The 249,347-nt window shown below is 39.6% G+C and overlaps 5 protein-coding genes across 7 annotated transcripts; 1 reads left to right on the top strand and 4 right to left on the bottom strand.

Moving 5' to 3' along the window:
• Nucleotides 1-36,546: 36,546 nt before the first annotated feature.
• Nucleotides 36,547-129,594, top strand: mcama (melanoma cell adhesion molecule a). 3 transcript variants are annotated; one of them, XM_012866619.3, is made up of 16 exons: nt 36,549-36,683; nt 101,751-101,884; nt 104,640-104,868; nt 104,987-105,057; nt 105,198-105,285; nt 107,414-107,593; nt 110,279-110,406; nt 112,756-112,900; nt 113,405-113,520; nt 114,067-114,208; nt 115,314-115,444; nt 116,151-116,292; nt 118,735-118,770; nt 121,638-121,767; nt 123,383-123,512; nt 127,617-129,594. In XM_012866619.3, the coding sequence occupies exons 1-16, from the start codon at nt 36,623-36,625 to the stop codon at nt 127,617-127,619; spliced, it is 1,866 nt and encodes a 621-aa protein (XP_012722073.2). In that variant the 5' UTR covers nt 36,549-36,622; the 3' UTR covers nt 127,620-129,594. The 3 variants fall into 3 exon arrangements, with proteins under 3 accessions (XP_035998637.1, XP_012722073.2, XP_012722075.2); XM_012866621.3 differs by having other exon boundaries at nt 36,550-36,683; nt 123,383-123,500; XM_036142744.1 differs by lacking the exon at nt 118,735-118,770 and having other exon boundaries at nt 36,547-36,683.
• Nucleotides 129,595-137,231: 7,637 nt separating this feature from the next.
• Nucleotides 137,232-172,190, bottom strand: LOC105929026 (E3 ubiquitin-protein ligase CBL). The gene is made up of 15 exons (XM_036142743.1): nt 171,533-172,190; nt 165,228-165,475; nt 162,403-162,549; nt 160,456-160,612; nt 160,142-160,263; nt 159,089-159,226; nt 155,919-156,006; nt 155,637-155,768; nt 150,854-151,063; nt 150,667-150,783; nt 148,290-148,564; nt 146,094-146,261; nt 141,685-141,788; nt 139,835-140,020; nt 137,232-138,003 (listed from the first exon to the last, which is right to left on the bottom strand). The coding sequence occupies exons 1-15, from the start codon at nt 171,674-171,676 to the stop codon at nt 137,651-137,653; spliced, it is 2,589 nt and encodes an 862-aa protein (XP_035998636.1). The 5' UTR covers nt 171,677-172,190; the 3' UTR covers nt 137,232-137,650.
• Nucleotides 172,191-175,481: 3,291 nt separating this feature from the next.
• Nucleotides 175,482-179,020, bottom strand: alkbh4 (alkB homolog 4, lysine demthylase). Its single transcript, XM_012866631.3, has 3 exons — nt 178,844-179,020; nt 176,363-176,551; nt 175,482-176,279 (listed from the first exon to the last, which is right to left on the bottom strand). Exons 1-3 carry the CDS (start codon nt 178,949-178,951, stop codon nt 175,758-175,760), a joined length of 819 nt encoding a protein of 272 aa, XP_012722085.2. The 5' UTR covers nt 178,952-179,020; the 3' UTR covers nt 175,482-175,757.
• A 4,451-nt stretch (nt 179,021-183,471) lies between these two features.
• bckdk (branched chain ketoacid dehydrogenase kinase) lies at nt 183,472-202,849 on the bottom strand. The gene is made up of 11 exons (XM_012866630.3): nt 202,429-202,849; nt 197,287-197,355; nt 197,088-197,198; nt 194,067-194,114; nt 192,050-192,169; nt 191,847-191,945; nt 190,264-190,337; nt 188,458-188,586; nt 186,380-186,469; nt 184,042-184,197; nt 183,472-183,967 (listed from the first exon to the last, which is right to left on the bottom strand). Exons 1-11 carry the CDS (start codon nt 202,675-202,677, stop codon nt 183,823-183,825), a joined length of 1,290 nt encoding a protein of 429 aa, XP_012722084.1. The 5' UTR covers nt 202,678-202,849; the 3' UTR covers nt 183,472-183,822.
• A 3,482-nt stretch (nt 202,850-206,331) lies between these two features.
• On the bottom strand, nt 206,332-241,018 carry lrwd1 (leucine-rich repeats and WD repeat domain containing 1). The gene is made up of 16 exons (XM_036142742.1): nt 240,881-241,018; nt 239,160-239,278; nt 237,109-237,343; nt 235,813-235,932; nt 219,846-219,992; nt 219,677-219,769; nt 219,256-219,576; nt 216,108-216,222; nt 215,917-216,014; nt 214,699-214,909; nt 213,868-213,940; nt 211,647-211,790; nt 211,447-211,550; nt 210,476-210,637; nt 208,529-208,638; nt 206,332-207,042 (listed from the first exon to the last, which is right to left on the bottom strand). The coding sequence occupies exons 2-16, from the start codon at nt 239,237-239,239 to the stop codon at nt 206,890-206,892; spliced, it is 2,166 nt and encodes a 721-aa protein (XP_035998635.1). The 5' UTR covers nt 239,240-239,278; nt 240,881-241,018; the 3' UTR covers nt 206,332-206,889.
• Nucleotides 241,019-249,347: the final 8,329 nt, after the last annotated feature.

Genomic DNA, 249,347 nt, shown 5'->3' with positions numbered 1-249,347 from the left:
CTTATTTACAACCAGCTTTTTTATATCGGGAGCAGAAGTGGACCTCTATAATTGGAGGATTACAGCTGTGACCACGCCCACCTGCACCACAGCTTGATACGTCAGGTATCACTGTCTGATCCCCCAACAATCAACGTCTCTCCCTGGAGTTGAAGTGCTATTTTCTAGATCGCTTGTGTAAAGGTTCCTTCATCATTCCCAGCATCCATTATTGGTAAGTAGTATTACTGTATTTGTTTGGACCATAAACCAAAGTATAAGGCGCATTAAATATTCTTCCCAAGTGAAAGATTTTTGCACTTAAAATAAGAACAATTCATCTCCATTACCTTATTTCAAGTGCAGGGTGTCTAATTATCTTATGTGAGGGGTAAAAATAATCATTCTATTGGAAAATAGTCTCATTTAGCTGCTCAAATCAAACTATAATCATTTCAAGAAATTTCTACTTACTTTTAGTTCCCTTTTTGCAGTGCGCCCCTCCACGTCCACAGCTCTCTATCCGTCTCTGTGGGGAGGACAGAGTAGCTGGACTACACTGCCCTGTTTATAACAAAATAAACGTAACTTTTATATTGATTTAACTTACTAGGTTTATTGTTGCTAGCGCGTACTCCAGGCTGCCTGACATGAATACACTTCTAGTTTAGACATTACAGTCAGGCAGTCTGCTAGACAGCTCAGGGGTCCTATCAGGTAGTGACACAGTGTACCGTAATGCTCCTAATATTCATTAAGTGGAGCGGCTTCGTTGCTAACCAAAGCCGTACTTACACATTTTAACAGATTTTTGAGCGCATTGTACCACATAAAATCAGTCAGTAAGGACAACGGTGATCATAGATAAGGCGCACCATCAATATCTAAGAAGATTTAAGGATTTTAAGTGCGCCTTATAGTTCGAACAATATGGTAGAATGGGAGGCAGAGCCTTTAACTATCAGGCTCCTCTCCTGTGGAACCAACTCCCAGTTTTGGTCCGTGAGGCAGACACCCCGTCTACTTTTAAGACTAATCTTAAAACTTTCCTTTTTGACAAAGCTTCTAGTCAGAGTGGCTCATGTTACCCTGAGCTACCTTTGTAGTTATGCTGCTATAGGCTTAGGCTGCTGGAGGACATCCTGACCACTTGGGTTAGGGTTAAACTGTTTGTTTTTAACCCTAAAAACAAACAGTTATACATACAACATTTTTGTATGTGTTAACTGCAAAATCAAATGTTAACAAAGAGGACAACTCGCCTAGTTCACTTTTCTGAGTGTGTATTTCTCTGCAGCTCCTCATGTGCAGAAAATGAGGAACCTCTGTCTACTTAAATAATCTCTTGGATGCTGCACGCTCAGTACGTTGGGAGGAATTGGGTCAACGGTCTGATATTAAGCAAATGATCCTTCACTCCTTGAAAATGTGCACGCTTCAATTTTGTGCCTGTCATAAATCCGTGTTTTAAAGGTGTTGTTTTGTTGGACTTGAAGCTCGCTGTACCTTTTCTTTTAAGCTGAGAAAAGTTAAACCCCTAAGCTTTGTAGAAGGAGAAAGCTTTGGTGCAAAAAAAGAAGAAAATTAAAAAAAAAAGATCTTTGAGGAAAAAAGTGGCAAAGCTCAGCTGTAACCACAGATCAGCGAGACCCAATTCTGTGGACACAAAGGTTATAAAACATGCACTGGTAGATATTTCTATATTATTCATCTTATCATGAGCATTTTAAAACTTTGACTCCTCTCTCTTTCTCCCAGTCAATTAACTCTCCATCTACATCATTTAAAGTTGTAAAATAAGAAAACATCAATATTTCTCTGCATAAATCTCAGCTCCATGTTTGCACACAATGAAAGAGAAATATCCAAGCGAGGGATCGTCCTGATCCCCGCAGGAGTCAAGACGCTCAACCACTTACACAGAACAGGTTTTTATTGGTCAGAAATCTCACAAATAGCATTAGGGTCTGCCTGAGACTCTGAAGATCACAGTTATGATAAAAAAGGACCCTGATATTCAGTATGTATATTTGTGGTTAATTTCCATATTGTTCATGGATATTAAATTGTGCATTCCTTCTGTGCGTCTGATGCTGCAGCACAGGTAACGTCATCTCCAGCTCAGGTAGGATTTTCTTTGGACATCTTAAAATGCTGTGGATACACACGTTGCAACATCGCTATGTTTACTACACATTGGCAACACTGCCACGTATTTAATGAATGTGCTTTCATGCTGGCCGTGGAACAGGGGACTATATCTTCACCTTTGTGTGCTTCCTGACTGGGTCATTGGAGTTTGGTTGTCCAGTCCACAATATGCTAGAAAATGGAAAAATGCAAAAATTTACTTTTCTTTCGCTTATGGAACCAAAGTGTACATTCTTTGTAATAAAAAGTTGCGTTTTTTTCCCAATGTAGGTTGGACGCCGCCAGGTCTGGGCGTTACCAACATGCCACAGCAAAAATTAACTTAGTTTGTGCTTAATGGATGACCAGATGCGACTTGAAGACAGAAGAGTTGATGTCTCACAAAATCTGCTTCATTTCTTCTGCACTTTTAGACATTAAAACACATTAAAACACACACATATATATATATGTGTATATATTCAGGAAGTACACATGACATCATCTGCCTACTCCAATTTCTTTTGTATTTTTATTCTTATTTCTTTTTCATTTTCTTTTTGATCCACTGTATATAGGAAGATCCACTGTATATAACTGATGCACCTTTTCCTACTCCTGACTATTGACTGACTATTGAGCCGACGTGACAAGTGAATTTCTCCAATGTGAGATCAATAAAGACTATATTATCTTAAGGGCGAAACAGCAGCTTATAGCGTTGACTGCTCACAATTTCCCCACAGAGTCCCACTTCTATGTGATGTAAACTTTTACTGGGCACCTGCCAGTCCACACCTTCTCACACCATCACGCACAACAGCCTCCCATGAAGGCCTTGACCCACATGGAGAAAATATTTGGCCCTGCGGGGCCACAGAATGAACAATGAACTGGGTCAAAAGGTTTGCTCCCACACACACCGAGGCTTCTTTGGAAGCCAGATGGCCAATTTGGTTTGAACCAAAGTAAAATTATTCACCACACATCTTGTCCTATAAACGCCGCCTGCAGTGCAGCCAGCTAGTCAGGTGCAGCATGTTCTCTAAACAATTACACACCCAGCAGTCGACTGCGACCCACAGGAGGATTTCCTTTCATAGTTTACGGAGGATTATCTGCAACATTTTGTCCACAAACTGGTTCTAAACAAACTAAGTGACACAAAGCAGGAATTTATACCTTGTGACTGAATTTGTTGAAGCAACGCTGAGACCAAACACCTACGGCTGATTTCTGAATAATTAATGAAGTTATGAAACACTTTTTGCATCTGAATGACTTATGCAAGAACACAAGTTTTTCTGGTTAAAAACAACTCCTTTAATTATATGAAGACATTGTTGCGATCCAAAGGTTCTGTTTTGTCATTTTGGATTTATTTTCCTTTCTGGTTGATTTCTGCTGTTTCCATTGTCTCTGATTTCCAGCCTTTCTGCCCCCAGCTGCAGCTGATACAGATAATTAGACTCACTGGTTCACTGGCCCTCTAACCACCAGTATATTCCAGTAAAGACTGCATCTCTTTCTTTCATTCACTCACTGCCAGATTCTCCATGCTTTCCCATGTCTGCTAAAGTACATTTATGTAACGTTATTTTTATTAAATCTTCTCATCCTTTATGATTCTGCCTGACTCTTTCTTGTTCTTGGGTTCTCCACCAGACACAGATCAGGTACCCTAACCCTCGTTTTGTTCGGCTGTGCGTTCACACGATCCAGCGTTTTGGGAGACCCAAATGATGATTTTTTTAAGAGCGGGTCCCAGAGTGGTTACATTTCAAAACTCTGGTTTCGTGTTTCTTGTGAGCTGTATCTTCTGTGCCTCACTCCCACAAATAACAAAGATGGCGCTGTCCAGTGTTGCCTTTATGCTAAGGCAAATGTTGGCTTCGCCATGGCTGTTAGTACCGTCCTCTGACTCTCTCTATTCAACAAACCCGTTCTGTACATCACGTCCCCCGCCAACCAACATAAAGATCACATTGAACATGAATAATTGGTGCTGTGTTCACTTCACAAGTTGTCTGCACCATGCATGGTGTTCTTTTCGTGTCACAGCTCCACCTATGGGCCTGGCGTACCCACTACAGCGTTTTCAGTGATGCTGCATGTGGGCGTGCATTTTTTCCTCAATCGTTTATGAACATTTATCTTGTTTGTCTTCGTGTAGACAGGGCCTTATGTAGGTGTCCTGCAACTTTTACACATGTCTCTGCTTTCAACGCACTTGAATTAAATATTTAAGTCTTTAGCAGGACTCTGCAGAACTTGTTTACAGCTGAGGAGGCAATTTAACCATTTATTTCAGGTGTGTCGAGCCAAGAACAACAGCACTGGAGGACAGGAGTTGGAAAGCTCAGATCTAGAACTCCTTGCACTTAAAGCTATAGTTGGTAATCCTGTTTAGAAACACTTTTTGCTATACTGGGTAAAACGGTCCTTGCAGCCTGACAGTAGTCAATGCATTATGTATTCACAATAAGGAAGTTAAAAAACGATCTCTGTTTGGTCCGAAGGCAGAGATTGGTCAGACTTTTGGTCCTGCCCACATTCCCTTCAGTTCCTCGAGTTCCAGGGAAATCACCTTATCTTGTGTTGGTTGTCCCACATGCTAATCATTTTGCTGGGTTCTTGTTAGTTTCTTGCTGGCTGCGCACTTCTACCACATGTTTCAGATCATAAGGCGCACTGTGAATTAACATGTCTATGTGTGTCTTTGTCTACACATAAGGCGCATCGGATTGTAAGGTGCATTGAATATTCTTCCTAGGTGTGTAATATTCATACCTGTATGTGCGGAGTCCATGCAGAGTCCGCATTGAGTACACCTCAAGTACGAGCGGACCTCCGCGGAGTGAAGTACGCCCCAGTATGTGGGGGGCCTTTACATGAATACACTTCTAGTTTACACCTAACAGTCAGGCAGTCTGGTAGACAGCTCTGGAGTCCTATCAGGTAATGACACAGTGTGCCGTAATGCTCCTAATATCCATTGAGCGAAGCGGCTTCATTGCTTGCCAAAGTCGTACTTACAAATTTTAACAGATTTTTGAGCGCATTGTACCACATAAAATCGGCCAGTAAGTACAACTGTGATCATATATAAGGCCCACCATAAATCTTTGAGAAAAATTTACGATTTTAAGTGGGCCTTATAGTCCAGAAAATACGGTATTGTTTACGTATCCGATTAGCTTAGCGGTTAGCTTAGCGGTTAGCTTCAGTGTTAGCCATTCATTGTTGCTCTGCTGCTCTCACCGTAGACTTTAAACATGGCTGAAAGTCACAAGAAGCAAACCGTGTTCATATTTATGAGAAGAAGAGGAAGGCCTCAGTAGAAAGAAATAAGACCAGAGTGGATTTGGGAGATTTTTTTCACGCGATCCTCCTGAAGAGTGGAAGAGCAGGTAAGACGGTCTTGCGCAAGCGCAGTTATTCAAAAAGTGACTTGGGGAAACTTCTGATCTTAGTCCTGCAAAACAATATTTAGGCACAGGTGAAAATGTGTATGTGAGCAAGGAGGCCTGAAACCCTGACCCAGTTATGCTGGTTCTGACTGGAGGAATGGGACCAAATTCCAGCAAACTATAGTGAGAAGCCTGTGAAGGGAAACCTTAAATGTTTGACTGGAGCTATTCAGTTTGAAGGTAATGCTGCAGAAATGTAAGTAAACCTTTGAATTTGAAGACAGTAGAAAAAGGGAAAAATATTTCCTTATCGTTCTTGTATTTAACAAATAGAAATATAGTTTTTTTTAAATCCTAACTGACCTAACTGTAAATGTTTATTTTTACATGGTGTACGTTAATATATGTCATCTGAACTGTCATTGTTAAGATTTTATTTGTGTAAAGGCCACGCCCCTGGAGATGGCCTCGATCTTCTCTCTGCCTGCAGTGTAACTGTGGTGGGGACTTCATTAAAATCTAATTAAAGTTAATAGTTTTGCCTAAAGACTGTGAAATTTGGAGACTCTAACTCACTATCAGCACATTCCTTTTGTGTAATGTAATGCTGTCCTGAGGTCATTAAACCCATTTTCCCACAGATAACAGAGAAGACTCCTCTCTTCAGGGTTTTAGTGAGGATGGAGGCTGTCACACACCTAAAATCTCCAAAATTGATGGATCCTATGCTTTTCAGTGGACTGAAGCAGAAGATATCCCCTCACAGGTCCTGCAGCTATAACTCAGAGCAGATAACGATGGGTGCACAGCTTCAGGGCGTAGCAGAGGCCAGAGGGCTGAAATGCTCACATTGTTTATGTGACAGGGCTGAAATATCCCGCAGATTCCTCCGTTTCTCCGTTAAAAAGGTTTCTTTCCACCGTCGGCCGCGCCGCCTTTGTTTCTGTCTGCATCCTCCAGCTGCTCTCATTGTTAGTTTTTACTGCTGCCATTGTTGATGCCCGCTGGTCGCTGCTATTTCCAGTTTCCCCTGGTTACCATTTCACTTTAAAATCGCGGTGCGCGCCCACGCTGCGCCGAGGTGTAAACAAGCAAATAAAACAACGCTGCTGTGAGAGTCCAGCCAAACAACGAAGGCTTTAAATAGACATAAAATGGGGCTTCATTGTGTGACCGGAGGCCATACCTGTGTTCTCCGTGCAGATGGTGCGCTCCTCCTGTGGAACATGGCTGAAACAGCTCAACAAGAGAATGCCTGGAGATTAGTAACAGTATTTTACCCCTTATAGATTTCTTATGATTCAGCTTTTTTTTTTTTTTTTGTCATACTTAAATATTTTCTGATCCTCAAACTAATTTATTAAAGCAAGAAGGCAATCGGCTCCCAAACCTTGTAAAAGGTGGTGCAACAAGCTCAAGTGTCCGCCGACGCTGAGTCTTTTACTGAGCTCTGGAGGAATTTTAGCCTACTTTTCTTTATAGAATTGCTTTTTTAAGCCACATTGAAATACAAGCTTGGTGGACTGTCTGAGGTCAGACCACAGCATTTCAATCAGATTTAAATCTAGGCTTTGACTAGGCCATTCAGTTCAGATTTAAGCTGTGGACTGGTGTACTTGGGATCATTGTCCTGCTCCATAACCCACGTGTGCTTCTGGCTATACATACATACATTTTATTATATATATATATATATATATATATATATATATATATATATATATATATATATATATATATATATATATATACATAGAGAGAGAGAGAGAGAGCGAGAGAGAGAGAGATAAGGCCAGGCTGGTTCTGAGAGTTGTTATTCCCCGGAATAGCAGGTCTATCTTTTAAATAAGAACTTGTCTCAATGTATAAACAAAGGCTTATTAATAACAATAACAATAATATTAAATGACATCATCATTGTGTTTATTTGTTTTTTTCTTTAATATTAGTATTTGTTTGACATGAAACATAACATGCAACAAAACGGCAAAAGCAGAAAGAATCTGAATGGACTGAACACTTTTTGTTCAGTTCTGTATTCTGTTAATTTAACACAAATTCCACAAACCAAGAGGAAATCAGTTTTCTAAAATCCTGGTCCAGCTTCCATTTGACAAATATGTAGAATTTAACAGAAATGAGCCAATATAATCTCCAAAATCTAGCTGATTTAACTGGAACATTTCAGGATGTAATCAATCATAATTTGGCCTTAGAATAATACTGGTTAACCTCCTTGAAATGCTCCCCGCCCTGTTTAAATATCTGCGAGTCTCTTTCCCTGAGGGCAGGTCAGGAGAGTTCGCCAGAACCACAGTTTGTTGGTTGGAGAAATGTGATTATTACAGCAAATTCTATTGGCTCCAAAGTCAATATTTGCTCAGTTTTCCTCCTCAGGGCGGACACAGCTACTGGACAGAAAGAATAGCTCATTGTTTCTCAAATTCAAGGACATCAGAGTCATGATTTAGATTTTTGTATGTTTGTTTGTGGACTTTCTGGACTGACTTCATGCTCCAGTCCACCTTAATTAGCTCCACCTGCTGCCACTAATTACCCTCTAAGTCCTTCCACCTGTTCCTCCGCCTACATATTCCTGCCTCGTCCGACCACTCCCCGCTAGAACGTCTTAGACAATTTAGACTTAGACAAACTTTATTGTCATTTTGTATTCACAAAGTGTATGCAAAAACGAAATTTCGATGCAGCTTACGACAGTGTAATGAGATTGCAGGTCGAATAAGATAACATTACAATATAAAGTGCAGTAATGATAAGAATGTAACAATGCAGGAGAAAAACAGTTAAAAAAAAAAGTGTGCAGAAGAATGTTCTAAAAAGAACGTCTTGTCTTACCGCCTCTATGTGTCGGCCCCCAGCGTCTTCTCGTCGCTCCATTGATCCTGTTCTCGCTCTGCCCTCAATAGTTGGAGTTCTAGTCCTGATAAAAGTTGTTCCTGGGATTCTCCGTGTCTCTCTCTGCTTCACTGGGGACTGATCAGGAACTTCTGCTCAAGTCAACGGTTGTTTGCCCGACTCATCTGCCACCTTCACAAACTTTTTTTTTTTTTTACAATAAACTCTTATTATTAGACGCTACACTGTGTCTGGCTAAATTGTCAAGTTCACTGCGTACACAAAGCGTTACACATCAGCGTTGAATAAATCTTTGTGGGTCTGGCAGAGCATTGATAAGGAAGGAGAAACATTGTGGTTAAACCAAAAAGTCAGTTCAGGAATCCAAAACTATTACAGCTGGGGAAGAAATGCATCAGTCAGGGAAAAGTTCAGCCTTAATTTCAGGCCTAGTTTCCACTTTGGTACATAAAGGGGTCTGATCTCCTTATTTGGCACTCGACGTAAAGGTTGGTTTCCTAAAATAAGCACTTAAGTCCACAATTTCCTCTCACTGCTGATGCCAAGCTGGCTAAACAGCTACTGCTGCTAAACTGTGCTAAAGAAATACAGCTTGCTACTGAAGCATTACTCACTCTGCAAAACAGAAACAGTGAGAAAACAGTAAACAGCTGGCAGCTGCAGGACACTCCATAAAAACCAGTCTGGACGATGAAAACCACAATGGCCGCCGCTGTCACAGCTGTCTGTGGTGAACAGGGAGGATTAGGAGCAACACGTCACAGTAATTAACCGTCATAAACAGCCGGGGGTACCTGCATACGGCTGAATGACACAGTAACTTACATAAACAGTAACTTTACAGCAGCAAAGGACATAACTAAACAGAAACGTTAATAAAAAACACATTTATACAACAATAAAGGCACAACATAAACCTACAACTCCTAATCTATCATTTTTTTATATAAATATTTCTGAGACCTCTACCTAAGTCAGCATTTCTATGAACATACTAAGGAACGTTATCTCATAATTACGTGTATCAGGCTGTAAAGGCATGACAAAATTCCTAATTGCTCAGGTGTTTGCAATACCAAAAATTACACACAAACAGTTTAAATTATTAAACCAACCTAATATTATGAGCTCTTTGTCCAAATTTAACTCACTCCTGCAGTCTCACGACCGCTCAACCACAAATTTCTGCATAAAAGCACATATTTGTGATTCAGGTGTTGTTTCAGGAACACCAAACCAGAACAAGTTCAGGGAAGAGATTTGTGCCTTGCTCATGGAGCAGGTAAAAGGAGGTGAAAAGGTAGCAAACCCAAAAATGTCCCAGGAGATACATAATTCATTTAAAAGACCAATTAATAATAATGAAATTAAAACCGGAGCAACGCATGCACAATGCCTTTGACTGAAACCCGCTGTTTAGTCAACGGTCCAGTTGCTTTGAATTTTTACTTCCACAGGACAAATCTATGATGTTATATTCTGTTCTACTTCTGGTTCGCTTCTCTTACTGTTTTCCATATCTGCAGGCTGCTGCAAATGCTGCGCTCTGTTTTGGGAACCATGGGATCTCTCATACGATTGGTTCAAGAAGCAGGAAGTAAACACAGGCTACACCGAAGTAGTTTTGGACCGTACCTCTAGGTTTGAAAGAGGAAAAACGTGACTAAGACATTGTTGATGGAGAAGACCGAAAAGTTGCATCCATCCCAGGTGAGAAATGAGAATAATTCAGGTTGATTTTACAGTAAATATCTTCCTTACTGCTCCTTTGAACTTAAAGGAACAGTGACAGTGCCACCTAGTGGCATAAAAGGGAAGCCGGCACCTTATTTCCGAGGAAGCACCCTCGATTAAATAGTCGAGGGTTTAAGTCTAAAACACACAAAAAAATAAATAAATTAAAAAATTAAAAAATAAAACTCCACTGCTAACTCAAACAGTTGCCTCCAGTAACACGCTCATATTAAAGGTCCATTTAGGGAGACCAATTAACAATTAACAGTCAGGTTTTAGGACTGTAGAAGGAACTTGGAGAGAACCCACACATGCAGTTGGAGGAGATGCAAACTCCACGCAGAAAGACCCCAGGCCAGGATTCAAACCCAGGACCTTCTTGCTGCAAGGCAGCAATGGTAACATCCAGTAAATAAGGTCCAGTATTCCATTAAAAAAAAAGATGTCTTCCTCCTGCACACCTAATCCTTTATGCCAATAAAGCTTCCTCCAACAATTAAAGTTTGAACAGAATCTGTATTTAATATCAACAGTAACTAACAGGAGGGTAAGACTTACAAGACCTGAACTGAAATTAACCTCAATCTACATTTAAAACACTGCGCTGGTGATTGGCTGTGAAAAGCGGCTCCCTTTGGGAACGCTGCACACTTGACATTTTAATGTGATCACTTAATTTATTGGTTTGGGGTTAATGGTGTTAGCGACAGCACTTGGAGCTGTCAGTCAGCTCACAGGGGGCCGGTTTGGTGGGAGATCAATCTAGGAGCTTGTAGCGCAGCTTTTAGAGCAAAGAGAAGAAACTGGATCGCGGCATGTATGTGAGCTGTTAAAAGGTCTGTCATCTGCTCTGCTGGAGGGGATTGTTTAGATATCATGAATCTGGATTCTGCAGCTTTTTAGAAGATGGTGAAAAAGGCCAGAAAAGAACAAAGCTGCTTTCACGTTTCTCCTCATTGACCTACTCTTTTTATTACTGGATTAAATTGGGTAGGGATTGATGTTCAACATGAATGACTTTCATAATCAAAACTCTTTTTTGATTATGAACGTAAAAAAATATTCAAATCAGCATAGCTTTATTTAAAAAAAAAATCCCCTTGTTAAAGCTATAGATGGTAATCTGGTTCAGACACACTTTTTGTTATACTGGGTAAAATCATCCTTCCATCCTGACCATAGTCAATGCATTATTCATAAAAAAGAGGTTAAAAATTTGGATCTCTGTTAGAGCTGCAGGCCTGTAAAAGCTATAACCAATCCCTGCTGTTCGGTCTGAATGGCAGGGATTGATGAGAGTTTTGGTCCTGCTCTCACCCCCTTCTGTCCCTTAAGTTCTGAGAGTATCACCTTATCCATCGGTTGTCCCACATACCATCATTCTGACGCACTCACATAACACCAATGTGCTCGTTCCTTATTAGTTTCTGCTTGCTGGCTGTCCATGCGCACATCCAGTGTTTATGTATCTGCTAAGCTTAGCACCTAGCTTAGTGGTTAGCTTAGCGGTTAGTTTAGTCACAGACATGTATACGTAGATACCCCGTCGTCGGGTGAGAGGCGTGCCGACAGAGCGGCCATTTTAGGTCAGACCAAGCTGCAGTCAGACAGAATACACATCAATTCAGGAAAACATACTTTATGTTTTCAGACACTCTGAATCCGGTGAATTCTCACCCGATTTCCAGATAAATCAACTGACTGAAAACGTCACCCCTTTAAGGGCTACATGAGATTAACTGATTGAATTAAATCATTGTCTAACTTAACACAAAATTTTGATTTTGTATTGCCAGCAAACTTCCAGAGCTCCGTCCGAGGATGCACGATTTTTGCTCCGCTTATGGGTGAGCAAATAAAAGGACACTACAAACCAGATCCTGGGGAATTACCTTCCATAAGTAAGATTTTATGATAGATAATCCTCATGCTTTACAGTTACAGTTCTTCCCGGCATAAACACAATATATGCTAATGGGTAGCAGGGATGGAAGCAGAGAGAAGTACATTAAATACCCTGATTTCTGAGAGATGTGACTAAGGAGATATATATATATATATATATATATATATATATATATATATATATATATATATATATATATATATATATATATATATATATATATATATATAGAGAGAGAGAGAGAGAGAGAGAGAGAGAGAGAGAGAGAGAGAGAGAGAGATGTGTGTATAATTTATATGTGTTTATTATATTAATATATAACTTTCCGGTTCTGCTGCACTTGCTGCTATTGCACTTCTTGTTAGACCTAAACTGCATTTCGTTGCCTTGTACCTGTACCTGTGTAATGACAATAAAGTTGAATCTAATCTAATCTAAACTGCAAAATATATAACTGTGAGTATATGTATATCATCCAGTTTGACTTCAGTTTAAATTGCTTTGGTTCTGAATAAATATGTGTAATCTGACTGAATGGTCACGATCACTGTGAACATATGATTAAAAGTAATCTGTGAAAACTAAGCTTAAATCCATAAATACACACACACATACGACTAATATATATATATATATATATATATATATATATATATATATATATATATATATATATATATATATAAATAAAACTATCGATTCTAAATAAAACAGGTAAACCTTCCATGATTCTTCTAGGTTGTACAAATATAGATATTTCTTGTTAAACCATCAGACTGACAGCAACAGAAGCAATGGCACTGATGTTAATAAAGAAATGTTGAAATTTGGGGAATTTGCATATTGCTATTGTGGTTTTTAGAGGGGTTGGGAAGTGAATTGTGATTTGTAGTTGCAATCTCAAAAACTGAGAGTATTGTTGGGGGTTGCTACCACATTTCCCAATATTAGTTCCATGAGAGCATCCAAATCTGTGATTAAATGTATGTTTGTGCTATTTAGCAATAAAACCAGACTTCTGGTGTCTGAAGTAGCCCATTTCTTTATGGGTTTTTTAAGACCTGTCTTTGTATCCTTCAGGCTTTGGCTACAGTCAACTCTTTATACTGCTATACATCTATTGCCGGACGACTAAGGACTTGCCAGACTTTTTAACTTTCCAGCTTATAATAATTAAATTTCATGATACAACCGTGAGTCCATCACTGCATCAAATAACATGAATGAACAAAAGGGTTTTTGCAATTCCAGATTTCAAAACCGAGATTTCGAAACATTGTTTTGCCAGGCAAGGCAAAGGCAAATTTATTTATATAGCACAATTCAGTACAAAGACAATGCAAAGTGCTTTACATGATTAAAATATAGCAAAATAAAACAGAATAAGAGCAAGTAGGAATAAAATATAGATAGAAAATAGAACAAAAAAGTGGTGATTCAGTTAACTAGGACAGTTGAAGGCAATTTGAAACAAATGTGTTTTTAATCTTGATTTAAAAGAACTCAGGCTTTCCGCACTTTTACAGTTTTCTGGAAGTTTGTTCCAGATAATTGGAGCATAGGAACTAAATGCTGCTTCTCCATGTCTGGTTCTGGTTCTGGTTCTAGGTATGCAGAGTAGGCTGGAGCCAGAAGACCTTAATGGTCTGGATGGTTTATACGCTGATAACAAGTCTGTGATGTATTTAGGAGCTAAGCCATTTAAGGATTTATAGACTAACAGAAGTATTTTAAAGTCTATTCTCTGAGATACAGGGAGCCAGTGTAAGGACTTTAGAACTGGGGTTATGTGCTCTACTTTCTTAGTCTTAGTGAGGACGCGGGCAGCAGCGTTCTGGATCAGCTGCAGCGTTCTGATCCACTTTTTAGGCAGACCTGTGAAAACACCGTTGCAGTAATCAATTCGACTAAAAATAAACGCATGGATTAGTTTTTCTAGATCCTGCTGAGTCATTAGTCCTTTAATCCTAGAAATGTTCTTCAGGTGATAGAAAGCCGACCTTGTAACTGTCTTTAGATGCTTTTGGAGGTTCAGGTCTGAGTCCATCACTACTCCCAGATTTCGGGCCTGATTAGTGGTTTTTAGCTGAAGCGACTGAAGCTGTGTGCTAACTTTTGATCTTTCCTCTATTGGTCCAAATATTATTACTTCAGTTTTGTTTTTATTCAATTGGAGAAAATTTTGGCACATCCACGTATTGATTTCTTCTAGGCATTTACTCAGTGCCTGAACTGGTCCATAGTCACCTGGTGACATGGTGATGTAGAGCTGTGTGTCGTCTGCATAGTTATGGTAGCTGATGTTGTTATTTTTTATTATCTGGGCTAGAGGGAGCATGTAGATATTGAAGAGGAGGGGACCCAGAATGGACCCTTGGGGAACCCCACATGTGATTTTTGTCATCTCTGATGTAAAGTTACCTACTGATACAAAAAAGTCCCTGTCCTTTAAGTAGGATTTAAACCAGTTGAGAGCTGTAGCAGAGAGGCCGACCCAGTTCTCCAGGCGTTCTAACAGAATGGAGTGATCGACAGTATCAAATGCTGCACTAAGGTCCAATAGTACCAGCACGGTGGTTCTTCCACAGTCTGTATTTATATGGATGTCATTAAACACCTTGATAAGGGCGGTCTCTGTACTGTGGTGAGGAAACCTGACTGGAAAACGTCAAAGCGGCTGGTCGTTGTTAAGAAGGTGTTTAATTGTTGAAATACAGCTTTTTCAATAATCTTACTGATAAAGGGGAGGTTTGAGATGGGCCTGTAGTTCTGGAGTAGAAGTTTGTCTAAATTATTCTTTTTCAGCAGTGGTTTGATAATTGCTGTTTTTAGGGACTGGGGGAAAACACCTGACATGAGGGACGTGTTTATTATCTGAGTCAAATCAGACATTATGACAGGTAAAACTTTTTTAAAGAAAGCTGTGGGGAGAACATCAAGACAGCATGAAGAGGAACTTAGCTGCTGAATGATCTGCTCTAAGCTTTTGTAGTTTATTTGGCTGAATTGGGACATTTTGTCAGGATAAGTTCCAGCTGAGTACGGCTTTGGTTCTGGAGCTGGTGTGGAAGTACAAACTGATCCTCTAATTTTTAGGATTTTCTCAGTAAAGAAGTTAGCAAATTCATTGCAGGCCCTGGTGGAGTGGAGTTCTGAAGCCACGGACACAGGAGGATTTGTTAACCTGTCGACTGTGGCAAATAAGACACGAGCGTTATTCATGTTTTTCTTAATGATCTCAGAGAAGAAAGATTCTCTTGCATTTTTCAGTTGTAAGTTATATCTGTAAAGTCTCTCTTTATAGATGTCATAGTGAACCTGGAGTCTATTTTTTCTCCACCTGCGTTCAGCTTTGCGACATTCCCTTTTTTCACTTCTAACTGATGGAGCATTTCTCCAAGGAGATTTTTTCTTCCCGTAAAAAACCTTCACTTTAACTGGAGCAATGCAGTCAATGATGTCTGAGACTTTAGACTGAAAGTTATCTACTAGCTCATTTACTGAGTTGCAGCCCAAGGTTGAAGTAGCAATGTAAGCTTGAATAAAATTTTCTGTGGCATTGTCCTTAAAGGTGCGTTTTCTTACGATGTCCCTTTGGCTAAATGAGTCACTGGTAATGATGCATTCAAAGGTAACGGAGAAGTGATCGGATAAGGCAACATCAGTTACATTGACCTGTGAAATGGCAGTTCAGGCAGTTCTTTGCAGCTTCCGTAAATACAGTCGCATTTATGGAACTCCAAAAGCAATTGTAAGTTGGCTAGCATTCATGTGTTATCAGTTGCATCTGTGTACATTATACACAAAGAAAAGTGGTTAACAAAAAAAAAAAATCCTGTTCATCTTAGCTTTTACAAAAGAGTTTATGTCTTGACACAGAGATTAGTTTGATTTATTAAGTTAGTTGAAACATTATAAGATTTACATATACATATATATATATATATATATATATACATATGTGTGTGTGTGTGTGTGTGTGTGCATTTACGGATTATATGCAATGTAATGGTTCATAATACATACTTGAAGTTGCGTTCTATAGCTTTAACCTTGCTGGTTTTGGTTTTCCTATATGCTGTTTGAATCCAACAACATTGTGGTTTAGCAGTCATTCATTAACCTAGTAAACTGTGCGCACCCACCAACCACTCTTAGGTTCACCTGTTATGTTGCTTATTAACACAAACAGCCACTCAGCCACTCTCATGACAGCAGCCCAGTGAATTCAGGCATCTAGATGTGTTGAAGGCGACTTGCTGAAGTTCAAACTGAGCATCAGAAGGAAGAAGAAAGGGGATTTAATACGGTTGTCAGTACCAGACGGGCTTGTCTGAGTATTTCTAAAACTGCTGATTTATTGGGATTTTAACTCACACCACGAGAAGCTATCCAGTGAGCAGCTCATGATTGGACAACAATTTTACTCAAGCAGGATTTTGCTTGCGTATATTTTTGGCACCTATCTCCAGCGGTCATGGGGGATGGTCAACCTTGGACACGTCACCAGTCCATCTCAGGACAACACAGAGACACACAGGACAAAGAACCATGCATGCCCACACTAGCGAGTGATACAGATCATGTCAACCGCTTTGCTCAGCAGAGTCCACACAGGACATAAATAAGGCATTTGTTTACAGGAAATAGCTTCTCTCTTCACGCCGGAAGTCTGTCACCCACAGTTTCACTATGACAGACAGGGGGTTAAAAACTGCAAACCTGTGATCTCTCAATGACCCAAGATCAGTTCCTCAGAGACAATGTACTCATAACAGAAGTCATCTATTTTTGCCAGTACAAAGGTTACGAATTCTTCTGGATTTACAACAGAAATGGGGTAAAACTATCTGGAGAGAACCCATGCATGCACAGGGAGAACATGCAAAACCCATGCAGAAAGAGTACAGGCTGGGACTGGAACCCAGGACGGCGCTCCTGAAGACCTTTATTGACTCTGTGGTGGCATAAGCCATCTTCTACGGTCTGGAGCAGCAGCTGATCTGAAGCTGAGAGGAAGCGGCTGGATAAGCTCATTACGAGGGCCAGATCTGTCTTGGGGTGTCCCCTGCATCTAGTGCAGGTGGTGGGGGACAGAAAGACTCACTGATGGACAACGTCTCCCACCTTCTTGCATGAAGCTGCTGCTGAGCTGCAGAGCTCTTTCAAGGTCAGACTGCTGCATCCTAGGTGCACTATGGAGCGTTATCGCAGATCCTTCCTCCCAGAAGCTGCTAGATTCTAGAACCGTCACTGCTCTGAACAAACTCAACAAGTTGTTTACATCCCTGCTTTTATTTGCAGTTTTTCCCATTTGAATTCAATTCAGTTTTATTTATATGGCCCCAATTCACAACACATGTCATCTCAACACTGAAACATTCATGCTTGTGGGTCCTGTGGATCAGGTTTGACCAACAGGCCTGAATCCAAAGACAACTTCCAACTATATTGTGAAAACAGCCACGATATGAAGTAGCCTTCAATTATCTGAAAGAAAAAAAACTATAAAAAATAAAGCATTCACCTCCTTTTAGGGTTGTTTTGTGCCAAGCTGGAAGCTCACTGGATCTTCCCAACCCTGAATACTGACCAGATTATGGTCAGAGCACAGTGTGCTTATGAGGTGTGAGCACATTTGTGGTTCTTTCTGTAAACCAGAGGATCCAACTGGGTTAGCGGACCCCTGGATGTGTTTTTGACATAGTGTCAGCGGAGGGGTGCTGGGGGGATAACCACGTCTCCTGCTGTTGATCAGATCCTGTGACGAGGCCTGCCCTGGAGGAAGCCGCCATGTTCCCGGTGACCCTTATGAAAAACTGTTGCCATGGCCACAAGACGCCTTAATGAACTAATGAATCACTGCGGCACACCTCAGCTCCGACACAGTGTCTGGGTTAAGGATGCAGAGGGAGGCGGGAGGGGGATGGGTGAAAGTGTGGGGCTCGGTTAAACAGTCCCGAGGACCCAGGTGGCAGATTGCTCCCAAATGCAGTAAATCAAAATTTGGTGTGAGCAGCTCCTAATCATCCGCCAGCCGCACACATCTCAGTCATCCTTCTCTGATTAAGTTAATAACGCATCTAGGACTGTTTCAGCTAAAAAGCAGAGATGAGAAGCCTTCTGTGTTTGTGAAACATTTTGTTTTAGTGCTCCAGACCAGCTCTGATATCTCACAGTAAACACAGAGGGTTCAGTCATCAACAAGCTGGTGAGACTGTATGTTGGAGCTTATCAGACTGGACTGTCAGCTCATTATGCTCCATTTCCATCATCATCACTTCTACTCCAACCAATTACCACAAAAGAAGAAATTCAGTTTTTAATAACCAATCACTCCTTACTCATATTTCATGAAGTTCCCCACTTTTGAGTTCACCAGCTTCCAGTCAAAGGGGTAAATAAATACATGTCTGGCAACCCAGGTGGGGTTAGCTTAGCTTAGCTTACGAATTGAGTTTTCAGCAACTACTTATTAGCATGTACAAAAGGAGGAGCACAGCTGGGGCGCCTCCCTTTTTCCTTATTTTTGTCATTTTGTGCTGCCTTGGCTTTATACTAATTTAATGAGAATAAGACTAAGTTTAGTTTGAAAACGGTTGCTGGGATGCTGTGTGTATAAACGTTAACATATTTCATTGCAACAGGCTGCATGACATCAGCGTTTGTCTTCTCATGTCCTCCAGCTGAAAATAGTCCAATGCAGCGCAAAGTTTTCTGTTGTACTTTAGAGCTAGGGTCGGCGATTTTTCTGGAAGTTTCCCAAAGTCCCGTTTTGAATAACTGAGCAAGACCAGCTTACCTGCTCTTCGGCTCCTCAGGGGGATCGTGTGAACAAAAGCTCCCAAATCCGCTCTTTTCTTATTTCTCTCCACTGAAGCCTTCCTCTTCTTCTCATAAACATGAAGGCGATTCGCTTCTTGCCACTCTCAGCCATGTTCAAAGTCTACGGTGAGAGCAGCAGCGCTACAATGAACGGCTAAAACCGAAGCTAACTGGTAAGCTAACCGCTAGGCTAACTGGATACATAAACACTAGAAGTGCGCAGCCAGCAAGCAGAAACTAGCAAGGAAAGAGCACAGTGGTGTTACATGAGCGTAATCAGAATGATTGACATGTGGGAGAACCAATAGATAAGGTGATAACCAGAACCTGAGGGACAAAGGGCGGTGAGTATATAACATCTATGGTGAGAGCAGGTACAAAACTTTGACAAATCCATGCTTTAACTTTTTACGGTGAATGAGAGAGATGCAACACTGCAGCGAATTAAAAAGGTTTTTCAGATCCATTTGAACTTTTCATCCCCCCCATAACAGTTTATGTTTAGTTTCAGATTTTTGGGAGTGAAAAGATTTTCGTGGACGAGATAATGGGGAAGAAAAATAAACATTTGCTCCCCCACCTCAAAAAACGGGGAGGATTTGCTCTAATTGCTCCAACATTCAGGAGCATAAGACCTTGTGTGGCTCCTCTTATTTAAACCTTTACAGTTCAACAGACAGACAAGCTGATAAAATCAGAGGAGTTGGCTGACTGTTTTTAACTAACCTTTAATTTGCTTGAGACAACAGAAAAGACCACCATCATAGCTACACCTTCTGCTGCATTTCATCTGCTCCAAGGTTCCTGACGACGATTCATGCCTTAAATGCAATGAACTGCTGCCATGAAACCGTCTGTTTCACTGTTCGAACAAGTCATTGGATATATTTTGGATATTTTACTGTATAAATAAATAACTCTACCATATAAATAAATTACTAAGCTACTAGGTTATTTTCTCTTTGCTCTTTTGCAATGATTTGGTCAAAACTCTTACGTAAGACTAACGAATGTCCCTCTTTAAGCTTTTGATTGTGACTGGTGTTCTTTTTCTCCTTGTGCTGCATACATTATTAGGAATAATCTCTTTATCTTTTATTAAAAAGGGGGAGGATGTTCTAAAAAGCCTCTCGGTTTCCGTTCTTATCCAGATTTTGTGAATGGCCTCTCCCTCCCACCCCTTCCTCTGTCAGAGTCTGTCCAAATCACCCGTCCCTGACTTTGTCTGGCACTCCTGCGGTGAAACACTCTGCCCCCCAATCTGTGTGAGCAGAGCAGCCAGCGTGTGTGCTCACCTCAGGCTACGGACACATGATGATGATAAACTACCATGTCCTGCTTCAGTTTTCTTTCTCTTTTGTACCAGTGCTTGATTTGATTCGCTGCCCCAGTCTTTACCTTTGCTGTTTGAACAGGTTAAAGCCTCTTAAGTTTAACACTGATATCGTAGCCTAAAGACTGAAAAAAGACACAACATTGGTGACACATTAGATGTATTAAATGTCACATGGATGTACCTTTAGGACGGTAAAATTGTCCTTGCAGATCATTTAGGATCTTCTCGGCACCCTTTTAGATCATCAGCCACAGCCCTCTTCTGTCCCACCTCACTAAATATCTCGGCTATAGTCTGTCCTGGTTTAAATCCTAACTCTCTAGGAACAAATGTTCATTGATATCAACAGCTTCACTTCCTCCCTGGGACTTCTGTTCTATTAGGGGTTCCTCAAAGGTCTGGGCTTGGTCCACTTTAATCCTCCATGCACGTGCATTATTAATTTTTTATAATGATTATTCTAAAGGTGGGTAGTAACTAGTTACATTTATTCAGTAAGATTTACTTGAGTAAGTTTTTGAACAAAATGTACTTTTAGGAGTAGTTTTACTGCACTTTACTTTTACTTGAGTATTGCTACTCTAACTTGAGTAAAGTTTCTTCTTATTTGTACACAAGCTTTGTTATTTTAAGTTATTTTCTATTTTCTGAGCTCATTGACCCATTTGGAGGTCAGGTTCAGTAAACAGTAGATATTGTAATTGGAAGAACTTTGCACTGTTCTAACAATCTGTATATACATTGAGTATTGCTTTTAAGTTTAATGTTGAAAAAAAGTTTCTTTTGTTTTTAAAATACCAGAATTTACATGTGACCTTATATTTTTCTCTGCCCTATAACATACATTTTGAATATTAAAACATTAGATGTTATGATTAGTTACTCAGGACTTGCACAACCTTCTTACTGAATCCCTTTTATACTCTTGAGTAATTTCTTGACTGACAACATTTCACTTTTATTTGTTATTATTATTATTTATTTGAGTACAAATATGTTGAAGTAGTGCTACTCTTAATTGAATACAATTTTTGGCCACCTCTGATTATTCCCCACAGCTAGTGAAAACCTTAAAATGGTGATTAAAATCAGGTTTTGGTGCTTTGGGCATCATTGGCCTCAAAGATTCCAGTTACAATCTGATGGTTTTCTTTGACAACTTTCTGGTTGCTATTTCATGTGTTTCTTGTCTTCTAACTAAATTTAATCAGACACTACTTAAGTTAATTGGACTTTAAATTTGAAGGTCTTTGTGTTTGTGGTCCCTAATCTTTGTGTTTCTTCTTGTTGCTCTGTCCCTGCCGAGGAAATGCATCCCCACCACCATGTTTCACAGTAAGAGTTATTTCTTATTTCTGTCCTATTACATAATTTTTGAATATTAAACCATCATATGTTATGATTAGTTACTCAGTACTTGCATCACTTTCTTACTGAATACTTTTTTTTTACTCTTAGTTGAATAATTTGAGTAAAAGTTATTTCTTATTATTTTTCAACACTGTATTTCTTCTTGATTTGTTCCATAAAGCCCAGATTCTTCAACACAACTAATAGATTTTCTGTCAACAGATTTTTCCACCTGATGTATTTGAAACTCGAGGTGTCATTATTACTAATTGCTCCTTTCATTGTTCACTAAATGAGTGTGAAAACTTGTTTCTGCATGTGGGTCTAAAGAACTAACATCAAACATGACAACAGGTGCATTTCAGTGAGTTTCTTTGAATTCCCTCTCTTGGTGTGAATGAGAAATTATTCCCTTTTTGTTTTGTTCAGAGTCGTCTCAACCCCTTAAATTCTTTTGCAAGTTTTTAAAGTAATAAAGGTATAATTCAGTGCCTCTATGGCATGCATCCCTCTGGGCCGATGAAAAGGAATCAAGTGTTTGATTTGCCTCCGTCTATCTGCCTCTTCTTCCTGCGTAATATTGGACGGGATGAAGAGGCATCGAAGTAAGGTAGCTAGCGCCATAAAGACATCCCATAAATTAAGATGTACATTTTTTTGTTGTTAGAGTGGTATATGCAAAGATCCTACACAGCAGCCGAATGGACAAGTATGCAGAAAACGCTGCAATCCCATGTAGAGGCCTAGTTTAAAGACCATGAGGAGAAGAACCAAGGATGCAAAATAAAATAAAAAAGTTTAAATGACCTAACTTTACAGGGTATTTCTGTGTTTATACAGGCAGCCTAAAACGTTACAAAAAACACACAAAATGATGAAAGCAAAGACTCTTTTCTCAGCTGTTTCCCCACAGCAGAGCCACATGAACTTTCTGTGGTCAGGTTCTCGTTGCAGCCCTTAAACCAGCTTTCCATGATCTCATGATGTTTCACTGTCAGGAAAAGAAATAAGAGAAACATAAAGGTTGTAATTTTGTTGAGTTTATAGCCTTAAAACATGCAGCTCAGACTGTTTCACATTTAAAAAGTCACAAAGTAAGTCAATGTAAGCATGGGCTGGCATTGCTGTTGTTAAATCTTGGTCTTAAAGGTACAGTGGATGTTTTTTTCTGGAAATGTAGGTAACAAACGGCCAAGTCCCTTTTATTCAACGATGATAGGGATTGCGTGAAATAATCTTCTTGCGACTCTCAGCCATTTTCAAAGTATATGGTGAGAGCAGCAACGTAGCTACAATGAACAGAAGCTAGCTGGATAGATAAATACTAGAAGTTTGAATGCACAGAGGAAACTAGCTAGGAACAATTACACACAATGGCTTTACGTAAGCGTGTGACAATGATTAGCATGTGGGACAACCAATAGATGAGGTGGTCCCCCCGGACCTGAAAGCCAAAAGCAGATTGTTCACTGTACCTTTAATTACGCTACAATGAATTTTTGCAAAACGGATATTTTTCACTTCTTTTTTTTTTTTTTTATAAATTGTGCATCCAGTCAAAACCCCTTCAATGCCTTTGCTGCACCACCAGGTGGTGATAAGTTCAACATTAACCACATAAACGTTAAAAGACCATGTGCTCATAGCTACAGCGCTGCTAGGATGTGTAGCACATGGGCTACGTTCACGCTGCAGGGAAATGCGACCCAAAGCCGATCCTTTTGCCTGTATGCGACCCATATCCGTCTTTTTCACCCCCCAAAAAATCCCATTTGTGGCACTTCCATATGTGGTACTAATTTGGATACGTATCAGATATTTTTTAAAAGATCCGGAGTGTGAATGGTCATGTAGCATTTTATCCGTCTTTTACGTCACTCTCATTGCACATCCACACACAGCAGCAGCTAACGCTCCATAAAAGGCCGTTGCTAATAGCTGCGCTGCTTTCTTCTCACATTACTTTGTCTCGCTATGATGTGATCTTAATATTGTCGGCTCCCATTGCTCAGCAGCTTCATAATGATAACAAGGAGAGACGTCGGCTGGTAATTTTATTTTTTCCAGTTTTGTTTTCTTAACAAAACTTTATTGAATACTTCTAGAAACAATTACATTCACCATTACTTTCGTAACCTTAAACCGTTAAGACAGTAGAAGTATAACGGTCGCATTTAATGACTCTTCGAGTTTACTGAAACATCATTAGTTTAAGTTTGTAGTCCAACTGTTTTATAAAATCACTAATATTTGCTTTTAGTTTACATTTTCCCATTTTATTTTATTTTTTTTACATTTTATTACAACTATCTTTTATTCTGTTTTTATTTTCCTATGTTTAAATCATGTAAATCACTTTGCGTTGTCCTTGTACTGAAATGTGCTATACAAATAAATTTGCCTTGCCTTTGCCTAGTAGTAGTATGAACGGCAACCTCAAAAAAATCTGATTTCAGCAAACAAATCGGATTTGAGCATCAGAGACCAAAAGCTACACAGCTGCCGCTTGTGTTTAGCGTTTCCTCTCAGTCATCATTAACTCCTCTCAGCTCACATTTGAGCTTTAATGGAAACAGTTGAGAATAAGCAAGACAAACGATGACATTTGTTTTCTTTTTTAGCTTGTGCAAACCTTGCCTCTATCCAGTTGTTAAGTCTGACGTCACGGGTCACATTTTCTCGTTTATGCTTACCGTTAATTCTTAAACTTGTTTCTATGCTTTACAATGTCAAACGTTAACATTGTATGAACTGTAGTTAGCATATGCGACAGGTTAGTTTAATGCTAACACGACGAGGCAGCAAAATCGCACCATTTTAACAATCTCCTGGAGAATAACTTATCTTATCAACTGCAGCCGTCTCCTCTTCTCCTTCTCATCGCACAGGAAAAGATAAAATGACACCTGGAGTTTTTTTGTTTTTTGTTTTTTTGTCTCCGATCTATTAAGACAGCATCGAACACAGAACAGCGGCATATTGAATAAACGACGGATTGGACCCAGAAGCAGTGGTAAATACGTCACGAATTAACAGCCCCATGTCCTCGTCTTTCAAACTGACCGGATATCCATCCCAGCTTTAATTTAGATTTACAATAAGAAAAAAAAAGAAGAAAAAAAAAGGAAAAAAAGGGAAAAAAAGAAAAAAAAAAGGAGGAGCACCACCAGGCTCCTGTCCTCTCATTGATTGGCACCTCAGTTTCTCTCCTTTAATCGTTGTTCAGCAAAAGTACTCAACGTGGAACTGATGGATGACTTATTAAAAACATTTAAACAGTTTGTCTTCCTTTTTCCTGTTGTCGAGTTCTTGTGCCACCCCCAAGGTCATGTCGCCCTAGATGGAGAGCCGTTTGTGCCTCTGGACATGTAATATTAGCTTTGACTCTTTAAAAATTTAGTTCACAGCTGATTTTCTTTGGATTAAAATATTCAAAGTAACTGTTTAGCAAGTAAAAGGTCAGGTCTGAACAACATTTTAATAATTACCATTGTCCTGTTAGCTCTTATCACACCCATAAGTGCTTCAGCATACTAACAGGAATTAAATATTGCCTCAAAACAGATTTATTTGTGTTGAACCAATCTTTAAATCTTCCCTTTCGCTCCCTTACAAGTGATATTCGACACATGATGTCTCCCTCTGACTGCTTCTTTGCCTTTCTGCTCTCCGTCTGATTGAAATGAAAAAAAAAAAAGGTGAGGGCAAAGAATATAACAAAGAGGCATAGTTGATTTAAAGTGGAGCAGGAGAGTGGTTTGGGAGTGGGGAATTGTCATTTTTTTCCCTGCCTCCTTCCAAAGCTCTCCTACTGAGGGAAGACAGGAATTTCAGATGAGGTTTGGGATTTCTGCCCACTTCAAAGACGTTTTCACACAAGTCCTCGGCTTTCTTTTCACTCTTATATGAAACAGATTTCACTTCCAAGGGCCAGAGTAATTTGTGCCACCCTCCCTTCGAGTCTGTGAACTGTGGATTAAAAAGGAAAATATGGAGTTTTACTGCAATATCACAGCACCCTCACGCACTTTAAAGCTCTATTTTGTTTCTGACTTGAAAGCTGCACCCAGCATTTACAGCCGAGGTCAGACGTTTCCATTCAGTCATTGGGCATGAAGGTGACATACATTATTGGGTTTTAAACTATTTATTTGAAGTATTTTTTATTGCATTTTCAGACACTTGGTCAAAGGATGGTGAAATGGCTGGTTGGATATAAACTATTTAACTGAAATAGAAGCTATTTGATGATGTGGTGGACATTTATGACTATAGACACGATGAGAAAAGAAAACTAAAGGTGTGTGTCGATCACCAAATTCTAATATGGAGATATTTACTGACATTGGAGGTAACTGAGAGTAGCATTAACACGTTAATGTTTCCGCTGGAAACAGTGATTTCATCCAATCTGTGCCGTTTGAGTTTATTTCCACTGATATTTAAACCAATGAAAATAACATCACAGAGTGCAGCTGTTGTCGATAACATTTGCATCAGCGTAGTGGATGAAAGATTGGTGAGCAGGATCTTAAAAACAGATGTTAGTGACCATTTATCTGTGGCACGAAGGAAATTAGAACAGAGAAAAAAATTAATAGAGATAGATCAAAAGAAGGTGAATCTGACATGACACTTTTTTATACGATTACTTATGTCAAGCATAAAAACTCGACTGAATGTTTATAAACGATAAATGAATGTTGAAAAAAATGAACTATAAGATAATTAATTATTTCCCCGCTTTCACACACTAAATTTAAGGAAATTTAGTGTGAGAGAGACATAAATTAGTGGAAATGGACTGAATTTATGGCGCTTTTCTAATCATACTGACCACTCAAAGCGCTTTCAGATTGCAAGATATCTACTTTCACCACTGAGCAACAATCGCCTGCAAACACAAACTGGAAAAAAAACATCAGTAATTAAGAGGTAAATATATAAACGATAACATTACCAAGTGAAAGACTTATTGAACGATGAAGCTTTGTTCACATTATATAATTCACTGATTCTACCTTATTTCATTTGAAATAAGGTTTGGGAAAATGCTTGTAAAGCGTATATAAGGAGCTGTAATAATCAGAAGCAGAGAACGGTACAGAGATCCAATGAATGCTCTGTTTCTGAATTTAAATTAATCAAATTTTATATCTTGGCAGATGGTCATATCTTGCATTGTGTTTGAAATGCATCCCAGGTAACATGTTATCAGTAAATTTGCATAAACACATCTTGAATTATCATTTGAGAGGATCAAATATAAAAAGTAGAGACTAGATGTATGGAGCAGGATTGTTATTGACGAAATGAAATGTCGGATGAAACGGACCTGTACGTGTTTGCAAACTCTTTTCTGGCTGAGAACGGTCAGAGTTGAGTTACGGGAGCACATGGTTTGTTGTGGCGCCGGCTCAGAGGGGGGGGGGAGAACCTTCGGTTTGTTACGCTCTCCTGGTGGAGTTGTTCTTGCGCGGCAGGTGAGGAGCAGTAGCCGACTCCCGCCATCTGTTGCGTGGCTGTCCGCACCATTCCCAGGGAAACGGGCCTGAAACAACGCTGACTGTGATTCAGAGGGCACCAAAGCAAAGACGGAAGTGCACTGGTTGAGTGATGGTCCGGATAATCTGCTGTCACGAGACCTTCTGCTCGCGTTGATGGATTTAAAATGTTCATATAAAGGATATTCTGTGTGCCGCTACGACATGTGTGGAGACTGATCTCTGCCGAAGGCGATAAAAGGGCCCGCCGTTAACAGGTGATTGCTTCGCACTTCCTGTTTCTGGCCAGATGTTCCCTCTGTGGGCTCCGTCTGGTTTGTACGTTTGTTTGACTGCAGGCCTTATGAGGGGCCAATGGTTTCTCTCTCCTCCTGTGGCCAGGTGATCATCCGGTAAGGCACCTGATAACTGGCTACTGTACTGGATATGCATGCTTGGTATGAGGGATTGCTGCAAATGCAACACATTTCAAGCAGCTGTCCACTGTGGCTGTGCGCTCTTTCAGGAGGAGTGAATGCTGGAAGTCAACGTCTCCATGCAGTCTGCTGGGGTTCCTTAGATAGAAAAGTTTTGCACACCAATCTGCCTGGACGGCTTGATTGAAGTGACTCAGTGCCTTGAGATGACGTGTGTTGTGAACTGCCGCCATGTTCTTGGCATCATGAAGACCAAGGAACCCAGCAGACGGGTCAGGGAGGAGGTTCTGGTCCAGTTTACAGCAGGATCTGATTCTACAGCAACATCCCAGAGCTCTGATGCATCCATCATCTGGACCTGGAGAGAGGATGGACCTCCTGCAGACCTACCAGGACATGGACGTCCACCTGGACTGACAGGCTGGACCAGGAGAGCATTGATCAGAGAAGCAGGAGCACCATGGTGGCTCTGGAGGAGCTGCAGAGACCCACAGCTCAGGAGGAAGAACCTGTTGACAGAACAACTATCAGGGGGGCTGGGTGCAAATGTTTAAAGGAGTTCTGGTTCCCCCGGCGTCTGCCTCAGTGAACTCTTTGGCTCCTCACAACCACTATTGAGCATTTGTCTTATGGATAAACCTCACAGATACAAGCACACTCTCACAAACACCTACAGGTGCTTACAGATTCACTTCTATACAGATAAACCCTATAATTTAGCTGTCACTAAATACATCTTGTATTAAACAATGCTGCGTATTTTCAGTGACGTTATCACACTCCACATTTTCACATTTTTGCCTGTAAATCATTTCAAAAGCATGAATCATTTTCCTTCCATTTTGCAATTATGCAGAACTTGGTGCTTGTCTCTTCATTACTTTCGCAATAATGAACCGTGTCGTAGTTTCTGTTTTTAGCGTCTCAAAGTGAGTTTCTGGGTTTTGTTTTTTTTGCACATTACTGCAGAACCTCGGAAAAAAGGAAATATTCCTTCTTAAAGCTAAACAAAATCACAATTAATTTATTTTTCTGCATATTAAATTTTGCATTTTGGCAGAGAATTACATATGCCAGGATTATTATTTTTTTTATTTCAATAACAGCATTGTGAGTTGAGAGGAGGTAAGCTTCAGTAACGTGGCTAACTAGGGCAGGGTTTATGCTGAAGGGAATAGAGCTGCTGCAGAGAGAGCTTGTGGTTTTTTAAGAAAAAGGAGAAAATGTGTGGGCAGAGGGGTTGAAAAAGCTCCTTTAAAAAACCATCTCATGAGTAAGAGGTAGATAGGGGTGCAGGAAGGTTTCCTGCAGAGACGCTGGCTTATTTCCAAACCAAATATTCCCTCATACGAAGTGCTAGATACACTTTTGCACATGTGCAGCTGCTGCCGTCATCTTCTAGGGGCCCCCAGGCTTTCTTTGGGATTATTTTGAATTTGACAAAGCTGATTGATTCATATATGTGTTGCCCTCATGTATGCATCAAAAGATGGGGGCTGGTCTGTGTGTTGAGTTACGATCATCAATCTTGCCAGACCTGAAGGGTTTTGGGTCAATGAAAGGGATCATACAACTAAAATATTCTGCTTTACAACAGAATAAATAAAATAAACAGTGATTCTACATCTTAATTTTTAAACCAGTACAGATTAAAAACATTTTCACTTTGTCAAGTCTCAAGGTACTAAATTGTGATGAAAGAGCATTATGGACAGGTCATTAATGATATACTGCAAAAAAGGGAACTAAAAGTAAGTAAAATCTTCTTGAACTGAATGTATTTGTCTTTGATTTGAGCAGCTAAATTAGATTATCTGCCAGTGGAATGAGTATTTTTACCCCTAAAATAAAATAATTAGATATATTGCTCTTGAAATATGATAATGCAGACGAGATGTTCCTATTTTAAGTGCAGAATTCTCATGATTTTGGCAGATCACCTTATTTACCTGCTCAAATTAAGGGTGAATGCATTCAATTCAAGAAGATTTTACTTACTTTTGGTTCCTTTTTTGCAGTGTAAGAGGCATGTTTGCAGTACAATCTGAGATCTTTTTAGTTTAATAAATGCATTTTGCCGTCTACAGTTATTGACACTGCTTGTCACTTTCTTTTTTAATGGCTTCATCCAACATGGCGGAACATCTTCTGTAAACCCATATCCAGCTGTTATTGCTCCCCAACCAAAGGATTCCCATCTGCATATTTAATCTAGTGTCCACATGGGATAAAGACGGGCCAGCGGGGCGACCAACTCCAGCGAGCAGCTGTTGTCCAAGGTGACCCTACTAAAACACCAGAAACCTGCTCATGTTACATCTTCACTGGTTCCATTGTTTCAGTCCTCTGTCTCGACACCATATTTATTGTGCCAAAGAGGCCATCTAATCTCCATTTTGCTCTATATTAAAAGTTTTGAAATTGATCCTATTTATTCTGTTTCAGATGAGGAAACCATCTGTTAGATGTATGTTTATTGGGGAAAGAAACGTGCAGACGAGCTGGAAGTGTGTGGAAAAAGGATATTTAGCTGGTTCCAATGGCTCACTCGGTTATCAGAAGAGCTAAGTTGGCTAATTTATGGCGGTAAGTTTCAGAAATATGTGGTAACATGAAGAAACATTTTCCTGTAACAAATGTGTCCAGCTTGAGTGACGCAATTTAGTAGATAGAGTTAAAGAAGAGCCAAGTAACCTTCTCAAAATCAGGATAACGAAGCACTTCTGGGAAATGGTCCAAGACTTAAAATATACTCACAAAAAAAAATAAACATTTGTTAAATACACAGAGTGGCTTTGGAAAAGACTGAAGAGGCAGCGTATTTCTAGAGAACTTAATTGGATTCAGAGAAATAGCTTTTTGATACAAATCTACTAATCTTTGCATTTAGTCATCTAGAAGTGACGAAGACGACTTGGTAAAAAGTGAAAAGAAGGCGATGTGGCCTGGTTGTTGGTGCCAGGCGGTCTGGTCTATAAAGCCCTTAATAATGAAGCTCTAACATATATCAGAGGTCTGATTACCTCGTATGTTCCTAACAGAGCACTTCGCTCTCAGACTGCAGGTCTGCTGGTGGTTCCTAGAGTCTCTAAAAGTAGAATGGGAGGCAGATCCTTTAGCTATCAGGCTCCTCTCCTGTGGAACCAACTCCCAGTTTTGGTCCGTGAGGCAGACACCCCGTCTACTTTTAAGACTAAGCTTAAAACTTTCCTTTTTGACAAAGCTTATAACTAGTGGCTCATGTTACTCTGAGCTACCTCTATAGTTATGCTGCTATAGGCTTAGGCTGCTGGAGGACATCAGGGTCTATTTATCTCACTCTGCTGAGTTCTCCTACTGCTCTCCAATCTGCATTGTTTGTTGTTATTTCAGCTTTTAACTTTTTGTTCTCTGTCATTTTTCTCTTCATAGAAGGTACACCTGGTCTGGTGTTCTGTTAGCTGTGACATCATCAGGGGAGGCAGATCATCCTCTATTACCATCTAACATAGAAAGTACTCCTGGGTCAATGTGAGCTTCTGTGCTTTCTGTGTCTCTGCTCTGTCTTCTCTAAGCCCCAGTGGGTGGAGGCAGATGAGCGTTCACACTGAGCCTGGTTCTGGTTCTGCTGGAGGTTCTCCTCCCTGTTAAAGGGGAGTTTTCCTCTCCACTGTCGCTTCATGCATGCTCAGTATGAGGGATTGCTGCAAAGCCATCAACAATGCAGACGACTGTCCACTGTGGCTCTACGCTCTTTCAGGAGGAGTGAATGCTGCTTGGAGAGACTTGATGCAACCTGCTGGGTTTCCTTAGAGAGGAAACTTTCTCACCAACCTGGGGGATCTGATGGAGTCTGACTTTGGAAAGAACCTTAAGATGATGTGTGTCATGAATTGGGACTATATAAATAAAATTGAATTTAATTTAATTTAATTGGTCTGAGTGTTTCAGAACCTGCTGATCCACTGCGATTTTCATACAAACAACCATCTCTCAGGTTTATATAGGTGGCTTCCAAAAAGAAAAAATAGCAAGCGATTCAAAGCAGTCGGTGATAAAAATCGTCCTTTACGCCACAACTATAAATACGTCCACTGTTGCTTGCTTGCTGCTTGTTTGACCAATCTTACCTCCAGCAAAATTCTCAATAAGTAAAAATTTTTTCTCACCATCAACATTCTTTATTGTCTTCTCGCTGTTGTCTGACTCTTCAGTTTGCATTCACATGCAGGCTGTCAGTTTCCAGCCAAACCCAACGTGAGACCTACACATTAAAAAAAAACCAGCCAAATATCTACCTCTCTTGAACTCCCATTAAAGGGGTAGAACTATTGAAACCCATAACAAAGATTAGATTATACTTTATGCCCCCCATAGGGGAAAAAAACAACAAAATCAAAATAAATTAAAAACTGCTATCATAAAATACAATAAATAAACATCAAACACACATATTACACATTACATCACAGGAAGTGCAGAAACATAAAGATGTACTGCACAGAAAAACATAATAAAATACACCAGACTGCATATATACCAGCCTTCATACATCCACAAACTGTATGCCGATATTGTTTATTAACCTGATGGAGATAGGAGATAGGGATGAATATATATATATATATATATATATATATATATATATATATATATATATATATATATATATATATATATATATATATATATATATATATTACCATCCTCTCTGGTTGGGCCTGAGAACAGACTTCTCGTAAATCAACTGCTATGACTCTGATTTCCGTCTTGACCAGATTATTAAATTTAGACTTAACCCTAACCATGTTGACATTGCGTATCTCATAATACTTTCCAAAACAGGCTGATAAAATAAAAACATAATCCTCTGGTCAACCCCAAAGACCCTGAGTCTGCTTAAGAAATACACTCTATGTTGTAATCGGGAACACAGCTTGCTAACATGAACGTCCCGTCTAAACTGGTTACCAAAGAACACGCTATTAGCACACAAAGGGACTAATGCAAAGAAAAAGAAGTTGCACATACAGGCTGCTTATAAAATATGCAATCAGGCAACCAAATAAGTAAGTAAAATTTTATGTCTATAGCACCTTTAACAGACGTTGATACCACAAAGTGCCTCAGAGGTGCAAAACAAGTAAAAAAAACACAAAACATGCTTAATCAAATGCCTGTCTAAATAAAAATGTCTTATGATGGATTCTGTGCAGCGAAGTTACAGCAGGAGAGCATTCCAAAGTCTCGGAGCCACTACCTAAAAATCACGACTGCTGAAATTTTTAAAACAGTTCCAAGGAACCACCAACAACATTTTGACCTTAAGGTCTTAGGTGGAGAAAGAGGTTTTCAAAAGATCCTGAATATATTTAGGAGCCTGACAGTGTAGTGCTCTGAAAGTTAAATCTAGAATTTTAAAATGTATTCAAATGTGCACAGGTAACCAGTGCAGTGAAGTCAGAACAGGAGTAACATCTGCCCTTCCATTTGTTTTAGTCAGCAGCCTTGCTGCAGCATTTTGACCAGGCTGAAGACGGACCAAGGAGGATTTATTTAAACAGCTAAAAAGACTATTGTAATTGGTCTAAACAGGAAGAAGCAAAAGCATGAACAATCATCTGTAGTTCAGTCTATAACACTAATGCTCTTAAATTTGAAATATTCCTTAAACGATAAAAGCAGTTACGAACTAGTGTTTTACACTGATTGTCAAAAGATAAGGAAGTGTCAAAAAGGACAATGCAGATTATGGTGAGTAACTTTCACAGTTGGACTTAAAGAAGCGAGATGCTGCCTGATTATAGGAATTTTATCATCAGGGGAGATAATACGGGTTTCAGGTTTGTTTTTTCAATTCAATTCAATTCAGTTCAATTTTATTTATATAGCGCCAATTCATGAAACATGTCATCTCGAGGCACTTTACAAAGTCAAATCAATCATATTATACAGATTGGTCAAAAATATCCTATATAAGGGAACCAGTTGATTGCTTCAAAGTCCCGACAAGCAGCATTCACTCCTGAATGTTTGAGCTGCTGAATGAATTCTCTTTGTTGTTGTACACCCACATATCGAACACATACTGGGTTCAGACAGCTCAGATGGTCAATACAGCTGGATATCATCAGCATATAGATGGTAAGAAACATTTTTAAGGCTTTTTTTAGGATGTTCCCCAAAGGATACAACTACAACAAAAACAGGATCGGACCCAACACTGAACCCTGAGGTACTCCACAAGACAGTGGTGCGCTGTTTATGTACGCCTGGGTCATACAAACACAAAAGATCACTTTCCCAATCATGTTGTCAAGGCAACATCAAAAATGGCAAATCAAGGTTTTTTTTCATTAATTAGTTGACATCTGAACGGACTAGACTATTCAGGGATGCCCCGTTAAGAGGAGCTAAATACGAATGTGTCCCCTGCAGTTGTGCAGTTAATAGTGTAATGCCTTGCAGCTGGTTGGTCCTGGGTTCAAATCCCATTCTGCAAGGAGTTTGCATGCTCTCCCTGTGTAAGGTTGTTTGTCCTGCGTGTCTCTCTACTCATGACCCAGCACGGATGGATGGATGAATAAATAGAAATGTAAATTTTTCAGGGTTTTTATCTGCAAAAAATGAAGAAAAGCAAGTTTCATGTTCCTTCCCCTTTATAACTATGTCGCTCGATCCCAATAAAATCTCAATAAAACAGATAAAGTTTGTCTTATATGACATGACAAAATGCTGAAGGAGTGTGAAAAGTTTTGAATGAGGTGTGAAAATGAAGTATTGAACATTTGAACATAAGTTGGAGGAACAGGAGTGGTTGGAGAAGCAGCAAAGAACAGGTTTGGTTGAAACCTTAGGAGGTTTTCTTAATGTGCTGCGCAACAAACAGCACAGGCTCATTATATTTTAGATGAAGTCAAATCTGCATTCCCTTGTTTTGCCTTAGTAGTTGTTGCATCAGTTCCTCCAAGCACCACGCAGTAAAGGCTTCTTTAATCAGCTGAAGTCCAAGCTGAGAGTCTCAGACAAACAACAAACTAGGTCATAATCTCTACAATCACAATAAGCTGTGAGTTTTACTGTTGTGAAAACAACAAGAGGGTGGTATGTCACAGCTTGTCATCGGCTTTTCTTCACAGTCCATGATGGATGAACCTCGGTACTTACGCTGACTTTAGATGTCACGGCCCTGTGCACCCTGGGAGTGGTCACTTCCACAAGCAGATCATGGCTGAGTCTTAAAAATGAAAGACGCTTAAGCTCCTGAATGAATTCTCAAAGTCTCAAAACTACAACTGAAGAAAGCCAATGCAGTCACTTCTGAGCTCTGAAACTACACATGGTTTTAGTTCATTTCTTATTTTCGGAACAGAGAAGGTAGATGGACTATCTGTGCTATCATTATTGTCTAAATTGTTAGTTTAAAAACAAGCCAGCCTAGAAGAAACATTGCTGCACAATACCTAAACAATAAAGCCATTGGACAGGATTAAGCAACTGTTTTGATTCTAGAAACGGGTTAAACTGTACAGAAACCATTGTTTTATCATTTAAAAACTGGTGAACTTTAGAGATGACAACAGCTTTCTGGTTGTTATGGGTAAAACATATGGAGTCACTATATATTAGGGCTGGACAATATAGAAAAAGAGCATATCGATAAAATAGAAATCACATTGATCGATATCGATAATTATCAAAACAAAAAAAATCTAAATATATATTTAAAGTTCAGCCCTTGCCATTGCGTGATGTTGCTCCATGACCTATTTTTTGATAAACACACTGAATTAAACCCTACCCATTTTTACCAAAACTACAAGTTCTTAAAAAAGTACACATGCTCTTTGAGCTTTTTGAAAGGGGAGGAGCTTGGTGACAAAGCGTCTGCTTTTGTGATTGGTTGGAAGGATGTAATGACTGCAGTATTAACCTACATGATAGAGTTCAAAACATATATTTTAAGTGCAGCCCTGGCCATTTTATGCTGCTGCTTACGACCTATTTTTAGATACAGGACAAACACTGAATTCAAACTCAACCCATCCAACCAACTTTTTACCAAAACTGCAAGTTTTTAAAAAAGAAAAAAAAAATCATGCGTGCTCTCTGAACTCTTTGAAGGGCGGAGTTAGTTCCTGGGTCTGCGTTGTGATTGGTTGGAAGGATGTAATGACTGTAATATTAACCTACATGGTTAGAATGCATGAGGAAGGAAAACTGTTATTCCATTGAACTTTTTATTGACCCTTTTTTTTCTATCATCAATATACGTCTTTTGATTGATATATATTGTTATTGAATTATCGTCCAGCCCTAATATGTAAGTATATATATATAAATATGTATGTATTATGGGTGTCCCGAAATATTTTTTTTCCATATCGAGTACAGATACTTTAGTTTAGATACTTGCTAATTCCAAGTACCAATACTGAATACTTAGTAAATTGGTACTTATAGATCACAACTGACTTAACAATATAATTGACCACTGAAAACGACTGACTGATCACAAAGGGCGATGAATTCAGATATGTTCTCTCCTTCTTTTTCTTTTGGAGGGTCAGCAAACAGCCTCTTGGTGTATATCACCACTACCTGGGACAGAGCGGTATCTAGCCTTTGAGTTGCAGGTATATATATATATATATATATATATATATATATATATATATATATATATATATATATATATATATATATATATATATATATATATATATATATATATATATATATATATATATATATATATGATTTGACCCAGTCTAAATGAACTTGCCCCCTCCAACCCAAATGGGACGTAGTAAGTTCTGTGAGAGGAGCTGAAAGCAGCGAGCAGGACCTCTGAGGTGTGGCGTGGTAAGGCAGCCATGTTTAATCACAACCTGAGGACTTTAGTCCAAGAAGAAATGTCCGCAGTGTGAATTTGGAGCAAAAAAAACAAAAAAAACACAGATAAGCTTCTTTTTGCTGCCCAAATAGGAGGAGGACTAATTGGGTCTCCTCCCCTTTTCCTGCCCGCCTCCTCCCGTCTCCTCCTGTCTCCTCCTGTCTCCTCCGGGCTGCGGGAGAACTTCTCGGCTCTCTGCCTGCGCTGGTGTTCAGTTGGCGGCGGACTGGTTTGGAGAGAGACGCGAAGAGAAAAGAAGAGAAGTAAAGAGAAGAGAGACATGGCTTTCCTGCGAGGAGCGGTTCTGGCGCTGGTTCTTCTCATCTGCCTGAACCGGAGCGGTGAGTTAAACCTCAGTGGAATTACTCTTTTTATTAGTTTCTGGTTTTTGTTTTGTTTGTTTGTTTTAAAAAAAACTTTTAGCCATTTAAACAGAAGTAGAGTTTTCATGAAAATGTGGCTTTTTTCTTTGGATGCTCGGACATGTATTATGAAGTGTTTTTTTTTTTTTTCTTTACACGCCTTCGCTAAATGAATTCTTGCACTTTAACAACTATAATTACCTACAGATAAGCAGGTATATGTGGCTGCTCCAGTTTGCTCTGGTTTAACTTTCAGTTTGAGGGTATTTTTTTTTAGGTGAAAAGGTGTAATTAATTACTGCGTAATTGGGTCGAGGCGATGAAAGCGAGTCTAAACGCTCTCTGGCATGTGATGGCTGTCTGTAGGCTTGTGACCTTCTGAGTCTGGAGAAGTTATTAGAGCCTTAATGCGCCTGCTTTGGACATTAAAGGACCTCTGTTCATGGTGTAGACCGTGGGGCAGTCCGGCTCTCACAATGAACCGAGGAATCATCCATTGTCTTTTAATTAACATCAGTGTTTTACACTCAGTACTGATGATGTGTTTCTCTGCATGCCTGTTCCACTTTGCTGTGTGGTGGGAACCAGTCAGATTGGGTCTCTTCCACAAAAAGCATTTTTCTTTTGCAACTGAAGCATTTCTTACTGGACCGGTCAGGTGTGCAGTCCTGACCCATAACAATTTAGGTACAGACACACATCTTTGCAGGCAGCTCCGCACAGTCTCAGTGTCCTGCAAGCAGTTGCGTTGCTTTGTCTGTGCTAAAACCAAGACATGTTGGCATCAGTGTTTTCGGCTGTTTGCAGGCCGTTAAGAATGGATGAACTGCGGTGAAAATCTAAGCAGCACCTGCTGACAAAAGTCAGATTTGTTGAAGCTTGTGGACCTTTGTCACAACAGGAAGTACAGCGGCGATCCAACTAAGGAACGACAGTGAGAACGAGCGCTGGTGACAACATTTTACGATTTTTCCAGTTACCTCTGAAGTCAAAACTGTGATCTGGGAATGAAGTCAGATCCAATTAATTGCGTTGCGTTCCAGTTCCAAGTTCAATAGGGTGGGGTTTCTTGGTGACCAGGCTACTGGGAACCTTTTCTTTCTAGCCAGAACTTAGATCGTCTGAGGCCCAAGATGGATCAGAACAACACAGACTGGTCAGAATACCAGCTAAAAAAGTCAGGGTTTTCCAAACAGAGCCTAATTCAGTATCAAACATGGCTGCCGTCCATGTGAAACATGGTGAAAGCTGTTCGTTAGCACTGCTGACGACTTGTTTCTGAATTAAACCAGTGGCACATTAGCTACGTTTACATGGACAAGGGTAATCAGAATAAACGACCTAATCGGAATAAAAATCTGTCATGTAAACAAGCCAGTCGGAATATTGTGATCGGGTTAAACTCAATCAGAATGAAATTGTATTCCTAACGAGAGGGATGGTTTAAACTGATTGATAATCTGATCGACGTGCATGCTAACGCTCGTTAGGATAGAATTATTCAAACTGACCCGAGTGCGCATGTGCGGCCAACGTATTTCCGTGTTGTTGAGTGGCGGAAATGCGTCAGGAAGCAAAACTGTCGGGGTTCCTTATACAACCTTTCTATTCGAAACATTAAAAATTATTATTTATTCAGAACCTGGTGGGAGTCCAGTCTGGGCGCTCGGAAGGCAAACAAACTCATATAATACTGCTTTATTTAACCATAAGATCTTCTTCTGTTTGTTTGTTTTTTAGGGAAATTTGATAACTGGGCAAGTCAGAGTGGTTGTATTCTGAATACATATAAATGCACATTATGACCAGATATAATTGATTGTGTTACAATATAAATGGTACAATCCGATTATATACTGTTTTTTTTATCTTAACACATTTCAATCCTATTGTGTAATTTTGTGCATGTAAACATGGCCGCTGATAAGGTGCTCTTGAAATACCTGGAAGGTGGTACGTTTTTAGAGCTCCTAGTTGGAAATACAGGAAGAATTTTCCCTAAAATTGTAATTCCAGCTGAGACACCAAACATCCCTGAGTTCAGTTCCAATATGGCTGCCGTGGATGTGAGACATGGAGAATAATTGTTGTTTATTAGCACCTCTGACCATCATTAAACCCGGGACACACACAGAGCCGAACAATATTCATGTTCCTTTTGTGTTCAGAGAACCACAACGTTATCGCCTGTATTGCTACTTATAATTTGCTCTGAAACGTGCAAAAAGAATATGATGATTCAAATAAAAACGTGATGCCATATTCTGACCCGATGGTTCGAAGACAATTTTAACTAAACAGTAGTACTGGCCAGTGTCTAGTGAATATGTTCCTTTTGTGTTTTAATTGAGAAAAATGGCTCCAAGTCAGCCCATTTACGTTCTTTTTTCCTCCACGAAAAGCCTTGTGAAAGTAATAATCTGTAAATAATGACCGAATATTCTTTGCTGCGCCGTCCTCTCCTGTCCTTTGCTTAAGGTCTGACTCCTCTGTTTGCATTATGCCTGAGGAGCATCAACGCCTGCGTGTCTTGAGCTGCCAGGTTGACAGGTTTCCTGAATTAATATGATTGGATAATAAGCGCTGATTAGCCACGAGCGCAGAGAGCTGCACCCCGAGGAGCATCTTTAAATAACCAATTAGAAACCAGCATGAAGTCACATGGAAGCCAATGGTGACACGGACAAACACACGCCTCTGAAACATTAAAATTAGGAGGTCTACACAAAACAATAACCCCATATAAATATTACTTTATCAGATAAAATCGCAAATTTATTACTCTTGGAATATATTAGCCAAGCATTATTGCACTCCAAACTGGCCTTAGCAAAATTAATCTGGCACACTCTGATATTGCGATGACGATACATTCATAATATATTGTTCAGCCTTCCTGTGGTTGAGAGATAATCATGAATTGTGGAGATAAATCTTGATAAAAATGCTCAAATCTGACATGTGACTGTAGCATATTATCTATTGTGTATTATTATCTTTATATTACGCTCTGTCTCTTTATATTGAGCTCCGGCAGATAATGAGACCCTGATAAAACCACAGTAACTGTAGGTGACCTTCTGCTGGTGTGTATGAGGCGAGGCAGTCATGTACCACGTCTTCTGCGTACGGTAAACTTTGACTAAAATACGGAACATATTCTTAAACTGTCTGTAGGTATGAAACTTCTTCCTGGTGGGTGTGAATAGAGCCGTTGTCTATTATTACTATGAGTCCAGATGAAAGTCCAGAAAGTTGGTTAAAAACTACAAAGGAAAGGATGGCCTGCATTGCTAATAGTATTACAGAAATTTGAATTTAATTCCATTTTATTTATATAGCACCAATTCACAACACATATTTCTCTGGATTTTGTGTTGAAAAACTGCAGGAGGGAAAGAAAACTAGAGACGACAGTCCAGTGTTTCCCATTTAGCATCTTTGTTGCTATATTTAGTGACTTTTCAGACGCCTCTAGTGACTGTCTTTTAAAAAGCGACTAGCAACAAGCGACTTTTAGTGACTTTTTTTGTCTTAATGGCGACTTTACAGAAAGCACCAGTCGGTCTGGAGTCACTGTATTGAGGCAGCAGTGAGAGCTGCTATGAGGGTTCCTGTTTCCCTCAGCGCTGTCTCACAGGCACACCACAGCTGCTACTGCCTCGTTCACGTACATCTAGTTTTTAAAATAGTCTTTTTTTATCTCTGAAACTGTTGATCAAAAATAATTCCCTGAATTTGATTCACACACAGCTTCAATCACCTATTCACCTCGTTCACTTTGTGTGCCTCTGATATCTGCCCCTTTTGCTACACTTTGTTTTATGTAGTGTGAATTCAGGCAAAATCTATAAATTATTTTATAAATGTCATTTTTAGTTCCAAACACATTTAATCACTATTCTTAATAACGTTTTTGTCTTGGGAAAAACCCTCCTACAGCCTGGGTCACACATGTATAAACAAATATGCAAATGAGACGATGACATCACCCCCCCCACACACACACACACAAAGGTAAAAAAATAAAAAGTTTTAAATATACTATTTTTTGTCTAAAACATATCTGACATTTTTCGATGTTAACTGACAAAGACGGAAGTTACTATCAAAACATGTCAGGTATGTTTTAGACAAAAAAAAAAGATGTTTTATAACAAAAGAAGCAAAATAGTACCTGACCTCACAGAAATATTTTCCACTTTGTTTGTTTTGACAACAAAAAAACAAGAAACTGGCTAAAAAAGTCTGGTTCTACCGGTGTTTAAAACTGGTGGGTCTGTTTTAAGTCGGTTCTTTTAAACAAAAGTTGGAGAACCAGTGATGGGAACAGGAAGGAGTCCAGAGTTAGTCTGAAAATAAGGCTGAATGGTCGGTTTTTGGGTTCTAGCTGGTAAAGAACCATCGGTTTGACGGGAAAGCCCAGTTTACAGTCGATACAGTGAAACCTGTCCGTGCTCGCATTCCTCCCCGCTCTGGGGAACCGGTCAGAGTTTATCTTTTTTGTAAATTATCGCCTCATTTCCTCTTGCTGTTCAGGTTGAGTATTTTCCTTAGTTAAGGCTGCAGCTCACAGTTTCTGTATCAGATAATTAAAATACTTTGAACAGAGATGTCTAATCTGCCCAGCTCCACGCAGCTCAAGGTCGCGCCTGCAGACCTGTTGTTTTGTCTGCGATACACTTGAGGTATGCAAGGTATTCAGCTGGTGACTTCAAACAGAGAAGACATTCGTCCAAAAGGGTTTTATAAGCGGTTGTTGTCAAGTCACAGAATAACGGGTTAGTAAATGATGTACAGCTGAACTGTACCACTGATTAGAGCTAAAACCGCCTCTTAGGGTTGGATTATTAGACTGTTTGTTTCTACGTCCCGTTTTAAAGTAGCCTGATCAAAAATGTTGAAAGTCAGGCTGGTTGATCCAGGACTCCCTGTAGGGATTATTTCTCCTAGCTGGCCGGGGAATGTCTGGGAATCTCACAAACGGAGTTGGATAAGCAAACCTGGAACCAGGGATTTTATTTAGACATGATGGTAGAAGCTGTGATTATAAGGAGACACAGAACTCTGTCTCATTGAAGGAGTCGTGTAAAGTTGGGATCCGCTGCAGGTGATGCTGTGCTTCAGTCAGCAGGATTCATTATCAGAATTAGTTATATTTGGTCCAGTTTGAGTCAAACTAATCCAAACTGATGGCTAAATTTGTTAATGGAAATGTTTCCTGAGGAGAGGCGAATCCATGACGACTATTTTCTGAACTCACTTATATAGTTTATTAGTTTATTAGTTTCAAACATGATTGAAAAAAAAAAACTCTAAAACCAATCAGCCTCTAAAAGTAACTTATACAAAACATTTAGCCGATATTTTATGGCAGGGTTTACGTGTTTTTTATAGTTTAGATGTTAATAAATCAATTCTTTCAACTAATCAATGTCTAAGAGAACTGTTATGGAGGCTTTTGCAAATTTGAATTCAACCCATTTACTTTCAAAATAAAGGGCCCAGTCCACCTCTTGTTCTTTGGACACCAAATCTTTATATCTTCTTCACACTTTCCTTACACAGAATGTTATCTCATATTTCTGCTGATTGACAAATCCTCTCCTGTAGAATCATCGCTTTCAATCTATATCTTTTATATTGTTATATATGTTTAAATTGTCATCGGAATTTAGTTTAGGTTTTTCTTGTGCTGATCAGTTTCAGACATACTGAAATGCACATGCGCTTCTTTTGCTATATATATATATATATATATATATATATATATATATATATATATATATATATATATATATATATATATATATATATATATATATATATATACAGAGAAATGTAAACCCTGTCCTGTAGACAACATGTAGACAAATTCCAATTCAGTTACTAACGTTCTGAAACGTTTTCCATATATAGACCCAATCTCTCTCCTTATCAAACATTTGCAGAAAGTAAACTGCTGATTGCATTGAGTGTTGCTAAAATCTCTCCTCCTAAGCAAGCAGGAGATGACAGCACAACTAAAAAAAAACTCTCATTTCAAAACAAAAAGTGATTTATCTTGTTTTTTTTATGACATGAGTGGCTTTATAGGCATTAATCATACAGGGAATGTTTGGAGAGGGAAGGAGTGAAGAGGCGTAGCAATCTTCCCAAGGTCGGGAATTGAACTCCAGCATCGAGGAGTGGTTATCTCTGTAAATGAAACTATGTTGCACTGATATCGGACATCTCCGTTAACTGACTTTTAAAAGCACTTCCCAGGGCGGCACAATTAATCACCTCCTGCAACGGCATCTTATTTGTGCTCCGCCGATAGAATGCAAAGTAAGAGGAAATAAAATGATACCCATTAACCTTTTAATGCAAGAAAAAATATTTAAAAAAGTATTAAACCTCCTATATAACCCCTTGCCAACCAAGTGGAAACCCTCCTCTGTCTTTGTGGCGTCTCACAACAGGACAACACTCTCTCAGTCCCGACCTGATCCCTCTTTTGCTCCTAAACCCCTGTTTTTACCCCATCGGCCTTGTCTTAATTGGGTTACCTCTATTAAATCCTCATCTACCCTATACCTCCTCTGGAGACGGAGTAAGCTGTCTGTTTCTGGATTAGGTCGGGGGGGGGGGGGGGTACTCACACAGACCCCGGTCCTCCAAATAACTTTTAAATCAGGCACCGTCTGAGCTGACCTACTACCTAATGAACCCTGAAGGGCACTTAGTCAAACACAATTTGAGGCTAAAAGCGTTTCTCCTGTATGGAAATGAGCTGCGTGTGAGGAGAAACCCAAACATTTAAACTCGGAGGATGCAATTGTGCACGCACTAACTCCTATTGATCCCAGAGTCCAGTGTTCATCAGCATGATGGTCATGTCCTGCTGTAATAATGCCGTCGTGCAGTAAATCTCTGCCATGGCAAAGCTTTTATGTTGACATAAACAGACACACAAGCAGGATAGGCTTTTTAATCTGTGCCTTAATGAAATATTATTTTAGCAAAACAAGGCTTCGTCCTTTACTGCCTTTAAAGGCAGGAGGGGATCGATAAAGTTGCTTTCTTCGTGTGTAAAGTAGCTTTTTGCAGTCAGGACACTGACAGGCAGTTTTTTATGCTGTAAATGCAAAGCCCACTTACAGTAACAACAAATCAGACAATAAACTGCATTCCAACATCTAAAAAAAAAGAGAAAAAACGTTGTACGCTGCTGGTTATTTCAGCCGTTCAGCATTTTGTGCTTTTGTAGTTTTGTTTTTCATGTAGCTGGCTTTTTCAGAGAGGCAGAAGAACCGTTTACCACTAGATGTTTCGTAGCAACCCCTCTTCTCAAACTTATAAATGGCTTGATCAGTTGTCACAATCTCTGATATTTCATAAAATCAGAGATTTAGCTGCCCCAAACCTCAGTCGATGGGAACAGGATCTAATATAGAGGATTTAGATACATCTAAATTCAGATTTGCCCACTTTTACTGTTATCTAGATTGTTACATTATTGTACCAAATAAACATGCAGTGTTTAGTGGTGAAATTAATTGTTTTTACAGATAATGAAATGGAAGAAGGAAGTCGTGGAATGGTTACAGTTAGGCACAAACTGTGGATATGACACAGCATAAATTAGTTTTAGGACAGAAGTCCACAGGGATAAAAAAAATTTCACTAGCGTTTTAAGTGTTTTGTTACGAATTCGTCTCTATTTTATTTTAAGACTGGACCTGTGAAAGAAAAACACAGATCAACTATTAACTGAAGTATTTTAATGTACAGTTTTATCAGTCAGTTCTGTCATGGAGATTCATTATTGCATGGTGAGCGTAGTGAAGGTTTTAATAGAAACAACAGAAAATTTACTACAGTTGAAGAGAAGATCTGGACACAGAGCACAGACAGGGTTTTATTTTTAATTCAACCTTCAATTAACCAGGTAAGTTATTAAGAACAAATTCTTTTTTACTTTAACAACCTAGAAGAAGCAGGGAACCTAACGGACAGAGAGGTAGAGGAACGAACAGCCTAGTGAAATCCTCTAGCAAAGAACAATGACAACCAGTACGCTTAAATACTGAGGGAGGAGTGGAGAATGACATTAAATTCAGACACAGAAACCACTTAATGAGGAAAGAATACTAATATTAATCAGTATACAGGGACAATACAAGGCATACCTGAGAAACTAATGCCAAACGAATAAATTAATATGGCACGACCTTATAGAACATACTGAACACAAAAAAATAACCTGTATGGCAAGACCCATCTAACATAAATAAACAAGAAAATGATGAAAATAAAAACCCAAAAAACCCAAATACCAGTGGAATATGAAATTGTGTGACCTTGATTGGGTTGATTTCTTTATGTTAGGAGACATAGAGCATTGGGAATGTCTGGTCTTTCTTAGAAATCCACTGAGAAACCCTTTGCACACATGTTATGTCAATATATTATTGTTGATATATTTGTCTATATAATAGTAACAAATTGGTAAAATCCTGTATTGCGTCGACTTAGTTTTAAGGAAAAGTCTGAATTTGCTGAAATCAGGAAAACTGGAGTTCTCTGCATACTTGTTCTTGCTGGTATTTCTTGTCTAAGTGCAAAGCTTTTATCCTGTCCTCTCCAGTTAGAGCTGATTAGGGAGAATTGTGACGTTCATCCAATTTTTCAGTTGACAGAGAGCTCAGTTTTTCTCCCGGGGTTTCTGGAAACTCTGTTGTGGAATTTCTTGGAGCGCTTTCATTCGCTCTGATAGCCAATCAGAGCGTGGGATGATAGTGGGACGGCGGCCATTCTTTAACTGAGTCAAGCTGCAACACCACTTTGATTGGGCAGTACTTGCTTTTTTTTTGTCTGTATCTCTGGCATCATTGCTGTAGACGGTCTCTATGAAATATCTTTGGTTTGATTTGCTCCACTCTGAAAACTCTTAACAAAACTGCCTTTTTTTTGTGTGAAAAATTTACTTGAGACGCCACAGATGCACGGCTGCTCCATCAATTAGAGAAAATCAGTTGTTGTTATGGAGAGTTGACCTCTGGATCTGAATCAGCTTGAGTCTGTGGATGACTTTCTGTTCTAGGATTATTTTTCTTTTCTTCCTTATCAGACTTAGAATAAACAGAGGTTAAGTACCATATTCTTTGGACTATAAGGTGCACTTAAAATCCTCAAAGTTTCTTACAAATTGATGGTGTGCCTTATAGTCCGGTCACTTTATATATATGTAAAATTTTCCTTAATTTGAGCAGCTAAATAAGATTATTTGCCAATGGAATGAGTATTTTTTTTTTTACCCCTAAAATAAGATAATTAGATATCCTGCACTTAAAATAAGATGATGGAGATGAATTGTTCTTATTTTAAGTGCAAAAATCTTTTTCTCTTGGAAAGAATATTTAATATGCCTTATAATCCGGTGCGCCTTATGATCTGAAAAATAGGGTAATGCCCGGGGAAAATCCAAAGGTAGATCTTACGTTTTTATTTTTGGTATTTCCTGAGATCAAAACAATAGGCTCTGTGATAGATTAACAGCTTTCTGATTGTGACTCTGCGATGAAACCAAACCTCAGATCTGCAGGCAGAGGGGTGCATCTAGCTCACTGGAGATTTATTGCTAGTTATAGAAAATGTAAAGGAATACATTTTTTTTCTTTTTCATAACATTTTGGTTATTGGCGTCTTGGATTTTTGAAAATAGCTAAAGAGTTATTGGTTGTATAAAGTAATTTCTTATTAGTTATTTGTTTCATAGGCATGTTTTGGTCTCTGGGATAAAGGCAAGGTAACTAGACCCCTCCCCCACCTGTTGCCAGGTACTGCCGATCAGCTGGCTGCAAAGAGAGCTATGATGTTTTTGCACTTCTCACAAGAAAGACAAACTCTGCTGTTAGGAAATATTTTAGGTCAGACATAAAAGCATAAACAGTCATGGCGTTAACCATGTTAGTCAACCTTATTAAGGTTACGCTGTTTTAAATCTACAGGTAAGAAGTTACACACTGTGTCCTCCAGGGCCTGCTGTAGGTGTGTCCACAGATTTTCTGCTACATTTAGTTCTGGTATCTGGCTCGATCATTTCAAAACAGAAATTTCCTCCATTTGAGGTAATTCATCTGTTGTTTTGGATGTAAGGACAGCGTTATTATCATCCTGCGAAAATAAATCCTTCTTCATCTTTGGTTTTTAAGAAGAAACCAGATGGACGTGGGTCTAAAATGACCGTAATGTGGGACTGTAATTTCATCAATTCAATTCAGTTTTATTTATATAGCGCCAGTTAATGAAACATCATCTCAAGACACTTTCCAAAAGTCAAATTTAATCAGATTATGCAACCTTGACAAAACCTCCAATTCTATTAGATGTAGAGTAAACCCAAATCCTGATGTTGCCACCACTGTGTTTCCTGTGGACCATGGTGGGTGTTTTATTCTATTTTATTTTATTTTATTTATAAGTATACGAGTCAAGAATACCTTTTAGAGTTGTGGGATAAAAGTACCAGTCTGGTTTCATCAGATTAAAGCTCATTATCCCACATAGGTTTTGGTACATTTTTTGGTGTATGATGAAGGGACGAATGAATGAAGGGACAAAGGAGTGAAGGGATGAAGGGGTGAATGGACAAAGGGATGAAAGGTTGAATGGATGAAGGGATGAAGGGGTGAAGGGATGAATGGATGAAAGGGTGAAGGGATGAAGGGACAAAGGAGTGAAGGGTTGAATGGATGAAGGGGTGAAGGAATGAAGGAATGAAGGGACAAAGGAGTGAAGGGATGAAGGGGTGAATGGATGAAGGGATGAAGGAATGAAGGGACAAAGGAGTGAAGGGACGAAGGAATGAAGGGTTGAATGGATGAAGGGGTGAAGGAATGAAGGGACAAAGGAGTGAAGGGATGAAGGGGTGAATGCACAAAGGGATGAAGGGGTGAAGGAATGAAGGGACAAAGGAGTGAAGGGACGAAGGGGTGAAGGAGTGAAGGGATGAAGGGGTGAATGGACGAAGGGGTGAAGGAATGAAGGGGTGAATGGACAAAGGGATGAAGGGGTGAAGGAATGAAGGGACAAAGGAGTGAAGGGACGAAGGGTTGAAGGAGTGAAGGGATGAAGGGGTGAATGGACGAAGGGGTGAATGGATGAAGGGATGGATGATCTTGCTGGTCATCTGGGCGAATGCTAGAGGGCTTTGGAGATGAAGACTCTCGTCCCTCCAGACGTAACCTGAAGCTAAAAAGAAGTAAAACTTGGTTATGGGATGGAGGGAATGAAGAGGGGGATGAAAATGATGGGGTGAATGGAAGGAAAGAGTGAGGGAGGGTGGGGTTGAAGATGGGTGAACAGGTTATAAATAGGCTGCTAGGTAATTGGAGGTGTGGTTAAAATATTAACTTCATTTAGTGAAGCAGCTTTGTTTCATAAATGTGTGATTTGTAACATTTCCCCCCATTTAAAAAGATAATCCAGAAAAACTCTTTTGTCTCGTCTCCTTGCTTTTTGTCAGAATAAATGACTCTTGCATGACGACACTAGTTATTTTGTCGATAAGAATATCAAGTTTAGGGAACTTTGAGGTGGTTGTGAAGCAGAAAGGAGCGATAAGACACCCTGGGAGCGCCTATCGGTTTAAGTAAATAGAGGCTGGCCTTCCTTCATCCACGCCTGTGGCTGGAAGCCTGGGAATGCTCCACGCTCCACCGAGGGGCTCGTCTGCATGCAGGAGGAAGCGTGCAGCTGTTGGCTCCAGTTGTCCATGTGGGATTAGTGCGTTTGCCTGAGTGATAGCCAGCCATGACAGCCATGTAACCCTAATGTATTGGCTCATTGTTTTCATTAAAGAGAGTGTGCTTTTTGATCCCGGTAGAGTTATAACGCTGCCGCCGTGCCTTGTTTGGGCATATGTCAGCTAATTCAGCCGCCGCGCAGGTCAGTGCGGTGGGCAATCAAATCCCACCTTACAAACGTTTCATCTGATTGCTTTAACTGAGCTTTTGTCTACATTCGGCTGTGTCTGTTGTGGGCACAGAGAAAAATTAAGATGCAGCCAAACATTAATGACCCATGTCTTATCCATTTGTTCAGGTTTTAGTGGTAAATGTGCCGAGGCTTTGTGGTTTTTGTTTAGTTTTTCAGTTTAAATATCACATTTTAGCGTATTTTTCAGACCATAAGGCGCATTAAATATATTTCCCAAGTGTGTAATATCACTCCGCACTGCAAAAAAGGAACCAAAAGTAAGTAAAATTGTCTTGAAATTAGGGTCTTTTTCCTTGATTTGAGCAGTTAAATAAGACTATTTGCCAATGGAATAAGAGTTTTGCACCTAAAATTAAAACAATTCATGTTTTTGAACTATGGGAGGAAGTCAGAGTACCCAGAGAAACCCATGCATGCACACGAAGAACCTGCATAAAGATCCGACGCACTGTTGCTGCAAGGCAGCAGTACATCACCTTTAACTCAAACTACTCAAACTACAAGTTTAAAAAAAAGAAGAAAAAAGAACACGTGCTGTCTGAATTCTGTGAAGGGGGCGGAGCTTCCTGGATCTGATTGTGATTGGTTGGAAGGATGTAATGACTGTAATATTAACCTAAATGGCTAGAATGCAAAAGGAAGGAAAACTGTTATTCTACTGCACTTTTTATTTGCCCTTTTTTTCTATCAAGGGTATACGTCTATCGATCGATATATATTGTTATGGAATTATCGTCCAGCCCTATCATCTATGCTGAAACTATAAAACTTAATTAAACTATATTCTCATATGGTGGGTGTAATAATTCAAGTATTTATGGGCCCTGAGCGATGGGTTGGTTTGGCGCTGAGGGGGAACAAAAACGACAAGGTGTGGGTACGAAAATGTTGGTACAAATTGGCTCAGAGGCAAATCGACCATGAGAGGAACCCAGAACAAACAAGACACATCATTTTAACATGCTGCAGCGTTTGTTCTGTGCTGTGTGCTTTAAGGCCGGCGGATAATCAGATGTTCCGAAGCACGTTTTAGGAAAATCAAAGAAAGAGTTTTTAGCTGGCAGGAGCAGAACTGACAAGCGGCCTTATGCCTGAGTTGAAGGGCTTTCAGGCGCCTTGTCTTGCATGTGTAGTGGAGGTTTGATGTCTGACTGGGATTTTATACCCAGCAGCTGCTTCTGGAGTTTGATCCCAAGCCTTCAGGGAGGGAATTTCTTCTCTATCGACTACCTCTCTGGTGCTGAGGAGCTGCCCAAGACATCCTTGACTTGTGTTACTCTCACACCGCATCTTCAGACTTTAAGAAATTAGAGACTCGATCAACCACAAAGAGCCCAGAAATGTGCACAACGTCTCCTGCAACACAGAAGTATTTTTTTTTTTTTTATCTGTTTTGCTGAGAAGTGCTTAGAAGTTTGTGCGTCTGAATCACAGATATTGAATTTGGCTGCCCTGCATCCACAGGATTGATTATTTCTTGGCTCTCAGTTTGAAAGGGATTTGAAGCACGGAGAGACGAGTTGTTACCAGGTTTGATTCTTTGCTGCTTTATATCTAAAATAACTATTTACAGCCGCTAATAGGAGCTGCACAATTTCAGGAAAACATGCATTGATATTGGGGATAATTGCAACGATAATAACAGCTGGCATTTTTTTATTACTCTTAATTTTTTATTCTCTGTCTATCATCAGGATGTTTTCAAAATGCTGTGAGATCTTTAGTCAGATGGGGTTAATTTCTCCATCAAACAGGTCTTCCGTTGTTTGGAAAGTTCATTAGCTGTAAACCAGAATCATCAAAACTATGAAATAAACTGTTCAACTAAAATAACTATATATTTTAAGGGGTTTGAAATCTTGAAATGAGTTACGAGATGTAAGAGGAAGCGGGTAGAATTTTGTAAATATCTGACATGAAGTAAAACAGCTTAAATATTCAAAATAAAAAAAGGTTGATTAAATCAGGGGTGTGTCCATGTTAATGAAAGAATGCAGCCTCTTTCTTTGTTTTAAAACAAGACGTTCATTAGCCGTGGTTCCGTCCTCAGTAGATTTGGCAGTCCGTCTCTGAACTATGCCCAGGCAAAATTGGCCATCTGTACATGATGTCCCTTCATATTTAGAAGGCCCATCTGTAAGGACACATGGCACTCTCCTGGGCCCCGGTCCAAGTCTCGGCAGCAGCCCCGCTGGTGCCAAAGGGACGGGGAAGGAAACCCTTCCAGTGAGAACCTGCTCCTTCCTCTTTTTCCCCACTTTTCTTTGGTCTGCAGAGCTTAAACGGCAGCTGCTCACACCTGACGCCCAAGACCTCGGATAGACCACATTCTGCGGGGAGGGGGGGGCAAGCATGGGCTCACATTACAAAGAAATTACACACCACAAAGGGCCTTTTCCTGCTTCCCGCCTTTTCTGAGTCTTAGTCTACCCCCCCCCCCCCCCCCCACACACACACATGGTGTCTCCTGAGGCACCTCTCTCATGCCCTGCGCCTTTGTTGTGTTTTTGTCTTCAGGAGTGCCGTGGACAGAGCCTTGGGTTATTTACTTATTCAACAGGAGCGCCCATGTAACTGCAGCACGCGTTGTTGCACTGAAGCGTCTGTCCTCAGCATTCTTTTAGATTTTCTCAGCAAACTAGACATTATGAGCTTTAAAGAACAGTTAGAGTTATACTTAAGTACATCAGTTGGATGTTGCCGCAGAAAGCTTGTAATAACATACCACCCACATGGGAAGCCTAACCGGGGTTAGGTGTCTTGGAGACGGAATAAAGTTTCTCTTTCTGAAGCAAAATTATTATTTTTTTTTTAGACCATTTCTGGCTTTATTTTATGCTTGGCATTGGAGAATTTGATGGTATCTGTATTATTGCAGTGCAGCAAATGGGAACCACCTTCGGTGGTGGATGCAAATACTGTTGACCTTCTAATGCATAGTGACTTTTTCTTTTACATATATTATTTTTCCTTTTCTTTTTAAACATGTACGTGGTTCTTTTATATAAACACAATTATGTATCTTGGCTTTGTTTTTACTGAAGACATGTGTCTTCAGGTACATAATGATCTAGCGTCATCTGTTCCTGAAGCATAAGAAAAAGGTCACAACAAAGACCCAACATTACCGTTGTTTAAGCTTGTGATACACTATGCAGACACTCTGTCTGCACTGATGAAGATTCAGCATGCTCGATATAGCTGACATAGGAGGACAGCCTTGTTTACTAAATATTTCAGTTAAACTCAGTTAATATTGATCTAAACCTTTGGGTGTGTAGAGCATTAAAAGTTCAGCCCAAGATGGTCAGTATCGAGGTGGGGGGGGGGGGTGCTTAATAACAGTAAGCATAATAGAAGCAATTATATAAAAATTGTGAAGAAGCGGCAACATACATAACAAATAGTGTTGAGAATATTCACAACTGCTTCTGACTAAGAAACACTTTTCTTGTCTTTTAGTTATTGTTGCATCTTTTCTGTAAGTGAGCCAAAACATTTTAACTATAAAAAAGATATAATAACGCAGAGATCGACCGATATACAGATACCGATTATTTTGGCATGAGTCTAACCGATACCCGATATGGGCCGCCGATTTTTTTGGAGCCGATTCTGGAGGCCGATGTTTTTTTCTTCCTCCATTTAAATGATAAAAATGACATAATAAATGTTACGCAAGTCTCAAAACTTGAAAGTTACAAAGAAAAAACATGCGTCACGCGTTTTGTTTTGTCGCAGCGAGAAAAGAGCTTCTTTAGTTCTTTAGGAGAGAAGGAGAAGAAAAAACACCGACCACCGCTGCAGTGTTTGGACATTATTTTATGTAAATGTACATGCTGTACGCGTAGTGATTGGTATTTACTTTTATGTGGATACATAATTCTCCATGGGAACAAACACACGTACAGCAGTAGCAGCTCGCCAGCCAGTGATCAGATGTGGGTTTTTAGAGGCAGAGACAGACACACAGCACTGTTTCCTCCCGCTCACAGTGAGAAAGAGACAGACTTTCAAAGACCAGATCAGCTAAACTAGACGGTTAAAACTACATCAAAAGTTGAAAAAGTATATCTGCCAGGATGGAGTGGCAATATATGCGCTTCATGTGAGCTCAAGGCATGGCTGCTGAATATGGCAATAAATCGGTTTTCGGCCGATATCGATACAGGAAAAACACGCAAATATCGGTCAAAAATATCCGCCAGCCAATATATCGGTCTATCTCTACTATAACGTGTGTTACGGGCATTGTAAATCTCTCTAGGATTAGCGATAGGTTCTCAAAGTGGCATAGAGCTACAGCTTACAGCCGTTTATCCCAGTGGAAACATCTAATCTGAGGAGAAGCAGCTAAACATCTGCTTCCAGTATCGGATCAAACTGTGTTCATTCTTAACATTATATTTCATGTCTAGTAAAGGCATACAGGGTTCAAACAACACCGACATGGTTGAAAATTTCACCTTGTGTTAAATTATCAGGCCAAAGTTACCAATTAATCAGTAAAGCTGCGAAAAATGCCTCTCATTGAACTCCTTTAGCTGCTGAGTGAAAACCTCAGAGACCACTTTACTTCCTTCAGGCATGCTTGAAATGTGACCACAGGACTGATGTCACTGGTTGGAGCTTATGCTTGTAACTTCAAGCATGTTCTCTTGTAATGTATGTAAGATAAATTTCCTCTGTGAACAATGCACATGCCAGAGACCTTCTCCAGTAATTGGATGAGGCCTCCCCTCAGGCCCTGTCATTGTTATAGAGGAATGCCGCGTTCTCTGATTACTTTTCTTGTCGGCGGCTTTGTGTCAAACTGCCAAACCGTGCAGCATGTCAGTGTCTCACTTTCAAAAATGCCTGGAGAGCCTGCAAAAAATAGCATTTTTTTTTTCCTTTACTGCATATAGTCCATCACCGGGGTTAGGTTGGAAAGTGATACCATGAACACACACGATGAATTCATGAAAACAGCAAACATGGCAGGTGTTTTCCTGATATTCATAGGTATTTTATAAAATACTCAGATTACAGGTAGCCTAAACTATTTAATTCATTGTTTGGCAAGTTTGGCAAATGAGTTTAAAGAGATGCTTTCCTTTAGACCGGTGGTGCCCAAACTTTCTACCACACGTCAAAATCTGCAAAAACGTAAAAAAACAAATCTAGTTTGTTGCTAAAAGATAAACTAAACAGTCATTTTCTAAATGCTACTTTTTGCAAAGACTGAAGCATCACATTTTTGCCTGATTATAAGAAAGTCGTGCAATTTCCAATTATTTTTGATGGATTGTTTTGTCTTTTCTTGGCGTAGAAGTATTGTTTAGTTCAGGAACTCTGTCTTCCACTGCTGTATTTATCCAGCTTAATGAATGGGTGCAGCTAAGTCTGCTAAGTTCCTGGATGTTTGTTCTTCTCTTTCCTCTGAAGGCGACGTGGTTAATAAAAAACAACTGTTTTGTGTTACGCTTAACATTTTCAAAGATTTTTCTGTAACAATTTTGCCTTTAATAATTATCAAAATAATTAAAATTGGAACGATACCACTGCTTCAGTGACCTCCAAACTTAGACTGAGCAAATTTTATGCTGTTGAGGGAGGGAAACCCTACAAAAAACCCCACAAACATATATACTTTGCTTTAATTTCTAGTTATTAGTGATCATTCAGTTTGTCTTTACTTCCCTCGAGACGAAAGGCTGCCGCTCCTCGGGTCTGGCGTCGCTCCAGCTGCCTGAAACGTAGACTCGAAGCCACATCTGCTAAATTGAAATGAAACGTGTTTGAATCCAGGCTGACTTTGATGGTGAAGAGACATCTCTGTGTTCAGCGTGTGCATGTGCACATGAATATTCATGATGACCCCGGGGCTCACCAGACCCTCAGTCGTGGTGTTTGTCTCCTGCTAATGGGCTGTGCCATGCTCTGAACATGGCGTGCATCTGGCACTTTCTAAATCATGCCATGCAAAAATTAGCTGCTCCCAATCAACCAGCTAATTTTAGCCTTTCATGGAGTTTTTTTTTTGTTAATTTAAAGCATGAAATTTGTACATTAGTCTCTAGTTCAACATCATGTACTCTGGGAAACAAAGTTTGTATTTCTGGTTAGATGCCTAACGTTATGCGTATTGAGGGAACATCCTTGCTGAGTCTTTTTCTGTCATCCCAACCCTTAAAGCTCAAAAATAATTGGTAGCAGGCCAGACTTTTACTCACATTTCACGGTTTAAGCAGGGCTCTGCCCTTTAGCTAGTTCAATTAATTGTTTTTGCCTTTTCTGTTGTTCAGTTAGTGGTTGCAAGGCATTTGTTTGGCCAGGTCCCCAGAGGGACCATCTCCTGGTTGAAGTGTCTCTGAGGAGCAACGAGAGAGGCAGAAAATGAGCCCCGCTGCAGGAAACCAGCAGCAACTGTTGATCAGACTCTGGAATTTGCCTGAAATGTTTTCACTCGGTTTGCATCTTGGCATGAGGTGGACAGACAACACCTCAACGTTTATTTACCAAGGGCCAAAAGTAAAATATTTAAAAATTGGATTTTTTAAATACCATTGGAAATAAAATTAGAAGTACGTGTTATATTAATCTTTCAATAACATAATAATGAAATTATAAAAGGTAAAAACCATGTATTAAAGTTGTATTTATTGTGTTTTAATCATATAAAACAGTTAATTTAATTTTTCTGTGTGTTGGCCATTATAAAATAATTTTAACTATCACTGTGGCATTGGAAATGGATGGTAACATCTGATTGGTTAATGATAGCTACACATTTAGATGGATTACTTTAAAACGTTTTAATATTAAATCCCTATATAGTTTAACTATTTACAGATGAAATGTGTTGATCTAATGTTTTATTGAAATGCTAACACAAATTAAATATTTATTCATTGACCTGAGGTAAATTTGGCCCTGAATTTTCGCACCTGCTAAATAAATGTCAAAAGCCTTAAAATAACTGAAACTCTTGTATAATCTGACCCTGAAATTTTATTTAGAAGAATACAGATTTTAGTATTTTACAGTATATTTGGGGTAAAAAATACGGTTTCAATTTATTTATCATTAACAAACTTATTGATTACACAGTTATTGAACCCTTAACAATTTATACTTTAGTTTTAATTAGTACTTTTTTGTCATATGGGGGATAGGTGTTACATGACCTCTTAGCCACTCTTCAAAATGGGAAAGAAGAGAGAACATGGCAGGATCCAAAAGGGGAGAAGAAAATCTCTGAAAGTCTCCAGTCTTTATGGACGGCTATCTTGGCGTCACTAAGCCTTCATTTCTGTTTATTTTCAGGTTTTTGTTCACATTTTCATCAGGGATGCCATTTTCAGGGGTGGGCTGCTGAATATGAACTTAACAAGAAACCACCGGCCTTGTTGCACTTTGGCTTTTAAAACTAGTGCTGCCTACATCGTTAAGAAGAATATGACCTTTTACACCCAGTTAATACCTCTGAGCTGCTGTGTAAACACCTGATGCAATAACAAATAAACACTCGGCTAACGCTTGTCTAAGCAATCAGTCGCCGTCAGTCGACGTGAGCCTGTGAGCTTTATGCTCCAAACACAGATGTCAGTCACTTCTAACTCAACTACAACCGTTAAGGACAACGAGGGCAACAGAAGAAAGAAAGAAGATGTCTGCGATCAAAACAAGAGGCACAAAAAAAGGAGAACTTTAAGGAGGTTTAATCCAGTGAATGTTTCGGGTTGTTTCTATTCTCTGGGTCTGGGATGAAAGCTGGCCGTGCAAACCGAATCATTCCTTCAGAAACTCAACATTTGGCTGAATAAGGAGGAGATTCTGCGTTTTGTCGCTCTCTGCTGCACTGTGAGGAGTCACCAGGCGGACGAGTGGGAGGACGGCCAGACCGCTCGCAGCATTAAGTTAGTGGAGCTGAATTTAAATGATGGAGATCAAACCGGTGCGTCTTATTCCAAGCCAATACAAAGACGTCGGCGGTATGCAAAACGAATAACAGCACTGCAAAAACGGAACTAAAAATAAGTTAATTTCTCTTGAAATTAGTGTATTTGTACTTTATTTTAGCAGGTAAATAAGATAATCTGCCAATGGAATAAGATTTTTGCACTTAAAATAGGAGGAACTGGTCTCCATCAACTTTTTTTAAGTGCATTATATCTAATTATGTTATTTTAGGGGTAAAAATACTCTTTCCATTGGCAGATCATCTTATTTACGTGCTCAAATCAAGGACAAATACACTAACTTCGAGAAAATGTTACTTATTTTTAGTCCTGTTTTTGCAGTGAGGAGCTTTCTGCCGCGGGAGGAGATGTTTAGTTAAAGCGGCGTCTTAACGGCGAGGCCTCGTTATGTGATGTCACAAGTCCTGACACGGGCGGCGATGATAACAGGCTTTGTTGGCAGATAAGAATCAGACCCTGGATGGCGATGTCAGAGTCGAGCGAAGGATTTATTAGGGAGCTGTGGTGAAGAGTTGACTTTTGGGGCCACTTAGGTGGTTGCCAGAGACAGCCAGCGTCTTTTGAAGACGTTCCTGATGAAAGCTGTAACGTGATCCGCCTCCTCCGCTCGGGTTTAGGGTTCTGAATCCGCCCCCGGGGGGGGGGGGGCTTCTTCAGCTGACGTTCAAGAATAAAGCCACGTCAATCCTCTAAACAAACATAATCTCAATGCAGAGAAAAAAATAAACGTCTGAATTATTAATCTCGATTTATTTAGCATAGTACAAATAAAGCCTGTGGCTAATTTCTGGGCAAACATTGTGTTGATACAAATGGCCTGGTTGTGTTTATCTTTCACTGTGAGTCATATAATTAGATTAATGCCGTGAAACAGGATTTAGCTGCTTTGCCTGTTCTGTCTTCTTTGTGACATGAGCCATTTGGTGAGTTTTACATACATTTAGTCATATTTAATAAATCAGAATGTGTGTTCTATGTGTTGAAAACAATCTTTAAGCAGGTAATAAACAAAGTTTTCATTAAGAACACATCTTAAATGTTGCGTTTTTCATTAGCTGTTAGCATAAAATCATCATAACTAACAGAAATAATAGCTTGAAAATATCAGCATCTGTTAAAATAATCGTTAATATGTGTTTGACTTAAAATAAAATAAATCTTCAACAATAGTCAAATGTAGTGAATGTGGCTGTATATCATTGTATGTGTGTTGGGGGAGAGGACATACTTAAATGTTTCAGATCACTAAAACAAATCTTAATAAATTGTTAAAATTAATAATCAAATTAATCAAATGTAGGCAGATTAAATATTAAAAATACAGCTTTCGATTGTTGATTTCATGTATTAAGGGAAATAGGCTACCACTGATCGCCTCTTTTATTTGAGGATAAAACATCTTCAAATGAATAAAATAGAACCCGTCTGACAACACGAAGCAGGCCAAAATATCTCTAAAAGCAGCTCATCAAGCTCTGATCTTTGGAAATTTAAGAACAAATGAGAAACAAATTGGCTGTTATTGAAGCCATTTCTAAGGTTATCTTCATCTTGCTGTTAATACTGGTAAACACTCCAATTCTGCAAAGAAGTGACGTAAAAGACTCTCTACCGGTTGTCACCAACGCTTGTTACTGCCAAGGGTGGACTGATGGTTTAGGGGGAAATTACTTTTTACACAGAGTCGGGTTGGTTTGGAAAGCTTTTTCCACCCATAAATTGCATTTTATATTTATTCAGGTTGTCTTTCTCTGATAGAACCTGACCTTTTAGGGGGTAAATACTTTTCACAGTGCCTCACTCGATAAACTGTCATAAATATTCAGTAAACAATGGGTAACAAACTGACTTTCTTTTTACAGAAAACAATGTGATCAAGCTGGAACAAAAAAGAAAACGGCATCAGTCGAGATTAATGCCGTAGCTGGAAAATGCTCAAGTTAATAAAGAACTTGAATGAAACCCAAATGAACACATCATGCATCCTACTGTGGAAGCCAGATTAACAAACACATTTAAATTAATTTGTGTTATCAGAGGCAAACTGTTCTTGCTATGAAAAATATTCACTTAGCATTTGTTTTGTGAGGGGAATCTAATAATCATTTCCTCACCGGACTTCATAAGAATCAGTGGAAAGACTGTTCTAGAAATCAAAGCTCTGGTTTCTGTTTCTACCGTGGCCAAGCCTATAAAAAAGTTAAAGAAGTACAGATCATTTTATTAATTTATTTGCATTTGTTTTCCAATTTATATTGGAACAAGTAATCCTCAATGTGGTTTTGGTTGCATGGCGATAAATCAATGCAAACCAGAGACACATCAGTCAGTTCTTAACATTTTCCATTTCTCTTTAATAAGTATAATTAACAACAATCTGGATATTATTTGTAGCCCCGCCTTCATAATTTCCTATTAGAAGCAAAGATGAATAGAGAAGCCGACTGATGTCAGGAATCGGATGATTTTCTGAACCTGAAAACTCTAAATTCTGATCTTTTCCAAACATCGAATGCACCAAATCTACACGACAAAAACAAACGGATCTTTGAGGTGGGGACTGCTGCTGAAGGAATATTTCTGTATTTTTTGGACCATAAGGCGCACTGGATTATAAGGCGCATTAAGTATTCTTCCCAAGTGAATAAGATTTTCACACTTAAAATAAGAACAACTCATCTTCATAATCTTATTTCAAGTGCAGGGTGTCTAATTATCTTATTTTAGGGGTAAAAATACTCAATCCATTGGCACATGGTCTTATTTACCTGCTCAAATCAAGGTAAATATACTAATTTCAAGAACATTTTACTTACTTTTAGTTCCTTTTTGCAGTGCGCCTCTCTTCTGAGAGGGAGAGCTACCCATCTCTGTGGGGAGGACAGAGTAGCTGGACTACACTGCCCTGTTTCTAACATAAAGCCAAAATAAAGTTTTTTATTGAATTAACATACTAGGTTTATTGTTGCTAGTGCGTACTCCAGGCTGCCTTACATGAATGCAGTTCTAGTTTAGACATTACAGTCAGGCAGTCTGGTAGACAGCTCAGGGGTCCTATCAGGTAGTGACACAGTGTACCGTAATGCTCCTAATATCCAGTGAGCTGAGCGGCTTCATTGCTAACCAAAGTCATTCTTACACATTTTAACAGATTTTTGAGAACATTGTACCACATAAAATCAGTCAGTAAGCACAACGGTGATCAGATATAAGGCGCTCCATCAATTTTTGAGAAGATTTTAGGATTTTAAGTGCGCCTTATAGTCCGAAAAACACGGTAGCAGTTTTCAATCACTAAGAGGGCAAGACTTTACTGTGAGAACAGGGAGGCTGAATGGAGTAAAGCAATGTTCCACCTTTTGAGTTTTCTCTGCCTGTTATTGGTTATGAAACATGTTGGATTTGGACATGTTGTCAGCCCCATTTAAGGTTTTAGCTGTACTCTACAGCGCTCAACTATGCAGACATTTTATATAACAGAGAACTTTGCTGTAATATGTTCAGACTTCCTGTTATGAGTGGATCTCTGACTCCCTGTTGTGATTTAGCACCAAGGAGTTAGGATTAAAGGTGTATAGCCTGCGAAGAGGTATATATCAATGTTTTGGAAAAAGACTCACAGACCGACCATAAACCAATGGCTGCAGCAGATGTTATCTGTCCTCCCTCTGGAAAAAATTACATATATATTAAAGGGCAAACAGGACCTGTTTGAGTCTATCTGGAATTCCTTCAGTAAATATGTCAAGAACTTGAATATCTCAGAAGAAGGTGCAAGTGATTGAAGAACATGTGAACTGCAGTTCCCAAAGACAATTTATTTATGGGCATATACTGTTAAACTCAATTCTCAATATAAAGAGGTTAAGTACGAAATGTGACTAGTTGCACAGGAACTAATACTGTGAGAGTTTTTTTTTTTCTGTTTGTATTTTATTTTGACTTGAACAAGTAATACTACCACTGCTGTTGTCATATTTTGTAGATTGTGCCAAAATTTTAATAAACATATTTTGGAAAAAAAGGTGTATAGCCACAGTATATGCTTAAAAATGACCAAAAAGCGTTTGATCATGATAAAATGAGGTTATATACACCTAGCCTTCATTCTGATAATGTTTTATCGTCCTCTTTGTGGCTAAACAGCCCCAGCACCGGGCGCAATTAGCAGATATAAACAGATGTGGCGCCATCTAGAGGCAGTATCGCAGAACTATCATAATGCCGGTTTGCTTAAATCACTAAGGTTTGGTAATGCTGGACCAAACCTTACCGTTATTAATTAAATAAAACAATCTACAGCAACTTTAAGAGCCTCATATCAGAACATTTACTAACGTCAGTCAACTCTGCGTCACATCTGAGCCTCGGCAGGTTTAGCGTCTGCTTCAGTGAACACCAACGTTCAGACTGGATTCCCAGAGACTTTCCAGGCTTTTCCCTCCAGGAATCATAGATTTTTTGCATTTTGATCTTGGACCTTTCTTCATAGTTTCGCTGGGAGATGCTACTAGCCGTTAGCCGTTTCGTTGTTTTAACCCCTGCTGCACAGTCGCAGTGTTGTACCTCCGTTGTTATTATAAATGAACACTAAAGGCTTTATTACTACTTTAAAACAAATTCAGCAAAAAAAAGCATAAGACACCAAAATATCAACCAACACGCCACCAAGACGTGATAATCTTTCATAAAAACTTTGTATGCAACCAGAGCGTGCTACTGACTTACACATTTAAAAAAGTCAAATAACGTGGCTATGCACCTTTAAGGCATGGTGCATTCACTGATAGGGAAAAAAAATCGGAGTTCTCAGTCACAGTTTCTCACTGCACCCCAAATTTACCGAGCAAGGCCCATAACTTATTCATAATCTTGAAATAGTCTATTTTTTAATTTGTTTGTCTCATCTGTCTCTGCCTCATAATTTGGTAAATGCACGCAGGTACTCATTACTTTGCAACACCTAAAATGTCAACATTGATAACCCATAAATAGAACTTAGACTGGAGTTGTTGTGTTGCAACATAAATGAATTACACAGCAGACAAACACTCAAGCCTAGACTGATGAAATGCAGGGCAATGATTTTTCCTGCGTGCCTTCATCCTCTGACTCTTACCCCCTGACAAGGCTTACATAACAGTCTTCATGTTCCTTCAAATAAACCCTGTGCATCAGTCCAAGATCTTCTCTCTGTGGCTGGACAGAGAAGAACGGCACCAGAACAGGAGATGAGAACACGGCTCTTGTTTCAGTCCCAGCAGAAGCTGGTCACGCTGAGAGGAGTCGTTTAAGGTGGGCCGGGCGTCTGGTCGGGTGACGCCCGCCCATGGAGCCCTGAGAGCGAGGTTGCTGAGGAAACAAGACGTCTGGGCCGCTCTGACCGATCTGTTGTGAAAGTGACCATGACCTTAATAACCCTGTTACACTTTTTTGGGATTATTTTTAATGAATACAGACTCTGGACTGGGTCTAAAAATCTACCATCCCATTATAGCTGATCCTCACCTGAACAATCTACTGTTTTTATCTTTTTCACTGTGAGCACAGAGCCTTATTTTTGTCATTTGGAGAAAAAGAAGTCTATTTTCTTCTGTATTTGTGTGGTTTCATCAGATTTTCAGTGAGATCACACTTGGTTTATCGTTTCCAGTGAGGATTTGTCTTGTGACATGTTTTTTTTTTTTTTACCTTAGTTTGCATTTTGTCTCCTTCCAGCTTGAGGGCTTTTCTGAGATAAGTACAGGGTTGTTATTCAATCTCCTGATGCATCCGAGTCGCCGGTGTTTACATGCATCAATATGCTGCTATTAACCTGATTAAAGCTGCAGTCCGGATAAAACACAACCACGTCAAGAGCATTTCCTGATTACCTTAGCCAGAGGTCTTCAATTAAAACCCAAGGAGGTTTAGAAAACATTGGCAGGGATGTATGTTCTTGTTTTCTGCTCTCTCTGTCCAGGTTTTAGTAGGCTTGACTGGTTAAATCACTTTATTGCACCACTTTAGATTGCTTTTAATGCAATCTAAAGTGGTGGCTGAGGAACAGGAACGAAAATCTTGCTTTTCCACTGCAGGAACTAGCATCATTTTTAGGAGCTGTTTCCACCGCAGTTTAAACTCCTCTAAAATTCAGATTTTCTGTTAACTTTAATTGATACAACATGAGTCATAAAAATGTATATAAAATGGTTTTAACTGGGATGTACATGAACTTTTACTGTGATTGTGTTTTATTTAGTTTTTATTGTGAAGCACTTTGTAATTTTAATATCTGAAAGGCGCTATACAAATACATTTTATTTTAATTTTTGTTTATGTCGGCAAAAACACTGCACTCAAACTCTGATGTTCATTCATTGAATGTTGCAGTGTTTTAGTGTTTATGCTATAAAACAGGAATAAAACCAGCTTCACTTTTTGGGGTAATTTTAAGCGAATTAAATAAAAGCCTCAGCTTTTAGAATCTGTAAATACTTTCATCAAAGTTTTTTTGGGGGGCATTTAAACCAGTTACATTTAAACAGAGTTTATGTTACAAGATATAACTTAAAATATTGGCAACACAGCCGGATTGGGCTGATAAAGCTTCTCTGGAAACTCTTACAGAATCCCTCAGTAATAGACGTTGGGTATGGGTTTGTGAAGATTTCGAAAAATATATTTGTGATAGTCATAAGATTTGAATAGAATGTTACTTTTGATAAATGAAAAGATATTTAAAAACTGCTTTTCCATTTACTCAGACTATTTTTGTCTGATGTTGAAATGTGTTTGAAAATCTAAAAGTGGGTCAAAAAAGCAAACATGTCTGTATAACAGAAAATGTGAGACTGTAAAATGGTTTATCAGCCTTCTGTGCATCGCAAAGACAAATGTTTCTCTCCAGCATTCTCTCTTTAAAAGTTGCTAATAATGCCGTAAAAACCCACGTTCAGCTTTAAGATCCCTCTGGAGAAGGGATTAACCCCATGTTTAATTTTCAGCATGTCAAACTTATCTAATATGCAGTGATATTGATGAAACAGACCCCATCCAGACTCCCGGTTAATAAATGATGGCCCCTCAAGCGTCTCCATCACCACTAATTGTTGGTAATTACAAAGATGACGCCAAACTATGAGCGAGACTGTTCTGGATATTGTTTCAGGAAATAAGGAAGCAAGATGAACAAGCGGCTCGCTGATGTAATCTGATCCTGCGAGGCCCCCTGCAGGGCTGGAGGAGTCACGACGCCACGGGCTTCCTCCACCTCCAGCCAGTTTGGCATCTGCTGCCCAGCGGACACCAGGAACACGGATATTGACGAGCTTTAAAAAGACACTAGTGCTTTTATTAATAGGACATAACAAATGTCAAAATGCAACGGAGGAACATTTCACACAGTAGCAGAGAACTGTCCTGAAAAACAAAAAAAGCATCCTTTAATACCGCACATTTGTTCCTTTCTGCCACTAATTTAGATTAGTCGATTTATTATGAAACCACTAAACATTTCCTTTACCTGGGGAGTTTTTTTAAAGCTATATAACGAGATGAAATTGGGTTGTTTGGACATCTTAACTATGTAAAGCAGAAATCAATACGACCTCGATTTGGAGAATGAAAAAGAAACTCATTTGTTTTTCTAAGAGTATGTGCAAAGCCAGGCTGTCTGTGACGTTTTACATTATTCCAACCGGAGAATCCGTGGCTCACTGATAGGAAGCCATGAGTTGTAAAACTAAAAATCTATTATTCCCCACTACATTAGGACATAATGGGTTCTGCTTTAACAGATATTTTATATCAGCAAAGTGTTTTTGTCACGTTTAGAGCGTCTTGCTGATGGCAGTTTTAAAATTTGCCTGACTTTAGCCATTTGTGATTTTAATTATTTATATTAGGAGCAGAGGTGACGTCACACTGTGTGAGAGAGCAACCCTTGGGCTTTACTATTATAAAAAAAATAACATTTATTGTCTTCAGCTTCTTGAACCATTAGCGATTGCTTTAGTTAGCTTGGCTAGCATTGCTAAAACTGCAGTCTTACCGCAGGGATGAGAGCCTAAAAATGGCTGTAAGCATTTCCAGAACAGAGCTGAGAATAAAAAAAAAAATCAAGTAACCTTGCTGTTTCAGCCATAATCTGCTAAAAGTCTTGTTCTCTCTCGCTCTCTCGCAGCCTTAAGGTACCGCAGATTAAGGGTGGGCGATATGGACTTTAAATGTTATCACGACATACTGTGGTAAAGTTGTGATAACGATAAAAGTGATCATAAAAGACTATGATAGAGATTATGAGATTACAGAGACTGGACTGCAATATCGGTTACCAACTATTTACAGCTTCTTGCTGTCTTTTTAAGATAACTGTGTGGCTGTGACTGAACTTATTGCCCAATAAGCCCAACACTGTCCTTAAAATATCATTAAAAATGTAACATATTGATCCGAAATTCAAAATATGCTTCATCAGGACTCCTGTTACATAAAGAAGTGTGTTTTTTATTACCAAACTGCACACATTTAATTATATTTTTGAGTTTATCTACAGTTGTTGTTGCTCTCAATGAACCAAGAGTGTAGAAAATAACAAAAAACAAATAAAAAAACGATCGGTTTTGATGGGTTTCAGACACCACTAATTGGAATTTATCGTTGTCAAGATAAATTGAAACTCTTATCGTGATAAACAATTTTTAACAATAACGATAAAACAATATGGTAAAGGCCCAGCCTTGTGTAATTGTAATAAATGTAATTTTGAGTTTAAAACCAGCTGGTCACCAATGAGGACCAGGCGATTTATATCACCAGCCAAGTTCTCAGTTTTTCTCCAATACTGAGTTATTTATTTGTTCTTTATCTCATTCTATTGGGAAATAATTCATCTTTGATTTTTTTTCCACACTTAAAGTTTTAAGAAGGACAGTTGAAAAAAAATATATATCCAAGAGGAATTGTTGTATTATTAAATACCCCGACTCTAAGAAAGTTTTTCCCCACCAATAAACCTTGCATTATAGATTTCCCACAATGCCTTGCTCCCTGGTCTTTCAGAGCCTACAGCCCAGTTTTAATACGGTGGGATTTCTCAGAAAAGTCTGAAGTCTCCTGGCCAGTGCTCCCCTGAAAACTTTTTATAACATTTCAATTCAGGCAGAGGAAGCGGCGCTGTGAAAAAGTGCTGACGCCGTCATGCTGATTGAAGCTGCCTCATCTCTGAAAAATCCAGAGTGACGAAAAATGACCTGACATCTGAATCAACTTTAATGTACTTCATGACTTCTTAAGCGTTATGGAGTGAACTTATTTTTCCCCCTTTTTTTTTTTTTTAGCTCTGACTCAGACTTTTCTCACTTATCTGGCCTCCATGTTCTCTTGTTCAGCCTCTGGGGCTTTCATGCGCTGCCGCTTAAAGTCGGTCGGCGCGCTCAATCTGCCCGAAGCGATTGCCTCAAGCGTTTGATCATCTGATGATGTGATCTGTCCTTTACATGCAAAACACATTCTTCTACTTTTTTCATTTTGGCAAATAATAAAAAAAAAACAACTATATTATAAAGTTAGATTTTCATCACTTTTATAGTGTTCTAAATAATGCAGAAAAAAAACTAAAGTATTCTTGTTTATCAGGTTTTTAAAATGGTGTAAAGAAGGTGAAAAACATGACTTTGACTCTGCTAGCGTATATCCTGGCTTGGATGCAGATCACCAGGACATCAAGCCTCGTTTGGCTATAAATTAGCTGGCAGAACTTCACTGATGCTTGAATCCAAGACAAACCTGAAGGACGCCAGATCAGGATTCCTACAAAGGAGAAAAAAAGTCTAGAAAAGGACAGAATTTTATTTAGGTATTTTAGGTTTTAAATACAGGAAATAGTTTTGATATCCAGCTTTTATTCCCTGTCGCATTGTTTACATGATGAATGTATTGAAATAATAAATATAGTGAATATTAGTTGCTATTTATGGGGTTTTATTTAAAGCAGAAGTGAAAAGTGTTTTGAGGTTAACTTAACATTAAAATAGAACCACCAAACATACTTATAATGAAATAAAAAATAGTCCCGCTGATGGGATTTTAATTACGGCATATTAAAAAAAGTACTTCCGGTGCGTTCGGCTGTTTCCGTGACCATTCGGATGTGTGACTTAATTAATCAATTTGATGTTTTTAAGTACACTTTTTGTGCAGATTAATATCAACTCTTGTTCTTCTGCTGCTCGTAAAGTTACACGGGGAGTCGTACAAACCGATATTAGCCGCCTGTTAGCCAGGTATTGGCACAGCTAACTAGCCTCTCATCTGCTGCAGGTATGCAGGGTGTAAGCAGTGGCTGCTACATCGAGTCCAGATAAACTCTGCTAACTCTGGAACTTTAAATCATAAGAAAAGTATAAAGGAAAACATCTGCACTGCAAAAAGAGAACTAAAAATAAGGAAGAATTTCTTGAAATGAATATATTTACCCTTGATTTGAGCAGGTAAATAAGATTATTTGCCAATGGAATGAGGATTTTTCCCCTAAAATAAGATAATTAGATATACGGCACTTGAAATAAGATTATGGAGATGAGTTGTTCCTATTTTAAGCACTAAAATCTTATTGCACTGGCAAATAGCCTTATTTACCTGCTAAAATCAAGGGCAAATACATTCATTTCAAGAAAAGTTTACTTGTTTTTAGTTCTATTTTTTGCAGTGTGTGGTTTGGAAAATGAGACCAGAAATAACACGGCGTCTTGTAAATGAGATAGAGAACATTAGACATTTTGTTTTGTTTGATAAAAAGTGAAGGCTAGACTTTTTTAATAGGACATTTGTTGTGATCTGGAGAGCCGTTTATTAATCTGTCCATTTTTGCCGTTATAAAGTTAAGGCGTGATTATTGTCATAATATCTGCACTGCAAAAACGGAACTAAAAATAAGTAAAATTTTCTTAAAATTAGTGTATTTGTCCTTGATTTAAGCAGGTAAATAAGATGACCTGCCAATAGAATAAGATTTTTGCACTTAAAATAGGAAGAACTCATCTCCATCATCTTATTTCAAGTGCAGGATGTCTAATTATCTTAATTTAGGGGTCAAAATACTCATTCCATTGGCAAATTATCATATTTACCTGCTCAGATCAAGGACAGAAACACTGTTTAAGAACATTTTGCTTATTTTTAGATCCGTTTTTGCAGTGTGGTGTTAATTCAGAAAACTTTTGTATTTATATTCATTAATGGTCAAAATAATTGACTGACCTCTGCCTTTTAGATTAAATATGGTAAAATATAGTCTTTTAATTACTACAGAGGTCTACAACAGAAACACCACATTATTCAGCAAAGGAACCTGGAGTGACCGCAGCCAGATCAATTCTTTAACAATAATGTGACTCTGGGGAAAATATGGAAATTTGAAAATATAACTGTAACATAATCTATGCATCGCGTTTCTTTGCATCTGCAGAAAACTTTATACCCAGTGTAGATGTTCACCAGACAGACGTCCTGGGAAAGTATCCCAATCTAATCAGTTCAATTCAGTTAGCACAAAACACAACGAGCATTTCATCAGGGTGGAAAAAAAACAAAACCTGCTCTGATTTGATTAGACGGGTCTGACAGGAACATGAGGAGCGAACATCAAAGGCCTGTTTACAGGTTTTAATAGAATCACAGTTAATAACACTCCTTGTGTACCGCGCTGCGTCTCGCCACAAAGCTGCCGTGTCAGGGCGGCTCGTAGCATCCTGCTAAGTCTTTAGGTCGTCTTAGCTCGCAGATCAAGGCCGCTGCTCTGTAACTTTGAACTTGACATTTCAAAAGGGAGAGGATAAAGAGATGCTTAAATATCAAATCCTCCCCCAACTCCCTCATCCTTCATATTGGACGCTGTTAAAAGATCAACCGCTGAATCAAAGAGCAATGTTCAGGGGAAAGGATTTTCCCCAATCTGTTTGTCTGTGGAAGTTATTTTATGTACGATTCAGCTAAAAAAAATTTGCCTAACATTTTTTTGTTTTCTCATGATAACTATTACATGTTAACTTAACAATAATACAGGTCCTTAGAAGATCCCCACATAAAAAAAAAAAAAACCTTGTGCACCAGGTTAAGGGATTTTCCTCCGCTCAGTTTCTTTAGCTTTTTTCCATCAAACTGTTTTATTTAAAAGGGATTCAGTTAAAGCCGAATGGTTGTTTGTCTATATTTATTGAGCATATCAAACACACAATGACTTAACAAAGGAGACAAGCAGAATATTTATCAGATGAACCCAAGAGGTTCATCTCAGACAGAACTAGGGCTGGCTATCATCTAGGACACTGCAAAAACAGAACTAAAAATAAGTAAAATTTTCTTGAAATGAGTGCATTTGTCCTTGATTTGAGCAGGTAAGTAAGATGATTTGCCAATGGAATGAGTATTTTGACCCCTAAAATAAGATAATTAGTTATTCTGCCCTCTAAATAAGATGATGGAGATGAGTTATTCCCATTTTAAGTACAAAAATCTCATTCCATTGGCAAATCATCTTATTTAGCTGCTCAAATCAAGGACAAATACACTAATTTCAAGAAAATTTGACTTATTTTTAGTTTAATTTTTGCAGTGGATGAGCCAATTCGATACGATTCTCGATACATAGCTCACGATACAATATGATTCTCTATATAGCTTTGCTTGATTTGATTTGACTCCAATATCAATATTTATTATTATTATTAGGGCTGGGCAAGTTAACGCGTTAATTTTGCGTTAACTCATTAGACTATTAACGGCGATATTTTCTTTAACGCGCATTAACGCATGTTGCTCACATGCTTTTATTTTGTAAAGGTCTGTTGCTGCGGTGTAGGGGTTTGAATCAGAACAGTAGGTGGCGATAATGCGCCAATAACCTCGCTGTCAGCCAAGCCTCGGATTCAAAGAGGAAGAAAGGTGCTGGCCGGAAAAAAACAAAGCCGACATGCGGAAGGCGGTGTTTCCCGCAGGTACCGCGAGCGAGCTTAGGCGAGGCGAGGCGAGGCGGTGAGTTGGCGACCGGAACAAGTTTTGTGCGGAGCGGAGCGGGGGGGGTCTGCTTAGACGCCGTCGGTGAAGTCGCTTCTCTCTTCAAAGTATCCATGTGTTTTTGCCTGTTTTTCCCTGCCATTCACTATATGAACGCGAGAAAGCAACAACAAAAAACCGCGTGTTAACGTCAAATAAACGCAAGCATATTGAGTTAGCAAGCATTTCAGTTTAAAGTTCTTCCAGCATGGAATATGACAGAAACAAGTTAGTTGTAACCACTGCCAAGTTAAACTTTGGTATTGAACATAAAATGGTAATGCTGCTCCCTGCTGTTACCTCAGAAATTGCCTGTTTTTGGTAGATTTTTTCCCCATAAAGAGAATTCCCTGTCAGTGGCAATAAGCTTTAATTTATTATTATTGCTATTTTTTGTTTTACATGTTTAAGTTGAGCTTAAAATATGTGTTACTGATAAGTGCTACAAATGTTACAACACTTTTGTTCATATGGTAGCAGAACATTAAAATAAAAGTGTTCTTTACACTACTTTTGAATTCATTCTTGGAGTTTATAAATACAATGCGATTAATCGCGATTAATCGCGATTAATCAGGGCGATTAATCGCGATTAAATATTTTAATCGTTGCCCAGCCCTACTTATTATAAATTAATGCTCAAAGTCATTCAATCAACAAAACCAGTCAAATATTATATTCATGTTCATTTTATTGAACACTGATATATTAACAGGAAAATAAAGTGCATTTGGTTCAATGCATTTATCGTATCACAGAAACCAAAAATGTGCCAAACGTCTGATTTTAGGGGTGAAGGCGCTTCTAAAATCCTGTCGGCCGTTCCGCTAATTCATCTCACTGCTCTTCCTCGCTGTGAATAGTAATGGCGCGTTGTAATAACGACCCCTAGGGGTTGGGAGGTATATCGATATTGAAAGCCAGCATATCGATATTATATCGTTTTTAAAAACATCGATATTAATCTTTATATCGGTTTTCATGCACAGTCCTATTCAGGACTGTGTGACAAAGACGCAGCAAGCTTTGTTTGGACGGCTGTCAGCTTGACTGAGGCGAATCACAAGACCAGAACGATGTCTTTTGGACAAAAAGGACGGAAGTAGAGATTTGATTACTATTACTATTACTTCTATTACTATGTGTAGCATTGCTCCATGTCCGGAGAAAACCAAAGACAGCATATCATCACAAACACATCATACCATTCATCAAGCACGGCGGTGGAGGAGTCATGATTTGGGCCTGTCGAGAAGTCACATGACCTGAGCCCCTTGCAGTCATTCAGTCGGCCGTGAATTTCTTTGCAATTGTTGAAATTAAAACACTGACATTTTCATGCTATTTACAAAGTATTTTTTTTTAAAACTGCCCCTTTTCAGAGAAAATCGGTACTTGACTTTGCAAAGCTGGGTCACATACGGTCGCTAAGGATCCCGTCGCGAGCGAGGAGACGAGGACAGGGATCCGCTGTTTTATCCAAAACTGCAAGAAAACTTTATAGTAAAAGACTAATACTGCCACCTTGGGGTACCAGCAACACATTACAGCCTGATAACGACAAACGGGACAGAAAGAACGACAGATTCTTGCGTGAAGTCGTGGAAAATCGTATCCTGGAACGTGATGCAATCCGTCCGATCAAGAGCCCAGCTGAAACCGGGTCATGTGACTGGGCAGTTATCCCAATCATCCACATGTTAGGATGTGGTATTATGATTTTTATTGTGATGTTTTAATGCAAAGAGTTTTAGTAATTGTTGCTTTAGTGGAAAACATCCTGTTTTTGACTTTCTCTATCTACTCCTGCATCCAGTGTGGCTTGTTATATATATATATATATATATATATATATATATATATATATATATAAATAATGCGGCTCACCACCCAGGGCGGCTTAGGAGGCGCCCCAAGCATTCTAACACAGAATTTAAAGTTATCGTGGAGTGGGTGTCCCCCCCACTTCACATGTTTTGCACAGTTTAGACACCAATAAATACAGCTGCACCCTGTGCATGATGCTGTGGTTGATTTGTGACTCACAGCTTTAAGTTTTGTGCTAAATTTAAGGGATGGGACGCTGCGCGGTGCAATCTGTGGAGCAGGCGCCACATGTACGGAGGCCAGCAGCTGTCCCGGCTTGACTCTGGACTCCCTTCACCCCTCTCCAGCGCTGGATCAGCTCCAGTTTAAAATGTAATGAAAGCTTGACTGATAAAAACCTGGACTGAATTATGTGACACTCGTTAAAGATGATTTAAAATACAGATGTCCTGAACGGTATAAAGCCATAAACGTATTATTAGTCAATCCTTTTGTTCTTTCTGCTGCTGATGTCGTTAGCTTACATCTATGCTAGACGGGCGTTTCTGGTGCGCTGTGCGCCAAAACCAGTGATCACCTGGACCGTAATCCTTTGAGATGAAGGTTTGAGTTCGTTAAGAAACGAAAGAAAGAGAGAGAGAAATGTTTTTTTGCCTTGGGGCGTCCGCCGGAGGAGGCTTAGAGGAAGTGAAAGATATTTTTTATAGCTGCACAGGTGTGCGTGAAAAAGGAGCATCAACAGAGATTTCCCTGTGTGTGGTCTTGTGATAACGTTTCACTAAGTCCCCCCCCCCCCCCCCCCCCCCACACACACACACACACACACACATGCCTCCACCACCACACACACCCACCCATGTTTGCCCTTTCTTCTCACTGTTCCTGCACTGCTTCCCACAAATCACTTGACAAATGGGCTGCCCACAGGTGTTGCTGACTCCCACTTCCCAACTGCCCCCATCCTCCGCTGCATGGGAACAGCTGCTTGTGTTAACGTCAACCACCCCCCCCCCCCCCCCCCCCAGGCCCTGAGGGACGCAGTGCCAGTCACAATGTCGGCCCAGGCTGGAGGTTTTCGGGCACCCAGTGAGTCAGAGAGGCGGCGGATCGTGTCTGCTGAGCCCAGAGGTCTGGAGCCTCCCAGTCTGGAGATGGAGATAAAGTCCGGGTCGAGCCGCTCGGCGCTCCCGTGTCAAACAATGCGGCTGGTTATGAGTTCTGCACACACAGATGTAGCTTTGTGTTTGACGCTTTTGTCGGACGTCGGACTCGGCGGTTGAAATTCACGGCCCCTGCAGGCGAAGGCCGGTGTTTTCAGGGGACACACCAGACGAGTTTGTTGTGTAAATAAAGTTTGAGGCCCTTTGACGCGTCGATTCCCCGAACGTTTGACTCCTGCTGATCGTTTACCTTCACACACGATCCGGCGGCTTTTTAGAGAACAGAAGGTGAAGTGGAAGGAAGTTTTCAGCATTTTCTACAGATGAAAGTTTGAAAGGTGTAGCTTGTGTTTGTGTTCAGCTCCCTTTGACTTTGTACTCCGTCTCTCCCAGCTTTGTCTTTTTTTTTCTCACTCTTCTTTGCATGACGTCTCCAGCTAAATAAGACATATGCCCATTCCTATTTCTTTTTGTTGTCTTTTTTTTTATATTCTTATTTTTCTCTTTTTCTTTGATCTACTGTATATATCAGACATGTCCAAAGTGCGGCCCGGGGGCCATTTGTGGCCCCTGGACTCATATTGGGCAGCCCCTCCAACAGTATTTCATGAAAGCTTTGGTCCACCAGCACAGGAGGCTGATGCAGATGGAAACTTTTAGTTTTTAATTGGGTCAAAATTATTACAGAAAAGTTCAAATTCTACAATAGAAAATGTTAAGTACAACACAAAGTATTAAACTTTTAATAAACACACTTTTGACATTCTCTTCAATTTCATAGTAACATCTATCCAATGATATTTAATTACTCAAATTCAGACTTTGGTGCATTAAAATCTGCTTTGAATTGAATTAATAAAATTGGCTAATTACAACAAGTGTTTTCATAGAACAACTGAGCCAAATATTGTTCTTATATTGTTAGACCAAAAAGAGTCAAGTTTATTATTGTTAAAGAGTCAAATTAAATAATTCAAAATAATTTGCAAACTGGATGACCATCTTTTAATACAACAAATGAGCAAAACTCCTTTTTTACCCTTAAAAATTTTGTGGAACAAGTAAAAAATTGTACACAATAGTTTTGGTTAAAAAAAATTGTGTTTTTTCGGCCCTCGAGTTCCTTTAACTGGACAATTTTGCCCCTGTACCGAAAAGTTTGGACACCTCTGGTATATATGAAGATTCACTGTATATAACTGATGCACCTTTCCTACTTCTGCACCTTCTCTTATGAGCCGATGTGGCAAGTGAATTTATTCAATGTGAGATCAATAAAGCCTATCTTATCTTAAGTTATCTTATCTCATCTCAGCCATATTGGGCGCAGATTGTATCTGTATGTTGTTGTAGCTGGAAGATGCCTCAGTCTCTACTGTTTTGACTCCTCAAACAGGTTTTATTTCAGGATTATCCTCTATTTAGCTCCATCTACTTCTACTTCTACCGTCTACACCAGGGGTGTCAAACTCATTTTGGTTTAGGGGCCGCATTCAGCTTAATCTGATCTCAAGAGGGCCACACGAGTTAACTCATTGCAAGATTAAATAGAACTAATAAAAGTGGACTTGCTGTTGATTTTTATACTAAAAAATTGATTTTTATACTAAAAATAAACGAATTTCCCTTTTACAAGACATATTAAGAATAACCTCAGAGTTTAAGAAAAGTATTTGCAATTTCAACAATACTTTTACTCAGTTAAACATTTATTTAAGTGCATTATGCATAGGAACTGGTCATAGTAATTGTAAGATGTTGGAAAACATTTATTCACAGTTTTTGGGACTTAAAAACACCGTCCTGCATGACAAAATACATCAAACAGATAAAAAATTAAGAAATTATTTAAAATCTTCCACATCTGAAGCTCAGTGCTGCTGTTAGTTCCGATTGTAACGCTTATTAAAGATAGGCGCCTGACTACAGCCATATATGGTAAGAGGCAGTCAGAAAGGTTCGGCTGAGGAGCACTTATTATAATAAGTACTTATTGTATTCTAACTTATATTTTTTACATACATTTAGGGAGGTATTCAATAATAGTATTAATATTTTCCTATGAATATAAACAAACACAACAGGAAAACAACAAAAAATAACCCTAATAACACCCAAGAGTTTCTTTCTCTTATTTAAGTCTGTCCTTTTGTTTGCAGGATGATTAATGGTCCATCAATCAATGATCCGTGTTTTTTTTTTTTTTTTAGTCTATGATCCACGGCAATAGGTCCGGGAAAATGAAATAGCCCGGTTCAATTAAATCCTACCGCACAGCTGCGGTCATCAGGTAGCTCCCATCCTGGGTCGTAACGGGATGGAAAAAAACCCTGACCTAAACAAGGTCATAAATAAAAACAAAAATTAGCACTTAAAGACGGTTAAATTGCCACACTGCAAAAACGGAAGTAAAAATAAGTAATATATTTCTTAAAATGAGTGTATCTGTCCTTGATTTGAGCAGGTAAAGAAGATGATCTGCCAATGGAATAAGATTTTTGCACTTAAAATAGGAACAATTCATCTCCATTATCTTATTTCAGGTGCAGGATGTCTAATTATCTTATTTAAGAGGTCAAAATACTCATTCCATTGGCGGATAATGTTATTTACCTGCTCAAATCTAGGACAAAAACACAAATTTTAAGAACATTTTACTTATTTTTAGGTCCGTTTTTGCAGTGCATCCATCCAGAGTTCCATAGGCCATTGACAAATTTATTGAAAAGTAACTTAAAATTATCCTTAAAAGACAAGATTTTGAAAAATCAAAGGGCTTATTTAATTCTTTGAGAACATCTCTTCTATCCAGCCACAAAATGAACAAAAATAGAATGATCTTTTAAGCGATAAGACCATTTTTAAGATGCCAATACATACATTTTAAGCGGGCGTGTAGCCAACCGCATTTATACTATAATATAAAAGCGACATTAAAATAAACGACTCACCGTCGAGTGGTTGCCAGAAGACACCTAATGGAATCCTTCGTCTGGGTTAATTGGACTTGATTCAACAATATTCTTCAGTAATTTAGGAAAAACGGCAGCACAAGATGGAGGAGTTCACCTCTGACCCGGAACTCAAAGAGCACTGCTTCTTCTTCTTCTTCTTTTAGGTTTTTTTGGCGGTTGGCAAACAACTTATAGGTGCATTACCGCCACCTTCCAGACTGGAGTATAGATTAGATGTCCTATCACTATAATCTTCCCATTAAACCTGATTTCCTAAGATAACTAAAAATGCTATTAAATACTACATCTTCAGAGGACCTTTGCAGCAGATTTTTAATATCTAAAATTACTTTATTTCTTTTTAACTCTCTGACTAATATCTCTCTTTCCCGATTGTACTTATCACAATCTAGAAAAATATGCTGCACTGTTTCTGACTCTCCACAATAATTACACAACCCTGTACTATGTTTATTAATTATTTTCAAAGTACTATTTAGCCCCGTATGCCCAAACCTTAATCTGGATATAATATCCTCTTCTTTTCTATTCCTATTACCTTCCCTACATTCCCCTACTTTTCTTTGAATGTTATAGTAAAATCTTGCCTTTTCTTCTCTATCCCATAATTCCTGCCATTTCTTTTTAAAATATATTTTACTAATATTCTTGACCTCATTTCTACTTATTTTGATATTTACCTCAACATTATCCCTTTTTGCTGCACTCTTAGCAAATTGATCCGCCAATTCATTTCCTACTATCCCAATATGAGCAGGAATCCAAATTAACTTAACCCTAGATCCATATTTTTTAATTTTAAAAATTGATTGGTTAATATTCAATATGATATCTTGTCTCGTTTCTGAGTTTTGTTCTAAGATACTTATTAATGCACTGCTTGAATCTGAACAAATCAATATTTCCTTCTTCCTTGTTTCCTCACACCACTCTAGAGCCATTAATATAGCCACTAGCTCACCTGTATAAACTGTCATTCTATCTGTTATTCTTTTATTTTTCATAATGTTTAAGTCCGGAATTATAAATGCTATTCCAATTTTATCATTTAACATTTTAGAAGCATCTGTAAATACTTGTAAATATTCAGCATATTCTTTATTTATATACTTTTCCACCTCTTTTTTTTCTATTTGTCTGCCTTTTCCCAATAAGTTTAAATCAACTTCAGGTTTTCCACTTACCCAAGGTGGAGTATTTGGAATACACATCACAGGACTAATTAAATAATGATTTATTCCTAACTCACTTATCTCATTATTTATAATCCATCCAAAACTATTGATTCTCTTTTTTTTAATTTTTTCCTGACATGGTTGTAACATAACATTTGGAGGAAAGTTTTCCTTATGCCCTTTTACATTTGCCCAATAATTTATGGCTAGTTGTTTTCTTCTAAGTTCTAGTGGCATCTCCCCCATTTCAACTTGTAAAGCTGATACTGGGGTTGTTTTCATTGCTCCACAACAAGTTCTTAAAGCCTGATATTGTATTCTATCTATTTCTTTTAATAAACTATTAGAAGCTGAATTATATACAATACATCCGTAATCAATTACTGATCTAATTAGTCCTATATATATTGTTTTTAATACCTTCCTATCAGCTCCCCAATCTTTACCTCTTAAACATCTCATTATATTTAGGATTTTTTTACTTTTCTCAATTATTTTTTTTATATGCATCTTCCACGTAAGTTTTTTGTCAAACCAAATTCCTAAATATTTAATCTGATCTATGCTTTCTACATCATTCTCATATAATTTAAGATTTACATTTGTATTTATTTTCCTATTAGTAAAAGTAATGAACTTAGATTTAGATATTGAAATTCTAAAACCCCATTCTAAAGCCCAATCTTCTACATTATGTATTGCCTCTTGCATTTTCTTATTTATAAATGTTAGATTTCTCCCCCTTTTCCAGATAAGGCCATCATCTGCAAATAATGATACTCCAAAATATTTATCTATTTTACTAAAAATATCATCAATCATTATAACAAATAACATAGGACTTATTATACTTCCTTGAGGAGTACCGTTTTCAATTTGATGTTTTGAACTTACTTCACTACCTATTTTAACTTTTATATTTCTTCCAGTTAAAAAATTTTTTATCCATCTATAAATTTTACCCCTTAAACCTATTTGTTTTATTTTAATCAATAATCCTTCTTTCCACAACATATCATATGCTTTTTCTATATCCAAAAAGATTGCTATTAATACCTCTTTATTCACCTGTGCCCTCCTAATTTCATGTTCTAAATATAGTATAGGATCTATTGTACTTCTTCCTTTCCTAAACCCAAACTGATATGGTTTAATCTTCTCCTTGGATTCCAGAAAATATATTAATCTGTTATTTACCATCTTTTCCATCACCTTACCAATACATGATGTTAATGCTATCGGCCTGTAACTCTCAGCTAAATGTGGATCTTTTCCAGGTTTACAAATAGGAATAATTATAGCTTCTTTCCATTTATCCGGTAAAATTCCTTCCTCCCATATCTTATTATACATTTCTAGTAATATCTTCTTACTTTTTTCACTAAGATTATTCAACATAATATAATTAACTTGATCCTCCCCAGGTGTTGATTTATTAGAATTTTTTAATGCTCTATTTAATTCCATTAAAGAGAATTTCATATTCATAATATTCTCATCATCTTCATCATTACACAGCAGCTCACTGTGATTTTTTAATGTCGTTTCCCGTCCTTTTTTTTCAGTATTACTAAGATTCTCCATACTATGTATCTTAGTAAATGCTCTTGCTAACAATTCAGCTTTATTCTTATTATCTATTATAGTGTTTCCATTATCTTTTATTACTGGAAAGAAGTACTCTTTTGATTTACCTGACATTTTTTTAATGGTATTCCATACCCTGTCTAATGCCGTATTTTTCCCCAATGACTCGCAATATTTTCTCCAATAATCTCTCTTAGCATTTCTTATGATTTTCCTGACTTCTGCTTGTTTTCTCTTATAATTAATTAGATTTTGGAAGCAAATATATTTTTTCAGATTTTTATAAGCCTTGTTTCTTGATTTAATTGCCATTGAACACTCTAGAGTCCACCAAGGAACTATCTTCTTCTTTTTAACCCCTTTACTTCTAGGAATGACTTTTTTTGCTGCATGAACAATACTATTACTAATTTCTAAATTTAAATCATTTATTGGTTTATTTATATCTATCTTTACCATACCCCCTTCACTTATTCTTTTATAATTTTCCCAATTTGTATCCCCAAATCTCCATTTCCCTTGACTTTCTACCTGCTCTTCTTCTATATCCATTTCTACTTCAACAAAAATTGGGTAATGATCACTTCCTATAGTGTTATTTTTATATACTTTCCAGCTACAACTATCTGCCAAAGATTGTGATACCAGTGTCAGATCAATGGCTGATTCTTTACCTCTTATCAAATCTACCCTAGTGCCTACACCATTATTTAACACTACCATTTCTATTTCCTCAATCAATTCTTCTAAGATTCCACCATTATAATCATCTTGTTCTCCCCACAAAGTACTATGTGCATTAAAATCCCCACACCAAATTATTTTCCCTCTCCAGTGTCTAAGGATCGTTTCAAGTTTTGCTTTCTCTATTTTCTTACAAGGATTATAATAGTTTATTATTTTAATGACATCATTATTTGTCCAAACTTTAACCGCATTTAGTTCTAGATCCGTATTTATTTGCATTTGAATAAATTTTATGTTTTCCTTTATGAATATAGCACATCCTCCTCCTCCACTTCCATTTATTCTATCTTTACGTAAAACTGCATAACCATGAATACTGAATTGCAATGTTGATTTAAGCCATGTTTCTTGAATACATATTATGTCTGGTTTTATACTTAATTTGTTAATGAACCCTTTAAATTCCTGTCCGTTAGCTATTAAACTTCGAGCGTTCCATTGTAGTATTAGAATTATGTAGTGATTTGAGGGCCTTCATTTTCAGATGGTCCTTCTCCACATCTAAGTTCATCCTGAATTTTTTCCCATGACAGATCTTTGACATTAAAGAATTTTGTTGCTGCCTTTACTATAATTTTTATTTTTTCAGTCTTAGTCCTTACTTGTTCTGAACAATTAATGATATATGCCAGAAATGGAATCAATTTTTCTAACGTGACATTATTTTGAGTATCTTCTGTCTCCTTTCTCCTTTCTAACTTTGTTTTGTTAGCATTTCCCGTACTTTTCACCTCTTTCACTGCTTCGGCATAAGTAATTTTTTTATCAGTTTTAATTTTCTGAACTTCAGTTGCTTCTTTCCTCACCACACAACCTGCATAAGCTGCAGTATGATTACCTCCACAGTTACAACATTTAACTGGATTCTCTCCACATTCCCCATAAGGGTGTTCACCTCCACATCTACCACACCTTTGTTTTCCTCTACATACATTTGCAATGTGACCATATCTTTGGCACTTATAGCACCTGAGAGGTGGTGGAATATAAGTTCTTACACTGAAACTCATGTATCCAATCATCACTTTATCAGGTTTAACTTCATCTTTGAATTCCAGTAACACAGATGTACTATCCACTCTTTCCCCATTTCTAAAAGCCTGTAATCGTTTTATGTCTGAAATCTCTCCTCCTTTTATTATTCTCTTTAGTTCTTCCAAGTTTTCTCCTATCGGGATCCCTGATATTACTCCTTTTGTTCCTCTTTCTTCCCCCACTACCTTCCTTTCCACCACTTCTTTTTTACACACTACTTGGAGTTTTAATGCCTTATTCTTTTGTTCAGCATTCTTACAGATTATAAGAAGGCTCCCATCCCTTAAAACTTTAGCCATTTTCATATCTCCGACAACTTTCTTTAGTCCATTTGATAAATTGATCGGACTCACCCCAATCATATCTTGTCCTGTTTTAAATTTTAATATAACCTTGAATTCTTCCATCATTTTTTTCTTCCTCACCTCAACACTTTCTTCCTCATCTTCCAAAGATCTTTTACCTATATTTAGTCCTTTTTTACTCTTGTCTCTCCCTCCTCCCCCTTTTCTATTTTCTACTAACGCCCAACCTGTATCCATATTTTCATCTTCTGAACATCCCCCACTACAACTAGCCATCTTAATCTACTCACAGTCCAGATTATGCCAAAACCGCCTTAGAACTTGACTTTTTACTCGCCAGAAATCGCTTAAACTCTTCCACTCTTAGAAATCCGCGTTCTCCAATCTCGCACACCTGCCGCTGTCGTTCCTGAACTTCCTCAAAGAGCACTGCTTGTTGTCTGCTTTGAATAAAACACAGCGCCACTCGTGGACAATATAGGAACTGCAGGTTCCGGCCCACAGGTCGTACGTTTGACACCCCTGGTCTACACCGACCAGCTTCCGTTCCCTGCTGAAGAAAAGCATCACAGCATGATTTTGCCACCATGTTTCAATTTGTATTTTTTTTTGTTTTATCCTGTAGGCATAAAGTGCACTTTTAGTTTCATCGGACCTGTTTTCACAGGTTTGCTTTGTCCAAATGGGACAATTAACGACTTACTTTTTACTGCAGTCTAGGCTGCTTCTCTGATCAATGCTCTCCTGGTCCAGCCTGTCAGTCCAGGTGGACGTCCATGTCCTGGTGGGTCTGCAGGAGGTCCATCCTCTCTCCAGGTCCACATGATGGATGAGAGCTGGGATGTTGTTATAGAACCAGATCCTGCTGTAAACTGGACCAGAACTTCATGCTTGATTGGTTCCTCGGTCGTCATGATGCTACACTGCAAAAACGGAACAAAAAACAATTAACATTTTCTTGAAACGAGTGTATCTGTCCTTGATTTGATCAGTTAAATAAGATTATCTACCAATGGAATAAGATTTTTACACTTAAAATAGGAACAGCTCATCGTCAGCATCTTATTTCACGTGCAATATATCTAATTATCTTATATCAGGGGTCACAATACTCGTTCCATTGGCAGATAGTCTTGTTTACCTGCTCAAATCTAGGACAAATACACTAATTTTAAGAAAGTGTTACTTATTTCTAGATCTGTTTTTGCAGTGTGGTTGTTCTCTGATGTTCCCTAACAAACCTTGGAGGCCAATTCACTGGATTTTGTTACATTTTCAAGTAAAACATTTTTTTAAACATCTATAAGTTTCTTTCTGCTTGGCTCCACTGTATCACTTTGTGTTGGTTTATCTTGTAAGATCTCATCCCTTCGCGTAGCTCCGTGAATCCCTTCATGCTGCCTGCTGGTATCGACTGGCAGCTAAAACCCACATGTGCTTTGTTTGCTGCCCTTCCTCACAGCTTTCCCTCCCCCACTCCTCCTCTGTCTGCTCTGAACTCCTCTCAAAATGCAAGTGGTTGTTTTCGTCGCTCATTCACGGAGCATCTACAAAGTCAGCCAAGCTGTCGGGTTACAGAAGAACCAGTCATAAAGTTACCTCCTGAAATTCTGGTTAAAATATCTTTATTTGTCTTTTATTTATTGTCTGATCCTCCAGAAGCTACAGAGCTGTCATCTTATCTGTCTTTTATCTTTGACCAAAGATAAAAAAAAATAATCACTTTGAAAAACCAACCAACCAGCTTGGCTTTTGATTTAAAAGGGAATCGAGGCAGATCTCGGCCAATTAAGAGACTCAAACAGAAAAGTCTTGAAAGGAAAGAAGGATCTTAAAGTGACCTAAATCTTTTTATTCAGCTGTGTTGTTGTTGGATGGTGGAATCGTGAGATTCCTGTTTTAAACCACAGGAGTTTAAATGCTCTGCTCTCTGTTCATGAGTTGGTTTTCTCTGGGTACTCCGGTTTCTACCCACAGTGGAAATCCCTGTACGTTAGGTTATTTTACCTCTCTAAATAACATATATCTGTGTTTACACTGCAAAAACGGACCTAAAAATAAGTAATATGTTCTTAAAATGTGTGTTTTTGTCCTAGATTTGAGCATGTAAATAAGATTATCTGCCAGTGGAATGAGTATTTTGACCCCTAAAATGAGATAATTAGACATCCTGCACTTGAAGTAAGATGATGGAGATGGATTGTTCCCATTTTAAGTGCAAACATCTTATGCCATTGGCAGATAATCTTATTTACCCGCTCAAATCAAGGACAGATATACTCATTATAAGAAAATTTTACTTATTTTTAGTTCAGTTTTTGCAGTGTAAGGGTTTTTGTGATTGGTCCAGTTTGTTTCTGTGATGGTGCGGCGGTACACTGGCGATCTGTTCAATATGTACACCATGTTTTTGTGATTCCTAGTACCTTGTTTAATGTGCTTAAAACCTCTTAAAACCACCATTGCTGCAGCATTGGTGGATTACTTGAACGTCTTATGAACGCACACAAAAAAAATTAATTCATAAATTTCTCATTCCTTTTTTTTCTTCTGAATATAATAATTAGCTTCGATGTTCTAAAAACGTTTCAGCCCATCCCTTTCTGCCGTACAGTGGTCAAAACACAATGCAGGACCACCAGAAGCCCCCAGTTTCATGCTCTTTGTCACAGACTCTCCATAGTTTCGTTCACACTGGAAAAAAACTGACTTGGTAACCTCTGACATATGAATTTCCTCTTCAGTGGGAACCGGCAGAGCCAGGATTCGTTTGCAGGTCAAATGACCGCAGTGGTCACAGATGTTTATCATCTACAACCCTGGTCAGCAGTAAAAGCGTCACTGTTGTGGAGATGCTAATTTTTGCAACCTTTTGAACTGAAGGAATGCCAATTCAGTCAAAGCTTTGGCTGCTCAGGATATGGGCAGTGACACTTTTTAAGACCTGCTACAGCTACAGAGTTACACTGCAAAAAGGGAGCTAAAAGTAAGTGTATCTTTCTTGAAATTAGTGTATTTTTCCTTGATGTGAACAGATAAATAAGACAATTTCCCAATGGAATAAGATGTTTGCACTTAAAATAGGAACAATTAATCTCCATCATCTTATTTCAAGTGCAATGTATCTAATTATCTTACTTTAAGGGTAAAAATACTCATGCCATTAAAATAAAAAATAATCAAATAATCTTATTTAGCTTCTCCAAATCAAGGAAAAATGACACTAATTTTGGGATAAAAAAAAAATCACCAAACACAAACGGTCTCCTCCAGCCGAAATGGTTTTCAGCAACATTGTCTGGTTTAACATCCTCTCCTATAATTGCATACACAAACATTGCATTCTACCTGTCTCCTTTTACATTTAAATGTACAACAGGTGTCACCAATGAACCAGTAACTAACAGCTATAGTTAGCGTTGGGCTACGTAGTTTTCTATCCTCAGATTTTGCGTTCATCACTTTTTTTTTCCATCCATAAACATAATATACGCTGACGCCTCATTACGTGCTGGAGCGCATCCTATGTCCCCGCCATCTTGGATGGGTCTCTCCAGCTCTAGGCTGGCATAGGAGCTGATGGGAGTAAACGCAGAGAGAACAACTCGCTCGTATTTTCTGCAGCTTATGGTTGCAATAACCAGGGATAACTACTGAAAGTAGATCACGCGGTGCAGATCACCATTTTGGGCTGAGATTGGTTCTGAAAATTAGTTTTTTTTCTTAGTGACAACAACGCAGAAACCCAATAGATGGACCATAATTGTATGCTTATTAATTTGTTATCTCTGTATTTCACAAACTAAGGCTGAATTACGTTGCCAAATTAAGTATTCTGGAGTACAAACACATGCAAGAAGCTGTGCAAAATAGTTCTTTTTCAAAGGTTAAGCTGCAGCCCTAGTGCTATCAGGGTGTAAAACACTGGAATGACCTGGACATTTTAAACACTTTTATAGGCCTTTAAAAAACTGTATGCATGTGTGTATGCACAGCATGCAAAAATATGAAGAAATTATTGTTGGTGTGTAGAGAAGGCTCAGGGTTGTACATGTGAGAGAGGGAAATAAATTTAAAATGAACAATTCAACTAGTTTCTTTATTAAAAATTGTTATTTATTAATATGTAATACCATATTTTTTTGTTTAAAAGTATAAAATAAAGTATTTCAGCATGAAATCATGTACTTATACATTAATATGGTACAAGCATAGATTTATGAAATATGTTGTTGAAACAAAGTGTTTCAGCATCAAAACATGTTTTTTTTTATGCGTGACAGAGTTCTGTATCATAACCACATCTCTGCCGTTTGTAACAAACCAAAGTGTGTGAAAATCGGGTAAAAATTCAGGAAGTTATGATTTATGTTAGTCGGGCAAACAGCTTCATCTGTACAAAGAAATGCACTGGGGTCACATGAGAGACCCATCCAAGATGGCCGCCGCACTGAAACGTCAGCTCCAGTGGGCCACGGCAGTCCATGGGGTGTCTATATACAACATATTTATTTTTGTCATGGAAAAGTTGTAACAAAATGTCCCTTTAGCTTGACTCTGTGGTGTTTCAGGGTGAAAAACCACCCGCAGTTAATGCCAAGCAGTGTTAGAAATTTGCTGGAAATATTTGTGTGACTGAAGCTGTCATCTTTTTCTCATCTATGAATGCTTCCCCAGCTGTCAACCTTCCCTCATCTTCTGGTCCAAATCTAATAACCAGCGCCAACTCCAGCGCTCTATTTGTTGTTGGATTGATGTCCGTCAGGTGTGTGTGTGTGGGGAAACCCTCTTCCCCGGTTCCTTTCATGGCTGCAAACCTCCCAGAGCGTTCCCCCGGCCAGAAGGGATATATATCCCTCCGGTGATTTCTGGTTCTGACCCGAGCTCCCAGTGAGATTCACTGAGATCCTCCGCAGGGAGACGTCTAGCGGGCATCCCAGTCAGACGGAGTTCTGTCGACACAGAGGAGCGGTTCGCTTATGAGTTTAGAAATCCTGCAGCTTCTCCTTCCAGCGCTTTGCTCTGTAAGCTGGAGATGCTTCGCTGCAGCAGCTGATTGGTCCAATTGAGACATAAAACCACTGTGACTAAACTCTACTATAGTTTAGTCAGGTTTTAGGGGCTTACTTGTTTACTTAAAGTGCTTTGATACATTATTTTCCCTGTTAGCGTTTGCTTTTTTTGCCACGTTTAAAGGTTTCAGATCATAAGCAGGTTTACCATGACTTTTTTTTTTTTTTTTACTATGAGTAAAAAAGCTCTTCAAACCAGCCAGGAGCAATCTGAAGAATGAATTCCCCTTCACACTGCAAAAACAGACTAAACCTTAACTAAAAATAAGTTAAATTTTCTTGAAATTAGTGTATTTGTACTTTATTTGAATAGGTAAATAACATAATCTGCCAATGGAATAAGATTTTTGCACTTAAAATAGGAATAACTCATCTCCATCAACTTATTTTAAATGCATTATATGTAATTATCTAATTTTAGGGGTAAAATTACTCTTTCCATTGGCAGACAATCTTATTTGCCTGCTCAAATCAAGGACAAATACACTAATTTCAAGAACATTTCACTTATTTTTAGTTCTGTTTTTGCAGTGCAGTCTCTAGTTTAAAAATGTATATAATCAGATTTACTAGAAAAGTATTTGCCTTTGTTTTATATTGTACTTTAAATGTCATGTATTCCTTGTTGTTTGAAGCTACTTGGGAATTAAAACTGATTCTGAAGTCCGATAACTGATTGTTTCTCAGTTGGACTCAAGTCCAGACTTTAACTAGGCCACTTCACTGCCGTTGTTATTGTTATTTGAGCCATTCAGCAGTGGCTCCTATACTCTCTCTCTAGATTTTATTACTAAAGGGCAGAATTTATTGTGGCTGCATCAGTTACCGCTAGCCGCTTTGGTCCTGAAGCCGCGCAGCAGCCACAGACCATCATACCTCCACCGTCAGCTTTTATTCCAGGTGTGAAGTTTTACAGCAGGTGTAACAGGAAACAGACCTGAAAGAAAAGTTACACTTTTGTCTCATCAGTCCACTAAATATTTTCTCTAATCTTTTGGCGATCATCAGAATATTTCTTGGTAAATGTGCAGTTTTGGGTCAGCAGTTCTTGGGTTCTTGTGACTTCCTGGATGAGTCCTTGATGAGCTCTCGGAGTGATTTTGGTCGGCTGGCTGAGGGCTGGACAATATATAGAGAATATCGCGATTTTTAAAAAAAGAGATACATGATTAGACTATTTAATTTAAATTACACTTTTATGTGTTCCAGTAGGTTATTTTTCAGCAGTTTCCTATATTTAGCTACAGCTGTTTGTTAAAACAAATGCTTGTGAGACATTTTGAATGAAGCTTTGATTCATGGATGCTTTTTTTCTAATAACTTTATTAAAAGAAAAACATATCGAGATAGATATAATTTATTAGCATTCAGCCTAAAAATATCGAGATATTATTTTGGTCCATGCCGCCGAGCTTTAGGCTGACCTCTCTTTAGTAATGTACAACTCTTTCCAGACTGATAGACGTCAGTGACTTTGTTTCTCATCTGTTCTTGAACTGGTTTAGATCGGGGTGTGATGTGTTGCTTTTTTGGGATTTTTTTTAGCCTACTTAATTTCATCAGCCAGATTCTTTTTAAGTGAGGTTCTTCATTCTTTGGATTTCTCAAATCAAGCCTGTGTGTGTGTGTGTGTGTGTGTGTGTGTGTGTGTGTGTGTGTGTGTGTGTGTGTGTGTGTGTGTGTGTGTGTGCGTGCGTGTGTGTGTGTGTGCGTGCGCGCGTGTGTGTGTCTTTTTCAAAAATGCATTTAATCACAGTTAATTCCTAAATTCAACATGTTTCTTCTGGGGTATTGTTAATAGTATGTCTGAATGTGACCCACCTTTAAGTCCCTTTTCTCCTGGGTGGGGAACTTTGTTAGCCTCGTGAGACCATCCTGATCTCGCAAGCTTTCAAGGTTTCACTCGCAGATCAGTCTGGCTACTCTCCGTTAAAGAAAATTTGGAGCCGTTCACCAAACGAACGTCCAATCAGCGTTGGCTTTGAGGCGGGTTGAGGTGTGACGCAACGAGAAGCGCGACAGTTCAGTCTAAAGAACATGGCGGCTTTCAGCCGATGAAAACTAGCGTTAGCGTGGCTATCGAGAAGTTTTATCGGAATTACAGAGTATTTCTTCACTGAAAGAAGAGCAAAACACTGCTCTGGAGGCTTTTCTCAGAGGAAAAGATGTTTTTGCTCTTCTCCCGACTGTCTTCGGCAAGAGCTTGTGGTTGTGTTTTCGTCGTCGCTGTTAGTACGTCATATGCTTCGTTGATCTGATTGGTTATTTGGCCGTCTATCACCAAATAAGCCAATCAGCTAACAGTATTTTCGCCCCCTTCCCAAACTTACTTCAAGGAGGTTTCCAGATGGATATGAGCAGCAAATCTATCTGGCGGAGTCAGGTTAGAACTTTGTAGTTCCTGGGTGCAGATTTTCTGCTGTTGCTGTGGAATATCAGTCTGATTATTAATTTCTCACTGTTTTTCACTGAGAGTGGCCCTGAGCTCCGTCCGGTGTTGTTTCTGACTGCATGTGTGTGTGTGGGGGGGCTGTTGGGGGGATTGTAGGTAGGGCTGTCCTGGGCACATGCGGTAAGTAGCCTTTCCTCCTCATTAACCCAGCAGTGCACCTGTGATCACTCCGATATTCTCTTTGAGAGCATTAGGGTTCCCAGCAGGGGATTTGTGGAGGGGGGGGGGGGGGGTCTGCTTTTTGATCCCTGTGAATTGGGTGTGGCACGCTTGCCCGACAGCTCGCGTCATGTCTGCCTGACGGGATAAAAGGAGAACGGACGCACTAATAAGCCTTTGTTGTAGGGCAGGCCCTGCTTGAATACAAATGCACACAGAACTTCACCAGAGGTTCAAACGGAGGAAGAAATTAAGTCTTTATAGACGAGTTTAGAGAAATAGATTGTGGCTCGTAATCCCCATTAAAGATAATTGTATATATCTTTATGCAAAAGCATCTCAGACTCATCAAGAACATTGTGAAACAGATAACAATGCCCTAAATGTGTTCACTTGTTTGCATGATTGATTATGTGGTTCTTTATGTAAATGAGCAGAATTAATGAGCCCTGCCGTTGTTTTTTAGGCCTTTTCTCTGCAGCACAACTTACCTCTAACTAACAAATATCTGTGACTATAATTGTGAGACATTAATACGCATCAAGATAGTTGACTGGAACTTTTAAATTCGGCGTATTTTGCCTTTTCAATGCAATGGAAAATGCAGGTACCAGTTGGTTGTTAGCATGCTAGCAGGTTACACCTTGACCACAGGTGTTCTGTAGGCAAAAATAAGCTTCTGGTATATTTTTGCCGGGATTTTTTCCACTCTTCTTGTCAGAATTGTTACGGTTTGTGTAAATCGTTGGCAGATGCTTCTGTCTTGGTCTCTCGGTTCATGTTTATGTTAATTTTTGCTTCACTCGGGGCAGTGACACGGATGCACAAAGGTCTTCTAGTTCATGTTGGGCTTTAAGCTTAGTGGTTCTTGGGTTATTATCAGTCCTGATCAATTTAATTTCATCTGAGGGCGTCATCTTGGGTCGGGTGGTCGAGCCCTGGACAATGATCCAAAGCACACATCAAATGTGGTTTTGGAATAATTAAGGCAGCGTTTAAATGATGAATCACATTTCTGATAAGCAGACCGGTCAAATATCCTCCAGGAAACTGTTAACGGCTACAAAAAGTAAGAGATTAAGGTTCAACATGCTAAGGCACATTTCAGTACATAGACAATGCAAAGTGCTTTATATGATTAAAACATAAGGGGAAAAACTGAATAAAAGCAAGTTGGAATAAAATGTAGAAAAACTTAAACCAGACATAGGAAAATGGAAATTAAAAGCAAATATTAAAAACAGTTGGACTACAAACTTAAATTAATGATGTTTCAGTGAAACAGTTTAACTTGAACAGTCAAAGGTAATCGTAAACAAATGTGTTTTTAACCTTGATTTAAAATAATTCAGGCTTTCAGCACTTTTACAGTTTTCTGAGAGTTTGTTCCAGATAAAAAATCTAGAAAATCTAGCCTAATAATAGGCTATGTATAAATAGCCTACACATGTATATGTATGTATATTTCTGTGTCCAGGTATAACATTTAAATTTGTAAAAATCCCAAATAAACTACTCTATCCGCTTTATTCCAAATAATTTTTTTTTTAATCAAAACACAGTTTATTAAAAACCACAAACTAATACAGTATTCATGCTCATCATGACTGTATGGAAAGTATTTAACTGGAGCTGGATTCCCAACTAATGTCAGCTTTTTGGTTAAATTGTTCCCTCATGCAAAATAAATGTAGTGATTTTTTTTTGTTTGTTTTTAAATCATTGCGTAAAACATTATATTAGGGGGGAAAAACCCGCCATAGTTAATGTAATTTCTGTCCCTCTCAGGAAAATCTAAAATAACCGTTTGAGTGAAACAAATGATTTCTTACCTCTAATTAGTTTTTAAACGTTTTCTTTAAGGTTTGCAGGTTTTGAGTGAATAAACTGAGAATAATTCAGTGCAGCCTTTTCTTCTGAATACTTGAAGGAAAGCTGATGTAGTTGGCGCCAGGTTTGTGGCTTTTCCAGCACATTCAGCACCATGTTAATGACCACAGCAGCCCGGATAAGAAGGCCTTTGTTGGACCACAGCTTCCAGTCGCTGTTCTGTCGTCAGACGTCTGATTGGAAAAAGGTCTTCTATTTATAGAGCGAGGATGACGGCCAAAAGCTCATACCTGGACCTGCTGTCCTTAATGTCTTCTCCTTCACACCTTTTAATAAGGAGGCGCCGCTGTTTCAAGACTCAGAATGTCAGTTTTGTGCACCTTTCCCAAACTGGAGTCTGAGGGTTAATCAGTCAAACAAGACGGCAGAAAACTTTTAACACGAACTTTAATGAATGTTTGCAGCAGTTTGCTGTGAAGACGTCCATGCAATGCAAGTTTCAGCCATGACAACAAGCCACCTGTTCTTATGGTCTGTTCAGAGCCGTCATCCATCAAACTGTCTTTTTTTTATTTTTATTAATTTCTATCAGCTGAAGATTAGTTACAAAGCTCATCTCAGGAAAATTATCCCACCTGTGTTATAAACAGAAACAAAAAGTGCACAATGTTACGAATGTCGATGAACAGATGATACACGGTAACCTGAACATGGGAAAAAAATTTAAAATGCCTTCAGGAGAAAAGAAGATCGGACAGAAAATTGATGAGGAATCGTGCTGCGATTATTTTTTTCTATAAAGGTTTTTACTTTTCTAACTGTGTGCGCTTGTATAAAAAGACCTGAAACAAGCAGATATTAAAGCAGATTTTAGGGATGGAGATCAGATATGAGCTCAGAGATGAAACTCGGGTTGATGTCTGACACGAACAATGCAGTGAAGGGAAATTGAAAAGACAGATTATCGAACCAGTGTGAAGAGGTTACAGAGCAGGTAGAAGATGTTTTAATAAAACTGCTGCTCAAAGTGTACATGCACTTCAAAAAGGGAACTGAAAGTAAGTCAGATCTACTAGAAATTAGTGTATTTGTCCTTGATTTGTGCAGGTAAATAAGACTCATTGCTGATGGAATAAGATTTTTGCACTTAAAATAGGAACAATTCATCTTCATTGTCTTATTTCAAATGCAGGATATCTAATTATCTTATTTTAGGGGTAAGAATACTCATCCCATTGGCAATTAGTCTTATTTAGCTGCTCAAATAAAGGAAAAATACAGTAATTTCAAGAAGATTTTACTTACTTTTAGCTCCCTTTTTGCAGTGCTAAAAGTAAATGAAATCTCGAAACGGGTGTATTTTTCCTTGATTTGAGCAAATAAATAAGACTATTTCCCAATGGAATTAGTAAAATAAGATAATTAGATATCCTGCGCTTAATATTAGATGATGGAGATGAATTGTTCCTATTTAAGAGTACAAATCTTATTCCATTGGCTGGTAGTTATTTATCTGCTCAAATCAAGGAAATATACACTAATTTCAAGAAAAATGTACTTACTTTTAGTTCCATTTTTGCAGTGTATAGGAAACAAAAGAGTAAAAATACATGACCTCAGATAATATAGGTCCTACAAATAATTGACAGGTGAGACAGTAACCTCTGTGGATTATCAGGTTTGCAGATGACATTGTGATTTGCACAAAAGTATGTAAAAAGTATGTATGTAACAAGCGTAACTTGTTAACACACTTAAAACGACTTCACCTCTACGAGGAAAAAAAGGCAACTTTGTGCAAAGACCGATAACGCCGGCATTTAGACGACTTCTAGCAGGTAACTGAGATCAGGACTAAGCATAAATAAACTACACTTACAGATTGTTAGTGTAGTTTATTTAATAGTGAAGTTTATTTAAAATATCACCCAAATACGTTGCTTTTGTCTCTTTTTATACAAAAAAATTGTACCGTACCGTAAATTTACCGAACCGAGCCCCTGTTGAAACTGAACCGAACCAAAATACGATTTTAGCGTACCGTTAAAAGTATTATATGTACCCACGCTACATTAATTCCTCTTTCCAGTGCTGGAAGGAGACTTGCTTGCCTCTAAGAGATCTGAATGTGTTTTTTTTTAAAGTGGCTCAGACTCCAGAGGTTTTATTGAAAATGCTTCCCAGAGCCTAAATGAGACGAGCTCCATACTTTCTCCTTATTTCATCCCAAGCATTTCAATCCATTCAGTGACAGAAAATCCCATTACGCTTTCCCTGAGCTGATATTTCATTTTAAAATGGAAGTCAAATAAAATTATACTGAGTGTTTTCCCCTCAAACTGAAGCATTTTTTTTTACCAGTACTCCTGAGATACTGACCTAAATGTGTTCTTGTTCCCAGGCTGCTTTGACTTAATGCTACTGTAACTGGGCCACTATATGAGTGGGATGAACGCGTCGTTTCATTAATGTTTAAATTTCCAGGACTTTGCTGTAATGGACCGCTCAATCACTCCAATATTAGCTTTCAGGGAACTTTGTTACCGTCAGGCCCCATTTAGTCATTTGGTTTTCTTTCTTTTTTTTTTTTAAATTGATAGCTAAAGGAACTCCCCCGTGATGTTGATCCAGTGTTTAGCCCATTGACCTTTAATTATCCATCCTGTAGCTGCAGAGCAACCTGCGTGCCAGAGCCCAGCAGCTCTGCGGGGTTTTTATTGATGGGTCGTAGATGCAGAGGAACAAGCCACACTCACTGTTGAACATCAGATACAAGCATAAATAAAACATTCGTGTTGCTCCTTTAATGAAGTCTCACCCACCGGGCGTGGTGATGAAATATTTATGCAGCTGCAGCAGAAGTTGCAAACCAGAGGGAATGATTAGCGATTCTTTCAAAGTCAGAGAGATTGCAGCTTCTTTTTCAGATTTGAAAATGACGTGAGGCAGCTCAGAAAAAGTTTTAAAATCTTCTCAACTCGGCCCATATTTCATTTTTTTTTTTACGTCTTGTTTGCCAAAGTCTAGAGCGAAGATAGAAAGATAGATCCAATACCTTAAAGTTACATGAGCATTGACTCAACGTTGACGTTTGCATTTAAAAATAGGTTGTATATAACTTAACAAATCAACAGGGATCGTATTTACTTAAAATGTTGAAATAAAAATGATCTTTTTGCTTTAATTTATGTCAGAAAATCAGCAATTATTCCCACTGCTGCTAAAATAAATAATAAACGAACTTAAGCAAACATATTGAGTTATTTTTTTGTGGAATATTTCCCCTTTTTGCTGTTAAAAAACATGCCTTACAAGCTAATAAAAGGTGGTTTATTAGTCAGGCTATCTGTTTTGTTTGTTATTTATTCAAATGGCTTAGCACCTAAATACATCACAGACTTGTTATCAGGGCATCAACCATCCAGACCACTCAGGTCTTCTGGCTCCAGCCTGCTCTGCATACCTAGAACCAGAACTAAAAAAGGAGAAGCAGCATTTAGTTCCTATGCTCCACTTATCTGGAACAAACTTCCAGAAAACTGTAAAAGTGCAGAAAGCCTGAGTTCCTTTAAATCGAGATTAAAAACACATTTGTTTAGAATTGCCTTTGAATGTTCAAGTTAAAATGTTTTACTGTTTTCAAATGTTCTTTTTTGTTTCTATACTATCCCTACTTGCTTTTATTCTGTTTTTTTCCTATATTTTAATCATGTAAAGCACTTTGCATTGTCTCTGTACTGAATTGTGCTATATAAATAAATTTGCCTTGCCTTGCCTTGCCTATTCCCTTGTTTTGTTCTGTCGTTCTTAACGCTTACTTGTGTTTAGCTGTAGTTCTCTTTATTGATGCGGGTCGGTTATTTCCCCTCCCTGTGTCTGTTGTTTTTATCAGTGGTTTCCCCTCAGCTCCTCCCGTCCCACGTAGCTGCAGGGCATCATGTGGATCAGAGCCGCTTGATCCTGGTCCCACTGATCATCCTCCTCAGCATGAATGTTCCTCTGCCCAGCCATTTGATGTCAGATCTTTGCTGCCATTCCATCTCCGAACGCCCGTTTCATTTTGTCTGCTGTTTGTTAAATCCTGGTCGTTTGCGTCCACGCCGACTGGAAATATGAAACTTTTCTCTCTTGCAAGCGAAGGGAAAATGTTGAAGCCTTCTCTGAGCCAGCTGACCGTCAGTGTGCATCAATGCATTGGGGGGGGGGCATCATATTTAAATAGATCTTAAACCCACAGAAGCAGGATGACATAAAATTTCTGTCTAAAAAACTCGCCGTATTCTTGAAACAGGACTCTGGCCTGCGTTAAATCACTGAATCTCTCACTACTTTTATAAATTTATTTATAGTTTTCAGAGTTAAACAACCAAGACAGAAGAAGAAGAAAAAATAAGCAAATACAACAACAAAAACTAAACAAGCACAGCAATAACCAAAAATCAAAAAGACGAAACAGTGTCAGTTTACTGGAAAACTGATAAAAGAGGATAAAAGACGTACTTGTCAAACCGTAGAGCGTAATGAAGCACGAGACAGAGTCAAAGGGAACAACAGTTTACCATAAAAAAACGGAATATCAATAAAAGATGAAAGCAATAAATGATAATGACAGTAATAACAATAATGATGAGTAAGAAGGAAAAAAAAAAGTACAGGTCCAGATGAGTACCACACTCATTATAACCCATTATTTAAAATCTCTCACTACTTTAACTGCTAAAATGATGATTTACAGTTGCTGTTGAGTTGTATCTGTTTTAATCTGCAGTGTAATAAAGAAAAGACAAAAATAGAATTTTTTTTTTTTGAGTTTTAATGGTTTTCAAAGTTGTTTGTGATGCAGAAGACGAGCAGCGCCTGCAGCCCATATCAGGTCATTACTTTGGTTTCTGAGATGCAGCAGTCTGGACAGTTTTTGGAGTTTTCCACTCTGACTTGTTTTGGTTCACATCGTGGATTATCTGTAAAGCCCCAAAAAGGTTGGAAGAAGTGCAAAAGACCCAGAAAAACCCAAAAATCCATTGTCTAATCCCCACGCTGTACTCTGGTGCTGAGAGCTTTCACCTCCACATTGTTCTTAGCGAACTGATGGAGGTCCTGACCTGGAGCTGCGACATGCTCTGCTGCGCTGAAGAAGAAAAAAACAAGAGGCCCACAGATACATAAAGAGGCGTCTTTGAGGAGATTTGCAGCACTTCCTTATCTCTGTGCGTGAGAGAATAAAGCTCAAGCGCCCTCTCTGTCACAGGCGTCAGGAACAGGCTGCACGGAGATTTGTGCCAGATGCTGCTCCTGAAAGCACATCAGGTGGACAAGGAGCTCTCATCCCCACAGTGGGGCCGTGTGCTTTCGCTGTGAGACGGTGTGTGTATGTGTGGCCTTTGATGTCGGCCCATAGACGGAGTCCCCCAGGTGTTCAGCAGCACATTGAGAAGCACTCCTCCATGTTATCCACTCTTACATGCCGGCTTTTTACACCCTGCTCTCTCTGAGGGACGCTCACTGTCGGCATAAAACTTTTAGATTGGGTCTGCAGGAGCTAGAAGTTTTCAAAAATGCTGATCTGTTCACATGTTTCCCCTTAAATGCAGATTTGCTCTATTAAAACGCCCGTGGTGAATACATTGTGACTTTACGGTGCCTTGGCAAAACTATTCACACTTCTTAAACTTTTCAGTATTTTCAACGCGACAGCCACAAACTTCAGTGGCTCTTCCTTTGAAGTTTGTTGACATACCAGCAGATTTTATGTGATAAATCAGCACAAAGTGTTGCTTAGTTGTACAGAGGAGGTGAAATTAAATGTTTTTAATGTTTGTTTTTTTTACAAAAACATTGTGAAAAGTGGTGGCCTTCGTCATTTTTTTCCTGATAACACAAAACAATACGAGGATGAACCGATTTTAATCTACAGCTGATGCAGAAGAATAAATCAACTATGGGTGGCCTTTATGAAAGAGTGCAGAAAAAAAACGACCCCTGGGCCCTTGGTAAGTCCTGTTTGCAGTTTTTAGGGCTCATGTGGAAGTAGGTGATGCCAAAAACTTCCACCGCACAGCTGTCAGGATACACCATGTCCACCATTAAACACGGTGGTGGCAGCATCATGCTGTGAGGATATGCATGTAAATCACCAGCTTTATCACAATACAATAAAATATCGAGTTTACTGATAATACAATGATATATATATATACAATGATATATATATATATATATATATATATATATATATATATATATATATATATATATATATATATATATATATATATATATATATATATATATATATATATATATATATATATATATCATAATATTAGATGCCCTGTGAATTAAAGGCTTATATTTCAAATGACAATCTGGATCGATGTTTTCATTTTGCATTAACGTAATTGGATCCTTAATAGAGATAAAAAGCATATCGATATAATAGAAATCATATTCATCGATATCAATAATTATCAACAAATTCAAAACATTTTAAATGCAGCCCTGGACGTTTTATGCTGTTGCTTAGCAGCTGATTTTTAGATACAGACACAAACACTGAATTCAAACTCAAACCTCTATTCAACCAACTTTTTACCAAAAATGGAAGTATTTAACATATTAAAAAGAATGCTTGCTCTCTGAACCCTTTGAAGGGGGCGGAGCTTTCCTGGGTCTGCGTTGTGATTGGTTGGGAGGATGTAACGACTGTAATATTAACTTACATTATTGGCTAGAATGCATAAGGAAGGAAAACTGTTCTATTGAACTTTTTATTGACCATTTTTTTAATATCATAGATATACGTCTGTCGATCGCTATATAATGCTATTGAATTGTCGTCCAGCCCTAATCTTTAATCGTTTAATTGATTTATCGATGGGGATTGATGCATGCATACATTTTCCTTTTAACAGACCAGTTATATTCTGCTCAAATAAAATACATCAAAATTCCATGTGGTAACATGATAAAATGTGGGAAAGTTTAAGGACAATAAATATCTTTGAAATACGTTCTGCTAAGTCATGTTTTTAATTTATTTAAAGCCGTTTAAACATGTAAAGTCACTTTGTAACCCGGTCACAATATTACAATAAATGAGCACGATCCACGCCTTTCACATTTCTTTCCCAAATCTCCCAATCAGCCTGATCCATACAGTGAAAACGAGGGATTAAACGGCATTTTTAAGATGACATTTTCATGTTCTCAGAAGCATTCGGTCTAATTTCATGCCTCATGGAGCTTGTGAGAGATTAGTGTGAGTAAATGAGGCGGGTTTGTTGTGTCAGAGGTGATTTGGACTCTTATCAGAGGCCGAGCTCCAGATCTACTGGAGGCCTAAGCTGACAGCCTTAATGGAATGGGAAAAGCCAATAATAGTGACCGCTTTAGTTAGCATCTAAGGGTATTGTCGGTCTGTTTGGTGCATAATAAGTAACTGTATGCAAAAAGGCTGTCCTGGAAGTGCCCCCCCTCATTTGGTTCTTTGTTGTCAGATTAGCCGTGTGAGGACATTGTGTGAGTCTGTCTCTTACATGGAAACAACTGAAAGGTCTTATTATCTGTAAGATCTTTCATTTACAAACAAAGCATTTACAGCTTTCTTTGTAAATGCCTTGAAGTGCCAATCTTGATTGTAGAGATGAAAATTGTCCCAATGTGTGTCGGGAGCGAAGAGGTGAAATGTTTCTTTCACTCCAGAGGGAGAGAGGTGTGGGTAATCTTTATTTTCCTTTAAAGACGCTGCAGTGATGTTATATCCAACAAAATTAGAAAAATGCTCGTTTCAAGACTGCCATTGAAAATGTGCTGACATTTTTTATTAATGATGAAGTCAGAGGACAGAGGCTTACAGTATACAGACATTAAACATGAATATATAACTTTAGCTGAAATAAAAGAAGGCTAAAATGACCTGTATGTACATTTATGTGTGTGTACAGCCATTTTTTCTTTTTTTTTTAAATAATTATTTATTTTGTAGCTGACTATTCAGGCTATGAGGTGTTGGTTGTGTTCATCAGAGAGACAGCCTGGGGAAATAAACTGTAGCGCTGACCTGAAGGTAAAAGGTTTAAACTGTTTGTGTGCAGGATGTGGGGACGTTCCATCCAAATGTCGTGCAAACATTTAAAACGTCACAAAAAAAGAAAAGAATGCAAATTAGCCATGTTTTAATCTACTGGTTTGGAGCAAATTAACAAGGTTACGCAAAGCGTACGTTTGTCAGAGGTTGATGTTGGGCGTGGCTGCGCTAAACAGGAAGTAGAGGTTGCAAACTAGCATGGACCACATATCGAACAAAAAAGGCGCAATTCTATGTGCATTATGGGAAACAGCTGATCAGTCATGTGAGGTAAATGTTGACTAAATCAGAACCTATTTGGTTACATGTTTATTTAGTGTATGTAAATATCTGGTCTTCAGTTCTAAGTTCCTAATAAAAGGTCCCGAGAATGGAGCCCTGAGGTTCCCCACATGTAAACTATGTTTGCTCAGCTTTATAAGAGCAGCTAAATTAAAGGTCACTTCATTGAACAATAGACACATACTTGGGGATAGTTTTAGATTCTGAGTCAAGCTTCAAAAGTCCTATTAAATGATTTCTAAAATGCTTTTTAACACAGTTTTTTCCATTTGTGGAATATTGTTTTTTCGAGTCTAACAATAGTTTTATTCAGTATAATATTCAAACTGGTCTTGGAGTATGTATTTTTTTCAATCCTGTGAAATTTGGGTGAATTATTATTAATTAATTAACTGATAAATTATTAAACTAATTTTAGATTATTCTAATTTCTAGAGTTTTTTCATTACTAAGAATTGTGTTTAATCCTGTCTGTGTTTTTGCCACCGTCATGCCCGAATTTCCCCATTGTGAGACAATAAATTAATTTCTTATCTTTTTATTAATAATCTAGAAGTGAATTTCATTGGGTGGGGGTATTGGTATTGAAAGTAACCATTAAGGTGTAATTTCTATCCCTTTCTGTCCCTTGATGGAATAAATATAGATAAATAAGTAAAGTTACAACATTTTGTGTCTTTAAAAGTGTGAGCTGGAAATAGCTCACTTGTCATGTTTTTACATAGGGCTGGGCAATATATCGAGATTTAAGATTATTGCCATTTTTTAAAGATGACTATTTCCTTTATATTATAATTATACCTTTATGTACTCCAGCAGGCTATTTTTTAGCCATTTCTCATATTTATCTACAGCTTCGATGAAGCTTTGATGCAGAGATGCCTTTTTATAATTATTTCATCAAAAGAAAAAAATATCGAGATAAATATCGTATATCTGCATTCAGCCTAAAAACATCGAGATATTATTTTTGCTCCATATCTCCAACCCTATTTTTTTTTTTTTTTACCTCTTCCACACCAATTGGGGTATATTGTCCAGTTTCAGGTCCTGTTTTTTTTTTCCTCCTGAATGAATTATCTCTGTATCACGCAGACACAGAGAGCAGACAGACGCACATTTATGCACCGGCACCCCGACAGGCGGCACTTTTGGGTTGTCAGGGTCTGCGGATCATGGGTCATGTGTGTCGCTGCTGCATAAAGTCACAACAGGAACAGATAAGACCGGCCCCAGGTTGGCTTTGGGAGCCAAATCCCCAGCAGCCCCCCAGTGCTAATCGGATTAGCTGAAAAGTTAGCAGTATGGCCCCAAGGAGACACAACATTTTTTACACTGACTTCCACGATACAGTTTCTACCTCAGCCGCCATAATCTGCTTCTTGTCTCAAAGCCCCTTCAGATCATCTGTGTCGCAGTCGACAACAACAAACTCAAGGCACGGTGAACTGGTTTTAACCTCTGCATTGAATGACTGGGGGGTGGGGGTGCATGTATCTGTGTGTGTGTGGGGTGGGGTGGGGTGGGGGGGGGCTGGTCTTTTCCACCCAGGTGGGGGAACAATGGCGCACCCGTTTTCTTAAAGAAATGGTTGGCTGAGCACAGGCCACAGGCAGGCGGGACCTGAAGGAATAAAAATGAGTTGAGAAAATTATTGGGAGGGACGAAGAGGAGGAGGAGGAGGAGGAGGGGGAGACAGGGTGGGGATGGGGGGGGGGGTGCAAGAGGTTGAATGGGGGCAGCAGGGTGGCAACTGAACTCTTAAAGCTCCTTTCATGCATCGTCTGCTTCAACCAACGCTGGAAACGTGTATGAGCACGCTGAGCTTTAGCCTAATTGTTCCCTCTTTGTGTTTAAAGCCGTTTATTAAAAAAACAAACGTTACAGTTCCTGCGTTTTATTACTGCACGCTGTGAAGCTGCGTGAAAATGACCCACATTCATGTGAAGAAACTCAGTCCAGGCAGCGAGGTGTTAACACAATCCCCCAAACTTATTCGCCCGAGTCATCCAAAAGCCAATAGAGGAGGGAAAGTTTAAAAAACTAAAACCAGGCCTGGTCATATTTTCTTTGATCGCAATCAGCAGTTTTGGTTTGTTGCTTTGAGGTCTGCAGTACGGTACATTTTAACCTGTACACATCAAAATGTTCAGCCTTTTTTTTGTGCTTTCACACATTTTCCTTCCACTAAACTTTCCAGCACTCTGTGATCTGGTAGCAAAAAGTCAATTAATAGCAAAAAATAAATGTTATTTATAGGCGCCTTTCAGAGCACTCAAAAACAAATCCAACAGCATCAACAATAAATTTACCTAGAGCAGTGTGTTGGTGAGTTTTATGGTGGACAACTATTAAGTCAGTAGTTTAACACAGGCCATAACATGACATTTCTTTATTTGTATGATGTGCTGCTCGATCATATTATTACCATTCTTATGCTTCTAACCATAGCCATCAAAATTAAGTGAAAGAAATGAGGGAAATGTATCCTTCTGTCTTCAAATAATCTGAATAACTAATGGATTTGCCTTTAACTGCATTATAAAAAGTATTTTCTGGTAAATGATTCTAGATATTTTGGCTTGTATACATAATTATGGCTGTGTGAATTGGAAAAAATCCACAAAAAGTTCAAACTTGAGCACCCAGTTCTTGTTTTAAAGAGCCAAATGTTGTATTATTAGTCCAGCTTGAACAAAGAACGGTTCAAGTAACTAATTAAAAGCCCCAAATTAATGAAAGTCACGTCCATGATGATTGCGTGTAGATCTCTGGACTGTACGCGAGACAAAAAGTCCCACCAAGCTAATGACTTCAGTTACACTACAGTGAACACAACACAGCACCCGACAGCAGCAGTGTGAGAAGATGGGAGAAGAAGTGGGTATTCTTTACCAGATTAAATAAAAAAAACAGACTTTTTTTTTGGTGTCATCCTTTTTTTATTATTTGTCACTGCATGAATGTGCCTCTTGAACAGCTGCCAAGTTCAACATGGCTGAAAAAGCTCTTGGCGCTCTGAATCAACAGCCCAGTGTCAAACTGGCCTGCCTCCATTCGCCTGCATTCCCCAGAACGATGCCAGGGGAACCGATTTTCTGGCCAAGACGAGGTTTTGTGGTTACAGTCAGTCAGGCAGAAGGAGGACGAAAATGATGCCATGTGGACAAGAGGCCTTTTTCTTCTTTCTTTGTGCCAAAGCGTCTCCAGATCGGCTTGGGTAGAAGCCCACTGCACTGAGAAATAAAGCTAAAGGTCAAAATAAGTTAGAAAGAACACAGTCGCTGTGAAATTAATGTTTGATTTATTTCTGTTTGACGGCTCTGTGAGTGTTGTAGTTGATTTATGTGCATTTAAATGTGTCTTTCAGTGCGTGGCAAAGTGGAGCTGACCATGAATGACAACCTGGAGGTGTACCTCTTTGACTCGGCGGAGATCCCCTGCCGTTACAGCTTCACCGGTTTGGACAAAGAGCCCAGCTTTGTCATGATCCAGTGGTTTGTGGTGAGGAGAGCCGGACCGTCTGTGTAGTTGGGATTTCTACTAACACAAAGCTTTATTTCGCTTTAACATGCCATGAATAATTCCAGCTTTATTCCTATAATAATAAAAAAAAAATTGGATTACCGTATTTTTCGGACTACAAGTAGCTCCGTAATATAAGTCGCATCAGTCAGAAAATGCGTCATAAAGAGGAAAAAACAAATATAAGTCCCATTTATTCAGAACATTTTCCAAGACTAAAAACTGACATTTAATCTGGTATGGCAGTTTATTAAAGCACACAGCTGCATCCACAGTCGGCTGAATAATATGAAACATACCTGGAAGGTTGAATGGGGCAAATTAGCACAACAAGCCACCAACTCCAGCCAGGAAAGTTGGTCAGAGCATTTTGGTCTAATCACGCTGAGATTAGACCGTGAGCGTAACGGTGCTACGTGCTAAGCTAACAGTGTAAGCTAGCGCTAGCTGCTATTAGCTTGATGGACAGCCCAATAATAGGTTTCTGTCACGGTCTGTTTCCTTCTGAAACAATGAAACAACATACGTACATGTGTTCAGACTTTGTTCTTTATAAGTTAACGTTTTAATTTTTAGGTGGTACAGGAGCAGCATTTAGTTTTCACAAGCGTAGAGCATCCTCTTAGACAATAATGTTTACTTCCTGGTACATGTCGGTCAGTATGATTTACCATTTAAAATGTATTGTTATTAAACATTCATTAAACAAAAAATGGAAGAAAAGACAACAAGCATTAGTTTGGTTTTATTTGAGAGGAAAACAGTTACAACTCCTTACTGCTCTGAAAACACACCCTGTGCTTCCTCTTTCTTTATTGTTAAAAGGGAGTTCCTTAGTTAAAACCCGTTATGATGTGACATTCAAGATAATACAACGCCGTTCACACAGTTTAGTTCAGCTCTTGGAAAAAGAGTCACACCTCTGCAGGCCTTCTGCAATGATAAGAGAGACAGTTGAAACACATAGTATGAGGTACGATGAAGCATGGTATATGCTCCAGTAAATAAATGACAATACTAATAAACACAAAAATACACAAGAGAGAAATTAGTCATCTGAAAAACACTTCAATATCTGAATAAACTCAAACTTTAAAACCTTTATAATAATAATGAGTAAATATGTGATAAATGCAATGAACATAGTAAATAAAGTAAAACATATAGAATAGTAAAAATAATTCTAAAAATTATATATAAGTTGCACCTGACGCAGGATTGGCCAAACTATGAAAAGAATTCAGATTTACAGTCCGAAAAGTACAGTACTCCATTACACTTTTGTTAACTACAAAAACACACATTAGGATTATACAACCGTACGACAGTGGGGGCAATTATACAAATAGACATTTTACAAAATCGGGCCTTTTTACTATGACATAAATCAACCACTATGACCAGTAATCCTCAAATATATCCATCTCCAACTTAAATTTAAAGGTAATCCTTTCCATTTGAAAAATATTATGAATCCGATCTATCCACTCATTTAATGTAGGTGTTTTCAAACTCAACCAGTTTTGAATTATAGCCTTTTTAGCAGCCGCTAATTAAACTCTCATTAGGAAAACATCCGCTTTTGAAAAGTCCAATACAGACAGAGCTCCAAAATACATTATACAACATCTTTAAAAATACAGTATTCTAATCACAACACAGAGAAAGACCTCTCAGAGTTACCAGGGATTTTCTTATCAATCTATCTAGATTAATATGATATTCCTGTTTTTGTCGGATCTGTCTGCAGTTTTCATACCGTTAGAGAAATGGGCCTTTATTTCCTGTTTTATCCAGCCATACATTTTATGTCATGGTAGACCTTTAATGAAACACTTGAAAACTGCGTTAAAGCGCATTGTTGCCGTCTCGGATGCTCTAATCCGATGTTTTCTGAAATCAGATTTTACGTTATTTTTTGCCAGGTCATTCCTATTACTTTTAAATGCCTATATCTGACTCCAGTGTGAACCGTTTGCAGCTCCAAACTGATGTGCATGTGCAAAAGAACAATATTAATGACTTCACGCAGCCTGCTTCGATCCATCAAACATGGAGGAAACAGGTTTTATGGAATAAAGTGTCCAATGGAAGGCATTTATTGTGTCAACAGGTGGCTAAGGGGGAAATAAAAAATAAAGTTTTACAAATTTCTATAGTGGTGGTGCAGGAATTTTAACAACTTCACAGAGTTCGTTCATGAGTTTGGGAAGTCAGTGGCTCTCCTCTCGACTCCAGAGGCAGGACGCGCGTCGCGGTTTGTTTATCGCTTTTTTTTTTTCATAGAAATGTCTTTAAAATGTGTTTTCTTTGTAATTTTAGCTTAAAAGTTAACTTCTAAAAGCCAAATATGCAAATTTAAGGATGTTTAGACAGGACATCAGATTTCTTTTAGAGATAAAGTCCTGGATTAAATAAATTCCAATAAATAAAATCTTAAAAATTCAAGTGTGACCAAAAAAAAAAAAAAAAGCAAAAACAGAAGAAATTTGTGAGAGGGCAAACAATTTTTCATGTCGGCGTACCTTCACCGACTGGCAGTCAAATTCATGTGTATGCATCAGATGACTCCATAGTCTCCCCCTACAAACCTGTGCTTGTTGCATTTATTATTTTTATTTTGTATTTTATGTTAGGCACATTGTAACCCATGTTCTTAAAAGTACTTGAGGAATTAAAGTTCCACCTACCAAGATGTTTAAATCCAGTGTCTTCTCACCGCGTTCCTCTGCAGAGAGCTGCAGGAAACGGCTCCCGGATGCGGATCTTCTACAGCGACGCCAGTCAACAAATAGTGGACAACAACACAGACTACAGCGGCCGCATCGAGGTGACTTCGGACCAGAGAGGAACCACGCTCTTAGTTCGAAACGTCCAGCTTTCAGACGAGAAGGAGTTCTTCTGCCAGGTCAATGGGCTGGCTGCTGGTTATGCTGAGCGCAAGACTCACCTGAGAGTTTTCGGTAAAAGGCCGCTCATAGAAACGTGGAACATTTGAAGTCCTTTAAAGTCCTCGTTTGTGTCCTTGTTTAAAATGTAGCCGCTAACATGGACCCTGTTATCTCCTTTTTCCTGATTCAGCTCCTCCAGAGGCTCCCGTCATTGAAGGCATCCCTTCTGGGATTTCTGTGACCAACACGATGCCGTCCAAGGTGGGTCAACTGGCATTAGATCCCTACAGTAGACATTAAAGTTTCACACACCTTAAAAAAGGTTCCAGGGGTGTGAAACTTTTATCCCTGGTACAAGAGCTAATTTCTGCACGACTCAAACTGTCAATAAACCCCTGCAGGTGGCATCATGTGAGGCTAGAAATGGTTTTCCTAAACCCAACATCACCTGGTACAGGAACGACGAGCCACTGATCCCAGCCGCTGGACGTAAGTTTCTTTACTGGCTTTTCCTCGTTGTGTCCTCTGGATTATTTGTATTTTTCTTTATATGAAATTGTTTCCCATTGGTGCAGTAATGGAGCAAGGGTAGAACCTCTGGCTAAGCAACTGTTTCCCTAATAGCTGGCTGACAAAAGAATACAGATTTGAAATAAATAGATCTGTAGATCCTTTGTGTTTGGTTCACATCTTCTATGTAGGTTAAAGATGTTGCGTCGAGCTGCAGTATTTAAAAACTGTCTCTGAAATAAAGAGATCCTTCCAGATTATCGTTCAATTCAATTCAATTCAATTTTATCTATATAGCGCCAATTCATGAAACATGTCATCTCGAGGCACTTTACAAAGTCAAATGCGATCATATGATACAGATTGTTAAAACATTTCCTATATAAGGAAACCCATTTGATTGCATCAAGTCTCTCCAAGCAGCATTCACTCCTCCTGAAAGAGCGTAGAGCCACAGTGGACAGTCGTCTGCATTGTTGATGGCTTTGCAGCAATCCCTCATACTGAGCATGCATGAAGCGACAGTGGAGAGGAAAACTCCCCTTTAACAGGGAGGAGAACCTCCAGCAGAACCAGAACCAGGCTCAGTGTGAACGCTCATCTGCCTCCACCCACTGGGGCTTAGAGAAGACAGAGCAGAGACACAGAAAGCACAGAAGCTCACATTGACCCAGGAGTACTTTCTATGTTATTTCTGTTCTACATTAGATGGTAATAGCGTGTGAGCCGTCTTCTCTGGATGATGTCACAGTTAACAGAACGCCAGACCAGGTGTACCTACTATGAAGAAAAAAAGAGAGAGAACAAAAAGTTAAAAACTGAAATGACGACAAGCAATGCAAAACTGGGGAGCAGTAGGAGAACTCAGCAGAGTGAGAGAAATAGACCCTGATGTCCTCCAGCAGCCTAAGCCTATAGCAGAATAACTATAGAGATAGCTCAGGGTAACATGAGCCACTCTAGTTATAAGCTTTGTCAAAAAGGAAAGTTTTAAGATTAGTCTTAAAAGTAGACGGGGTGTCTGCCTCACGGACCAAAACTGGGAGTTGGTTCCACAGGAGAGGAACCTGATAGCTAAAGGATCTGCCTCCCATTCTACTTTTAGAGACTCTAGGAACCACCAGCAGACCTGCAGTCTAATAACGAAGTGCTCTGTTAGGAACATAAAAAAGTAGGGCTGGACGATAATTAAATAACAGCATATATGGATCGATAGACTTATATCAATGATAGAAAAAAAAGGGTCTATAAAAATATTATAGTCGTTACATCCTCCCAACCAATCGCAAACGCCCCCTTCAAAGAGTTCAGAGCACTTAAAATATATGTTTTGAATTCGTTGATGATTATCGATATTGATCAAAATTATTTCTATTTTATCGTTATGCTTTTTTTTTTTCTATATCGTCCAGCCCTATAAAAAAATAAAGCTTTGTGATAAACTTCATGTATACTTTCCTAAACATGCCGTCAGTTATGTACGGCATGCTGAACAGTCTTTTTTTTTAAATGTTATAACCAATAGTGGGGTTTTATGTCAGTATTTATATATAATGCTGTGGAAAACATCACTAGCCAAACATTACTGTGTGTAGAGTCAAGAAATCCCACAACTTGAAGTAGGCTGAAAGGTTTTGCTAGATATCAAGTGATAGTAGCCTACAGTAGCTTTTGTTGTTCTGCCCCTTATTGTCCAATTATTAAATATAAAATATGTTTTGAAATACATTCATAATTGTTTGAGAACATTTAAGTAAATAAATCTGTACTAAATGACAAAGTAATAATGGAGCGTACGTGTTTTAGAAGGAATGCATTCTTATTTTTGTGTATGAATATAAACACTGACTATGATAAGCCTTTGTTATTAAAGTTTGGCCGTATCAAAAACTGCCGCTGATCATAAACATGCTATGTTTAAGCACATATCGACGCATCGCTAAGACATTTTCTGCATTAGTGGGCAGACATAGACGTAGAGAATACTAATTTCTTAGATATTCTAGTTTTACAACATTTTGCACCAAAGAAATTCATGTGGGCTGATTTTGTCTTTTTTATAAACTTGATTTTGACCTGGTTCTGTGCCGTGTGGTCCACCTTTCAGAGGTAAACGTGATCATCCTGGTGACCCGGGAGTACAGAGGGTTCTACTCTGTGCAGAGCACGCTGGAGTACAAGCTGGCGAAGGAGGACAAGGACTCCCGCTTCTCCTGTGAGGTCAGCTTTTCTGTCCCGGGAGCCGTCAGGACCATGGCGTCCCACAGCATCAACGTCACCGTTCACTGTGAGTTTGGTCTCCAGTAGAGCAATAAGTCACTAATTAAACGCTAATGGTGTCTGTCTCACCTCAGTTCTCGACTGTAATTGTCTCAGATTTTTGTTGCCATAATTGCCTGACAACTCTTTAATTAGTTCAGCTCGATGTTTCCTTCCTTCGCTGTCAGATAAACAGTTCCCTCTGCGGTTCTGTGTTGTCTCCGTTTATGTTGCTAATTTAAATATTTTGACTTTTTATTTGGCCTGCAGTTCGTCTGCTTCTTGGTGGGAGTTTTGGTATTGTTTCGCAGTCGACTGTAAAAGATGCTAATGTAGTTGAACTGGCACTTTGTGAGTGGAATATTCATAAAACGCCCACGTTGGAACGGCTGAAGCCAGTAAATCTGCAGAGCTGGGGATAACTCCTGGAAATGAGAGGAAAACTGCTGGATAGAGGTTAAAGATTCAGACTTTAAACCACGGAGGACTTTGTTTGTCAGGTTTTGTCAACTTGTGCCTGGAGGTCATCTCTTCCTTGTTTGTCTGCGGCTCACAGTTTGTTTCTCAATCTGAATATTTAACAAGCTTCATGAAGTCTATCAGTTCATTGTAAAAAATATGTAAAAAATGTAGATTAAGACTAAAAATTATGCTCTGGGGGCGAAGATAAACAATCCTGCCAAACTAGCATCAGTCGTTCAATAACTTGAGGAATATGCAAGAAGATATTTAAATGCACCTAATGTTATTTAACATATGCTGCAAATAAGGGCCAATGTCAAGATGCGTTATTGTTTAGATGTTTGCAGTTAACAGGCTACACAACAACAGTTTAAATAAGTTTAAAAAAAACTGATATTAAAAGGATTTTATCCAAATTCAGCAAATTCCAAGACTGCAGCATCTGAACGTTATTTAACACCTTTAATATAATTCTTCATTAAGCCGATGCAACCAATCGGTATCATGAGCAGTGCTTGAAGCAGAACACGTCACATACCTGGACTGCCTTGCAGAAACAAGGGAATCTAAACAAAACAGATACAAAGAACCCTGAATGTTGCCAGAGATACGGCTGGAGGCGTAGTTCACATGTTTGGAGTTAAGGGAACAGCATGTGCGCCACCTGGTGGCAGAAAGAGAAATATACGAACGGCCACAACTAGATTCCTCAGAGGGTCGCGGTCCAAAGGTCTGGACCTGCAGACAGAACCACTGAGGTTCTGGTTCCTACAGAAAGACACACTGATAGCCACCAAGCTTGATCTGCACGATGTTCAGCACTGCTCACCTGAAGCACAAGAAATGAAAGCCTGCTTCAATATGCTTCCTCAGGCACTGGAAAGTTTGCAAAGAAAGTGGAGGGCAAGATGGAATGTCAGGCTGACTGTGAGGAAGTTGAGGTTTCGGCATCATTGGACCATCAGACAAGACGAGGGTCCCAAACAAAGTGCACCCAGGACACTAGAGAGGCCGTCGTAGTCACCTGAGTTGAGAATCTGGCCTGATTTGATCTCGCAAAACCTAACCAGCCCAAAGTATTCAATGATGTCAGGATCGCCTCCAGGAGCTGATATCTGGCTACGAATCGCATTTTCTGCAGGTCATGACAGCAAAAGCCACCAAAAGATGCTTCTCATAAGGGCTTAAATAATTTTGAGACCGTGGTCGTCATTGAAAGTGGCATTTGGTGTTTAATTTAGAGAAACCGCCTGTAACATGTGTCAAACCCAAGGCCTGTGGGCCGAATCCGGACCGTCAAGGCAATTTATCCGGCCCTCAAAAGCCATAAAAGGCGTATTGTGTCATAAAGAAGGGGCATATCTCCTTTTAAATTCTATAAAGTGGCTAAAACTGAGCCTCCTGTAGCGAATGTTGATTTTTTTTAACTGTGTAGTAACAGCATCCTGCCACTAGGTTTTTCCCACAACACATTAAAACAGCCCAGAAATGCTAAAAAAGAGTAAAAGTGATGCAGAACTCACCCCAATATCAACTTCTTTTGCAGATAAACTGTTTAAACTGGGTCCAAGGTGCTACCTTTATGCTACTGTACATTTTTTTTACATTTCTATGTGACAAGTTTTACTTCTTCCTACTCCTTTTCGCACATGTAATAGAGGTATATTAACTCAGGAAAGAAGGGTACCTTGTTTATTGTTTTCTCGTCAATGTTTTTAAACATTGTTTTATTGGGGGTTTTTTGGTTGTTGTTTTTTTTGTTTTTTCTGTTTGTATATACTTTCTCCTGCATGTTCAAAATAAAGATATCAATTAAAAAAAAATAAAAAATTCAATTCAAAAACTGGTATTAAATCAAAAGTATCATCTATACACGTGCAACCGGCCCTTTAAGTGACTTCCTGATGCCAAAGTGACCCTGATGCATATTTGGCCGATAAGCCCAGTTTGAAACGCGGACTGAAAAATGTTACGTTCAACTGTATCGAATAAAAGCTCAGGTTTTATTTTAGCCGCACAGTCTTCACTGTTGGAACATGTTCGCATGGAGCCAAACTGAGTCTGTGCCGTCAGCGTTATGGAAATGACCTCGTGAAGTGACTTTAGCAGCGTGCTGAATAAGCCTGCCTAATTTAGTTTATTCCTTTCTCTGTGTGTGTGTGTGTGTGTGTGTGTGTGTGTGTGTGTGTGTGTGTGTGTGTGTGTGTGTGTGTGTGTGTGTGTGTGTGTGTGTGTGTGTGTGTGTGTGCAGACCCCACCACCATGGTGGAGCTGTGGAAGGAGTTGCCGCAGGGCTTGGTCAAAGAGGGGGATACTGTGGAGCTGCGTTGCCAGGGTGACGGCAACCCCCCGCCGCCCTTCATTTTCAGCAAGGAACAAGTAAGAATAAAGCGTCTTTTCTCGCCCTACGAGGGACTGAGTGACACACGGGAGACGTGCAGAGAATGTTTTTGATATGCATCGCTGTCGGGGCCCCGTGTAGACGGCAGTGTGCGGGGTCTGAGAAGAATCAGCTCCAGACCGGGGTCTGAGACCGGAGGCTGCGCTGACGGGGCTGACGAGTGGGACCCGTTCCCATGTCAGACACTTTCATTGTGTCTTTGGAGAACACAAAGCCTCAGCGGACTGAAGGTTTCCTACGCAGGCGGTCGGCGGCCTTGTTAGTGGTTGTTCAAACTGTGATGCAAGAGGATAATTTAAGTGTCAGGGACGACAAAGGGAACATGTGTAAACTCTTGGAAACGCCACAATATATATATATATATATATATATATATATATATATATATATTAGGGCTGGGCAACGCTAAAAATCTTTAATCGCAATTAATTGCATCATTTGCCTGATTAATCATGATTAATCGCATTGTATGCACAAATTCCAAGAAGGAATTCAAAAGTAAAGAGCACTTTTATTTTAAAGGTATACTATGCAACCGAGGTTGATTTTCCAGCGAGGCTCCCCCCAGAGGGCGAAAGTAAAAGTGCACTGTCATAAAGATGCTCAGCTGTTCTGGTTTCTCCGTCAAGCCAGGCGCGGTTGTTTTGAGCTTAGCAGACAGGCGAACGCAACGAAAAGTGGAAAAAACGGCAGTACAAACAATGACTAACACAGTGAAGGTATGAACATCAAGCTTCCCGCAGCGCTATCTTGGCGAGGCGGCCGCTTCGCCAAACTCACGCTACCGCCTCGCCAACATATATATACATATATACATACACACATATATATATATATATATATATATATATATATATATATATATATATATATATATATATATATATATATAGATATATATAGATATATATTTATTGACATATATATATATTGACATTTTGACATCAAAAACATAAGTTTATACTCAGTTCTGGGAAAAGGTTTTTTTTCTCTTACCGATTTCACGCTTAAATCTTTCACAAAGTCAACCTGAAGAAATACAAAATAATGTTTTCCAGATTATTCCGTTTACTAAAAGAAAAAAAGCTATCACAACAACCTGGCCTTATGTGGGAAAGCAATTGCCCCCTAAAACTAGTTAAACTAGTAATAACTTGTTGCACTCTCAGTTGTTTGTGATAATTAGTAAACAAAAAGTCTTTTTACGTCACTGTGGAGGAATTTTGAGCCACTCTTCTTTGCAGAAATGTTATATTTCAGCCAGACTGAAGAGTTTTCCAGCATAAACAGCCTATTTGAGGTCATGCAGCAACAATTCAATCATATTTAAGTTGGAGCTTTAACTAGGCTGCTCTGGACTCGGTGGAGGAAGTGGCTGAGAGGAGGATGTTGTCCAAGTTCACATCCATCATGGACAACACCTTCCACTCCCTGCACCAGACTGTAGAGGAGCTGAGCAGCTCCTTTAGTGCCAGACTTACACTGCAAAAAAAAGAAACTAAAAAAAACTAAAAATAAGTTAAATGTTCTTAAAATTAGTGCATTTTCCCTTGATTTGAGCAGCTAAATAAGATGATTTGCCAATGAAATAAGATTTTTTGCACTTAAAATAAGAACAATTCATCTCCATCATCTTATTTCAAGTGCAGAATATCTAATTATCTTATTTTAGGGGTCAAAATACTCGTTCCATTGGCAGATAATCTTATTTAGCAGCTCAAATCTAGGACAAAAACACAAATTTTAAGAACATTTTACTTATTTTTAGATCAGTTTTTGCAGTGTAGACATCCTGTCTGTAAAAAGGAGCGTTTACGCAGGTCATTCATTCCTGCTGCTATCAGACTTTACAATGCTGCACTATAACTGTAATAACTAATGTGCAATAACTATTGTGCAATTACTATTTAATACCCTGTGCAATAATCCTGTTAAATAAGAGACTTCAGCTGTTATAGTTATCTCACTACCTTACTAAGTCGCCTTAAATGTACATAAGTCTTCTTAAATCTCTGCTTTATTTCTTTGTTTTTCGACTGTATATATGTGGACACTGTATATATCTCATGCACCTTTTCCTCCTTTTGGCACCTTCTTTTGATTATTGAGCCGATGTGACACTTCAATTTCTCCACTGTTAGGTCAATAAAGTCTTTCTTATCTAAAAACCTTCATTTAGTATATTTTGAGGCATTCTTGAGGTTATGGTCAGGATCGGTTATTCTCCTTCAGGATTTTCAGAGTGCATGGTTCCACCAGAAGATGTCATAGTTTTTATCTCTACATTTATACAACGGCAAAACTAAATGGAGACTTTTCGTTTTTAGGAGCCAGACGTGGAGCTGGAGAGCGGCGGCGATGTGTTGGTGCTGCCGTCCGTGTCTCGGAAAGACAGCGGCGTCTACCAGTGTCGGCCGCTGGACTCTGCTGGACAAGCGGAGGTCAAAGGAGAGGTCCAGCTCACCGTGCATTGTAAGCAGGAGAACATACAACACGCTTACACACCCGGAAGCACGTGTGTGCAGGAGGGTTGAACACTTTAGTAGCTTTTCACTTTAGTAACTTCTTACTTAGGATTTCTGATGGGTTGTTTTAGGTTTTGTTCTGTGAGGCGTTGGCATGTAGCGAGGTTCTGTTTTGCTTTTTTTTGTTTCTTCCTCAAGGACCTTTTATAAAAATTCCAGAAACAGAACATCAGTAATTATGCTCAGATTAAATTACACGCAGGTGGTAATCTTCTAAAGGCCATTGCTAATACTGAAATTGCATTTATTTGTTTTGGAGTAAAGAGGGTTGAATACATGCATGCCACACTTTTCAGATTTTCTTACGGGGGAAATAAACTCGAGGTGTAATTACGTTTGCAAGGAACTGTAAACGTGTTGCTGGACTCTCATAGAGACAAAGAACGTTTCAAGAAGAAAACTGGAACACGTTGTGGCCATGAGTGTCATGGTTGGTTTCGTCCTGTTTCAGACTTGGACCCCGCAGTAGTGGTTCCTAAAGACTCAGAGGTTATGCTTAAAGGCGAAAATCTGGTAGCATCCTGCAACGCCCTGTCCTCCCTGAAAACCGTAACTGTCTGGTACAAGGTTTGTATCGTCACGACACGTCATTTCATTGCAGCAGTTGGTTTGCTGTGCTGTGCATCCTTTTAGTGTGATGTCATCTCAGTAATTCAGTTAATTCTGATTCAGTCCAGTTCATAATACACTGTAGTCAATTTGACTTTGTTACGCCGGCTTGTCTCAGTCATTTCACAAGCCTGTAAATATCCATGTTTGTTGTGCAGTTTTTCCTTCCACTCAACTTTCCATTAATGTGCTCGGATGCAGCAGGCTTCTTTAGCTTTTGTGCCACTTTAGGCTATGTCACAAAATTACTTTAACTTAAGAATTAAGTAGTGAAGATCATTTTTTATATTTAGAATCTTTTGGTGTTATTAAGCTGTAAGGCACAGTCGTCAAAATTGACATAAATAAGCACTTTAATTCTGTCTATTATGTAAACTGTATAATAGTTGTTGTTTTTTTGGGTTAAGTTACTGAACTTAATGAACTTTTTGATGATGTTCTGATTTACTGAGACGCATCTTTACATTCTTATTGTGTGTGCATGTTTGGGTTGGGTTTGTGTAGGACGGAAAGCAGGTGGGTCACGGTAACACGCTGCACCTGGACGATGCCACCTATGAAACCAGCGGGGAGTACATTTGCGAGGTGACCGTTCCCTCCCTGCCCTCCCTTCACACCAGCGGCTCGGTCCACATCATCGTCCAAGGTCAGCGCTCTGCAGTCCTAAGCTGCTCCTACATTACAGTTTTGTGCCTTTTTAAGGTTAAAGCTTTAAATTTGGTTTACTCAGAAGGTTTACGGCAGGGGTGTCAAACATACAGCCCACAACAATTTAGTCCGGCCCGCTGGCTAAATGGATTATCATTATAAAAAAAAAAATGTATTTATTTATTTATTTATTTTGTCCAGTGTCCTGTCTGGCAATGTGGCAATAACAATTGTTGTCTTAATGCCAAAAAGAGCTCATCAGATTTGACTTTCACAAGTGGAGCAGTACTGCTTTTGCCATAGTGCTCTGCTTGATTTATGAATGTGAATAGTTTTATTATGATTCATGCGGGGAATATCTCAAATGATATGGACACTACAATGGGAAAGTAGGAAAGGAAAGGAAGAACAAGAAGAAAAAAGGAAAAGGTGAAAGAAAGAGGAGATAAAAGGAAGAGAATGATAAAACAATTATTGAAAAAAAACATGTACTTCGTTTAATTGAAAATCTGCAGTTCCTATATTGTCCACGAGAGGCGCTGTGTTTTAATCAGCAGATGGTAGCACTGAGCTTCAGATGTGGAAAATTGATTTTAAATCATTTCTTAATTTTTATCTGTTTGATGTATTTTGTCATGCAGGACAGTGTTTTTAAGGTCCAAAAAAAATGTGAATAAATGTTTTTCAACATTGTACAATCACTGTGATCAGTTCTTATGCATAATGCACAAGTACCGTAAATGTTTAACTGAGTAAAAGTACTGTTGAAATTGCACATACTTTTCTTAAAAACGCTGAGGTTATTCATAATATATTGTGTGAAAGTGAAATTCATTTAATATAAAAATGAACAAGTCCACTTTTATTAGTTCTATTTAATCTTGCAATGAGTTTACTCGTGTGGCCCTCTTGAGATCAGATTAAGCTGTATGCGGCCCCTAAACCAAAATGAGTTTGACACCCCTGATTTACGGTTTTAAAGACATCAAGGAAGCCCGACAGCTGCAGACTGAGATGCTTTTTATAAGCAAGCTAAACCAGAAGTATATCAGAGAAAGTCTTGACCAGTTTGTTGAACATTTCTGATGAACATGTTCTTGTAGGTGGTCCTCAGGTGGTGGGTGTGGAGGAGGAGGTCCAGCTGGAGGAAGTGGCAGGCAGGACGGTGAACCTGAGCTGTGAGGCTCGGGGACATCCTCCACCCAGCATCTCCTGGAACATCGTTGGCAGCCAGGTATCCGTGTTAAGCTTAAGATGGGGATCTGAAAAACATAGATTTTAGACAGGTTAAAGGGTGGAGTGATGAATAACACAATTACTGTAGTTACACACTAAAAGGCAATGCTATGTCAAAAATACAGCCTGATAATTTTTTATCAGACGAACCACACCTGCAACGTCTGGTCTGCTTCTGCACAGTAATCCTTTTTTTAACTTGTTCTGTTCAGAGCTTCTGATAAAACTATTAAAGGCTGGAGTCCAATAATCAGGACTATCCAGCAGAACATGTCTAATGTGTTTTTAAGGCTTCACTTAATGTAAATTAATTAATGAGCTGTTTCCTCTTAATGTCTGACTTGATTTAAATTCTAATTAATATGATTACACTTCTGCTGTGTGTGCATGCTTGTTTAGCTAATCTGGTTTTGTACAAATTCTCAAAAATTCAGAATATTTCATAATTGTTAAAGATTGTAACGTTTATCCTGGTGTCTCCTTATTGTGCAATTTCAGAAATAATTACTAAAGGTAGCGCTGAATAAAGACTAAAAAAAGTTTGTTTTTAAACACTTTTGACCACTTCATTACCTTTGAGAAGATGGAGCAAAGTTTTTTCAAACGGTTAGTTGAACTTAGAGGTCATTTAGTTTGTTCTTTTTGACGGCAGAGAAGTGTTGATATTATGCTGTATGAATAAAAATGTCCGTGTTTCTTTGTAGAACTGGCAAGAAGTGATGAGCAAAGCAAACGACCACATGACTCACAGCATGGTGTCGATCAAGGTCAACTCGGACGTCACCGCTGTTTGTAACGCGTCCAACGACATGGGCACTGAAGTCAAGGTTTTCAGCATTAAAGCCAGTAAGCATCTCTTTCTCATTCAACAACCTTTATGAGGTAAATTACCTGTTTACAGGCTAGATAATTATTTGACAAATGGGAAACTATTTGGAAGTTTTAAAGAGTCACAGCTGTACTTCCTCCACCTATTTTAGTCCCTTAAAATCTAATTGTTGTTCGCTTCTGAAATTATTTCCATCTGAGGTGTCACAACCTCCGAATGATAAATTTGTGTTATGTGAATACATTTAAATAGATTGTACCTGTACACCAGCTTCAACAGGAAACTCAATGCAGTGAAAGGGAAAACACTTGAGACGTCTTTCATCAGAAAACCTGAGCTAATTTAACTCTCACTTCTGCAGTGAACCTGCTTTCCAAATACTCTAACTGCATTTTAGTGTAGAAAATGATCCAGAAACAGGGAAGCATAAGAGGTGAAAATAAGGTTAAAAGTTAAAGGTTTTAACTAGCCCACAAAACAAAGGTCTTGATAAAGCCTCCACTATTTTTGGATCTTTTATCTGGCAGCATTTAGGTCATAAACTGAAACAGAGACTGAGCTGCCAGAATGCTAACAGGCTAGCCATCCTTTAGCTGCTCTAAATGCTAAAGTTAGCATCTAGTTTAAAATCTTTTAGTAAAGGAATCTAAACTGCAGTTTTCCACCATTAGTTTGACAGACGGGACACAAATAATTTGTTAGCATTTTGAGAATACCAAGACCGGCTAACTTTTGGCTGCTAATGAAGCTAAAGTTAGCATCTGCTTCATAGCTTTCTGCTGTTGATCTAAGCAGCAGGTTTGCAAGGTTAGCTTAAAAGCCATAGGCCTAATGAAATTGTTAGTCTATTCGCCTGCTCTCTTATTTAGGCGTCACCACAGCTACACTACAACTTGCACTAAGACTTTGTTGAGTCTTTACACATAATGCCCTTCATGACGCAAACGGGATTTGAACCTATGTCCCCCACATCAAAGAGAATATGTGGCGTGTCTTGAATTTGCCACAGAAAGACAAACAAGATATGAAGAGCTGTTAAAATACTAACACTGGCTAACTTTAAGTTGCTATAAATACTATTGTTAGCATGTAGATACTTTAAAATGATTTTTAAAGGAATTTTAAAAGCGGTTTTGCAGCATTAGCTTAAACATTATAGACATTTTAAAAGCGACTGACAAGATACAATTGATTAATTAGCATTATGAGAATACCAACTATGGCTAAATGTTGGCTGCTAATTATACTAAAGTTAGCAATCTATAATGAAAATGCTGAGTGACGAAGAAGATATGGCTGATTTGTTAGCATTAATACAAAGACTGGCTACAGTTAGCTGCTAATGATGATAAAGTTAACATCTTCTTCCTTAAGTTTTTCTTGAACCTGGACTGCAGTTTTGCACCTCTAGTTTAGAATGGGAAATATTTATAGATTCCTTAAAATACGTTTTGAATTTAACGAAACAGCTAATTGTGAAACGCAAAATAGAGATTGATCTTACATTTGCTTAAAAATGACTTAGATGGTTTTTTTTTAACAATTTCAGATTCATGGAACCTTTATTCTTTCTGTGAAAACACAAAACTAAGATTGTTTCCATGTTTTTTAGCATGGAAACAATCTTTCAATTAGACCACTCCAACAACAACAAACTGTTTCTCTCAGTTAAGTGCAGTTTTAACTACAGCCTTCCTAGGGGACGACAACTTGCAAGTTTATGATTTATTTACTCACAGAAGAAGTAAAAAAGAACATAAAAGAAAAAAATAAAGTGATTTCCAACCAGAACATCAATATCAACACAAGGAAAACAGCAGATTTTGCCCCCTATAGTTCTGTAAAACAACACAGGCAGCACACACTACTGATGCGATAAAAAGGATCCAGACGTCCACAGACATCCCTAGCAGATCCTAGTGGGCGAGTAGCGATGAAGAAATTCACTTCACACGGGCTTCATGCTTGAGTAGACGGAAGTACGAATTAGGTGTCCACCAGAAGGAGGTTCTGCTAACCTCTGACTTCTCGTTTAAACACCCGACTTATTATAAAAATACTTAACTTTGAGTCCCACAGTAACAACTTCTACACCAAACAGTGTTATGGTTAGCTCAACCTGTTGACACAGGTATGGTATGTTAACAGGTCGGAAAAAGATGTGATTTTATTTATTTTCTTTTTTTTAGTCTATGTCCTTCAAATCAACGATCCGAGACGGTCCAGATTAAAATAAACTAATTCTGGTCCCCAGTCAAACTCTGGGTGCATCTTTAATAGATACCACTTTGTCACAGCTGATAAATGACAACAGTTTTGATCTTTAACCTAATGTATAAAACTGCGCTCATGTGATGATTAATCAGCTCAGATCGGTTAAAGGCTGAGTTTGTATGTTGGACTGACGTTGGAGGACGTGGTCGTCTTCGCTCTCTAAGTGTTGTTCTGCTGCTCCACAGTTCCCAGAGTCACCCGCACTGCTCCCTTCTCTCCCGGTAAGACGATTACCGTCCTGAAGTCTCTCTGTGTTGCAGCCTTTCAGCTCAAACGCTGTCTTCTGTCTCAGTGTTCACGCTTTTCACCAACATCTGCATGTGACAATAAAGGCTTGGAGAAGGCCATGCATTATTTACAGGCGTTCCACCCCATGACTGTCTTTAGTTTGCCCGCAGATCTTTGGGTTAGCCTTTGGCTGTTATTAAATATTCTGTTTGATTTTAGCGTAAAAAAAAAAAAAAAATCGTAACACCAGTAAATCCAGACGCGCCAGCAGTCCTTCAGCTACTGGGATCAAACAAGCGGTGAAATATTTCTTTATTCCAAAGTAAACAAAAACAAGAAACCTGGAGCTGGACATTAATCCTGTTTTATGGCAGCTTTTTTATGCCAGGTTAATTTACGCTTCATCTTTTACCGGGACATAATTACCAGGCAGTTTTTCCGACTTAATCTGAGCTGTAAATTCTTATCGTTAAATCTTTGCAGGGCTCCGAGGGAAAACACGGAGACTCGTAAATAAAAACAGAAGAAAATAAAGTGTGAAATCTAAACTCAAATGCTCCCAAGCAACTTTTTACTGCTTTTCTGTCGGCTTACAGCCGTTATATAGACCGCTGCAGTCAGACTGAATTACATCATCAACACTCGCTGCAATAAAAAAGTGTTTATGTGCTTCTGAGTTTTTATTAGGTCTGTATATTTAAAGATATGTTCGATCACTGATAAAGCTGATGGGTTGAATTTATGACTAAATATGAAGTTAGGCGCTGACCCTGGATCTAAATGAGCTGGAAAATACCAGAAATACATTTAAGTTTTCTTGTCAGGTTTTATCTTAACAGTTTAGGTATTCTGGATAGATTCATATGAGGCTTTCCTGCTGCAAAATCAGATTATTTTCTCCTGCTGCTTTAACGTAGTTTCTCTCAGCATAAAGCTCTCCGATGGGAGTCGGTTTATATTTTAAAGATGTAGTTTGGTTTAGTTGTAGAATCTCAGAACGATTGTATCGTCTTTTGTTGTCAACGAGTACAAAAGCTTACTGCAGATGTTTGTATTCTGCATGAGGGGCCGTCACGGGGGCCATTAGAGACCCTCTGGAAGGTTTTCTGTGGCACTTGACCAAAAATGAATTTAATTCAGCAACTCAGGCGGTGATGCAGATACGGAAATCAAAGTTCTTTGCTTGTTTCATTCAAATATTGTCTCTTTAGTTTATCATTGAACAGGTAAAAATAAAATAAATTAAGAGTGTGGACACCACTGTTCGACATCATCTCACCCGTGTCTGTCTGCTTCTTCCATCTGCTGTCGTCTCTGGTGATGGAGGAAGCTTCTCGCTCTGCTCTGAAACGTTTCCTCTCTGGGCTTTGTGATCATTTCCGTTGTTTTGGCTTCTCCTGTCTTGCTCTTGCACGTTTTCTTCGTTAACTGCATGCTGTGAGTCCCTGCCTGATTGTTCACAGTGGAAATGAGTGCGAAGTGTGTATTAAAGCAATGCAGAAGCTGGTGACAGCCGCCCGCTGACTCAGGGGCACACCTGAGAAACATGCAACAGTACCATCGAAAATACTGGGAGAGAGCAAAATTCATGGTTCCATCAATTAAAGCAACGCTTCCAGGATCCCCAAACCCTGTTTACCTGTCAGCATGGTGTTCTTTATAATTAGATCCCTTTAGTTTACCTCCAGATGTAAGCTTTTGAGAAGGTCCTGTTTTTATCTTTAGTCCACAGAATATTTCAAGATGTTTTTTGTAAAATGTGAAACTGGTGCTTGTGTTCTTTTGGGCCAGCAGTGGTTCTGATCTAGGGACTGTCCTATGGACGCCATTACTTACCACTAGCCGTGGTTCTCTGGCGTCCCAAAGCCTTAGAAACAGCTTTTTCATGCTTACCAGACTGATAGATGTCAGTGCACTGCAAAAATAGAACTAAAACTAAGAAAGTTTATCTTGAAATTAGAGTATTTTTCCTTGATTTGAGCAAGTCAATAAGATTATTTGCCAATGGAATAAGATTTTTAAAATAGGAACAATTCATCTCCATCATCTTATTTCAAGTGCAGTCTATCTAATTATCTTATTTTAGGGGTAAAAATACTTGTTCCATTGCTCAAAGCAAGGGCAAATCCATTCATTTCGAGAAAATGTTACTTATTTTTAGTTCTCATTTTGCAGTCTGATTTAGTTTCTCATCTGAGTTTGAATTTCTTGATATCAGGGCTTGAAAGTGCTGCCTTTCTAGATCTTTTTGGTCTACTTCATGTCGACAGACGGGTTCTATTTCAGTAATTTCTTAAATTAACAACTCTGAGCGTTATCTGGTCTCGGTGTGGCCAAAGAAATTAGCTCAGCTTTCCAGATGTTCACTGTCAATAATGGCTTAACGAGATGAGCAGCTACATTTTCACATGGATCCGGGTTGGTTTGGAGAGATTCTTATCTCATAATAATGAAATCCCCATTAGCGCTGTACGATTCACGCAGTCAGAGCAACCTCTGTTCTCATTCGATCATCTGTAGGAATAGTTTAATGGAACGCTCTTGTGGGTTTGACAACTTTGAACCTTTTGAAACCGGTCCATGCCTGATAGAAAGGCTGTAAATTAGAAATGAACAACAAAAGATAATATAATAATAATAATAATAATAAAAATCTTAAATGCACCACATATTCTGAAGGTCTGAGAGCTAAATGTGCACATTTGGCCTGTTTTCTGTTTTGGACGAGAAGCATGTGTGAGTGAGTAAGGACGTCATAAACGATCTGATTCTGATTATCAGGACAAATGAAATGTGTTGGGTTGCACCTGTGAGCAGAAACTGTCCCACTGACAGCCTCTATCGGCCTCTGTCTGTGCAGTTGAAGGCAGCGGGGTGATCATAGTGGTGATCATACTGTGTTTGCTGCTGCTCGCCTTCCTTGGAAGCATCCTCTACTTCCTGCATAAGAAGGGAAAGATCCCCTGCGGACGTTCAGGCAAACAGGAGATGTGAGTACCGTCTCTCCTCACCCGCTCTGCTGCACAAAAGTTTAACTGCATCTATTTGTTCTTCTTAAAACTGAAAACTTTCAAGGCTTGCGTGTGAGATACAGTTGAGCACAGTCTTTTTTCTCCCTATGCTAAAACAGTGAAAATGACAGCAACAGTAGATTGCACTGAAAATTAGTGCAATCTACTGTGATTTCTAGAGTGATTTTTTTCAAGCTGTATGCAAACGAAATTTTGTTCTGTACACACTTTGTGCATACAAAATGACAATAAAGATATCTATCTATCTATCTACACTGCAAAATTAGAACTAAAAATAAGAAAAAATTTCTTCAAATGAAAGTATTTTTCCTTGATTTGAGCAGGTAAATAAGACTATTTGCCAATGAAATAAGATTTTTTGCACTTAGAACTGGAACAACTAATTTCCATCATCTCATTTCAAATGCAGTATATCTAATAATGAAATTCCTCCTCCTCCCAGACACACAAAACAGATCCTAGTCGTGTCTGCACACTTTTAAAGCCCCTAATACAGCAACACCTTCATTACCTTTAGAAAGCGGACCCCTCAGAACAAACTTATTTGTATGTTACTTCCTTGATTTCTGTATGTTGGTCAATATGAGTAAGAGCCACTGACGGTGAAGCTCGTTTTCTGGTTCCACCAACCTGTTTAAAGCATTCATGTATTCATTAATTAAGTCTATAATGGTAATCCCGGATAATTAAACTAACTGATTAAATGTTAAAACTGCTTGCCATATTCCCGCAACGGCAGAGCTGCTGAGGTCAGTGTCTCCAAATTATGTCACAAAAACTTTTGAACCAATAGAAATACAAATTCCACATTCAATGCAAGACCGCCGTTTAACCCTAGGAGTCCTCCACACTGACTATTTTAGACACAAAAGCAGGATTTCAACAAATAAGCACTAATTTGTCAAAATAATGACCAGGATATTTAGACAGTATTATAAGAACCATGTTGGCAGTTTATTGGCAAAAAATTGTTGATTTGGGGGTGACTTCCCCTTTAACAAGTGAATGGAGTCCAAACTGGTCTTGTTTTGCTTTCTTTATATATGTTATTCTTTCTAAAAGAAAAGTTACAAACATTTGTTTAAAATGTCAAAAGGTACTTTAATCTTATAAAGCGAGTTTCATCAGTCATGTTCTAATTTATTAATTGGCCCAAGCACTGAACCCTGTGGTATTCCACAAGCAACCCTGGAGTGTGACGATTTATCGTTGCCACAAACAAACTGGAATCTGTCAGACAAATTTAAACCCGCCTAGTTCTGTTCCCTTGATCCCCAAAACAAGTTCCGGTTTTTTCAAGAGTATTGTGCTCAACTGGTTCAAAAGCAGCACTGAGATCTAACAGGACAAGTCCAGACACAAGTCCATAATCTTAGAATATCATTAGTGACTTTCACCGGAGCTGTTTACATTGTCAGCTTTATTTCATCCAAAAATAAAGTAACCATTATTGGGAATAGATGTTTGTAAATGGATCAGTAAATGGATCCTCCATGAATTTCTGTTAAATATGACCATGTTCCTAGTAATCAGTTCTCTTGCTGCCTCGTGTCTTCTCTCCCTGCCTGAGCAGCACCAAAGAGAAGCCCACCAAGGACGACATCGTTGTGGAGATGAAGAACAACCCAAAGAACGAGGATGCTGTGCTGCTAAAGGCTGTGAACGGCGAGAAGAAAGGTCCCAATGACCAGGTAACTGTTGTGGTGAGTGAATAGTTTCAGATCAGACTCATAAAAAAAATGCCAGCGGCTTTCCTGCCGGCTTCAGCTTTCACTGAATGTGGAGAAGTTTACAGGTTTTTCCCCAGAGGTCCGTCTCCACATGATTTTAACATCTCAGTGTGCACATTGTTTAAGCTAACAGAGTAATTGATGCACTGATGAATGCTTTCCTGGTTTGAATCTTTAAATAGGCCGTCCATCGCAGCTTCCTCATTCTTTAAAAAACCCGGGAGCGTGTGTTTTGAAGTTGTTGTTGCAGAGAGAGCTCAGTGAGTAAAGAGGAAATGATCTTAAATCGTCGTAAATCAGAGGGGTGCTTAGTGATGAAACAAAAGCAGAAGGACCAGATGGCTATAAAAGGCTTTTACAAGGTGATCCAACACCCCAAACAGGGCGTTATGTACTGTACTCCAAAATACCTGTTAACAGAAAACATGTGGATATAGTCATCTCTCATAGTAAAGACGGACTATCCAGGCTCATTGGCACCACTACAGCCATGAAACACTGTATATATACAGACATATTCAATAAATGAGATTATTATTTAGAATTGAAGTATCTCAATTAACTAAGGATAACAATATATACAGTTGTGGTCAAAAGTGTACATACACTTGTAAAATTATCATAATGTTATGGCTGTCTTGAGTCTTCAATAAGTTCTACAACTCTTATTTTTCTGTGATAGAGTGATCGGAACACATACATGTTTGTCACAAAAAACAGTCATAAAGTTTGGTTCTTTCATAAATTTATTATGGGTCTGCTGAAAATGTCACCAAATCTGCTGGGTCAAAAATATACATACAGCAACAAAATTTGTCAACTTTGGTGAAGTAGCGAGTTGTGTCAATCAAATTAGCTTCATGTCATGGCCTCTTCACTTCTTCTAAGTGATTCTGATTGACTACAGCTGTTGACTTCTCATGAGCCCATTTAAATAGGGCTCATTTGACCCAGTGATTAGACTCAGCTACAAAAGCTACAATGGGAAAGTCAAAGGAACTCAGTGTGGATCTGAAAAAGCGAATTATTGTACTTGAACAAGTCAGGGAAGTCACTTGGAGCCATTTCAAAGCAGCTACAGGTCCCAAGAGCAACTGTGCAGACAATTATACGCAAGTATAAAGTGCATGGAACAGTTGTGTCACTGCCACGATCAGGAAGAAAACGCAAGCTATCACATGCTGCCGAGAGGAGATTGGTCAGGATGGTCAAGAGTCAACCAAGAATCACCAAGAAGCAGGTCTGCAAGGATTTGGAAGCTGATGGAACACAGGTGTCAGTCTCCACAGTCAAGCGTGTTTTACATCGGCATGGACTGAGAGGCTGCCGTGCAAGAAAGAAGCCCTTGCTCCAGAAAAGGCACCTTATGACTCGGCTGAAGTTTGCTGCTGATCACATGGACAAAGATAAAACCTTCTGGAGGAAAGTTCTCTGGTCAGACGAAACAAAAATTTAGCTGTTTGGCCACAACACCCAGCAATATGTTTGGAGGAGAAAAGGTGAGGCCTTTAATCCCAGGAACACCATGCCTACTGTCAAGCATGGTGGTGGTAGTATTATGCTCTGGGGATGTTTTGCTGCCAGTGGAACTGGTTCTTTGCAGAAAGTAAATGGGATAATGAAGAAGGAGGATTACCTCCAAATTCTGCAGGAAAACTTAAAACCATCAGCCCGAAGGTTGGGTCTTGGGCGCAGTTGGGTGTTCCAACAAGACAATGACCCAAAACACACATCAAAAGTGGTAAAGGAATGGCTAAACCAGGCTAGAATTAAGGTTTTAGAATGGCCTTCCCAAAGTCCTGACTTAAACCCCATTGAGAACATGTGGACAGTGCTAAAGAAACAGGTTCATGCAAGAAAACCATCACATTTAGCTGAACTGCACCAATTCTGTCAAGAAGAGTGGTCAAACATTCGACCTGAAGCTTGCCAGGACCTTGTGGATGGCTACCAAAAGCGCCTAGTTGCTGTGAAAATGGCCAAGGGACATGTAACCAAATACTAATGTTGCTGTATGTATATTTTTGACCCAGCAGATTTGGTGACATTTTCAGCAGACCCATAATAAATTTATGAAAGAACCAAACTTTATGACTGTTTTTTGTGACAAACATGTATGTGTTCCGATCACTCTATCACAGAAAAATAAGAGTTGTAGAACTTATTGAAGACTCAAGACAGCCATAACATTATGATTTTTTTTACAAGTGTATGTACACTTTTGACCACAACTGTAGGTCAACACAAGCTGATGACGCTTTAAAGCCCCCCCCCCCACCTCCAGCTTAATAAAAACAGTATTTAAGACTAAAATATTGCATCAGACCAATAAAAAAAAAATTTCATGCAGAAATGGGAGCTTTATGAAAAGCAAGTCTAATACTTGTTTAAAGGTCGTTTTATTTAAAGGGTACATTTAATCTGACAAACATGCCCTTATGAAATGTATATTCTAATTTACTGAATATGACATATTTACAAGAAAAATATTACCATTCTCCTTTTTGTATGTTTGTACCAAAATGTCCTAATTTAGAGTGGTGAAGATTCTCAGTCATCCAGGTCATGGTCATTCCAAAAAAAGGTAAAAAAACTAAAACAAACTGGACTTGTCTCCGTATTTTGAAGAACGTTTCCGCACGCTTCCTCTCCATGAGCTTTCTCAATTCAAAAAGTCGGGAGTAATGTGAAGTAACAAGCTTTATACAATTGACTCAACAATAACTTAGAGAGACTGAGCAGAAATGGCCTCCATGGCAGAGATCCAGGGTCAGAACCACTAGAAAACAAAATAAAGGTTATGGAGTCAAAGTCTTAAAGAAATAAATCTTCTGCATGAGCTTAACCAGGCTGTCCATGCCTGAAAACCCTCCAATGATCTGAATTCAAACAATCCTGCAAAGAATAGTGGACCAGCAACCCTTTAGTATAGTTAAAGACGCAGTACCGCTAATTGGCTGTAGGGGGCGATTACTTTTCCCACAGGACAAATAATGGATGTTTTTCCCTTTGTTATGAAATAATTTTAAATCTTCCTTTTGTATTTACTCAGGAGATCTTTGTCTGCTATTTTTTCTGCATGATCTGAAACATTTTATTGTGACACAAAAGGTTCAAACGCAGAAATGCGACGCGGGGGTAAATACTTGTTGCTGCAGCTGTGTACCAAATTTTTCGGCCTATAAATTCCATTTATTTAGAAACTTATTTCACACAATCCAAGACTAAAAATTTACATTTAATCTGGTAAACCAACTTATTCAATCACACAGCTGCATCCACAATCAGCTGAATAACCTGGAACAAACCTGGGAGGATAAATGGAGTAAATTAGCACAAAAAGCCACCAACTAAAACCGAGAAAGTTCTCGTCAGAGCATTTCGGTCTAATTATGCTGAAATTAGACAGTGAGCGTAATGGTGCTACGTGCTAAGCTAACAGTATGACACGGATGTTGCGTAGCAACTTAAAGCTCACGTGCATCAGTGAAGTTGTAACCTAACCAGACAACATAGCTGTAAGCTAGCGCTAGCTGCTATTAGCTTCACAGCCCAGTAACAGGTTCTGTCTCGGTCTGTTTCCTTAGAGCTGCACCAAACAACGCTCTGCTGTGTGAATGCAAACTGAAACAATGAAACAACATACAAACATGTGCTCAGACTTTGTTGTTTATAAGTTAATGTTTCAATTAATTTTTAAGTGGTGCAAGAGCGCCCTCTTGCAGCTATTAGACGGTAATGTTTACTGCTTGGTTAAAATGATTTACCATTTAAAATTGATATATAAGCCGCACCTGAATATAAGACGCAGAATTGGCCAAACTATGAAAAAAAAGTGCAACTTAAAATATTAAAGTACTTCTCAGGAGCTAAAAGGGGAAGAGCTCAGGTTCTGGCAGACTAACGAACATATTTAAGAGTTTATAACTTAGGAACCAGATAAACCGATCCGCTGCACAGACCAGAACCAGAACTCCGGATCAGAAGGGGGATTCTGATTGGACGCTGCAGGCCGTGTCTGCCGTGGTTGGGCCTAAATGAGAGAGTAACGCTCGCCGTCTTCCTCTGTTATTGCAGTAAAACTCCTGAAGGTTGTGCGGCGCCGCCTGAGGCAGCTCACAGAGCGTTTTGGAGCCCAGGAGGCCCGGGACGCTCCCGCTGACCTGAGATCTGCAGACCGCCGCCTCCTCCCAGTCTGGACGTTCCCTCCCCGTTCCCTCCCTTCGTTCCCTCCCTTCGTTCTTGGTTCCCAGCAGTATTCAGCAGATTTTCCCGGGAACACATGCCACACACCTTTCCCAGGTGTGTTTGTACAGATCTGGATCTCCTGAATGAGGCTTTGCTTCAGCACTCAGTTTCCTCCCTAGTTTTCAGCTCTTTGCTGTTGTTTGGTGTTTGTACGATGGTCAACCATCCATTTTTTTTTTTTTATAAAAGTGTATATATTATATTTTGTTATTTAAGATATCTTGGCTCAGATTTCCGGTTGAAAGCAGCATCTGGCTTGTGTGCATGTTTTTACATATTTTTATTTTAACATCCAGGTGAGATTTCACTCAGGACGTGATGTTGAGACCAAACGTTACATCTGACAGATTTGTAGAAACTCGCGTTACATTCGACCCGAGCAGCAGATTTCCTTTGATTTCCTCCAGAGTGCGTTTAGTTTGCTCTGCAGGACCACCGGTGAAACCAGACGCACCGGCGGCCATCTTTTCCAAACTGCTGTCATGTTCTTGTACTGTTTGTAAATACGTTTAGATTAGAGACCTGCTAGAAGAAGCCGGGGAGACTTCCTGAAGCTCAACATCTGCTGTGCCTGTTTTTTTTTTGTTTTTTTTGTAATTGTTTTTTTACATCAAACACTGAATTTATTTTTCTTGAACCTGTTTTTTTCTGTGTGTTGCCACTGAGAGGTGAAGGACTGAAGGTCCCATGTGTTTCTGCTACGTTTGGGCAGACGATGCTTTTATTTTGTACCTTTTTGTTGTAAGAATCCAGAAAGATCACTGTGACAGAACCCTGGAAGGTTTAACATTTACTTTATTTGATTTGGAAACAAGGTGTACATTTCAATTTTTATTTTATATCTAAAATAAAATAAAACGCAGGCGTCTTTAAACAGTAACTTAATTTGGTTCAATTACAATTTAGAACATATTAAAACCAATATACGTTTAGAAAACCAAATTTTTTCATGTATACAATTTTGCTAAACAATTCAATCAAAATATCAAGCATGTAAACTTTCTACAATAAAATTAAATGGAATCAAAATTCGGAAAATGAATTTAATTCTGCTGCATCACGTTAAATTCACAGATCGCTGCAAGAGTTTTTTTGGAGGGACCACAAACATAAAAAAATTAACAGATTCAAGGTTTGGGTTTCTAAATTCCTCCAATCTTTTCCAGATGGAGGTGAAACATTTTGGATTTTACATTCTTTAATAAAACAAGCCTCAAAGCTCCACTTAAGAAAACATAAAATAATGTTATGTTCATGGACAGAGTCGTTCATTCACTGACCGTTTTTTGTTTTTTTTTGGCTCTTCGGCTTCATGTTTCAGGAAAGCGCTCTTGCAGCTCTGTGAGTCGGACGTAATTATAGCGGCTGGAGCCACAAACTGACCCAGAAAACATGCAGCTGGGCTCCTTTAAACGCTGCCGTTGTGAATATTCCTCCCTGTATATTTTATTTTGAAAAGGTTCTTTTATTACTCAGTGAGTGCGACACTGCCCTGATGACTTGCAACATTTACAAGTAGTGAAATATTTTCAGTTTTCTGTCGTTTCGTCCCGCTTGGATAGACGAGAAGCGACACCGCCGGCGTTGTTGAGTTAAACGCAGATTTCCGATCGGATCCATGATTCTGCATCTTATCTTTTTTTTTTTGTTCAGTGGTGAGAAAACGTTTGAAACGGATCCTTATGATTATCTTTTCTACATGCGTGTAAATTAAGTGCTCTACATGTGATTCTCTGATGCTTGTTTTTTTTTTTTTTGTTTTTTTTTTTTTTTTTTTACAAGAAAATAATGCCAAATAAAGGTTCCACTTCCAGAGCGGCCTCGGCTTGTTCCTGCAGAGCTTTATTCAGCGTGTGTGTGTGTGTGTGTGTGTGTGTGTGTGTGTTGGGGACGACAGCCTCCAAACCGCTGTCAGCATGAGCTGCAAACCGCTCCCAACAGTAGCTCGGATTTCCTCGCTGGATAGAAAACACATCTGCAAAGAATTTAAAGCTGTAAAGCAAACTTTCCGTCCTGCAGCCGCTCAGAGCAAAACCTACAGAACTCCAGGTGATGACGGCTCGCTCATGACTGATATGAGCTTTTAAAGGCATACAGTCCTGTTTTGTTTTTGTTTTTTCTTATATATTCTCCGCTCAGATCTGCGGCCTCCTGGCAGCGCTCCGGGTTTTGAACGTAAAACCTTTAAATTCATATTCTGTGGGATTAGCCGGGTTCCTGAGGGGAGAGAAAAAGTTTAGTCTGTTAATGTCGAGATTATGGGGTAAGATAACTCTCAATATAAACGCACGCATAGGTCTCTGAATTTGTAATTGTAAGTCGATAAACATGAATAAATTTAAGATTTGTATTCCTGGTTGTCAACTCATACAAAATACAAGTGCAAATCACAAATTTGCAAGCACAAATCTACAACCCATGATGAAGCTATTACACTCCCTACCGCATTGTGCCTTTGGGACAGCAATCCCAAAGGCACATGCCATGAGTCGACTGACCAACTGGAGTAAGGTGTCCATTCTTGGAGCAGATGGACGAGCCCTCGTGGAAGTGGAAACCAAAAGCACGCAGAGAAAAGTGGTCATCACAGATGGAATCAGCCTGTATCTCTAGAGGCAGACAGAGGGGAAGGGTTGCAAACAAGCCAGTCGTTGAGACGGGGAAGAACCCTGACACCGGATGCCTGCAGGGGAGAAATGGCTGAACGATTTTGGAAAATAATGTAATTGCGATTTTTTTATCTTAATATTGTGATTTAATGCAACTTTTTATTTTCAGTTTAATTTATCATGTCTTTTTAAACTTATACAAACAACAAATCAATCTGTTTCATTGCTGTGCAGATCAGGTGCTAAAAGAGCCGCTGCGTCTCAACTCTGAGCAGAAATTGCTGCGTTATGCAATTTGATTTTTTTACTTTTACAACAATGTCCTCTAGATAAAAATGTTTGTAAACAATGACTGTTTAAAACAAGAACTTTTAATGTTTTTATTAATCAGAATATTATTCAAGAGAACAGCTTTTAATTGATTTGGACATCGATCCTTGTTGAACGTAAAGTGCAACCAACCAAGAAGTCTATGCATTAAACTGATTGACCAGAACTTAATATGGTGAGATTCCTGAAAGTTTCTGGTAAAACAGTATGATTACATAAACTCTAAAACAAGTAATAAAATTAGATTATCTCACTGCTGCAACTGTCCTCCGTTCCATGTGGAGGCAAACCCACTTTAAACATTTTACTGACACCTAAAGGACGTGTCTGATTCACTAATTGTTACATAGCCAATAATTGCAGACCTCTGCGATTTCGAAATTGCGTTTTTTTTTTAAATTGCTATGATATTGCAAATGCAATTAATTGTGCAGCCCTATTTACACACCGAGTAAACACCCTCGGAGGGAGGGAGAGACCGAACGGGAGCCCATTGAACTGCCAGTGGCGACCCTGATCAAAAAAAAAAAAAAAAGCTTCTCTTAAGGGATAAAGTGTAATTTAAAGTCCAGTTTTTCCTCTCTGGGTTTTTTTTTGTTGTTGTTGTTGTTTATTCTCCTTAACTTTAGATCCGATAATCAACTCTGAAGGATGTCAGGACTTTCAGTTTGTACCATCACAAACTCCTGGGCTACTTCTGCATATTCAGATGATCTAGTTTGAAATCACAAATAGAACTTTTTATTTATTTATTTATTAAAATAAAAGCTTCAGAAACACTCAGAATGTACTCAATTATATTTTAAAACATTCAAGTCCAGATATCCAACTTTAACCTCACTGCATGCAGGACCAGTACCTGGTGGGAGAGTTTATAGATCCACTTTAGAACCATAAACTGTTTTTTTTTTATTGGAATGGAGCAATACAAATTAGTGTAATGCAGTAAAGTGGTGTCTAGTCTTCAGAAACCACCCAATATGTAAATTGGGTTCTTTAGAGAACAACCAGCATCATAAAAAGAGGGAACCCAGCAGACGGGCCAGGGAGGAAGTTCTGGTCCAGTTTACAGCAGTTTCAGGTTCTACAACATCTCCCAGAGCTCTGATCATCATCTGGACCTGGAGAGAGGATGGACCTCCTGCAGACCCACCAGGACATGGACGTCCACCTGGACCAGGAGCCCCATGATGACTCTGGAAGAGCTGCACAGATCCAGAGCTCAGGTGGGAGACTATCAGCAGGAGAACCATTACTTGGACACTCCACAAATTTGGGATTCATGGTAAAGTGGCGAGAATAAAGCCAGAAAGCTTCCAGGTTGCCACAAAGCAAGGAGGGGACACATGCGGACATGTCGAAGAAAGGGCTCTGGTCATAAAACTGAAGTTTATGGGCGGAATCCAAGATACTTTTGGCGGAGGGAAATCTAACCCTACACCTCATGCTGTGGGGGCTGGTCAGAGTTGATGGATGGATGGAGCTAAATCTAGAACAATCCTGGAATAAAACCTGCTGGAGGCAGCAGAAGACCAGAGACTGGGGAGGAGGTTCACCTCCCAGCAGGACAACCACCCTGAACTGGGACGGTTTAGATCAGGGGTGTCAAACATACGGCCCGCGGGCCGGTTCCGGCCCGCCGAACAATTTAGTCCGGCCCGCTGGCTAAATGCATTATTATTCCAAAAAAATTTATCCAGTGTCCTGTGTGGCAATGTGGCAATAATAATTGTTGTCTTAATGCCAAAAAGAGCTCATCAGATTTGACTTTCACAAGTGGAGCAGTACTGCTTTTGCCATAGTGCTCCGCTTGATTTATGAATGTGAATAATTTTATTATGATTCATGCGGGGGGAATATCTCAAATAATATGGACACTACAATGGGAAAGTAGGAGAGGAAAATAAGAAGAAGAAAAAAAGAAAAGGTGAAAGAAAGAGGAGATAAAAGGAAGAGAATGATAAAATATTGAAAATCTGCAGTTCCTATATTGTCCACGAGGGGCGCTGTGTTTTAATCAGCAGATGGTAGCACTGAGCTTCAGATGCGGAAAATTGATTTTAAATCATTTCTTAATTTTTATCTGTTTGATGTATTTTGTCATGCAGGACAGTGTTTTTAAGTTCCAAAAAATGTGAAAAAATGTTTTTCAACATTGTACAATCACTGTGATCAGTTCTTATGCATAATGCACAAGTAAATGTATAACTGAGTAAAAGTATTGTTGAAATTGCACATACTTTTCTTAAAAACGCTGAGGTTATTCATAATATATTATGTAAAAGTGAAATTCATTTAATAAAAAAAAAAAATCAACAAGTCCACTTTTATGTGTTTACTCGTGTGGCCCTCTTGAGATCAGATTAAGCTGTATGCGGCCCCTAAACCAAAATGAGTTTGACACCCCTGGTTTAGATCAAAGCATATTCTCGTTAGAATGGCCTAGTCAAAGTCCACACAAATTGAGAATTTGTAGCAAGACCTGATAACTGAAGTTAGAAGCTCTTCTGTGCAACCTGAAAAAGCTTGAGCTGTTCTCCATGCTCCCTCCATCCTTTTCCAGACTGGAAGCCTGTGCAGCAAAAAAAACAGGTTTTCCTGATAGTTTCTTTTCTGAAACAGCAGCTAGAACGCTGCATAGATGCTCTTTGTTACGCAGGCCCTGAAAGCACCATGTTCCTCTTTTCCTTCAACAATTAGGGCGGACACGCGGCAAAGAAAATCTAACAGGTCAAAGCTGGGGGGAAAAAAAACACGAGGACCAAAAGGTTAAAGAAAATACAGTTTAATTAAAAATCTTAATGGCTTAGGCATGAAAACATGGCGGCACAATGAATGCAGAGGATATTAAAAAGACAATAAATAAAATCGTATCTATACAGGTAATAAAGCGACGAGTTTTTAGTAGGCAAGTTCCATTTGACGAAGGCCAGTTAACTGGGTAAACCAACACACACAGTCACAAAAAAAAAATAAAATAAAATAAAAAACAAGTCAGCAGATGGGAGCCGACCCCAGCCGGGTTCACTGATGGCTCTGAGGGAGAACGGCCGTCCGGTTCTCAGACCTGCAGGGGGGGGGGGGGGGGTTAAATGGAGGAAGGACACTTGGGCCGCCCTGCACCGACACGTGGAGCCATTCATTCATATTCATTTTTTTATTATTATTTATATTAGAAAATACTCTGACGGCCCAGTCAGGACATCATAAATGCTAAAGATTTACAATTTGAGATCCTGAAGCCTACTTTGTGTTTTTAAAAAGTGATTTTCTAAATTCTGCTGGATTCAGAGTGGAAAAATGTTTTTCCCCTTAATAAATGAAATCATATTTTTGACTGATGTTAAAAAGTTTTTGATGATCTGAAACCTTTGACAGACTGAAGAAAATCCATAAGGGTGCAAATACTTTATCACAGCAGCTAAACGTCGCTGCTAATGTGATGAAAGTTTTCCATTTGTCCAGACATTCACTTTTTTGTGGTGACCTTTAAATTATCCTCAGAAGAACAGAGACGTAGGAACAGAAAATGTTCAACAGATGGATAGAAAATAAACAAGTTTTCGACTTGACTGACGAGTTTTAAACCTGCATTCTACACAACGACCAACAGGGGTCGCCCCTGCAGGGCCTGAAACCCTTAACAGGTTTCTGGTTAGCATTAAATCTAAATGATGCCGGTTCAGTTACAGACTTCTCTCCGTTTTTATTTTTTTTAAACAACATCATGAGTACCAGACGCAGAACGCGCCTTTAGTTCATACGGTTTGTGCTCTAGCGCCACCTAGAAAGCTCTGACGTTCAGATCAGGCTCAATTTACACGACAGAAATCACACCTGAGAACAAGTTCAAAGCTTTTAAATTGTTTTTTTTTCTCTCTCTCCACTTAACGCTTAATAGAAATGCTGTAATTATGTATTTAAGTAACTTTTTGTAACATTTTCAGTTGAACGATTTTTAAAACTCACAAACAAAAGAATAAATAAAAGAGGCTCCGGTGGGAAAAGGACGAAGCAAATCATTCAGCCACAACTCTTTGCTGACTCGGCTGTAAATCTGAGCCTTGGCGTGTAAAACATGGTCGGCGGCTGCAGGTTGAGCCATAATCTCAACTAATCTAACGTTGCAGAAACATTTAGGAACGCCTCGTCCTGCAGACAATCTGTTAGAAAACATAAAGCACGATAAAACCTTTACACATTCATACGGAATGACTCAAAGTCAGAGCTCTCCTAAACACAACCAGCGTATGCAAACTGTAAACCGTGAGGAAGTTCCTGGCTGCCGTAAATGTTTATCAATTATTTAAGTCGCCCGTTCAGGCTCTCTACGCCTCATGTGTGGGAACTGTAGTCGTTTAACGCTAAATATGCGTTTCAGAAGGTGGAAACTTAAATGCTTCGATAACTAAACTGCAGACGTCGCCCAGAAGCTGCTTGTTGTTCAGATGGAAATACCACCCTGGGATGTGAACCCACCTTTTAATTATTTATCACTTAAACCAAACATTATCACGTCTTCCTAATAACATGTGATTAAAAGCAACTGAAACTGCGACTCGCGTCACAGACTTCGGAGGAATCGGGTTTTTAACTTGTAGCGGGCTTAAAGGCCTTTAAAGTAGACGAGCACTAATCCTTCTGCCTAAAAGCCAAATCTCTGATTTTACCCCCCGATCAGCCGGAGTACCAAAACTATCCACATGTTTTCCAGTCCATAACCGAATCAACCGTCAGCACCTGCTTTGACGCACTAAAGACATTTGATGAAGTGGATTCCAAACTTCTGCTTTTCAGAAATCACCAATCGACCCAGAAAATAGCGATTGGTGCATCTCCACTAGAGTCACCGTCGAGTGTTGGTGCATGAAATCTGGTCTGAGTTCAGGTAACCGACCCTTCCAGCCTTGTGCTGCATTACGGACCCCGGATATCCGCTCAGGATCCTGATTTAAGGGAGGAAACTTCTGCCTGTGGCCAAGAAACGGCCCATTCCTAACAATCACCGCCTCCTTCCCTCTGGACTGATAGTATAATTGATCAATTGAGAGTTTTCCGTTCAGAATCAGAGCCCTTGTGTCCTTTTACACTAACATTCACTTGGAGAGAGACTGTACGGGCTGCGGCGCCTCCATGGCCGTCTCATGTGACCCGCTCTCACATCCACATGCAGCTCCCTGTGCAGTGGAGTTAAATGTTCTCAATGCAAAGCGCCAAGTTTTGGTTTGCAGAAGATTTAGTGGAATCGAATCTAAAGCCTGATTTTTTTTTTAAACAGAATAAGATCAGCAGGGAGAAACCATGCTAGCATTAGCCTGTGTCAGCGCTGCGCAGAATGCCAGAGGCGTTAACCTTCAGGACGTCGTTAAAACGCGTCCAGAGGAAATGTTTTCCCTCAAAGGTAAGAGCGCGGTGACTGCTGAGGACCGGAGGAGTCGAGCCAGACGTAAGAAAGGAGAACCCACGTCATTGGTGAGGAACTTATAGTACTGATAAAATGTAGTGTGGCTTTATCGCTAACGTTTAATGTCACTGACTGATATTAATGAGATACTGGGGTGGCTACGGGACTTTTTTAACCGACTGATCGGGACATCACTGCCTTCATGTAGCGTTGGCTTATTTTTCTCATTTCATTCTCGGCTCACGTTTAATCGTCGTCTCTCCGTTTTCCCTGACAAAGCAGGAGCGATCAGGCGGGCAGCAGTGAGTTCATCTGCGGGTAACTGACTGGTATTGTGGCCCCTGGCAGGTTCTGTGGGGGGGTTGTGATCTCTCAGGTTAGTGTTTCTGCAGGGCGGTGCCTTGCAGGCAGCCTGTGTTCTCTGTGGGGTTTGTTATGCTTGTTATGGCATCTCTCTGGTTTCAGTCCAGTAAGCGGCACACTGGGCTAACAGACCGCGTAACGCTGCCTTCATGTGTGAACGTGTCGGTGCACGGTTGTTTGCGTCCAGGAAGTACCTAACCCAGCCGCTTCTCCACACTGTGAGGGTAAAACGGGTCAGGAAACGGATGTTAGTGCATCAGCCGGAAACACATCCATGGTTTAATAATCTCAGAGTTAAAATCATTCATCCCTAATCTGCGCAGGGACTTGGGAGCCTGGTGAGGTAGATCAGTCTGGGACAGGAGGGGGAACCGGTCCTGTTACCTGGGGGTTAAGGTTTGAAATGGAGTCTACTCCAAACTTTAAGAGCGGTTTGATCAAGATTTAGAAGTGAGATTCTCATGGACAAAGATTAATAGTCGATCGTAGGGAACTGACTTCTCCTTGGCAAAGAGTCAAGCCTGTATGTAAAAAAAAAAAAAAAAAAAAAATAGAAAATGGTTGTTAGATTGAGACTTTGTAGCAAAACAAACCGGCCGCCTCACATGTGGAGGCAAACGTTGGAATAACAGGAATAAAAACGCAGACTCTGGGCCACTGTTAGTACTACACACAGTACAGGTTATGGTACTTTCACACTGAAGTACTTGTTGAACCAGCAGATGATGGGGGGGGGGGGGGGGGGGGGGGGGGGGGGGTACTGAGACCTAACGAGGCACGACCGGCCACCGACGCTCTCCGGCGCACTAACTCACACGCCACAGACTTCTGTTCGCTCCTTTTTACATGTTTTAGGCCATCTAAGCCCAGCCAGGTGAAGCAGTCTGCTGATGGGGAATCCAGTTCCTTCCATCTCCAGCGGGGGGCGGTATGGAGTAAATGTTGAGGCTTCAGCATCAGTCACAGGAAATCCTTTTAGAAAAAGCAAAATAATACCTGACGCAGTTGATTACAATTAACTTTGGATGTTTGTCTGGCGTCCTCCCTCAGAGGGAAGTCCTTGCAGGAAAGTGCTCGGCTAATGCTGTCCACAATAATGGCACGAAGCGGAGACATGGGGGGGGGGGGGGGGGGGGGAGTGAGCCGGACCTGAGCGACTATGTGGCGATGTGAGCCGTGGAGGGGACGGAGACGAACTCACGCAGGATGTTCTTGGCCGTCTCCAGGTTGTTCTGGGCGATCATCAGGGCTTTCTGGATGTCCTGGATGGAGTAGCCTTGGGATATCAGGCATTCGATCTCACCGTTCAGGGCCTGGTTCCCGGCAGCAGCAGCGGCGGCGCCGGGCGGGGGCGGGGGAGGAAGAGGAGGGGGCGGCGGCGAGGCAGAGGAGGGGCCGGGGAGCTCCGGCAGCGGAGTGGAAAGGTCCCGGTTGAAAGGCCGAGGGCGTCGGTCAGAGTTGGCTCTGCGTGGGAGGGGTCTGGGAGGCCGATCAGATTCAGCAAACGTACCTGGAGAACGGACAAAAGGCCGGAAATTAGTCGTTTGTGGGACGCTGCGGTTAAAATTTAATCTAAAACCAGACTCTAATCTACAGGGTTTGTAGATCCAAACATTTTAAAAAGGTAAATTGTCTAACTTTTCCTGCTACAAATTTGACGCAAATCCCATCTTTTTGTCAGATCTGATTAAAATTCTTACAGCCATAATATGAAATGGACACTTAGAAAGTCGGAGCCCAAAAACACGTCAGGCAGGCAGTAAAAACATCGAGATTTCATTCAGGATTAATAATCTAGGGGATTAATAAATCATTTTGAATCAAGATGAATGACCGACTTTAAGGAATTTACCAGTGAAAAAGCAAAATGTCTATAGCTGCTTAAAATTAATTAAAAAAAATAATTACATCACACACACCAGTATCTTCAAAAATTAATTAATCTGACGGGTTTCTTTGTTTTAGAAATGTAATTTCATTCTTAAACTTGTTTCAACGCTGTTAAAGCAGCAGACGGCTCTGGGTCACATGACCCATTCAGCGACCAATCCAACGGCCTCAAGGAGAGTTTTGTTTTTTAAGAGGAGCTGCAAATCGTTTGCTTCGTGTTGCTTAAAATTAAAAATGTTCCTGATAATAATCTACAATAACTCAAATTATACTATCATATTCAAACTAATAATTACTTGTTTTAATAAATAAATGTAATGATATAATTAAATTACATCATACCATATTTATAAATTAATGAAAACTACAGTATCATACATTTATTTTGTGTTTTTATCGTTACTATTATTATTATTATTATTATTACTACTACTATTATCATCATCATTTTACTTCAGTCTTTCATTATTAATGACAATAATTAGTATTTTTACCATGGTATGAAATGATGTTTTATGATGCATCTCCTCTGGAGCGCCTCTTATATGTTTTTAGGAAATATTTGGGACGCTTACATCTGCGTTTGGATTTGGATCATTTAATTTCTACTTTTGGAGACATAAAACCAAACAAAACACGCTTTCACACTGCAGCAACTACAGTTTTTCTCTCATTGTGGAGCCAGAGAGGGAAACGTGGATAAGAGTAAACTATTTTTAGAAAGCTCTGCCTTATATTCCAAAAACAGTTTTCTTGTAGAAATCAGAAAAAGATGAAAATTGTGATCCTAGCTGCTCACTTTCCTCCAGCAGGACGTGTTGGACCAGGAGTCCAGCTAAATAAAACTCTTTTAGGGTCGCTAACGTTCCACGATCTTTGGAAAAAAATCCTTTTTTTCTTTCTTCTTTTTTTTAACAAATATCTTCTATAGGAAATTTGTTGTACTTTTTAATGAACCATTGTTTTATTTCCATTCTTTTAGGTTGTAAAATAAAGAAAATCAGCATTTTTTTTTGCAAATAGAAGTTGGATACACTTTGTGCAATGGGATGTTTACCAGTGGAAAATTATATTTAAAAAAAAATGCCATTTCCAACCAAATGACAAAAATGGATCTAAAAAAATACACAAGTGGTACTTTTATGTTCATTTTGGTGTGGAAATTCAGTGCAATTGTTCCATTGAAAAAAAAAAAAAACTTTTGTAAAATCTGGATTAAAATAACATTATGGTTAGTCATGATTTTCAGCCAAAGTCTTAAAAGCCATTGTGGAACGTCCAAAGAGCCACAGGCTGTTGACCTTTGTTCTAAAGCTTGGCACATTTTTTCATCTTTCTGAGTTTTTCCACAAACTCTTAAATACTAAAAGGTTTCTGGGATGTGTATTTGTACACCGAGGTCTCGGACCTCTTCAGAACCGGCTTAGAACCCCAGAAGCGAGCGCACGTACCGGCCTCTGCTGAGGCGTCCATGCTGAGCGAGCTGAAGGCTGGAGAGGGACAGCTGATTTCAGACAGGTTCCTCCTGGTGGGGGCGGGGGGGACAAGCGGCCGGGGACGGTCGTACTCATAAACGTCCTCCGCACTCGTGTCTTCGTTTTTGTCCTGGGGAACCACAGCTGGAGGCGCAGGGAGCTCTTAAAAAAACAAAAAAAACAACAACAACGGCACGTTAACGAACAGCAGAGCAGCCAGCTACGATATTACTGGAACAATATTAATACGCATGTTTTAATAATTTTCTAACCTCCCTTTAAAAAAAAAAAAAACTATAGGGGTACAAATGCATATATTTAGACACTTTTGTAGCTTTTATCTTCTCTAAAGTTCAAATATTAATATTTAAAAGGGTTGGTTATCATCTAGAGCTGGACGATAATTCAATAATACATATCCATCTATAGACGTATATTGATGATAGAATAAAAAGGGTCAAGAAAAAGTTCAAGAAAATAAATAGTTTTTCCTTTTGCACTTTCGCTGTAAAAGTTCATATTACAGTCATTACATCCTCCCAACCAATCACAACGCAGACCCAAAGAGTTCAGAGAGCATGCATTGTTTTTTAATTTTTTAAAAACTTGTAGTTTTGGTAACAAGTTAGTTCAATAAAAGGGTTGAGTTTGAATTCAGTGTTTTTGTTCTTTATCTAAAAATAGGTCGTTAAGCAACATCATAAAACGTCCAGGGCTGAACTTAAAATTCATGTTTTGAATTGGTTGATAATTAGAGATATCGATCGATATGATTTCTTTTTTATCAATATGTTTTTTTTTTTAAATATCGTCCAGCCCTAGTGTCATCTAGGATGAGTTGATTCGGTACGATTCTCGACACATCGCTCAGCTTGATTTGATTTGCCTCCAATATCGATATTTATTACTTATTATAAATTAATGCTCAAAGTCATTCAATCAACAAAACCAGCCAAATATCATATTTATGTTTAATTTATTGAACACTGATATATTAACAGGAACATAAAGTGCATTTGGTTCAATGCATTTATCGTATCACAGAAACCAAAAATGTGCCCAGACGTCTGATTTTAGGGACAAAGGAGCTTCTAAAATCCTGTCGGCCGTTCCGCAAATTCGTCTCACCGTTCTTCCTTGCCGTTAACAGTAATGGCTGTAATAACGCCCCCTAGGGGTTGGGAGGTATATCGATGTTGAAAGCCAGAATATCAATATTAAATCCTTTTTAAGAACATCAATATTAATCTTTTTACCGATTGTTATGCACAGCCCTAATATTTAATGTCTGTCAAATTCCTTCTTTGTGGAGAAAAACTGAGGACCAAATATTCTCGATCCACATCAACATAAAACATTCAGGGGAAAAAAGAAATATGCTTTCTACTACCATGGTTTTTTTTCCCTTTCTTGTCTCTTTTTTTTCTTTTCCTTTTTTTTCTCTTTTTTTCCTTTTTTTCTCTTTTTTTCCATTTTCCTTTTTTTTCTCTTTTTTTCTCTTTTTTTCCTTTTTTTTCTCTTTTTTCCCTTTTCTTCTTTTTTTTCTTTTCGTTTTTTTCCTCTTTTTTTCCCTTTCTTTTTTTTTTCTTTTTCCATGGTTATTATTAAGTACAAAAAAATAATAGGAAGATATTAATGCAAAAAGATTAAAGCTGACTGATAATGATGATTACAGAGAGGAAAGTATGAATAATAAAGCCTCTAACAATCTGAAAGAATCTACTGACGCTGCTGTGCAGATCAGTTTCTCTCAACGGACTCCTGCAAAAATGGCGTCCCATAAATATTCATCAAAAGGCTTCTGAAAGTGATCTGAAGAGCGTTACCCGGTTCAGACGCCTGAGTCGCATCAGAGGAGCCAGCCTGACTCTGGATGTTGAACATGGATTCGTACACTTGAGGGTCATCAGAATCGTCCTCGGCCCCCTCGCTGCCAGAAAAACAGAAATAAGCAGAAAGATGCATATAAAAAAAAACACGCAATAAACGCCTGTTTGTGCCACTTAACCGGGTAATTTAAGTAGAATAAATTCAACGTGTTAAAATGTTACAGAGCGAATGAAAGATTTGAAATATCTCGTTTCATTCATGGTTTCCACTAATCCCTGTAAACCGTCAGCAGCCAGCTGGCTAACACCTCTGGTTTCACCAAGCACGACATTAAACTCTCTGGGGGAAAATCCAGCTAGTTTTTAGGCAGAAACTGAAGGTTTTATTCTCAAACTGCAATTTATCCATTTTCAAAACAGGCCTGGTTGTTGTGGATGTGGATTTTGGGGTGAATCTGTGCATATTTGTTAGTTACACCCAGAGACAGAAGATGGATGCATGAAAAATGCATAAGAAAAAACTAAAAAAAGGCTGGATGCATTTTTTCAGAGTTTCTCCAAAGTTTCAGTTATTATAATAACTTTAGAAACTAAGAGTGATTCAAATATTTTGACTATATGGCTTGACGGTGGTCGAGCTGGGCTACTTTGCACGTTGTTTTATGGAAAAGTTAATGGAATAAACAATGAATGACCTTGAATGGTTTTATTTGAGACTTTTAAAAAAAAAAAAGCCCAACATTTATGTGGTTCAATTTAAAACCAGGAGACCTGATCTAAAGGCCCAACATGAACACGCCCTCATGTGGCGTCACACGGAGAGGAGAGGGGAGAAGCCAAAGATGCAGATCGATGCCAGCTGAGTGGAATGAGATTATCTCCATGTTTACCAGGTTCATCAAATAAAACAAAAGACCCATAAAATGCAGGTAAACAGGACAACATTAAAGGGCAATTTGCAGCAAGAGGCCGTCCACGTGAGCAATGGACCAGACGAGCGTTGCAATGAAACCATCATGGGGTGAATGGGCGAATAAACAGGAAGCAGCCTGATTTAATCCGTCTACAGATTACATTTGACGCACGGTTGCATCGAGCCTGCATCGATTCTCTCTAATGAAGAGCGCGGTTGGGGAAAAAAACACTAAAAGCTGGCATTTAATTATCCCGCTGATTAGCATCAGGACGCCCTCAGTGTCTGTGTTTACCGTATTTACGTCGTTAAACACATTTGTAAAGTTTAAACGCCTCCGCCTCTTCCTGACCCAATTCTGAGCAGCGTAACTCATTTAAGGACGTATATAAAAAAAGACTTCTTTTAATACATTAATGACTTGTTTTTACACGTCTCCACCTCATTTAGGAGCATCTCTAACATTATTCCTGCCAGTCGACATGACTTCTGATCGTGCAGAGAGGAGACTCCCACAAGCAGGGCTTCTTTATTCTTTATTAGCGTATGGAAATGAGCGCCATCAGTGGGAGGAGTCCATCATTCCCTCCACACGTTTCACTTGTGCAGTTTACTTTAAAGTGAAAGCCGTGTCTCGGTAGATCCATGCGGCTCTCGGTGAGGACTGAAAAAACGGAACTAAAAAAGGTTACATTTTCTTGAAATTAGTGTATTTGTCCTTGATTTGAGCAGGTAAATAACATTATCTGCCAATGGAATGAGTATTTTGACCCCTGAAATAATATATTTAGATATACCGTCCTCTAAATAAGACTATGGAGATGAGTTGCTCCTATTTTATACTTATTTTTTGAGTTAAGAAACAAAAATCTCGTTTTTGCAGTGTAGCGACTGATTACGGTGGACGCAAACACCGCTGCAAAGTAAAAAAAAGGGCGCATCTGCTAGAATCATGCAGGATTGTTTCAGTGTGTAAAGAGGCCTGTAACAATCTGCCCAAGGATCCAGACAAAAAAAAAGCACAAAAAAATGCAAACTGTGTGCAAAACAACTGGGCAGATGCTGACGCTTTTTTTTTTTTTTTTAAACATCAGTTCATGATCAACAGAAACTTTCTGCACTCCATCATCATTTTTAATCAAAGAGACAAGCTGTTCTCCAGCTGCCTTCATCTTGGGAAAAAAAAAAAAAAAAAAAAAAAAAAAAACCCTGCATCTTCTTCATCTTCATTAAATTATTTAAGAGGGCGGTCCGCTGGGTTCATGGCTGGGGCTGTGGAGCCCCCTGGTGTTGAGAGAAAGTGCAACATAACGTCAGGACGCTGGTGCTATGTCCACAGACGACAGCCCTGCGTGCTTCACGTCAGCCGGAATGTGGGAAAGGCAGAAAGCATCTCTGCAACGTTGACGTTTAAAATCATTTCCCTGAATTACTTTCACGTCCTCTTTTAAAACAGACGGGCCGCTGCAGATGTTGTGTTTAGAAACCAGGACTGCACAAACCTACTTAAACATCAGTTTATCCGGTGCTTTGTTGAATTGTGGAGCTTTGTAATCATAATTGTACCCTGTGCAGCACTTTGCTGCAACTGAGGCTGTTCGCTGAATGAATCCATCAATAAAAAGACTAAATCAAATATGGATTCTCACCTATAAGAATATATTTGTATAGCAATTATATAATCTGCTTAATTTGCACTGATTTAGTTTCTAATCCATTTAATTTAAATTGACCTCTAAGAAATAACTGATTCTGACCATTAGTCAAACCATAGATAATATCTATTAAAGGCTATAAGGCGCACTTAAAATCCTTAAATCTTCTCAAAAATTTATGGTGCGCCTTATCTATGATCACTGTTGTGCTTACTGACTGATTTTATGTGATACAATGCGCTCAAAAATCTGTTAAAATGTGTAAGTACGACTTTCCACTGCGCTCAATGGAAATTCGAAGCATTAAGGTACACTGAGTCACTACCTGATAGGACCCCTGAGCTGTCTAAAAGACTGCCTGACTGTAATGTCTAAACTAGACGTACATTCATGTAAAAAAAAAAAACAACAACACATACCCGGACGTAGTTTACTCCACCCATTCAGGTGTGTTTCACACTATAAACTTATCGGGGGCAAGAAGTGTTCACATCAAACTGTTTTATATGTGACACTGAGCCTGATGCTCTGAGGTTTTATCCAGTGTAACAAAGAGTGTTTCTGAACAGGATTACCAACTATAGCTTTAAGCCTGTTTGCTGTTATCTCTGAGAGATAAAGCTTCTTTAATAATAGATGAGGGCTCTAATGTTGCAGACTCCAAATGCTTTGATAGAAGCTTTTACAACCTCGATTAGTTGGGGAGATTCATCAATGAGACAGTAAGGCTGATTGTGAAGATAAAATAAATAAATAAATACAGGGCTGCCTGTAATTTTCTCTTCATACAGACTGGAGCTTCTCCCACAGACCTCTTTTCTAACTAATAAGCAGCAAAGATCAAGAGTAAAAACGTCATGGACACATTTTCCCCTGCCCTCTGGTAAAGAGGAGTAAAAATACAACTTTAACAACCTTAAACAAGCTTCCACCATGACCGAGCTAACAGAAGTGGTTCACTAGACTCGACCTTCTACCATGAAGAAAATCTAAATGCTGCACTGCAAAAGGGAACTAAAAGTAAGTAAAAAGTTCTAAAAATCAGTGTATTTGCTGTTGATTTGAGCAGATATTTGCACTTAAAATAGGAACAACTCATCTCCATCATCTTATTTCAAGTGCAGTTTATCTAATTATCTTTTTTTAAGAATAAAAATACTCATTGCATTGACAGATCATCTTATTCATCTGCTTAAATCAATGACAAATACTCTAATTTTATGAAAAAAATTTACTTTTTGTTCCCGTTTTGCAGCGTGCAGATTTATTCATCCCAGACGGATGAGAAATACAGAAAACGTATGAATGTGAGAGACGGTGATAAAATTATGAAAAACATTGTATCTTTACTATGATCCATTGTTATGTAGCCGTTATGCAGCATTTCTCTGAGCCGTGTTTCCGTTTAGTGTTTTTATTAAAACATCGTTTGGAGTTTAACAACCAAAGCGTAAATTAAGTCTGTAGCATGCAAACATTAAATTAAATGGTTAAACTGAAATATTTTTTAGAAACGCGCTTGAGCTAAAACCACTTTGGTGTTTTTGCTCTTTAAAAAAACAAAAAAAAAAAACAAAGTTAAAGAAACAATTAACGGCCAGTAAATTGTCTTTTAGAACAATTATTTCTTAAAGCTGGATTTCTTTTCTCCATCACATAAATGCAGTCAAATGAAAGGATGGATTTTTCTTAATTTTCCAGAATAAAGTTTATAAAAAGCTTTTCTACTGGTGCGTACCAGGAGAGCCCAGAAATCTGTGAATGTCTACATCTCCTGCTGGGTCTGCAGCGCTGGAAGGTGACCTGGTTCTGCTAACCGCGGCGGTTCTGCCGTTTACCTGCCGTCGTTGTGGTTGCTGGTCTTGGTCGGGGGTGGAGGCACCAGCGAGCCTGAAATGACCCAGGGGGTGTTGGAGAGCGGGAGGGAGGTGGGACTCATGTACTCGTTCTCCTCCCCGTCTGACGGCGGCTTCTCTCCAGCTGAGGCCACTGATGGAACCGGAGATCTGCACAGGTGGACGTAAAATATCGTTTTATGCTCATTTACAAATACATATTTTAAGCTATAAGCACAAAACTGTAGAAGAGATGAATCCTTTTAAAAAATGAAGGTCTGCGTTTTGTTCCTGCCCGACTGCAACATATTTCTTTCTGCAGCTTTCCATTAACTTGTTTTAAAGGGCCATGACATCACTGTATAAACCATTTCTTGTAGCCGATATTGCTGCACATGTAAACTCTCCCAAGGATTTCATAAGGAGAATACACTGCAAAAAGGGAACTGAAAGTAAATTTTTCCTGAAATTAGTATATATTTCATTTATTTGAGCAGCTAAATAAGGGTGTTTGCCAATGGAATGAGTATTTTTACCCCTAGAATAAGATAATTAGATACCCTGCACTTGAAATAAGATGATGGAGATGAATTGTTCTTATTTTAAGTGCAAAAATCTTATTCCAATGGCAGATAGTTTTATTTACCTGCTCTAATCAAGGACAAATACACAAATTTCAAGAAATGTTTACTCACTTTTAGTCCCCTTTTGTAGTGTTATGTCAGCTTGTTGTTTTGTCCCTCCTCAGTAAATAAGTATTTTTGCACTTAAAACAGGAATAACTCATCTCCATCATCTTATTTCTAGTGCAGTATATCTAATTATCTTATTTTAGGGGTAAAAATACTCATTCCATTAGCGGATAATGTTATTCACCTTCTCAAATCAAGGACAAATACACTAATTTCAAGAAAATGTTATTTTTGGTTCTGTTTTTGCAGTGTAAGACACATCCTTTAGGATCCTTTAAGTAAAATGTTTAAAGTGGGTTTGCCTCCAGATGGAAGGGAAGAGAGTTGCAGCAGAAAGGTAATCTTTATCATTTGTTTTAGAGTTTATATAATCAATAGGGCTGGGCGATATGGATTAAAAAATAAATCTCAGATTTTATCATACCAAATCCGATTAATCGATTTTTTTCCTCCTTTTTGTTTCATAAAAAAAAAATTTACGAAATAATTTTAAAACCTTGCTTTTTATGTCAAGCATTTCGTCACGGAGTTGACCTGAATTCAAAGTGCAATTAAAAACAAGCTGTGAAACATGTAAAACAAGATGGCAGCCGTGCCGTTATAAACAATGAAAATATAACAAAACATTTGCTGCTAGTGGTATTACACATTGAGCTAAGAACAGGCTTCACTGCACTTGTGAACTTCAAACTAAGTTAAAAAAAAAGGAAATAAGTAAATGAAGTACCTCGCATTATGGTAAAAAATGTTTCAACTTAACAATATTTTAACAATACATTTGCCTAAACATATATTCAGCATCACATGCTGTTCTCTTCATGGAAACCCAATGAGTGTATTGGCAAAATAAAATCCAGATTTTCCAAAAAAGAAATCTTAAAGAATTGTAAATTCGAATTAATCGATTAAATCGATTTATTGCCCAGCCCTAATAATCAATGATTTTTTTTTTTTTTTTTTTTTTTTTACCAGAAACATCCAGGGATCTCACCACAGCATTAAATTCTGGTCAGACTGTTTAATACATAGACTTGTTTGTTGGTTACACTTTATATTCAACAAGGATTGACGTCCAACTCAACAAGCTGTTCTCTCAACTAAGAATATTCTGATTAATAAAAACAGTTAAATTTCTTGTTTTAAACAGTCCTTGTTTACAAACATCTTTTATCTACAGGCCATTTTTGTTGCTTGTGGTTTAATGCAGAGAAAAGTCCAAATTAAAATCACAATCATGGTTGAAATACATCACAATTTAGATTTTTGGCTAAGTCGTGTAGCCCTAAGAAAGATTTTTTTTGAGTTAAAAAACAAAACCATGACCAGATCCTTTGGGACCCACCTCTGTCATATTCGCACGGCCTCATCATCATATTAATAACCCCGAAACCTCAGAAAAACAATATTTTCTGTCATGGCCCCTTTAATGAAAGTGCTGAATAATAACTGCAGGGGGAGCCAGAGAGCAGCACAACCTGAGCAGAGTCTAACCAGCGTAGGCGCGTACCTGGTCGCCATGCAGTAGGTGGGGTTGGTGGCTACTTGGGTCCTGATTCCGTCCCCGTCGGCGCCGCTGCTCTGAGGGACGGAGGCCTTGGTGGCGGGGCGAGGAACCATGTAGTTGGCGGCCCAGGCAGGCTGGTCAGGGGTGGAGGGTAGGGGTCTCCTCTGCAGTCTGGAGTCCTGGATGGGGATAGACGGTCGCTCGGGAGGAGGAGGAGGGGGCAGCTCCCTCACAGCAGGAGGCGGAGGTAGAGGCTTGTCTCTGTGAGTGACTGCAATCTGGGATGTAAACAGAAGAGGATGTAATAAACAGCCCAGAGACGTGAAGGCACAGCTGCTGTACGGGTTCAGTAGATTTCCACGTACAACATCAGCATCCCATAAACAACATTTTTTGTTGCTTGGCGCCAAATGAGTTCATATCTGAAGTATGCAAAAAAAAAAAAAAAAAAAAAAAAACAAGCTGACTATTTGTTCAGGGTTCTGGTCCCTGCGATCCGTAAACATGCATCGAAATAAATAAAACCATTATTTATTTCATTAAATTTGAATTCACGTCATTTGGTTTTATTACACATACAGTGAAATGTTTAAAATCTGCATTCTTCCTGTTTATTTTTGATGATTATAGATTTGCACCTGATGAAAACCCCAAATCCAGATAGTTTGAATCTGACATGGACCAATAAAAAGTGCTTTTCTGTAGAGAACTATTGATCCTGCCGCTGTTCAGCCTGACTGGTAATGACACGCTCCCATACACTGCAAAAACGGAGCTAAAAAAAAGTCCAATTGTCTTAGAATTAGTGCATTTATCCTTGATTTGAGCAGCTAAATAAGATTATCTGCCAATGGAATGAGTATTTTGACCCCTAAACTAAGATAATTAGATATACTGCACCTGAAATAACATGATAGAGATGAGTTGTTCCTATTTTAAGTGCAAAAAATCTCATTACATTGGCAAACCATCTTATTTACCTGCTCAAATCAAGGACAAATACACTAATTTCAAGAATATTTTACTTATTTTTAGTTTTGTTTTTGCAGTGTAGGGGGACGCCACAAAACGTTCACAGAGGGCTGCATGCTGGGAATGTTCATAGAAAACTGAGTGGAAGGAAAAAGTGTGGCAGAAAATAGGTGCAGGGCTCCTAGAGTCACCATGCAGTCGCATTCCTATAATTAATTTTTTAAGTGGTGCAGGAGCAGCATAAAGTTTTCACAGGCCTATTGTGCCCTTTTAGAGCATAATGTTTACTTCCTGGTTCATGTTGGTCAGTATAAATTAACATTTAAAATAGATATTTAAGTTGCACCTGACTATAAGTCGCCAAACTATAGTGCGAAAAAATACGACACTCTTTTGTAAATAAGTATGGACACCGTGAGAATTAAAACCGCATCACTTTTCCCTCTCTTTGTTCAAAGATGTACAAGGAAATATTTAACAGAAAAAAGGTGGGGGAAAAAAAGTTAAATACAAATACATGCTAAAAGATATTTAAAGTTTGTGGGAGGACTCAGCAGCCGTGCAGTCAAATTCTGTTCCTCTTGTGCTTTTTACTTCCTTGATGAGTTACAGCCAGAGGGCTGCAGCACAAAGGCCAACTTCATCAAACATTGGCTCATTTTAATTTGTAACATGTTTACACAGCTCGGTCTCAGATTTCCTCCACTGACATGTCTTTAGAAAAAGGCTGCAGCCAGACAAACACACCCACAGGTCTGCAAGTACAACACACCAGAAAGGCTGGATCCACCATTTAAAAAGTCCACTACAAAAACAGAACTAAAAATAAGTAAAATTTTCTTGAAATTAGTGTATTTGCCCTTGACTTGAGCAGGTAAATAGGATTATCTCCCAATGGAATAAGAGTTTTGCACTTAAAATAGGAACAACTTATCTCCATCATCTTATTTCAAGTGCATTATATTTAATCATCTCATTCTAGGGGTAAAATTACTCATTCCATTGGCAGATAAGATTATCTACCTGCTCAAATCAAGGATAAATACACCAACAGTTAATTTCACACTGCAAAAATGGAACTAAAAATAAGTCAAATTTACTTGAAATAAGGGCATTTGTGCTTGATTTCAGCACATAAATAAGATGATCTGCCAATGGAATGAGTATTTTGATCCCTAAAATAAGATAATTGGATATAATGCACTCTAAATAAGACGATGGAGACGAGTTGTTCCTATTTTAAGTGTAAAAATCTCATTCCATTGGCAGATCATCTTATTTATGAGCTCAAATCAAGGACAAATGCCCTAATTTCAAGAAGATTTGACTTATTTTTAGTTCCGTTTTTGCAGCTTCCCGTCCCAAAACCAGAGGGTCTGCGAGGTTTTCCCCTCACGGGAACACGCACCTTGGCCGTGGCGCCCTGACCCAGAGGCGTGTGGGAGCTGGAGGACCACTGCTGCAGGAGGTCCAGCCGCGGAGGCACCGGAGGCAGCTGAGACACCGGAGACGCCGGACGGTCCACCTTTAAGAACACGAAGCATTAACAGACGCTGCCTGACAGCAGGGGGTGAGACACATCAAGTCGGTCGTACCTTACTGCAGGCCAGCCTGCTCATAACGAGGTGCTGGTCCTCCAGCCGATCGTCCTCCTCCTCGTCGTTTCCCGTCGCCTCCGCTCTGCTGGAGGCCTGGAAGCCGGCGAAGGAAGCCCCGCTGGCCTTGGGGTGGAAGGGGTCCACCACGATGGGCTCGGTGCCTTTGATCTCACAGCGGCAGAACGGGCAGCCTTGGCCCTCCGACTCCTGAGGAGGTCGACAGTTAGACCGAGCCGAGCATCACGACGACATCAGCTGCTGATGCACCAAAACAGTTCACCATTTACTACTTTCACCAGGGTGGAAAATTTGATTTCATGAGGAAAAGTATGGGCCTAAAAGGTTCTATTTTCTGCATGTTTTATTTTATTTCTACATTTTATTCCAACTTACTTTTATTCTGTTTTATTTTCCGATGTTTTAGTCGTGCTTTACAAATAAATTTGCCTCGCCTTGCCCAAAAATCCAGAAAATCTGCATTAACTGCATTGAATAATCAGTAAATGGCTCAACAGAGAGAGGAACATTTTACTTTTTTTTTTTTATTTAGTTGCTTCTTTAATCACAGAAACTACTTTTCTTTTTGTAAATTTTGGAAAAATATTTGTTAAAAACATAAATCTGAGGCATTTCACCATGTGGGTTACGCCTGTAGTCAGAAATCTAAGGCCACATTATTGTTGGTTATTTTGGGCTTTAAACGATGCAGTGATGCCTAAGCCAAATGTATACGGCTCAAATCTAAAACATACACACGCTAACACACGGCTCTCACTCCCACTGATCCCCACAGACACTGAAAAACTCGCTTCTCTGTAGCCATCAACACCCCAGATGTGATTTTAGCCGTTCGCTTTCCTGGTACACACTTGCTTTTTGTTGTAGGTTGTTTTTTTAAATAGTCCACATATTACTGTCCAGTTTGGGGCACACATTTTCAACAAGGTAAGGGTTTTAGGGCCAATTTGCACCTAAAATTACATACCTGATATAAATCAGCTAAAGCTCCATAGTTATAAACCCTACATGCAAACCTTTGCCGTCTGTCTGACAATAAGAAAAAATTATCTTAACTGTTTTATTGGTAAGTGAATAAAGAAACCCTCTGCCCAAAATTTTTTTTCTAAGCAAACGTGACAAAACACAATGACAACCCCTTTGAAAACCAAGGAAAAGCATCAGATTTTACAGATCCACATCTTGACTGTAGCTACAGCTATATTATATATATATATATATACACACACATTTGTTCCTTAAAGGTTTTAGGGGGCAGAGTGCCAGGCGGAGCTGTCATTTTGGCATAAATGTGCCAAAATCTGTGCCAAATGTGTTTTTCACCTCATAAAATGGAAGTGCTGATACTCATTTCCTTACACACATGAAATAAGCTTTGATCAACAGATTTACAACTTGTATCATCAAAATGTACCACTGCACACAGCATTATACGAATAATGCACAAAGTGATGCGTAAAGCTGAAATCATAAATTCGACTACGCGCTGAAATGCCGTCACACGGACTTGGGGGCGGTTTGATTCTGTAGATGTTTATTTTATGTCTGTTTTTTTATTTTTTTTTTTCAAATGTACATCAGGTACGTTTAAAGGAGCATAGTGCAACTTTAAAGGTTAAATATTATTCATCTTCTTTCCCATTGCCCACCATGTAAAATGTGTTTTCTTCTCCTTACTGCAGCTGCCTCTATAGGCTGGATTAGTGAGTTTATGAGAGAGAGATCCGGGTCATAATCTCTGGGCGCCTGGGTGTGACACATGGGGCGTCCTGTAACTGACGGGTTGCCAGTTCGATTCCCAGCTCCGTTCTTGTGAAAGTTACTTCACTAGAATTGCTTCCTGGCGGTGGTGCCGATGTACGGCAGCCTGACCTCCGTCAATCTGCACCAGGGCAGCTGTGGCTACTAGCTTAGCTCACCACCGTCAGGGTGTCAATGACTGATTTGGAGGTTGTCAGATTTGATAACGCGCTGTACAAGTAGAAGCCATTTACCATTTCAGTCTCAGCTGAATCAATGCATTAGCGAGAGAACACGAGCTAACTTCAACACTTATAGCTTTGTTTAGCCTCTTAAATCAAAGAGCTCTCCAGTCGCTTCTCCCATGCATGTACACAACACTGGTGTCATTTCAACTTGTCGCCACAGGGGGCAGACGTCTGCAAAAAAGCTCTGGAACTTACACTATTCTCAGTTAAATGGCTGTAAAGCCAAAGTATTTATACAGAAAAATACTGTTTGTTTTGGAAACATTAAGGCGTTCTCTTGCGAGCCAATTAGAAAAAGAAAAAAAAGCTGCGTTTCATGTCGTTTAGAGGCGGAGTTTAAACACCTCTCTCAACTGGGCCCACATGTGGGCCTGCGGGGTTTAAGGGTTAAGCTCGGGGCCAATCTGGATGCTTGTCCAGTCTAAACCCAGTTAGGACGCGTGTCTGGAGGAGCTAACCGTGTCTGGCTGTAGATGTACCAGTGACTGTAAAACAGCACCGTAGCATGATGCTACATCTACCATGCTCATCCAGATATATACTGAGAGCCATTGTGACTCCAGAAGGCAGATTTCAGATGTACTTAAAGGTCTCAGTTTTGGAGACGGAGCTTCTTTCTCGGACAGCACCTGCTCAGGCCACGGTGATGTATAGCTGGCTTTACTGCAGACACGCGTCTTCACGTTTAGATCAATAGAGAGAGCAGAGCACTAACAGAGCACTTCGCTCTCAGACTGCAGGTCTGCTGGTGGTTCCTAGAGTCTCTAAAAGTAGAATGGGAGGCAGATCCTTTAGCTATCAGGCTCCTCTCCTGTGGAACCAACTCCCAGTTTTGGTCCATGAGGCAGACACCCCGTCTACTTTTAAGACTAATCTTAAAACTTTCCTTTGTGACAAAGCTTCTAGTCAGAGTGGCTCATGTTACCCTGAGCTACCTCTATAGTTATGCTGCTATAGGCTTAGGCTGCTGGAGGACATCAGGGTCTATTTCTCTCACTCTGTAGAGTTCTACTGTTCTTCAATTATGCATTATGTGTTGTCATTTCTGCTTTAACTTTCTGTTCTCTCCCTTTTTTCTTCATAGTAGGTACACCTGGTCTGACGTTCTGTTAACTGTGACATCATCCAGAGAAGACGGCTCACCTGCTACTACCATCTAATGTAGAACAGATTACTAGATCAATGTGTGCTTCTGTGCTTTTTTGTTTCTCTTGTTGTGTCTCTGTTCTGTCTTCTGTAACCCCAGTCGGTCGAGGCAGATGACCGTTCATACTGAGCCCGGTTCTGCCGGAGGTTTTTCCTTCCCGTTAATGGGTGGTTTTTCTTCCCACTGTCGCTTCATGCTTGCTCAGTATGAGGGATTGCTGCAAAGCCATGGACAATGCAGATGACTCTCCCTGTGGCTCTACGCTTCTCCAGGAGTGAATGCTGCTTGTCGGGACTTTGATGCAATCAACTGGTTTCCTTATATAGGACATTTTTGACCAATCTGTATAATCTGACCCAATCTGTATAATATGATTGAACTTGACTTTGTAAAGTGCCTTGAGATGACATGTTTCATGAATTGGCGCTATATAAATAAAATTGAATGAATTGAACAGAATAGAAAATCCTTTATAATCCCACAATGGGGAAAGTAAACCTAAACCTGTACAGTTATTAAACAAAAGCACACTCAGATTTATAGATATGTACAAAAACGTCTATATTTATGCATAGGAAAGCAGACTATTTACACTATGTACTCGATTGTTATTAGCTTAAGCCCGGGTTGCTTCTGGCTTCTTCCTGAACAACCAAACCAGTTTTCCTTCATCTGAACGGGACGGTTCGATTCAGACGGTTGAAGGTGGGAAACAGCTGCTTGTTCCAAGAAGTCAATGATCCCAAAAAAAAGAAAAACAACAACACAGAAAACTGGTTTTGTGATGCATGAAATAGGCTGATATTAAAGCTCTGCTTGGAGAAGTCAAGGTAAAGCTTTCACAAGATCACACAGTGTCTGTGAAATTTGGTGGACCTTTTTTTTTCTATTAAAAAAAAAGCTTGATGCCATAAAACCCAAATATCCACCTGAGCTTTGAAACTTTAATAAGAGTGATCAACATCCAACCAGAATCAGGCCTGAAACTGAAAAAATTGTGCAGCTGAGAAGCAGCTCGCTAAGAGGGGGAGTTTGTATATATTTGAGCATATTATTGGGTTTTAACCCTCTGTGCAAAAGCAAGACAAACTTGTGCACGCAGTTCTGCTTTTTTTTTTCTTTTTTTTTTTTTTTAAACAACCGCAGTTGCATGCTCTACAATTATTCCATCACAGAAAAACGACACTTCAAATAAATCATTGAAAGGCCAAACTGAACCTGGCATTCCTGACATAGAGAAATAAAACGGTAATAAAAAAGACAGGAAATCTGTTTATTTCACACTTTACTGGAAGGTCGAGCGACTGGAAGAAGACAAACATGAGCAGGAAGTTCTTGAGTTTCAGCGATGACATGAAAAAAAACAAAAAAAAAAACAACCAACTCAGCAGAAGACCATTTTGGATATCTGATAGCAGCCGTTCAGGAAACAGAGAAGCCGCTACCACACTTCAGTGCTTCTAGCGCTGGGTGATTTACTGCACGTGTCGAGCATTTATAGTTATCAGCTGGACGAAAAAAAAAGAAATATTGAACCCTAACGCTGCAGGACAGCCACTTCTACCAGGAAGCGAGCTGGAAACGGCCCATCCCTCATTATCAGAGCAATGAGCGTCGATATCCTCACCTGCCAGGCGGTCAGACAGGAGGTGCACATCAGGTGCCTGCAGGGCTCGATCTTTACATCCTTGTCGTTCTCTGCACAGATCTTGCACAGCTGGAAGGTGGAGCCCATCTCACAGTACAGCTCGTACTGCTCCTGCAGGGACAGCGTTAGCGTTAGTCGCTCAGTGAAACATTCTCACCGGGCCTCTGCGGCTGCAATAAAGCAATAAAGCCGGCAGTTTTTGTCTTTACAGGGTGACTAACGCTCGACCGTGCTGGTCTGCGGACGAGACGCAAAACGAACCTGAGTAACTTTGATGTGGTCCTGAGGAGAAGGCTCACACAGCCCCGTCAGGTCTGGGTTTTGGGCACGGCCGTCTGGGAAAAGATAGCTAAAAAAAAAAAAAACGAAACAAGCGTAAAAACATAGAAATGCAAAGGTTGGGATTTTAATTCTGCTCCTTTTCCTTAATTTTGTTTTAACTAAAGCTCCAGGTATGACAGAGATCCATTTAAATTTCGTTCTGTAAGCACTCTGTGCATACAAAATGACAATAAAATTTGTCTAAATATCCATGCTCAGCGCTGTAGTCGGGCTTCCAACAGCATCAATGATGACGTAAGACGTCAGAAGTAATTTGAATTTTCTGCCGCAGACTTCCCTGTAATTTATTGTGAAATGACAGGAAAAAATAATTGTTTTCCAACTTAAAATAACAAAAACATGTAAAGTTTGGCATGCATTTGTTTTCATTTTGTTTTATTTGCACACCCCTGAATAAAATCCAGATTAAGTTGCATTCAGAAGTGACCAAACCAGTAAATAGAGTCCAGCTGCATGCAGTTTGTTCTCAGTATTAAATCTGATGTTCTGTGAAGGCCTCAGAGGTTCGTTAGAGAACATCAGGCCAGTCTGTGGGGCTGAAGGGTTGCAGCTCTCTAACCAGGTAGTCACTGTCCTCCCACTGTTCCTTTTCACTATTTTCACTCTCAGACTTCCAATAATCTGCAGAAATACTCTGTATTTCATTAGTGCATTCCAAAAATGCTGCCTCTCTGGCAGAGTTGCAGGAAGAAAGCAACTATTGATTGACGTGTTTCATGCAAGCCACGAAAGGGACACAATGGACATGTGGACAAAAGGGGAAAATGTCTACTTAGAGGTTTAAAGCTGGCAGAGACTCTAAAAGGATCTGCAGCTGTAAAAAAAAAAAAAGCACTCCACACCTTTCAGGTTTTTACTTTGAAAACATTACGAAAGCCGTTTTCTTTCTTCACTTCACCATCAGGCGTGCCGGGCGATTTTCTGCAGCCGGGGGCCCGTTCGTTCGTACATCCTCATACTGCGGCGTCTGAGAGGGAAGTGGGGCGCCGCGTTTAGACGTTGTGAAAGGCTCAGCAGTCTTGGTCATGAAACCAAAAATCACAAGGGGGTAGGAGGTGTGGAGCTGCAAAGACAGATGTACACTTGGACGTCTGGCGCAGAATGCTGCAGGAATGGTGCTGAAGCATCTCGTTTGTTCAACCCGTTTGCTGCGGGAGTGAGACTTGCAACAGTCGGTAAGAGATCGACACTAATGGCTCGCAGAATGGAAGCTATAACATTTTAAATTATTAATCTGTTGTAATCAGAGCCCCGCAGGGCTACAAACGCGGCGCACATAAAGCACGCCAGCGTTCACGTCCGTTTTTAGTTGCTGTTCCAACCTCAAAGAGCTGAAAGTGCAGAAGTCAAGACGACAGAGAGTTCCTGAGAAAGCAGAAATCTGTCCTAGAGGAAAGGAAGCGAGGACTGAGTGTCTAAACAAGCTCAGGAGTTTTTAGCCTTATGGATTCACGTTTTCCTCCCTAAAAAAAACTCAGTGCTTTAAAAGTCACCAGCAATAAAAAGTTTTCTATTCTCTTTACTGCTTTCCTTTCAGCTTGGAGGTCAGAACTCAGATCATGGAAGAACGTCACACCAAACCCTGAAAACCAGTCGCATTAGCAGATTTCTGCCTCGGTTAAGGTCAGAGAGACCATTGTTGAGTCCCAAGGCCCGAACCACTGCTGACCCATAATAACAACATTTCCCAGAAATCATCGTGATGCGCCCCGAGGCCTTAGGGAAAACGTTCCCTGGGCTGGTTAATTAGTCAGGCTGTCTGCTGATTACCAGACACGCTGCTGCTCGCAGGTCTAAAGCAGCCATACTGCCACACTGCAGGGGGCGCTCTTTCAGACATTATTTTATTGCGTCACATTTCTCCGACATCTCATTAAATGAACGTCAGTCTGGAGTACGATTTAAACGACATTTAAAGAACGCGTTAATCATGAGCGGTTGTACAGAGATATTGATGTAACCCATTTATTTAGACGCAGACTAACAGAGGAGTAAAATAATTGGACACCCCGTCTACTTTTAAGACTAATCTTAAAACTTTCCCTTGTGACAAAGCTTCTAGTCAGAGTGGCTCATGTTACCCTGAGCTACCTCTATAGTTATGCTGCTATAGGCTTAGGCTGCTGGAGGACATCAGGGTCTATTTCTCTCTCTCTGCTGAGTTCTCCTACTGCTCTCCAATCTGCATTGTTTGTTGTTATTTCAGCTTTTAACTTTTTGCTCTCTCTTTTTCTCTTTATAGAAGGTACACCTGGTCTGGTGTTCTGTTAGCTGTGACATCATCAGGGGAGGCAGATCATCCTCTATTACCATCTAACATAGAAAGTACTCCTGGGTCAATGTGAGCTTCTGAGCTTTCTGTGTCTCTGCTCTGTCTTCTCTAAGCCCCAGTGGGTGGAGGCAGATGAGCGTTCACACTGAGCCTGGTTCTGGTTCTGCTGGAGGTTCTCCTCCCTGTTAAAGGGGAGTTTTCCTCTCCACTGTCGCTTCATGCATGCTCAGTATGAGGGATTGCTGCAAAGCCATCAACAATGCAGACGACTGTCCACTGTGGCTATACGCTCTTTCAGGAGGAGTGAATGCTGCTTGGAGAGACTTGATGCAACCTGCTGGGTTTCCTTAGAGAGGAAACTTTCTCACCAACCTGGAGGATCTGATGGAGTCTGACTTTGGAAAGAACCTTGAGATGACATGTATCATGAATTGACGCTATATAAATAAAATTGAATTGAATTAAATTAATTACTGCAATCATCTCTGCTTTTTAGGCGCCAGGCAGCCATTTTGGACTTTGTGGTTAAAGCCGCTTGGGAAGCAATCTTCCTCAATCAGATTTACAATCTCAGAGGGACTTTAAATTTAATTTTCTGACCTACAAGCAGCAACTTATGACCTCCGATTACAGATGGAGGAAATCCTTAAGTGGGATCTGCCACACAGCACAGTATTTATATAAGAAGCAACTGTAACCAACAATGATTTAACCTCTGGTAACCTTTAAAGTTTACACGCCCTGGAGTTTTAGTGTCACAAAACAAAATAAACAAAGATGACTGGAAGATTTGATATAATTTAGAAACGTGACTCACAATCCCTCTCTGTATCCATCGATGAGAGCTTGGAAGAGCGGCTTATTGTGGGGAATGGTCTGCAGGATGTTCCCGTCGGCCGTCACGTAGCCGATGGCCCACTGTCCCAGCCGGGTGCAGCTCAGCCTGAAGATGTAGCTGAGAGAAACGACAAGGAGCTCACCCAAAAGCCACAGCCGACACCATAGACATTATATATGTAGACACGTCATAGGGCGCAGGTTCGCACGTCAACGTCACCGCCATATTGTATGTGGCAGAAAAAAGTTGAGTTCTGTTATTGTGAACGTGAATCAGAGAAGATTCCTCATATATATATATATATATATATATATATATATATATATATATATATATATATATATATATATATATATATATATATATATATATATATATATATATATATATATATATATATGTGTGTGTGTGTGTGTGTGTGTGTGTGTATGTGTTATGAATATAAGGATCAATTTGTTAAATCTAAACATTGTGGTCTTCATTAATTAATAAAACCGTGTCACATGTGAAACTTTAGGAACAGACTTTTTGGGGGAGTATTAAAGAGGTAAAATTAATATGAGAAAAAAAGTCCTAGGTCAATAAAGTAAAAAAACAAAACAAACAAACACAAAAGTGATAATGTTTTGAGAAAACCGTCATATTATGAGAATTAAAGGGGAACATTTCCAGAGTAGTCACAGTTTGCAGAATTATTTCACTCCTGGAGCAATAGGGCCAGGTTAGATTATTTTAAATATTCTTTAGAAGAATAAATTCAAGAGAATGAAGCTAAAGGGATACGAAAATAAACGTGTAATATTACAAAAACAAAAATACTACGAATACAAAGTATATTCAGAGATTAAAGTCGCTCTGATACTGTTTAAGTGACTGAGTAACTGCAGATTTGCCACATTTAAGATGGCGGACGCTCTGACGCATCGCAGCATAGGCAGATCCCGCCCAATGACCCGTCTACTCTTATATTATGTCTACAGCCGACACATCCGTCTGTGTGCGGGTGGGCGCTCACTGCTCTTCAGGGCTCACCTGCCAGGTTTGTGGATGAATCTCTGCAGGCGAGCCTTGACCTCGTCGTACGTCAGGAAGGCCATGTAGCCTGGATGCGTGACTGCCAGGCTGTTCCAGTTTCTCAAAAGAGACGACCACGGCTGCAAACACACACAGGAATAAAACTCCCTTTACAAACGTAACTCCAAATTTACAGCCCGACGTTCACACATTCAGCTAAATCTCCCTTATAGCGGAGAGTGATGTGGAGAAAAGGCCATATTAACACCTCCAAAACAGCAGAGAAGCACCATTAACCGAGTCCTACTGAGTGTCACCCTGGAATGACCCACCTGGAAGAGTCGGGTGAAGATGTCGAACTCAAACACAGAGATGTAGTCGTTGCAGGTGAGGTCGATGGTGGATTTGAGCGCCATGGCCTCCAAACCTGAACTTATGGGGTGAAACTCGTGGAGAGCCTGGCGGAACATCCTCCAGGGTACGATGGTCCTGAAACAGAGAGTCAGAGGAGAGATGAACTACAGAACTACAGATCCAGGTTTTACGGGTCAAAGAACAGTTCTCATCTGCCGATTCCAATATTCTTTACTAGGAAAAACTCACCGCATGTATTCTTTGTTTCAATTTAACAAGAAAAAGGAACAAATAATGCTAATAACGAAAGTGCAGCAAGGACCTTAACGTTTAGGTAGGTTAAGAACGTTTCAATCCAACAGAGAATAAAGAAAATGCAAGATTGCCCCCCACATATAAACCAGAACATTTATACTGATTTATAAATCAAAGCTTAAAGTGCATAAAAACAAAGGAAGCGGTGTTCCTAATCAGAAAATGCATCTGCTCTGATTCACTTACTGACTGATTTGTAAAAACAACAAGCAAAGATTTAAAATGTACCTAATCAATAATCAGCAATTTCATATGTTTCTAGGGCTGAACGATTTTGGAAAAAAATCTAATTGCGATTTTTTTTCTTAATATTGCTATTTAATGCGATTTTTTTTTCCAGTTTAATTTATCATGTCTTTTTAAACATATACAAACAACAAATCAATTTGTTTCCTCGCCATGTGGATTAGTTGCTAAAAGACCTGCAGCATTTAAACTCAGAGCAGAAATTATTGCGTTCTGCCTACAATATATTTCAACCAAAATTGCAATTTTGACTTTTCTCTCCATTAACCACAAGCAACAAAAATGGCGTCTAAATAAAGACGTTTGTAAACAAGGACTATTTAAAACAAGAACTTTTAATGTTTCTATTGATCAGAATATTATTCAAGAGAACAGCTTTTAGTTAATTTGGACATTAATCCTTGTTGAACATAAAGTGCAACCAACAAGCAAGTCTATGTATTAAACTGATTGACCTGTACTTAATGCTATGTATGATTATATAAACTCTAAAACAAGTAATAAAATTAGATTATCTCACTGCTGCAACTGTCTTCCCTTCCATGTGGAGGTAAACCCACTTTAAACATTTTACCAACACCTAATGGACGTGGCTAATTGTTACATAGCCAAAAATAGTAGACTCTGCGATTTGGAAATTGGGTTTTTTTAAATCGCGATTATATTGAAAATGCGATTAATTGTTCAGCCCTATATGTTTCATAAGCCAAAACCAAATTTAATGTTTTTATAGGGGGTGAGGTGGGCAGATGCTTGCTTAGCTCCTGTTCTCTGGGTTCCTACATTGCAAAAAGGGAACTAAAAGTAAGTAAAATGTTCTTAAAATATGTATATGTTTCCTTGATTTGAGCAGCTAAATAAGACGATTTGCCAATGGAATGAGAATTTCTACCCCTAAAATAAGATAATCAGACATCCTGCACTTCAAATAAGATGATGGAGATGAATTGTTCTCATTTTAAGAGCAAAGATCTTATTCCATTGGCAAAAGGTCTGATTTACCAGCTCAATTCAATGAAAAATACACTAATTTCAAGAGGATCTTACCTACTTTTAGTTCCCTTTTTGCAATGTATACTTATTTTTCTTTCCAAATATTCACTAAATGCTAAAGTTTGTTATGAATTAATGATGGAGGGAAGAAGAGGTGGATGGAATGAAGGACGGATGTATAGACAGATGGGTTAAAGGATAGTTAAATGGCTAAAAGACAAAGGGAAGGAAGCAAGGCAGGAAGGAGGGAAGGGTTGACCGTAGCTTCTGGAAATGCAAACAGTTTTCCAAACTTTTCCAGACCTGGAAAACCAGCTTGAAGAGTTCTGTAGAGCGTAGGAAGTGTTTTCTACGAGTAAACAGAAACTCACTTGTCTCCAAATGACCTTCTCCAAAATTCGGCAGCGTCAGCTTTGGTAATCCGGAAGTTGTCGCCCTGAAACAGGCCATTGGGGAAGATGGCCTTTAGCTCGGCGAGCATGTGACTGAAGATCAGAGACAGTTTGGTGAGGTTCCTCCTGAGGAAGAAGCACAACAAGCAGAGACGGGTTCGTCATGGCTGGACAGGACATCTTACGCCGCTCTGTGAGAGCGCGGACACACTAGTGAATAAAACTTTCCTTTAAATTAGTTTTCAGGGTAAAAACACAAAGATTTAGTGGCAGGACTGACACGTTTACAGAGAATCGAGGAGGAAACGCTCGATAGCAATCCGCGTGTCAGAGGAAGGAAGAACTTTTGCTGGTTAAAGCTTTTCTGAGAAACACAGGAAGTTGGTGTGATTGGGACACTTCAATCTGTCTGGTAAATTACTTTTAGGGGGTTTTACTTCACGTTTTTTTGTCATGAGGAACAAGTGAAACTTTGAAAAAAAAAACTTTACAGCAGACTCAATTAAGCATGTGGTGTGGTTTAGAGGTGAGAAAGTTGGCTTCAAGTACCGTATTTATCCAAACATAAGGCGCTTTAAATATTCTTCCCAAGTGTGTAATATCTCACCTTTATGTCCACAGTTCTCTATCCGTCTCTGTCAGGAGGACAGAGTAGCTGGACTATACTGCCCTGTTTCTAACATAAGACCAAAATAAACTGTTATATTTAATTAATACTTAATTACACTTATTTACTTAATTAATTAATACTTATTTAATTAATACTAGGTTTATTGTTGCTAGCTAGCAGGCTGCCTTACATGAATGCACTTCTAGTTTAGACATTACAGTCAGGCAGTCTGGTAGACAGCTCAGGGGTCCTCAGGTAGTGACACAGTGTACCGTAATGCTCCTAATATCCATTGAGTGGAGCGGCTTTATTTCTAACCAAAGTCATACTTACACATTTTTATATTGTACCACATAAAATCCATCAGTGAACATAACAGTAATCATAGATAAGGCGCACCATCAATTGATGAGAAAATTTAAGGATTTTTTTTTAAGCGTGCTTTATAGTTCGAAGAATACATTACGTACAGTTGCACCTTTAATAAACCAGAAGACTATCAGAAAATCCAGTTCAGTCATTTAAGTTAGAAAAAAACGAAGACTGAGGCCCTGTTCAAATCAAAACAGTCGATTAAATACGGGATTTTTAACACGTTTACATGACAACGTTTTGAATTACAATCTCCGTTGATATGGCAACATCAGAAACTTGCAAACAGTGTAATTCTCACAGTGACCACTAGAGGTGCTGTGTTGTTTGAAACACGCTGCCTGAAAGCCGCCACAACTAAGAAACATTTGAGATGGCAGAGAATAAAGTTTTCCTACAGACAGACGAGGAGGTTCAACTGTTCTTCTTCTGTGGTTTTTAAAAATCACAGACAACTGTAATCCATAAAGTTGATAAGCAGAAGGAAGCATAAGGCGCTCTAAAATGTTCTGGTCGATGGCTGCATTGACTGGGGACCTGAGAAAACCCGACGGACCAGAACCAGCAGATGACGTGGCGCCCAAATAGCCTCCAACCGTGGAAACTTCACTCTGTGCCGCTCCACTCTTACTCAAAACTCTGGGACCTTGATTTCCAAATGAAATGCAACATTTGCATTTCATTTGCTCATTCCTCTAACCTCGTCTCTCTACACTAGAAACGTGACACTTGGACTGTGAGTGGCGCCTCTGGAAGATGGAGGCCACTCCTACTAAATCTCCATTAAACTCTCCAACGGGTTCTGCTTTGCAATCCACTGAAGGCTGTGGTCAACGCTGTCGCCTGTTCACCTTTTACCCCGTCACACTTTTTCCTTCCACTCAACTTTGCATTACTGAGTTTAGGTCAAGCTCTGGGTAAAGTATCAGCTTCTTTAGCAATTAACATCTATTGTCAACTAGGGCTGGACGATAATGCAGTAACGATATAAATCGATGATAGAAAAAAAAGGGGCAATAAAAAGTTCAATAGAATAACAGTTTTCTTTCTTTTGCATTATAGCCTATTTTATTTACAAATATATATAATATAGGCTTGAATGCAATATACAACATATATATAATGTAAATTATTACATCCTCCCAACCAATCACAAAGCAGACCCAGGAAGCTCCGCCCCCCTTCCAAGAGTCCAGAGAGCATGTGTTCTTTTTCTCTTTCTTAAAAACTTGCAGTTTTGGTAAAAAGTTGGTTGAATAAAGGGCCGAGTTTGAATTCAGTGTTTGTGTGTTTTCTATCTAAACATAGGTTTCTGAACAACAGCATAAAATGGCCAGGGCTGCACTTAAAATGCATTTTAATTTGTTGATAATCATAGATATCGATCAATATGACTTCTATTTTTTCTATTCCCTATAGCCAACCCGCCTTGAGGAAGGGGATAGTGACGGTTTGGCAGCCATCTTAACTCAGCACCCTTCTGTAGGCAATAAAATAACATTTTGTATTAACCTCTTTAGCTGTAAACCGTAATTATTACTGAAATAAATTACTTTAAAATGATTAACTCAGACGCATGTGCAGCTCTGTTCTGTGAAGACAAACCCCTGAGAGGTAAAGTTCAGATTACACAACGAAGCTTCAGGTCAGAAAACGGCAGCGGCGCCAGATTAGGAATTATCCCGCCATCACGACTTTGGAGGATTATTTTCTGGACCGGATGCCAAGAGAAGCGTCGATTAGCTCCGACCCATCTGTCCGAGCGCCGCTCTGCTTCCCAGCTCCCCTCCTCCTGCATTTCAGCGGGTCACAGTGAGCCTACCTGGCCTGGGAGTTCTCCTCGTACATCCGCTCCTTGGCCTCCTTGAAGAGGCTCATGGTCTGCTTGGTCTTGTTGGTGAGGTTCTCGATGACCACGCGGAAATACTCGTTCTCCCCGAGGATCTCGATCTTGCCTTCGTACCTGGACAGGATGGTGCGCAGGTGCTGGTAGGTGTCCGGCAGCAGGTCGAGGATGTAAGGCGGGCTGTTCTTCAGCGCCACCTTGGGGTTCTGGCACAAACGCACCACCTGGACAGGAAACAGGGAAATTTATTTGATAATATACGACATCAAGAACAGACACGTCATCTTGAAAGGCAATTTCAAATCAAAATAGAACGGAGGCAGCAACAGGCTGAATAATTGTACGGTTAGCTTACGCTACATGACACAACTGAGAACGTGCCTGGTATGTTAACATAACATATTAAAAGCTATTCAGATAACTATAGCATAAATAACATGCGAAGAAGTTAACCAAAGCGCCCGTGTCACTCCAAATAACTAAAATCCAGTGAAATCTTCATCCTCTTTGTCACTTTCACGTAAGCAACGTAGAACTTCCGCTTCTACGTCGCTTACGTCTGATTCAACACAGGCCTAGAGCGCCCTCTTGTGGTTTGGTGTGAAAATAACAGGTGTAATGATATACCGGTAAAAATGTGTAATAATTTTACACATACGTCGCTCCAGAGTATAAATTGCACCCCCGGCCAAACTATGAAAAAAAACTGCGACTTATAGTCCGTAAAATACGGTAAAACCTTTAGCACTGGTACCGATAAAACAGAACACATGGTTCTCTCCGGCTTCCTCTGGTTGTCTAAAAACGTGACTGTTGGGTAAAAAGATGTCTCTAAATTGCCTTTTGGTAATATTGGGTAATATTTATTTGTCGTGGTGTTGATCATGTGATGGATGAGCCTGTCTCTGATATCTAATACAACCTCCCATCACTCCCAGATCCAGTTGAAATAAGAAGAGAAGACCTCAGGAGCTTTTTTTTATGACAGCAAACAAATTTCCTGACAGTTTTATATTGAGATGCATTTTTAAATTGGCACAATTTCTTTCCCCTACTCATGAAATTAATCGGGGCAAAGTGCTCCCACCATTTTTGCATCAACCAACAAGTTTGGTTTTTTTTAGTTTAAAAAAAATGCCACAAAAGGTTAGACAAGCACTGTGATGAACAACTTCCTTCATTTTCTATTTGATTAAAAATCTCTCCCCATTTTCTCGCTAATTTTTTTTATAATTCAGAGGCAAAAAAAAAGAACCAAAAGAGAAAAAATCTACAGGAACATCATTGAATTTCTATTTTAACTGCTGGATTACATACTCCTTCAGATTAAGCACCAAAGAGGCACAGAGTTAATCTACAATAAGTAATCCAAGCTTCTTTGAAATTATAGAGAATTTATAAGGCTGACTAACTGAAAATGTTTGAAGATTTCATCATTTGTCCTTAAATTGTACTGAACATGATCGCTTTTTTTATTTTTTTTATTTGTTAAACACAGAAGAATGTTCAGAATCCCAAAATTTCTCTTTTTATCAACTCTGATCAGCAACTGGTCTTCAAATAAGAAGAAAATAAAAACTTTTTAATGTTTAGACATCAACAAACAGCCTTCAATGCACTCAGATAAGTAAGAAGAGAGAATAACGACGGAAGAGAGCAGCACAAACTGATTAAACGTTGATGTTAAACTTTCTGTGACACAAAGATAAACCTTTACGACGTTTTTGAGTGAGAATATAAACTGGGTAAAACACACTTAATTGTAAAAACGCTCTGATCTTTTTCGGAGATGTCCGTTCCCGCTGCGTTGACAGCTAGCGGACCGCTAGCTAAAGTCTTTAGGCCGATTTAAAGGGGCCATATCCTGAAAAATCCACTTTTTTCGCCCATAAATGAGTTTCGTTGTGTATTTGGGGGTTTCTAAGAGTGCGGAGAAGTTGAATGCGATCTCTCCATGTGGTGTACAGAAAACTTTTTACTCTGTTGGGGTCATATAGTTTAATCGGTTGAGTTTTCTCTGTTCGCCGTTACGTTTGTTTGGAACAATTGCATCAAAGTCTTTGCTGCGGAGCCGCTACAAAAAGCTCCTGGACTTCTAGCTAACCAATTTCCTGACGCCGCCATTTTTATTTTCCTTTGTAAGTTTGTAGTCCAAGCTGAAGGTTGCTGAAGCTACAAGTGGATAAGTCAAATCGTTTGTTTTTTTGGGTGTATTAACCAACACGATTCATCACATCGTCCCCCATCATCCTACAAAAAATGGCTGAACACTTTTAAATACAAGTGTCTCCTTTGAATTTAAAGAGACGGAACCAAAACAAGTTGCTTTCAGAAGTTGCTTTCAGAGCCACCAGAACAGGGACGAAAGAGGGGATTCGGGGCAACAATAATGAGGAATTCAGACCAAAATATTGCAGTTCCACTTTTATATGAAGGATGAACTAAAAAGCATGACAAGTTTTGGTCCGTGAGGCAAACACCCCGTCTACTTTCAAGACTGGGCTTAAAACTTTCCTTTCTGACTAACTTATAGTCAGAGTGGCTCATGTAGGGCTGGGCGATAAATCGATTTAATCGATTAATTCGAATTTACAATTCTTTAAGATTTCATTTTTGGAAAATCTGGATTTTATTTTGCCAATACACTCATTGTGTTTCCATGAAGAGAACAGCATGTGATGCTGAATATATGTTTAGGCAAAATTATTGTCAAAATATTGTTAAGTGGACACTTTTTTTTACCATAATGCGAGGTAAGTTACTTCATTTACTTATTTACTTTTTTTTAACTTAGTTTGAAGTTCACAAGTGCAGTGAAGCCTGTTCTTAGCTCAATGTGTAAAACCACTAGCAGCAAATGTTTTGTTATATTTTCATTGTTTATAATGGCACGGCTGCCATCTTGTTTTACAAGCATGTTTCACAGCTTGTTTTTAGTTGCACTTTGAATTCAGGTCAACTCCCTGATGAAATGCTTGACATAAAAAGCAAGGTTTTAAAATAATTTCTTTAATTTCTTTTTATGAAACAGAAAGGAGGGAAAAAAAAATCGATTAATCGGATTTGGTAGGATAAAATCAAGAGATTTATTTTTTAATCCATATCGCCCAGCCCTAGGCTCATGTTACCCTGAGCTACCTCTATAGTTATGCAGCTATAGGCTTAGGCTGCTGGAGGACATCATGGCCTATTTTTCTCACTCTGCTGAGTTCTCCTACTGCTCTCCAATCTGCATTGTTTGTTGTTATTTCAGCTTTTAACTTTGTGTTCTCTGTCTTATTCTCTTCATGGAAGGTACACCTGGTCTGGCGTTCTGTTAGCTGTGACATCATCAGGGGAGGCAGATCATCCTCTATTACCATCTAACATAGAAAGTACTCCTGGGTCAATGTGAGCTTCTGTGCTTTCTGTGTCTCTGCTCTGTCTTCTCTAAGCCCCAGTGGGTGGAGGCAGATGAGCGTTCACACTGAGCCTGGTTCTGGTTCTGCTGGAGGTTCTCCTCCCTGTTAAAGGGGAGTTTTCCTCTCCACTGTCGCTTCATGCATGCTCAGTATGAGGGATTGCTGCAAAGCCATCAACAATGCAGACGACTGTCCACTGTGGCTCTACGCTCTTTCAGGAGGAGTGAATGCTGCTTGGAGAGACTTGATGCAACCTGCTGGGTTTCCTTAGAGAGGAAACTTTCTCACCAACCTGGAGGATCTGATTGAATTTAGCTTTGGAAAGTGCCTTGAGATGACATGTTTCATGAATTAGCACTATATAAATAAAATTTAATTGAATGTCCACTTCTGTGGCGTTTCAGAAGAGAAAACACACAAATTACTCAGGTTAAATAAGAAAATCCATGGTATTAAGGGGCTATTATTAAGGCCATTTTTAGGTGATCAGGTCAGTCTGAACTGCATTTTTGCCTTAAATCAAACCATCATTAGAAGACAGCCTGTTATATTTACTCTGCTTATGACATTACATTGTGTTTGACGATCTGACATTTTTAAGTGTCATAAATGGATCGAAACTAAAATAAATGTGTCAGAGGGTACAGACTTTTTCACATCGTCGCACGCTCTACCAACCAAGGCGGCAGACGTTATTAAAGCACCGCTACGCATCTGATCGCCGCACAACCCAGATAGAAAAAGGATTTAGAGCTTCAAACGGTAGACGGGGTGAGGCTGTGCCATCAGGACACATCCTGTAGGTGTAACCGATGCAGCACGGCACACATTTCACCGTCTGACTGTCTTATCTCCTCTCACGCCGGCCCCTCCTGCATTAATATCTTCTGAAGTCTCGTCTGTGACGCCCCCCCCCCCTGCTTTCTTCTCTTATCTCCATCTCAGCTCAGAGCTGACGGCGAGAGATAAAACCAGAAAGGCAGCGACAAATGGGACCGAAGCAAACCCCCCCCCCCAAACGAAACGCTTACACCTCGTTCTGAAAAGGCCTGCACTCACAGGGGGACACTAATGCGACCTACTTCACATTATCCCAATTAGGAAATGCATCAGGGACACCATTAGGAGCTCATTCAGAGCCGTTTGGTTCTCCTCGTACTGTTCAGATCAACTCTTCCCCAACTTTGCAGCGTCCTACTGGGAAGGTTACAGCAACCGAGACCGATTATCACCGGCTGTTAAACAAAAAAAAAAAACAAAAGAACAAGAAAACGGCAAAACAAGCAGCCTCAACAAACCACTATTGTGTTTATTTAATCATAAACACAGTTTTTACAACTTCTAACATGAGAAATACTTATTAGAGCAATCACCTCGTTAGCTACAGCCACTGCAGTCGACAAAAGCCAATGTGCTGTTTTCAATTAGTTGTACATTTACAGCAAAATGATGCTTTTACCAACTCATTTCCCTTTGATTTAATCATTTAGTTTGAGCTCAAGAAGATTTACGACTCGTGTTTAAAAGTATCCGTGTGGATGTTTATGTAACCTGTTTAGTCACATTACAGTAAGCCTTTATGTATTTTAGCTGGATTTTCGGTGAAACATCAAAGAGGAAGTAAAGCTTAGTTGTGAAATGGGAGGAAAATTGTAAAAGTTCGACATTTCTAACGGGTAAAAATGGGGAAACGTGTCGTGCGTTTGTATTCGTCATTTTGTGGAACCACCTCTAGTTTCTCTACCAGCTTTGAACATCTGACTAAAAAAAAGTTTTAATATCAGCTCAATCTCTCAGCTTTTCAGCATTCTCAGGAGCATTTAGGTCCGGCCTTTGACTAGGCCATTACAGTATAGGAAAATGCCTCGTTTTATACTGTTAACCTGAGAAGATTCTCCCGTTTCAGCTCACCGCCGTGTGCCGGCTGAAGGGCAACGTTCCCCACGCCAGCAGGTTGCCTCACAGCGTTATGTAGAACCAACAATCTCATATGATGATATATATTCTAGCAGTACTACACCTAAAGGCCTAAACGTTCTCGAGTGCTCTCCCTGGCCTAGAACACGTTCTTCTAGGGCTGCGCAGTAATAATAAAACAAACTGGGTGATGATAGTCGTCTCCTTCACACTCGTGCTTCAGACAATGGACGCATTCTGTCTGCTCGCGACGCTTATAACGCATTTATTGCGTTTCCAGCAGCTCTTTGAACTCCTAACGTTGCTCACGCAGATGATGACATGCGTCTGGTATGTTCTTAAACATATTCGCCGTGTTCCCCGATATTTCTGGCGGGTTTCAACCTGCCACTCTTTCTGGCCTCCATGACTAAAGGCCGTCCCGTTGAGAGATCCTCCCACCTGAGCCGTGGGCCTCTGCAGCTCCTCCACGTCCCGGTGGGCCTGCAGGCGCTCCATCTTCTCTCCAGGTCCAGATGATGATCAGAGCTCTGGGGGAAGTTTTATAATCCAGCTCTGCTTCTTCTTGTCCTCCATTGTTATTATTTATCATCTAATTTAGTTATTTTTTTGGAAACATTTAGCTACGATACGTTTTGTTGAGAGGAATCTGAGCAGAAACCCAACACGAACGAACACCACTACTACTTTTTGCTGGTCTATCACATAAAAATCCCTAAAAAGTGACAAAACGTGGGGCTATTTTAACCCTTGAGCAAGGCAGTCCACATGCAACAGGAATGTGCTTTATTTTAATGCCTAAATGTTGATGGTAAACGTCTGGACGCTGCTTATAACCATAAATCTACCAAGAAGGAAGTGAGGAGCACTTTCATGATGGAGAACCGATCACTGCTTAAAAAGTCTAAAGTTTTTCTCAATATTTTACTTTTTTTTTTAAACCCCCCAGACTGCTGTCCCTACCTTATCCATGAGCTTCCAGCATTTCTCCACCATTTTCTTATCGACCACGGCGGGCTGGTGAGGCTGCAGCGGCTGCTGGTGCGGCTGAAAGGCGTCCTTCATCAAGCCGATGAGCCCGGCGCCCCTCCTCGGATTTCCGGCCATGAATTCGCTCGCTGACCGGGGGTGTTAGCCCCGCGGCTGGGGTTCACAACCTCGGAGGTAGGGAGGGGTGTATGTGTGTGGGGGGGGGGATGTGTCTCCTTGACACGTTTCCCTATAAAGCGGCCGCTGTGCTACCGCCCTGTCCGCTCGGAACAGAGGGGACGGTTTGTCATGCAGAGGCTGTCCGGCAGCAGAACAAAAAGCCCGTTGTAGCTTCGGCGCAGCGGAGCCACAGCAGCGAGCTAACGGCTACAGCAGCTCGAAGAGGACGCCTCCGCTCCGGGTCCGAGCCGCTGGCATAGCCGCCGGGTTTCCGCTCGTCCTGCTCCTCCTTCTGCCGCTGGCCGTAGGCGAGCTGCCTCCTCCTGGCGACGGCGGGCGGAAAAAAGCTCCCACCTCCCGAGAAAATGAACCGGCTCGTCGCGGCGCTGGGTGTTAAAAACCCCCCCACGGAGCCACGGACGGACGAGCTGAGCGGCAGCTGGAGCGAACCCGGATATCCGGCCGGACTTTCAGAATAAGGGCACGGTCAACACGCACGCGAGACCATAGACGTAATGTAAAGAGTAGATGCCGCATCGACCGATTTTGCCTATGGGCGCTGACGAGATTTCGGGGCGCCATCTTGGGATGGTCGACAGCTCCGCTTAGTGTAATGTGTTGAGCAGGCGCAGAATCAATTTTAATCAACTATAAGACGCTAAATATTAAACTAATTTCCACTTTTTTTGCTGAAAACTTTAAAACTATAGCTATTATAATAAATGGTTCAGTGTATTTAAATATTCTTAGTGGGGTTAAAAGTCTATTCTGACACTGCCACTCATACATTTTTATAATTGTTCTGTTACTATATACGCAAACACATTTATACACAAATATATACATGATCCCCTTTTTTAATGTCAATGCACGAGACTGGAAATATGATTATCTCTTAAATAAGGGTCCAATCACGGATTGTCAACAAAATCCTGCTCTTTTTGATTTTCCAAAATTCACATTCTGCTTTTGTTTAATTGAGGATATTTTTAAAAAAAGTGTAATCATATTATTTTAATGCTGTGGGGTGCCACATAGATGAGTGTTGTTTGTATAATCCTAAACTTTTAGCTCTAATTGATAACTCAAAGATTCCCCCTCGGGTCAATTAAAGTCAGGCCCCAGGCAGCTGTGTAGGTGAAATGTCTCTCAAACATAGGAAAGGCAAACGGAGAATCAAACAACCACCACATTTAATTTAAAAAATATGATATATTCATGAGGCTTTTGCCTGGGGGTTAAAAAAACGGATTAACGAGTTGAGACCGGTCCAACTGGAATTCAAAACATAGCTGCAGACATGTGATTGTGAACGGATTATTTTAAAGTTAACTGTTGTGTAGTAAATGCTGTACTGTCATGACCCTCACACACATTTTTAATCACCAGCTACACATGTATGTTAACATTATATATATATATATATATATATATATATATATATATATATATATATATATATATATATATATATATATATATATATATAAAAGTCTGTTACAATAGTCAAGATCAGATTAAATTAATGCATGACTATCTATATCTGTAATATTTAATCCAACATATTTAATTGCTTTAATGCCGTGAGGTAAATCACATCTTTTTTCTGCCCGTGGAGGACATATGCGCATATGAAAGCATGAACTGTCATCTGATCATGAACCAAAGGTTCTAACTGCAACATTTCTCAGTGGAGTTAGGGAACAACAGGGATTATTTTATCACTTGCTTGTTTAAACTAGCCACCACAGAAAGCACAAAGGGTTTCTTATGTCAGCTTTTGTGAGCTAGTAAGATGTTGGGTATTAATTGGAGGCGGATGGGTCGATGGAGATTAATCCTGATTGATTAAGTGCGGTTCTAGAGTGAGACTTTTCTACGGGGGAGCGGACATGCTTGGGTAACCCCCTGCGGTCCAGTTTGCCTTGATGCCAAACTGGAGGGTAAACCAGTCATAATGCAAGGGGATTTTCTCTTCATTGTTTTTAACAGTCTGTATTGTGTTGGTACCGTTCCACCTCACAATGCTTCAAGGTGTTGCATTATGTAAAAATTTTTTTAAAAAAATAAGGCATTTCACAGGAAATTAGGTCATCCTAGCCGTCTGGCATGGATGCACATAATAAAAGTACAACAGGATGAAATATTGAGGTAGACATAAAAACACAGAATGGTATAAATGGACACTTAAAAAATACAAGATATATTGGTAGGTCTGGTACAATGGCAAGATGGTGGTAATAATGATAATGATGATGTGATGCAAGGGGTATTACTAACAATTACTAATGAAAACTGTGATAACAAGTGAAGTTATATCTTCCCACATAATTATTATTATTATTATTACACGTTGAAGCTCCTGGCCCTGTGTCTTCTGTGGATTAGGCAGAGAGTCTAAAGTTTTTAGGGGAAGAGGAGTTACACGGTTTATACTTCACAAGTTACTGGGAAGTTTGTATCTCAGCTCAAAACCAGAACAAGATTGGGCTGCTGGTCATGCAGGATGCTTCCTCTACACCTGGTGGTTTTCTATCGCACTTGGATGATAGGAGTAGGAGAGATGGATGCAGACCCAGACCTCACAGGAAGTTATAAGTCTCTTCAGGCCTGGGAAAGTGAGAGGATAAACGTAGCTGGACGAATGGAGAGTATGTCACTGACAGGTTTCCACCAGAGAACTATTCTCTGGCCTTTAAAAGAAAGACGTCTGTCAAACCAGACAACAACGTTGTAGACATAAACTGCAAGAGATTATCCATGAGCTGTTTTCAAAAGAGATCTTCCCTGCTGGTTTTTCATTAGGGCTTCATGAGAAATAAAGAACAAAAACAACTGTTTTTAAGACGTAATAATCCAAAAAAGATCTATTGCATCTATCTGCTAAAAACTCAGGCTGAGGTCTCTGGTTACTGTGAGACTCTTAGAAAATTAAACATGTCACTCATAAATAAATATTTAAGTAACATAGATCAATATTTTTTTATATCATCAAATATTTAAACTAGTTTTTTTTATATTTGATTGTATTATTATATATTGTAGCTAAATTTTGGCTAGTTTAAATATGTTATTTGATAAAACATTTTATTCAACTACTTGATAATTTATTTCCCCAAAAGTTGTTTCAAGAAAGAATATTTGTATATATATATATATATATATATATATATATATATATATATATATATATATATATGTGTGTGTGTGTGTGTAAAAATAAACATATGGTTTATTTAAATTCCTCCTATTATTTTTAATAATTTTCTCGGTGATGCAGATTAAAATATGAACTATTTATTACCATCACCAACAAGAACCATAAACTGATAATAAAATAATTTGATAAAATTATTTAAAAGAGATATTTCATGCTGGTTTTTTATTTGGGCTTCAGGAGAAATAAAGGAAATAACAAAAACATATGATGTGATGACATAAGATATGTATATAGTACTGTATATACAGGCCACTGAACTGTATATCTATGTATAAACACGCAGGACTCGCTACTCGGACTCTTCTACCCGGAAGCCAAATGTCAACAGTAGAAGGAGAGAAAGGCGGAAGTGTCATATAAGAACAGTGTAAAAATAAATGTATGTTTTTTTTAAATTCCTCCTATAATTTTTAATCGTTTCCTCAGTGATGCAGATTAAAATATGAACTCTGGCGCCATCTGGTGGCACTAACAGGAACGGCACCACTTCAATTCGGAGGAATTTTTTTTTTTTTTTTTTTTTACCGTCCAACAAGAACCATAAACTTATAGAAAATAATTTATTTGGGGAATTCAGACTTAGATATTTAGATAAACTGTTTCAAAAAGTTACAATTACAAAAACAAAAAAAAATACAATACCCATAAAACTTTTCTTCAATAGTTTTACAGAAATCCTGACAGTATATTTTAGGAATATTTAAGATGGTTTTCCTTGTTTGGCTAGGTGGTGCAGTAAAAGATTACAAGCATTCACATTAGTCAAAGACAATTATTTAAAGTTCAAGGCACGCTGAGCTTTCTCCTAATCTGATGAGTTTATACAGGAGTTCCTTTAAATGTTAAAGCGATGTCGAGCAGCTCAGCTCCCAGCTGCGCCTGCTGCCCAGCAGGCAGAAACTCTGCAGACAGCTCTCTGTACGTGCTGCAGACTCTGCGCTCCTGAATGTCCTCCCTGTGAATGCCGTGTTTCCACCGGTGCCTCGCCTCGCCGTACACCGCCACCAGACACCTGCGAGGAAGCCGCACGGCCACGTGGACTTCCCCCGTCAGTCCCCGCTCTGGCAGGCCCGGCTCCAGAGACATGGTGAGCACCGTGTCCGCTAACATGTTGACCGTGACGAGCCTCTCCCCCCACAGCCAGGAGTCGTCTAGATGCGGATCGATGCCGGAGCCTCGCTCAGGGTGGTAATCCAGGTTGCACTGCTCCACGGGCTGGAAACCCTCCAGGTTTGGCTGCTGCTGCATCCTTAGCACCAGCTTCTGGCTCAGAGCTGGGAGTCCATTAAAGTTCGCTACGCGCACTTTCCTTTTCTTGAAGTTCACCTTTGGACCAAAGTCCTGCAACCACAGCACAGTTTGATTGGTTTCACTCAGAATCCACAGTCAGTTACAGATTTGGGGCCAGAAATGAGGAGTATAACCTGCTTCCTTCGACCAGACTGCGAAGGATTCCAGACATCCTGGTCCATGGAGCCAATCAGCTCCGTCTCCTCCTCCTCGGATATGAAGTTCTCCCACAGGAAGACACCAGGAAAAGGAAAAGATTCAGCCTCTCCATCTTTGCAGACGGCGAGCTTCGTTTCAGGATCGTAGAGGAAATGGTGCACAACCTTTATCCCAGAACACAAAACAACGATAAATAACCTAAAACTGCTGCCTTCCTTCCTTTACCAAAGCAGGACTCCTCAGAAAGAACGCACCGATGTCAAAATCTGATCTATCAACATCAGATATTAAGATAAGAATTAATTTATTGTCCTGCAATGGGGAAATTTGGCTGTGCCAGTGAAAAAACACAGTTAGGCACGATTATTAGCAATGAAAAAGGAGAAAAAAAGAACAGACTGTTCTAATCTAAAATAAGCTCCAAACGTTTTATCGCGTGGGCCAAAATTGTCAAGTCAAAAGTATTTGAGTGCCAAAAAACATAATTAATATTTTTTTTGCCTGTTCCACAAAATTTGATCATGCGATATTTTTATTAAACTAATTAGTCAGATTTTCTGTAGGAAAGAGACACATAAATCATTGTAGGTCCAGAACTTCTGCCTTATTAAAAACTGTTCGTCCAGTGTGCAAATACTTTTGCTAACTGGACGAACGTCTCAGTCAACAAATAAAATACATTTTTATCTAAACTCAGCCTCAAAGACAGGATTTGGGTCATTGTCTTTTTGGAAACACTTGCTGTATTTAGCTAGTAAACGAGTTAAAGGCACATTTTTGTGCCCCACCAAAGCTTTATTTTTAGATGGGGTCGTTGTCTCTATAAAAATTTAATAGAACACAGAAGCTGTAGTAATTAAAAGATGAATACTTTGTGTCGTATCTAACATTTTCAATTGCAGAAAGATTTTAGTTTGTCTGTGATAATTTTGCTCTCGTTAAAAATAAAAATGTACCCTGCTGGTCGGCCAAAGAAGTCTTGTAGTCAGCTCCATTTATTTGGATGCTTATAAATAAAATACAGTGTAACCAACTTTCTTTAGAAATCTGATAATTAATTAATAAAAAAAAGAGTCCATCCGTCTTTAACTTAGTACAAAACATGCTGTTCTGTACGATTCAACAAGCAGCATCATGCTGTGGGAGGACAGGGATGGAGGGCTGTGGGAGGACAGGGATGGAGGTAATGATGATGCTATGACAAAACTTGTAAAGGGCAGGATTTTATAATAGCTTGGGGTGAAGTTAGGGCTGGACGATGTAGAAAAAAATTATTATCAACAAATTCAAAACATATATTTTAAGTGCAGCTCTGGCCATTTTATGCTGTTGCTTAGCAACCTATTTTTAGACACAGAACACACAAACACTGAACTCAAACTTAACCCTTTATTCAACCAACTTTTAACCAAAACAACAAGTTTTAAAAAAAGAAAAAAAGAATGCGTGCTCTCTGAATTCTTTGAAGTGGGCGGAGCTTGATGACGGAGCGTTTCCTGGGTCTGTTTGTGATTGGCTGGATGCAATGACTGTAATATTAAACTCCATGGTTAAAATGCACAAGGAAGGAAAACTTTTATTCTATTTAACTTTTTATTGACCCTTTTTTCCTGTCATCGATATACGTCTATCGAACGATAAATATCGTTATTGAATTATCATCCAGCCCTAGGTGAACTTTAACGACCATAAACATACAACCAGAGCTGAAAAGGAATATTTTAGTTGTACTGGCAACTAGGGCTGCACAATATATCGCAAATTTATTAGCATCGCAACATCACGGAACGATATATGCATATCATAAAGAACTGCCTGAAGTGTGATAAGTTTTAGCTAATTATTTAAGCGTGCATTTGTTTTTTTCATGCAACAAAATGTTTAAGCAGGTAAAACGGTTGTATGAAGTTGATAAGCAACTACAGCTGTTGCATTGCCAAAACATCACAAGTCTAATAGAGGCAACCTTTTTTCATTAAAACCTTGTATTTATGATGGAAATAAGTAATGTTTTGTTTTGTTTTTTTGTAACACAGATAATTAGTTGGTGGACCAGTAATTATCTGGGGCCTAGGTTTGCTGCAATCCTAAAGCAGAAAGACATCAATAAACTATTTTTTTTCCTGTATTTATCGCAAGCCATATCGTTATCGCAGCAATTACTAATATTATCGCATATCGCCCGATTGGCACCTGGAGGACTGCTCCGTCATAATCTCACAGGATTGTACAATAACAATACAGAATCTTGTCTAAAACTTTACAAACATGCACGACTTTGTGTTGCTTCTAAGTGATTTAAACCCCGTTAGCGAAACATTATAACTGAGCTATAATAGAACGTTATAGCTCAGTAACGTCCATTTGATACATGACCAGAGGTCCCGAGTCGGCTTCCGTAGTTACTTTTCGATCAAATATTAAATAAAACAGACCATGAGAAATATTTTTTGTACCTCCGGTTCGCTTGTCTTCCCCTTACACGTTTCACAAATGAGACACCGCCGGATGCCTTTACAGCCGCAGACAGAACCGCCGTCCCTGCCGCTAACAGGAGCCATCATCACGCAGCTGTTAGCCTAGCTGCTAGCTAAGCTGCTGGTGCTGCTTCTTCTTCTTCGGTTATCTGAACTCACCACCCACAGAGATGTCGGCCCTGCGCCCCCTAAAGGAAGGAGACGTCCCATTGGACGCTGCCGGCCACTAGGCCGACGTGCCTACAGGGCGGCCATCTTGGGTCAGGCCACAGATCAGACAGCTGCTGTCAGAATGAATAGGTAGGCAGCTCAGATCTCATTTTAATCACATGTTCACAATGCTCGTGACCTTTCAGTCAGATTACACATATTCATTCAGAACCAAAACTATTTAAACTGAAGTTATTTTTATGCTGTATGCATACATACTATACTATGTATCATAGAATACTATGTATTATGTGAGGTCATACTATAATAAGTGTCATAAAATACTGTGCACTATACATTTAAGGTCATACCATGCGTCATAGAATACTGACATGTGAAGTCATACTGTACTACGTGCCTTGGGATACTGTGCGTCATATGAGTTCTTACTATACTATTCATCGTAGAATATTTTGTGTTATGTGAGGTCATTCTATACTATGTGTCATAAAATACTGTGTACTATACATTTAAGGTCATATCATGCAATATAGGAATTTTTTAGTTTAACCTTTATTTATTCAAGTTGTCTCATCCATTGTCATTCACAAGAGAGACTTGTTTTGATACAACGGAGAAAACAACAATACAAATGTTTTCAATTAGTTATTCTGACTAAATTCAATATTTTAATATGGCCTAAAAACAAGAGCAAGTTCCGTGGGAAGATTTAAAATAAATTTTCAAATGCTGCTGCTCAGTGGTTCAGATTCACGAGGCAAGAATGTAATGAATGCTTTTTTCTGATTGTACTAACAGAGACAAAGACCTGAGAATGAAGTCTGTGGCTGGACCGAGGCATGTAGTAGGATAAATAGTCCAAGGATAGCTTTAGATTAATCTAAATCTTATGTTACCCTGAGCTATCTCTATAGTTATGCTGCTATATGCTTAGGCCACTGGAGGACATCAGGGTCTATTTCTCTCACTCTGCTGAGTTCTCCTACTGCTCTCCAATTTTGCATTGTTTGTCGTCAGTTTAACTTTCTGTTCACTCTTTTTTTTTTTCTCCATAGAAGGTATACCTGGTCTGGCGTTCTGTTAGCTGTGACATCATCAGAGGAGGCAGATCATCCTCTATTACCATCTAACATAGAAAGTACTCCTGGGTCAATGTGAGCTTCTGAGCTTTCTGTGTCTCTGCTCTGTCTTCTCTAAGCCCCAGTGGGTGGAGGCAGATGAGCGTTCACACTGAGCCTGGTTCTGGTTCTGCTGGAGGTTCTCCTCCCTGTTAAAGGGGAGTTTTCCTCTCCACTGTCGCTTCATGCATGCTCAGTATGAGGGATTGCTGCAAAGCCATCAACAATGCAGACGACTGTCCACTGTGGCTCTACGCTCTTTCAGGAGGAGCGAATGCTGCTTGGAGAGACTTGATGCAATTAACTGGTTCTCTTATATAGGAACTTTTATGACAAATCTGTATAATCTGATTGAATTTGACTTTGTAAAGTGCCTTGAGATGACATGTTTCATGAATTGGTGCTATATACGTAAATAAAATTGAATTGAATTGAATCATGTTCATCTAAACATCAGCATTATCTAACAAAGGCAGGAGGGTCATTAAGAAAAGACAGATCTGTTTCTGAAGAACTATCAGGTTCTAACTTCTTTAAAAACCTGTTCAACATGTGACTAATTTGTCTTTTCATATTATGTATCATGAGATCATTGTCTTGTATGATTTTTTTATATTATAAGGAAATCTGGTCATAAATACTTGTCATATTTATCAATTTAGAATGTTATTAAAAAAAAATTGTCAGTCCTTTTTACTGAGAAACAAATTATATAAGTCTTTATTTTTGTTAATTGTGAAATACCGAGTATTACATCATAGCAATTGGGAAAAAAAGTTATACAGAAACATGGGATTAAGGAAGAGCATGTCTGCATTTTGGTGTCACTCCGGGTTCCTGAGAAACACCATTAGCCCCAGAATGCTAAGAGCGCCACCCAGTGGTAGCTCCATGAGAGGTGGGTTAAACCTGGACAACACATTTCATTGAAATATAGAAGAGCTGCAATTACAAATAAAAGTGGTTATTAATTTTCAAAAGGGATATTTAATCTGACAAACAGGACTCGTCAGACCAAATATTCTCATTTATTGTTTATGAGTCCAAAGATGCTTCAGGCTAAGTGAGGTCATACAGGTGCATGTAATTTAATACTATGTTCATTTAAGGTTACAGTATAAGTGAGTACTGTGTGTTGTGTGAGGCTGCAGTGAACATGTGCGTCCAAGAAAGCTCAGAGTCAAAAGCGTGAAGAGGTAAAATTTAATTTCTACAAAATCTTGAAACGAAACAAAAATCATGAGAAACCAGTTAGTCGAGAAGACAAAACACCCCATGATAGCATTTTTATTCAGTAACATAGCTCCAATAATAAGCTTTGTTTTTAAGCCATCCAATAACCGAGTCCATAACAGAAAAAGAAAATTTATCTTCATGTTTTTCACCCTGCCTTAACTCTTTTAGACCAGCAGAGGGCGACAGTGCGCATTTTATGGCACTATTGAATTGAAACTCTCCTACCTCCCTTCAACATTGTTCCAGCAATATTTTTGGAATAAGGATGCTGATAACTTACTAATTCTTTACAGGTATTAGCTACATTTCTCTTTTTTTAACTTTACAGTTTCCAAGACCTTCGGAGTTACAACAAAACCATCAGTACATTTACTCACATTAACCAAGACATGTAGCTACTGATGATGATTAGCTCGCTTTAACAATTACTTGAGAAATAAATACTTTCTCTAAAAAAAAAAAAAAAAAAAAAAATGAAGGCAAAAGGTTTTACATATACAAATAAAATGATCTGATCGCAACACCTCACACGCTGACGTTTCATCTTAATGTGTTTATGTGTAAACTTAGAGCTCAGGAGACATTTAGGACAGCGAGTGAAGCCGTCAGTTCATCAGAAACAGGAGAACATCTTTTTTTCATGCAAGCCAAAGAACAAAAGTAAATCTTTTAGGTGGAGAGTTTTTAAAACAAGGTGTTAAAACTGCAAAAACTTGATTCCTAATGCCCTTTCAGGTTTAAAGCGCTGACAGTGAATGCGAAAGACGTAAATGTAAATGTAGCATTCAGGCTCATCTGCTGCATAACAACCGCACGACTGTGGGGAATGTTCATGTTAACGCTAGGAGTGCTCAAAGTGTTTATTATGTTGTAAATTTCTAAAGCTGTGGCGTTTTGAGCCTTTCTCAGAAGTGGGGAAGGTTTAGCTCATTCTGGGACCCCCTTCACAATGCACCGTCCTACGGTCACTGGGCTCATGTGCGCTGCTTCCCTCCAGCTTTGCCACTTCCACCCTGCAAGGACGCTTCCTCACAATCCGAGGAACGTCTGAATATGGGATGTTTCCGTCTCACTGTGGACGTATTTTTCAAAAGGCAGAATAAGCCAGCTGGCAATCAGGCTGAGAAGTTGTGGTTTTGACTATTAAAATTGTATCAAACCAAATGAGCTATGAACAGGAGAACGGAAAGGTCACAATTTCCTTTGGGATCCTAGCAACCGTATGCCCAATTTGGAGGCGTGCGCACTTCTCCACCTGAAAGCCTATTCCACAGGAGGCGCTAATGCTAATTCAGAGAAGATATCCTCACAGATGAAACATTATTAGATCAATGTTACTGTAAGTTAGTTTGCTAAATAAATGCAAAATGAGCAAAATTAAAGTTTTATAGTGCAAGAAACCCTGGTTAGCTTCTCATGAACACGACAAAATGGAAACCAACTCGAAGACCGCAAAGTTCAAACGAAACTCCAACTCTTAAATAAAAAAAAAAAAAAGGAGGAAAAAAGGGCAAAGTTAATCAACACTTCTCTGGTATATTGTTAGCTTTGTGAGTTGCTACAGAAATGTCAAAAAACAACAAAACAGCGGTGATCGGTGCAAGCGGCAAAAACTACGACACAAAATCTACGAACTGTTGGGGGGGGGGGGAAAACCAAACCGACGTTTTTTTAGCGATACAGAGTTCATCAGCGCGAACCGAACCAAATAAAAGTTCATAGAGAAGTTCAAAGAGTAAGGCAGCTGAACATCTCTGCTCCACAACAGTAATCACAGAAGTGAGTTTCCTCACAGCAGAGAGACTAAAAGCTACTCAGGAGGTTTTGGCAGCTTTCATATTTATGCTTCGTCTGCATTTTTCTTAAAGCTGTACAATCTGAAGACGACGGCAAAAGATCCAAAAGGTTTAACCGTTCTTGATCTCTAAAGACACTTGATCTGAATTTCATCACTTTCCCCCTGCTGGACTTTAGATTTCCAAGAAAGAAAAAAAAAAAAAAAAAAAAAAAAAAAAGAGTAAACGTGTTAATGATCTAATAAACTCGGGAGCAGCTTTATGCCGTCTAAGGAGATCTTGGAGTGTTTGGAAACAAGAATCATTTACAAATCCGTCACATCAGTTCATCTGAAAAAGAAACTTCTTAAAAAGAAGCCTCCTCCTGCCCTCTCTCTCTCTTTATCATGCAGTTTGTCCTAAAACAAAAAAAAAAAACAATCAACGATTCATGAGCCGACGAAGCTTTGAGACGACATGCCACAGGGTACAAAACGCAAAAAAAAAAAGGGAAATCATTGAATGGAGAGCTAACATAGCTTATAATCAGTCAAAGGCGAAACAAAGGAGATCTGACGGCTGTCCCTGCTGCCTTTATGTTGGGAAATAACCATCTGGCACGGCCCGCTTCCTCCGTTTGGACCTACGGGGATCAGCTCTACACCCTGAAGCTCTCTCCTTTGCCGTCGATGTGGCGCAGACGCAGGTAGACGTCCGTGCCGATGCCCTGCATGGACTGCACGGACAGAGAGCCGCCCAGGTACTCGGCGTAGGCCCTGGATGTGGGCAGGCCGAAGCCAAAGCTGAGGAACAGAGACGAGGACGGTGAGCGCAGAGCTGAGAGGACGCAGCAGCGTGTGGAAGGAGCGGCTCTTACCCGTGCATGGGGCTGGACTGGTTGCCGCTGTTGGTGATGGTGTTGAACAGGTTGCTCATGCGGGGGTCCTGCACGCTCTCCTCGGCGGTGCTGAAGTGGTAGTCCATCACTTTGTCTATGATTCTGTGAGGGATGCCGCCTCCACGGTCAGAGATCCTGAACACGCAGGAACAGGTGGAGATAAAAACAGGAACCCAAACCGAGCTGGTACCGTGTGGAGAAACAACAACAACAAGCGGGCCCTCGCTGGTCATCAGGTTAACTGGGATTACACTGCAAAAATAGAATTAAAAATAAGTAACATGTTCTTAAAATGAATATATTTGCCCTTGATTTGAGCAGGTAAATAAGACTATTTGCCAATGGAATAAGATTTTTGCACCTAAAATAAGAACAACTCATCTCCATCATCTTATTTCAAGTGCAGTATATCTAATTATCTTATTTCAGGGGTAAAAATACTCATTCTGTTGGCAAAAAAAATCTTATTTACCTGCTTAAATCAAGGGCAAATACATTCATTTCAAGAAAATGTTACTTATTTTTAGTTCTCTTTTTGCAGTGTATACAGAACCGACAGGAGACTGGGTTCTTCTTATTTGTAGTACTTGAACGCACCATAAGAGCAGAGGGACAGAACCAGCACCAGGGTTCATATGCACATATACGTGTGTTCAGGCGGAGAACGACACCGGACTCGTTCGGTACATGTGGAACCGCACCGACGTGCGTCGCTACACCCGGACCGGGTTACCGCCACAGCTGCTCGCTCACAGACAGAACGAGGGAACCCGGTTTAAAACACTCAGGTTCCAGAGGTCGGCGCCGTCTTCGTTCTGCCCTAAAAGGCCCGAATGTGAAGCTCGTTTCTCCTACTGGGACTAAATGTCTCTGATCCTGGGATCAGCGTACATTATTTAATTAACAAGCTGAAAAACCAGAACACAGTTTTCATAACATCCAGGTGTCACTGTTTACCACTTTCATTTACACACTGCAAAAACAGATCCAAAAAAAAGTAAAATGTTCTTAAAGTTAGTGTATTTGTCCTTGATTTGAGCAGGTAAATAAGATTATTTGCCAATGGAATGAGTATTTTGACCCCTAATATGAGATAATTAGACATCCTGCACTTGAAATAAGATAATGGGGATGAATTGTTCCTATTTTAAGGTTTTAAAAATCTTGTTCCATTGGCAAATCATCTTATTTACCTGCTCAAATCAAGGACAAATACACCTATTTTAAGAACATTTTACTTATTTTAAGTTCTGTTTTTGCAGTGCAGTAAAGGAAAACGAACAAAGTTCACTATAAGAGAGGATCTAAAAGAAGAAAAGAGCTTTCCCAGACGGTGAATTCTCTCCCAGACTAAAATAGATTGACTGTAGAGCTGCAGTAAGATTACCGTATGTTTCGGACCATAAGGCGCACTAAATATTCTTCACCAGTGTGTAATATCATTCCGCACTGCAAAAAGGGAACTAAAAGTAAGCAAAGTGTTCTTGAAATTAGTATATTTTTCCTTGATTTGAGTAAGTAAATAAGATTATTTGCCAATAGAATAAGATTTTTGCACTTAAAATAAGAACAACTCATCTCCATCATCTTATTTCAAGTCCAGGTTATCTAATTATCTTATTTTAGGGGTAAAAATACTCATTCCATTGGCAAATTTTCTTATTTAGCAGCTCAAATAAAGGAAAAATATACAAATTAAAAAAACAAAACATCCTTTTAGTTCCCTTTTTGCAGTGCGCCTCTCCATGTCCATGACAGAGTAGCTGGACTACACTGCTCTGTTTCTAACATAAGGCCAAAATAAACTGAACTTTTATATTTAATTAACTTAGTAGGTTTATTGTTGCTAGCGCGTACTCCAGGCTGCCTTACATGAATGCACTTCTAGTTTAGACATTACAGTCAGGCAGTCTGGTAGACAGCTCAGGGGTCCTCAGGTAGTGACACAGTGAACCGTAATGCTCCTAATATCCATTGAGCTGAACGACTTCATTGCTAACCAAAGTCATACTTACACATTTTAACAGATTTCTGAGAACATTGTACCACATAAAATCAGTCAGTAAGCACAACAATAATCAGATGATTTTTCAGAAGATTTAAGGATTTTAAGTGCAACTTATGGTCCAAAAAATACAGTAAAATTCAGACGATGTGAGCTGGAGTTTTTCAGCAGAGGATAAGGAGCAGCTGTGACTGCAGTGAAGGTTTGGTGAACAAGTACAGCAGAGATTTAGAATCTCCTGAGTTTAAAACGCTTAATATTCAGGAGAAATCTGAAGCGTTTACACTCAGTTTAGAAATGAAAGCCGCTGACCGTATGACAAAGTCGATGTCGTTGTTGGCGATGGTGACGACCACGTCGGGGACGTTGTACGGCGTGTCCAGGTGGCTCTCCATGGTGGCCCTACAGGAGGAGGAAAACATCAGACTCTCTTTCAACACCAAGCCACGCAAACTGGGATATTTATGTCGTTTTAACTTTAATGTGTGAAAACAAGAATGAAGGCAGGAGATGAAGCCGCTTCTCTTGATGAAGCCGTTTCCAGGCACATCAACATCTGGGCTGAAAACGTCGCCCTTAAAAACCAAAAAACTACTCCACGAATAGAGATAATTGAGATAAAATGCTAAAATAAACAGTTTTCTGTCTTGTTATTTGAGTCTAAAAAACATTAAACAATGTACAATAATTACACAGCTCAAATTAATTAAAGGAAACACTTTAAAAATATTGCCGGACAACATCGGAGCTCCTTCTAACATGACGGAGGTTCTCCTGGAGCATCTCCTCCACTGAGCTCAGATGGACCTACACTGCAAAAACGGAACTAAAAATAAGTAAAATGTTCTTAAAATTTGTCCTTGATTTGAGCAGGTAAAAAGGATGATTTGCCAATGGAATAAGATTTTTGCACTTAAAATAGGAACAATTCATCTCCATCATCTTATTTGAAGTGCAGGATGTCTAATTATCTTATTTTAGGGGGTAAAAATACTCATTCCAATGGCAGATTACCTTATTTACCTGCCCAAATAAAGAATAAATACACTAACTTTAAGAACATTTTATATATTTTTAGATCCGTTTTTGCAGTGTAAACATGGCATCCCAGAGATGTTCTGATGGATTTACTCTTGCCACATGAGGCCAGGCATCATCACGCACCAGGAGGAACCCAGAACCTGCAGCACCAGCTAAGGGTCTAACAATCCTGGTACCTAACGGCAGTCAGGCGATGGGTTACAGAGCTCTGATGGTTCTGTCCAGTTCTCCCAGAATCACTTCCTGTTTCCTGGAATTTCCTCCAAGCATTTGAGACACGTGATGGAAAACTCTGTGGCGATAAACGACCCTTCCTGGTGGCGTTGGACTGCCTGTGCAACCTCTGTAGGGTCCAATTATCGCCCCGTGGTACCAGTAGAGACTCTGACCCGGGCCAAACGCTAAACCTCTGTAAAGCAGCGAAAATAATTCTGGATTTATCTCACTAACACCAGAATCCCCTCCACTGCTGAACGGACCCGATCAATGATCCAGGAGTCCGGCTGACTTATCCCTCACCTTCACACCTTCTTCCCTCAACATCCTCCATCACTTCCCTACAGCATCCCTCTCATCATTCATCCACAGAAAAAACAAAAAAGAACTAAAAGTCACATTTTCTTGAAACGAGTGAATTCGCCTTGATTTCAGCAGGTAAATAAGATTATCTGCCAGAGAACATTTATTCTAAAAGTCTCACCCTTCATTTAGATTTACTGGTTATTTTCTGTACAGCACTCTGTCACAGCTGCTGTTGTTTTAAAGTGCTTTATAAATAAAGTTGTACTAGCAGTAGTAGTAGTAGATAAACTGCAAAAATGGAACTAAAAATAAATTTTCTTGAAATTATTGTATTTATCCTTGATTTGAGCAGGTAAATACGATTATCTGCCAATGGAATAAGATTTTCGCACTTAAAATAGGAACAATTCATCTCCATCATCTTATGTCAAGTGCAGTAGATCTAATTATCTTATTTTAGGGGTCAAAATAATCATCCCATTGGCAGATGATCTTATTTATCTGCTCAAATCTAGGACAAAAACACTAATTTCAAGAAAATTGGACTTACTTTTATTCTTTTTCTGCAGCGTTTGTGCTTCATTTCTCCATCATCCCCATCTCCTCCATTCCTGTCCGTTGTATCGATTATTTTCTGAGCCTTATTCTAACTCATGACATCCAAAAGTAGCTCTAATGTACTTTCACAAACTGCGTTTAAAAGTTAAAAAGATTTAGTCAAAAAAAGAAGCCGTAGAAGCACTAATTTCACTACGCGTGTTACTGCATCACATGCAGATGACGAGCCGCTCTGAGACGGCAGATCATCTTCCCGTCTCGGTTTTTACCTCATGGCGTTCTTAAGGAGTTCTGGCAGGATGTAGTCCAGAGGCAGAGGGATGAAGGGGAACCGGGCCGCCACGTGTCCGTTGATCCGGACCCTCGGAGAGTTTCCGTACTGGTGTTCACACAAACGTCTGTTGGACGGGAGAGAAAGAATCACTAAACTAAGCTCAGTCCAGCCCAGATGGACCAGGAGTTTCTGTTCTGTTTGTAAATCGTTGATTTTTAACTGGAATACAGCCGAGATTTGGGAAAAGCTGGAACGATTAAATAAATTACGGAGAAACAGAGATGCTTAATTTTCATGTTTCTGTTCAGTGAATTTTTAAAGGGACAATACATATTAGGTGAATAGGTCATATTTTAATTTCCAATTCTGGTCCCACTGGGAGGTTGGTGGCAAAGACGTAAAAACACCCAAGAGGAAAAAGAACAAGCAGATTTATTTAAAATAAAACCAAGAATATCTGCAGCTCAGCTCAGCAGATTCTGCTGCTACTTTCTCCTACTACTCTCCAATTTTGCATTATTGGTTTTTATTTAAACTTTTAACTTTGTTCTCCAGTTTTCTCTTTAAAGCAGTTTGATCCAGCCTGACGTTCTGCTGAGCTGTGACTCCGTACTGGAGGAGGCATCGGCTGAAGTACTGCTGACAACAACTTTATGTTCTCCTACAGATGACGCTGTTGGTCCTGTCTGTCAGGGTGTAACCATGTTTCTCTGCTAGATGTAGCTACTGGCTGTGCCCTCTCTCATCCTCTAGACCTGAAAACTTCCTCAGACTTTATCGGCTGGGCTGTTTCTCTCCTAGATGAAGCCACTAAAGGAGCTACTGCAGCCATTAGCCTTCCAGTTTTCTCTCACATAGAAAGTACTCCTGGATCAATGTTAGCTTCTGAGCTTTCTGTGTCTCTGCTCTGTCTTCTCTAACATAGAAAGTACTCCTGGGTCAATGTGAGCTTCTGTGCTTTCTGTGTCTCTGCTCTGTCTTCTCCAAGCCCCAGTGGGTGGAGGCAGATGAGCGTTCACACTGAGCCTGGTTCTGGTTCTGCTGGAGGTTCTCCTCCCTGTTAAAGGGGAGTTTTCCTCTCCACTGTCGCTTCATGCATGCTCAGTATGAGGGATTGCTGCAAAGCCATCAACAATGCAGACGACTGTCCACTGTGGCTCTACGCTCTTTCAGGAGGAGTGAATGCTGCTTGGAGAGACTTGATGCAACCTGCTGGGTTTCCTTAGAGAGGAAACTTTCTCACCAACCTGGAGGATCTGATGGAGTCTGACTTTGGAATTGGTGCTATATAAATAAAATTTAATTGAACTGACCATGCAAAAAATATTTCAACTATTCATCTAATGTTAATTTATAACAAAACCATTGTAGTGCATGTTGTTAACACAGTTTTATGATGAAAAGTGACTATTTGTTTCCCTTTCTTATATTAACAGACCCCCATAGAGTTTTTAGACAACTGGAAATCAGTAGATGTATATTTGTCAGATTACTAAAATAGTGTAAAAAAAATAAATCAATGAATGTCTTGTGCGGTCAGTATAAACCTACTCCAGTAATGATAACTAGAAAACTATCCATGGCATCATTTTAAATCCCTAAAAAGGTAAAAACTGTGAACTTCAGATTGACTCTCGCGGCTTTAAGGACCATGGGATAGGATTGCCCACAGTAAACAGAGTGAGCGCTCATATCTCATTCACAGGCGTTTATCAGCAGACCTCTGACCTGTCAATAAAAGAGAACAAACAGGTCGCCACCTGAGAGCGACGAGCACAGAAAGCGGGCGGCAAACGCTCACCTGGAGAAGTCCACCCACTTCTCGATGATCTTTTTAGGCGACAGGCGTCTGCATATGATCCCCACGAAATCCGGCTGAAATACAAACAACGGTGAGATTTTCATAAAACGGGTAATATCTATCAGGCATATCTTAAAGCTCTCGCATCAATATGTATTTGTAGACTTTATCAGACGACCAGTTGTGTCAGCCGTAAAATCAGAGAAGACCCAGCAACTTTATTTATAGATCATCACAACCCAAAGAGGATAAAATCTGAATAATCTGATAGAATTTGACTTTGGAAAGTGCCTTGAAATGACATGTATCATGAATTGGAACTATATAAATAAAATTTAATTGAATTTAAAAGCATTGCATAAAAGAAAAAAAGGTGTTAACATACTGATGTTAACGGCATAAAAGAATAAAACGTTTCAGTTGATTAAAAAGGTGCTGAACAGAAAATGCTGTCGGTCCAGATTTAAAGGAACCAACAGTTTCGAGACATCTCAGGCTTTCAGGAAGTTTAAAGTTTGTCTCATTTCCACAGCGACACGTTTATTATTTATTATCGACGAGATCCGGTTTAACGTGGTTTCTGCCCGACCAGGAACTCAGGAACTCTTTTCCAGCCCAAGACCATTTAGTGCTTATAAAACGTATCGTTTTCCAAACAGGGAGCCACTGCATGAATTCATGAACTGGTTCTGGTCTGTTTTTCTAGTGCTGACCTGTAAAGACATCTAACCTCCTGAAAATAAAGGCTTTTGTTGTAGGGCTGAACAATTAATCGCATTTTCAATATAATCGCGATTTAAAAAAATGCAATTTCCAAATCGCAGAGGTCTACAATTTTTGGCTATGTAACAATTAGGGAATTATACTTGTCCATTAGGTGTTAGTAAAATGTTTAAAGTGGGTTTGCCTCCACATGGAAGGGAAGACAGTTGCAGCAGTGAGATAATCTAACTTTATTACTTGTTTTAGAGTTTATATAATCATACATAGCATTAAGTTCTGGTCAATCAGTTTAATACATAGACTTGCTTGTTGGTTGCACTTTATGTTCAACAAGGTTTGATGTCCAAATCAATTAAAAGCTGTTCTCTTGAATAATATTCTGATTTCTAAAAACATTAAAAGTTCTTGTTTTAAATAGTCCTTGTTTACAGACATCTTTATCTAGAGGCCATTTTTCGTTGCTTGTGGTTAATGCAGAAAAAAGTCAAAATTGCCATTTTGGTTGAAATAAATCGTAGTCAGAACGCAATAATTTCTGCTCCAAGTTTAGATGCTGTGGGTCTTTTAGCAACTAATCTGCACAGCGAGGAAACAAATTGATTTGTTGTTTTGTATATGTGTAAAAAGACATTATAAATTAAACTGGAGGGGTGGGGGGGTGGGGAAATCGCATTAAATTGCAATATTAAGATAAAAAAAATCACTATTAGATTATTTTCCAAAATCGTTCAGCCCTATTTTGTTGTCCCGTTCTGACATGAAGTTAAGTCCACTGAGCTGGAGGACGTTCTGACCCACCCGCTCATTGGTTTCACGATTTAAAGTCAGAAATGTAATATTTCCACCACGGTCAGACGTACGTTATCTTCATGAAGAGCAAGATGGTGCGTGGCCAACATTCGGATCCCCAGACGGGAGCACAGCGTCGTGTCCAAGAAGCTCCTGATGATGGTCTCATCCTGGAAGACGACAGGAATAAGAAATAACCACGCTCCTCGTCTCTCCGTCTTAAAAGCTGAGGAGGAACTCGTGGTTCTAACGGAGAACACGGCGCGGCTCTTACCTGGATGTGTCTGCGGCACTCCCTGAAGCCCTGGGCCAGCATGGTGACCACGTCTTTGTGGTCGTCCAGCAGCTGCTGCACCAGTTTACAGAACCGAGCCTCCACTTCCTGATCCTTGATCTGTCAAGAGAACCAGACGTCACGTTAGATTTGAAAACTATTTCCTTTTTTTTTCTTCACACGATGAAACCTGCGGCGCTTTGATGGAAATATTAACTCAACGAATCCATCTGGAAAACAGCGACTTTGTTCAGAATATTTCGGCGCCTTTCCAGGACGTGACACCAGGAATCTTTACATGTAGCTGGACTTCTTCATGGCGCCGCCTTTGCTTTTTACTCTTCAACATAAAACTACTTTAGTTCATTATTAACTGGCTAAGAAATGAAAATTAATCTCGTTAATACTGTGTTCTGTCAGTGAATTAAAGCAAGTTTCATGCGGAGAAAACAAGGATTTTACAGGAAAGCTGGCAAGTCGTATTGAGAGCTTTAAAATTACATTTCTGATAATTGTGGAAGTTTGAGGTTAAATTCAGAAATAAGTTTTTCATGCAGGAGAGCATAAAGTTTCCTCAGCAGGTCTGTCATTACCCGTCATCTATGTTCATTAACAACGGGCGCATTTTTAAATTTAATGGACCAATGTTATTGATTACTTTTAAAAACACAAGGAAATGCTAAAATAAATGCAATTATATATAAAAAATGGATTTATATAATTGCTAGAAAAGCAGTATTTCCCGTTCATTTAATTAAAATGTTCAAAGATAGATTACACTGCAAAAAGGGACTAAAAGTAAGTAAACTTTTCTTGAAATTAGTTTATTTTTCCATGATTTTAGCTGCTAAATAAGACTATCTCCCAATGGAATCAGTATTTTTACCCCTAAAATAAGATAATTAGACATCCTGCACTTGAAATAAGATGATGGAGATGAGTTGTTCTTATTTTAAGTGCAAAATATTATTCCATTGGGAAATACACTGCAAAATGGGAACTAAAAGTAGGTAAAATCATCTTGAAATTACTGTATTTTTCATTGAATTGAGCTGGTAAATCAGACTTTTTGCCAATGGAATAAGATCTTTGCACTTAAAATGAGAACAATTCATCTCCGTCATATTATTTGAAGTCCAGGATGTCTGATTATCTTATTTTAGGGGTAGAAATACTCATTCTATTGGCAAATAGTCTTATTTAGCTGCTCAAATCAAGGAAAAATATACATATTTTAAGAAAATTTTACTTACTTTTAGTTCCCTTTTTGCGGTGTAGTTTTATTAAATCAAGGAAAAATACTCTCATTTCAAGAAAAATGTATTTACTTTTAGTTCACATTTTGCAATGTGGGTCTTGTATCAAATGTTTCTAGATTCAATGTTTAACCTTAAGAAGTTTTCTAATACTTGGTTTAAGTTGACAATTTTTGTTCCAGGCTAAATATCTAAACAGGATGCAGGTTTTAAACACTGTGATCACCAGTGCTTCTCTCTAAATGCTCTTGTTTAAATTAATCGTGAGCTGAATGGTCCTCAGGCTGATGTCAGGAGGACGTTCCACCTCCACACGTCGCCTCCATGGACTTCAGAAACGGCAGGAAAGCTTAACTCAGAGCCGTTCTACAGCGACGATTTCACCGACCTCATCTCTGAAAGGTCCGGCATACATGGAGGAACGGTAGCAAACCCGCCTGGTTGGGGATTCAGTTCAGACAGGAACGCATCTGTTGTGACACTACGACCCAACGGACATATAAACCACACTGCTGACGAAAAATAAAAGGACTAGAGGTCTAAAAGTGAAGCTTATCCAGGAAGTCCAAACGTTTCCTGGACGTATTTTAGACGAACTTATGAAACCTTTGATTTCTAAATCCCCATAAAGGGGCCGGCTCAGAGCAGAGGAACCGATCCTCAGAAATGCTGAACTTGAACTCCTGAACTTAAACTGTCTGTGCAGTTTGTCCTGTGTGTGTGTGTGTGTGTGTGTGTGTGTGTGTGTGTGTGAGACTCACCTGGGGAAAGTCACTGACCATGTGGTAGGCCCTGATGTACAGCTCATGCTGTAAGAAAGCAGAGAGATGGATCTGTGTCACGTTACCCAACCCTGGTTTGGCCCCACAGCCACGCTAACGAGCTCACACCGGTTACATTACACAACTCCTCTGGATGCTTCACTGAGGTGATTTGTTTTCATTCCTTTTTTTTTTTTTTTTTTAAAAGACACAAATAAACATTTGCAATGAGCAGAACCCGTTTCCTCATCAACGTTCGAGCTAACCCACATTTCATGGGGTTACATAAAGAAAGGAGCCCGGCTTTATGCAACCAGAGGAGGAGGAATCTGGGTGAAAGTTCACCTACAACAGAAACAGCAGAGCCTGCAGGGGGAAAAACTGGCTGGAAGAGATGCAAACTTTGCTGTTTGGTCACAAAAAAACATCTTTCTGCTCCAGAGAAACATTTACTGCCACTGATTAGAGCGGGTTCCTGTAACGACAGTTTGTGCAGCTTGTGCGAACGTCGCCTCAGCGGAGGAATGCCGTCTGTTTAACCTCAACCTTCCAGAACAATGTGTTCCCGCCGGCTGTTCTGTCCCACTGCTGTCCTCCCTGACAGGAGCTGGCTTCAGCCTGAAAGCTGGTAATCTGGCAAAGTTTAAAGAAGCACCTTGGGAAGTGGCCACGCCCCCTGAACCTTCCCACAGTAGGTCACCTTACAGCCAGAAGGGGATTTTACTGGGTTTTTAGGTCAACATCAAACAGCACATAGCCTGGAGGGGGAAGGATTATTTTTCTAGAATCTTTACCTATAGAAATCTGAAAGGTGTGGCAGGCACCCTGAGTTCACTTTCAGGCTTCTGCTCTGATTAAAGCTGCATGTGTCTCTGTTTGAACCACCGTTTCACATACAGACAGGAAAATTGTTGCTCGTTCTCCTGTGTGAATCAGATCAAGATCGGTCGAACTGGACGGAGAGCAAAGCATCACCTCTTGATTAATGTCTGGACTTTGACTAGGCCACTCTACCTCCCCCTGTGGCCACGGCTTTAGGTCTTGGGTCGTTTCTGAGAGCCTCTAGCCTTTTAGGAACATTTTCTTCCAGCTTTTGTCTTCATTCATTCTCTCATCAACCACCTTCCCTGTCCCTGCCAAAGAGAAGCATCCCACAGCATGATGCTGCCACCACCGTGTCTCACTCTGGGGACGATATGTTTAGTGTAGAGTGCAGAGCACCTTCTTCTACACGTATGCTGCGTCCCCTATACACTGTAAAAAGGGAACTAAAAGTAAAATCTTCTTAAAGTTAGTGTAGTTTTCCTTGATTTGAGCAGCTAAATAAGACTATTTGCCAATAGAATGAGTATTTAACCCCTAAAATAAGATAATTAGCTATAATGCACTTGAATTGTTTTCATTTTAAATGCACAAATCTGATTACATTGGCAAAGAGTCTTATTTAGCTGCTCAAATCAAGGAAAAATACATTAATTTCAAGAAGACTTTGCTTGTTTTTAGTTCCCTTTTTGCAGTGCATCGTCCTTCATGTTTTAGGTGCATCTCTGCACCAGAACGCCTCGTTCAAATGATTGCATTAATTCCTCGGCAGCCAGCAGGTGCTGCAGAAGCCGGTTCCTCAGCTGTTCATTTAAATCAGGAGCACGGTCGCTGTGAAACACCTAAACCATGCGGGACAGGGTGCCCTGAGGACCAGAGATTCTTTGAAGCTCATAAATCCTGCAGACATGGTGTTAGGCTTCTGAAAATGACTCTTTGTCACGGCTAGCCCTGTTACGCTAAGCTGAGCCAAAAACACAACGTAGCGTCTGCAACCAGTTCCCGTCGTACACGAGAACTCGGGTTCCCGTCAAACGGCAGTGATTACGTCTGCGGGGGCGTCGCACCTTTCTGTTGTGATTCATTATTTCACGAATAAACTGTGTGGCTCAGAGGACAGCCACACAGCGTCCACAGGTAAGGCCTGAAGAACAAGAGCTCGTCTGCAGACCGAGACTTCAGGGAACAGCAGGCCTGAATAATCAGATGAAGCCGACTAACGCGGAGCTCTTGTGTTGCCGTGTCGGGTGGATCTGCAGCTGTTCTATAGACGTTTCTCCATTTTAAGCTTCGACCAGCAGGTAGTGAAACGTGACGCCCCGGTGCACAGAGGTTATTACTCGTTTGTTTGGACACCAATCACTGCGGACTCTGAAGTGTCGGAGAAGCAGGGATCGTGTTTCACGGCGGGTTCATGAACCGTGAACATCAGCGATAAACAGTGAGAGGTCCAGGAAATGAGAATATGAAAACTTTGGAATCTGTCGCTTTAAATCATCTCTGTTAACCTAAAGATTTGGCTTTCATGACAACAACACATGTCAATTATGTTCAAATTTGACTACAAATCTGGATTTTTCTGATTTAGCGACAACAATCAACAAAAAAACATCAAGGTTGGAAATCTATGTTTCCTTTTTATGCGAGTTAAGAATAGTCAGTTTCTTGATTAAAAAAAAAAAAAGGAAAAAAGAAAGGTCAAATTTCCAGAGTTCTCTGTTAATTTTTGGGAATTAAGCCTTTGTAGGAACCCTGTGGAACCCCCTATAGCTATAAACACTGAGGTTAGCCCCTGTTCTCTCGCTAATGCAGCGATTACGGCGGAGACTCAACAAAGTAGGAGGTGAACTCATGAACAAACTAATCCAGCCTATAGAGGCAGCTGCGGTAAATAGATGAAAACCTGCTTTACGCGTAGGGCAACTGTAATGGCATGTACGGGAAAGGAAAGAAATAATATTTAACTGTAGAACATGCACATAGCACCTTTAGGCATGTCCTGCCTAAAGGTGCTATGTGCATGTGTGTGCAGGTGCTATGTGCATGTCCTGCTGTCTCTATTCGGGCCAAATATACACAAGTTATTCTTTACTTCTCTCTTCAAAGACTTAATATAGCCTCCGCTTCAGCTGGAGCTCTATATTCTGTTACAAAACACAGACTTTATGTGGTTAAGTTTCCAGAGAAACGTGTCCTTACCACTTGAAGAATGGTGGGGTTGCAGCCGATGATGAAGGGCAGACTGCGGAAGCCCTTGATGCGATGGGCGATCCGCACAGGCAGCTCCTTGTGAAGGTACTTGCCACTGCTCTGAGATCACAACACACAGAGAAATATCCGTGAGAAGCTGCAGAGCGGTGGCCAGATCGTTTACTCCCAGTGTGGGAGAAGTGTTTACCAAGATGTGGTGTCCGTCCGGAGACTTCCCAGAATACAGCAGGGTGGCTAAAGTCAGCCGCACCGAAGCCTGCAGACACAGCCAGACAGAAAAAACACAATTACAGCTGCATGAGTCTCTAAAATGCAGAAAACCAGGAGACATTTCACAAATTATTACTGTGCTTGGATAGTTTTTTTATTTCTAAAAAACATCTTGTTTTCAATAAATTAAATTAAAACTTTTTTTAATTTAAATTAGACATTAAAAACAGTAAATACCAAAATTTAAGTAGCATATATCTGTTCAGATGGCAAAACGGGGTGATAACTTTCATATTTAGTCAAATTAAAACCCAACATAGCAACTAGTTGCTGTTATATTATTACAATTAAAGGGGTGTATACAACTTTCTAAAGATACTCTAATAACTCAAATAAAAAAAAAACCTGCAGCAGCTTCAGCATCCAACTACAGGGATGAAAAAAAACCCCTATTCTTATATATTTTGATTTACATAAATCAAAATATACATATAAAATCTTGCAAGCTCTCGGATGCAATCGGGGTCATACCTTGATAAGACAAAATGGAAATAAAATGATACAAACACCATGAAACGCTCAGAACTCCACGCCGCCTGGCCAAATTACAGGTTTCATTTTTAAATTATAAATTAACAGAGAAAGGTCCGGTTCTAGCTGCTGCCAGAACTGCCAAATCAACAGTGGTACTAACAGACTACAGGAGGACTGAACTCGCTCCTCTCTGCAGGGGGAGGTGGTGGAGCGTGTGGACAGCATCAGTTCCTGGGCATCCACACCTCCTCTGGCCTCTCCTGGAATGTGAACACCTCCCACCTGAGGAAGAGGACCCGACAACAGCTCCTCTTCACCAGAAAACTGAAACAGACTGGACTTTCCACTAAGCTGCTGAAAAACTTTTACAGCGCTACAATAGAAAGCGTCTTATGTCTCAGCATAACTGTGGGATAGGGGAGCCGCACAGTGAAGGTGAAGGACTTAGCGCGGGTGGTGGGGGGGGACAGCGCAGGGGATTGTGGGATGCCATCTGTATGGAGTGGACTCGGTTTATGCTGCATGAGTCCAGAAACGGGCCAGACGCATCGCCCCATCGCTCGTCTGCCATCAGGGAACCATTTCAGGAACATAAATTCCAAAACTAACACTCAAAAACAGCTTCTTTGCAGAAGCTGTGAGGACCAATGCCCCCTGCTGAGAAGACAATATCGCATGTTTGCAATCACACTCTTAACTTATTAGAGATGTTTTATCGCACAGTTCTGTATACTGTATTATTCGGAGTACAAGGAGCACTTAAAATCCTTAAATTTTCTTAAAATTGATGGTGTGCCTTATCTATGATGTGCTTACTGACTGATTTTATGTGGTTCAATGCGCTCAAAAATCTGTTAAAATGTGTAGGTATGACTTTGGTTAGAAACGAAGCTACTCCACTCAATGGACATTAGGAGCATTACGGTACACTGTGTCACTACCTGATAGGACCCCTGAGCTGTCTACCAGACTGCCTGGCTGTAATATAATTGAACTTTATCGATCTCACAATGGAGAAATTCACTAATGTCTAAACTAGAAGTGCATTCATGTAAAGGCCCCTATGTACTCGGGTGTAGTTCACTCAGCAGAGGTCTGCGCTTTCAGGTATGTGCAGAACTCCGTTTTTACAACTTCCTTGCAGCATGAAGTCTGTACAACAACGCCTTCTTAAGTAAGTTAATTAAATACCAAAGTTACGTTTATTTTGGCCTTATGTTAAAAACAGGGCAGTGTAGTCCAGCTACCTTGTCCTCCTGACAGAGACTGATAGAGAGCTGTGGACGTGGAGGAGGGATATTACACACTTGGGAAGAATATTCAATGCGCCCAATAATCCGGTGCGCCTTATGGTCCGAAAAATACGATATGAAGGTTGAGGAATATTGCACAGAATTTACTGCAGGCATGAATCCTTCATGAAAGAAGCTTTGAGTGATTATTTCATGCAACACTGTCAATCATTTTTAAAAATGATTCTAGCAGACCCTAAAGGATGTTCTGCACGCTTGAGCTTCTCAGTAAATGTGGATGACCCTTTGCAGCCAACAAACTGACTTAATCCCTTTTTTTTTTAATAGTCTATGTCTGTTGTCCACCTGTACATTTTCTTTGTGCAGGTGTCTGCCTCGAAAAGATTTCACCACAGTAACACGCGGCGACAAGAACAGATTCCTGAAATAGAACCTGTTTGGCAACATAAAGAAGTACGGAGACCTCAAAAAGCAACAAATTATGTCCTCCGATCCAAACGGAGTCAGGAAAGGACAATAACCTAAAGAACACCAACAAGACCACCTTTAAATGACTCGGCAAAGAAGAGTGGGTCATAATTCCTCCACAACAACATCAAACAGTTATAAAGCATTTTATAGCAGTTATTGCTCCCAAGTGTGTCGTAGCTAAAAATTAGAATCACTTTACGTTTGGAAAGTTTTCCCCTTAATGGATTAAGTCATCATTTGAAACCTGCATTTTGTCTTTACTCGTGATTATTTTGGTCCGAATGCGTTTGGTGATCTGAAGAGATTTTAGTTTAATGACACTTGAAACCAAGAATATTTTATCTTAAAAAATAAAATAAAAAAATAGGACAAACCAGGCTGCATGTGCATGCTATCTGCTTCAACTTCACCCAGAGAACATTTCTCACCTCAATAATAACTAGAAATGAAGGTCCAGCAGGCACGCCTTAATCAAACAGTGCTGTGTCACTGTTTACCTTAATATGGAGGTGGGGAAAAAATTCATGTCAAGCAAGAGGCAGAGGGGCATACGCAGATATAAAACCTGTGCTTACATTTGTTTTGATTTATTTATTAAAAGTGTCATCCATCATGGTCTGGTAGCAGCAGCTCAGGCTTACAACTAAGACCCCAAGATGGCCATCAAACAAGATTCACAAGACATTTAATAAAACCTGACGACATAAACATGTGAGACTGTCTGTATTCGTTGCATTTTGTGAAAAAAAACCTCTATCCATTGAATAGACCTGACTCCGCCGACCAAAATAAATCAAAGTTTTTTTTCCTTTTTTGCGTTTTCTTCATTAATTTCTCAGATCAAAATACAGAAAGCTGTGAATCTAGAGTGAACTTCAGCTTATGCCGCCGGCAGCTGGCAGGTCCCGTCGAAATACTTTTAGCCATTACTTCTTCCTGCAGCAAAATAAGTAAACAAGTTTTCTTTCACTCTCCTGTCTTGTCTGAATGTCTTCAGTTAATTTATTTGAGTGACATTCGCTTCGCCCCTACGGGTCTAAACTCCCATGGTGACTTAATCTGATTGGATGAAGGATGACACAAAAAGCGCCGACAGTAGCCAGCATGAAGTCACGTGAAATATTAAAAAAATTCACCACCGATCCGCCGCCCCTCGCTATTAGAAATATGAATTTTGACTAAAAAAAAGGGGTGGAAATGCAGAAAAGGTCAGACATTTTGTGTGATATTTACCTTTTATTTTGCAATTTATGTTTACAGTCTATATTTATTTATCAACATTTATCAAAACCTGCCATTTTGACGGGGCTGTTTCACCACATTAGGTTCACACAACATCCATAAAGGTTGGGCTGGAGGAATGACTTTGAATCTTCCCACTTCCACTGCCAAAGGAAGATTATTGTTTCTTAACTGAACGCATTGTGACCTTCGTCTACTTTTCACACTGAACTTTACAAATAAGTCAGATGGAAACAGCTTTAATTCGTTTACAAAGTTCTAACTTTGGATTTCCTAAAGAATTTCCAGCAAACTGCTCATCTCGATGTTTGTTAAACATCTTTAGTTTGTAGCACAAAGTGGAGGACAGTGAGGGGAGAGCTGACCTAATTTTGCCAGGTCTAATCCACAGCCTGAGGACCAGAGCTGAGAACTGCTCACTCCAGGATCTAACAGCCACGTAACTCAGAAAGTTAAAGTTTAGCCGACTTTACAACAGTTCGGATTCACGGCTCTACTCGCCGATGACAAATACGGGATCTTTACAGCTTCACAATCATGTAAATACTTTAAATTACACCTGCTCTGGTGTATTTCTACAGTAAAAACTTTTCTAGGCTGTGTGTGTGTGTGTGTGTGTGTGTGTGTGTGTGTGTGTGTGTGGGGGGGGGGAGAAAAAACATCTGAGTCTGCTAAGAACAAAGAGGAAGGAAACACTGCTGACAACAGTGAGAAAAACACTGAGACTTGAGCTGAAGCCAGCCATCCATGACAATATGAACTTTGTACTATTTGCAGGAGTTAGGGCGTTTCTGTTAACTTGACCTCAAATTACTAGGATTCATTTTTCAGGTTTCCATTCTAATTTACAACCAGGGTCAAAAAGGTCACGTTAGCAGCCAGAAGCTACAAAGGAACTCGCTACAGCGGCTTTCTAGTCACTCACTGGGCTATTTAATGTCTTCATCTGAAAATATATTCCTTCCCCAAATGATAAAAGACACTCCTTAGAGTCCTGTGACTCGTGATGAAGTAACAGTTTCGCATCCCGTACAGTTCTTTGGCAGTTTGGACCGTTAGTGATATATTAGTTTAAAAAAAAAAAAAAAAAAAGAAAGAAAAAAAATCGTTTAGCTAGCTAAACATTTTGTCCTTTTGATGCTGCGTTCAATAGCGCAACGTAACGGTTCGGTGACTCATGATTTATTTTTATTTATTTATTTGTTGTTGCAAATATTCAACTTATATAAGTAACAACTTAATCCGGAAACGTTTGACAAATCCTATTTTTGAGACAATCGCTTGTTTCATTGTTTAACCACGTTTTTTATCCCCCTTATTTGGCTAAAAAAAAAAGGGCGAGGTTGGCCCCCTTCATTCCCCCATACTTACTTAAGACGCTACTAAATAAAGTTACCGCTTCCCAATAACCTTAACTTGTAGACATTCAACCAGCACGGACGAAAAAAGACGCATTTTCTAAAATTTCCTCCGTGCCCTGAACGTAGCACCGACGGGTTCTAACGGCTCGCTCTGCTCGTCAGGCTCGAGCCAGCTGCAGCCGGCTCGAGCTAACACCCAAGTCACCGCCGCTCATCGCGAGGCAGCGGAACACCGCCACAAAACCACCCCTTCCTTACCTTCTCTGCCGAAACATCGATGGCAGACTGGTTGTAAAACGAGGTGACGGTCTTCGACCGCTCTCTAGCCAGCTCCGAGAAGCCCTGCGCGGAAGAGGTGGATCGGAATCTGTGATTCCCGGTGCCTGACTGCAGCGCCGGCAATGTTTTGGTTGCGGGCGCGAGGAAGAGGCTGCCGAGCCTCGGCCTGGCCCTGCCGGTGACACCGCTCAGCATCTCCGCTGCTATGCCTGCCAGCCCCGGTCGCATTTGGAGACGAGCTGTAAGCGCGAACAGCGCTGGCCCGTTCCCGGTGCAGAAACGCTGAGTTCTGCAGCTGCTAGGAGGCCATTGGGGCTTAGATGCGCACAAAGGCACGTATCTGCCGTGACTACAGTAGCGACACGGTACAGAAAGGCCTCTGTGCTTATTGGTCAGTGGGTCAAAGAGCTAAGGAGACGACGAAGGAGCTCAGCCAATCAGCGAGTCTGTTAGAGGCGTGGCTAAGTGTCTTAACCCCACCCCCAAGCCCTCACAACGGCACATACTGTACTCTGCAAGGGCGCCTAACTAGCGTGAAACTATGAACGAAGAGTGCCAAAGAACACCGATATATTCAATAAAATACAATTAGTACCTTCCTTAGAGACACAACAGTTGAATTATATTAACATCAATTTCATTGTGTATTTCTCATCAAATTATAGATTACAGTTTTCCCCACAGACTTGGATAATCTTTAAACAAGTCTTCAAGTGTTTCATAAAAGAAATGAAAATAAACCTAAACCTAAAAAACACACAAAAAAAACCCAGCAAATCTTGTTTTATTTGTACCAGCAAGTCATAATTAGGTGAATCACATGACACGAAGTTCGTATGCAGGCCAGGGAAGTTGTTCCACCAAACGCCATCCATGTTTTTTTTGGGCCTCGCTTGGGTGCAGAGTCACGTTGGAACACGAAGTAGCGCTCCCTAAACTGTTTTCATGATGTTAGGAGCATAAAATTGGCTGAAATGTTTTGTTGTTTTTTCTGGAAAAAAGGAGATGAGCCCCACTCTCCTGAATAGCTGCCCTGCTACATAATTATCCCTCCATCCACCAGTCCAGATCTAACCCATCTCCACTGCTCTAGAATCCAGTGTTGATGAGCTTTAAGCATCTGATACATCAGGAGGAGCTGAGGTGTAAAGTTTGGCTGCAGCTACCTGGGAAGGAAACTCATGCCATGGCGGAGCTCTTCTACACGCTGTTCTTAAACTAATCTAATCTGAAACATTAGATTTGGAGTTTTGGAGCTACTGACTGCAGAACGTTGGTGACGTCTGCACCGCAGCATCCTCAGATCCCACTTAGTGACATTACCTATCATGTTCCTTCTTGTAGACGGGTTCACTTGACATGTTTCCATCCAATTGTGAACTTTTAAATGTCGCAAAATGTGAATTAAGTATGTTTTCATCCACTAGTTTGGAGAAAATTCACCAGGGTTATACAAAAAGTAATTTCTCCAGACGTTGCCATTATTAAGGGCTGTAATAAAGAGGAAGTAGAGGTTCTAAACTGCGAGGTAAATGTTTGCTTCGATAGAACGTATTCTGCAAATTTGGTTTCCATCTCCCATTTTGCACATCAACTCTTTTTTTTGTGACAGCCATAAACCACTTCAGGTGAACATAAAAACCTATTTGCAAACCTTTGCAAAACAGGAAGTTATTTTGAATTTTGCTGTTTCCATCAACCTTTGCTAATGTGATACTTTAAAATGTGCATTAAAAACATAGATGGAAACACGGCTACTATTAGCGGACAAATGGTAAATGACCTGTACCTTTATTTCAAAGAAACTAAATTGGCTAAAAAAATTAAAACAATCTTATTTGTATTTTCATCTCTAGATGTTCTGCTGTTTAGATTTACTTTCTTTGGTACTCCTTTCCTTCCAGACTGAACGTCCCCAGCCATATATAGTGGTATAAAAATTTATTTCAACTTTGAGTTATTTAAACCAGGCTTCAGTCTTAATTATAGCGTTATTTCTACCCAAGCAGCAACTTAAAAGCTAACATTATGATTAACTAATTTATGTAAAACATATGTTTAATGCAGTATTTTCATCTCACAACAGAAACCACATCAGACCAAGATCAAACTCTTAATTACATGTTGTACATTTATGTACAACTACATAGATTTAAAACATTAGAGGGTTACATACCAGCACACATACAGTGAGCTACCACTGCAGGTTGCAAATTAAATGTTCACTGCACACAGCATCTATAGCAGGGATGTCAATCAAATTTTAATATTGGGCCACTTTGGCATCATGAAGTCAATAAAATGGCCGGTTGCACATGTATAGATGATACTTTTGATTTCAGAATTTCATTTCAGTTCATACAAAAATGCACATTAACATAAAATCTGCAAAAAAAAAAAAAAAAAAAAAAAAAAAAGTTGATATAGGGGTGAGTTACACTTTATACTCATCATTCTGCATCAAATTTTTCTCCGAGTTGTTTTAATGTGTTGTGGGAAAACTGCCATCTAGTGGCCGTATGCTGTTACTACACAGTTAAAACAAGATTCACTACAGTAGGAACAGTTTTAGCCACTTTATACACTTTAAAAGGATATATGTCTCTACTTTATGACGTGATATGCTTTCTTTGGATCTTTTTTTCTTTTTTTTTGCTCTTGATGGCTGGATAAATTCCCTTGAGAGCCTGCATTCGGCCCTCAGGCCTCGAGTTTGACACGTGATCTATAGACTCAGAGCGGTCTTTATTGTTAATCATCTTTGTATCATCAAATGTGTATCTGGATGAGATTTCGTTGCAATGGCGCAGGAAAGGTGCAAAAACAAAAAACCAGCAGCATCAATTTGGACGTAAAATTAGCAGAACTGCAGCAAAAAAAAAAAAAAAAAAAAAAAAAGTAAAAAAGAAAAATGTGCATAAAAACATGTAAAAAAAAAAAACCAAGAGTTGTAAACATAAACTTTGATTGTCTTCATTTAAATTACACACTTTTTTTTTTTACCTGCTTGACAATATACTGAACACACAATAATTGAAGTAAATAAGCAGTCAGATTGGTTGACCTTTTGACCTTTACCTTTTCATTAATATCTTCAAAACCAAAGCAGCACAAATGAAATTTTTAGCTGCACAAACGGAGTCGAGTTGATTGACACCAATTTCGTCTGATTTGAAGAAGGTGGGGGGGCTGGTTGACCTTTGATGACCTCTAAAAACATTTGTTTATATCTTTAAAATGATAGCGGCACAAACGAAAATTTTTGCTGCACAAACCAGCACAAACATTTGGCACCAATTTTGTCTGATTTGAAGAGGGTGGGGGGGCCAACTTCACTCAGGTGGTGTCCACATGTCTCATTTCCGCATCAAGCATAAACCAGCCTTAAGTCTCTCTAAACGGAAAACATAAAAAGGCTCTTGCAGGTTTGCCCGGTTAGGAAAAATTCCCAGCATTCCATATTTTCAGGTTTATCGTCCTTGTATTTTCATCAACAAAAGCAGGATACGGGTCACTCTTGCTTTATTTAGCCAAATTTAATAAATGGGAGCAACTAAGTCTGGTTTTCTGTGAAAGTTACTGTATAGCTCTGCTCATATTTACTATCAAATTAAATTAAAAGAAATGAAATGTGGTTTTTATTCCTTTAGTGTAATTTAAACATGAAAAAAATAATGAAGCTGCAAGCCTGAAGCTAAGCTTATCCAGAGCTACTCTTTCACGTCATGGCAGCGTTTTTACTGTCTGTGCAGTTTGTCTTGTGTGTGTGTGTGTGTGTGTGTGTGTGTGTGTGTGTGTGTGTGTGTTAGCGGCCCTGAATTTAAGATGGACTGAACCTGTTGCTCACTTAATTAACTGGGTTTAGTCAATGTTTTGTTTATGCTCGACTGGAGCCCTTTAAAATCGGCTTTGTTTGGATTTTTAAAGGCATGCGAGTGAAATTCAAATGCATGTCAGACCCACATAAAAGGCAGGCTTGGTGTCATGGTTAAAAGTTTACTTAAAAACAGAGAAACCTTTTTTAGAGACTCACATTAACGTTTGCAAATCAAGACAAATGAAATCTTCCTGTTAGAAACCACACAACACTGCAAAGCCATCATTCATACAAGGAAGAACCCCAGAAGAAAAGTCTGTTAAAATGCCTCCCTATAATTCAAACGTTGCTTCTTTGCATTTGGCTAAACCAGGTATATTAACAACAGCATATAAAACCAGAAGCCGGCAGGTTGTTCACGTATTCCTAGATCTGTAACTGCGCTGGACGGGGCAGCGTTGCAGCTTCCTGAAAGTCTGTGTCCCAGAGAAATTAAACAGGAAGGCCTAAGATCTTAGACCGGAGGAGTCTGGAAGAACCGAAGAGTTACTGAACCCGTTTCTGTGGGAAACACCAACGTCAGGCACCTCCAACCCTATAATGGAGCACACGGTCCGCGTTCCTCAGGACGCCGCCGCCGTCCTCCATATCAGCACCATGTTCTTATCGGTGAGGGCGACCAGGTAGTGAAGCTCTGGGTCCATCGCCAGGCAGTTAACAGACGGACCGTCCAGCGGGCCCTGGCCCTTCCTCGTTGGAGTCGGCCATTTCAGCACCTGGACGGATGGGAGGCAAAATGAAGAAATGTAACTGAAAGTTAGACGATATCTCAAACTACATTTCTCGTTTTTTTCCATTACTTTAAAAAAAAAAAAAAGTGAATAAAAAGGGTTAAGAAATGAAATGTCTGATGTGAAATATTTTCACCTTCAGTTGTATTTTTATTGGTTATCTATAAAATGCAAAATGGCAGATTCAATTAAAAAACGTGAAACTCGTTAGGAACAGTCATGTGACATATTTAAAGTCTTTATTTCAGTTCCATTTGATAATTCATGGCAGAAAATTTGAACAATACATAAGAGCAATAATAAAAAAGGATTATTAACACAAATGTTAGGGCTTAGACCGTCACGGGGTAAACTGAAGAAGCTGGCGTCCACAGAGCGCTGCATCCAAGAATATTACTGGAAAGTTGAGTGGAAGGAAAAAGTGACGCTTCAGGGATAGGACTGTGAACTAATTTAAGACTTTTTAAGACAGGCAAGGTTTGGACTGCAGCTGGAGTTACAGCTTCAAAAGCCACTAAACACAGAAATATCTGCAGCTTTCACATTCCTCATGCCAAGCCACTCCTGAACCTGAGACCTGAGCTCAGGGGAACCGAGGCTGGACTATCTGTCAGTGGACTGTCCTCGTTTCAGGTGAAAATAAAGTTTGATTTGATTTGAACCCGAACCCACGCTCCACGATTCTATACTAAAGTCCTTCAATCACAAAGCAGATAATTTCCAAATATTCTGGAGTTGCCTCTTCATGAAGGAATACAGGATCCAAATAGAAAGAGCAATTGTGATCAAAATTAAAACTCTGAGTCGGTTTTAAAATTATGTATCTGAGGAATATTGAGTAATTAAATTTAAAAAGAGGAGAAGACAACAAAATGTTGAGAACGCTGCTTCTGGCAGCTAAAAAAAAAAAGAAAAAAAAAAGCCATATCCAGGAGATGCCGAAGTTCTCTTGAGCCTACAGTGGGAGAACGGGTTGATGTCTTGTTAAGTATTTACATTATGGAGAAAACGACTGCATCAATAAGACTGGAGGTTAATAAATTAAATATTACACGTGGAAGGGTTGGTTATAACATGTAAAACGACACTTTGTTTGAAGCGTGTGTCTTTTGGGAGGTTCTGAGGTGGAGAATTAGCGAAAAAGCAAGAAAGCTATAAAGTCTCTGTACAATACACCCTGGTTCGATGCTAAATGTGTGATTTATTATTTTTGTTTTAAGCATTCTGCCATGTTTGGGGTTTATGAATGTGCATTCATGGCCAGTCAACCTGAACCAAAGTTTATCAGATGACTGTGTGACTTGTAAGACTCACGCTGTGAAAAAAAGACAATAAAATACAAACTTAAATAAGAGAAAAACAAAGAAAGTCCTTTAATCACAGCAAAGATTTGGGATTTTGACTTCTTCTACTGTCTTCTCTACAGGCAGAACGGCGATGAAGACACAGACGTGTCAGAGAAGTAAAATACCTCAGTGGGCGGAATGGGCCTCCCGCTCTGATAACAGTTCTTCTGGAGGTCGGTGATGTGGTAAGTCCATATTTGGCCCTCGTCGTCGCCACACGCCACGTAGGACCGTCCTGAAGACAACACATGCAGGAAGTTAGCCTCCAGCTACAAGCTAACAACCAGCTGAACGTGTGGAAGCTACATGGATCAGTCCTCTGGAGCCGGCGTCCTCAAACCTTCATCACACGACTGAAGGGGCCTTCAAGTCTCCCTACATCGTATGTGATTCAGGTGTGATGAAGAACATCTAAAGCAGGCATGGATTTATTTACTGTGGCCCCCGACCGCAGTTCAAGAATTGTAAGAAAAAAAGAAAAGGATCTACTTTTTGTAACTTTTGAAAGCAGAATTTTTCAATGAAAACATTTCTTTCTTCTTAAATGGAGAATGTTAAGTACTGAATAAAACATTTTATAGAGAACATGGGCCCGGTTCTGAAGTCCTCACTAAGACTAAGAACGTAGAGAACATGGACCCGGTTCTGAAGTCCTCACTAAGACTAAGAACGTAGAGAACATGGACCCGGTTCTGAAGTCCTCACTAAGACTAAGAACGTAGAGAACATGGACCCGGTTCTGAAGTCCTCACTAAGACTAAGAACGTAGAGAACATGGACCCGGTTCTGAAGTCCTTCCACTAAGACTAAGAACGTAGAGAACATGGACCCGGTTCTGAAGTCCTCACTAAGACTAAGAACGTAGAGAACATGGACCCGGTTCTGAAGTCCTCACTAAGACTAAGAACGTAGAGAACATGGACCCGGTTCTGAAGTCCTCACTAAGACTAAGAACGTAGAGAACATGGACCCGGTTCTGAAGTCCTTCTATGGCTCCCTGGATCTCAGAGAATAGACTTTAAAATCCTTCTGTTAGTCTATAAATCCCTGAATTAGCACCTAAATGCATCACAGACTTGTTATCAGGGCATCAACCCTCCAGACCACTCAGGTCTTCTGGCTCCAGCCTGCTCAGCAGAACCAGAACCAGAACCAGACATAGAGAAGCAGCATTTAGTTTCTATTTTCCCATGTTTTACTTTGTTTAAATTTTTCTACATTTTATTCCAACTTGCTTTTATTTTCCTACGTTTTAATCCTGTAAAGCACTTTGTGTTTTTCTTGTACTGAAATGCGGGTTACAAATAAATTTGCCTTGCCTTTATTAACAGTGTTTTATTTTTATATTGTATGTTAACATAGTAAGCAGCAGCAGATATCCAGCTACACAAGAACACCATTTACTCACCCATTCTTTTAACTTGCTAAAATACAGCAAATGTCTTCAGAAAAGTAATTTTATTTGTGGTTGGGAACAGACTAAAAAACATTTTCTGGACCAATAAAATAGAAAACTTTCTGCCATAATTTGATCTTTTCTACTTTTTTCCAATAAAATGTTGCATATTTAGTTTGTTGTTGAGCAGATAAAAAGAAAATAATTAAGAGTAAAATTATTTTGCCCTTGAATTCTCTCCACTCGGCGAGTTTGGCCCATGGTGCAAAACGTTTGGACACCCCTGATCGAAAGGCTGCAGGAAAGGCTCGCCCAAAACCTACAATTACACTTCCAATCCAATCCAACTTTATTTATAAAGCACTTTACTTCACTAAAGGGACCTAAGTGGTGTACAAAATACATAAAAATAACATTTAAAACATTAAAACGCTAGAGCGAAGGACAAACAAATGACAAGATGGCTGGACAGATAAAAACCTGGTTAGATGATTGAACAGAAGGATGGATGGAGGGACGGACAGTAAGACAGATAGATGACATCATATTGCTAAATTAAGATCAGAGGATATAGTATTTCTTCTCCCAGCCTTTGTTTTCTTCTTCCATGCTAATCCAGATCTGTAACAACTAATTAATTTCCCGAGAGCTTCCAGCTGGGTCCTCCAGGACTTACCTGGGCAGGTGTTTAGAGCCAGGTAGGGAATGTCGGTGCTTGCCCACTGCAGCTCAGCCAGAACCACCGCGCAGACGGACCTGTTCTTCTTGTCCGGCCGCTGGGATCGGGTCCTGCTCCAGCTCCACAGGTAAATGGATCCGTGGGTGTGGCTCTTGGAGGCTACCGTAGCGACCCCCGCAGGTAGAAAAAGAGACAACGGGAGCAAAGTTGTGAACCTTAAAGGAGCTCTGAGTAACACTGACACCTTGTGGCTCAAATCGGTACAACAGTCAGTCGCAACAATCTAAAATGCTGTTTTTAAACTGTGTGTTGCTGTTGTGTATTTTAACTCCACAGGACGGGTTTATAATATTTTATTCTGTTCTTTTGCCAAGATAAAATACCAAATGCTGCACTCTGCTATGGGAACCCTGGGATCTCTCCCATGATTGGCTCTGGAACCAGGAAGTAAACACGAGCTACACTGAACCAAAGTATTTCTGGACCATATCTGTAGGTTTGTTGATGGAGAGGACTGATTGTTTATAGGGAAAGTTACTTTAATCCCAGGTGAGAAATGGGGATTTAAGTTGATTTTACAGTAATTATCTTACTTTTAGCTCCTTTAATCCATCCTGGGTTGGATTTTATCTCAGTTTAAGTTCAGTATATAACTGAATGCACCTTCCCTACTCTGCACCTTCTTGTATGAGCCGATGTGACGAGTGAATTTCTCCATTGTGAGATCAATAAAGACTATCTTATCTTTATCTTATCTTATTAAGAATAAAAACAATGAGAAAAAAGCTTAAAAACTGGGGTTATTAAAGCCGTTTACATGCCCTACCTTTACAGTTAGACATATTAGAAAATAGACTTGATTCTTAGGATTAAATCCACTACTGTTTACAGCGCCACCGTGTGGTCGTTCACCAAACCTACACTGGATTCGTTAAACTGACGGAAAAACATATCTGAACCTGACTTACCCACTACGTCATCCGTAAGAAAACTCAAACCATCAATTGTGTGATAGTTGTGTTGTTTGCTCTCCTTCTTATAGATGGGGAAAGTTATTTCCATTTCCTTTGACCTTATAAGGAGAAAAAAAAAAGGACTGAAGTCAGTACAGGCTGGAGCTTTGCACGGTGTTTTCTGATTATACCTGAACGCTGGAAGCCGCCCTCACCTCTTTTTTGTGCCGTTGCCTCCCAGCTGTGTGTCGTAGCAGTGCAGGCCGTCTTCGCAGGCGGTCAGCAGGTGTGTGTCGGGGGAGGCCGGCGGCAGGCAGATGTGCAGAGGCGTAGCGCTGGCCTCCAACATCAGCAGCTGACTGCGAGGAGGGCAATAGGGGCTTTAAGGGAGAGCCAAAAAATCTGCACAGGTCTGGATCTTTTAATACTTTAAATCCACTTTAGTTTAATTATCTGCACAAATGTCGCCTATTTTATTATAAATAAATAAACCATCGTGTATCTATATGATCTCGTTTCCAGAGCCTGTGTTTATGCTCATTGGACCGTCGTACGTGTTTTCACATCACAGCTCCAAACCTCTGCGATTTGATGTGAAACACTAACAAACTAATGCATGGTTGCGATATTTGGCACATATCTCAATATATTTATGAATGGACTTTGACTAGGCCACTCTAGGACAGGAATATGCTTTGATACGACCCACTTCAATGTATTTCTGGTTATTATCGTCCTGGATTTAGCTTCACCCAGCTTCCCTGGCCCTGCTGAAGAAAAGCAACCCCACAGCATGATGCTGCCACTGCCGTGCTTCAACGGGGGAAGAGTTTCTTCTGGGTTGCTTGTTTCCTGCCACAAAGTCTTTTCTAAGTAGCTCAAAGTGTTCAGTCTTGGTCTCATCCGACCCCGTGAACCTTCTTCCACGTGTTCGCTCAGTCGCCTACAATGTTGGCGGCAAACAGGAAATCTTATACGTTTCTGTCACTAGTGGCTTTTTTTCTTACCACTCTTCCAAAAAATGTCCGGCTTTCAAGTCCGTGACTAACAGTGTCCCTGCTGACAGATTGTCCCACCTGAGCTGTGGATCTCTGCAGCTCCTCCAGAGCTACCATGGTCCTCTCTGATGTTCTCTGACAAACCTCTGAGGTTTGGATTAATAGTGAGATTGCAACAAAGATTTGGAGGCTGTCGATCCATTTGTTCATTCAGCTGCTATAATAACAATAATAATAATACTAATAATCACCTTTATTGTCATTGTAACGTACATTCTATTGCAATTAGTTCCCTGCATTTAACCAATCCCCCTTTTTAATGGAGCAATGCGCACATTTGAGGTTTTCTCTTCTGTCTCATACATAACTGACGTGTAAAATGAATTTTCCTCTGTTTCATGCAGTTTCTCAATAGGCAGCTCATGCTAGAGTGATCAGGGTCGTGTTCTCTGGGCTACTTTGTTGAGTCTCCGTCGTCATTGTTGCATTAGCGAGTGAACTTGTGCTATCTTCAATATTATTAGCTTTCTTACATCAGAAGACATGACGCATCTAAACAAATAAGCTGTGTAGTCTCAGCGACAGATGCTTTTTCTCTTCTCGGAGGAAAAACATTTAGTTCCTATGCTCCACTGATCTGGGACAAACTCCCAGAAAACTGTACAAGTGCTGAAACTTCCTTTAAATCAAGATTAAAAACACATTTCTTTAGGATTTTAACTGTTATAGTTAAACCGTTTTACTTAAACATCATTAGTTAAACTTTGTAGTCCAACTGTTTTTAATGTTTGCTTTTAGTTTCCATTTTCCCATGTTCTATTTTGTTTCTACATTTTATTCCTACTTGTTTTTATTCTGTTTTATTTTCCTATATTTTAATTTTCCTCGTCTTTTTACTGAAATGTGCTATAGAAATAAACTTGCCATGCACAACACTGGTGTCATTTCAACTTCTGGCCAGAGGGGGAAAACGTCTCTAAAAACTCTGAAACTTGTGCTATGCTCCTTTAATAAATGTTTTGTTGTTTAAATTGAAACAATTGTTATCACTGTGTTCTTTTTATCTTGTAAATGGAAGAAGAAAAAGAAATATTGGGATCAAGAGTTAACCTGACAACAGCCAGCTGCATGTATCGCTCCGCCTAGCTCCACTCACATGAGTGGAGCTAGGCGGAGCGATACATGCAGCTGGCTGTTGTCAGGTTAATCAAGAGTAGGCCCAAAAAAAATAAGTAAATAAACAAATATCGGCCCCATGTGTCAGTATCGGTTTGCCTGATGTTGAAATAATCGGTATCGACCTTAAAAACCTGCATTTGTCGATCTCTAGTAAAAACCTGTTGAAACACCTCGCGGCGTTCGTCTGTCACATAAAATCCAACGAAACAGGAGAAAGTTTCTGTGTAAAAAGATGGCATGAATTTTGGATTAAACTTACACAACTTTGTAGTTGTAATGGCTGTCCACTCCTCCGACATCCCACATGATTATCTTGTTGTCATAGGAGCCCGCTGCAAGAAAAGACGTTGACGTCAGAGATGGGTCGCGTCAGCAGAAATTAGGAAAATTAAAAACCAACGCAACAAATGCGAAAAAGTACAAAAGAATATAAATCTGATAAACTGAGAAGAAAAACTACCATTTCTAAACTATGAGAGCCATTAATGTTTCTATGGAAGTTGAATAAATGCCACAAAGGTTGAATAAAGCGATTAGCAATGATTTAAAATGAGATCATCACGTTTAACTGGGGCTGGACGATATAGAATAAAAGCATATCGATAAAATATAAATCATATTGATCGATATCGATAATTATCAAAACATTCAGAACATATATTTTAAGTGCAGCCCTGGACGTTTTATGATGTTAACGACTTATTTTTAGTTACAGAACTCACAAACACTGAATTCAAACTCAACCCAATTCAAAGTCAACCAACTTTTTAACAAAACTGCAAGTTTAAAAAAAAAAAAAAGAACATGTGCTCTTTGAAGGGGCGGAGCTTCCTGGATCTGCGTTGTGATTGGTTGGGAGGATTTAATGATGTAATATTAACCTACATGGCTAGAATTTAACTTTTTATTGATCCTTTTTTTCTATCATCGATATACGTCTATTGATCGATTTATATTGTTACTGAATTATCATCCAGCCCTCCGTTTAACAGGCAGCTTGGCTCCTCATTTCCTCGTCTGTCTTACATCCATCTCGTTTTAACTTAAACACCAGAACCAAAGAGATCGGAGTTGTCGGTTAAAAACCCACTGAAGAGGAAGTTTCCCCGGCGGTGGTTGAAGCGGAGGACCGCCAGCGACTTCCTGCTGGCTCTGAACTCGCCGTACGCCACGTTGTTCCTGGGATGGATCAGTTTGACGAGTCCTCTCTTCCCGCCGGCGGCGAGGACGCTGCAGGGCTGGGACGGCGCGCCGCCTCCTCTGGACATCAACACGGTGGACCAGGCCAGGGAGAAGAACTCCTGTAAAAAAAAAAAAAACAAATGATACAAGCAAGACAAGATGGAGCGCTTTTAGAACATCACCTTTAAATGATTTAGATTAAATACATTTCAAAACGGCAATGAAAAGTGAATGAAAAAAAGAAGAAAAGAAGCTTCATCCAATTAATTCCTGCCTCACAACAGGAAATATGCTAAGAGTAAAGGAGTAAAATAAAGAAATTAAATGAAATCTATGAGCCTGAGACTGTGGGAGTCCAGAGAACCGCTGTGAGAACCGTTATCAATAAACAGAGCAGCTGGCTCGCCATGATAGACAACAGGTAGGGATGTAAGGATTAATGGTTTTACTGATTATAACGGTCAGCAACACCTTTTAAAAATGCCACTGAGAGTTAAAATTAGGATTAAGGGGCGGGTCACATGTTGCAAAATTCCCATTTCTAACCCTTGAATCCACTTTGCTGTGTACTTAGGGGCTCCAGGAGTGCAGAGATGTTAAATATTGTCTGTCCAGGAGCTCTGCAGATATCTTTAGATTCTGTTTGGTTCATATTTTTCAAGCCGTTTAGTTTTCTCTGCTCTCTATTATTCTTTTTTTTTTTTACAACCACGTCACAGTGTTGGTCGTTAAACAAGGTCATGGACTTCAAGCTTACCAGTTTCATAAATCCTTCATGTTTATTTCTTGCAGTGGTTTTGCAGTCCAAGCTGAAAGATGCCGAAGCTACAACTGAATAAGTGAAAATGTTCGGTTGTTCCCCCCCCCCCCCCTAAAGTCTACTGTATTATCTAAAGTCTACTAATAACAGGAGGTGAAACGCGTCCCGTTCTCATCAAGTCCGTACTTCCTGCGTTCTGGCCAAGAACTTGACGAGAACAGGAGAACGTTCTCACGTTCTCGTGAATTGAGAACCGATCTAAATCTTCAACATGTGAACTCGATCCGCTTGAGCCAGCGGAGTGAAAACTGGTATGATGATCTGGGAAAAGTAGAGAACTTCCCCGGCCGTGTAAATAAAACGTACCTCTCCTGGAACCTTGTACTTCTTCATCACCATCCCGGCCTCACAGTCGATCACACACACCGAGTCTCCTCCGCACGTCGCCACCAGGCGGCTTCCTCCTGCCAACCGAGGAACGGAGGAACGTCTCAATCTTTCAACGTTTTTAATTTGCTCGGCCAGATCTCAGAGGAAAAGGAGGTTCTGATTGGTACCGTTGGATTCTGGGCACGGCTGGAAGGCGCAGGCCCACAGCTGGGTGGAGAAGTCCTCTGAGCTGTCCTGCTTACTGTGGCACTGCAGAACGTGCAGCGGCTTCAGAGACGCTGGCTGCAGACGGGGACGGGACAAAAAAAAAAAAACAGAAGAGGGGAATTTAGAGCGCTTAAAGCAGGCAGGAACTGAAATGCTGTAAAAATACACAACAAAAAGCTGCAAATTACACTTAAAGCTATATTTGCTAATCCTGTTCAGAAAAACTTTTTATTATTCTGGGTGAAATGGTCCTTCCATCCTGACAGTAGTCAATACATTATGTATTCATATGTATTCATTCATACTGAGCCCGGTTCTGCCGGAGGTTTTCCTTCCCGTTAATGGGGAGTTTTTCTTCCCACTGTCGCTTCATGCTTGCTCAGTATGAGGGATTGCAGCAAAGCCATGTACAATGCAGACGACTCTCCCTGTGGCTCTACGGTTCCCCAGGAGTGAATGCTGCTTGTCGGGACTTTGATGCAATCAACTGGTTTCCTTATATAGGACATTTTTGACCAATCTGTATAATCTGACCCAATCTGTATAATATGATTGAACTTGACTTTGTAAAGTGCCTTGAGATGACATGTTTCATGATTTGGCGCTATATAAATAAAATTGAATTATTCAGAAAAAGGAGGTTAAAAAATGTATCTCTGTGGGATCTGCAAGCCTGTAAAAACTCTGACCAATCACTGCTGTTCGGTCCGAATGGCTGTGATTGGTCAGAGTTTTGCTCCTGCTCTCGTCTCCTCAGGTTCTGGGGGAAATCATCTTATCTACTGATTGTCAATCATCCTGACGCGCTCACATAACGCCAGCGTGCTCGTTCCTTGTTAGTTTCTGCTTGCTGGCTGCACACTTCTAGTGTTTATGTATCTGATTAGCTTAGCAGTTAGCCGTACGTTGTAGCTCCGCTGCTCTCACCGTAATCTTTGATCATGGCTGAGCGTCACAAAAAGCGAACCGTGTTCATGTTCATGAGAAGAAGAGGAAGGCCTCAGTAGAAAGAAGTAAGACCAGAGTGGATTTGGGAGATTTCTTTCACTCGATCCCCCTGAAGAGCAGGTAAGACGGATTTGCGAAGTTATTCAAAAAGAGACTTGGGGAAAAATTGCAGACTTTAACTTTAAAAGGAACAATAAGTCATAATGACACCTAGTGGTTAAAAGTGGAACAACACAGACAATGTCTTTCATGGAGACCTGCCATTTACTCAACGGTCCGTTGTTGCTGTTAAACTCTGTTGACTTTTTACTTCCACAGAACAGGTCTATGATGCTTTATTCTGTTCTATTTCTGGTCCGCTCCTCTTACTGGCTTCCATGTCTGCAGGCCGCTGCTCTTTAATCAAAATAAAATACCAAATGCTGCGCTCTGTGTTGGGAAACCCTGGGATCTTTCATCTGATTGGCTGAGGAACCAGGAAGTAAACACGGGCTACACTCTGAGCCAAAGTAGTTCTGGGGTCCGTTCTTCGTACGTTGCTTAAAACATCCGAGATCAAATGAGACATCCAAGATGATTTCATCCGGCTAATCATGATCCGGCTAATTGGGTTCTTCGAACACACCTGTTGTTTACGATTAGTATGGCTGGATTGAGTTATCTGAGATAACTGCGCGTTCATGCGTTTGTTTAAAAGGGGAAATGTATCGATAGTAGAAACAATGATCAGCAGCGCTGCTATTGGCTGTTCAGCATGGCCAAAGAACGCCCACAGTTTTTCTCCCAAGCAGAACACGAGCTTTTAATGGAAGGTTATGCCGAATTTGAGTCATTAATTAAAACACCTAAAAATCTGTTAAAGCCAGGAGAGAGGGCCAGCAAAAAGCAGCAGACAAATTAATGCGTAAATACTGTCCATGGTAGATGTTTCTATCACTTTCTACAGCATGAATTTTTGCATTTTAATAATTTCATATTTACTTTGTTCTTTTATATCAGAGCCTCCACGGGACCCACTAGAACATGGAAACAGGTAAAAGTGAAATACAAGAATATTCTACAAAATGGTAGCCTTTAATTATTATACTTTATTTTAAAAAGGCACTTGTTATGTCAAGAGATCCAAATTTCAGTGTCATTCCTTAGACACGGGAAGTAAAGGACACGTGCAAACTGGGAATTTTAACAAAAAAAATCTTTATCCATAAAAAATGAAAATTTTCCTTTTCCAAGTCATCCACAGTTTACACGGTAAAACTGTATTGCTCCGTGTCTAGATAATCCATCCATAGTTTTTTTCTAATACAATATACGGCTCGACAGGAAGCAAGCCTTTCAAAGTAAACTAAACTTCAAAATAAAATGGCCTGAACAAATGTTCTTACTGAATAGGATAAAAACAAAAAGTAAACCATCATACAAATAACTTAAATATTTTAGATTTATGGCTCCAACACTACTTTTTCCTCTTTAAAAGCCAATGTTAAATGATGTGTTTGTCTGTTTATAACAGCCACCAAGAAAAATCTCTCTACAATTACACCATCGTGCTGCGCTAAAGGATCCTGTCTATTGCGCAATACGCGATTAATTCGAAAAACTCTGCAAATTATTCTTGCACCTTCCGCAACAGGTTACAGTCGTAAAAATGGACATAGCTACGGCAGACTTCCCTATCTCCTCCGCTTATACAGCCATGATCTAATCTTGTTTACATGAAACAAGCCTGCTCTGGAGCAGGCTTAAGCGGGCGCACATGTTGCTATGACAACAAGTGCAGGATGTCTTTCGAAGAACCAAACGATCCAAGATCATGCCAAATCGTCAACAATGAAATCCTGCTAACTGAGTTAGCGACGTACGAAGAACGGACCCCGGGACTGAACCTCTAGGTTTGAAGAGAGAAAAACGTGACTAAGGTGTTATTGATGGAGAGGACTGACTATTTATAGGGAATGTTACTAACATCCTGGGTGACACATGAGGATGATTTAGGTTGATTTTACAGTAAATATCTACCTTACTGCTCCTTTAAACCCCAGCTTGGTGATAAAACACACATCCACACCCTGTCAGCTGTGAACTGAACCGCATTGCTGCTAATCAACTCCTGACTCCTGCATAAAAACCTCAGAGTGGAGCATCTCCGTTCTCTACTACCTGTGTTTTCATGCAAGCCTTTACGATAGGCAGCACGTATGAATTCCTCTGCAGCTGCGCAGCTTTTGCATCCTTTCTGCTGGCGCTTTCCTTCTGTTCTTCCTCTCTGGCTCTTTGCACCTTAGCGCTCCTCCTGGGTGTCTCTGTCCTTGCCGCTCCTCTGGTGTCCGTCGGCGGTTTTGGCTGGAGGCGGGATTTGCGAGGACTGCTCTCAGCAGGCGACTCGGGGGTGTCGGTGCGGCGCTTTTTTCTGGGAGTAAGCCTTATGGCGGCATCCGTCGCTGACTGGGTTTGTTTCCTCTTGGAAGGCGTCGATACTTCCTGGGATAGAGAAACATGAACGGGTGTGAAGGTAAAACCCAGCTATACTCCATAAGGAAAGTGTCTGAATGCCGTTTATCTTTTTTTAAAAATAACTTACAGCGTCCTCTTTTGTCTCAGAGTGATCTTTGTCATCAGTTTCCTCCTTTGGTTCCATCAGAGAGCGCAGGTACTCCTTAGCCAGAATCTCCACCTAACGAGCACAGGAAGCGGCTTAAAGCTCAGCGGCCAGCAGAGGCAGAGAGCAGGCAGACTTTACCAGGACTTACCCTCCATCTGGTGAAATCAGCCACAGAATTGGGTCCAAATTTAACCTGCTGGCGAGCGGCGCTCACAAAGTTCTTCTCCAGGGAGGACATCTTCTCAGCAGAGATGGTCTCCGGGAGGCTGAAGCTCCTCTCCCACACTGCAATCATCTAAAAAGGAAAACAAAAACAAAACATTTAGAGCAAAGTGACCAACCTAGAGAGGCTGTTAGCTCCATTGGTGCCTGCTCAGCTCCATCTCAGATTCAGATTCACTTTATTAGCCATTTGCAGTTTTACCTGCATTGGAAAAAAATATGCAAGTAGCTCAGAGTGCAAAGTCAACGTAAACACATCAGAGGACACAACATAGAAAACAGATTCAATACTCTAGCTTTATATGTGAACTCCAGGAGCGGAAGAGTGCAGCCAATAATTCTGCTGGCTGAGCAGACCACTTTATTCAAAGCCTTCTTCTCTTTTTGAGTGAGATTACCAAACCACACAGTAATACAACTTGTTAGTACACTCTCAATTACACAATAGTAAAAATTCAATAAAATCTTAGTATTCTGAGTAAACTCTCGAAGCCTGCGTAAAAAGAAAAGGCGCTGTCTCGCTTTCTTAGCAACATTAGTCGTATTAGTACGGTGGCCGACAGGTGCAAACGCCCTGCAACTTCAGCAAACGCGCTGCATATACTAAACGCGATTCAAAAAGAAAACCAACTTCATCAATTTGACAACACCTGTGCGGCATTCAGCAAACGCGCTGCATATACATAAACGCGATTCAAAAAGAAAACCAACTTCATCAATTTGACAACACCTGTGCGGCATTCAGCAAACGCGCTGCATATACATAAACGCGATTCAAAAAGAAAACCAACTTCATCAATTTGACAACACCTGTGCGGCATTCAGCAAACGCGCGGCATTCAGCAAACGCGCTGCATGTACATAAACTGGATTCAAAAAGAAAACCAACTCCACAACGGAAGTGCTCCAGGCCTCTAGGGGGAGCACTAAGTGGAACAGTTGATTTTCGACCCCACTGACGACAGAGAGAGAGAGAGCACATGGGAGGTTTGTTTTGAAACGGGACCAAAAGTGGAGATAGAGACGACATAACAAGGTTAGTATTCATTTTAACATTTGGCCCTCCACTTTTACAATATTTTAACAGAGCAACAGGTTTATGTAGTTTGCTTCTGTGTTGAGACTGACTTCTACAATAGTTTGCTAGTGACAACACTGTGTGCCTGATCTGTCATACAATTTAACTAACTACTTAACTGGGCACCTGAGTGTTTTGATTGCATTAACGTACGTGTCCTCTTCTCTGAATCGTATCTACAAATTATGGAATACTGTCTTGATCAGCGAGGTAACTTTGCATAAGAGGAAAGTGGAGAGAGTACAACTGGAAGTGAAGAAGGGGGACAAGGAGAGTATAGAAGGTATGTAAAAATAAATGTAAATTAATGTTGGTTTATGGGGCAAAAAGAGAACCAGAGAGTACATAATTATCAGAGAGAGCGCAGGGATATGGGGATGAGAGAGAAGGGTTGAAGAAAACGGATAAAATGTGAAGCTGAAGGACGAAAGGAAGCAGAGAAAGGACATTAAGAAATAAATAGAAGGTAAATGTGACAAGGAAAGAAAGAGAGGTGACAGATTTAAACTGAACACAGGACAAGCATTCATATACAGAAGATCAGCAGACACTTTTTTGTATTAACAAATTTCTGATATTAACTTGCTGCACTTGCAAGCTTTTGTCTTTTTTTGCTGTTTTTTTTATCTCCCACAGATGTACTGTCCATATTGTGGATCTGCCTTGACAGCTTCCCCTGGGTTTTGTTGTGCGTGTGGCAAAAACATCAGATTTCTTAAAGATGTGGCAAACAAAGTCCCTGAGGACATGCCTAGTACAAGTGCACATGCTAATGCACAGCCTAGTGATGGTAAAGAGATTTTATTTGTATTACTGAAATATCAGTAGTTAAAAGACTTAGGTTGAAATTTTAAATTTTGTTCTATTATTGAAATACTGCACACCTCTGCACTATGTGGCTTATCTTCTTTAACAACTAGCATATTAAATGTGTTCTGAAAAGCTCTGCAGGAAAGATTAATGATGAGAATCCATGTGAACATAATAATAAAAGCAATTAACATATTTGGTTGTAGGAGGAAGCTCAGGTGTAGAGTCCTTTATGAAATTTAGGGCAATAAAAGAGAGGGAAAGAAAGAGATTCTTTTCAAAGACACGTCCGAAGGAACAGAAGCAGAAATTAGCAAAGGTATGCAATGTTTAACATTGTTTCTATTATAATTAACTATACACACATCTAGTGACATTTTCCATTTCCTTTATTTTCTGCAGATTTCTGTAGGAGTTATGAAGATGAAAGGTGATTCCCTTAAACCTGTGAGAGGGAAGTCACTTCCCCTTGAAATTCAACCTCAATGGTCATCTGATCAACTGTTGGCTGCTGCTGTAAAGAAGCTGAAAGATTTTAACCAGGACATGGAAGATGGTGCACATGTTTTATTGTACCCTGATGCTCAGGAAGTTCGAAACATCACAGGAACAGACACTCCTTTCACTGTGCAGAAATACAAGGAGGCAATTGGAAAGGCCTACCAAAAAATAACGATGTACATTTGCACTGTTGAAGACTTTGAAAACAGCTGTAAGTGCTTCTGACATATTTCCCACCTTATTCAAAGCTTCACTCTATATTATATTTTAATTTTAAATATCACTGTTTCTTCATCTACCTCTGGTGTTCTGTACAAGATAAATTCCACTTCCACTACACTTCCTGGTTTGAATTGTGTCATCAAATTGTCTAGTATAGTGGCAGATTTATATATCAAAAAGAGCATCCACTTTCTTTCTTTATAACTAAAATAGGAATTATGCCTTAGTCTTGTATTTCCAAAGCAATAACAATAATTGTTTTTCATAGGTTACAGTGGACAGCCTTCAAGTGAAGATGACAGTGAGGTCCAAGTTAATTTGCCATCTGGAGGCAGTCCACTTTCTGACACCGTGGTCAGTTTGCATCTGTCAACTCAATTCTTTTTAACCCTTTTGTTGTCTTTCCTTTTTTTTCACAGTTTGTTTTTGCTTTTTCCAACGTTTTTAATTGTAAAATTTTTCTGCTACACATTTTCAGCACTTATTTCTACATGTAATATTTTCTGATAGAACAATTGAAAATGGGTCAGTTTGGCTCAAAGTCAACACAAGGGTTTTAAGTCAAGTGAATTGATAATATATAGCTGCTTGTCTTCTGACTGGTACAAAGAAATGTGATGATATAACTCCACTACTCCTCTCTTTGTTGGCTTCCTGTCCGCTTTTGGGTTGCTTTTAAGATTATTTTATTTGTTTTTAAGACTTTAATGGGTTGGCCCCAACTTATTTATCTGAACTGCTTAATATTCACCATCCTTCAAAATCTCAGAGATCATACACACTGTCCACCTACAATTGAATATTTTATATCTTAGGTCAAGACCCTCCTTTTCTTGTTGCGGTTTAGCTTAGCATAGACACGTTAATTCATTATCTATTTTGTGCTGATTTGTTAATGTTGAAACCTATTTCTGTAGCATTTTGTTCAACTGAGGTTCTTTTAAATGTGCTATATAAATACATTTAACATTGACAATATATGCAGTTTTGGGACGGTCCAGATGAAGTGAGCACTCCAAGAATGGATAACATTTTGCATGGGTAAAATACCACATTATCAGTTTTGTTGCACAAGCACAATGCATCCACAGTACAGCAGTTGTATTAATTATTTTTTTTGGCATTTCCAGACACCCAAAACCAGCAGCTGATCAAGTAAGAGTTGAAAATGTATAATATGTAATATTTAATGTGTGGAAATTAAGTATCTGTAATTATTTTCATTAATGATGAAATGGTGATGTGTGTTGTCTTAGTTGCTAACTGCAGTAATTTCTTAAAAACTAGGATAGAAGAAAAAACGCAGTCCAGGAAGAGGTCAAATCAGCCCAAGGTCAGACAAACTTCTATAGGTAAGCGGCATTGGAATTTCTGGCTGAACACTGAATGCCTCTTTCATTATCTTTATTTTAAACTTGTTTTTTGGATTGTCTACCTTACTTTTCACATTTGTTTATATGTACACCCCCAATCACAATGGGAAACAACTTACACAAGGAAACACTCCTGCATTTTTGGATATTTAATCATTTTTAATCATGTTAGTCATTTGTTTATGAACAAATGAATATGCCAAACATGGTGGTATTGTCTGTTATATACTAAATGTTTTTCAAAAAAACAAAGATGATTGACATCCTTTGGTAGATATGAATTTAAACTGTATATTATGTTTTTAATTTTATTTACTTAACCATCCCCTCACTGCAGAAACTACACAAATGTGTATGCACCAATTGTTATTGATAGCGAGTCTGAGCCAGAAGAACACATGGAGCACACTGCAGAAGAACGGTATGAATTAATATTGTCTAGCATCTTCTCAAATGTTCTTTGTGGATTTATTATTTGAAATAATAATACACTACATCTTTTGCAGCACAGAGGATTTGACTGCTGCAGACATTGTATCAGAACTCTCAGCAAAGATAATAAAAACATCTTGCAGCAGGTTCAATATAAATAGAGCCAATGTGTGGGATGGAGCGGTCCGCGGCTTCAAACGTGCTTCATTTGACCCATCTTATGAGTTATTAGTGAAATTTACTGATGATGAGGGGCAAACTGAGGATGCATTGGACACTGGTGGTCCCAAGCGAGAGTTCCTGACCCTCCTAATGAACTGCCTGAGAACTCGAAGAATCTTTGATGGCCCAGAGGACAGCAAATATCTCATATTTGACAGTGCAGGTAATGTTATTTAGAGAGATGTTTCTGAATTTTAACTTCTGTTTTTCTTACTAGTCCACAATAAGTATATTAAGTTTATGCAAGCCCATCTTATACATATTGGAAATGCATTATCAGCTTATGGCTTCTGCAGCTTTATTTGAAAATGTAATGAGCTTCTTGTACATCTTCATGAGAACAATGGATAATGTGGTACTAATTGGACAACAATATTGACAGCTGCAAGAGATGATGAGTACTTTCTTGCTGGGAGGATGATAGCAACATCAATAGTTCATGGTGGTCCAGGTCCTCGCTTCCTGTCCGAGATTTTCTACCAGCACCTCACAGGAGGAACCATCACTGACATTGAAGCCAAGATTGAAGATGTTAGGGATGACACCATGAGAGCTGCCCTGCTTGAGGTAGGTTGGCATGTGCAGCTAACTTGTCACATTATATTGATATTTTTTCTTCTATTAGATTACTCCTCTCACCCTCTCTCCATAGACATCTTTTTCACACTTGATAACTATTATGATCAAATCAGGTTAAATCCCTTTCCTTCTCTCCTATTAGACACTATATATGAAAACTACAACCCACAACCTAGTGGGCGCCTGTGAAACCCTTTGGACTTGTAGGTCACTGTATTCTCATTATTAACAACTGTCTATCCCCAGCTACCGTTACATCCTGTCTAAACATCCAGTAATTAATCCACGTTAAAAAAAACTCAACCATGACCCCACAGTTCCACACCATTTTAAACCAATTTCTAAACTCACATTTATATCCAAAGTCCAAAGTTATTCTCTCTTAGCTGCTGTCCCATTTGAACCTTAACATGTATTCAATTTTCAAGTCTGGTTTTAGACCTATGCATAGCAAAGAATCGGCCCAACTGGAGAAAAGTATTCACGCTTTTATTTCCTGCTTTGTTTCATTATTTAATTTCCTTATACTCAGGTACCAGTCAGTCCTCTTTGTCCCGTCTGGAATAGTTCCATAATTCTTACTGGAAACAGAAAGATAACCAATTTCACTTGGCCTCTCTTCAATGGTTTCCATTGCAATAGCAAATTGAGTTTTTATAGCTGTTCTGTTTGTTTTCAAGGTACTTAATAGGTTTGCACCCTCATTATCTCTAACATTATGTACAGTATAGTGTTGTCTCTTTAGATACAGACACAGTTTGCAGCATATTACTTTGTTTATGATGGTTGTTGTCTACCCTAGATATCCAACGCAGCTACATTGGATGAACTACATGCGTCAGTTGACAGACATTCCAGCTTGTTGCAAACTGCCGGTTGCTTTCAGTACCCTGATGGTGTGGATGAGAAAGACAAGATCATAAAGGATTTCATGCAGTGGTACATCATTTACCGCAACCATTTCTCAATACAAAGGTAATGTTTCTGCCTAATGTAACCTAAGTTTAAAATGTTATTTTAAATTCAAATGCATTAGAATTGACATGATAAAGCAATGTTAGTACAAAGAAAGAGCTGGTGTTTCTCTAAGGGTTCAGAAAATAACCTCATAAGGCCCGTTTACACTACACTTTTTTAACCGAGCCGAGACCAGTCCGAGCTCGGTAACCGAGATAACTGTAGTGTGTAAATGGTCAGCAGACTGAACTGAACCGCGCTAAACATAATCGGACCGCGCTAACTGCAGACCAGTTCCTGAGTAGGTCTCGGCCTGTTTTTTTTTTTTTTTTTTTTTCTGGCCCGGTTATCTGATAAAGAGCGCATGAGCAGACCGCGTCATGCCCTTACAGTCAGCTGACTGTCCGCGTTTTTTCCGGCGTGTCTGGCTGCACGTCCCGATTCACACTCCATTCAGAAAAATTTCAGACATTCATAAGGAAGCTAGTATTTTTATGAATGTCTGAAATTTGTCTGAATGGAGTGTGAATCGGGACGTGCAGCCAGACACGCCGGAAAAAACGCGGACAGTCAGCTGACTGTAAGGGCATGACGCGGTCTGCTCATGCGCTCTTTATCAGATAACCGGGATAAAAAAAAAAACAGTCCGAGACCTACCCAAGAACTGTCTGCATTTAGCGCGGTCCGGTTATGTTTAGCGCGGTCCAGTTAAGTCTGCTGACCATTTACACACAAGAGTTATCTCGGTTACCGAGCTCGGACTGGTCTCGGCTCGGTTAAAGGCATACAATGCAACATTTTTCAGTTAATTAATGTGTTCCATACCGTTTTGGATGATTAAATGAGTCATTTCAGGTCGAACAAAGGTTTTCTCGGCCGCCCTGGGGGTCTGTGGGGGAAATACCGTACTTGCAATTGCAAGAGCTCACGGCCCGCACACACAGAAGTCTCGCTTTACGGCGAGAACTTCATCTGTTTTTGCCCTGCCGTGGCTGCCGCCTCGCCAAGATAGCGCTGCGGGAAGCTTGATGTTCATACCTTCACTGTGTTAGTCATTGTACTGCCGTTTTTTCGACTTTTCGTTGCGTTCGCCTGTCTGCTAAGCTCAAAACAACCGCGCCTGGCTTGACGGAGAACCCAAAAGTGTAGTGTAAACGGGCCTTAGGCAAGCTTATTTGATGTAAAATGGGATTGGTAATTAAAAGATTGAAATTGTTTGATTGTCAATTTTGACATTTTACACTGATTGGATTAACAACTTAGACTCATGTGTGATTTGTGAGCTGCTTCAATATGCTGTCGTTAGCATCTTAGAGGTAATGATTGATCTAAATGTTTTTTAGATTCAAAGATGGGCTTTCCACACTAGATGTCAATCATGCTTTGGAGCAGCATGCATCTATATTTAGGGCCTTTATGTGCTCAAGTGTGGAACAGCTGACATCTACAACATTGGAGGAACTCTTTGAGGTTCAATTCAGTGAAAAAGGCAGCACAAGACGTCAGGAAGAAACCAGAGTAGTAGGATTCTGGAGAGACTATCTTCTGGAGACAGAAGGTTTATTTTTAATTACAACAATTGTTCTCTTCTTCATATCCCTTTCAAGGCAGTTCTATTGAAATATGATATTTTTTATTTTTTCAGATAAACGAACAGGACTCTTCCTCCATGATATCCTGATGTTTGCCACAGGATTAAACACATTGCCTCCCTCTGGAATTCAGCCACGACCCAAACTGATTTTTCAGTCGACTTCTCGCTTCCCAGTCAGCAGAACCTGTGCAAACACAATCGAAATTCCGATGTCCAAGACTTACGACCAGTTTCAAAATGACATGGATTTTGGAATACAAAACTCTCCTGGTTTTGGACTCCAGTAATTATTCATTTGAAAAATGGTATCAGAAAACACTTATGTGAAAGTTGGACTCACATTCCATTACATATCAGCCATGTTCTTGAGGCTGATATAATTTTCCACACAGGACTCCCAAGTCAAGGGATGCAGCAGACCACTCCGTCTCTGCAGATCTTCAAAGTGTGCCTGAAGATGGTCATCTCCACATTGACTGTAGGTTGACTCAAATGCAAACTGGCCCAATTCCTCCTGTGTGACTGGGAACCCACAGTTAGTTCCACCAAACCTGGAAGTAAAATATGCATATCAGTTCAGGTTTAGCATTTATGTTTTCAGTTTTCCAGCGGATTGTACTGGCATGTGGGCAGCAAAAGTTTTTTGTAGTTCATGAATAAGCATAAAGTTCTGCAAAAGTTATGTTTATCCTGTATGATGTACTTGTGGGAAGTGTTAGGAGGATCAACAAGCTCTAATGCAGAGATCTTCAACAAGGGGTCTGTGACCCTAAGGGGATCTTAAGAGTTTGTGCAGGTGGCCGCTAAATTATTTTAAACATATTTTATTAATATTAAAATGTCTGAAAAAATACATTACAGTAATTTGAATCCAACATATCAAAAGCAAAGATAAATTGGTCTATTTTTGAAAAAAAAAAAATTAAAGTTTACATATTGAAGATAGGCTTACTATCTAAAAGTAACCACTATGGTAGCAATAAAGTTAAGCTTAAAGATTCCCTGTGCCTTCCACATGTACATTTAACTTTAACAAATGATGTATAAATAATATCCATTTATGTATACAATATATGCTATAGGGGTCCCTACTCAGTCTCTTTTTCAGCTAAGGGGTCCCTGGACTAAAAAACGTTCAAGGTGACTGCTCTAATAGCATTATTGTACTTTAAGTTTTGTTTAGCAAATTTTGGAACAAATCTTTGAAAATAAAGTAACTTTTTGTCAAACCAAAAAAAGATTATTATGATTATTATTATATGACAGATTAATTTTTAGAATCTTCATTTTTAGGGAAAATTATTTGTACTAAAAGCTATTCAATGTGCAACTGAATGTACTTGCTTTTCAGACAGTAACTAGAAGAAAATGTGATTAAAAAGGAAGAATCTGTTTTGATTGAAGAAAAAACAACAACCTGTGAGGCAGGTTGTACATGACATCCGGTTTACCAGATGGACAGTGAGACTGGTTAACAGGTCTGATGGAATGCGTGTTCCACTTTTCCCTGCATTCATCAAGGTCCCTCTGTAGCACACCTAGGAACACGAACCGGATAAGACATGTGTCCTCCCGACTGCCACTGAAGAGATGTCTCTCCCTCAAGTCATTCATGAGGTCAATCCAGAATTGAGACCTGAACACAGACATTAGAGATGTAGTTTAAGGTGATGCAGATCCATGTTATGGATTTAAAATTTCACATTTCAATGATCATTATAAAACTGTAAACCTGAAGTGCCATAGAAATAGTAAGTAAATGGGGTCTCTTAGTTTTAAGTGGTGAGAAAAAAAAGGAAAGTCTAAAGTTATACTTCTATGATGTATGCGTGAGAAGTGTTTAGAGTAACAACATGCATCACTTAAGATTTACAGAATTTTACATTTTGTTTTTGTTGAGTCCAGTCACAAGCAATTAGTTTCAGAAGTAATCAGAAATATTTAAATTCAATGACTACATAATATGTTCATTACTAGTGCTGTAAATACATTCAAAATGTTAAGGACCACACCTTTGTTTTCGGAAGTATGACCACCAGCTTTCGATCCGTTGGTTTGCGGTTGAGGAGCCATACATATGACTGGCAGCCCCAGCAAAACCATCAGTGTGTTTTGATCTTAAGGCACACTGGATTGCCACCATTGTTCCATTTTCTGTACCACAATCTGTGCGAAGCTGCATTGGTATGATACCACATTCTGAGACACAATGCAGATAGTTTTGTGCAATGACCCCAGGATCATTGTTGCTTGCTCCACACACCAACCACAGTACTTTGCGGGAGTAGCCATCTATACAGCCACTAATGGCCAAACCATATGGTTTTAATTTGTCATAACCATCAACATGCCAGACATGGTTTGGTCCACGGGAGCTGTAAACTCTTCTCACAAATCTTCGTCTTGCACGAAGTTGAACTCCTGAGGGATCAAGCTCTCTCGTCAATGCCATGACATCATCCCTTCTCACTGTGAGAGAGTACTTCTGGCGCAATGTCTGCCACATGGATCGGTAGCCATAATGCTGGCCTGGACCCTTGAGCTCTTCTTGTATGGCAGCACGGACAGTATTAAGAGGAGAGAAATGTATTTTCCTGGACAATGAAAAACTTTTCAATTTACTCTTTAGAGAGCGAAGGCTCATTTTAACATTATGAATTGTTGCCAGGAAATCCAAAATTTCATCGTAGCTGTAGCCATCATAGAAATACTTTCTAATCAGATCCTCTTCTGTGGGGCTGTCTGACGCTGACCCTGACAAACATAAAGGGAGAAAAAGATTAAAAAGTAAAATTCTCTATAAGGACAGTCTCCATAACATCATCTGGTTTACAGTGAAGATATTCAGATGCAGTCTGCCATCTCCTCGGGACTACAAATTCCAAAACCAGGAGTGCAGGAAAATTAGGGCAGATCCCTACCACCCTGGTCATCTGTTTTAAGCCCTTTCCTCTGGTAAAAGGTCGAGGTCTGCCATCAACCAAAACCTCATGCTATAAGAACTATTTCTTGCCCATGGCAGTGAGACTCAAACTCTCCTTGCCCCTAATTGGCACAAAATCTTATTCAGATTTAATTCTATGTACCAAGAACTACTACATTATTATCGAAGCTCTTAAAATGTTAAAATAAATCAGTCAAATATAATCATGACCTCTACATATTTTCAAACAAAATATGTATGAGCTATTGTATGTAGCTACTAATTAGTATTGAAAACAGTGTGGTGTGTTGAACCACAGGGTTCAGTCCTTGGACCAATTCTCTTTACTATATATATGCTTCCGATAGGCAAAATTATCAGACAGCATGGGATTAATTTCCACTGTTATGCTGATGATACTCAGCTATATTTATCCATAAATCCTGATGAATCCAATCAATTACTTCGACTGCAGTCATGTCTTGATGACATCAAAAGCTGGATGACTTTAAATTTCCTGCATCTAAATTCTGACAAGACCGAAGTTTTAATCTTTGGGCCAGAGTCCTCAAAAAATAAACTTCTTAACCAATCACTTAATCTGGGTGGCATTAACCTGGCCTCTGGTAATAAAGTAAAAAATCTTGGTGTTATTTTTGACCAAGACATGTCATTTAAATCCCATATTAAACAGGTTTCCAGAGTTTCCTTTTTTCACCTCCGGAATATCGCCAAAATTAGAAACATTCTGTCCAGGAGTGATGCTGAAAAACTGGTCCATGCATTTGTTACTTCAAGGCTGGACTATTGTAATTCTTTACTATCAGGAAGTCCACAACATGCAGTTCAAAGCCTTCAGCTGATCCAAAATGCTGCAGCAAGAGTTCTGATGAAAATCAACAAGAGGGATCATATTTCTCCAATTTTAGCTTCCCTTCATTGGCTTCCTGTTAAATCAAGAATAGAATTTAAAATTCTTCTTCTAACGTATAAAGCCCTTCATAATCAAACTCCATCATATATCAGAGCTCTGATTACCCCGTATGTTCCTAACAGAGCACTTCGCTCTCAGACCGCAGGTCTGCTGGTGGTTCCTAGAGTCTCTAAAAGTAGAATGGGAGGCAGATCCTTTAGCTATCAGGCTCCTCTCCTGTGGAACCAACTCCCAGTTTTGGTCCGTGAGGCAGACACCGTGTCTACTTTTAAGACTAGGCTTAAAACTTTTCTTTTTGACAAAAATTATAACTAGTGGCTCATGTTACTCTCAGCTACCTTTATAGTTTTACTGCTATAGGCTTAGGTTACTGGAGTATATCAGGATCTAATTTTCTCACTATATTGAGTTCTACTGTTCCTCAATTATGCATTATGTGTTGTCATTTCTGCTTTAACTTTCTGTTCTCTCTCTTTTCTCTTCATAGTAGGTACACCTGGTCTGGCGTTCTGTTAACTGTGACATCATCCAGAGAAGACGGCTCACCCGCTATTACCATCTAATGTAGAACAGATTACTAGATCAATGTGTGCTTCTGTGCTTTTTTGTCTGTCTTGTTGTGTCTCTGTTCTGTCTTCTGTAACCCCAGTCGGTCGAGGCAGATGACCGTTCATACTGAGCCCGGTTCTGCCGGAGGTTTTTTTTTCCCGTTAATGGGTGGTTTTTCTTCCCACTGTCGCTTCATGCTTGCTCAGTATGAGGGATTGCAGCAAAGCCATGTACAATGCAGATGACTCTTCCTGTGGCTCTACGGTTCCCCAGGAGTGAATGCTGCTTGTCGGGACTTTGATGCAATCAACTGGTTTCCTTATATAGGACATTTTTGACCAATCTGTATAATCTGACCCAATCTGTATAATATGATTGAACTTGACTTTGTAAAGTGCCTTGAGATGACATGTTTCATGATTTGGCGCTATATAAATAAAATTGAATTGAATTGAATTGAATTGTTTTGCGAACAAAAATACATATAATCAATCTACTTACTGTTGTCTTCAGCTTGGGACAAAAACTGTACATTTTTGCCACATGAGCCACAAAACACTTGAACAGTGCTCTGGTGTTGGCCACAGAAGGGACAAAACATGGAAGTCTGAAATATTGACATTGATATGGTGAATTAAATTGGTCAACTAAATAACAAACAAATATTACATATAGCGATCATGACTAAATAAAGAGAAAGGTTACATCAGAGGAATGTGAAATGTTGTTTATTGTCTGCTGATCTTATATCTCTGTATATTAATGTTTACCCACTGTTTTGTTTAATTATTTCACCTCTCTCTCTTTCTTTCCTTGTCACCAGCTTCCCCTGAGCTTTATTTCTTCTTGAGCATATCTAATACTCCTTTCTCTTATGCAAAGTTACCTCGCTGATCAATACAGTATTCCATAATTTGTAGATACGATTCAGAGAAGAGGACACGTACGTTAATGCAATCAAAACACTCAGGTGCCCAGTTAAGTAGTTAGTTAAATTGTATGAAAGATCAGGCACACAGTGTTGTCACTAGCAAACTATTGTAGAAGTCAGTCTCAACACAGAAGCAAACTACATAAACCTGTTGCTCTGTTAAAATACTGTAAAAGTGGAGGGCCAAATATTAAAATGAATACTAACCTTGTTATGTCGTCTCTATCTCCACTTTTGGTCCCGTTTCAAAACAAACCTCCCATGTGCTCTCTCTCTCTCTGTCGTCAGTGGGGTCGAAAATCAACTGTTCCACTTAGTGCTCCCCCTAGAGGCCTGGAGCACTTCCGTTGTGGAGTTGGTTTTCTTTTTGAATCCAGTTTATGTACATGCAGCGCGTTTGCTGAATGCCGCGCGTTTGCTGAATGCCGCACAGGTGTTGTCAAATTGATGAAGTTGGTTTTCTTTTTGAATCGCGTTTATGTATATGCAGCGCGTTTGCTGAATGCCGCACAGGTGTTGTCAAATTGATGAAGTTGGTTTTCTTTTTGCATCGCGTTTATGTATATGCAGCGCGTTTGCTGAATGCCGCACAGGTGTTGTCAAATTGATGAAGTTGGTTTTCTTTTTGAATCGCGTTTATGTATATGCAGCGCGTTTGCTGAATGCCGCACAGGTGTTGTCAAATTGATGAAGTTGGTTTTCTTTTTGAATCGCGTTTATGTATATGCAGCGCGTTTGCTGAAGTTGCAGGGCGTTTGCACCTGTCGGCCACCGTATATTAGAGCTCCAATTCAAGTCATGAGAAAGAGTCACACCCAAAAATTTACATTTCTCAATAATCTGCACATCAGAATCATGAGTAGTAATAGGCAACTGAATCCTATTGTGACAAAAATTCATAACAAGTTCACAGGTTTTTTAAGTGTTCAAAAGCAAGTTGTTTTCATTACTCCATTGAACAACATTCTCCACCTCCTCGCGATAATGAGATTCATCGTTTGAGCTGATCAGCCCAATGATAGTCGTGTCATCGGCGTATTTGATTATGAAATTATTATCATGAGATGCTGCAAGGTCGTGAGTATACAATGTAAACAGCAGGGGGCTCAGAATACACCCCTGCGGTGTACCAGTGCACGGTTTGGGTCGTTTTCTGTCACTATGTGTACGTGACAAAGCATCTGCATCCATGGAGTTGATTGCCGTATCGCCAGTTTCCTTAAAACTTGGAAATAACATTTAAAAAACAGTTCCTGTGACGCTCTCCTGACTCAACCCCCAGCCAATCCGTCACCGGCAGTTTTCTGACGCCGTGTTTTCGGCTCGAGTCGGAAGGTGGAAACAGTTTACAAACTCAACCATCGTTAAAAGAGCTCAGAGCAGATCCTGAAGCTCTGCAGACCAGAACCTGGACCGCTTGCTGTAAACGGACCGTGAATTCTGCTCTCTGTCAGAAAAACCCTGAGAGCACCTGGCTCATGCAGCAGGACGGAGATCCAAGGCCAACCTGGGAGTCTGGGGAGGATTTACAGTCATCCAGGTCACGATTATTTAAAAAAAAGAAGTTAAAGGCATACTATGCAACATTTTTCAGTTAATTAATGTGTTTCCATACCGTTTTGGATGATTAAATGAGTCATTTCAGGTTGAACAAAGGTTTTCTCGGCTGCCCTGGTGGTCTGTGGGGGAAATACCGTACTTGCAATTGCAGGAGCCCTCAGCCCGCACACACAGGCTCAGAAGTCTCGTGCAAGACCGCGAGAGTCGGTCTCGCTTTACGGCGAGAACTGCTACACGCCCCCAGTGAAAGGCATGCTGGTTGCTAGATTTGTGCAGTTATGGCGGAACCAGTGAGAAAACAGAGAAAGCCCATGTTGGAGCAGGCAAGAAAGAGGAAAATGGCTCTGGACAGAGAGAGGAGTCGTACATCGGTGAACATCAGGCAAGCTTTTTCAGAATGGCGAGAGCTAAAAGAAAAAGAAGGCTGCAAGGCTGACGCGGACCTCGCGTTTCTGCTGATGAGATTGTAAGGAACATTGGAATGGTTTCTCTCTCTCTGTGTGCATGTTCATACCTTCACTGTTAGTCATTGTTTGTACTGCCGTTTTTTCTACTTTTCGTTGCGTTCGCCTGTCTGCTAAGCTCAAAACAACCGCGCCTGGCTTGACGGAGAAACCAGGAGAACAGCTGAGCGTCTTTATGACAGTGCACTTTTACTTTCGCCCTCTGGGGGGAGCTTCGCTGGAAAATCAACCCCGGTTGCATAGTATACCTTTAAAAAAACAAAACAACTGGACTTTTTTTCCCGAAGTTTGAAGACGTTTCGCTTCCCATCCAGGAAGCGTTCTCAGTTCAAAATGTCTGGAGTTATGTGGAGCTCCAAGATTTATATTATTGTCCAACAAAGGCCTTGTTCCGGCTTAGATAACATGCAAATTAACCCGAAACTGGTCCACTCCTTAGTAATGGGGAGTCGTTAGGGTGATCGTTGGCCTGGTTTACAGGGGAGATGTTGTGATCACCTGAACGGAGGTGAGGATTAAGAGGATAATTGGAGGGAATCAGACCTATAGCTGGATTGTAAGTTTTAGAGAGTTGGAACCTAAGGCCTCCTCCTCTGTTTAAGGTTGGTTTTTCTCTTTTAACGTAGATGCCTGTGTCCTTTGTCCCAGCAGAGTCTGGTCCTGAGGAGGTACAGTAGATCTCCTGTGTTGAGCCGTGCGTCTGTGGAGAGGTTTTTCTCATGAGGGCCATTTATAGAGCCCGGTTAAGCCTAAAGGTTTCATACCCTGGTCCTCAGGTTGTCGCTGTAGACGTATCTGACGTGGTTGGCGGTGGTGGTGACGTCTTTGCCGTTGTAGATCCTCAGGCCGGGCAGCAGCACATACAGCTTGTAATTGTCACTCACCTGAGAACAAAGGAGAAAAGGCTTTATTAAAAACGCGCTTCGCTAAGTTCACGCAGCAGAACGGCCACGTCTCGTTCCTTCATGGTGATCGATGCTTTACTGCAGCGCCGTTTTCTCTTAGCGGAATGAAAAACCTTTAAACTGGAGATCGTTTATTCAGCAGGAGGAGAAAAGTTCCCACGTTCAGAAATAATTCCTGGATAAATAAGGAATTACCCGACAGAGGCCAACTTCTATAGGTCAAGAGATAAAGTACCAGAGTTTTCCTTACCAATCAACATGTGGAGCATTCTTTGTCAGCTTTTGTTTTTATTGCTCTTACAACTTACGACACGTTTATTTTACGCTTTGCCCCGATTACTTCAATATACCGAGAATGTTTGCCTGATACAAATATGAGGACAATCACATCTGTTTAAACTCGATTATTACAAATATTAAAGCTCAATGCAGCACATTGCCAACAAGTGAACGGCTCTATTGTCATTTTTCAGATGTCCTACAAAAATATAATTTGCTCTGATTGTAGCAAATCAACAGAAATCTGTTTGTGGGGGGGGGGGGGGGGGGGGATTCACATTTATGAGTCCATCTATGAATTAAGATGCTGCTTTATTGTTGGAAAACACATTTTTGTTGCTAGATAGACCCCAGAATGGACGAGAAAGAGATTAGAAATGTAATAAAATTCAAATTGAAGAAAATTCAATTCTAAATTCAGGCAGATCTAGATTTTAAAGAAGTAGGAAAAAAAGGCAAGTAGCCTTCAGAATATAACCCTGTATAAATTTAACTGATAGATGGTGAAATGATGGTCATAAAACTGCATCCTGTGATATTAATGGAAAGCTAAGTGGAACCTGGAGTACTCACTGAACTGAATGACAGGCAAAAACATTTGTGACTGTTATGAAATACGTTTTGGTTGATAAAGTGATGAAGCATCAAAAACCCTCACGGTAAACCATCTGGACGTTAAGCAGCTGTACTAACGAACCGTCTCGCCCGCTGACATGTACGTGGAAAACGCTCACCAGAAGGTAGGAGCTAACTCAGCGTACATCTGCTCAGCCAATGTGGAAACATCAAACCCCTTTAAACAAGTAACTCTCACACATTTCAGTCTCTCATCACATCCCAGAACCAGAGAAGCCGCCGGGGAAGCCGGGTTCTTACGGTGATGTAGAAGTTGTCGTCCATCTTGAGCTCCTCCAGGCCCCTCAGGGACTCCAGGGAGGTGACGTCCTCCACCTGGTTATCGCTCAGGTCCAGGTAGCGCAGCGCAGGCAGCTCCAAACCTTTAGGGAACGCCTGCAGTTTGTTCCCCGACAGATCCCAGCGCTCCAGAGACGTCAGGCGGGAAAGCAGCGCCACGGGGAGGTCGTCCAGCGCCAGCCCCATCTTAGACAGACTGGAAACGACAGAAACGTTTAGGACGGCGCCTCCACAGGGGATCTTACTTCACTAACTACATCCTGTGTTCCTCCATCAGGCTCATGCAAACAGTTTGCCTTCCATGTTCCTCATAATGTAGATTAAGAAGTGTAACCCGATGGAACCGACGAATCAAGAACCCGACCGTCTTCCCAGACATAATCCTTGAAAATCAGATCCATAAGGTTTTACATATTCTGCCTGGTGAAATGTGTCCAGCTGCTGCCTGAGTGAAAAGGAAAGCTTTTCCTGCATGTCTGTCATTTATTGTGCCAAAAATAGAGATTTCTTTTTTATTTATTATTTAGATTTCTTTTTGTCAACATAAAGGTCATTCATTCCTGCTGCAACCTGATCATACTTCGCTGCTTTATACCTGTAACCATTATAGTAATTACTGCAACAATGCACCATAGATGCAACAATAACTGTAATAACTTATGTGCAATAAGCCATTTAAACAAGGTGCTATAACCTGAGCAATAATCCTGTACAAAGTGTATAATAACATATGCGCAATAACCTATTTATACATAGAAGTGTATAGAATTGTATGTAGCTGTATAACTGTATCTAACTGATTCTACTTACCTACTTTGGCACCTTCTTCTGACTTTTGACTATTGAGCCAATGGGACAAGTGAATTTCTCCATTGTGAGATCAATAAAGCTCATCTTATCTTATAATTAGGAATAGTTCGATATCTGCATTCAGCCTAAAAATATCCAGATATGAGTTTTGACCCATGTTGCCCAGATCTGCTCCACTATGAAGGGACTAACATTTTTATATGGTCCTATACCCAACCCCCCCCCCCACTTCCTGTAGACTAGAAGTAGATTATAGTAAGGCAAGACAAGTTTATCTGTAACGCACATTTTAGTACAAAGACAACGTAAAGTGGTTTATATGATTAAAACATAGGGAAATAAAAAACAGAATAAAAGCAAGTTGGAATAAAATGTAGAAACAATTAATTAAAACAAAACATGGGAAAATGGAAACTAAAAGCAACCATTAAAAACAGTTGGACTACAAACTTAAACTAATGATGTTTCAGTAAAACAGTTTAACTAGAATCCTAAACAAATGTGTTTTAATCTTGATTTAAAGGAACTCAGGCTTTCAGCACTTTTACAGTTTTCTGGGAGTTTGTTCCAGATCAGTGGAGCATAGGAACTAAATGTTGCTTCTCCATGTCTGGTTCTGGTTCTGGTTCTGCAGAGCAGGCTGGAGCCAGAAGACCTGAGTGGTCTGGAGGGTTGATGCCCTGATAACAAGTCTGTGATGGATTTAGGTGCTAATTCAGGGATTTATAGACTAACAGAAGGATTTTAAAGTCTATTCTCTGAGCTGGTGAAGATTCTCAGTCATGATCATTCCAGAAAAGTTAAAAAACAAAACTGGACTTTTTTTTTCTTCAAAGTTTGAAGACGTTTCTCTTCTCATCCAGAAAGCTTTCTCAATTTAAAATGTCTGGAGTAATGTGGAACTCCAAGATTTATATTATTGCCCAACAAAAGCCTTCTAATGGCTTAGATAACATGCAAATTAAACCGAAACTGGTCCACTCCTCTGTAACGAGGAGTCGTTAGGGTCGTTATTGTCCTGGTTTACAGGGGAGATGTGTTGATCACCCGTATGGAGATGAGGATTGAGGTGATAATTGGATAGAATTAATCCTATCGCTGTATAAGTTTTTGAGAGTTAGAACCGGAGGCCTCCTCCGGCTCTAAGGTTCTAAGGTTCTTAAGGTTCACTCGACACAAAACTGAACAAAAAAAAAACTCACTTCAGCGTTTTGATGTGCTTCAGCTTGCTGGTTTTCGGGGAGCCTTTCTCCAATAAAAGCCTCTCTGTTATTTTCTCCATCGCTCCTCGACGGGCAGAATTAGACCTTAGAAACAAACGCTGCGAGAAAAACAACAACACAGGCTTTAAATAGTTACTCTTTCTAGATTTCTGTTAGTTAAAAAAATAGTTTAGTCTGCAGTTTATTGCAAAAATAAACTGCACCATTCAACCATTATTATTTTGCACTGCCAACATTGAACTTTTCAAATGAATGCCTTCTTTTTTGCACCACTATCTTTGAACACTGTTATCTGAACACTGTTACATTCTTATCACTGCTACACTCTATATTGTAATGTTATTTTATTTCAATTGCAATCTCATCCCATTGTTGTAAGCTGTATGCAACGTAATAATAAATAAAGTTTGTCTAAGTGTTAAAAACATTAATTTTCCTTCAGCTTTTACACATTTTGGAACAACCTTCTCAGTGGCTTATTGGGATTTTATGTGACAGGGAAACAGGAAGTAGCACGATTCTGGAGTAAAGTGAAGAGGATACAGAGTTATTGTTGTTTTGTTTTTTTACATTTTTGCAAACAGAAATCTGAGAAATGTGTTTCTGTTCTGCCTCCATTTACTCCAACACCCCTAAATAAAAACAAATCCAAACAATTATCTTCCGGAGTCAAATCATCGGTAACCAGAGTCCATCTGTGTCCGACTGTTTAAGCAGTATTAGGTTCTACAACAACATCCCAAGATTTAAACATCTCTCAATCCCCTGCAGACCTACCAGGACGTGCCTCAGCGGACAGAAAACAACATAAAAACTATGATACTGATGAAGTCTCAGCAGATCTGGTGCTCTAAGCTTAAAACCAATTCGTTCTTCATTCTGAGATGAAGAAACCATCATCATTTACCTTCTACAGCACAAATAATCACTACTTCCTGTTGTTCTATCATCCACGATGCTAATAAAACAGACTGAGGTTTGTAGATTATGACGACAGCCTAAGAAAAGGTCAAAAAGTGGATCCAAACTGTGAAAACATGGATGGTTCTTCTTCCCATAAACTGGAAAAGCTGCCAGGATATTAATATTTAAATGGACATCAACAACCTTACATCAGACTAGAAAGAGCTTTAAATCGTAGGTTTAGAAATAAATAAATGTTTGTAAAAGTTAAAATGGATGACTAATTTTACCTGACAAAAGACAAAACTCACTGTTATAAATAGCTACTTAAAAACGGTCACTTTGTCTTAGCATTGATTTGTAGATAAACAAACTGACGATCTTAGTTATGTTTAAAACTATATTGGCCTTTTTTTTTTTTTTTTTTAAAGTTTCTAACATGCAGCAGTGTTGAGTCGTTCCAGCGACACAAACATGTGGAAAACAATTAAGCTTTACTGTATCTCCGCGTTTAGGCTGTAATATTAGACGTTCGGCAGCGTTAATCTACCTTTAAATGCATAAAGATCAGAGCAGGAGAGAAATGTCGTATAAATTTAAAAGCGTGGCTTGTACGTTTTTTTTCCTCTTTTACAACTAACATCTAACCATATTGGAAGCACAGATTTCTAATCTAACATCAAATAAGAACGACCAAATAAACATGTTTATGCTTCGTGATGCTGTCGTTTATAAAAAAACACCACGGTAACTCATTTCTAAAATATTTACAAAACTTTACGGATAGATTTACTTACAAACAACGAGCCAGCTTCACACAGAATGTGAATTTCTCCAAAGTGAGATCAATAAAGCCTATTTTATCTCCCACACCACTACGGAGACCAAGCTTTCCCGCGGAAACTGCGTCTACATCCGGTGGGCGTGGCCTGAATGGACAACGCTACTGTGGTGTTGCTCCCATAGACATAATATAAGAGTAGACGCGTCATTGGGCGGGTTCTGCCTATGCTGCGATGCGTCAGAGCGTCCGCCATCTTAAATGTGGCAAATCGGCAGTTACTCAGTCACTTAAACAGTATCAGAGGGACTTTAATCTCTGAATATACTTTGTATTCGTAGTATTTTTGTTTTCGTAATATTACAAGTTTATTTCCGTATCCCTTTAGCTTCATTCTCCTGAATTTATTCTCCTAAAGAACAAAAACAATTAAAATAATCTAACCTGGCCCTATTACTCCAGGAGTGAAATAATTCTGCAAACTGTGATTATTCTGGAAATGTTTCCCCTTAATTCTCATAATATGATGTTTTTATCATAACATTATCACTTTTGTGTTTGTTAGTTTATTTTTACTTTAGGACTTTTTTTTCCTCATATTATTAATTTTACCTCTTTAATACTCACCCAAAAAGTCTGTTCCTAAAGGTTCACATGTGACACGGGTTTATGAAATAATGAAGACCACAATGTTTAGATTTAACAAATTTATCCTTATATTCATAACACATAAACACACACACACACACACACATATATATATATATATATATATATATATATATATATGCGTGTGTGTGTGTGTAGTTATTGCAGCACAGGAATGAGGCATCTTTTCTGATTCACGTTCACAATAACAGAACTCGACTTTTTTCTGCCACATACAATATGGCGGTGACGTTGACGTGCGAACCTGCGCCCTATGACGCGTCTACGTATATGATGTCTATGGTTGCTCCACTTTAGAATAGCCGACAGCGCCTTCTGCTGGATGGCGGCCACACTACAACACCGAAAGAAGGATAGAACAAGCTTCAATAATCATCACTGCTGTGAGTTCACTGTGAGGCGTCGCTGCTCCTCTAATTTATCTTCCTGCTGAGAAACAAAGAGCCGACCAGGGAACCTCCAGCCTGGTTACCAGAGATTAAACACGTTTCCCTGCATCTAAACTTTGTGTTTTATCCTGAGAATCACTATAAAAATACGTTAAGTTACCTCCGTCATTGTAAAAAGAAAGCATCTAAGGTTGGGTTGAATATTTTTAGAGGCTCATTTCAGGAAGAGAAACTCGGATTTATCACAGGTTCAATTATTTCAGGCCTTAATTTCTTCTGCGTCTGACGATTATAGCTTTCAGAGAATGAAAAAGAGGATCGGAATATTCCATCAGATGAAAATGCTTTAAACAGAGATATTAGGCTTCTAATGTTTCTATGCAGCCAGCGCCACAGATTCTCTCCATGGACTTAATTAACTGGTTTGTGACACCAGGAGTTTCCACAATATTAAAGCCTTCTAAGCCTGAACTTTTCATTATCTGCCAGCCAAAAATAATCAAAATGACAAGAAACAAATCAATCTTTACAATATGCAAGTTTCACTTCCTGAAAGGAGTGACAAAAATATCGATTTGTCCAAAGTTGAGCTGCTCTGGTGCTCAGTGCTTCCTGTGTTGTTTACTGGCTGCTGCTGAGCTGCTCGTCATCAGAGAAAATAGCAGCTGTAGTCATTGACACTCACTTTCAGGCAGGATGTGGTGCGTCTGTGTGGTCTAATGCCACCAGTAGAACAGGCCTGGGGTCTTTCAGTCACAGTTTCCATAAATATTTCATGTGTTTCCACCTTTACAGTCACGTTAAACAAACTAGAATCTGGCCCTGAGGCTCGTTTGTTAGATTAAAAGTACCTTTTGAAGTGAACAACCATCAAGCTGAGATTTCTGCTATAAATATCTTTTTATTTTTTTTTTGGTTTTTAATCTTAACTATTTTTTCATTGGCTGTAAACAGAAAATAATCTTAAATAACAGAAATCAGGGTTTGAAAAACCAGGCTGTAAATAATCTATATAATAATAATAATCCTTGCTCGGATTTGTCTCCTCAGCTGCATCACCTCCTCTTCAGCCTGCTGGTAAAGCTGACCAACGACCGAAGCAACAGCAATATTGCTCGTATCGCTTATTTTGCTTCTACAAAGTGCTGATTTTTAAAGAAGATTCAATCGCCTCTGCAACTACAACACTTACAACTCCCCAGAAATTCCCGCTATTGCTGGTTTTATACCCACAGTTCTGTAATTATTTGTATATATTTTATTAAACTTTTTAGAAATTAATAATAAAAAAAACGTTTTCAATAAGATATGATGGTGTAGTGTATAAATAGTTTTGAACGTTAAAGGAATGCTCAAGCGCTGTGGGTGTGATGACGTCACGAGTATACTTCTGTTCCAATGCATAGACATAATATAAGAGTAGACCCCGCATTGACTGTCGCTGCGCAGGAATTACGGGCGCCACCTTGGGGCACCTGGTTAACACATTAGACTAAGCGGAGTTGTCGACCGCCCCAAGATGGCGCCCCTAAATCTCGTCAGCGCCTATAGGCGAGAGCGGTCGATGCGGGGTCTACTCTTTATATATGTCTATGTTCCAATGCACAATACGTGCTGCGTGCTCGCGTTCTCGTCAAGTCCGATCTTCCTGTGTTCTTAAGCCGGGCGTACACTGTACGAGAACAGACTTGACGAGAACGCGAGTACGGACTCGTGATTTGAGAAACGGCCCCTAATTGACAATTAATCGTAAGTCAAGTGTTTGTTTGCATCCCTAATAGATACTTTATTTATCCTGAGGGAAAATCATAATACAACTAAAATGAACTGATAACAGCGTTGTTTCAACATGTTGATGCAAAATTGAGGGTTTAACTAAAATTTTTATTCCTCCTCCTATACAAACTATGATTTTACTTTCACAAGTGCCTTATAGGCCATGGGCCAGAATCTGTACGGTGACTTTTCGTATGAACTGTCAGGGGGCAACTTTCTTGCACCGGGATAAGTTGCTACACATAGCAGTGATCTCAAAACACCAATGTTCCCACGTTTTCACTTGCACATTAAGAAGTTATAGCCGATAAAAAATCTAAACTGTGGCGCTCCAGTCCAATAAGTCACGTGATTCGATTTTTGCTGCTCAGCCAATCCGATCGCTGTATTGTCAGCTGAGCGAGTTTACCACGTCATCATGGCTGCGCCCGTAAGATGGTTGTTTCTGTTGTGTCTGTTTCCAGACGAAGAAAGCCCAATAATAGCATTTTGTGGCGCCACCTGGCAGAGATCTTGATGGCAAGAAAAAAATAAATAGCCCAGACCATCCATCCATTCATCCATCCATCCATCCATTCATTTTCTAACACGCTTATCCCTGCGTTCGCGAGGTGCCGGTCCCTATCTCCAGCTGTCAATGGGCGAGAGGCGTTGTATAAACTGGACAGGTCACCAGTCCATCGCAGGGCAGAAATAGTCCAGACTTTTGCCCAATTTACTGTGATATCACCAAGACCTGCTGCGCTAGGATAGCACAGGTGTCGTTGTGCCAAACGACTTATCCCCGCCAGAATTTGTATTCCCTGCGCCAAGAGCGCATTCAGCTGGAAGAATGAATCTAGTCAACTCCGCCTCATTTCCAACCTATTAGGCGTGGAAATGAGGATGTTTTACTTTTCTTAACGAAATATAGCAATGGTGTCGTTACATTATCGTTCATCCATCCATCCAGTATAATACGTTATGAGAAAGAAAACGGTAATTTCCAGATGTGTCACGAAAATATTAGCTTTATGTTATTAGATTGTCGAATGTCTGTCTGCTGAAACCAAAATCCACCTTCCTAAGTCCATCACAGCTGTCTGCTGGTTCTCTTTTTTTCTTTTTTGGTAGCTAAACCCGCATGAATAGATTATATAAAGCGGATTTCACGTGTGATCAAATGAACACTGAATAAAGGCACAGCCAAAATTATCAGATTTAATAAGATTTTAATTCAACCAAGAACCTTATCGAGATATTAACCGTATTAAGAAAACGAGATATGTCTCTTTTAAAAATAGAACAACGTATTAGGAGTTTAAAAAAAATAAATTTCATTTTACTAGAATGTGATGTTTAAAATATTTAGACTTCACAAAGCTGGAGGTTAAAACTTTTATTGATTTCAAAAATACAATACAAAATTCTACAAATTCCGAAGGGGATAACTCGTTTGGCACAACGAGTTTATACAACGCGTCTCACCCATTGACAGCTGGAGCTCGGCACCAGCACCTCGCAAACCCAGCGGGGATAAGCCTGTTAGAAAATGGATGGATGGATGGATGGATGGACAGATGGTCTGGGCTATTTATTTTTTTCTTGCCATCAAGATCTCTGCCAGCTGGCGCCAGAAAATGCTATTATTGGGCTTTCTTCATCTGGAAACAAATGCATACAAACATCTTACGAGCGCAGCCATGATGAACTGATGAACGCGCACAGCTGACAATACAGCGATCTGATTGGCTGAGCAGCAAAAATCGAATCACGTGACCTCTTGGACCGGAGCGCCACAGTTTAGATTTTTTATCGGCTATAACTTATTAATGTGCAAGCGAAAACGTGGGAACATTGGTGTTTTGAGATCACTGCTATGTGTAGCAACTTATCCTGGTGGAAGAAAGTTGCCCCCTGACAGTTCATACGAAACTTCTTAAGGAAGCGTCCTACAGATTCTGGCCCACGGCCTATTACTGCTTTCGCCATAGTGCCCCCCTTGATTATATATGTGCAGACATTTTTATTCTGGGACTACTTCATGTTACCTGGCGCATAGTATTCTATGACATGTAGTATAGCATGACCTGACATGGCATCAAATAATAGAATACATTATCATGTGAAGACCTCACATGTGAAGTCACAGATACTATGTATCGTAGAAATTCTATGGTAGATCATCTTCATCAACTTTATTTATAAAGCACTTTAACAACAGCCACAGCTGAAACAACATTCTGAACATCAAACACAATAAATAAGAATCCATCCATCCATTTTACGACCCGCTTATCCCTGTTGGAGTCGCGTGGGTTGCTGGTGCCCATCTCCAGCTATAAATAATAATAAAGGATAAATTTATACAATAATAATAATGGATTAAACTAAACACCAAATAATAATTATAAAGCAAAGGAGCACCACAAGGTAATGTTTCCTTTTCACTCTTTACACCTCAGACTTCCAATACAAGACAGAGTTCTGACATCTGCAGAAATACTCAGATGACGCTGCAGTTGTTGGAATCATCAGAGATGGATAGAGAGCTGGTGGACCACCTTGTGGCATGGTGTGGAAACAATCATCTCATTCTGAATGTGGAGAAAACAAAGGTGATGATTGTAGATTTCTGGAGAAACAGGAATAGTACTAACATTGTTATCACGCTGGGAGAAGAAGTGGAGGTGGTGGCGGAGTATAAATACCTCACTGTTCTCCTGGACAACAAACTGGAATGGAGACGCAACTGGGAAACTGTCCATGAGAAGGAGCAGAGCAGATTGGACTTCCTGAGGAAGCTTAGGCCCTTCATGGTTTGCAGTAAGATGTTGCAGATATTCTATGAGTTTTTAACAGGGAAGAAAACCTTCAGCAGAACCAGAATCAGGCTCAGTATGAACGCTCATCTGCCTCCACCCACTGGGGCTTAGAGAAGACAGAGCAGAGACACAGAAAGCACAGCACATATTGATAAGAGGGTAATTTTAGATGATCTGACCCCGGGGTAATGTCACAGCTAACCAAACGTCAGGCCAGGTGTACCTTCTATGAAGAGTAAACAGACAGAGAGAACAAAAAGTTAAAATAATTTAAGACTAGGTTTAAAACTTTCCTTTGTGACAAAGCTTATAGTTAGAGTGGCTCATGTTACCCTGAGCTATTTCTATAGTTATGCTGCTATAGGCTTAGGCTGCTGGAGGACATCAGGGTCTATTTCTCTAACTCTGCTGAGTTCTCCTACTGCTCTCCAATTTGCATTGTTTGTTGTTATTTCAACTTTTTACTTTTTCTTTTCTGATAGTAAAGAATTACAATAGTCCAGCCTTGAAGTAACAAATGAATGGACTAGTTTTTCAGCATCACTCATGGACAGAATATTTCTAATTTTGGCGATATTCCTGAGGTGAAAAGGAAACTCTGGAAACCTGTTTATGGGATTTAAATGACATGTCTTGGTCAAAAATAACACCAAGATTTTTTACTTTATTACCAGAGGCCAATTTAATGCCATCCAGATTAAGATGAGATGTCCAAAGACTACATCTGTCTTGTCAGCATTTTAAAGTCATCCAGATTTTGATGTCATCAAGACATGACTGCAGTCGAAGTAACTGATTGGATTCATCAGGATTTATGGATAAATATAGCTGAGTATCATCAGCATAACAGTGGAAATTAATCCCATGCTGTCTGATAATTTTGCCAATCGGAAGCATATATATAGTAAATAGAATTGGTCCAAGGACTGAACCCTGTGGTACTCCACAAGTGACCCTAGAGTTTGAGGAAGATTTATTATTAACATGAACAAACTGGAATCTGTCCGACAGATAAGATTTAAACCAGCCTAATGCTTTTCCCTTAATCCCTACAGTATGCTCAAGTCTTTGTAGGAGAATATTGTGATCAACTGTATCAAATGCAGCACTGAGATCTAACAGGACAAGTATAGACACAAGTCCATTATCTGAGGCCATGAGAATATCATTAGTGACCTTCACCAGAGCCTGACTGAAACTCCTCAAGTAGGTCATTACTTTGTAAATGTTCACATAGTTGATTAGCAACTACTTTCTCAAGAATTTTAGATAAGAAAAGAAGATTAGATATAGGTCTGTAATTTACTAACTCATCTTGATCAAGAGAAGGTTTCTTAAGTAAAGGTTTAATAACAGCTACTTTAAAAGCCTGTGGTACATATCCATTTACCAAGGATAGATTAATCATGTCTAAAATAGGACCACTGATCAGAGGGAATACCTCCTTAAACAACTTGGTTGGGATTGGGTCTAACATACAGGTAGAAGTTTTAGATGAAGCTAAAATTTTAGATAGCTCAGAAAGCTCTACTGCTTCTAAACAGTTCAAACACTGCGCAGGTTCTAAAGATTCCTCCAATGCTGCCTCACTTACTGAGGACGAGGTAATCATGTTTGGGAGGATGCCAATTATTTTATTTTTAATGGAATCAATTTTATTTATGAAGAATCCCATAAAATCATTACTGCTGAGAGCTAAGGGAACGGATGGATCAACGGAGCTGTGGCTCTGCAAGTTTGGCAACTGTACTGATGAGACTGTCATACAAGTATTTTCAGTCAGAGGGTTTTCCACATCCGCTGTAAGACAGACCAGTACAGGAGAGCCTTCCTGCCTGCAACCATCCCATTCAATTCAACACTACAACACTATTGAATAATCCCCCCATGAGTTTTTTAATATAGTATTACCTCACACTACACATAATGTTCTATGATACATAGTGGGCCTGTAGTATGACTCGCATGACTATTATATGATACAGTATAGTATGACCTCAGTTTATACTCTTCACACTTTTATGTTTTTTTTGTATGTTTTTATTGCAAAGTACTTTGTGGGTTTTGTTAAAGGTGCTGCATAAATAAAACTTACTTACCTCCTAGTGTCACTCAGACACGATGTAACAAGAGTCGGGCATCAACGACGACACCGGGGAGAACGGCAGCAGCAGCAGAACATTTATTTGCATAACTATCTTGCAAAACCTTTGGTGGAAGAAAAAAGGCGGACAAAGGGAAAAAAATCCAGCAGAAGGCAAGTGACCATAGCTATATTAGTTTTAAAGTTTATTGTTGTGCTGTAATACCCAGCCTACATCCAGAAATGATCACTAGACACCACTGCGTGCAATAATGTGGCCAAATTAAGCAGATTGTGAAATAGCACAATCCGGCTCTCAGGAACCTGCTCCGTTTACCAAGCTTGGTCCCTTTATTAATTCACTGCATTCATTCTATCTGGATGCATATTTGTAATTTTCTACTTATAAGTAGAACAAAATTACTGTTAATTGCAATCTTTTGATGACTTTGTGTTTGTTGCAAGACGTCCTGTCAGTAATATTTACCACATAAATGATGACGTCACATGATCTTTAACATGTGGAACACACGTTAACCTGTCGTATAGTTTCACCTACATAACTTTATCCTCATCCTTTCTCATTCAAAGCAAGATTTCTCCCACAAAGAACGGAAGCCAAACCAGACAGTAAACAAAGTATTGCTGCAAATCATACATTTTAATTATAAACCCAAAACCGCTGATAAACGTATTCACACAAGTACTGCTAATGCTTCTCCACATTTTATGAGGATTATTCCAGTATTTCTTTCTCTCCTC

The sequence above is a fragment of the Fundulus heteroclitus genome, chromosome 11 (genome assembly GCF_011125445.2).
Source record: "Fundulus heteroclitus isolate FHET01 chromosome 11, MU-UCD_Fhet_4.1, whole genome shotgun sequence".
In the NCBI taxonomy this organism is placed as follows: Eukaryota; Metazoa; Chordata; class Actinopteri; order Cyprinodontiformes; family Fundulidae; genus Fundulus; species Fundulus heteroclitus.
This window is presented reverse-complemented; position numbering and strand designations above follow the sequence as displayed.

Bases quoted from the DNA above. Each gene is read 5' to 3' on its own strand.
- bckdk (XM_012866630.3), bottom strand. From the start codon at position 202,677: ATGCGACCGGGGCTGGCAGGCATAGCAGCGGAGATGCTGAGCGGTGTC. The intron at 197,356-202,428 runs GTAAGGAAGGGG...CTGTGTCTGCAG, and splicing joins TCGATGTTTCGGCAGAGAAG to GCTTCGGTGCGGCTGACTTT. The intron at 190,338-191,846 runs GTACGTCTGACC...TTTGTATTTCAG, and splicing joins TTGCTCTTCATGAAGATAAC to CCGGATTTCGTGGGGATCAT.
- alkbh4 (XM_012866631.3), bottom strand. From the start codon at position 178,951: ATGATGGCTCCTGTTAGCGGCAGGGACGGCGGTTCTGTCTGCGGCTGT. The intron at 176,552-178,843 runs GTACAAAAAATA...TCTGGGATAAAG, and splicing joins GGAAGACAAGCGAACCGGAG to GTTGTGCACCATTTCCTCTA. The intron at 176,280-176,362 runs GTTATACTCCTC...CTGTGGTTGCAG, and splicing joins AGTCTGGTCGAAGGAAGCAG to GACTTTGGTCCAAAGGTGAA.
- mcama (XM_012866619.3), top strand. From the start codon at position 36,623: ATGGCTTTCCTGCGAGGAGCGGTTCTGGCGCTGGTTCTTCTCATCTGC. The intron at 36,684-101,750 runs GTGAGTTAAACC...TGTGTCTTTCAG, and splicing joins CATCTGCCTGAACCGGAGCG to TGCGTGGCAAAGTGGAGCTG. The intron at 114,209-115,313 runs GTCAGCGCTCTG...ATGTTCTTGTAG, and splicing joins GGTCCACATCATCGTCCAAG to GTGGTCCTCAGGTGGTGGGT.
- lrwd1 (XM_036142742.1), bottom strand. From the start codon at position 239,239: ATGGAGAAAATAACAGAGAGGCTTTTATTGGAGAAAGGCTCCCCGAAA. The intron at 219,770-219,845 runs GTAAGTCCTGGT...TGTGCTCGTTAG, and splicing joins CTGATTTCACCAGATGGAGG to GTGGAGATTCTGGCTAAGGA. The intron at 211,791-213,867 runs GTAAGTTTAATC...CCCTCCTCGCAG, and splicing joins CATTACAACTACAAAGTTGT to TCAGCTGCTGATGTTGGAGG.
- LOC105929026 (XM_036142743.1), bottom strand. From the start codon at position 171,676: ATGGCCGGAAATCCGAGGAGGGGCGCCGGGCTCATCGGCTTGATGAAG. The intron at 148,565-150,666 runs GTGCGTGTTCCC...TTTACATCCCAG, and splicing joins GTCAGGGCGCCACGGCCAAG to ATTGCAGTCACTCACAGAGA. The intron at 138,004-139,834 runs GTACGTGCGCTC...TCCGTTCTCCAG, and splicing joins GGACGCCTCAGCAGAGGCCG to GTACGTTTGCTGAATCTGAT.